The sequence below is a fragment of the Carassius carassius genome, chromosome 8 (assembly GCF_963082965.1).
Source record: "Carassius carassius chromosome 8, fCarCar2.1, whole genome shotgun sequence".
Lineage (NCBI taxonomy): Eukaryota > Metazoa > Chordata > Actinopteri > Cypriniformes > Cyprinidae > Carassius > Carassius carassius.
In genome coordinates this window covers 4,523,175-4,739,384 of record NC_081762.1, presented here as the reverse complement: position 1 = coordinate 4,739,384, position 216,210 = coordinate 4,523,175, and the positions used below count along the sequence as shown (strand labels likewise).

General features: G+C 36.7%; 3 protein-coding genes and 1 long non-coding RNA gene across 5 annotated transcripts in view; 1 reads left to right on the top strand and 3 right to left on the bottom strand.

Moving 5' to 3' along the window:
* The window catches only part of atp1a3a (ATPase Na+/K+ transporting subunit alpha 3a), a 33,840-nt gene extending 18,909 nt beyond the window's left edge, over window positions 1–14,931 (bottom strand). Inside the window, exons 1-4 of the mRNA XM_059555719.1 lie at window positions 14,602–14,931; window positions 3,225–3,341; window positions 2,855–2,914; window positions 97–300 (exon numbers count right to left, since the gene is read on the bottom strand). Of these exons, the coding sequence (XP_059411702.1) occupies window positions 97–300; window positions 2,855–2,914; window positions 3,225–3,341; window positions 14,602–14,607 (387 nt within the window). The 5' untranslated portion in view covers window positions 14,608–14,931. The remainder of the gene's footprint in view (window positions 1–96; window positions 301–2,854; window positions 2,915–3,224; window positions 3,342–14,601) is intronic.
* A 34,497-nt stretch (window positions 14,932–49,428) lies between these two features.
* On the bottom strand, window positions 49,429–184,502 carry LOC132145027 (nectin-2-like). Of its 2 annotated transcripts, XM_059555718.1 has the most exons (10): window positions 184,175–184,491; window positions 127,397–127,506; window positions 126,156–126,399; window positions 123,454–123,747; window positions 121,546–121,663; window positions 119,030–119,178; window positions 58,326–58,461; window positions 58,066–58,123; window positions 56,508–56,609; window positions 49,429–49,724 (listed from the first exon to the last, which is right to left on the bottom strand). In XM_059555718.1, the coding sequence occupies exons 1-10, from the start codon at window positions 184,236–184,238 to the stop codon at window positions 49,527–49,529; spliced, it is 1,473 nt and encodes a 490-aa protein (XP_059411701.1). In that variant the 5' UTR covers window positions 184,239–184,491; the 3' UTR covers window positions 49,429–49,526. The 2 variants fall into 2 exon arrangements, with proteins under 2 accessions (XP_059411701.1, XP_059411700.1); XM_059555717.1 differs by lacking the exons at window positions 49,429–49,724; window positions 56,508–56,609; window positions 58,066–58,123; window positions 58,326–58,461 and adding an exon at window positions 103,421–107,584 and having other exon boundaries at window positions 184,175–184,502.
* Window positions 184,503–198,011: 13,509 nt separating this feature from the next.
* LOC132144627 (uncharacterized) lies at window positions 198,012–201,815 on the top strand. Its single transcript, XR_009434367.1, has 2 exons — window positions 198,012–198,230; window positions 201,616–201,815. It is a non-coding gene; the product is annotated as an uncharacterized LOC132144627 (long non-coding RNA).
* A 5,450-nt stretch (window positions 201,816–207,265) lies between these two features.
* Window positions 207,266–212,542, bottom strand: LOC132145026 (transcription factor 19-like). The gene is made up of 4 exons (XM_059555716.1): window positions 212,403–212,542; window positions 211,066–211,639; window positions 209,345–210,281; window positions 207,266–208,160 (listed from the first exon to the last, which is right to left on the bottom strand). The coding sequence occupies exons 2-4, from the start codon at window positions 211,355–211,357 to the stop codon at window positions 207,848–207,850; spliced, it is 1,542 nt and encodes a 513-aa protein (XP_059411699.1). The 5' UTR covers window positions 211,358–211,639; window positions 212,403–212,542; the 3' UTR covers window positions 207,266–207,847.
* Window positions 212,543–216,210: the final 3,668 nt, after the last annotated feature.

The following is a 216,210-nucleotide window of genomic DNA, read 5'->3' as shown; positions in this document are numbered from 1 at the left end:
GAATGGGATTACTGTCTTAAATCTTGCACACTCTAAACTGCAGCACAACACATATTTAGTGTAAATGTATGCTTCTGTGAGTGTGTGAGTTCTCACATTGTCATTGGCAGGGTCGTCCTCCGTGGCGGCCTGGATGGCGTAGGCCAGGAAGCACAGGATGGCTCCGATCCACAGCAGGATGGAGAATCCTCCGAAGAGCTGACGGCAGAATTTGACCCACTCCGGGGTGGTGGGGGGCGGGGTGAGAGCGTTGGGACCGTCCCGAGCGAGGTACTCCGCCGCCTTGGCATTAGTCAGACCCTTCAGTTGAAAAGAGAGTGTGAGAGATATCTGATTCAAGAGTTGACGTCAAACACTTCTGCACTGCCACTAGAGGGCGACTTTAGAATAGATTTGTTGAGCTCACAGTTCCTGTAGCTACAGATAAACTCATTTTAGTGAAGCATTTTCCCCCATACTATGGAATTCAAAGGGGACTGTTTGGTAACCAGCATTCTTCACAATATCTTCCCATATGCTCCACAAAAGAAAGAAACTCATGCAGGTTTGGAACAACTTGAGGGTGAATGATGACATTTTTGGGTTGACTGTCCCTTTAAGTTGCTTTGGATGAGGCGAATCTGTTAAATGGCAAACCTTACATCTGACATAATAATCAGAAAAATTTATTTTTAATTAATTATTATTATTATTATTTAAATAGTTCACTGATGCTTTAGACAAAATATTTTAAAACATGAAAAATAAAAAGTATCATATCTGATACATCAGGCTTTTATGTCTTATATAATATGATATAGGAGAATATCGAGCCCATAGTTGAGGAGGAAAAACTCCTTCATTTTATTAATCAAATAAATCAAACTGAGCAAATATGCTGATATTTATATGACCAGTAAGATGAGATTTTCTGATGTTGTAATGTAAATCAACGAGAATTGTATCAGTATCAATGAACAGGAGGCTAAAACATAGATAAAAGTGCATTTAAATAGCAGTTGTCACAATTTTTTATGATTTGTTCTTAGCGATTTTGATGATTTTCACTAAAATTTGATGGCCTCCAGTTTATTTTCCTGTATGAATATTTGAATATGCAATACACCAAAATAAAGATCAAAGCCTCTACTTAAAATAAAAATAAATAAATAAACCGTTTTATTCTATCTTAAAGCATTTTTTTAAAAATATTTTTTATCAACACTTGAATAAAAAGGTTTCATAAAAATGTATAGTTTTGAGCAAAAAGATGAGAAAATCAAATTTTTATCAAAAACTATATCTGGATAATATTCAGTATGATTATCAAAGCATAAATCCAGGAAATCGCTTCCATCAACACCTCCAAAGCTTGCACAGACATACACCACTTCCTGGATCAACGTTTTACCCCATAGCATTATGCAGTTTTCGTTTAAATGCTGTCTATTGCTGATGATTATTTTTAATATGTTTAATAGTTTCTCCGTCCTGTTCACGTGTGTTTTTGTTCGGGAGGTTTTGTACTCCTTCAGAAGATGTGTAATAGCATCCCCAAGTGTAACAGTGAAAAAACACGGAAAGCTGTAAAACACGTCTTTGGTGGGGAAAAAAAAAATATGATGGATAATCAAGGATCTTTATATATTATAAACATTGTAAAAGTTATTTGTTTGTTTACTTGATAAAAACAACAGCAAAAAGACACATAAACAACAACCGGATATTAAAACCGGATACTTGATAAAAAAGTATAAACTATCGATCAGACAACAGAAGGCATGTGGTAGATTGGGGTTTCTCGGAAAGGTTTGATCACGTTGATAATTAAGAGGCCTTAGAAATTTGAGTAAAGCATAGGGTTAATACAGGATATACTTTTTTTGCAGTACACAATGTGTTTTATTGCCATGTTAAAATAAAATAAATAAATCAACTTTAAAAAGTAATAGCAATGTACCATTACAATAATTAATTAATTTAAATTTGACAATACAGACTTAATTTTACAAGATTAAAGGGAGTCCATCAATATTTAAAAAAATATAAAATGGGGGCAAAGTAAAAATCTCCATTGATGATATTGCAGGTAATAAACAAACTAAGAGACATTTTTCAAAATATATTATTTTGCGTCCCACAGAAGAAAGTCATACAGATTTGGAATAACTAGTGTGAACAAATGATTTTCTTTGGGGTGAACTATCACAGAAACCAGGAAACAAACAGAAGATGTAATTTTATGTGAATAAAGTAGAAATATTTTGAAAAAAAAAAACACACACACACACAAAATAAAAATAAATAAAAATAGAAACATTTATAGGAACAGGGCACAAGAGTAGCCTCATCATTGAGGAAATGGACGATTCAGTTCAATTCAACTTTAACGTAAGATTCACTAAGACAGAAATCAGGCTTTTGCTGCATCAGCATCAAGTTATCTTCAGCATCCAGACACATTTAGTTATGAAGGAAACTGAATTTATTCAGGAGAAAGAACCAGACACACAGACAGACAGACAGGAAATTGCCTCTTTTCCGCAATCTCGAATGACAACCAGTGTTCAACTCCACTTCACTTTGATGTTTCTTTTCATAAGATCCTCCGAATATTACTTCTTTGATCTCATTATACTTTCATGCATTCTCAGAATTTTAACTTTATACTATAAATATTACTACTTTGATCTCTAAGATATAAGGACTTTATTTTCAAAGCCACGCCTTTATTCTAGTAAAAAGTCTTTTGTGAGGCTATTTTTAAAAGCTTCATTCTCGTAAGAGTATTTGGGTTTTAAGATTTATTTTAATGTTGCGCTACAATGCCATCATATGAAACATCTGGCTTGCTGACATGATTTCAGAAACTCACCTGTACAATGTCAGTGGTGTATTTTCGGCATACTTCTTCAATTGACATCTTATGCTCTGTCTGGGGGAGAAAAAAACAAACAAACATGTTTCTATAGAGTCAACCGGCCACTGAGGTTAAACCACAACCTTGCTACATCTGATTCAAGGCAAAGTAGTATTTGAAATTCAATACAGTATGGTGCACTAAATTTATTTATGAAGCACTGAACTGCTCATCCTAGGAAGCACTGTTGCTAAATTACATAACCACAGCAGTACGCAGAATATAAAATTATTTAATATAGGTCACTTATAGTATTAAATACATAACGCATTTGAAGTTTGATTCAAAAACATGAAGATGTATGATATGTGTCGATGTGTCTTACCAGCGGTACTTCCTTCTTCAGGTCATCCAGATCTTTCCCTCCCTTTCCCTTTTTAGGAGACTCCTTCTCATCTTTTTCCTGCGTGGTCGCCACGCGGTAGCTGTCCGACCGTCCATACTGCAGAAAAAAAGGATGATTTTTTTCAACTACAAAATTAGACCTAAAATAACGCCAGCTGGCAATGGAACCTATTTGTTCCCATTACATAAATTAAATAAAAAACATGAAACCTATTAGATATTAGAACAATTTCATATATTAACATATATATCTAGCCCATACAAACATGTATATTTATGCATGCAATACATTTTGGACATATCTGTCATGTACATGTATATCCATCCTAAAACCCATCAAAACATGTTGATATATAAGTAAATACAAGACAGAACATTAATAGGGTATACAGTATATGTCATATAACACAAGCAAGTTTTTTTTTTTTTAACACAATCCAGGCAGTATGAACTTTCAAAAAGCTATAATTAACCTTTTTATTAGTTAAATAAAATATATTCTAGCATGTTTACTGCCAACGCACATCTAGCATATATGATGACTGTAAAACCAAGACATTATAAAAAGAATAAAAAACAATGGCTATACTTTACATGCTGGTAAAATGGAATTAAAAACCTTTTGAGGCACAAAGAGTAGCAGGGTTTTTTCCCACAAATGACACAAACAGGTTCAGCTTCATAAACCAGAGAACTTTATCGAAATGTGTCTCAGCTGAAACTGCAATACTATCATGAACACGCAGATGGACTCATATTTAAGCATCACTCAGTACCGTCTGCTGCACTGCGAGAGACACACGGGGCACGAACTGAGGAACCGGTGCTTTCCATGATTGAGGAAGAGAGGGGAAATGCCAGCCAGATAATGTTTCATCAACTATCCTGCTTATCTTAGAAACCGTGAAGCTTTAACAGGAACCCCATGCGGGATACAGGGGTGGTGTCGGCGGGGTCTAGTGCACTTCAATCCACATTAGGGCTTTTCATTGATGTGATCCCCTGATCTGCCATGTGTGCTTCTGTGACCTATTTTAGTTTGCATGCACAACCAGACGGCATTACTGTCAAATCCACCATTACAGCACACCAGCGTGCTTAAATAATAATGTGCAATGCATTAAATGCATCCATAAAGATTCTGATGTAAAAGCTGGTTGATAATATTATTTTCATTAATATTTGATTTTTTTTGTCATTAATGTTCATTATGAGGTTCAACTCGACATAATAATTGCTTGAATTATCATGTGTTATTTGATACTAATTATGTTCATCGCAGGGTTAACTGACTATTATTTAGGAATTATTATTAAAACAAAACACGGAGGAAACAAACAATCCTTAAAAAGACTTAGAAGTATTGAAAATATTAAATGAACTCAATTTTAGTAGCAGCTTGTTTTGAATGAACTATGTTCAAGGGTTATTAAGGGTTTACTAATATAACCATAAAAAAGTAAATACTTTCTTTTACTTGAAATAAATGCTAACTAAAATAAAATAGAATTAAATATAAAAAATGTGTTTTATTTCATATAATGTCCAAGGCAACGTTTCACATTTTCATTTAGTTGCACTAAAATAACAAACTAAAACAAAAAATACAATTAATAGAGGCTATATAGAAATATTTTTTTAAATTACAAACTCATAAAAAACTAATTACTAAAACTTTAACTAAAATGAGAAAATATATAAGAAAATATAAAAATAAAATCTTTTGATTGAAATTGAAAAATATTAACAAAAACTAAAAGAGTATCTCAGTGACAGCAAAATAACTCTGCTTTGTTTATCAACAGGATAGTAGTTCTTTTGTTAAAAAAAAAAGGGTTTAAGAATACATAAATAAACCAAAGTACTACAAACAACAAAAGGCCTAGATTGCAGCATCCTTGTGGCCGTGTGTTGACCATCTGTCAAGGGTTTTTCCTCTCTCTATCTCCGGGTGAGACGACAGTGCAGGATTAAGACTGTTTACTACAGTCTAGATTAACCTACTGAACAACAGCCATCCTGCTCCTGCTTTTCTCTTATTCATACATTCATGTAGCTCAGATGCTTTGAAACACACTGTACTGTCTATTTATTTTGTCTTAAAGGGTTAGTTCACCCAGATAGCAATAAAAGTAATTAATAACTTACCCTCATGTTGTTTCAAACCCGTAAGACCTCCGTTTATTTTTGGAACACAGTTTAAGATATTTTAGATTTAGTCCGAGAGCTCTCAGTCCTTCCATTGAAGCTGTGTGTACGGTATACTGTCCATGTCCAGAAAGGTAAGAAAAACATAATCAAAGTAGTCCATGTGACATCAGAGGGTCAGTTAGAATTTGTTGAAGCATCGAAAATACATTTTGGTCCAAAAATAGCAAAAACAACGACTTTATTCAGCATTGTCTTCTCTTCCGTGTCTGTTGTGAGAGAGAGTTCAAAACAAAGCAGCTGGATATCCGGTTCACGAACGAATCATTCAGTTCACCAAATCGAACTGAATCGTTTTAAACGGTTCACATCTTTAATACGCATTAATCCACAAATGACTTAAGCTGTTAACTTTTTTAACGTGGCTGACACTCCCTCTGAGTTCAAACAAACCAATATCCTGGAGTAATTCATTTACTCAAACAGTACACTGACTGAACTGCTGTGAAGAGAGAACTGAAGATGAACACCAAGCCAGATAACGAACAAAAGACTGACTTGTTCACGAGTCAAGAACCGGTTGCATCGGTTTTCGGATCACCAGTAGTTCTTTCGGACAGTTCGATTCAATAAACCGGTTGAAGAAAACGGTTCACCGGTTCTTTTGCGCTCGACATAATGGCGTCATTTGCAATGATTGCCCTTGATTCAAGCCTTCGGTTTACCCGCCCTCATAACATTAGCACAGTTCAGACGCCCTGTGTGTCGGTCTGCTTCACGCTGAATCACACATGCGCAGTATCATCAGCTCCTCGATTCTTCTTATCTGACTTGGCAAGGTGTTCATCTTCAGTTCTCTCTTCACAGCAGTTCAGTCAGTGTACTGTTTGAGTAAATGAATTACTCCAGGATATTGGTTTGTTTGAACTCAGAGGGAGTGTCAGCCACGTTAAAAAAGTTAACAGCTTAAGTCATTTGTGGATTAATGCGTATTAGAGATGTGAACCGTTTAAAACGATTCAGTTCGATTTGGTGAACTGAATGATTCGTTCGCGAACCGGATATCCAGCTGCTTTGTTTTGAACTCTCTCTCACAACAGACACGGAAGAGAAGACAATGCTGAATAAAGTCGTGGTTTTTGCTATTTTTGGACCAAAATGTATTTTCGATGCTTCAAAAAATTCTAACTGACCCTCTGATGTCACATGGACTACTTTGATGATGTTTTTCTTACCTTTCTGGACATGGACAGTAGACCATACACACAGCTTCAATGGAAGGACTGAGAGCTCTCGGACTAAATCTAAAATATCTTAAACTGTGTTCCAAAAATAAACGGAGGTCTTACGGGTTTGAAACAACATGAGGGTAAGTTATTAATTACATAATTTTGCTATCTGGGTGAACTAACTCTTTAACTCATTAACTCTCTTTGTTCATACTTTGCTGTCTAATGCAGTCCAATCATCTTGATGCTGCTGCCTGACACTGCTACACTGTGTCCTCACTGTATCGTCATCTGCGGTTCACTCTCCATCGCTCACAAACACGTGCACATTCATGTCCCGTAAAGAACTGTAGCTGCTCCACTTTAGTAAATCCAGTGGGGTTTGTCTCAGGCCTGATTAAGATCACACTCTCTCAGAGAGACCCACCACTGAACTGTAAGAGGTTTCTGGATGAGACCTTGACCATCAGGTTAATATTACAGAAACAGCTCACTCAAAAATGGAAAATCGGATGTGTAGCCAAAATTCAGAATGTGTAGCCTGTTTTCTTTATCCTGTAGAATGCATCAGAGTTATAACTGTTAACTAAAATCATAAAAAAAAGATTACTTTATTTAAAATCATCGCTAACTAAAATAAAATATTTTTCAAAAATAACATTTTATTTCCGCTAGTTTCCAAGGTAACATTTCAAATTTTCAATGTTTAACTTGACGTACTTAAAAAATGAAAACTACAACTTGAATCAAATGTAATAACAACACAATAGATACACATCTAAAGACACAAAAAAACACACAAAACCAAAATTTAAACTATTATTAAAATGAACCAATATAAAAATAAAATGCTAAATATATATTAACAAAAACTATTACAGCATCTCTTATACTTAACTACACTATAAAATATATACAGTATGTATATATATATATATATATATATATATATATATATATATATATATATATATTTCATGAACAAAATATTTGTGGTGAATAAAACAAAGATTATTTAAGTACTTTTTACAAGAAAATGCTATTTTAGTTTCTTTGCTTAAATTTTTTCCAACTCATTAAATATGTTATTTGCAGTTTCTCTGTAATTATTTGTGAAATTTACCAGTAATTTTTGTGAGTGAAAACTGTTTTGAAGTGAACTCTTTTTTTTTTTTTACAAATAGGGGTTGTTTTGATGATTACTACAATATGATTTAACAGAAAACATAATTCTTCCCAGAAAATAGTCCTTTAAACTCATACATTTCTGTTTAATTTAATGTGTTACTTTCCACTTCTTTGTAATTAGTAGTAAAATTCACAAGCAATTTCCGAGTGAAAATTGTTTCTTGTTAGATTTACGTGAGAGAAACAAATCTCATTTGTGTGAATATGCAAATATTCAATTCTGACATTTCACAACCAGTTACAAGACACACGAGAACCAAAAAACATGTATCTGTATCATTGATATCAAAGCTTGCATGACACATCGGTGAGTAATGATTTACATTCTGGATTGTTCCTTAAACAAAGCAGCCTAAAATCTTCTTCTGGGTTTCACACAACAAAACCGTACAGGGCTAGAACAACATGAGGGTGAGGAAATGATTCATTTCATGAATTTATCTCTGGGAGAACTAATAATTACAGCTAGTGGAAATCAAGAACTAAATCACTAAATGGGCTCCAGATGAAACATTGAGACTACCTCTCATCTCTCTCTATCTCTGTCCAAGGCTTCATCTAATGACCTTGAGGACATGGAAACACACAATGTACTGTACACACAGTAACAGATTACACCCTGTATAAAGAAACCTTGCTTCTGGATAACTATGCATAAGACACCAATAAGACAAAGCATACATAAATGTTGAGGCTAAATGACTAATTAAATGTTAGAGCTGTCCATCATGTAGCAGCAGAAAAGCTCAAATCATGTAGTTAGTGAATGATGGAGTGTTTAATTTAAGTGCACTGATTTATGTCCCGAAATGAAATATATTGTGCATGCATTAAATTCGGCCAAAGGCAAAATCAGTATGTCAGTGTGCAATGGATTCCTAAAGCATGGATGTGAATGGACAGTTCAGTAAAACATCTCTGTTCTTTATGTGAAATATACTTTTGCAAAAAATGTGTCTGATAACAAATGTGACGTACACTGTAAAAGAAACATTAAAAAAGAAGAAGATTTTTGGAGTATATTGCATAAAAAAAATATTTAGACTTTTCTACTTACTGTTTAATTCAATGTGTTATTTGCTATTTTTGTTTGAAATTTACAGGCATTTTCTCTGTAAAAATGATTTTGACACCAAATTTGTTCAGCGTACGTGTAAATTTCAAGTGTTAGTATTTTATACATTCAAAAATGTAATAATTTTTTGCATTGTGTCACTATTTTCATAATTGCTCTCCCCTCTATTATATTTTTATTCCATACGTTTTACAACTTCCTTGTCGCTAAAAAAGCCATAATACTTTTTGCTACTAAAATTCTTAAGTAATTACAATTTAATTGCATAATCATTTCAAACTTCATTCATTTTAGCACACACCAGATTGTTGATGCAGTTGGGGTTGCTGTGGTTTGCTAAATATAAAGCAACCTTGGCATGGAACAAACTGATTAAAACCTGCTATTGACATTTGAGGGCCAATCAAGCAAGCTTGCTGGCTGACCTTGAAGGTCTCACAGGATATGACATCATGTCTGCGTCTGGCAAATGACTGATAGCATGTATGCTAGCTTTGCTTCATATGACCCCGGGCATCAACACAAAAATAAGGCTTGATTGTGTGCTTTAGTGGAAAGTACATGCACACATACATATCCAAATTCCCTCAGTGAGAATGAGCTATTGAACAGAGTCCATTACACAACCATCTATTAGAAGACTTTTCACCACCAGTCTGTTTCTCTTTCACGGATACACAATTATCAGTCATGCAACATGTAAAGTTATGTAAACAGATACTTAAAGCCCATTGTTGCCATTTTTACTTAAACAACAAAGTGATTTATAATCAGAACAAAATGGTGGTAGACACCACAGTGAAAAATTTGAAACCTAAAACCAAAAGAAACCACATTAAAAAGCCGATTTCACACTTCTGCTATTCTAAGCATCCTAATCGCCTGCAGTGCCTTTGAAGCCTTCAGACAGGTTTGCGTCTTTGGCTGCATGTCCCAAGGGCATCGCAGAGTCACCCTCCAAGAAACATTCACCTCATACTAATTGCCGACAACCCCGAGCACCTGAGCCTCCTACAACTGCCTCCCTGCTGTTCTCAAGGTGACCACAGGTAACAGCCTGCTGTTCACATCTCCTGCCCTGCACACTTTACTCCTTTACTGTATATCAGCCCATCCAAGATATCACTTCAAACTCAACCTTGGCTACAGTGGAATATTATCATACTGTACTATACTGTATACTGCATACTATACATAAAAAAGTTAAAACATTTGGTGTAGAATAAATTTTCACTCAGAAATTGCTAGCAAATTTCACAGTTAATTACAAAGACACTGCAAGGAACATATTGCATAAAATTTTGAAATTTTAAATTACACAGATTTTTTAGACAATTGTTAGTGAAATTTATTAGCAATTTCTTATATATATATATATTTATATACACACACACACACACACACACACACACACACTGTATGTAGTAGCTGTGCATTATGGGATACTATATTTTGCACACATTTTGTCTGAAATCCCTGAGGGGAGGTGTTGGTGCAGTGGATAAGCCTTTGGCGTGAGGGACCCGGGTTCGAATCCACTGTGAGACACCAATGAGCAAGACACTTAACCCCTAGTTGCTCCAGAGGCTTGCGACCTCTGACATATATAGCAATTGTAAGTCGCTTTGGATAAAAGTGTCAGCTAAATGAATAAATGTAAATGTAAATCACTCAATTGCTCTCTCACTCACTATTCCCTACAAAGTGATAGCCATTTAGGAGTTAACACAGAGCCGATCCTCTCTATATGCAAAATACGCAAGCTGCATAGGGCCCCCTTGCTCTCAAAGATTACTTAATTTTGGTTTAGTTTTTGAATTTGGCCAGCAGTTATGAAAACATGAATGATAATTTATTTTAATGGGGTCCACTGTTGCCCTTTCTACGTAAAAATGATTCAAATTATGTAATGTTGTAAAGTCTTGCGAGTTGAAATTGTACCGAGCTACAGAAGAGACGCTGTTTCTCAAACAGTTTCACTATACATTATTATGAGTGTACAGGTGTTCCATGTTTGTGAAAATGAATACTTTACACACATTATACTGTATTCTGTACACTGTAAGAAAAATTTATGGTTGTAAATAAAGCAGATTTTTGGAGTACATTTTACAAATACTATTAGTAAAAAAAAATGCTATTTAAGTAAGAAAATGTCATTTCAATATTCATACTTCAAAATTTCATGTTTAATTAAATGTGCTTGGCCTTCTGGCTTTATTCTTTGTAATTTAAAATGTATTACAATGACGTAGTGTGTAGGCCAAGTATGGTGACCCATACACAGAATTTGTGCTCTGCATTTCACCCATTCAAGTGCACACACAGAAGGGAGTAGTGAACACACACACACACACACACACACAGAAGGGAGTAGTGAACACACACACACACACACACAGAAGGGAGTAGTGAACACACACACACACACACACACACAAGAGGGTATTGAACACACACACACACACACACACACACACACAAGTGGGCAGTGAACACACACACAAACACACACACACACACACACACACACAGAAGGGAGTAGTGAACACACATACAGTACAGCAGCCCAGGAAGCAATTGGGGGCTCGGTGCTTTACTCGAGGGCATCTCAGCTGTGGATATAGAAAGTAGAAGAAAGCACTGTACTTTTACTCTCGCACCTCCATTTCCTTCCGGTGCTAAGAATCAAACCTACAACCTCTGGGTTACAAGTCTGACTCTCTAACCACAACTGCCTGAGTTTTCTATATGTTTTGTAAAACTAATGAGTGAAAATAGTTAATAAATATAAACTTGTTTTTTCAGTGTAGAAATAGTGTTAATTTCGTCAGACGAGACGAGACGAAATATGTTCGTCAACAACTTTTTTTTTCATGACTAAGACGAGACGATGACAAGACTGCACCACTGTCCAAAAACGCTGACTAAGACTAAATTAACATGCATTATTGTTGACGAAAAAAGACGAGACGAAAATGTTTTGCATAAAATAAAAACTAAGATAAAATCTCTCTTCATTTTCGTCTACAATCGTCTCTGCTTTTTCATCAACTGTTACGCCTTTAAAAATTCAGAACGAGTTTGCGGCTTCCCGCTGTTGCTCAAGTTACAGGTCTCATACTCCTGTTGCTGCCAGCCTGTGGCTGCAACACGAAACTGCTGAACGCACAACACCCAAAGCGAACACAAGTGATGAGCGAACGACGACGACATGCTAGGTCGAAGGAAGAGGCTCGATATTTGTGTGTTATAGTTAGCAGCGGTCTGTTATCAAGAAATAAAATAGTGTGTGCGTAAAAAGAATTTGTCCACACGCCGCTCAAAAAATACAAAATTAAAAAAAATTCCTGAGCGCAAGTCCACCGTCTAGGCAGGCTTTTTGTGTTAAATTATATTTCCTGTTGCTGCGCAGGCTCTTTTATTGTATATGACAGCTTATGTCCCGATGACCGGTCTTTGCATTACGATTAAAAGCAGCAGTATCAATAAAGTAAAAAAATGTGATCAGGTTAATCATTTGTGAATGTGTCTCCTAAATCAGAATTTGAAAACCAGACACATTTAACATTTGCATCCAACAAAAATCATTCAACAAGTGTATTTTGTCAGGTAATTATGATATTTAACCAATGTTTGAGATATGTGAAACACTTTTTTTACTGAAATGTTTATCAGTAATAATGTGTTATTTTAAAAAAACACTAAAAATTTTTGACTAAAACTAGACTAAAATTAAAAGACTTTTAGTCGACTAAGATACCTTGAGTTTTCTTTTGACTAAAACTAGACTAAAATGACGAGACTTTTAGTCGACTAAAACTTGACTGACAAAAAAAGATATGTGAATGACTAAATATGACTAAAACTAACAAGGACATTTGGCACAAGACTAAGACTAAATTAAAAATAGGTGACGAAATTAACACTATGTAGAAATTGTTATTCTGTTCTAAACATAGTCAGTCTCCAAAAGACATTCACTTCATACAAATTGCCACAACCCCAAACACCTGAGCCTCCACAAATGACTCAATCGAGCCTCTCTCAATGTGACACCAGGTAACACTCTCCTGTAAACCCATCATTCACTTTTCATGGTCATTTTAATCTCCTCCTGCATCACTCCATCACCACCACCCTCTTAGTCCCCAAAGCTTCATTTTGGCCCAGCGCATCCTGCCAATCACGCAGCCACTACTGAGTGATTGACTGGCTCAGGGCCAATCAATCATCAGAACCGCGAATACGGCCCCGCCCTCCCGCCGCTAAACAGACCAATCGTGGTACTTGTTCGGGAATTTCCACTCTCATTGATCAACCTCCACTTTGACCAACCGTCGAACCCGGTAACCCCTACGGGCATCACGACCGATATCAGCGTGTCAAAACATCACAGAAACCGAGACACAGAACCTCGCGTGCGATGTAAAAGGTATCGTTTGTAAAAGAACTTTGCGTCACAACATCACCATTAAATTCCATATCGAATGATTTGTTTCTTTTCATCTGGATGTCAGATTTCCAGTTCTGGTTATTGCAAGTTCGCAAAATAACAAGATAGAAGGCGCTTGGTGTGACAAATGAGTTCGATATATTCACGCTTCAGTCGTGAATCAGTAGAGGTCTATTTTAACGCATCTGGCCGCGCGTCCACTGACCCTTTGGACTCGCTTTGGGATTTAATTCTGGTCATAAATGTGATGAGATGTTTGATATGCGGCTGTGAAACTACTGAAACGGGCCAGTCCGGATGCATAGCCTACACTCCCCCACCCCCATCTGTGGTTAACGCCTTTAATTTAGGAGACTGACAGAATTTCTCCTCAGACTTTCCAGACTTGTAAACGACGTTTAGCCAGGAAATGATTGTGGAAACCTCACCTGGTTATTGAAGAGTTTGTTTTCCTAGTGATTAAACTTTTCTTTCGTCATTCATTAAAAGTAGTCCATTTATAAATTGGAGGCTATAGCAAATGTACAAATCACGACTAACAAAAATGATCACTTTATGGCAATGTAAATTTTCTAGTGTCATGTTAAAAACAGGCGTAATCCCGAATTGCTAACAGCAGACGTTCATTACTGCGGTCGTCCACGTTATTCTCCTGACTCGCTGTCATGGCACGCTTGACAGAACGATCAGAGGCGCAAACGTTATAAGTGCTTCTGAATATGTGTATTATAATATCTTACAGGTATGTATTTAAAAAAGCATTAGTTCAACGATAATTTTTATATCTGATATCATTTTTGCGTTTACCTCGGTGCGCCTTTTTGCATCGAATGAGAGCAGAGCCTATTTATTCCATTTCCATCACCTGCCAAACGACTTAGATTATTATATTATGATGTAAATACCTAAAATGCCAATATATGCATATCAATACACCAGTATTCTTCATTATTTGCATTTTAACTGCATCATGACGCATCGAATGGGTGCAAAAATTAAGCATCCGATTTGACGCAATTGCCAAACGATCGAGCAGCGTTATTGCACAATGTCAATGATTTTTAACCGGTTAAAACGCACACAGTAAAACTGATACATGTTTGCTTAACATTTACAATGTTTTTAGTAGTAAGTGCACCTGTTTAATCCAATGATTTGACAAAACACATACAGACACGTTACCATCCAAATCTCATAGCCCCGAATTATCCTCAAGACGCATGACATTTAAAATGTGCAAGCATTTAAAATAGATTCTTACCCCCATTTTGGAGCCGTCAGCCGCTTTGTTCAGTCAGTCAAACTACGTTTGGTTTCAGTCAAGCGGGAGAGAAGAAAAATTAAGGTCTTGAACGTATAACGACGGACAGCGTTTGAACGACCCTCTGTCTATAAATTAAATCTGTAGATTCTTGAAGACAGCATGCATAGTAATGTATTACAGGGGGTCTAGATGAAGAAAAAATGGCCCAAGCTGCATGGGTTTCTAAAAGCACACGCGGCAGCCTCTGATTTAATGATAGAAGAGCATATGCAGAGGAGAGGATTATGAAGCGTCTCTGGCTGAGAATGATGCCGGTGAGATGAAGAACCGACGCGCTTACTCTGCCTCTCTGTGTCCCTCCGCCGCTGGTGCTTCCAGCCGCGGCACGCACTTCTTATCCTTCCGCGAGCGACAGTAGCCCCATAAATGCCTGTAATGTACAGACTTGCCAATGAGATACTGTTCCAGAAGAATCCGGTTATATAAAGAGAATTTTACAAATGTGCATCTCCAATGAAAAATAAAAGCACACACCTGATTCTAAAATGGATTATTATGCTGAATCACGGCCGAACCACTGGACAGGCTAATGGACATATTTCACAAACAACTAGTACCCTTGTGCTATACAGTGATGCTTTTTGGCATGTACAATCGTTTATTTGAAATACTCTGAAATTCTTTGAGTGCAAATGCCATGTTAGAAAAATGTGGTAAGTTTGTGGAGTCTGTAAACTTACCAAAAAGCATCCTGAAAGTTCCCGTTGCCAAGGACTGCCATTATTTATACTAAAATGCTGCTGTGATACATTAAAAAAATCAAGTTTCTATATTGCCATCTATGGTTCCACGTAGAACCTTTAACATTAATGGAACCTTTCCATTCCACAAAAGGTTTTTTACAGTGGATAAAGGTTCTTTAGATTGTTAAAATGTTCTTCACACTAAGAAATTTTTATTTTATTTTAAGAACTGTTCATTGAAAGCTTCCTTGCGCAACCAGAAATGGTTCTATGGCATTGCTGGGGAAATCTTTTGGAACCTTTATTTTTAAGTGTACATTGCTTTCCACATATTATAAATCTGTTCAACAAATGATCAAAAGGTAATTTTATGGATTGCACTGTGGTCTGTGGACAATGCACCAAAGCAGACTATAAGCTCTGTAAGACTTTTGAAACTTATTTTGATTCTCTGCACATGTTCCAGCAGATCAGCCAATTTAACGGCATTATCTGATACCCGAAATGGACTGAATCTCAGTGTGGGTGTATTACAGATAGAGAAAGACAGAATGAAACAGAGAAAATGAATAACATTTTGAAATATAATAATGGACTGAGAAAAGGAAATTTGATGGACTAAAGGTTTTTAGGCAGTGTTGGTTGTGTGTGAGTGAATGTTTTTTGCAGTGAAAAGGAGTTGATGCTATCTGTTAGTTAAATACTTTGATGTTTGTGATTGTGTGTATGAGGGGAAATGGCATATAAGGGCAAACAGATAGAGTAATCAGGTATTTTTAAATGTAGCAAGAAAAAGTGAGTCAAATGCAGGTAAGGAGAGAGTTATACAACCCGAATTCCGGAAAAGTTGGGACGTTTTTTACATTTTAATAAAATGAAAACTAAAGGAATTTCAAATCACATGAGCCAATATTTTATTCACAATAGAACATAGATAACGTAGCAAATGTTTAAACAGAGTAATTTTACACTTTTATCCACTTAATTAGCTCATTTAAAATTTAATGCCTGCTACAGGTCTCAAAAAAGTTGGCACGGGGGCAACAAATGGCTAAAAAAGCAAGCAGTTTTGAAAAGATTCAGCTGGGAGAACATCTAGTGATTAATTAAGTTAATTGATATCAGGTCTGTAACATGATAAGCTATAAAAGCTTTGTCTTAGAGAAGCAGAGTCTCTCAGAAGTAAAGATGGGCAGAGGCTCTCCAATCTGTGAAAGACTGCGTACAAAAATTGTGGAAAACTTTAAAAACAATGTTCCTCAATGTCAAATTGCAAAGGCTTTGCAAATCTCATCATCTACAGTGCATAACATCATCAAAAGATTCAGAGAAACTGGAGAAATCTCTGTGCGTAAGGGACAAGGCCGGAGACCTTTATTGGATGCCCGTGGTCTTCGGGCTCTCAGACGACACTGCATCACTCATCGGCATGATTGTGTCAATGACATTACTAAATGGACCCAGGAATACTTTCAGAAACCACTGTCGGTAAACACAATCCGCCGTGCCATCAGCAGATGCCAACTAAAGCTCTGTCATGCAAAAAGGAAGCCATATGTGAACATGGTCCAGAAGCGCCGTCGTGTCCTGTGGGCCAAGGCTCATTTAAAATGGACTATTTCAAAGTGGAATAGTGTTTTATGGTCAGACGAGTCCAAATTTGACATTCTTGTTGGAAATCACGGACGCCGTGTCCTCCGGGCTAAAGAGGAGGGAGACCTTCCAGCATGTTATCAGCGTTCAGTTCAAAAGCCAGCATCTCTGATGGTATGGGGGTGCATAAGTGCATACGGTATGGGCAGCTTGCATGTTTTCGAAGGCTCTGTGAATGCTGAAAGGTATATAAAGGTTTTAGAGCAACATATGCTTCCCTCCAAACAACGTCTATTTCAGGGAAGGCCTTGTTTATTTCAGCAGGACAATGCAAAACCACATACTGCAGCTATAACAACAGCATGGCTTCGTCGTAGAAGAGTCCGGGTGCTAACCTGGCCTGTCTGCAGTCCAGATCTTACACCTATAGAGAACATTTGGCGCATCATTAAACAAAAAATACGTCAAAGACGACCACGAACTCTTCAGCAGCTGGAAATCTATATAAGGCAAGAATGGGACCAAATTCCAACAGCAAAACTCCAGCAACTCATAGCCTCAATGCCCAGACGTCTTCAAACTGTTTTGAAAAGAAAAGGAGATGCTACACCATGGTAAACATGCCCCGTCCCAACTATTTTGAGACCTGTAGCAGAAATCAAAATTGAAATGAGCTCATTTTGTGCATAAAATTTTAAACTTTCTCAGTTTAAACATTTGCTATGTTATCTATGTTCTATTGTGAATAAAATATTGGCTCATGTGATTTGAAAGTCTTTTAGTTTTCATTTTATTAAAATTTAAAAAACGTCCCAACTTTTCCGGAATTCGGGTTGTAAATAGAGACAAATGATTCAGCCATCTAATCAGTGTCTGGATTGAGAGAGAGGTAGTGAACATAAGAGATGTATAGACAGAATAAAATGGATGAAACGAGCTCAGGATAACAGGAGATTTCAAGCGTTTCACTAAGCAGGTGCTAAGAATAAATTAATGAGGCCTAAAACAAAAAGGGGTCACACAATTTATCTGAGAATCACATTTCCAGGATGGATCTAGAAAACTACTACAGCAGCATCATTTATCACCATCAGTGAAATCAAATAATTGTATTAATATTTATATTTATTTAAACGCTCATTCACTTAAGTCAGTAACCTATGGAATACCATTCCCTCCACTAAATAAAAAAGGTAATTGCAACGTATTTTCCCATAACTGCAATTTTCACAATTCTAATGTTATAACTCACAGTTGCAACTTGCATTGCACAATTCTGACTTTATAACTCGCAATTGCAAGTTTTATCGCAAATCTTAGAAAAGTCACAATTGAGAGAGGTAAAATCACAACTGTGCGAAAAAAAGTCAGAACTTTGAGATAAAAATTTTCATTACATTTTTTTTTTTCAACGGAGGAAACAAGCTTTCATAGCAAATCTCACAATGTGGTAGATGCAAAGTAAATCATTTTATATTTTTGGAACTTACCTGATTTAATGAACTTACCTTTTACTTAATGCTTAGATGAACATATGTTCTTCAAAAAATAAGTGTTCAATCTGTATTTACATATTTACTGTACAATCCATAACATTACTTTCCAACTGTGTTCTCAAGGCTACATGAGAACCCACAGTGCTGCAATCAATCAATATTTAGCAGTTGTTTTTAGCAACCCGAGCCTGCCATTCACATCATCTGTTTATGTCCCATTGAGTAAACAAAGTTTTTCTTTTTCAGAGAACAAATTAGCTGACAGCATCCAAACCACACTATACTTAAACTCTTTTTCATTTCATCCTCCATCAGGTCCCCATAGCAACGGCTGCTACGTAACCTTGCCCCCTAATCAAGCTGGAAAGATATTGAAAAAATGATTTGTGCATTTGCGTTCGGGGGGCTAACGGACATGTTTAATTAACCTCTCCAAACCAAAATGTCTAATTTAAGCAAATAGTTTTGAATTTTGATTGCTGTAGACGTTTCAGGTAATGAGGCTAATCATTCAGTGAAAGTTCAGTTAAAAACAGCCTCTGTTCATATTCCTTTGGCTGAAGTGCACTCATTCCATTGCTTAAGATTATTGGCTCACATTATTCTTCTTTTCCTTACTTTTTCTTTTGCCACTCTGTAAAACCCTGCAGCTAGTAGCACATTATATATTTATGCAATAGATAAATGCTTTATCGATCCCTGAGATTAAATGTAATGGTTTTTACTTAGAGATAAGAGTACAATTAGAGCTTGCTATCATGAACCAGTGTTTTTTATACACACTCAACTAACATGAGTCATTGCTACATCTATTTTTGTCTCTGTCTACATGTGCATTCAAAACTGTCCAAACCTCTAGTTTGTAGAACTTTATATGTAATAGGTACAATGGTACTCCAATTGTAGATGAATAAACATCTTACCATATGTCCAGTTGGATTCCACCTGCTGTATTATATGCAGCTCCTTGCATTCTTAATTTAATTACACTTTACAACTGTGCAATAATGTATTGGCCACATACGTCAAACACAGCTTTATAAACAAGGTTCTGTCTTTTTTTATCTACCAAAATGTCATTAATGTTTTAAAAGTGAATGCATACTCAAGGCGACCTCTGGGGTTCATCATACTGGTGAAACTCTGGAACAGTGGATCTCAACTGGTGGGCTGCAACCCGAAAATGGGCAAGGAGCCTAAAATTGGATCTAGGATCTATGAAAGTAGGAAAAAACAATGTTAGATGCAAATAATACAATGCAAATAACCATATACTCACAGTTAACATAACATATATTCACCAGGCTCAATTTGTGAAAGTTTGACGTTTGTTGATACCGCCTTTAGCTTTGATTATATTGTGCATTAGATATGGCATTGTTTCGGGAATGTCATGCAACATAACAACATTTATTCCCACCAAGAGCTGCATTCATTTGCGGTTGAGATCTTATATGACAATGGGAGAGTTGAACCACTCTGTAAAGGCGACTCCAGCACGTTCTAAAGACTGTCAGTGGGGTTAAGGTCAGGGCTCTGTGGTGGCCAGTTCTTACCTAAAAATGTTTCCTCAAGCTCACTGAACCACTGGTTCACAATTTGAGCCTGAAGAATTTTGATATTTTCAAACTGGAATATAGACATGGGTATGTTTGGTTGTTTAAGAAATAAAAAGCTACACACTGTATCGGTTAGGGTAAAAAGAACTGTTGCAAAGCATACAATATGCCAGCATTAAATCCAAATGGCGACCTCTTTTTTTTTTTTTTGCCCAGGTAGTGTGTTTGTAAACATGATGTAGATCACAATTGTTTCTGCAGATTGCCGTTTGTTTTGTGTGGTGAGAAAACATATTTAAACACCAAATCATCAGTTTTCCTAGTCAGACTATTGACAGCATACTGTTTGGCATGTGCAGCCCTTAGTAATTTCAATGCATTTCAGTCTTCATTTTAAGGATTTTTGAAATTAAGAATTCTGTGTTGGATTTTGAAGCAATAACAGCAAAACCAACTTCTGGTGTAAGTACACAAACAGGGCAGCTCCCTGAATAACTCATGAGGCTTTCTGAAGACCAATTTGATGGTGGCTTAATGGATCCCATACTAGAACATTAAAGGCTTATGACTGCTCGTCCAAATGTTACGGAAAAGTTTTGAAGACATTTGAAATATTTATTGAAGTTAAGTACACATTACACAACAGAATATTTTAAGCATCTTTAGTTCTACAGTGGAGCCTAATGTAAAACAACACAAGGAGCACTGTGCTATTTACAGAAAACTGATTTTGTTTTTCTAAAACTAATTTTGGTCAATCTATTTGTGCTTCAGAACTTCAGATTTACTTAGTTGTTTTCATATTTTTAATCTTTAATTATAAGGATACATTTTCATGCAAGCATGGTAAGAGTTGAAATTGTCAACTAATGACGTAACACCATTCTCAACAGCTCTCTTGTGCTAATCAGTCAGCTTGGGTGTCGTGACTGTGACTTGAAACAGCAAATTAGTAGTGTAGCATGAGTTTTAGAGAGCCCTGAACCACCTCCCTATTTAGGAGTAAAACTGATGAGATGTGCATTTGCAGATATCGTCATGAGTGTAATTCAAGTAAACTGGGCCACATTTTGTCATTAAAGTCAGCATGAAACAGAAGTTACAATCACCTTTTCTTCCCTTTTGTGGTGTATATCCAAGTGAAATGGCATCTCAAAAGAGGAAAAACATGGGTGGCATTTGATTTTGGTACGGCCTGAAACTAAAGGATTTATACATGTAAGATCATATGTAATGAAGAGAATCACTGTTTTGTTAAATTCTTTTAAATTGCAGATAAATATATTTGAACAATACTAAACAAAATTGACTATATTAATAGAAAAATCTATTTTTATATTCTGGTTATGAAATGAAAGATATGCATTATCTCTTTTTATCTTTTGAATATGATTTAACAAATATTCAGGTCTCATTGAAACAGTCATTAATGGAAATGCACTATGAATACCACTACAATCTAATGTTTAGTTTTTTTTTCATCTACAGTACATTTAAATGTATTCCTCTAACAAACCTTCTGTGCTTTTCAGGTTTTCATTCAAACATTTAATAAACAGTATGCTCTTATGTATTTTCCTCATGGGGGCCATTGGCTGGTCCACAGAACAGATTATTTCCGATATTACTATTCTTGTGAGGCCCACTGCAGTCAAAACCCATCCACCTCCACACCTGCTGATAACCTGCCAGTGAGGGCTGAGAGCTGAGATTGTATGACCAGAGCAGAATCTAACCACATGCATCTGACCAAACGTCTTATGATATCTGAATATTCATATTGATATGACTCCTTAAGCTTTCATGTAAGTTATGCATTCAGAAAGAAAAAACTGTTGTGCTTCCCCTGCTAATATTAATGCTGAAACTATTCCACAAGTGTAAGATGTTCACACTTCCTCTGACATGAACATGACTAGGCTGCTAATGTCTCTCATTCCCTCTCTTTCGTTTTTCTGGTGCCCCTAATCTGCCTTTAAGATGTTTTTGTTGTTGTTGTTGTTAGCCTCCTCTTCTCTTTCTTGCTAAGCACCTCTTCTCGCTCTCCTTCCTTCCCTCCACTCATTTTGTCTGGAACGCTTCCTCTACAGCAACTGAAGTAAAAAATTGACAGATTATTTGCATGTTCTCTTTTTGCAAGTTGACAAATGATGCACAGAAGATGACTGTAGTACATTTTACCAGATCAACTCAGACAAACAAAGCACGCAGGAGGATAGTGCTGTTTTGCATAATAGATGCAGAGGAAAATATCATTCCAAAAAAAAAAACTGCACATCTAGCCATATTCTGATGGCAGGAATGAAATGTCAAAAAATTTAGCAATTATACATGAAGACCTCATTTGCATGAAATGCAGGAAATCCAAAACGAATGCAAATGCATTTCTGTCTATCCAGGATAGATTCATGTATGTGGCAAGAATATCTGGATATTCGATTTGCATGCCAAATTGTTGTACAGTATGTATATGTACATGTGAATGTGTGTGTGTGTAGTAGCCAGAGACTGTCTCCTCTTCCTCAGACTGTCTCTGACTCCCTCCTTCATTATTCCTCTGGGTTTGCTAAGTTGATATATCTAGCACAAAATGTGTGAGCATGAGTTTCTCCATAAAAACCACTGATTCTGTGCAAGACGTGTAAAAAAAAAGCAGTGTTTCCCCCGTTATCGTATTCCAAGCCATTACTATGAAACCTAGACCTTATTCCTGAGCAAACCTGCTTTTTAATTCACATAAGAAATCACATAACTTTTATTTTCTAGCTTTCACCATCATTTTCTTCTTCTATACATCTGCAAACAATATGGTCAGGTCAAAGTAATGCACAATTCTCCTCGTGATTAATACTGTATTCTGCTTGTGAATGTAAAATCTTTATAACCTTGTCTTGTCCTTTGACTATTTTAGATATGCTGAAATCTCTTGAAAACAGTAATTGCTATGTATTATGATGCATGTTATGCAGCTTTTGTTGTTAAAGAAGAAACACATCATGCTCTTTCAATCGCTCCTGATCAATTTGGGTTCAGGTTTGATTATTTTCATCAAAAATCTAAATGTTCACTCTTTGTGGAGGATTAATGATCAAACATGGCTGGCAATTTTAATCGCTCGTGTCTCTTTAAGCCCCAGCCGAGGACTCAGCCAATCAGAGAGGAGATGCTGTGGACGTCCTTGCCAACGACCTTGATGAAGAGGGAACAGGATGACTAAAAACAAGGCTTTACGGAAGGCAGTGTTGAATGGGTTTCAGGAAAAGGAAGAGACAAGGAGCAAGGGTAAGACTTGATGGCAGCATGTTGATCAGGAAACACACCAATCCTCCAGCGGACGGCGACTGTGCTCGGCATCCCCATCCTCCGCTCCACATCCCTCCATCGCACCTCCTCCCCCTCACGCTCACTACATCTATGTGAGTAAATGTTTCATAATCTCTGCATTTGTAGTTGAGAGCTTGAGGCTGGAAAATAAAAACACATCCATGAACACATCACTTCTCTCCCTCCTTTTATCTCTCTTCCTCTTTCTCACCTCCACTCCTTGTATTACACATGGATGGGTTTGACAGGTGGTCTTTCGGAGCAATGACACATTATTACTGGCAAGTCCAGGTAAGACAAACACACACGAGCATACACGTGGGATGCATTACATGCCACCTCATTTAACAACAAATGTGTTTTGTGGAAAGCAGGAATGGAAGCAGACTTCAACATATTTCCCCGATGTCATAAAACGTTTCACTTGCTCATACTTGGGGAAAGCATACGCAAACTCATATGCAAACACCATAGAGTTGCAAGCATAAAATGCTGATGAAAATTGAAATTTTATTTTTTTGTTGCAGTGATGGCAACAAACTACAGGGGGCGATATAGATCCCTTCAAAATATCTTTAACCAAATACAACCTAAACCTAACAAGTTTTTAAGCGGCTGGCTGTAACACTTCAGCTTTAAATAATTTGCTCAGCAAATCTCCATCATGACAGAAAGAGAAAACTTCCCATGGAAAAAGATAGTAGTTCAAGGTAATGTGCTGCTATAGTGCATCTCCTGGCAATGCTGAGAATGCAACATGCACTGTGTTCAAAAGTTACAATATCATGAATTACAGTTAGATTTGAAAGAAATGTATACCTTGATATACAGCATGTATAGATATACAGATTTTATTAAATTGATCAAATATGACGGTAAAGAGTCAAAACTTTTACATTGGTACATTTTTTTTTCAAAACATCTTTCTAAAAGCTTATTATCCAAAAATCCCAACTGTTTTCAACATTGATATTAATAAAAAATGTTTCTTGAGCAGCAAATCTGCATCACACTCCAGCATAAATAGAAAATAGTCATTTTAAATTGTAATATTTAATAATATAATTTTTTATTGTATTTTTGATCACATAAATTGTAGTCTTGATGAACAAATAAGGCCCCAAACTTTCCAAAGGAAGCTTTTAATAAGTTTGAGTTTACTTTTTTTATTTTTTATTTTATAAGTCATATAAAGTTTTCTTTCCGAAAACATAAAAAAATTTAATTTTTATCACAGTCATTTTCACTACAGAATTTTCTAAACATAATAAACTTGGAAATGGACATGAAATAGACAGTTTCCAGTGTTGAATACTGGACAAATTAAACTACTGTATTTTCCGCACTATAAAGCGCACTGGATTATAAGGCGCATCTTCAATGAATGGCCTATTTTAGAACTGTTTTCATATATAGGGCGCACCGGATTATAAGGCGCATAGAATAGAAGATACTGCAGTAAAACGTTTGACTGGATTTGCGTTATGCATCCACTAGATGGACCTGTGCTAAAGGGAATGTCAAAATTTTGACAGAGCGCCTTGATCCATATATAAGGCGCTCCGGATTATAAGGTGCACTGTTGTTTTTTGAGAAAATTAAAGGCTTTTAAGTGCGCCTTATAGTGCGGAAAATAAGGTAGTGAGAGTGTGAAAGTATGTTTTGGAAGAGTTTTTGTAAATGTCCACAAGATCAAAAAGCAAAGTTCCCAAACCTGCAACACCCAAAGTAACACCCACTTGCATTAAGATATGAATTGTGGTCTGACAAATTTCAAAATGCAGATATATAAAATCAAGCATAGCGAGAAACATTTTTTGCAACCCCCTAACAGCTAGTGATCTAACATGACATAGTAACACTAAAAACTGCTCAGCAGGTGCATTATAAAGTTGAAAATCACTCAGAAAACTAGTTTAGTATGAAACTGTTACTTATCAACAGATTCATTGTTTGCTTTAAACCACATTTACCCAATCCTACAGGTCCATTACATAATGCCTTTTAAGAGATTAAAATCAATCAAGTTGCAAATGAAAGGGTGAAGAGGCAAGCTAAGGAGCCTGTCTTGTGTCATTGCAGGAGGTCAATCAATGTGCCACAAGCCACAGCAGCGATGGTGAACCTCCCATCATTATAAAACAATCAACACCTTCCCACAAATAACAAAGGCCTATAATTACAACCTTACAGTCTTTCACACCCCACTGGGTCCAAGTGCTCCATTTTAAAAATTCCCTTCTAAATGGTTCCATGCCAGTGATCACACTAATGAAGAGAACAACCGCAATCAGTTTCATCAAACAAAAAATACATGGATGCACAACATCATCCCACACCATTTGTGAAGTATACTTCGAATCATTTGGATTTTTGATGAAAGCCAAATTATTATTTGAAGTCAGGGGACTTACAGTTCCACCGTTGTGAGCATTCATATCCGGGTTCGTCAGGTTTCATGTTGTTGAAGTGTGTTTCTGTGTTTCCTGTACATAAGTATAGTACAAACAGTGTGAGCCGTGATGTCTGAATCGTGAACAAATGACTGGATCCTTTCAATTAGTGAGAAAGATTCATGAAACAGCCTCTCACCAAGGATAAAAACTATAACTGTAATTTAACTATAACTGTACAAGTCCAATAGGGAAGTTCACAACAAAACTACAGTGATAGTAACACAGAGGAGCAATATTGATGAAAACACTTTCAGAATGAATTCCAACTGAAGAATGATACAAGCATTAGCCGCATTTCCATTAACCCTTCATATTGCACAAATTGAAACTGCGAAATTGAAAATACACCTAATGGAAACACGTCAATAGCTGGGGTTCCATTATGTATTTGTGCAAAACTTTGGCAATATTTTATTAAAAAAACATTTTTGTTCTTTAATTGACAGTGTTTCTCATGATTAGTCATCGCAACAGATGTTTGTAGATTTATGTATACAGCAGCAAACGCACTAGCCATCATTTCTAATTGAAGGAGACCTATGCATTTACATTTAATGAAGTAGTGTGGAGAGTCACTTCTGGAATGTTTTGGAAATGTGTCACAATGCGTCGGAGCCGCAACACACTGCAGACATGTGAAGTCTAAATAAGGGGTTATCAAAGTAACAATAGCAAGAAATGCACCTTATACTTGAGAGTGGCCACATATATGATGTTTCTGGGAGGTTTCAGTCTATAGATATAGACTTTAATGTATGCCAGAAGACCTGTAAAAAAACTGTTTCCATTGCAGTTTTGCTATATATTTCTTTTTCGAATTGCCTAATAAAATACCCACCTCATGTAATTTTTTTTCTTTTGCAATATATAGGAGTTTTTGCTAAATTAACATGTTTTTATTCGGTGTATTTTCAGTTAGCAATTTTAATTTGCGCAATTTGAAGGGTAATGGAAACCCAGCTAATAACACAAAAACTCCCAAACTTTAGATCCCAAAAACTTTTTCATGCTCGTATAAAGTAGATTTTCAGGCAAATCTAAAAAGGACTATTTTGCAAAACTACAGTGGGCAGAATATCCTTAAACACACCCCTCCAACCGTTAGATTGCTATGAGTGAGAGACAGAGAGGAGAAGCTCAAACATAAAACCAAGCCCTCTATTCAGTATTGCGTTTCAGATGGAAATACGTCACTACACTGAAAAAAAGTTGGCAGCAACTTCCGGTTCATGCAGACTTTAATGCTTAGACAACCCCTTAAATGCAAGCATTTAAAGTGTCAGATGACAAAACTGAAGCATGCGATTCTAACAAACAGAATGTTCGTTTATATTAGAGTGAACGCTATTTAGTTATATTGTTATATAGAATATTGTTCTTAGTGTGAAAAGGCCTTAACTCATCCGTGAGTAAAAATCTATATCACAGCATTCTGTTCACAAATGACTCGCTCATTCACTACATAGTTTTGTTTTTATAAATATCGATATCCTTAAAAAAAAAACAATACTATTACTTTAAAGTATGAAGCTATATGTACTCAACCATCTTTTTATTGAGCGATTCTGTAATTTGTTAAAAAATCATGTCTTGTGGCATAGTGACACCCAGAAACTAGGTTAAAACACTGTTCAAATTTTCACCCACACTTGCACATGCAAAATGCACATCTTTACCCTCAAATGCAACTTATTATTATTCTTGACAGCCCTGCTTCGTTTATCTTCTCACTCCCATCTTCAGCATTATGAAAGAAAATTGCAGAGAGAGGATGTGTGCAAAGAAAAGACTAGATAACCGTGTAATGGGGGGTAACCGTGTGTCTGGGGTGATGTCGTGAGAGATTGTTTAATTTTAGCAAACACGAAGTTCCCCCACTACTTATCCATCAGATCTATAAATAACCACGTTCCTGGATGGCTCAGTCGATCCAGTCCACTCCCACACACACACACACACACACACACACACAGCCTCTGGAGTCAAAGAATCCAGCGAGGGACGGATGGAGAGGGGACCGAAGGGAGGGGGAGGGGAGGAGGTTGCTAGGCGACCACTGGCAGGCAGGCCATGTGACTGGAGATGACTGGCACTGATGAAGAATGCAGTCTCACGACACAACACACACACACACACACACACACACACACACACACACCTATCAGATACAGCTTTACATGTTGTAATGTCACAACACAAAGTATATATATCTCCTGTTTGACATGATCAATGCGTGTTGATACGGTTAGAACGATTGGGTCACTTTGCACCAACTCGAACAGACACACACAAACAGGGAAGGCAAAAAAATCTTTGGCCAACACAGTGTGAATAATGAAAACATTAATAACACACATTCACAAATTCAACAGTGTTAAAACAATTAATTTTGCTACACATCAGAGTAAAGCAAAAGGGATTTTGTGCAATACAGAGCATGATTGAACTGCTGTTGATTAAATGACTGCACTGTTATAGATGTGTAAACTACTGTATTATAAAGCTTCTGCTCGTCTGTGTTTTAAGGTCATTGCAGGAGCGATGACTTTAGCAGTTTCAGTAAACCATGCAACGGGACTGGATGTGGCTTGAATAATTATATTATATTTTTTATAATAGTGTTTTAGTGATATGCATTAATATATTTTGAGACCTTGATTATATATTTATCATTAGACTATTGTATTTGTAACAGCAATTAAAGGGAAATCCACAGCGGTGGCAAAAAAGTCACATCACACTAAAAATCTGGGATTCAGCATTTGATATAATCCTGGAAATGTATCAGCTATTCTGTTCACTTGTTATGATAAAATATTGCTTTTTAATTTAATTAATTGGGATTTTGAAATGTAATTTGAAGGTCATTTGAAAACAGCTTTGAAATTATTTTAAAAAGCGCATCAAAAAAACATTTAACTTCAGGTTTATATGTCTAACATTGCCTAAAATACAAAATCATCAATTTACAAATGTCTTTTTTTCTTCAGTACACTAAGAATCTAATATATTATGTTTATTGTGATAATATTCAATATGAAATTATGCCATTATTCAAATGTGGTCACCATCACCATTGTTTCAGAAAGCAGCTCTGCCAAGCTAACGTTCATCAGGCCTCCATGCAACACATATAGCTTTAAATCCAGCACTGCCATATAACACAAAAAAGAGGTATTACATTTCTTTGCATCCAGATTAATCTGAAGCACAGGAAGAACGAGACAGAGATTGAGTGGAGGAAATACGCAGTGATGCTTGCTGCTAAATATACCAGAAAAGTCAGTGCTCACGCCTCCCTGAGCATTCACCTTGAGCTCAGCAGCACGCCGCACCATTGGAGGAGAAACCGGGAAACCTCACGCTCTCATTGGCCATGAGGGGCCAGCCAGTTGCTGGGCTGTTTCCATGGAGATGGTTATCGAAGGTGTCGCTGAAATTCGTCACACGGGAAATAGATGGGACAAAGATGGTTAATGAGAAAAAGTAAGTGAGTGTGCTTGAAAGAGGGAGAGAGACCAAATGAACTGAGGGTAATGATGCAAAAAAGGATGGATGAATAAAGAAACAGGTTGGTAACGTTTGGCTGCTGGTGAATGTGTATGAATCACATAAACATGTACATGTATGTATGTATGAACTTTAAAACTTGATGAAGGAAAAGCAGGTGCGAGGCCCTTAAAGAAACATCCTCTAGCAGACCTGAGGCACACTGATGTTTTAACAATTTAACAAAATATCTGATCAATAAGCTGCTAAAGCCAAATCCCTCTATATTTTATCAGCCACTGCTGTTGTTGCATGAAGAAACATGTTGTAGTGAATTGACAAAAAACGAACATGAGATTTTGACTGAGTGAACTAGCCAGAAAGAGCAGAATTTTTTTTTCAATTACACTAAAATTCACACTTAATGGAAGAGTTAACCAAAAAAGAAACTTTTAACCATTGCCTCTGGCCAAAAAACCCTAACCCATAATAGTGCTTCCTCCAGTGAAAAAGTCTATCCCTGTAGTCCTCTCACATCAGAATCCAACAAAACTCTTTTGGACAGTTTACAGTGTAAAATCTGTGCAGATTTCTCTCCTGATTCAGATAAGACTTTTTCACTGTAAAAAACAATGTTATAGAGGACTTGTATTTCAGCCAGAAGCAATGGTTTAAAATGGAAACTTCTTAATGATGAATTTGTTTTTTACAATCACACAGTTTTACAATTCACTTCATAAGAGGTTAGTTTTTTCAACTGCTTACACACATTTTCATAACTTTGCTTCTTTTTTTTTTTCAAAACTTTACACACAAATCCAAGAATTGCACACACAAAATGCCTCACATATCTTGCTAAATGAAGCACTACATTCAAAATATCACAAACACATCTCAAAAGCAGATATTTGCAAACATCTTTGTTTGATTTTTGTGTTACATAGAGAATTGTGTGTTGTGTTTTGCAAAAAGTGTTTTATTAAATTAAAAAAATTGATTAAATTGAGTCAAAGTCGGAGAATTAGCGTATGGTTTTGCAGATTTGGTGTGTGGTTCTGCTGTTTGAGTGACAGCAAAAATGTAATTTTGTAAAGTTGTGTTGATTACTTGTGGATGATTTTATCCTACAGTATGAAGAAACTCATCTACATACATGTTGGATGGCCTGAGCAAGAACTAACTTAATTTTTTGGTGAAATTTTCCTTTTATTCATCTGTTTATAATTTATACAAAGAATCTGCTGAGAGGTTGATTAAGTAATCCAACATCAAAAAATGGAAATACAATGAGAAAATTGGTGATGTTATACTCTATAAAAAAATAAAGTTTTTATTTGGATATTTGAATAATAAAGATGTTTGCTTGCCTTGCCAACATTTTTGACTTCATGACTTCAAAACTTTCACTGGAAAATAAATTCAGTGCAAAACATTACTGATTTGTTTATAATTTTCAACCCAAATCTATGTCCACCAGCTGCATAACCTTGGTCTAAATTAGCACAATTCAAGAACAATGTTCAATATATCACCAAAAAAACACACACAGAATAATCAAACTTGTTTACGATCAGCTAAAATGCAATTAGGGTTGACATTTCTGTAATTTGGCTTAAAATGTTCTCACACTGGCACTGACTTTACTAGAAAAAACCAATGGAATCATCCAGCTAATGTTTGTACAGACTCTTTTATCCTTCAAATGCATTTCCTATATCAATCATTCCAAGCCATACTGAGGGATTCTCCACGGAGACATCTACTCATGCAGCAGCACTGAAGCACATCATTAACTAAAGCCAGTGGCTTTAATAATCAGAGATGTGTGGAGCAACACGGTTCTGATTCATTAAATATCTAAGGATGACTGGAATCACTCCATTTACTGGGAGCAGCATTTGATCTTAAGGGTTTATATGTAATGCATGTGATTAAAATGACATGAGTCAGTCTTTGGGCAGTAATTATTTTAGTTATTAGAGTTATTAATCTAACACCAGCTGGACACATCTGACAAAATACTATCGAGTTGTTGACATGCACTGAGGTTTTTACATCATATAATGCTAAAACTTAACTTAAAAACAGCATTTTGTTCATTCTTTTAGATCTATTATTTAGCGTTTATTACTTCAAACTAATTTTGAGAAACTCAAAAGTGAGATATTATAAGGAATATTTGTACTATTTATGAGTTTCAATTTAGTATCTTATGATACAAGCCCAACATACGTGTCTCGTTTTGTAACGTATCACGAACACGAATGACAGGAGACAGAGGAAACACCAAGCCCAGTGCATTTCTCTAATTTAATAGTGAATTCACTGGGGACTCTGAAGCTTCCTCAGCTGTATCTCATCCCAATCACTCTGAACATGGAGCTAAACGACATGGATTGATTTTGAATGAACAGAGACAATTCAATTTAACTGAAGCAAAGCCAATAAAAGAGATGCAACGAAATCCTCGAATTTACAAGCACATGCAAACAACAATATTAAGGCAGATGTTCGAAATAGGCGAAATACGAATAAATTATTCGAGAATGAAGTGTTGCAGAGATTGAGCTCACTTCTGTTAGTTAATGTAAAGAACTGCGCCCTCTGCTGTTTTTGGAGGATAATACACCGTTTCTGATTATTTGTAGATCTACTGTCAATCTCTTTGTAATGGCTGGAGTGTCTTATTAGCCAACAGATTTATAGATATGGGTGATATATACCAAATGAAACAAACGTTGATTATAAATTCCATTGTAATTACATGACTTTAAGAGCATATTGCAGGTTAGAAGACCCAACGAGTCAATGTATAGAAAAATAATGTAGGAACTAGATTTTCTTTAAAAAAAATTTATAAATACGCTACAGTGGCTTCTGGAGTCGTTTTTGTGATAAAATTTTACTTCCGCATCTGAAAATGGGCGTGATGGGCGTGACGTAGCAAGAGGGAGAGCGGTCGATTCAAACAACAGGGGAAAAAATGGACCGCAATGACGTTTCAGACGCTGAGGAAATTGTTCATACTTACTTGTATGACGGACCACAGCCATACAATTATGAACCTGCTAGGCTGCCAAGAGAGCAGGGACAGGCCAGGATTAATGTTAGACAGAACAACGGTCAGAGGAGACAAATTGAGTTTTGGTGTGAGGAGAACCAGTGGAGAACAGGGCAGGTGTCTTGGTGAGAGACCAGTGTTAGCTTATAGATACACGTTCGCTAACGATATAAACTGTGCTCACAATATTGTACAGATTATTACCATCGTATATCATTTAATAGCAAAGATATTATTGGTCATCTGGGCGTATTGGAACTTACAATAACAGAAACTAAGCTTTAATCAGGCGTTTGTCATGCTCATTAATATCCGTCCAGACTTACGTTACGTGATATAACTTAGCAGTTTCTCATCGAGAGACAGAGATATTTTTATTCCTGATACAATTTTTTGTTCCATAGGTGCATGTGTGGGAAATGCGAGGCAATGTTTAAAGCTGAGGAAAGTCAGTGTTGCAGGGAGGTGGATGCATACTGGGCCTTAGTGGAAAATGTCACACCCAGACTTGATGTGCAGTGCCTGACTCTGCACCCAGGCTTCGAGGCTTGCTGTCTGAACCCATATGTACTACAGATAGCCTATATGCACTTCAGACAGGAGCATGGACCTCTCCAGGCCAGCAGACATGAGTATGTTTATGGTAGAGATAATTTATTACTTTTGAGCTAAAAAGACATGTTCTAAGCGATCTCACGCGATTTTTAGGCCAAAACATTTTTTTTCACATACCGCAAACATCGATATCTAAAACATATATCACACTATTTGATGCCATTGGTATAAGACTATCAATATCGATATTTATTCCATGTCTCAAGGCAATACCACTACACTGCATACCGACAGGTTGTCTGCTGGGCCTATGGCATTCTGGGCAGGCACATCAGGAAGCCCTTACCTGCATGTGTTGTGTCAGCCATTAGAAGACAGTTTCCAGAGGAAGGAGGACTCTATAAAGGTTTTGAATGGCCCAATTTTGTTGACAATCGATAGAAAATAAACAAACAAATCACAAATTGTCGTATAAAACTTTTTATGATCATATATACAATTTAACAATCTTTCGGGTATCACACTAAGATTTCGTTAACGTGTTAAATCGTGAATGCTGTGTTATATACACGCCAACAGCCTCATCCTTGTTGATCCTCTGGAGGGATCTGGAAAGGGGAGCAGGTGTAGTGGAAAACAATACTGTGCTGCGTTCTCGTAGAGCCTGTGGTGACCTGGAGTATTCCACTCTCAGAGATTCTATGAGGGCTGATGCATATGCTGGGAGAAGGAAGCAAAAGTGTAGATCACATTCATTGCTAACTTGTGGTCTGACTTGCTTTATATTTAAGAACTGACTGAAACTGCCCACCATATGATGGCTTTTCCTTAACAGGACGGACTACCCAGCCACCTTTGCGGAACCTTGGGTAGCGAACCGCATAACACGCCTCACCATCACTGGTTCCAGCAACTTCTCTGCTGCCATTGTGGTTGAAATGTAGGGCTGCCAAGAGAAGTCTGTAGAAAAAAAAAGTCATTTTACCCATTACAAGTTGTGCATATGTAAATAAACCCAGAAGTAAAAAACTGGGGGAAAAAAGCATTGCTTACTGCAAATTTAATGAAATTTGGGCTGCTGTGTTAGACTGCATTAGTTTCAGAAAGTACTCATTCTTTCTTTCACATTACACACTTACCTGCTGTACATCCCAAGAAAGGAGAACCCAGTGTGCTTTGGTCAAAAGGGCAGGATAAGGGAGTGAAATGCCTCCAGTGAAAAAGTCTGATGCTGTGGGGACAACTGCCGAACATCCTTTACCAGCGCTGTTCTAGTAGCTACACTCTCCAGTTTAACTGCTACAGTTGATCCTGCATAAACAAACAATTTTGTTTTTAAGATGAGTCATGTGTACGACCCCAATGAGGTGGGATTTTTTACAGACAACTTCATTATAAAGAAAAACAACACATCTAAAAAATAATTTATCATAATCTGTGACAAAAATGCTATTATAAACTACATTAGTGGATAAATCAGCAGTAAAATTTAATCTAGAAAAATCTGAACATTTAGGGAAGAAAAAAAATAATTTAGTGGGAAAAAAATAAGAGACAATAAGTTTAACACCTAATCTGGTAAAACGTTACCCATTGCTCTTTGCATTGTTGTAAAATACATTAATAAAAAATTATTTTATAGCCTACTATAAAAAATGTTTATGTATAGCACAGCTGTTTAATGAGTCACTGTATTATGATATGAAAGGCTCCAATACAGTGCGGCACAAAGCGCTTATACGATACCCGATCTGGCAAAAATGGCAGTATCAAATCCGATACTCAGCATAGGCATCGGCTTGGGCATCCCTAATAAACAGTATTTTGTACCTGGTTCCAGTCATTCCTTGTTCCTTGCTTCGCCCTCCAGAGGTGGATGTGCACAGCAGGGAAACGTAGGAGTGCCATGTTCGTGGATGTCCTGAACGTGGTTGACCATGCTCTTCCACTTGGCCTCCATCACATCTGCATCTCCATTAGGAGTGGAAGCGGCAGTCCAGTAGAGGTGGTTAATAACAGCTGGCCTCCACAGCTTCAGTTCTTCACACTCCCTCTCCTTTGCAGCAGCATCCAATGCTTTCCCTAGACCTGTTTCACAACAGAAACACAAAATGTTAAAAAGGAAAATGTAATTATAGACAATATAAACAAAACTACCTTCATCAAGATACATACTTTTTCCAATATGCCAGATGTCAAAGAAATGGCTTGTTCCTTTGGGACACAACTCCTCCCGCACCCACTTGGCAACCTGAAATGTTTGAAAAAACACATTGATTACAAGAACATTTGATTTTAGCTGTAAATAGAGTCAGGGGCAAGATTCATGTGCGTTTCTTTACCTGCCGATTTCTGTCTGTGATCAGGGCTGACACTTGCATATGTTGCCGAGTCAGAAAACTTATGCTGCGCTTTAGGCCCTCTTACTCACACCAGCTGCTACTTGGGACCTCGGAGCTCTATAAAAAATATTTTGTCATCTCACTGTGTAACATTAAACAGGTGATATGTGTGTTTGATAATATTAACTTACCTGGACAAGTTGAAGATCTAAAACCTTGTTGATTCTGTCCTCAATCAAAGAGTATGTGCCATATTTTGCACAATGGCCAGGAGAATCTGACCTATGAATGTCAAAAACAGTTTAATTCATATGGTTAAGCACAAAAACTAATACATTAAACTATATTATCCAGTTTAGACTTGTTTTCCATTGTAATGATATAAGCTGAAGTGTGCTACCTGCAGTCACCAGACAGGATCAGTCCACCCCTCATCTCTTTCAGATCTCTGATGATCCCTGCCTGCTCATTCTGCCACGCCTGCACGATGGTTGGAATCGTGTACAAGCGCTGATGGCGAAAATAGGTGCTGGCACTGATGCTCTGAAGCCCAAACAGCTTCAACATCCTGATGGTCTGGGTAGCCATGCAACCTGAAAAGTGGATGGCCCCACTCAGTAATAGGTTGCAGGCTGGCATATTGCGATGCAGCATTGGCTGGTTCTGCCAAAAACGCTGATACCCACATGCTGCACAGACCTAAGAGATGTATGTGAAAGGCAGAAAATGACTATAACATACAAACAACAAAGTATAATGATTAAAACAAACTATACAAGTTATGTTACAACATCATTTTCTACCAGAAAACACAAATAGTTTCTTACTTGCTTTATTTTTACAAAAGTTCCCTCCTGCTTCTCAACATTGCCTTGGGTTTCCCCACAACAGGCTGGGCAAATGGTAAAGAGAGACATCAACTGGCTTTGGCACACAATGAACTTATCAGCAGCACTGAAAAAAAAAGAAAAACATTATTTTTGACTTGACACAATTTGATCATATAAAAACTTAAATAAAAGAAAAATAAGTCTTACTTGAGGTCAGGGTGAGATTCCTGCTGTGGTTCCTCATCAGATGAATCACTTGTCATTTCCCCCTCTGGGATCCATGACATATCACCAGGTTTATCCATGAAAACAGAGGATGACTCATCATCGGTATGCACAGGACTGGGCAGTGGAGTTGACGTTTATTTCTCAAACCTTTCTGTCCGAGTCCCCACACTGACCATCTTGGGCTGTGCCTGGACAGCTAGAATAAAAATAAGTCCAGTTATACAATTGTGTAACAGCATGTATATGATACATCATAAATATATTTTTTTACTTTGAGCAATGATGGAGCTATAACGTAACTTGACTCTTCTTAGAAGCAAATAAAAGAAAACAGCTTCTTGGAAAAAATGAAATTTAATATTGTAACGTTAGTAGGCTAGTTATTAAAGTTGCTGATCTGTGGACACTGGATAGTTCATTCATTGCACATCATATTTAATGTAAAATGTTAATCCACCTGATGAACGATGTGAAGGTCTGAGGTCACACTGTGAGCCAAAGTAATGCACAGATGATTGAGGGGCCAGTGGAGAGAAAGGCTCTTGCTCTGGGTCAGCAACAAACACTGCAGCACTGGCTGAAGATGTATCTCCCACTTCATTACTTGCAATTTCTGATAAATCCTTATAAACAAACATGACAAATTACGAATTAGCTGTGCTAGCAACTAGCATTAGTTATTATGCCTAACAAGCTAGCTGCGGTACTTTACAACAACTTATACACGCCACGTTGCTTCTCATTATTTAAATCATTATGTTGACTGATTTGTTAGTTAGTAAATGTAAAAAAAAAAAAAAAAAAAAAAAAAAAAAAGACTTACGTTGCACAGTTCACGTTTTCGTCGAGCTGCATCTCTGACGGATCCGTGACCACCGTGTTTCCCGCCGGCGGGAGAACCCGAAGCTACGTGCACTGAAGGAACCGCACCAGCTATGAGTCTGACTCGGTTCTTACTTCGGTATCCCATGTTGAACTCCATCATATCGCCGGGACGATAATCCTCCGATCTGAAGTGAACGCTACACACGACCGCGTTTTCCGAAGCCGAAGCGGAAGAGAAATCCCGTCTCTTCACCTGCACAAACCGCACCCAGGCACGAAAGATAGCACCGTCATTTTTCTTGTTAGGAAACCGGTGGACTCGATGTCCTGACAAGCTGGAGTTTTTGCAAGCTCCACAAACACAATAATTTACCATGACGATGATAAATTGAAATACAAAACCTACTGAAAACACACTGACTCACGACCGCTCTTACTGAATACCAACCTACTCTGCACTGAGCAGCGGCAGAGCACAGCAGCACACGTCTCCCTCTTGTGACGTAAAATGACGCGATGTTGGGAAAAAAAAGCGTTTTTTACGAGCAGTCAAAGAAACGCTCACTTTATCTACTAAATTGGTGTCCTTATGTCATTTTAAACCATTTTAAATCCTGCATTATCTTTTTATATGGTATTTTCATACACGGTTAAATGTTAATTTAGATTTTTTTTAACCTGCAATATGCTCTTTAAAACTCACTAATCTTACTGAGTTTATCGGCAAGAGATGTGGCGACATCTCGTGGCCGAATGACAACATAACATCACCCACATCAGTGCAGTCTTTTTAACCTTTAAAAATCATATCGAACAGAAAGAATGAAACTAATTTAAGGCGATACAATCACATTCATTAACGTTTAAATGCCTAAATGTATGAATATGAATACAAACACACTTCAATGTCACTCACCTGAAAAAACTACTGGCGACGAATTGTTGTTTCTCCCTGAGAGACATTTGATGATCCTTCGAAAAAATATGTTCTTCGTTATTAGACTTCTTTAAACTATTTCCATGGATGTCCATTAAAACGTTAAATTTGCAAGCTGGCAGTTGAGAAGCGCTGTGGTCGTGATTCAAAAGCAAAAAGCATGAGTGATCCACCAATCATCGCCTTTACATGGAAACTGGATATATATATATATATATGTGTGTGTGTGTGTGTGTGTGTGTGTGTGTGTGTGTGTGTATATATAATAATATAAATGTAGATATAGATAATTCTACTAAACTTTTAATAAATTAACTTCATGAGCCTCCCAAAAAGAGGGGTGTAAACAATATCTTATTGCTGAGTTTATAATAACTAGTTTGACTGTACAATAACAATAAAATAAACATTTTTAAGTAAAAACTAACAAAAACAAAACGTTTTCTTTACAAAATCATGGTTAGACCTTCTGCCAAGGTATAAATTGTCAGCACACATACAACCATATTTAGTTTTGTGTTTTATAGTTTTAGAGGATACAGTTAAGCTATGTGTGTGGTTAAATTAGTAGTTACTATTTTACTTCAAAAACATAGTTATGGGTACCGTATAGTAAAACCATGATTAGTTATGGTTTTACTGCAAATGTTATGGTAAAACCATGGTTAATTCTGTTTTTAAGGTTTTACTATAACATAGTTAAACCATGGTTTCTATAGTAAAACCATAGTTAATTATTTTGTTACTAGGTTTTATTACAAAAAAACATAGTTAAACCATATGGTTACTATAGTAAAACCATGGTTAATTTTCGTAAGGGATTATCTTAAAGACAATAGATTTAAAATGACAGATAAGATTGGAACAACAACTTAAGTGGAGCCACAAAATAATAAACTGACATATTAAGTAAATAGATAAGTTAGGGAAGCAGCATATACCCGTTTAATTTTTGACCGATAAAAATTATCTGTGAGGGACAGTACAATGCGTTCAAAGGATTGTCCTGTTTTAAAACAACATATCAATTGTTCAGCTGACGAAATATTTATGTAGACAAAAACTTCTTAAAACAGTTTTGGAAAATGACATGTAATAGGACTGTGATTATACATCATAAAAACATTATAAAGACAAGTCTAAATCCCTCTATAGCCTCGTTTTCATCTGCCTTAAATCCAGGCTGGCCAGATTAAGGTATTAGTTCTAATTGCTGTGTTTTTCCCACCTGTTTGATAAATAATTTCAGCACTGCATGCTGTGTAATAACCAGAATCACCACCCAACAAAATCCCAAGTTTATCCAACCATAATTGTCATCAAAATGCCATATAAAAAAAAATCCAATTTAAGATAGCTGTGCTTTTAATGGTAGCTGGTTCACAGTTTGTCATTAGGTGGTGCAGCAGGTATTACACCTTGAAATGGCTACAAACCAAAAACCAGGTCAGAGGTCATATGACCCTAAGTGGTCCAGCAGGTTTTTGAGAATATGGTAGTGGGCCATTGATCTAATGATCACCTTGCACTAGTTAATGAACAGCTTAGCTCAGTTCAAAATATACTGCTGCTGTAACTAGGATTTTTTTTATTCTTTCTAATTTGCCTTTCTCACATAATATGCCTTTTATGTACAATTTCCCTATAGCCCCCCCCCCCACATTAAAAAACAAATCAGTAAAAATTAGTAGCTAATATGAGATACAATTAATGCGATCCCCTATTTCAATTGCACAACTGTTTTTGTTTTATTTAGTTTAATCATCTAATATTGAAGTAATGATCTGATTTCCATTTTTAATTTTTGCCTCATTTTCTTCTTTATATTCTCTGTTTTCTGCTGTCTGTGAACTCTCTGATGTGATTTAAACCCATTGTAACATCTGGTAATAATTATGTAACACTAACTGGTGCAACATGTTGTAATATAATACTTCCATGGGTGAAATTCCCAAGTTGCTATTGTGTAATATTTCTCTCCCCCACACAGACACTGGCAAATCCAAATTCTTGTCTCTATTTTTTTACTTTTTCATTTGTGTAACTTATTTTCATTGCTTTTCCAAACAGTTATCATTTGATGTCTGGCCAGAACAACTGAGAATACACTGATTGCATGGATAGTCCCTCCGCTGTGACCCAGAGGTTACGTGCTTCGCTCAAGAGCACAATGGTGATAAAACAGGAATGTGATATTAACTCATCAGTTTCTAGCACACTGGGATTGAAACTTGCATTCCTTGTGCTGGCAGCCATGGTACTTAACTATAAGACTACCTAAACTTTTCTTAAAGAGTGCTCACATACTTAACTTTTTTTTATAATTAATTTTTTTTCTCTGAAGTCCACTTATTATTATTTAAATTTAGAATAACTGATTTCTATTTGAATATATTGTAAAAAGTAATTTATTCAGCCTTAATTTTCAGCATCATTACCCAAGACTTCAGTGTCACATGATCCTTCAGAAGTCATTTGCTGCTCATGAAACATTTATTATTATCAATGTTGAAAAGCGTTGTGCTGCTTTTGAGTGTGTGTAGAAACTGTGATGCATTTTGTAACATCATAAATGTCTTGCTGTCACTTTTGATCAATTTCATACATCCCATGGTGAATAAAAGTATTATATTTATTTTATTTATTTATTTATTTTTAAAGTAGGAAAGGCCCTGTGTGCCACAGAGGTACTATATTCTCATTTAGGTCATAAAAGAACATAAAAATGGCAAACAATGAATAAATATTAGCTTTTTGCTCATGAACATCTGCAGTAATAAGGAAAGCACCACAAATAAATTTGCACACAGCTTCTGGTTTCTGCTTGTGGTAGGAGGTCTATCACTAACTGATTACAGATATTTCTCACAGCTGGGCTGTTTTTAATGAAGGACTCGTTTAGTGTTCTGATGCAATATTGTGTTACCACATGTGGCCTACATTAGTTAGATAAAACATCTGGGAAATGACATTTTAGTTTTAGATTTACATATGTTGTAAACTATCAGCTTAAGTAAGGAGAAAGTGCTCACTACTTCAATAGTAAGTACACTGTGTTGTCAAAATGGTTTTAGTTTATTTTTAAACTATAACTCACTTCCCAGAATGCACCGTAAACCCCAATGAGAATTAGTTGCTCATTCACTGTCATTATGTCTTCTTCAGTCGTTAGAAATGAAGAACGAGGATATATTTCATTATGACTCTGTACTATTTAAACAGCTACTATATAATGAAGATGCAGAAGAAATAAATCAAATGACACCAGAAGGATATTAATCATGGCCGGTGTTTCACAGTGAAGCTTTTGATAAATACCAGCTACATTTTAATGTGTGACCTTAAAATTGTGTCACATCAGTTATTGAGTCATGGGTTTACCAATGGTTTGTGAATCAAGACCTTTGTTAGTGCCCAATTCATGTTTACAATATAAAAGGTAGAAAAATGACACCGCCTACAATACTAGTACACTATTTTAATTTTAGATTTTCCAGAACACATCCTGGTGGCAAAATTTCCTAAAATGTCTGGGTTTTGGTTTTGTTTCCATACTTGCTGCAGGTTAACTTAAAAATCGTTAGACTAATAGCATGCAGGCATTGTACATAACAATCGTGGCATGTGAGAAGGTGGGATCTACAAAAAAGGTCAGAGCAATGCAAATGTGTGTGCATATAATGTATGAGGAATGTATAAACGTCGACAGGAAAACAAAGCTATAACTCAGACATTTCAGGCAACTTAGAAATCATTAACTTTCCTGGCACATTGTCATCCTACTTCCATACTGACTGCTATTTATTACAAATATGCAATGTTTTGGTCAATATTATCCTACATTGCTGTCATATGACCTTACTTTATTGCATATTTAATTTAACAAGTGCCATTATCTCAGAAATACTGTATGGTTATTTAAATATCAGATTTTTTGACATGCAGCTAAAATCATAACTAAAATAAGGTTATATACCATTATTGTTTTTATCAATATTTAAACTAGCTTTTATATTTATGTTTAAGTTTTAATTTGAGTAATTTTGCAGTTTTCCCCAATTTTTATAGTTTTTTGTATTTTTTAATATTTATAGCTTTAAATAATGTTCATACCTAAAAAGTTCCTTTTTAGTTGCCAATGCAAAATTTATTTGAAGTTTTTCTTCTAACATTTATTTCATGTCTGCTTTTTTTAAAGTACTTTTTTAAGATCAGACTGTAAAAATTATGATTATGTTTATTAGGATTTAGTTTGTTGTGTAATTCGTTGTATTACCTACAGTTTCTCTGTAGCCTAGTTAGCAATTAGGTTAACAATTACTGAGTGAAAATTGTTTCTACACCATTTTTTTTCAGTGACATTTTAGATTTAGTTTTAGTTAACAGTAATAACTTTGGTCCTTGTATAACAAAAAGTGCAGTTTCTCTTATTTAAAAGAAAGAAAGAAAATCCATTGTGCAAGTATACAAATATTCAGAATGAATGTCATCAAACAGCTAATATAATTGCAATTTTTTTTTAGTTCTGTTGCTTTGCGCAGTATAATGTCCACCTGGTGGCGCTGTCTCCTTTTCTTCCTCCACCAGGCAGCCTCTGCATTTCCATTCCTCTCTCTGCATGTGCTTCCTCTCCGGTGTATCACACCTCATTCGCGCTTTCTTTCCCAGCCACTGCGTCAGCTCTTTAGACACAACAGAGGTCAAAGGTCGAGTAAACACAATTGAAGAACACCCAGAAGGGACTAATGGCTCGCAGACACAGCGCCTTCATGTCTCCCCCCTCCTTTTACCTCTCACATAGTACATTGTATTTGTATTATTCCCGTTGTTCTGACTCCCTCCCTCTTCAGCTCGCAGTCTCGGCAGTCAGAGGTTAAACCGAGCATTAGCCATCAGCGAATGGCCCGTTTTTAATCGCTGACTGCACATCATTGCTATCAACATTTAATCATGGCCCCAGTCGCATCCCCGCACGCCCACAGCTGATTTAACAGGCTCTGACACGGAACAGTAGCCACACTCAGCTTGTATCTCATCAGCAACAGAGAGCCTTGAGATCCAACTCATTAAGGAAAGCGCTAACGAATGCGCGTGACAGGTGCTTAAGGAGGCTACGTCGAAGAGCCGAGTCGAGCTGGACCTGCCTCATTACGACGCTGGTGCAGTACGCGAGCACTTGAGAGGATAAATTAGCAGTGTATTCATTATGTTCTCGTGAAAGTGATGTCAAGTCGTCGCACGCAAGTGTTGAGGCCAGTTGGGTTTCAATTACAGAGAATGCTATGAAGAGTTAATGGGTATTAACACAGAGTACGTGTTGCTAATGAATCAGGCAGCCTTTTGGTGGGCAACAAATGGCAAACAGTGTCTGACTCAAACTGCCTACAATCGCCTGCTTCTTCGGGGCGTCGCGAGGCATACAAATAACCCAAGCGGCAGAACGCAATAGTTGATGTCTTTGCAATGGAATTAGCATATTAATCAAAGACAACAGGGGACTAGTTCTCATTGAGGTAATTGCATTCTCTGTGTTGAATGGTTTTAAAATTCATCAAGCTATCTGGCCTGGGTCTTTCTTGTGATGATCAAAAGTTGGGCTGTTGGAAAGACCCAAACAATTTTCCTTGAGAACTCACACACACTACTGTAAATAATAATAATAATAATAATAATAATAATTCCTTACATTTATATAGCGCTTTTCTAAGCACCCAAACCACTTTACATTGTCAGGGGGTATCTCCTCATCCACCACCAGGACTAGTCTTGCTGATATCTTACAAATGGGTCAAAACCACTGATCTATAATATAGATCAGCGGTCAAAACACTAGGCTACCACTTCATGATACAAAATTAATTTAAATTTGTAATAATTTTAATAATGTAATTTTTATGTTACAAATGTAAGTTTTGTTATCAGTCCTTTAATTATTTAGCCACAATTCTTTTAATTTGAAAAAAAAGGGATATTAAATGACTATATATTTGATACAAGCTGCATGATTAGTGTACTGTAGGTTAAAAAGATGTTAAAATAAAAAAATGCACATATATATATATATATATATATATATATATATATATATATATATATATATATATACACACACACTAATGCTGGGCAACGATAAACAATTTTGAAATCACGATTAATCACATTATTGTCTGCGATTAATCACAATTAATCATTTGACAGCAGTGTGTGTGTGTTGGTGTGCATAGTTTTATAGTCATATAATAGTTTATATGTAGAATTAGTTATAATAGTTCATCACCCATTTATTTATTTTATTGAATTATATTTATTTTAACACTTCCTTTTTTTATTTTTATACATAAAGTTTTGTGATCAACTAGTGAATAAGTGGATTTTAAATAAACATATTCCAATAATATTTGTATCTGATTATTTGGTAAATAAATGGTGCTGCTAGAATACAGAAATTGCTTGGTTTGGTCCAGTGACGTCACGCCTTGTACAGATCATTTGTTTTTAACTGAAAATTTGCTCTCTGGAAATGTCACTCAAAATGCCTTTTTCCCCGTGAAACACAAAAGGAGTTATTATCAAAAGGTCAAAGTTGTTTTCCATATAATGTAAATGCATGGTGATCACTGGCTGTGAAGTTCAGCTCCAATTGTTCTTTATTTAAACAACAACAACAAAAACTCCAAGAAATATCCTTGCTTTAATATTTTAGAATACATTGATCCATTTATGGTACAAATTCTTTTAGCTGGCAGCAGGTATAATGACTTTAAACCCAACGTCTAATTGGGTCCGAGTTCAACTCTTTATAAAATGTAAATTGAGCAGTTGAGTTAAGAGCAGCCTTAAGCAAAATACCTCAATTAAATAATGTTCATTACTGTTTTAAATATTCAAAATTCATGCAAATTTTATTCATTACTTGTGTTACAATCGCCTCCGACCTCATAGCCACAAAAATATCTTATATAGCAGCAAAAGTATTATCACCATCTGTTATTAATGTTTAGTTTTTTTCCATATGTAAAGCCATGTAGGGAGTTTGATTGACAGCCAATCTGACCAATCAGAACGCCAAATCCACAATTTTGTCTGAAAACAAACCACACAGGAGTGTCCATAGATTAATGTCGGTGGACTGAAAATTAAAAAATGGCGTGTACTTATGTATTTTTGCGGTTGAAACATAACTTCTGATGTTCATTCATGTATATTTTGTAAATAGCAGTAAAGACGAAACACATGGAAGAGACACAAAACGGTAACATTATTCATTGTTTAAATTTCTTTAAAAAAAAAAAAAAGTCTAAATTTGGAAGATTTGGAGAATTTGTTTTATACCAAAATCAAACTGTGGTCTTGTCTGTCATCCGCGTTATCTTTACTTCACAATGTATTTCTTACTGCATGTAAACGTGTAAGAGTGTCATGGCTAAGTTAACTGAGGGCAGGTCTTTGTGAAGAGTGAATTAAATAGATACTTTAAAAGTCTTTCAAAGACACACATATCTGTTCTGAGAACAGCCCAAGCTTTTACTCTAGTTTGTGACAAAAAAGTATTACATTACATTATGATTTATATAGCACAATCTACTGAACATTAACAGAATGAGAGGCTCTTAATTTGTATTTATTTAAAGTCCTGCTCAAAGTTTAGACAGCAGGCTGATGTTTGACTTCAGAGTCTGACATTTCACAGTTCAGGAGTTAAACCAGATCTTGTGAAGGTCTCTCAGTTGGTAAATCAATAAGCCGATGCCAAACACTTTTTTTAGCATTTGATAATACCCCACAAACTGCAGTATATTAAGCTGAGATCTCAGAACAACAATAGCTCTAGATGATAAAGAAGATGCCTCACAGCATGAGATTTGGCTTATAGTTTATTAGACATCACAATGAACAATAAAACAGAGAACAAGTTGCTTATGCATATAAAATAATCCCAGTCGGTAGAGAAATCAGATGCAAAAATTAACATTTTAAATAAAGAGTCACAATTCTCCCCATTGGGCGGTCTATACAGTCAATGATTTCCTTTTGTCTCAGGCAAAACAAATCTGTCAGTAAAATGGCTCAAAACAAAGTAACAAAGGCACATCTGGCTTGACGATGACAGGGGAGCGCACAAGCGAACACGTGGCAGATGACTTTGAAACTGTCTCTGATATGATTTGTGATAATGAAGTATAGACATATGGCAACTAAGGTGTGTTTGTTTTGCTGGAGAGTACATTTGATGAATGACAAGATTTGTTCGGTAACCAAAGACTAATTTTAGAGGGCCTCTGTTTTGTTAAAGACATCGTTCATTGGAAAATGGAAATCCTGCCTCAATTTATTCGCCCTTATGTTGTACTAAACATGCATGAATGATTTCTTCTGTGTTTTTGGACCGCAGCCGAAACCGATCTTGTTTTTGTGTTTTACAGAAGAAAAATGGCAAGTTTGAACATCACAAGGTTGAGTAAAAGATGACAGAAATGTAATTTTTGGCAAAAAAATAAAAAATACCATTTATTGTTCCAGACTCCTTTGATTGTCTTTTAAAAATTCTAAATTGCAATAAAACTTTAATATTATTTAAAACTATACATAATGGACACAGTATGTAATGTATACAAGACAGGAACATTTAAAAAAAAAAAATTTGAAAATACAGAAACTTAAAACGTCATAAAAAAAAATGAAATCACAGTTTAAAGCACAAAAACCCTTATTGATGAGTGTATAACATACAGTGATTGTCTAATACTGCACCATTTCAGCAAATGACGGTTGTGTGAAGACGGGCCGTTTGCGCGTGGGAATAGCATAAGCGATCCCCAAATCTCATGCAGCATGCAGACGTACATTCCCTTTACCAGAAACAGTACCGAGACGACAGGTGAAAGATTGTCGTGTCATGTCGAGAATAAACGTTTTGCGAGAATCTGTAATTTTCTGCAATGTCCAACAGGCCAGAAGATCTGGCGGCGAATTTGATCGATGGCTAATCAAGACAGAGGAGGGCTTGTTAATTCATCTAGGTGAACTGTACTGTCCATCCATTGATCGGTCTGTTTGTCATGGCGCCTGAACACCTATTCATCCATTCACCCATCTAAAAATCCTGCATTTTATGTGCTTTGTGAATGTGCAGGCTTCTGCTCCAGGTGACTACTAAAAAAGCTGTCCGTTCGTTCCATTTATCACTTCTGTAACCTGTTAGCGAGTCTTTAGTTCGTTGCATCATTACGGTTTTGATATGAGTTCTTTGGCACAATTACAACAATGTATTCAGACACTATGACATGAAGATCTATCGACAGCTTTAAGTGGATGTGCAAAGATTACATTCAAGAGTGAAAGACATGAACAGTGATGGAATTAGTTGCCATGCCATCCAAGAACCAGTGAAAAAAAGAACAGGTAAAAAAAAAATAAAAAGACATTTTCATAAACTACTTCTGTTTCTGTCTCTTAAAGGAACAGCACATCAAAAAATAAACTCATTCTCATGTCTTTCAAAAGTGGTATGACTTTCTTTGTCTGTGGAACACAAAAGCACATGTTTAAAATGCTGCTCTCTTCCATACGGTGAAAGTAAACGTGACCAAACCTGGCAGGAATTTTAATCTGTTGATAATAAAGAATGAACATTCTGCAAAATATCTCCTTTTGTGTTCCACAGAAGAAACAATAATACATCTTTAAATTAGTTTTTAGTGAACTGTTCCTTTAAGGAGGAGATGTAAACTTTCTACAACTATTGCAAATCAAAAGTGGCACTTCTTTTCAAGAAAAACTAGGAATAAGAGAGCAGTAATGATAACGTTTGGCCAAAGACTGAAGTGCTGTGGCCAAGAAGAAATCAGTGAAACACGGTGCATTCAAATATTATTACCACGTAGAATCAAAATCTGATTATCTGGCTTTCAATTTATATCGGTTGACTTTGAAACGAATATATACATAAGTTAGGACTAATAAAGATTTTTAAAATATTTTTAACAGAAATCTCTTATGTTCAGCATTTTATTTGATCAGAAATATAGTAAAAAGAGTAATATTGTGAAATATTATTACAATTTAAGATGTGTTAATTAGTGTTAATTCTGTTTTCATTAGTAATATATTTTTAAGCTGAATTCTCCAGTATGCTGACTTGCTGCTCAGTCATTACGCATGATTATTAATAACGGTTCTTTATTATTATCATCAATGTTAAAAAATACAATCAGCCTTGACTACTAGGAGCACATACTTCATGTGATGTAACGGTGATGTAAGCCAGCTGACTATTTTAAAATGGATTGGATCTTTAATGTTTTGACCTTCTAAAATGAAGTTTCAATAGGAAATATGTCAATACAGAAGAAAACTGAAAAAAGATTTCAAGAAGTCTTTAACATTAATGTTTAGCATCAGAAGGCAGAAAATGAAACTCTTCCCGTCACCTTCAACGTCTCTATATGCATATTGTGCTTCTTACAGTCAGAAAATAGGGGAGCGAGGAAAAGTTGCGACTGTTTTTAGGAAAGCAACCAATCATGCCATGCAGATTACACAGTAACAAAATCCACACGTATCAATAAGTAAAACATCAGCATACGACTTTAGTAATACCCGTTAAAAGAAAGATTCAGAAAGTGTACACGGTGCACCCCACAGGTATTTTTGGATTTCTTTGCATTTTCCCTTTTTTTTGTTTTGTTTTATAGATTTTCTTTAACGCATGTTAGACTGACTATATATATATTATTTCCCTTTTATTATTTACAGAACTTATTTGGTACTTTTCAAAAACAATGAACACGCCAAACAACCAAAGAAACGAAAATAAGAAAATAATGCATACATCTGTTTTTAGGTGATATAATCGATCAAAATGACATCAAATATAAAATATAAAAATACATTTTTGCTGTATGTAAAATACATTGCATATACCACAAGGCTTTTTCCCCTCATCACAGAAGTTAACGCACGAAACCGACGAAAGCTGAAGCTTAAAAGAGCACTACACCGAGATTGCAAAATAAAAAATACAGATCATAAAACATAAGCAACGTTTGATAGTATATGCAGTGTATTTTAAAATACTGAAAGCAATTTTTTGATTTAGACCTTTCAGGAAAATTAAACGTTTTCTGAATGCGTCTGCTCTGTTATTTTTTTCACGTAACCACGATTTAAATAAATGAAACATGGTAGCCCAAAAGTGAATCGTGACCAATTCTCATGGTTTTGTTTCACCATTAATTGCTAATCACAGTTTGCTTGATTAAAGAACTTCTTGTCATTATCAAATGTTCAAAACCACATCTGGTCCAAAATTTATGTTTTATGGACCATCCACAAAACCATGAGAATAGGTTAAAAGTTTAGTAAGCCACTTGGAAAAGAAATGTGTTTGTGCCCGAGCCGTGGACTATAGCTGGCCGTGCTCTAATGGGCGTCCGCGGCTGGACAGGACGGTGGCAGTGCAAATCGCAGGCACAGCCTACATCTTTAGACTATCATGGACTTGGACACAAAACTTTCTTCACGGGCTATGTTACTATAGACAGTATTGGCGACATCAGCTGGTTCGTACGGTGGAAGGGACTCGTCCGTAATGCTGTCCTTTTCAGGAGGTTGTCCCGAGCTGTCCCACACAGTGGGGGTGTTGCCATTAGCTGGAGGGCCGTTGTTGTCATCATCAAGATCCTGAAGCATGCACAAATCAAAGCAGAATTTAAGATCAATTAAATTCAAAGACCTGTAAATGAAGTTTTTAAGAAAAACGTTCCATTACCAGTAAATGTGTGCGCATATGTGGTTCTATACCTTCATTTGTAAATAAATATCTAAATAAAGAAATGTTTTATAATATGAAACATTATTATAACACATGTGTTGTATATTAGTATTATTAGTAGTAATATATAACATTATACTGTATATACACGTTATTTTTATTGTTTAAATACTAAAAATGTATATAAAAGGAAGCATTATTAATATTTATAAATAAACTTTTAATATTACACCGTAACACGATTATATATAATAAGTGAATATAGTATTTATAACATTGTTATAAATGAACAAATAAATGCAGTTCGCATGAGTTCAAATCTGTAGAGAATAATACACAATTCATATTTATAAATAAATATACTAAATTATTAGTAATTAAATAAAAATATATTTTATATTTTAATAATAATGATAAAGTTTTTTTTTTTAACTTTTTTTATATAAATAATGTTTAATTAGTTGGAATCTGTAAAGTGTAAGGTATGATACATAATTCATATTTATTAAAACTGTTGTTGTTAAAAAAATAAAATCGCATCCAAAATAAAGTTTTTCTTGACAAAATATATGTGTGTGTACTGTGTATATTGATTATGTATATATAAATACACACACATACAGTATATATCTTGAAAATATTTTCAGAAATATACATTTATATTCTTGTATCACAGGTGCTTCTCAATAAATTAGAATGTCGTGGAAAAGTTCATTTATTTCAGTAATTCAACTCAAATTGTGAAACTTGTGTAATAAATAAATTCAGTGAACACAGACTGAAGTAGTTTAAGTCTTTGGTTCTTTTAATTGTGATGATTTTGGCTCACATTTTAAAAAACCCCACCAAATCTCAACAAATTAGAATACTTAGAATACTATAAGATAAAACAAATAAAAACATTTTGTGAATTGTTGGCCTTCTGGAAAGTATGTTAATTTACTGTACATGTACTCAATTCTTGGTAGGGGCAACTTTTGCTGTTTCTCATCTTCCTCTTGGTAATAACCCACAGATTCTCTCTGGGGTTCAGGTCTGGTGAGTTTGTTGGCCAGTCAAGCAACACCATGGTCATTTAACTTAAACTTTTGGTAGGTGCCAAATCCTGCAGAAAAATTTAATCATCTTCAAAAAGCTGGTCAGCAGAAGGAAGCATGAAGTGCTCCACATTTCTTTGTAAACGGTCGCAGTGACTTTAGTTTAAAAAAAAAAACACAATGGACCAAACACCAGCAGATGACATTGCACCCCAAATCATCACAGACTGTGGAAACTTAACACTGGACTTCAAGCAACTTTGGCTTTGAGCTTCTTTCCCCTTCCTCCAGACTCTAGGTCCTTGGTTTCCAAATGAAATACAAAACTTGCTCTCATCTGAAAAGAGGACTTTGGACCACTGGGAAACAGTCCAGTTCTTCTTCTCCTTAGCCAAGGTAAGACGCCTCTGACGTTGTCTGTGGTTCAGCAAATGCATTGACACTTCTGTGTGTGGTGGTTCTTGATGCCTTGATTCCAGCATCAGTCCATTCCTTGTGAAGTTCACTCAAATTCTTGAACCGATTTTGCTTGACAATCCTCATAAGGCTGCGGTTCTTTCAGATTGTTGTGCATCTTTTTCTTCCACACTTTTTCCTTACACTCACTTACTTTGTTGGATCAGCAGCTATGCTAATGATGTCTCTATTTTGTTTCTATGTTTTGCCACGGGATTTACATCCCGTGGTAACTAGGATTTACCCAAGCTCCAGTCTGGATCCAGAACACCTGAGAAGAGATGATGCTGACCCTCAGAGGACCCCAGATGATGCTAACCTTGAATCAACAAACAGGACTAACAATTATTGCTACATGTGTGACTGCATCATATAATAACTATTAATTAATAATATTGATAGTTCATCGTCTAGCTGACTACGTCTTGTATTATTATTATTATTTTTTATTTTTTTTTAAATCCTGTCAAACGTGCACAAACTACTAGCTACTACTAAATATTGTAGAAACATAATTTTCTGTAAAGTTGCTTAGTAACGTTTTGTATTGTAAAAAGCGCTATACAAATAAACTTGAATTGAATTGAATGAACTCAACTTTCTGTTAACATGCTTGGATACAGCACTCTGTGAACAGCCAGCTTCTTCGGCAATGAATATTTGTGGCTTACACTCCTTGTGAAGGGTGTCAATGATTGTCTTCTGGACAACTGTCAGATCAGCAGTCTTCCCCATGATTGTGTAGCCTAGTAAACCAAACTGAGAGACCATTTTGAAGGCTCAGGAAAACTTTGCAGGTGTTTTGAGTTGATTCGCTGATTGACATGTCACCATATTCTAATTTGTTGAGATCGTGAATTGCTGGGTTTTTGTTAAATGTGAGCCAAAATCCTGTCTGAAGACTTCAGTCTGTGTGCATTAGGGTTATTTATTTAATACACAAGTTTCACAATTTGAGTTGAATTACTGAAATAAATGAACATTTCCACAACAATCTAATTTATTTTGGAGCACCTATATATCTAAATATATTTAATAATATAATATTTTTTCTTAAATATATACATGCATGTGTCTATATTTATATATACTTAAATATACACAGTATACACATATATTATGTAAAGAAAAATGTTTATTTTGGATGCGATGAATTGATTGGCAGACCTAATTAAAACATAAAATATATTTTAATATTATATGATAACATTAATGTGATAATATTAGACTTAGTATGAAATACTATACGTAATTCATACATAACAAATAAATATACGTTTAATAATATTAAAATATAATATTAAACAAGATTCATATTTACAAATAAAAAATGTTGCATTAGTTCAAATCTGCAGAGTGTGAAGTTATTTAAATGCATAATCCATAGAAAAAATGGATAATGAATGAACAAATTAAAACCAATGAATCATATTTCCTCGTAAACTGATTTCAGAAAGCTCCCCTGATCATAACAGCACTGATGTGGTTTTGTCACGACACACACGTCCGGTTCAGACACATGTAACAAGCTGCACGTACACACATTCACAATTCATTACAATCACTGAGGTGCTACTAATGCTAATTTAATAGTTCCTCGATCGGTCATTAAGCATCAGTATAATAGCTGGAGAACAGAAGCGCACATTCTTATTTATTAGAGTTAATTGATACCAAATGAAGATTCAGCAGATAAAACGATTTGATAGAACACTTCACCTCCTGACTCACAGTGAGCCCAAATTTAATTTAAAAGTGCTAATGTAATGTGATGGTTATCTCGTGTCTGTGTGTGTGTGTGTGTGTATTTCTGTCTGAGCGATGAAGCAAAAGTTGGTTTCTAATTATGTGAGGCGAATGTTCTTTTTTATTTTTCAGTTATAAGGTGATGCAAGTTTCAGCCCAGTCATTTAACCATTTTATAAAAGTCTGGACAAAGAAAGGGCTATATTTTTCTTAGTGATGTTCTTACAAAGAAGGTCATTTCAATTTTACTCCGGCAAATTTCCTTTAGCTGGGCTGTCAGGGATGTGCACCGTTCAGAATGGAAATGATTTACCAGTAAAATTATTCTTCATCTTCATCATTCTTGAGAGAGATTTTCATTTTTTTTAATAATACATTACATTTTTCAGTATGCATTAGTGATAAATTTGAGATTTATACATTTTCTAAATAAATACAAGTTTGTAGATTTATATGTACTGAAAATAATATTATTATGACACTATTCAAATTAAAACCATTTTAAATAAATGTTATTTTTATTGATAAATAATATTTTATATACACAATTCATATTTATGAATATATAAAAACACAAAAACATTTGAATAACATTAAAATACTATTTATAAATAATTATTAATAAAATATACAAATAATTCATTAAATAAATACATACAAATTATTTAAAACATTATATTTTACACAACTCATATGATAAATAATTTGGAACTTTTACTATGTGGACCTTGTTAGAAAAACACTATTTTCAGTACAGTTTAGAAAAATAAGTCTGTATATATGTAAATGTATGGCTGTATAAATACATTACTGATATGATATCATGTAAACAATATTCATGATTAATGTCCTGAATGATGCACACAATTATTCCTCGTTTGTGTGCCTGTGTGTAATTTCATCGAAACGAAATAAAATAAAATCACTAAATTCTTCCTGTCATTAAAACTCAACTTCCTTTTGGGGTGTGGCCAACTCAATTTAAAATCACAAATTAAACAGAGTCAATTCTTAAGAGATGGATAATGTCCGCCGCTGCAGGCTAAATCACCTAAAACAATAAATGCAGGCACTTGTTTAAAGCCCAAACCGAGTCTTCTGGGGATTTGAACACAAAGGTACGTGTCTCAATCTGGCCTTCATACACAGCCCTGCTGTAGTAATTGGCTTTACGGTTATCATAGTTGATGAATTAACCAGCTCATCATATTAATCCACATAAAAGACCCTCTGGCAGTATTAGCACATGCCACACATCGATATGAGTCACTAGCTTTTGCCATTGGCATACGCATATAAACCACCTGCTGCAAGACGGGGATCTTTAGTGCCCACTGTGATACAAGTACACTGGTATATATATATATTTCATGAAATGTTTTGAAAATGTAAGTTCACCTATTCAGTAGTTCACCTAACTGTTAGCATCCCGATTGTCGCTATTTTATTTAATGCCTTTTTTACATATCACATATTTTAGTAATCACCCTAAATTAGACATCATTCAAAAGCTTTAACACTCAAAATTCATACTAGGGCTGTGCAAAAAATTCAATGTGATTTTCATGTGCATCTCGTCAATAATGCTGCTTTTCCACTGCGTGGTACGGCTCAGTACTGCACGGCATGGTTCGACTCGGCTCGATTTTCATTTCCACTGCAGTTTAGTACCGCTTTAGAGTGGGCGAGATTATTCACAGATCGTTATAGTTGCTCTATAACGCTCTCGCTGGATCCACTCCACTGCTATCAGAGAGAGGAACGTCTGTACTTCCTCAACAGACAATGAAACAGCCATTTTTGGGTTGTTAAAAAAGGTGCGCTCGTTCAAAACTGTTGCGTTCGATCCTTCACTGGCTGTGCTGATTTATATCTAGTGGTTCTTTTGTGTTTGTGTCACAAGTTCAGTGACGCAGTTAGTGACAATTCTCTCCGGCCAATCAGTGATCAGCAGAGTTTACACGTCACGTTTTGGTAATGGTATGGTTCACCTGGAACCTCAATAGAGGTGGTACTAAAAAAAAGTACCAGGTACTGTCCCCAATGGAAAACCCCCCAAAAGTAAACCGTACCGTGCCATGCAGTGGAAAAGCACCATAAAGGTGCTCCTGTGATTACTGTATTTTCCGCACTATAAGGCGCACTAAAAAGCCTTTAATTTTCACAAAAAACGACAGTGCACCTTATAATCCGGAGTGCCTTATATATGGATCAAGGCGCTCTGTCAAATTGTTGACATTCCCTTTAGCACAGCTCCATCTAGTGGATGCATAACGCAAACCCAGTCAAACGTTTTACTGCAGTATCTTCTATACTATTCGCCTTATAATCCGGTGCGCCCTATATATGAAAACAGTTCTAAAATATGCCATTCATTGAAGATGCGCCTTATAGTGTGGTGCGCTTTATAGTGCGGAAAATACGGTAGTAGTAAATCTCCAGCACGTGTGTTCTAGATTAGGGTTGCTAGGTTTTCACAACAAAACCTGCCCAATTGCTTCTCAAAACTAACCCAATCGCGTTTCGAGGGGATTCCCAGATAAAAATTGCATTCCCAGGGATATTTTTTTTTTTGGCAGGGTTCCCTTGCTAAAATTAGCATTTTAGAGCTAAATATCACTTTGGAGTCGCTTCAACCCGTGGAAATTAAAAATAACCCACAGTAACAGTGTTTAAGTAGCCAGATTCTGTGAGAAAAATTGACTTGGCAACACCGATTCAGATAGAGCGGCATTTACTACACAGAGCAGTAGTTCACTGACAAGCTACACAAAATCACATTCCTAATCGCCAATGATTTTGCGTAGCTTGTCAGTGAACTACTGCTCTGTGTAGTAAAAGCTGCTCCATCTGAACGCACGTGCTGGAGATTTACTACTAATCACAGGAGTGCCTTTACTGAAGAGATGCACATGAAAGTCGAATTAGATTTTTTGCACAGGCCTAATTAATACTGTGTGTTTTGAAATTGGACATTGGCACTTTAAATCTTTTAAGCGATGGGCCTGGTGGGCTTTGTTGAGTGTCCTATTACAAAATTTGCTTCATTTTAAAATTATAACTTTCTCTAATCTTGACAAAACATATCATTGGAAAAGTCTCAAGATTCCATATTTGGCAATTATTTTGCCATAGACAATTTGTTGACAAAATATTTATAAATTTGTTACATGAAATTGCATCAGTAAAAATTTAATGTAGTTTGGGTGTCACCCGTTGACTATTTCTGTTATAGTGCTTTAAATTTCACAGGAACCTTAATTTTTTTTATGATAACTTCAAATTTGGATCATAGCTTACTTTGGCATATAGCTTTGATTTTACAGCAATTTTAGATTACAAAATATTTTTCAAATAGTTTTAAATTACAATAAATTTGTACCGGATTCAGGAACAGGATTCAGACAACTCTTCAAAGTGTTGCACATCAAAGTTTAGGAAGGGGGACCTTACCGTAACAGGCTCTGCAGAGTTGGTTTCGTAATAGCTTGCCTCGTTGTTGCTGAGCGGCTGAGTTTCAGTGATGGTTGTGGTCTTGTCCTGTGGTTTATTCAGCTGTGAGAAACAAACATATGAGATGATGAGTTCAGCATGCACACTTTAGGAGTTGATGTGGATCAGAGAACTATTTCTTGTTTTTAAGGGATTTTTTGTCATTTACTCATCCTTAAGTCATTCCATAGATTTTATCTTCAGCTGAGAACCAAAATAAGGTATTTTGATGAACGGTGGGGGAAAAAATGACATCAGACATTCATTGTTTGGGCTAAAAACTCACAGTCTTTCAGTCTTTTCTGCTCACAATGGCTGCATTTTATTTTATTAAAAAAATTATTAATATATTTTAAAATAACTGTTTTATATATATATATATATATATATATATATATATATATATATATATATATATATATATATAAATTATGTATTATAAAATATAATTTATTCCTTTGATGCAGTGCTGAATTTTCAGCATCATTACTCCTGTCTTCAGTGTCACATGATCTTCAGAAATCATTCTAATATACTGATTTACTGCTCAAAAAACATTTATCATTATTATCAGTGACGAAAACAGTTGTGCAGCTTAATATTTGTGTAAACAGTTTTTTTTTTTTTTTTTTAGCATTTTTGATGAATAGAACTTTCAAAATAATGATTATTGGAAACATTACAAATGTCTTAACTCTTATTTTTAATCACTTTAATGCCTCCTTGCTGAAAAAAGTAGCAATTCTAAAAAAGAAAAAGTAAACCCAAGCCTAATAGCTATTTTGGATAGCCGTATATTACCATTAAAAAAAAAAGCTAATCAAAGTTCTCAAAGGCAGTGTTCAGAGTGAAATAACCTCTTACTGCTCATCATAATCTCACTGCTGCTGCTATTTTCAGCAAACATGAAGAGAGATCTCATAATCACATATTTTAAGGGTGCTGACAGCTGAATTAATCACAGATTTTTAGGGCTGTGGAGATGAAAGATGCCTATGATGAACACGTTAATTTTCCTGTGCGCGCACACACATATATGCATGCACACACAAATTTAGCTCCACCCACACGTTCTACAGTAAGCTTCAATCAATACACATTACCCCCATGTTAACCCTTTATTTCTTGCCTGTGGCCCGAGGGCAGCATTAGGAATTCTCTTCGCTCTGCTTGTACTTCACAATATAAATTTGTTTCAAATGCAGTCCAGTACCAACCGAGTGAAGAGGAAATAATCATTAGCGAGAGAAAAATGCAATTATCCTATTCTGAGCAATACGAATTTCCTCCTCATCCCAGAACTAAGCTTGTTCTTCAGAGGATTGAATTCAAAGATCTATTTTATGGTGGTTTATGCATATGCGTCCTTTCACCAGCTCTGTTTTAATTGCGGCGTGTAGCCTGGAGAATTGTAAGTAATCTCAACATTGTATAATGAAGAAAGCTCAATACGTCGGAGTTGAAAGAGAATGTCAGATGTGAGCGCTGAGAGGTGACTGATGGAGAAAAGTCCGCTCACCATTTCTGTCGAGCTGCCAGACTTCATCGGCGGAGGTGGCTTGTGTTTGGGGGGGCCTCTGGAAAGGAGATACAACGTGATGTTTAGCTATAACCGTGTTGCGCATGCATGCTATACCGTGAACGCACCAATTTAGATGCATTGAGAATGAAAGGCACAAAAATAGCTTGGATGTCCTAGCCAGGAGAGAAAGAGAGAGCAGAAAATTGATGTTTGACATGAATGTGTGAATGTGTTCGTGGGTGCGTGTTCACACTCACTCTCCGTTCTCCATGCTCCGGCGGCGTTTGTGGTACATGGCCACACCGGCGCCGATCAAACACAAGATGATGATGGCGGCAATGATGCCCCCAATGACTGGCCCCGCATTGCTGGCTTGTGGTGGTAAAGGTTGATCTGTAAAAAGCAAAAGACATGTCCAATCATATTCTCTGAAAGTACAAACCACGACTTGGGACAAGTTGTATTTACCACCAATGTTTCTTTTTTAATCTGTTGATCTATCCATCTTAATTTGAATTGTGATAGCAAACATGAAGAATTCATTTCAATTTCAATGCAAGGAAGAATGAAAAATTAACCAAAAGTTTACAAAGTACAAAACCAAAGTTTGTCAAGAAGAAAAACTATGAAAATTAGCATGACAAACCCTGTGTGAAAGATTTATTGGCCTTGAGAACGACAGATTGATATAGATAGAATGACAGATGGAAGATAGAATGATAAATCGATACAATAGACAAACATGGATGGATGGATGAACAGAAAAGCTGTAGAATTAACAAATGTTTATCTCATTTGGTTATATTTATTTGAGACATCATCAGACCCTCACAGAGAACTTCACAGAACTGTTCTCACCCCGAGTATTTATTTAGCTAATACAATTTTTCTTCCAGCCACCAATAGTTTAAACATGCAGATAAAAATCAGCACAGAAAATACACATAAACTGTACATATTCTATCTGTGACCGTTTACAGTGATTACACGTATAAAGATGCTGGTCAGCATCACACGAATCATTTTAGTAGCGCGGTTCGATTCGCTTTTTGAGCATTTGGTTTCCAAAAACAGCTGGTAACTACATAAAACAGGCTGTGTGACTATGACGAAGGATTACTGTAATAGGTTTATGTTGTTTGACATGCAGAGGCAGCGGATTTGAACATTTCTGAAATAAATACATGTAAAATCAAGCGTTCTTGCTCTTATCGCTCACCAATGGTGGCAAACGTGCTCCCATGAATCATACACTGGTATTTCCATAGGTTCATTAAAGGCCAATCAGGATTTTAGACCCAGTCTCACTATATACAGTAAAAATATAAAATCTGAATAGATAGATAATCTTCTGTGGAAGGATGGAAGAACACCTCACGTCTAAGAATGCATTTCCTGTGTTGAACTGTCATTCCTTTGATTCCAATTCAACTTCCTGTGGAATGTGTCTATTTCAATTAGAATTCCAACTGATGAGCTGAAATTCTGAATTTTGCACAACTCTGGTAGATGTAGGTCAGATACCAGCTGCACTTCATTTAAAACCACATTTGAAAGGCCCAAATTGGGTGTGGAGAGAGATTTTTTATGTGTAGTTTTTGTTCTGTTCCAACACCATTGTGATGTCCACCATTAGCACCCCTTAGAGAACTAATACACCACCACTCCTTATCTTTCCCTTTGCGGTTAGACATTTAAAGCTGGAGTGATAAGGTTCTTTGTAGTGTGGCTCAGTTTGATGAGGTATTCACAAGCAAAGCTTGCTAAGACTTGCTGCTGGGGTGGGTATGCTAAAATTAGTAAGTCCCACTGCTCTCAGAGTGACTGATAAACAGAAGGGGAGAGAGAGAAAGGGGGGTGAGACTGAGAAAGATAGACTGCCATCACTAAACCATTTTATTGAAACTTGTCCATTGTCATGGCAATAAAATGCTCTTGAAATGAGGTATGACGATTGGGAGTGATAAGAAAAGACAGGAAGATTGAGTGTGTTTAGATGGAAATGACAGTGTAGTACCGCTGCTGTCCACCAGGGCTGCCATTTCTAATGCACGTTTGATCTGCAAAGTCACAATGGTGATCTTTCTGCGAATTTCAGCTTATTTCGGAGGATCAGATTAACTCTGTTTCCAGTGCTCATCGCACACACAAACTTCAACATGTAGTCACACATACTTTTCTAATATAAAACAGATTCTTGATGAAACCGGGCAGAGAGCCACAGTAATGCATGAAAGCTCTCACACAGAGAACTTGAAAGGGGGGCGAAAACAATATTGGACACTCTTAAAAACACCAGTATTTCAACAGCAGGATTGAGCTAGAGAGATCAGACGAACAAACGAAAAAGTAAAAAAAACTCTTTATTTGATAAAAGCTGATAGCCACACAGCATGAGACCTTCAGTAACCGTTTTTAAGCAAGAACATTTGTTATCAGTGTTCTAGTGAGCGAGAGGGTTTTGCTCCGTGTGTGCCTATATCTGTGGGGTTTATTGCATAGATCAGGCTACCTAAAACAAATCTAAACAAATGTGTCTAAACAAAGAGCTGATGTATATCATGCAACCCTGAAAATATATTGCAATCAGCTGCACGCTGTTCTTCAAGTCATCTGCTCACGTCTTCGACAAGATCCTAATTCGTCTCGTAAGTTTCCTCTGTTGGTTGGTTCTTACATTTGCAGTGCATTTATTTGGCCTGGGTACATTTTCAGTCTTAGCTTATGCCTTGCGGCTTGCTTGTTTGTTGAATATCTCAGAACAAATGACTTACAATTAAATGAGAGGCATCAAGGGCAGGAAGAGAAAATGAAAACCCTTGACATTTTATTAAAATTAAGACTTTAGGAAAGACAAAACAAAAACAAATAAAGACCAAACAAGAAAAAAGTGCAAGCAGCAAATTTCTGGCGGAACTACTAATTTTGAGTTTAGCTCATGCTGCTGGCTTTATGTCATTTCAGTAGTCTCTAAACAAACAACTTTCAATTTATTGTGAAATGTTTACATCCATATTGCAATGTTTTTGCTGTCCTTCCTATCTGAGTAGTCTCTCGACAAACCATAAAATGCTGAACATGAAGGAACTTAAGAAATCCCTGGGTATATCACCTGTCTTACAATCTTGTTCAATTAATAAATACGTAAATGAAACAAATAAAATGATAGAGACAACAAATGAAAGATAGAACGACAGACACAGACAGACAGTGAGAAGATGATTTTGAGTCCTATCTCCAGCTGCTGTTTTATTTGGTCTCTAAAAAGCATCTTGTAATTAAAGCGGGAACTGTGAGGGCGGGGGAGGAGCTTTGGAAATCCTTGACTGAATAATCCGTTACAATTTTATTGGAATGAAGACTCTAAGAAATAAATAGACTGCCGCCAGCAAATTACTGCTGAAAGCGCTGCTTCTGCTGATGCGCTCGCGTCTGTTTGAGGGGAGCTTCTTAAAGTCACTCAGTGCATCATCCATATTGCAATTTTATCAGAACGAAGTCTGAGGAAAACAAACTAGAGCGTGACCAGCAATAAACCAACATTTCTTGTGAGTCCATTATCAAGAAGGAATGTCAGCGAAGGAGAAGATGAATAAAGTGAGACAATGGAATGACAAAAAGAAATAACTCAATCGATTTCCAGGAACACAATGAGACGTACAGCACGAGAACGAACAACCACTCCACTTTGCACTGCATCGCTGGAACACACAATCAACTGAACTGCGATTTTTCTTCCTACTTTTTTGTACATCTCAAAAACTTTCAACACCTTTATGTTTCTGCCACACGGGCCTTTTCCTAGCGATGTCACCCAAGGCCGGCGATCCCTGTTTGTGTAGGAGGAAATTAAAACACACACAAGTTTAAGAGGTGGGTGGACGTTTTGGAGGGACTGACAAAAGACTCATTGTTGAAATAATAATAATTATCAGCAGCAGCTTGACTTCTGATTCATCCCATTATCGCCCATATTCTTTCAGCATTCCACCACTATACTTAGCCGCCAGACTTAGAAAGAGAGAGCGGTTGTGCTGAGCTGAGCTGCCCTTAAAAGCTTTATAAAGATCATGATAATTGAGATGTGCAGTCTGAAATCTGTCTACATGCAGAAAAACAGCCCTGCTCAGTCCACTGTGGCCGCTTCTTAATGCAACAAAGAGGATTACATGTACACACAGTCACACACACACAGTTTTTGCAAACCCTTGCTCCTATTTTGGTGATCTGCTAGATTTGTGCCTTTCACTTTACACCAATCCAATTTGCATCCTCATCTGTGATTGCTTAACACTCTTATAGATAATGTTTTGATTGGCTGTGGGGTTTGTGACTGGATTTGCTCATCTATTACAGACGCGTGTATATAAACAAATGTGACCCTGGAACACAAAACAAGTCATAAGGGTCATGTTCTCAAAACTGAGATTTATACATCATCTGAAAGATGAATAAATAAGCTTTCCATTGATGTTTGGTTGGTTAGGATCGGACAATATATGGGGATACAGCTATTTGAAAAGGAATCTGAGGGGGAAAAAAAAAAATCTAAATATTTAGAAAATCGCCTTTAAAAGATGTCCAAATGAATTTTTTAGCAATGCATATTACTAATCCAAAATTAGGTTTTTAATTATTTAGGAAATGTAATAATATCTTCATGAAACACGATCTTTACTTAAAATCCTAATAATTTTTGGCATAAAAGAAAAATCGATAATTTTGACCCATACAATGTTTTTTTGGCTATTGCTAAAAATATACCCCAGCAACTTAAAACTGGTTTTGTGCTCCAGGGTCACAAATAAGGTATAAACAAAGAGAAATAAAATGCGCTACTTTTTTTTAAAGAAGCTCTGTTCACCAAGGCAGCATTTATTTGATCAAAAATACAGAAAAAATTCTACCACATTACAATAAGGTCCTGTTAATTGATGCATTAACTTACGATGCACAATAAGTACAATGGGGCAGGTTTTATTAATCTTATTAAAAATACAACTGATCATGTTAGCTCAGGCTGTAAGATATTAACAGAAACAACTTTGGATAATGTGTTATTAAATACTAAAATTAGAACAAGCTAAGATTGACAAATGCTTTTCAACTAATGTAGTTAACAAATGGAAACTTATTTATACTTACTATTATAAAATATCACATTATATAGCAAGTTAATATCTGCGAAATATTATGCTTTATATTGATATTTATTCATATTAAAGTTCTAGGAATTCTGTTGCATGTTTTTGCCATTTTTTTAAAAAAATGTCTAGTTTTCATTCGTTTTTTTTTTTTTTACTTCAGTTTAGGGTTTTACATAATTTATTTGAAATATAAATATTTTGTAGCATTATAAAATGTCTTTACTGTCCCTTTTGATCAATTTAATGCATCCTTGCTGAATACAAGTATTAATTTCTGTTTTTTTTATCTTACCGACCCCAAACTTTTGACAGGTAAGTGGCTTAACAGTTTTTTACTTTGCTAAGTTTGTTACTTATAAAAAAATAAAACCCTCTGATTTCCATTCGAACCTGTACATGAAATGACATACATCCTTTGGTAATAATTACTTAAGTTGTTTGGAAACCTAATCCAATCCCTTACATGTCTAAAACATTTTCTTTCCCTTATTCTCTGACAGCAAGTTGAGGAACAGTCTCTTCCGAGGAAAAGAAATTTCTGCAAAGAGCGTTTGTTCAGTTCGCTTCATATTTGATCCATATGCCAGCTCTACTCAACGGATTAAAGGCACGTCTATCATTCCGCATCTCTGCAAAACTCCCTCCTTCACTCTTTCTCTACCTCACACTCGTAAGTGCTTTTCTTTCTTTTCCAATAAAACAGTTGGATTGACTCTTTTCCCATAATAGCCTGGGTGAAGTGAACTCTCTGAATGAGGGAAAAATCCTAGTTTTTCAGGGACAGGAGAGAACAATTCCAAGCTAAAGTCAGTTTAATACAGGCCAATCACCGTAAATTGCTGTCATTGAGTTGCCTGAATAAAAAGCATGTAGCTCAAACATGCATTCAAACGTAGCTCGTTCAGAACCCATCGCAGCCAAAAATACGCTTTGTCTAACAAGGTCAGATCCGTTGGAGGATTTCGGAAGATCAGAACCATACACTATCTTCTTTTGTTCTGCTCAGATGTCCTTGTGTAAGTCAGGTATTTTCAAACTGAGGTAAGCTCCTAATATCGAACATTCCATTCCATATCCATTCAACATTGGGTAGAAATTATTTATGTTTAAATGATAATTTTCTGGTTTTGGCTCTAGTACAATGACATTAAGGCCAAATATTTAGTTTAAAAGACAGCATGTTATTTTTAATATCTCACTTACTTTTTCACACTCAAAATAAATGCACTAAAATTGTTTCAATAAAAAAAAAAAAAGTTTTTAAGATGGAAATTTCCTTTTTACATTTATGCACAAAAAGTGGTCAACAGGAAATAAGTGGTTTATAACTACTGCATAAATATAATTTAGTACCATAACATTTTGTATTAAAATGTAAATAAAAATGATTAAACTAGAATACCTACATTTATTTGAAAGAAAAAAAAAAGTTATTTTATGATTGCCAAGCAAGGACTATTATAGAGGGTTAATAGTGATTTTTTTTTTTTGTTAGCCATTATTATTATTTTAATTTAATAGCAATTACAGAATTACCCCCCCCTCCCTTTTTTCAAATGTAGGTCTTTATACATGCAGATTATACTTTCTTTGCTTTCCTTCCATGGAGATCATCATATTTGTGCATATTTGGCATCAAAAAGTATAACCCTCAGGTGTTGTTCAAAGTGACTTGAATCATTAATTTTAAAGAGTTTTCAGACTGATTTAACACAATATTATACCTGGCTCTGTCTTTGCCTCCTGTGTGTGTGTACTTTGGGGTTGTCTCAATGGTGGGACTCCGTAGATACCTCCCTGATGGAGTGGTTACCTGGATACTGCATGCATAAATAATTAACCCTTAGACAAGTGAGTGTGTGTGTGTGTGTGTGTGTGTGTTTGGCTGCCCAGGCTCACGTGTTACAAAACACCTGCGTGGCTGGCAGCAAAACAGTCCTTTTTTTTCTTTTTGGTTTTCGAGAGGTTTTCCTCTCGTATCGGATGCGTTCTTTCTAGGAGAAGCCAATGCTACTTCATGGCATTATTTGAAGGGGTCATATGGTGCGATTTCTATTTTTCCTTTCTCTTTGGAGTGTTACAAGCTTTTGGTGCATAAAGAAGATCTGTCAAGTTGCAAAGACTGAAGTCTCAAATCCAAAGAGATATTCAAAAGTATCAAAGTTACTCTGTCACGCCCTCCTAAAATGGCTCATTCAAACACTGACTCTGTTCCTCTTTCGGGCTTGAACTGATGGTAAAACTAAGGACATCATTAACTGTCTTTACATTTATTTAGAAAGACGAAGCTCATGATTATGGAAAGGGGTGTTACAATTCCAACGAGTGCCACGGTGTTCGGCCAATCACAAGGCATTGGGTCAGTTGGCCAATCAGAGCAGACTGCGCTTGTCAGAAGGAGGGACTTTGTAGAAAACAACCCGTTTGAGAGAGGAGGGGCATAGAGGAGCTACAATAATGTACAGTATTTAAAAAATAATGTGCTTTGTGAACATTAAAGCATGTAAACATATTCTGCTACACCAAATACACAAAATAATGATCTTTAAAAAGCATCATATGACCTCTTTAAACAATTTTGGCTTGGTGGACAATAAAGAAAACAAAAATTCCATAGATTTACAGATAGAGGCAACAGAGCCATTAGTGCTGTCAGTTTCACTGTAGCATATATATACACACACACACACACACGCACACACACACACACACACACACACACACACACAAACAAAAATTTTATTAAATAAACTGATACTTCTCAGAGTAGGATTTGAAAAGCCTTTATAATGACTATTCAGTTAAAAAATTTGACCTATTAAGCCTTCATAAGGAAGTTTTTACATTTTTATCCATCCTTGAGTGCCTTACAGACTACGAGAGAGGATCCCTTATTTAAAGAGCAGAAATATGAATTCATTTTACACCTTTCACAGCATTCCTTCCATTGACTGAATATTTCAAAGTGATATGCTAAAGAACACAGTTAAAAGAAAGAAAAATGTTAAGTACAGTACAATAACTGACAGATGGCAAAATTCTAATTCTATAATATTTTGTCTTAATACGTAAAACATCTACTAAAAAGGAGCTGTTTTGAGACATGAAAGAGTTATTAGAAATCTAAAAAATAAATAAAAATAAATTGATAACAGTGACAGTAATGACTTATATTATTACAAAAGATTTATACTTCGCATAAACGCAGTTTTTTTTCTTTCACTTTTATTCATCAAAGAATCATGAAATATGTATCAAAGGTTCCAAAAAATATTAAGCAGCATAACTGTTTCTGACACTGATAATAAATCAGCATATTAGAATGATTTCTGAAGGATCATGGGACACTGAAGACTGCAGTAATGATGATGAAAATTCAGCTTTGCATCACAGGAATAAATTACTTTTGAAAATATATTCTGATAGAAAACAGTTATTTGAAACTGTAATAATATTTCACAATAATACTGTTTTTACTGTACTTTTTAATCGAAAAATGTTTTGCTTTGATGTGCGTATATATACACTTGTGTGTGTGTGAGTATATTTGTTTGAATATTTTTGTATCTGGAGTGTGTATGGTGTTTGTAGGTGTAGCTGGTGACTGAAGCAGCAGATCTGATCGTATTCTGCAGAGTTTATAAGATAAAGCCACCGCCACCCTGAGAGCAGAAGACGCGTGTTAGCATCACAAGAATTGAGATTCGTGTTTTCTGTATTGACAGTATGAGTGTACAGTGCTGTCTGGAGTAAAGGCTGTGTGTGTTTGTCTCCAGAGTTTCGCATCATTCTGAGTCTAAGCTAATCTTCTCTGATCCTAACCGTGCACATTTGTTCAGTCTGCGGATTACGGCGCATGACAGAGAAACGTCTGTCTGTCTGTCTGCCTGTGTTTCTCATTGCCGTAAACACTGCATGTCTTAACTCGAGCTGCGTGACAATTCAAATATTGAAAGTGTTTCTAGCGACATGAAGGAACATCGCAAATGTTGCAATGATTTTAATGCAATCATTATGTTTTCTAAAGCATGTGTTGAATTAGATTAGTCTAGAACAGGGTGGAAGTCATTCAGCACCATTTTAGAGAATCGATTCAAAACTGTGAATCAATGATTTGTTTACAAATGCACGCACACACACACACACACACACACACACACACACGTGTGTATATATTTTGAATGTATCTGAAAATTGCCAAACTAGGACAAGTAAATAAATCAAATCAAATATGAATCATTCAGTGTCTCAGAAAAACACTCAGTTCTGGTGTTTTATTCCTGAAAGAATTATTGTTTTTGAACGAATGATTGAGTGACTCGCTCATGTTTAAGGAAGCCCATCTTCACCATGAAATAAAACAATAAAAAAAGACAATTGCAACCCCCCCCCACCCCCACACACACACAATTCTGAGAAAAAAATAATTGAGATACAAATTCAGAATTGCAGGATATAAACCCGCAATTCGGTGTAAAAAAAAGAAATCAGAATTGTGAGATACGTTTTTCAGTGAAAAAATAAATATATGGGCTACATTTTCATATTGTAAAAGGATGGTAAATATTAGATATATAATGCAACTTTTAGCTATATTGCACAGCTCAACTCTCAACTTCTAAAACTCCCCTCTATGCCGTGTCAAGTCTCTCTCTCTCTCTCTCTCTCTATCTGCAGGAGAACAATCTGCTCTCTGTCAGTCTGTGTTTCACTCTCTTCCCATCGAGTGTCAGTGTGGCACAGCAGGGTCTCCCACCTCTCTCCATTTCTCTTCATTTCTCCCCATCACTCATTCTCTAACAGCCACATATATCCGGCCTTCGCTCTGCAATATCCTTGAAATCCCTCAATCATTCATTCCTCAACATATGCTGCCCTTTAATGTACATCAAGCATTAGATACGCTCAGTATATTTGATGATGTGTGATGGGTTATTCTGACCTTGCGCTCTCAATGAATACCTCTCGAGTTGATTGTAGTGTATTATGTAGAACCCATCTCAATATCTGCACCCTTTGAGCATCACTATGCTATTTAATTCTTAATCACGGGAATTCAGAAGTCAAGAGCGTACCCGAGGGTCGACAGTTTGTGTGAAATGAGTGTTTTCTGTCCTCTCAACTATTTATGAGACACTCCGTTCCGCCCTTCTTCTTGCATCTTGTTCTTCATTTGCACTGTTCTATGTAACGCTCATCCAATGCACCTCTTTGTAATGTTTTTGTTTTTTTGTCTATATGGCTACATGAAACTGCTTGCAGAGATATTTTTTGATGCATTTCCAACTGAAACGTCAAATTTGATCAATCCGTTTTCAAAAGGGAGAAGAATACATGTTAACATTTTACTTGAAGCCATTAAATATAGTGCATTACTAAAGTATTTAAATGCATTACTCATGTCTTGTAATGCACCTTATAATGCATTTTATGATCTCATGAATAATTGCATCTGCAGTTATAATACATTGTAATACTTATCTATTCTAGATAATACTTATCTATTGTTATGCTACATTTAGAAACTATAATGCATTAAGTCACAATACATGCAACAAATTTCAGATGTACCAAGGAATTATACTCTATTATAATGCATTTTAAAAGAAGCTAGACACCTTTGAATGAAATTAAGATACAACAAAGTTAAAATCTAGGTCCTGAAGCTAAACCACTGCTAATCTTTTTACTTTAGCGAGTACACTAGCATACAGATGAGCTCATAGCTAACACACATGGACTAAAAGCCACAAAACTCTAAATTAGATTTCTTCCCCACTCACCTCTGCTCTATTTCTCTTTCCATTCAGCCTGTTGTTTTGTTCTTGTCAAATCAGATATCGTAACAATAGCGAGGCTGCCACCCATCAGTTGCTCTCTGAGCCAAACATGCGCACAGTGCAATGGTGCACCAAAACAAATGGCATAGCTTGATTGTTTTAATGTGCTTAAACTCCCACAGCACAGGCTGTGCCATGTTTTTCAATCTTTTTCAATTCCCCTCTCATTTTCTTGCTCTCTCTCTCTCTCTCTCTCTGCGGAGATCAGCTGCACATAATAAATTCATCTGCTTTCAGTATCTGGATCTGCAACAGAGCCACCGCCGCCCCACACTGACAGAGCACTAGACAAAATGGTTGCCTTCTCTTGTTCTTTGTTCACTCTCAGTCCACAAAATCTCTAAAATAAAGGGTTCTATGTTTCTTTTTTCAAGGATCATGTGTTGGGTCATTCTGTGAAGCGGTTGCATTACACAGCAGCATCACACTCCTGCCAGCTGTTTATTTAGCCTTCTATTGTGTTTCTCTGCAGTATGTGTTTGCCGGGTCAAACTGACCTCAGACAGAAACAACTGCTGCAGCACTCTCATTTCTGAAATGTGCTTATGCACTGCATGGTAAAACAGTAGGAGAAATATCAATTATGCCTACTGGCTTTTGATTAAATCAGAGGAATCTGAAGAAAATTACAACAATTAATACATAACAAAACCATGAATTTACATTTTATTCAATTAATTTGAGAAGAAATTTCATTGCTTCATGAAAAGTGAATAAGAGCTGAATGTCAGTCTGCAACGGATTGTGGAAAAACACTACCCTCCATATTATATTATATATCCCATCATAAAATTGCGCATTGTTGCATTTAGTTGCATGCAGTTGCAAACCAGCCTGTCAATCACCCTGTCACAGTTAACATCCTCCCTTCACATTTAATTAAATTAACACTGCTCAGACAATTCTGAACTGAATGCCCGTCCAAATGCAATGGGTTGTGGGCGATATTAGCTACTAAAGTGTAAAGTGTTAAAGGGATAGATCACCCAAAACTTTTAATTACCCAATGATTTACTAACCCTCAAGCCATCTTAGGTGCATATGATTTTCTTCTTTCAGACTGCTATAGTTAGAGTTACAGTATATAAAAAAAAGTTCTTGGCTCTTCCAAGCTTTATAACGGCAGTGAATGGGGGTCAAGGTTTTAAAGCCCCAAAATAGTGCATCCATCCATCATAAAAAAAACTCCAAATGGGTTAATAAAGGCTTCCAAAAGCGAAGCAATGCATTTGCATAAGAAAAACATCCTTATTTAAAACTTTATATACTGTAACATACACAAACACTTTCCCACTGAATTAAGTTTGTTTTTTGACCTCATTGTCAAAAAATTTTTCTTATTTTTTTTTCAGTAAACAAGACATAACATCTCAAGTCAGTTTGCTTCTCTTGCATCTTGAGATAAGAATGTTAATGTATTTGCATCAGAAAACAAGATAAAAATACTGAGAAAGAAAATACCTTTGTGCACACCGGGGTACAGGGCATGTCATTTTTCTTTTTCAGATTTGTTACAGTTATTACCGTTAACCAGATTTCATACTGTGTTAAATACTGGCAATATTTTAGCCAACAGTTACCTACCACATTACCTATAAAAAAATGGCTAAACAGCCATTTAGTTATTGGTTAAAATAAAATAATTCATACATGCAGTCTTAATGGCCTGAGCCAAAGAGGAAAGTCATTTCAGAAGAAACCCATTATATTTTGAAGCAAAGACAAACAAATTTTTTCATCAAAATAACCTGCATTAAGAAATTACGCATAAAAAGACAAGAAAAGTGCAGCAAAAAAGTAAAAAGGGCAATTTTGATTACATGCTGATTTAAAACATGGAAATGGTTCTCTTGGTTGTACAACCATTTTATTTCAAAGTTCAGGTGTGTCAGTTTTCCATTTTACAATACTTTCTCCTCTCCCAGTATTCTTTGTTCTGTGCTGTCACTATTCATCAATATGTTTATCTATTCATCTCCTTTTTGTTGTGGGAGGACAAGAACTTGTTTTGTTACTGGGTCAAAGGTAGTGACAAGGCCAGATACAGCTCCACTGAACCAAGAGATGCTTTAACAAAACACCAGTGACCAACACACACATACACACAAACACACACACACCCATCCGTCCATCCATCCATCAGCAAACAGCACTCGACAATGACTTTCCAGCTCTTTTCTTCCCTCTTTTAGCACAACAAAACAGAACTCAAGAGGGAGTGAATCAGAAAGAGCGACAGAAACCGAGTGGAGGGACACTGGGGAAAGCCTGAAGCACACTTAACCTCTATTACGAGCTGGTGTATGTGTATAGTGTATAGTGCTGTAGTGTACAGTGGTAAAGCCAAGGGCGATGCAGAGGAGCAGGGTGAATGGGACACGACCACTTGTGCACACACACACACCTCGATTTAATGGAGAGCCCGGTGGCAATGGAACGGGAAACATACTTCACTCATTTGGCCTTATCATCTTATCTAGGGGAGATCCCATGAGGCTTCCAGTCAGAAAGCATCAAGAAAGAGAGAAATAAATAATAACAGTGGCAAGACGGAGAGAAAAGCCTCATCTTTATCTCTCTGCACATATTTCTCCTCAACCTCACCGAGATCAAAGGCTCCCCAGATGCAAGCCGACTGTTTTCTTACATACTTTCTTGTTTCGAGCTAACTCAATGATAGAAAAAAAAGCCTTTCATTAATATTCATTTCATTCAATCTGTGGCTCCATTCCATGACTATAAGAAAATCCGCCATATGGTGGAGTGTGAAAAGACTGTTTCATCCCTATTGTGAGAAAACATGCGTTAAGGGAACGCACACAGATGATTTTAGGAGCCGGGATCCCAACCAATCAGAAAACGTGCAACGTGAAAGGAGATACGGACAATGGAGCCTGAGTTTGAAGATGGCCTTGCTCTTCATGAGAGGATTGAATTATTATCTCAAGTTAATATTAAGGTCTTAACAAAACCAGTTCTCATACAGAAGCAAGGGGAAGCTGACCTCTAGCGGTTCAAGGCTGAAGGGTTTAAATACAAATAAAAGATGAGCTTCGAAAAAAAGTTTGCGACTGTGTACGTTTTAACGTGGAGTAAAGTGACAGTGAAGATCTTCAAAAGTGAGGATCTTCAAGAGTGAGGAGCTCTGCTGCTACTAGATTTGCATTGATTTTCTGCGTTGGCAAAGAAAAAGCGACTATAGCAGCTGATGAACCGGAAGTCTCACCCAAAGGCTTACTTCCACGTTGAAGAAAAAGGTGGATAAATGCAGCTTATTTAGGCCAAAAATGTCCATGTTGACAAAAACTTGCAAAAAATAACCAACAGCATTTGGTTTCATTTTGCATTGCATACAAGGAACGGGGTAAATCAGAAATCAATGAAACTACAATAACTAACTGGTGTGGAAAAACTCAAATAATGACACAAAAGAAATAGCTTGAAGCAGTTTCACATGGATGAATTTTAAATCACAGTTGAAATTCAACTGTTGAACCTGCATTTGTTCCACCAGTAAAGAGAAATCAATGTGATGCTAATAGTCGACCAATAAGGGTTTTTCAGTGGCACACTGTTACAGAAAGAATGGGTGCATTAAAAAATGGCTTGCAAGAAAATAGCTTGCTCTGAAAAGAGCTGTTTTTGACAGGATAAAGAGGGTGTTGTTTTACACTACCACTAAGAAATTAACCAAAGTATTTTATAGACTTTTCATTAAGACCCCTAAAGAATCATATCCACACGTGGAAAATGGATCTTCGATGATGACCTCTTAAAAAAATTAACTAATAAAAACATGTACTACTTTGTTTTGCCAATTAGAATTTCATTAATCACATTCACTTATCAATCACAATCACTTATTCACTTATCAAATATAAAAAGATGAGTTCTTAAAGGTGCCATGTGCAAAAATTGAGGTAAAAATATCCAAAAAACGACCTACACGTATCAAAAGAATGAGAAGAAATAGGGGCGATGATGTCATTAAAAAAATGTCAAGTTATAGTGCTGCAGAGATATCAACCTTAATTAGCATTACCATTACTAGCCCCTGCCCGACAGGTGTCGTAATACCAGTTTCGGCCATGGGAGGCGTTATGCGGGCAACATAACCACCAGACAACCTGCAATACACGAATAACTCGCACGGCTTGTGGGCGTAATCTAACCTGATGTCAATCGTGTGGAAAGTACAGCCCACTACTTCATTTCATTTCAGGGAAGAGAGCGGAAGGATGACTGAAGCTCTTGGCAAGAGACCACCACCCGCTACAGGGAAACAACCGCGCTCGGAATCACAAATCAAATCCGATAAGAAAAGGAGCCGAACCAGAGTAAACATCGGCACTGCTTTCAATCGCTGGAGACAACTGATGGACCTGAAAGAAATGAGGTTCGACACCGAACTTGCAACATTTCTTTTGGATTGGTAAGTTAGATGCTGTTAGTATTTCACTAGAAGTTTGTTTTATATGTTTGTGTATTTTTTTTTCGGGAAGTTATAACATAGAAATGTATCGAAGGCTGTTCGATAAACGTGCTAATGTTAGCGATGGCTAACCGTTTGCTCTGTGTAGTCTGTTGGTCTCCATGTCCTCTTTGCTTCGTGGTTTTTCTGTACGTGAGAAAATTAATGTGTGGCGTGAAAGCGTGTGAAAAGAGTCAATTGCGTGTGTCTCACGGTGAATGCTTGAGAGTTGGCAGCTCTGGTTACGTTGGTTGGCGCTAGCTTGGTCAACATCAGCTGTCTGATGTTGACCAATGATGTTGACAGAATGCTGTCTGTCAAATTAATTTAATTCAAATAATGTGTATATACAACTCAAAATGTAATATGAACAAAACGAATAGGAACATATTCACTGGTAAAGGTGAAGGGGAGTAGCTTGAAGATGTCATGTTTCAAAATCACTTGACATCACCCAACGTTCCTCTGGAGGCAAAACGTCCTCTTATAGCAGCGGTTCTCAATTCCAGTCCTCGCGCCCCACTGCTCTGCATATTTTGCACGTTTCTCTTTGTTAACACACCTGATTCAGATAATCAGCTTGTTAGAAATGAACTCCGTGCATGAACTGCGTTCCAATTGTTCATTGCTCCCAACTCCCTGAGCAGGGGAAATCTGTTGAAGTTTACCTCACATCGAAACATTCATTCACTGATTTGTGCTGTGCAGCGTCTTTAAACATGGACAACTGTGACATCATATACCTCTGTAAATCGATACAATTTAAATTCACGTCTTGCACACTTCAATGCACTTTGATTGGAACATATTGCCACGTTCGCTTCGAAATGGAATCATGGCTGAATATCCTGTGATGTCCACTTCGCAGGGCACTTATGTTCGAATAGAACAAATGTCTGAAGCGCTAAGAGAAACATTCAAAATTTGCAGAGCAGTGGGGCGCGAGGACTGCAATTGAGAACCGCTGTCTTATAGGCTTCGGCTATGGCTCTAGGGTTGTTGTGAAGGTAGGGGCGGAGCATAGAGACTATGCCGTTTCTCGTTTGTTACTCTAGAGTAGACCAATTAACTTTATTGAGGCATACTGCCCCCATCTGGTATGGAATGTGGAGTATGACTTGATTTTTTTGCCAGACATGACAGATGGCACCTTTAACAATGGAACACACAATCAGTTGTTCAGTTCACCCATCCATTCATCCCCCTTTCTCTCCACCCATCCATTCATCCATCCCTCTCTCACTCCAAGCATCCATTCATCCCCCTCTCTCTCCACCCATCCATCCATCCCTCTCTCACTCCAACCATCCATTCATCCCTCTCTCTCTCTCTCCTTCCATCCATTCATCCATGCCTCTCTCTCCACCCATCCATTCATCCCCCTCTCTCTCCACCCATCCATCCATCCCTCTCTCCCTCCACCCATCAATTCATCCCCCTCTCTCCAGCCCATCCATCGTCCCTCTCTCACTCCAACCATCCATTCATCCCCCTCTCTCTCCACCCATCCACCCATCCTTCTCTCACTCCAACCATCCATTCATCCCTCCCTCTCTCTCTCCACCATTCCATCCATCTTTTACCATCATCCATGCATTCATCTACCCACCTATCTCTCTCTCCATCTATCATCTATCAATCCCTGTATCATCCATTCATCCCTCTCTCCATTCATCCAACCATCCACCCACCCTTCGCTCATCCATTCATCCATTTCTCTTTCCATCATTCAATCATTCATCTACCCACCTATCTCTCTCAATCCATCATCTATCAATCCCTCTCCATCATCCATTTATTCCTCTCTTCATTCATCCAATTATCTATCCGCCGGTCCTTCTCTCTTATCAATCCATCTCTCTCTCAATCATCCAATGATTCAAAAGTCTTACATTGTCCAAATATTGATATGTAATTTATCACAAATTATGCTGTAAGCCGACTGGCCCTCCTTTATCTCACTGAGGCCAGGACTGACTGCACCCAGACCCGTCGCCAGAAAACAAGAGGCAAACCAGCCGCTACTTAAAAAGCTTCACACAACACAGTCTTTCCCGCTCACTCGTTTGCTTTCACACAAACACATTCAGAGCACAAACCACTCACTCAGAATGGACCGCATTACAAATGGACATCCCACTCAGCACTCCATTGAGCACTAGCGGCCCTATTAGCGTCATTAGCGCTAATATAACGTACATTATGTGGAGATGATGGACACAGAACACTAACCTTATGGCTCCTGAGAGTAAACATTCAAGGCCCATTAACCACTGACCAGACTGCATAAAGAGAAGCAGGTTTGCGATCATAACGGAAGGTGATTGTCAAGCCAGTGTCTCGTTTTAGCCAAGCGCTCGGCCCCCACAGGACCATTCCAAATACATTTAAAGGAAAAGAAGGAAGAGGGGCATAATCTCTTAATTGTCTTCTTTGATGTTCAGTGGTCTAAAAGCTATCTGGAGAGTCTTTTCTACTAAATGGCACTAGAAATTTAGAAGCGCTCCTCTTTCAGCGTTTGAATAGCTGTTGCCTTTTTTGTTTGTGACAAAGTTAAAAGGAGCTGCTGCTGCACAGAGCACAAGCAAGTCATAAACGACACAGTGATATTAATAGCAGCTAATTATATATTTTATGTGCAGTCAGGCACACAAGTACAACAGTCTCTGCGAACAACCCAGCATCTTTAGTTTTGGACATGATGAAATGGTCACCTTCACAGAGACGCTTGTTTCCTCAAGAAGATTTACTGTTTGTAAATCTAGTGTTTTCTCATCTTTTTGCTGTTTGGAGATTCTGATTCATAAAGTTTGTAATGTTAAGATGCCTAGCAGATTTTTGTATACAAATTTGATGCATAAGAATGCAATGCTTTATTGAGGATGCACTGTTTCACATACATCTCAGCGATGTACATTTCCTTAACTTTAAGAATGAAAGAAGCTTTTTTTATAAAAAATAAATACAAACACAAACAAATTAATAAACAGTAATTCAAGATAAACGCCTATAAATAGGCACAACCAATCCTGCACACAAACACACACATCTGTAGCTCCTCATACACACTCCAGACACAGCAGGATGCTGCTTTTATTAGCATATTAAACAAGCTGACGTCTCATTAATGTAAATTTGGTCACGGTCACCTTGAGTTAGTGATACGGTGAGGTGCTGGACACCAGCTAGAACAACAGCTTGGTTTGTGTGTGTGTGTGTGTGTAAAACTTTCCCCCAGGCAACCGTTTCTCCGTCTGCCAGCTCCACTGTACTGAAGTTCCTTCCCTCAGCCTGCATTTCAAAAAACATGAGCTGTGAAGTGACGCTTCTAATGGAAGAGGTTTTAAAAAGCAAAGCTTTGAAAGGTGAAAACACACACGCGAGCACACTCTTTTGTACACTGACACCTTGACAGGTTAGCACAAGCTTGACATACCTAAGTCTGATTTGGAGGCGTGTCAGATCTGGTTGCCATGGATACCGAGAGCCTACGGCAGCATAATAAATGAACACTTTCACACAGGCATGCATGCACGTCTCTCCTCTTTATTGCACTGCCTTTCTTCTCGGTCGCACACTGACAAAGATTCCCTCTCTTGCAGGTTGCTACACTAACAAACGCATCCAAATGCACTTGTATTTGCCTAAGGCTGGCCACTGCTGAGGTACCACCTGTATTTCAGCCACGCAACCTTCACCACTAGACTCTTGAAGCGAAAATCGATGCATATCCGCCTCAAAGTGCTCTCTGGAAAACCCTGCCCCATTAAAAACAAGCTGAAAACATGTCAGCCATTTTCCCTCTCGGTGCACTTAAACAGTACAAGTATTAAAAAAAAAAAAATTTTAAACCATAGTTTTCTTTTTAGTGCTTTTGTAGGAGCGTTTGTGTTTTTACTTGGACATTTTTACTACAAATATACGGCGTAATTCTGTAGCGTTACTTGTCAGGAATATATTCTGTGCCTTATTTTAGTAAAATTAGATTTAAAAATATAATACCAGACCGAAAGGTACATGCTGTGGTGATTGGACACGCAGGCAAGGACCGAACAAGCACTGGACAGCTGATGGTGTTCAGAGTGAGAGAAAGAAAAGTTGACTTCTGGAAACTCAAACACCAAGTCGTTCAGTACAGATACACTCGACAAATGAAGAGCTGAGTCAACTTCTGAAGTCTGTACACAACCTGATGATCATGTTATCCAGAAGATATTCTACTATATATACTGGATGAGATGGCAGAAGACTGCCCCCATAAGAACAATGTGCATTTACTTTTAAATTGAATCATATTTAGATGCAGGTTTAGCAGGATGATGATGATTCATCAGCCAATGTGTTATTATAGGAAATAAATAGAAGTCTTTGCTAATTGCCTTTTGTGCATTTTACCCTAAAGGTCTGATTTCCTGAAAAATCCCTCATTAACAACATTTTTAATATTGAACATAATACAATGTCAGATAGAGACACAAAATAAGATAAATTAACATCAAAATTGTTTAAACGGACTAAATCCCACAAACGTTGATAAAAAAAATTGCATAGTCATTCATCAAGTATTAAGAAATTATTTTATATATTGAAATAGAACAGTAACATGAACAGTAATGGCAAATAAATAAATGTAATTTATTGCTGTGATCAAAGCTGAATTTTCAGCATCATTCCTCCAGTCTTCAGTGTCACATGATCCTTCAGAAATCATTCTGGTATACTGATTTGCTGCTCAAGAAACATTTATCATTATTATCAATATTTAAAACCATTGAGTGCATTATTTTTTTGCAACATTATACCATTCAAAAGCTTGAAAACAGTATATATATATATTTATCCATTTTTTTTGGTGGGAACAAAATGATAGAAATTAATACTTTTATTTAGCAAGGATGCTTTAAATTGATCAATAGTTATGCTAATATGTATAATGTTATTCAATGTTATTATGATATTACTATACAATAATATTATTTATAATGTTACAAAAGATTTATATTTCAGATAAATGCTGTTCTTCTGAACTTTCTATTGATCAAAGAAACATGAAAACTCAGCTGTTTTCAACATAATAATAATAATAAATGTTTTTGAGCAGCAAATCAGAATATTAGAATGATTTCTGAAGGATCTTGTGACACCAAAGACTGGAAAAAAAATCATAATTCATAAATAAAATTGTAAAATATATTCAAATAGAAAGCAGCTATTTTAAATAGTAAAAATATTTCATAATTTTACTGTTTTTGCTGAACTTTGGATCAAATAAATGCAGGCTTGGTAAGCAAAAGACACTTCCTTTAAAAAACATAAAATCTTACTTTCAAAAACTTTTGACTTGTAGTGTATTTGTATTATTATAGAAAATATATTTTATAAAGTTAAATATTATACTTTAAAATAGATGTTTTCTATTTTGATATTATTTTACAAAAATATGCAACGGCAAAGCTGAATTAGAAAGTTAAAGTTTGAAGAAAAAAAAGCTGAAAATGTCACTCAAAAAACAAATCCATAAAAAGAAAAGAACAGGAATTTCTTGAACTAGAAATCTTCTTTTAACAATGTAAAATCTAGCAGACTCCAAATAGACACACAAATGATTATGCATTTATATAAATATATATTTTCCATATATAATTTATTATTTTTTTATGCCAGTTTTTTCTTTTCTTTTAGCTAGCCATGAAAGTTCCAAACCCGTTTTAGCCAGTGAACCAGTGTCTGCTTTAGCGCTTACACTAAATGTGACATGGTCACATGCATGTCTGACCACTTTTGACCGTGGTTTGAGTGATGGGATCACAAAACGTTTTGGACTCCTGGTTACTCCTGTATTTAGCACTGTCAGCTTGTGATCAGATCACCCCTGACAGATGTTAATAGCAGGTGAAAAGAGGGCCAATGATTTGGAGCGCATGCACTTACATGAGCCACATCTGTGATGAAAAGACAGCATTAAAGTTTTATACCTAACAGAGCGCTACTGTTAACCATAATAAATCCACCAAGGTTACATGTTAAGAATTAATCAAATAAAATCGATCCAGCGATCAATCTTGTGCAGCGGATGGCTGTTAAATCCAAGCAATTCAGACAAAAGCGTTCCATTTCATCAATGGAAATTCCACAGAAAATTCCTCGAAGTTCCACCTAAGCCTGCAGTTAACAGAAACTGAGCAGAAGTATGTGGTGGGTGTGTTTCTGTTCCATATCATTGAAAAGACACACAAACACACACACACACACAGCTGTTTAGACGCTGAAAGAAAGCCCCGGGGGAACAACATGTTTCACCATGTTAATGCTAAACACTAGCACTGAAGAAGAGAATACACTCTCTGACAGCCGTAAAGCCCCATCAAATGCATTTCACACACATGGACGGAACATGTCACATGCATAATGCAGTCAAATCACACACTCAGAGCTCTTCCCTGGAATAAGTATGCATGCAGGAGGTTAGTTGGCTGGTTGGTACAGTATGGCGTATTTTCTGGATCCTAATTGGATATTGTCTGATTAAGAGCATCTAAGCTCGAAACTTCACCTGTGGTGAGAACATACATAATATACATACATCTCTGGAGCTGTGGGGGGCCTACTTTGATTTACATTTTTTTTTTAGTCATTAATGGCATACGAAAATTGGGGAATGTTTACCCTCTTGACTCACACTCACAGATTCCATCAAGACATTAAAAGATCTTTTTCACTGCAAAAACAGCAATTGACCCGTCCAGCAAAGGATTGTTAGAAAATACTTCTTTAAGTGATTAAAAAAAAAAGTGTTGAAACAATAATAAAATATTGCAACACTGTGAAAGATTTCAGAAGTCCATTCAAAATTGTACTTTAACATGCTGCACTTAAAATGTTCAGTCTTCAGTGCTCCAATTATGTGAACTGAACATCTAACATTATAGCACAGATTTAACATTGCTACAATAATAATACTATTTGAATGAAATGCTTTTCTTCTGATCTTTGAACTTCCTCTTCAGAAAAGAACTACTGTGAAATAAAATGTTTCTTGAGCATCAAGATATCTGCTTTTCAGTCCTTTAAATTAATGTTTTATTAGTAGCAGTAGTAGTTGAAGTATTCTATGCACACTGTGAATGATTTAAATTCAACGTATAATAAATTAGATTCATTATATTAATGAATCCATTTAAATTGAGTGTGAATTACTGGCACAGCAAATATTTTACATAATGCCAATGCATTTGAATACAAACATATTAACAAAATGCTACAAAACACTAATATGCGTTAAACATACCTTTAATCATGAATTATTAAAGCTGGAGGTAATAGTTTGGAGACAGAGTGTGTTTTTTTTTTTTTTTACACTTCGAGCTTAAGCTTTCATTTGCATTTAGATGAGTTATCTAACATTTGTTCAGTTAGAAATCTTCCACAAAGTGTGAAAACTCTGGTCGCTCCATATAAAGTACATGTATGGTATAGCACGAGCACACACACACACACACACACACACACACACAGTAGTCATACTCCATCTGGAGCTCTCAGCAACCGATAGAGAGAGTCTCTTCCTTTTCCCCTCCTTCACTTGTTTCTTTCTACCATCTGCCATGTTTCTTCCTCCTTTTGTAATATAAATTACATTTATATTATAATACATACAATATATATTACTATATCATGCAAAAGTGTGTGTGTGTGTTTTAAAGAAATTAATTATTTTATTCAAGTTTGAATGCATTACATTTTTATTTTAATTCATTCTTTTTTTTATAAATAAATGAGATTTTTACTCTGATAATTTTGCACTGTTTTCACAAAAATATGAAGCAGGATCTGTTTTCAACATCGATAATAATCACAAGTGTTGAGTAGCAAATCAGCGTATTAAAATGATTTCTGAAGGATCATGTGACGCTGTCTGCAGTAATGATGCTGAAAATTCAGCTGCGCATCTCAGGAAGAAATTACATTTTAAAACATATTCAAATAGAAAACCGTTATTTTAAATTGAAATAATATTTCAGAATATAACTGTTTTTACTTACAAAAGAAATCTTAAAAATCTTACACTCAGAAAAAAAAAACAAAAGACACAAAGCCGTCACTGGGGCAATACCTGTTCAAAAGTAAAAGGTTCATCTCTGTACCTTATTGACCCCTAAATGGTACATATTAATATCTTAAAGGCACATATTAGTACTTTAAATGTACATAGTAGTAGTACCTAAGTGTACATATTGCTTTAGCATCGCCACAGTGAGAGCTTTCTATCTTTTTTCCTGAGAATTACTAACCCCAGGTTTTTGAGCTGTACTGTAGTATATATTACAAAAAAAAAAAAAAAAAAAAAAGTAAGAAAAAATAAATAAATGCATTTCATTTTGGCTGCGAAACTCCAGCCAAGCATATGTGCACATGCACACAAACAGCCACAGGGGTAAAACACAAATCATCCTGCATTTACACTCAGCACTCGAGTTGAAACACTCTCAAAGACCTTTCCTCAGCTTATGAAGTGCTCAAACTTGTGTTTCTCAAATGTATTTATGCAACCCTTTGAGATGCCACCAGCACAGCGAGTACAAAGCCTCGTCCACACACACGCAAGACCAGACGGTAAATATGCTTTTTACTCTCTGAAATAGAAACGCACACTGGGACCTTTATCCAATACACACAAAGTCAACATCAAGGCTGTGTACCAACACACACACTCCTTCATGCATAGTGAGCACAAATCTGCAAGGCATCATGCCTTAAGACCAAGAGTGAGATTAAAGTGTTCATATTGCTCTGGAAATACAGCACCTAATCTACACAAACACACACCTTCCTTTCCTCACAGCTGATACAGTCACGTAATTATAGCTGGGAGACTAAAAGCATGTTAGCGATGCTACATAACCACACACAATCATATCCAACACATGTAATCCTGAGCCGAACATCGCACCGCCTTGGGACTTAATATCCAGTTCACCATCATAACAAATATTAATCGCAGAGCTGATGAAATATTCATCTCGCTTATTAAATATGAAGGGAACATCCAAACCGTGAAGTACACAATAGACAAAGTGCAGTTAGATCAAGCGAGTGCATTTGATTAAAACAAATTAACCATTCTTGTTTGTAATATGAAGTAGGATGTGTTTCTGGATCAACAGATATGATGATCAGATTTTAGGGTTACGTTTAGGGTTGAAGGAACGGTTCACCCAGAAATGACAATGTACGGTCCATGTCAGGCCATCTGAGATGTAGAGGAGTTTGTTTCTTCATGGCAACAGATTTATAGAAAATTCATTACATTACTTGCTCACCAATGGATCCTCTGCAGTGAATGGGTGCCGTCAGAATGAGAGTCCAAACAGCTGATGAAAAATAATCCAGAAGTAATCCACACCACTCCAGTCAAGTGAAAAGCTGCATGTTTGTAAGAAATAAATCCATAAACAAGAAATTTTACATTTAAAAATGTTGCTTTTAGACAAAAAGTTTTGGAGTCCCCTATCCATGAAATCGTTTTCTCCAGTGAAAAGGTTGTCTTGTCTGAATCAGGTGAGAAATTTGCACAGATCAAGCACCGTTTACAGATAGTAAAAAAAGTTCTTAATGTCAGTTGATTTTAATTTGGGAGGATAATGGGGAAAGCGTTATTATAGATTATTATTTTACAGATTGGCAGAAGCAATGGTTTAAAAGTAAAATGCCTGAATGATGGATTTATTTCTTACGGACATGCAGATTTTCACTTCACAAGACATTCATTTATGGACTGGAGTGGATAACTTGTGTGAATTATTGTGGTGTTTTTATCATCTGTTCGGACTCTCATTCTTACGGCACCCATTCAGGATCCATTGTTGCGTCAGAAACAAATCCATCTACATTTTGGATGGCATGAGGGTGAGAAATTTTCAGCAAACTTCCATTTTTGCATGAACTATTCATTTAAGGCTAAAGTGAAAAAAAAATGATTCATCATAATCACAATTTAACTGAATTATTTAAAAAAAGTCAAAACAGTACAGAAGTCAGTCAGTCATACAGGTTTAAAACAATATGAGGATGAGCAGATGAAGAATTTTCACTTTAGGGTGAACTATTAAGTTTCTGTTTGTGTGTGTGTGTGTGTGTGTGTGTGTGTGTGTGTGTGTGTGTGAGAGTGTTGTTTCATGCTGTGATGCTGAAGTCATGGGGAGAGAGACCATGGGTCTTGCAGAGGGCACGAAAATCACTACTGAAGGTTTTTAACGTGTGCACAAATCAACTAGCATGATTTAAAAGATGCATATGCAGACGAACATGCATAAGCAGCTTTTTTTGCTATTGCAAACACTCTAAATGTGAATATCAAGCCAAAGCACTTGAGTTACAGGACACTCTGCATCTGTAGGTGGATTTAAAGACTTTCACATATACACTTAGTCACATATTACTTTGAATTTTCTTAAGAGTGTGAAGTATGACTAAGTGTTGACTAAGCCGCGTTTCACAAGAATAAGCTTGTGGCTGAGTGGAAAAACGGTTGCCTGTTAATTCCTTGGGCATTTCTATAAAATAGTGATGAAACAGAAATGGGAAAAAGTAAGTAAGTACAAAGCAAAAAAAAAAAAACTAAACTTCCAAATAACCAACTAAATCAAAACAAAGTGGTTCAATTTACAAGAAACCATGTGAATGATTGCCCGAGCTGAGTATTTCTCCATTATCTACAGCTCATCTGCACCAGGGAAATACAAGATTCATGTTCACTCCCTCTGCATTCGGTTGAAAATGTTCAGTAAATGAATCATCTTCTCAAATATGAACCAATATCGAATCACCCTGTTAAGCAGTAAAACACACCAAGATGTCACATACTCATGCACAGTTGGCTACTATCATATTTTAAAGTATAGTTAACCTAAAAAACAAAATTCTGTCACCATTTACTCACCTGCATGTTGTTTCCAACCTGCGTGACTGACTGTATTCAGAGAACCACAAAAGGAGATGTTAGGATAAATGTTCACGCTGTTCTTTTTCATGTAACCGAAGCATATAGTGAACATTGACTGTTAAATAAAGCACTATTTAGTCCAGTTTGTGCACGCTCTTCTAAGACTTCTGAAGCTATTCAGTCGGTTTCTGTGAGGATTCCTGTTTATTGACTCAAATTTCATTAGCATCCAAAACACGGTGCGCATGTGGAACGGAGAATGAGATTTGAGAGTAGCAAGAGTGAATAACAAGTAACCAATAAACAATAGCAATAATGATCTTCAATATTGGTCTACATCTCACACAAAGCTATTGTCCGACTTCAATCAGAAGACTTTAGTACAAAAGATGTACGGACTTATTATACGGTATTTTATATAGTGTTTTTTAGAGATTGACAGCCAGTGTTGTTTACTAAAACCATTTAAAATCATTTGAAGAAATTACATTTTCAGTAATTAAAAAAGTTTAAGTAAAATACAATATAAATATTATATGAAATTTTTTTACTTAAAAATGGAAAAAAAAGCTAAATAATTGAAACAACTCAAATCATTTTCAGTAATAATTTTTTTTTATATAAAATAGGATACAAATATCAGATGAATATTTGAATTCTAAAAAGTAAACAAATATGAGAAATGATGCCTTGGCAACTTACTGAAATAAATGGAAGTACTAAAATGCTCAGAACTGAAATAACGCTATATTGAAATGAATTTTTTTAAATAATCATAAAAAAAAGAAAAAAGCACATTGCAAAAATATTTGTACAAAATTAAATAAAAATACAAAGCGATTTAATATAATCTGAAAATTAAAAAAGATTATTGGAGTATGTTTTACAAGAAAACCATTTCATTCTTTTTACATCAGGATTACGTCTAATTCAATGCATTTTTTTATTTGTTATTTTAAAATTGTTATTACATGAAAACAAACAAATGTGAAATAAGATTTTAAATTACTATAACAAAAAAAAATATTCAAATAAAGCTCTATATAAAGTATATAATTGACACTACAGTGACACAGCTGAGGTACCTCCTGGTTATTGTATGCTTTTATTCTACAGAAAAAAAAAAGAAAAAAATATTCTGCAATATTCCTTTTGCATTCCACAGAAAGAATTTTGATTGTTCTATTCCTTTGAGAGGAGAATGAAAACTCATAATAGAGAAGACATTCTGGTAAATAAGTCAGTATTTAATGTTATGTTTGGCCTACACTATGAAATACTGATGCTCTAAATAAACTTTTTTCTTAACACAATCATGCAGTGTGTCTTCATAAAACCCCTGAATTATTAAGAAAAGCCTTAACGGCAAAACCTCGTCCTCATCCCGTGACATTATAAATAACACTGACTCACTCAAACACGCAACAAAACAAATATTCCCGACCGACCCATTCGACCACAGCCAGTCATCAGAAGCCAGTTCACAGAAACACCAGCAGACATTGAACGTCAAATCAAGGATTAAGTTTCAAACCAGATTGCGCCATTGACATTCCTCAGCACTGACTGATGGGAAATTCAGCTCCTTTCCCTGATTCCAGTCTCTGACGAACTCTTCAATCAACTGAAAACATCTTGTGACTGACTTTATTCACTTCACGGAGCACCACTCCATCAGTTATAATTAGATGCACATAACTGCACGCTCTCAAGACTCAGTCTGCTTTACAGTTTTCAGTCATACAGTGTGAGGACTGTGTTTTATCAGGCCCGTTTAGACCAGTCACATGCCTGTATTTTAGTGCGATCACATTTGCAGGCATTATGCTGAGATTAACGCAGCACATGACCTTTTACTTTCATGTAATTGGGTGTTATCTTCTGGTGAAGCTGGAGGAGAAAATGGCTAGCGGTTTGGAAAGGCTGCTTTTGATTACCGAATTAAACTCTGGCTTTGTGTGTGTCTGGATACTTTGCAGGTCTCTTTTAAAGCGTATCGATGGCCTTTCACGCCATTCTTTCATTAGGTAAACCCGAGGGGATGCAGACATGGGCATCTTTATCGTCAGATGCGCAGCATGAGCCGTGGAGTCCTCTAGCGCGCTGATTTATTCCATACTGAGTTTGTTTGTGCATGTGACAACACCGGGAACCAGAGAAGGACATGAATAAAAGCTGAAAGAAAGAAATAAACAAAAGCGGGAACATGAAATGCACTGTGCTTACACGCTGTTCAGCGACTGATTCGTTACATCCAGCCATTTGACAACTGGATGTTTTGTGTCACCGTGATCTGAACCCAAACTGAACAAGTGTGACTTCACATAAGACAGACTGATGGAGAGAGAGAGAGGGGGGGGGGGAAGTGGGGAGAAATGAAAGTGGCCCATTCTGATTGTGCAAGATTATGATGATTGTATAAGACTTAAGGGAGACAGACGGACAGACAGACTGATGAAAGATGAACGGGTATAAGTGCCCTTCAGGAATGAATATATGGACAAACAGATGAAGAGAGTGAGAAAGAGTGAGAGGCCACAGCCCAAGTAAATGCATAAAACAGGAGCACACTCTGAAAAAACAGAATGAATAAGCAGATAATGTAATGCATATAAAATGATTCCAAATGCACTGAGCTCTGTGGAGCAAAGTAGCAAGTTAAAAGCATTGTAGCATGCTGGCAAAAGTTCAAATAACATCAACTTTGACTCAAACCAAATTAAATGTAGAATAAATTTTTTTTTTTTAATTATAATTAAATATATATTTAAAATAATTAATAAAGAAAAAGAAAATTAATAATAATAAAATCAATAATAAAACCAATATTAAATCAGAATAATTAGGAATGAATTGCTCCTGCTTAATTTTATATGTAGTTTGCATGCACTACTTTAGAATTTGATTCACTAAAAGTTATGAAAAATGCAAAAAATAAAAAAATAACATTCCAGAATGTTTTTTTATCAAACCAAATTAAATAGTAAATTCAAAGTTGTAAATATAATGAATATAATAAACAAATTCAACTTTATTATATTTTTTTTATTAATAAAACCTTTTACCTTAGAAGTCTTAAATAAAAATCATTTGCTCCTGCTGAATGGTAGCCTATAATTGGTTTGCATGAGTTTGATGCACTAAAGGAATTAAAGGAAAAAAATTAGATGCAACAATCATGCAAAGAGAGTTTTGGAGAACTTTTGAATGATCCAATTCCCGATCTTGTATGCCATTTTTTAAAACATTAAATAATAATAATAAATTAATTAATAATTTACCTAAGATTGAGATTTTTTTCATAATTAATAATGAATTGCTCCTGCTGATAGTGTCATTTGTTTGCAGGCATTATTAGCTTTGTTGTAGCATTCGATTCACTAAAGGAATTATGCCACAAATGTGCTAATTTACTGTTGGACAACACTGCATGGTGCGATTCCCGATCTCGTAGGCCGGTCCAAAATGTGCAACAGTTACAGTGCTATGTTAATTGCATCATGACTCTTGTGAACATACAACCCGAATTCCGGAAAAGTTGGGACGTTTTTTAAATTTTAATAACATGAAAACTAAAAGACTTTCAAATCACATGAGCCAATATTTTATTCACAATAGAACATAGATAACATAGCAAATGTTTAAACTGAGAAAGTTTACAATTTTATGCACAAAATGAGCTCATTTCAATTTTGATTTCTGCTACAGGTCTCAAAATAGTTGGGACGGGGCATGTTTACCATGGTGTAGCATCTCCTTTTCTTTTCAAAACAGTTTGAAGACGTCTGGGCATTGAGGCTATGAGTTGCTGGAGTTTTGCTGTTGGAATTTGGTCCCATTCTTGCCTTCTATAGATTTCCAGCTGCTGAAGAGTTCGTGGTCGTCTTTGACGTATTTTTCGTTTAATGATGCGCCAAATGTTCTCTATAGGTGAAAGATCTGGACTGCAGGCAGGCCAGGTTAGCACCCGGACTCTTCTACGACGAAGCCATGCTGTTGTTATAGCTGCAGTATGTGGTTTTGCATTGTCCTGCTGAAATAAACAAGGCCTTCCCTGAAATAGACGTTGTTTGGAGGGAAGCATATGTTGCTCTAAAACCTTTATATACCTTTCAGCATTCACAGAGCCTTCCAAAACATGCAAGCTGCCCATACCGTATGCACTTATGCACCCCCATACCATCAGAGATGCTGGCTTTTGAACTAAACGCTGATAACATGCTGGAAGGTCTCCCTCCTCTTTAGCCCGGAGGACACGGCGTCCGTGATTTCCAACAAGAATGTCAAATTTGGACTCGTCTGACCATAAAACACTATTCCACTTTGAAATAGTCCATTTTAAATGAGCCTTGGCCCACAGGACACGACGGCGCTTCTGGACCATGTTCACATATGGCTTCCTTTTTGCATGATAGAGCTTTAGTTGGCATCTTCTGATGGCACGGCGGATTGTGTTTACCGACAGTGGTTTCTGAAAGTATTCCTGGGCCCATTTAGTAATGTCATTGACACAATCATGCCGATGAGTGATGCAGTGTCGTCTGAGAGCCCGAAGACCACGGGCATCCAATAAAGGTCTCCGGCCTTGTCCCTTACGCACAGAGATTTCTCCAGTTTCTCTGAATCTTTTGATGATGTTATGCACTGTAGATGATGAGATTTGCAAAGCCTTTGCAATTTGACGTTGAGGAACATTGTTTTTAAAGTTTTCCACAATTTTTGTACGCAGTCTTTCACAGATTGGAGAGCCTCTGCCCATCTTTACTTCTGAGAGACTCTGCTTCTCTAAGACAAAGCTTTTATAGCTAATCATGTTACAGACCTGATATCAATTAACTTAATTAATCACTAGATGTTCTCCCAGCTGAATCTTTTCAAAACTGCTTGCTTTTTTAGCCATTTGTTGCCCCCGTGCCAACTTTTTTGAGACCTGTAGCAGGCATTACATTTTAAATGAGCTAATTAAGTGGATAAAAGTGTAAAATTTCTCAGTTTAAACATTTGCTATGTTATCTATGTTCTATTGTGAATAAAATATTGGCTCATGTGATTTGAAATTCCTTTAGTTTTCATTTTATTAAAATTTAAAAAACGTCCCAACTTTTCCGGAATTCGGGTTGTAAAAAAACAAACCGCACTGATTTAAACACACATGGCACACAATCCTAGCGCAGAGAGTGACTGCTTATTGGATTGTAGTGGATACATGCTGAAATAACATGCAAACTGCCTGTGAACTCAGGCTCTTTCAGATCATCAAATGCATATTATGACTTTCACTGATCTCAATATACACAATTAACAAACAGTAAAATCGCCCCTTTTAAAATAGCAAATATGAAAGTAAATGCAAACATCAATATGAAACAGTCTTGAAAGGCGAAATGGGAGGAAATGAGCACAGGATAATACAACTAAGCCATCAGCAGCATTTAAGCACTGATGACAAATGGAGGAAAGCCTGCGGAGGAGAAGAGAAGGATTAATAAAACAACTGAAAGAATGAGAATTGAAATTGTGCTTCCTGCCAGCAACTGGGACGAAGAGAAAAGTTATTAATAGCAAGATGTTAAAGTTGCAAATAATGCCAAAGCCTCCAACTCCAAACTATCAGCTCAAGCGTCAATAGCTTGTTTTTCTGCAGCTCGTGTAGACCGAAGCCTGTTGCTTTTGTTATTTGCTAAGTTATTAATATTTAACGTAGACGGAAGTCGATAAAAGAAAAATATTAATTATGAACGCTGCTTGATCTAATCAAATTACAAGATTCACTCGCCATTGTTTGCGTGAGCTCATAAAATCTCACATTTATTCATCCACTCCATCCAATTTCTGCTTCCCATTGTTAAAGTGATGAGATAAGGAAAGAAGGGAGTGCGAAAAAATGAAGGTGCATCATTTCAAAACTCTGTCTGCATTAAAGATGCAGCGCGTGTGTCTGGAATTGTGCAGGAGGGGAAGTAATGGATTAAACATTGAATGATCCACACAGCGCCTGTAGGTATGCACAAACACACTGCATCCCAATCGTTTCCGCTCACAAAGTTATTCTTAGTAGCGAGACTAACCTTACTTTCCCAGTCAAACTAGAGGGTATGTTAAATCACACTTTTAAAAGTGTTCGATTCACCAAACAAACCCACTTTAGTCGCTGACAGCAGCAATTAATGGCAGTAGATCTGAGTGTGCAGCTGTGTCATTGTGATCAGAGACAAATTTGGGGCTTTTCTGAACATCACAGTGTCCTATCGTGTAACACGTACAGCCGCTCAAACCACAGCTTTTCAACTTCCTCTGAGTGACACAAACCGTCAGAGGCACTTACAGGTCCAGCTAGACTTCGCCGTCGAGGTACGTGCATGTCAACATGGTAATTAGCTCGTAATTAGCAGAAATAATTATCAAGACCAAAATCAAAACAGCGCCCCGAATGCACCCACACTCGGCCTGAACATGTGGACACACGCTGCAGGTGTCTGAGGCTGGATTGATACAGACATGTGAGGAGTTTCATTAAGATTGAGTGGTGCATGCTGCTAGGGTCGTTTGTTTTGCATGTTTTAATGGCCAACTCGCTAAAGAAGTTATGAAAATCAAGTCAACGAAACCAAATTAGTGCTGAATGCAACTTGAGTGCCAGAAGTTCCCATCTTGAAGGCCGGATCTGAGTCACTGGTAGTGGAAGATGGCAAACTCCCATGATCTGGCACACATTACTAGGACTTGCATCACTCCCAGACTGCAATCCTGAGTCACCGCTTTAAAACAATCAGACAAATCGCTTTTCTTGAAATCAAAAATTTTAGAAAAAAAAAAAAAAACTTTCTGAGAGCCCAATAAATGATTCAAATAATATTAAATACATTATGAATATAAATATATACAAAAGAAATTTGTTAAAATAAATACTTTTTCAGGGCCAACAATTTATAGAACAATATTATAAATAAATTATATTTATATAATACTTGTATAATAAAAAAACCTCTCTTTCAAGGCCGTCAAATGATGAAAAGAGTAATGAATCGATAATATAATTCAAAAATATAAATATTCAATTTGTATAATAAATACCTATATACTTTTTCAGGGCCGACAATTGAGGAAAAGTGATTATAAATTATATAATATAAGTTAATATAGAAATTGTTTAATGAACAAATCAACAAATATTTTAAGGGCTAACAAATTATATACATATGCATACACATGTTCATATGTGTGTGTGTGTATATACTGTGTGTATATGTATGTGTATAAATATATGTGTGTGTGTGTGTGTGTGTGTCTGTGTGTGTGTGTGTGTCTGTGTGTGTGTGTGTGTGTGTGTGTGTATGTGTTTAGTATTGTAAAAACGTATTTCTTCAAAGCCAACAAATGATAAACAAACAAACAAACTAACATAAATAAATAGGAACTGACACACAGTAAACACATATAACTATCAGTGTCCATTTTAACTCCATCTTAGTAAAAAGGTACACATTTTCCTCCTGAAATTGCCTGATGTTAATGTGTTGAAGCTTTAGAAAACAATACAGAGTTAAAAAGCCAAAAAGAGCTTCACCTAACCCAAATCTGGATACATGTCAATGCCTGGCTAGAACGCTTCATCTTTTCATCATCATTTGATGAATAATTCCTGCCATAATCAATAGAAAAATATGAACAAAGATCTAAAATGAAATTCAGTTTACTGCCAGCTTTCCAGAGCCGCTAATAGCACAACGTTAATAGGCAAATAATTCTGTGAATAAAGCACATTCTATTAAAAAGCCTAATTTACATAAAAGGAAAGTGTGATTGAGTTGAAAAGAATGACAATGAGTTGATTTAAATACAGCGGCACAGTATTTCACATTCAGAGTCAGGTTGAAAAGCATCACAAGCCCATGATGACGGCCGTGGTTCTTCCTGAATAAGACGAGGGTTTTGTGCTGAAACGCTCCGCAGCTGCTCACCAGATTCAGCTCAGACTGTTTCTGACACTGAAGAAACTGGGACACACTGGGACAGATTCTGATAGAGTCTTCAATATGTTCTGGGAAAAAGTGTCCAGCTCAGGTATTGTGCTCTCAGACAGTGACAGACAGAGGAAAAGCCTGACAAAAAGAAGGAGGGAAAGAGACGGAGGGAAGAGGAGGCTGGGACATTTCAGAGTCTCTCTCTCTCTCTCCTGTCTGTCTCTACTGTCATGCACTAATGGATGTCTGCAGATAAACACACACACACACACACTAACAGTATCAGTGTGGTAGACATGTCATCAGGCAGACAGCAGTCTTCTCTCAGGTCGCTGCAGCCTCAGGTGCTGAACCCAGACTCATGTGAACCACACGCTGCGGTTCAATACTTCATAAACCAAAAACTATTCTCACAAAACAAGCTCACACGCAGCATCCACTTCACCAGTGGGCATTTCCTACCAAATGAAAAACAAGGTGTAGTGATGTTACCTCGGTGAAATTAAATAGATCTGCTGCGAGTGCACACAAAACGGAGAAGTAAATAATGATTAAAAAGGTGATTTTATATACAAGTATTTATATATATATGTGTGTGTGTGTATGTGTGTGTGTGTGTGTGTGCGCGTGCGTGTGCACATTATAAACAATTTTAGACTATTTTAAACAAACAAACAAATAAATGTGTTATTTTGTTCATCAACTTTGCAATGTACACTTTGAAAACGAATATTCATATTGATGTTTGCGAAAGATTTAAAAGTGTTATTAAAGTATTAGTGTTTTCAAAGATGAACTTAGGCCCAGTAGGTGGGCTTTAATAACAGCAGAGGTGATCTAAATCCTCTAAAATTAAAAATAGCTTGACTGGCTGTAATATCTAAGGAGCTTGTATCTCTTTGTATCTCTTTGAAAGCAGACAGATACCTACAGCATCTACCTCACATCCTAGCATCACTTCCACCTCTCACCTTCCTTCACACTTTGTCTCTCTTTGCGAGTCAACCTGTGAAGAAACAAACTCAGGTAAAGCAGTGCTATTTTAGGCAATGTGAGCTGCTGTAGCGCATCACAGAAGAACAGACAGACATGATGATCCAGCGCCACGCTTCTGTCTGCATGAAAGCAGAGGGAGTCCCACAGAGAGAGCCAGTGTGTGGGAACCAGGGAGGGAACCAGGGAGACCCTCGCGGAGGAGAAAGAGAACCAAGGGTTGAAATGGAGAAATAAGAGAGCGGAGTGGAGTTTAACATTGAGTTTGTCGAATCCTCCAGAGCTGTTTATCTGTCCATCTGTGTGGAGCTGCTGAGAGTGATGGAGAGATGAGAGCTACACCCACACACACACACACACAGGGGACACACACTCACACTGACACGCTTACATACGGTTATGACAGGATTAAAAATATCCACCGCATCTGGAGCTCTCCAGAATCAGAGAGAGGATAAAAATAGCCCGTCCACAAAAACAAACACCATTAATGTACATTTACAACACAGCAGCAGGACGGGGACGATGTGGTCAAAAACAGCAAGACAGAACAACATGAAAAAGGATGCAGAGATCACAACACATTTTAAAGAGTTTACCTTCTTTAGATTAACATTTTAATTGCACGAATAAACTGGAAAAAAAAAAAAAGTGTCATTCAGATGTTTATGAACCGTCCTTAACAGTTTTAAAAAGGCTCTTTTTCTACAAAAGTGTACAAACTGTCCCAGAGAATAAGTAATTCTGTTTATAATAAGAATATAGGTGTTTAACACTAGTTAATTTTCATCATGCTATAATTTTTAGTTAAATAATGAATCTCTATAAAACTATACTCTATAAAATCTCTATTCAGTATTCTGGTGCTTTAAAGCAGTGTTAAAAATGGAAAAATAAATAAGGAATAAATACTAACAAATTATGAAATAATACTATTTAATTTAAATAAATGAATTGAAATGTTATTAATTTATTAAAATGTAAAAAATATAATTAAAAAAATTAATAAAATGAATAAATTCCAAATATTTCACAAATTATTATTATTTTTTTACAGTATAGAAATGCAAATATATGGTTTCTTTTTACATTTAAAGACAAGGGTCCCTTGCACCAAGGTTATTTTAGTATCACTGAGATATTATTATAGTTATTAACATTGTTAATTATTTCGATTTTTATTTCTTCTCTTTTCATTTTAATTGTAAAGTTTAAGTTATTTATTTAATAAATAAATAAAACATACTTTTTTTCCCCTACAGTATGTCTATGTAGTTTGGAATATTTTTTATTCAAATTTTAGGCAGTACTGTACCTCAAAATAAACTGAAAATGAGAAACGTTAACTTGGCAACTTGCTGAAATAAAATAAAAAGGACAATCATACTTGAGAGTGGCATCGTTTTTTTTTTTTCTTAAAGAGATCCCATAAACCAGCACACTATTCTGGAAAATACAAGCAACATGAACATCAAGAACCATTTCTACAGCAAACAACAATTCAGGAACGCCTACTGAACAAAGTTCTTCATAAAAAGACGCTTCTCTTCTGATGTAAACATACTACTAAAAACCTCTAGTGCACCCACTAATGTCCAGCAGCAAGAGGTCAGTGGACACTATATGTGAGCATGAAAAACACACAGATTCAAGTAACAGCCAATCCCATCCCTCCATTAGCCGACACATACGAGCTATTAGAAGTCATCAATAGCACAGCTTCAACCGGAGGCCGAGGGTTTTCAGCTCCAGCACTGGTGGCCAGAGACACTCAGCCAACCGGATTCAGTTGCTTTCTTCTGACGCTAAATCCTAACCTGGCTGTCCATAACCTGCTTCAAAAGACTGTCAGGACACTCAGAAAACACCATCATTCAGCAGGTCCTTCTTTGAAACCAAAAGCCAGGGTCATAAAGACTAAAACAAGCCGCATTCAACGTTCAAAGAGACCAGCATCCCCTAAAGGAAACTCTTTCTTTAAAAACAATCTATGCATTCACTGATTTAAAGCCAAGAGGGTTTAATTTCATGACTTCAGGGACTGCAGCTGCTTGTTAATGCTGTGGAATGTGTTCATTAATTAAATTTATAATGGAAGCATATGGGTAGCAATATTCAATTTGGGGTGTAATATGCAAAATGACAATGCAATATGTAAAATGACAATGCATTTCTGTATTTACATTTACATTTTCCAATACATTTGTGCAACGTTTGGTGCAAAATGAAAATGAAAATTACACCAGTTTTAATATGTAAAATGAATACTAATTTTAATGCTTTATAAGTTGCAAAATTAAAATGAAAATGTATTACAGAAATGATTAGATATGTATAACATGTTCAAGCAAAAACTGTGGCAAAATTATCATTTAAATGCTATTTTTCTTAATTGCATTAACACTCACAGTCAAGACACTTACGATTGCATTTTCATTCAATGTCCCGCAATGAATGTAGCAAAATTCAATGCGCACATTGAAAATGCATTCCGAGGCAATCACGTGTCCACCCCCTCGCGCCATGTCAATCACTGCGTGAACAAGGCGGGGCTTGCAGAAGGTCAGAGACTCAAATCTCAAGAAGAGGATTCAAGTGAGAGAACATGGACAAGACAGTTGGTCCGTGTACGTTTTGATCATTTTGGTTTATGGCTTCAATATTTCATTCGCACTTGTGGGCGGAACTGAAACGCTGCTTTCATCTGATTGGTCGAATCGCTCCGCCTTCAGCTCGGTCTTTTCATTCTTTCAGACAGAATAAGAGTCAGTGCGAGTGAAGCACTGTAATGTCTGAAACTACACTCACTGTTAATTAGCATAATATTTGAATCAGATGTGGCTGGGCACATAATTCGTGCTGCTGAGACCTGCAAATTATTTCTAGGTTGTAGTATTGTATGAATATTGTCCCACTGATAAATACAGTGCAAATAGTTCTCTCTCTTTGGAAAAAAGTGAAGTGGAAATAAAAATCAATAATAGACTGAACAGTTCCATGCCTGTAACATTTACCACTCTCATATTTTAAGTCATAAGGCACTAGGTATGTGTGTGTGACATTAATAAATAATTGTAAAAATTAATATAGTTACATTTCTAAATAAAAATAGTAAAACCAGCTCTATGCTGCTCAGTGCTCCTGTAGCCTACCCCAGAGCGCCCTCCCACGGCTGTAGACGGTAATGTTTTCTCTTGGTTCTGAATAAATGTGACTTATAGTCCAGTGCGACTTATATATGTTTTTTTCCTCGTCATGACGTATTTTTGGACTGATGCAACTTATACCGAAAAATACGGGTAACATTATTATTATTAGTTATTATGAGAGTAATTGACACAGACTAGAACTTTAATGTTTCACCAAATTCAGCTCAGATCTTCAGACTCATCTGACTCGTGTTGCTGTATAACTGGCCAGACTTACCTTCCCAAAAAATCCTATTTAATTTTATTTCATAAATTTAACTATATTTATTTCCACTTCACTGTTACCCAAGGAGACAGAACTTTGCACTGTTTTTATCAGTGGGACAATAATTATACAATACTATAACCTAGAAATAATTTAACAGGGTCTCTTGCAAGTCGCATGTGATCATGTGACACTGAAGACTGGAGTAATGATGCTGAAAATTCGGCTTTGTTCACAGGTACAAATTACATTTTAGTATATATTCACCTAAAAACATTTAATAGGTAAAAATATTTCACAATATTACTCTTTACTGTAGTTTTCAAGACCACCAAATATTTGAACAGTTGTGTAGCTGTGAAAGAACCCAAATAAATGCAATAAAGAATGTTTTGCCCATTGTTTTTTAACTACCGTTGAGCTTGAACATCTGTCAGAAAATGCAAACCTACTTTCATTTTTGCTTCTTTAATTACTTAAGGGGGTCAAGAAAGTCCAGTAAATGAAGCAGAGAAGAGGCGAGATCAGGATTCAATCACATGTCGAGCTGTGTGTGTTGAACACACTGCTTTTACGTCACATTGATTATTGATGTCAATGGATGAAAACACTCCATTTTACCGAAAGTCCATCTAGATCCAGATGGCAGCAGCCAGTTTGATCGGTCATGCCATTACAGGAGCAGATTTAGAGCTGAAAAGCAATAAAAACTGGGCTAAAAGTTCAGAAGAAGGCCTAACAGGTGCTGTGCAATTCAAACCCACTTCACTAACAAATATTTAGCCCATTTTCTCTTTAATACAGAGTGCAGATAGTTTAAAGTAAGTCCCCCACCGGCATGTTTCAGTGGCTCATTAGTTCAGCATGACGCGTTTGGTTGGTAATGTCTTAATTTCTGAAGACCCCACGAGGGGGTTGGAGGCAAGAGGACTAATAAAATCTCACATCCAGTGGGGGTCTGAACCATAATGAGCCCGAGCGCAAAAGTGTGAGCTCACCGAGACTGTGAAACCAATAAAACTTCAAGAAGAGAAATAAAATCATTCAAATGAATACGACAAGGCAAAATGAAAAAGATAATATCGGAGAAATTGTGAATTATTTCACGCCCAGAGAACAGATGGCTGAGGTAATAGGTGTTGGTTAAAAAGAGCTTTCGTTCCTCTCGAGGCTCAAAGGGAAGTTTGTGAAACAACCTTCTTCCTATTAAAGGTAAAAAGATCTTGATGCAAATTACAATAAAAAGGACACAAAGAATGTCTGAGAGGGAGAAAAAAACAGCACCAGATGGAAAAAGATCTAACTTCGTCTTCCTACATTTGCATTCTCCTTGTTCTTTAGAAAAAAGTTGTTGTTTTGAGTGTGTGTGTGCTTGATGCAAACCGTAGACCTATTGACCAGTCATCCGCGGTATGAAGCGATGTCAGACTAACAAAAAGCTCTGAGCAAATGGCCTATCAGTCCTCAGAGTGCCTTTAAAAAAATAACATTCTCGCTGAGAGAAGCAGCAGGAAAAATGTGTTGAAAGAGGAGCGCGGCGAGAAAGAAGGCAGACCTAGATTCATCGAGAAATAGGACTTATTTTAATAGCAACCATGTTTTTTTCTTTCTTTCTTTCTTTCTTTCTTGTTCGTAGTGAAAAAGCTAAACTGGCAAAACATCCCAAGCAGCCTTGTTAAACAACTCATCAGGTCTGGTATGTCAGTCTTGCATGTATATGTTGATACCTACAGACTACAGTCAGTGTCAAAGGTACATTTAATTGAGCTGAACAAAGAACAAGATGTTATTTCAGAAATTTTCATTAGATGTGAACTAAACTTTAAGCAGGAAGGGACATCAAATGAACTGTACTTTCTTCAAAGCCTCTTCTTTCGTGTTAAATAAAATATGGAGTCTTTTCTGAATATATATATAGAGAGAAAGAGAGTGGGGTCAAAAAGACTGGGGTATTTATTCATCATTTATACCTGGAAATAAAGAGCATTTTATCTTTTAAAAAGTCTGCATGATTTCTAGATCACTAATCAAATATGTAAATGTAACACTATCATTAAAGCAGTTCAGTAATATAACATTCCCAAATAATGTTAATTGTTGTTTCACTGGTAATATAGTTTTTTTTTTTTTATAATTTTTTTAAAATATTGTACATTTTCAGTTTTGATATTTGTAGCTATGCATATATATAGTATTTACTAAAATATTATTTATATTTGTATATAATGTGAAATTTTCTTTAGTTTTTCTATTTAAATTCATAATTAAATTCATAATAATAGTGATATTTATATATATATATATATATATACATACATACATATACATACATATACATATATATATATATATATACAAAAAGCAAAAAGGAAATTGGTAATCTAAATAATCTCAAATCTAAAATGATATTGTGCTGAGAGATAACTGTATTCTAAAACAGAGCTGTGCTGATAAATGCATTCTTTCAAAACTCTCCCAAGTCATTTTTGCAATTTCTACTACACCGCATCTATGAAAGATGGCTAGATAAAAATCTCGGCGACAAATAAGCAAAATTTGCCACAACAGCACAGAATACATCACAAAAGCCTTTACGTTTGCAAGGCATAAAATCGGATGTGGAAGATCAATGAATGTGAGATTTTCAGTGGCACTGCAGCCGTGGCCTGAAGGGATGAGTGACAGTCCTGTCACCTGGCTCCAAACGCTCTCACACTGGCTGCAGGCCATTCTTACTGTCGAGCGCTGATTGGTCTCAGACTCCTGGACCCTGCTGTATATATGAATGTCAAATCAAATGAATGGCAAGAAGCCAATTTATCTGAATCCACCCTGTGTTATGCATCTGTACGGCATGGATAAAATCCACCTGGCAGATGGCCGAATGTGGCATTCCTTGAGAAATTACAATTCCAGTTGTGTGAATGTTATTAAATCACGAAAACCATCTCAGCACGAGATATTCTTTTGGAAGATCACTATCTTTTTTTTTTCTCCAATCGATGTCAACCATTGATGTACCTACCACTGTGTCCTAATAAACCCATAATACAAAGCAATTTCAACGTCTCCTACAACCTACACTGTTAGAAAGAAATGTTTTTATGGACCTTTAACACCCATGAGATCTTTCCAATACACTAAATGTTCTTTATAGTGGAAAAAGATTCTGTAGATTGTTAAAATGTTCTTCACACCGAGTTAAAAAAAATGTGTGGAAACTTTCCATTCAGTGATAGCTTCTTTAAAGAGGAAAATAGTTATCTAGATTCTGTTCTTCACACTAAGAAAAAACATGAGTTCTTCACTAAAATGTTTTTTTAGGGAATCAAAAACTTTTATTATTAAAAAATTATAATTGTATCGCTAAAAATATAAAAAACATACAATGGTTAAAGAAATTCTATTATTAGAAATAATTCTGAACTATTTTCAAGTAATATAGTGCAATATGACCATTCAGTCTGTCGAACAGTGATATACGTTGACTATATCAAATAAGCGCAAAACTTTTATATATCGTCCCATTTATGCATTAATATATAATACCATTCTTTTGATTCTAAATGGCCTTATTTTGATATAAAATGTTGAGTGGTTTCCATCACTGGATATTACAGTTGGTCGTTTAACATTTCTATCATAGCTTTAAAAATACTGTTTCACTACTTCCCTCATTCTCATATTCACTGTTAGCTGATGATACACACTCTTATTCTGTGAACAGTAAGCCCCGCCTACTTTGATTTAATTGGCCATCCAAGTCAATTTGATGCTGACAAGCACCCATGCTGAGAAAGACCAAAGATGCCAATATTAAACCTTTTTGTCATCCTAACAACTAACAGGGCGCTCTGTAAAGGAGTGCAGCTGATATGTGAAGAATTTCAAATATTATAAGAAGATTGGAGTTTGACTGACAGGCAGTCTGACCTATCATAACACAGAATCTCACATTGTGTCTGACAAATAATCCAGATAGTAGACTAATGTCGATGGACTTGAACTTGAAAAGTGTTGCATATAGACGCGGTTGAAACAAGATACCTTCTGATGATCATTCATGTTTATTTCAAGCCATTACTAGTAATGAGGAAGAGATGATTGGTTGTCAGTTTTCTCTTTGCTCTGTTTTTTTTTTACTGCTTGAGAACGATGTGACATGAGAGCGCCGTGGCTTGTAAATACTGAGGAGGGGTACTTGTCTCTCTCAGTGTCTGCAGTTGTTATAGCCCCGCCCCTTTTGGAACTCTTATTTTTAAGAATGTAGTCAGTGTTCTTAGGAAAATATTGTGATGTGTTTGGCACAAAGGCCGAGGCGTGTGTGTGGGGACTCATGTCCTTGTGCAGGGAAGGAACGAGAGAGACCGGAGGTGAGGTGGTGACAGAACAGTGAGAGTGTTGTCTAGGCAACAGATGCCTGAAGTGGGCCCTCAAGGCTGAGGAGAGGCTCGCTGAGTCTCAATGAGAACGAGGCCACAACGGGCGGCAGCTTTGTCAAAAGCCATTTGCAAGTGGAGGATAATGGGAAAGGGGTGAGATTCCTGTGTGTACATCCTGATGGAGGCTACCTCTGGAAACCCTCAGGCACAGCGAGACTGACAGATTGTGTGGAGGTATATCTTCTTGTTATGTACATGCTACCGTAGAAAAGTTTGGAGTCAGTAAGTTTTTTTTTTTTTTTTTTTTTTTTTAAGAAATATGCATTATATATTCCTATAACTTTAATTTCATAAATTAAACTAATATATTTATTATCATATACAGTATATATATATATATATATACTGTATACATATATATATGCTTCAGTTAACTGTGTAACTGTGACCATTGATCCTGCTTCTCAACATGTGACCCACTTTTACGATGTGTGCTCGAGGAGTTTAGCCGCCCGTCATGCTATCCCTGCCACACAAAAAAAAACACATCAGCATCCTTCCAGGACTGCATTTCGCTTGTCAGTCAGGGGTCAGAATGTAATTTCTGTCGGAGACTAGCTATGTAAGTCGTGCATCATGGTTCTGCTGCATCACAAGAGCTGGAAGGCAGAAAAACACACTTGCAGAGAGAAACATTCACAGAACACAAGATGCAGAGAAATACCAAGTCAAGGGATACGCCAGACAAAGCACTCAGAAATCCACAGGTTTTTTAATTACAACCAGTATACAAAAATAATGCGACAGGACAATAATGGGACTTGGAATGTACAGGCTTTTGTTTCCGCTCCAAATAAACACACCACACAAACGTTTTTGTTAGCGCTAATCACATCTTTGTGGTGCTAAAGCATCCTCTTCCTCCAAAACAGACTAAATATCTTACACAATGAAAACAGAAAAGCAGCAAAACAACCAGACAGCGTGGAGGTAATGCAGGGCTGCAAATCAATTAGTAATGCTTTTGCTAGTTCTATCATTTATTTATAGTATTCACAAGTAGCCGATGAGAGGGAACAGGCCATGAAAACACGCGTGGAGTCGTAATTTCGTCTAATGGCTCCGAGCTGCTTCGTGACCGGAGACAGATGCAAACTCGAGATGCTATAACCCATTTCTGTTGTCAAAAATTAAGAGTAGTGGTTGCAGACAGGCTGTGTAATTGCATGCCAGAAACATTGGTTTGTAACCTGGCAGAGTTCTGCCCGCTGTGGAACCGTTTTCAGAGAAGATTAGAGCCCCAGCGGTCCCCATCTCATCTGGACGAGTCTTTCAGGGTTATTAAACCACATGACTGGGGAGGAACGAAGGAAACTTGCATGAATCTTGTTAATGTCTTTCACTAAACGGGATAATACTGGTGTAATAGTTTCTCACGTAGGTTTTTAACTGCGAAGAATAAATCATGGATGGCCACAGTGTGTGCGGGGAGATCTGAGGGCGAATCTCACCAAGAGCATGGCCTGCTTCATATTTCAGCCCAACATCAAAGGGAGAAAATATAATAACAATAGTAATAATAATAATAATAATGCTATAAGCCAAATAAAATCCATAATTCTTTTTTTTATATATATATTCATAAAATTTAAATAAAAATACATTTCAAAACAAACTCAATTAAAATGTAAACTTTATACCAATAAAGCATTTACATTTGACTTGAGTTAATTTGGAGGTGATCTATTTTTATTTTGTATTTTGAATAAATATTTTAAAATGTAAATGTTTTGATTAATTAAAATGTAACATCATTACAGTCAAGAAAAAAATATTATGCACATTTTCTTTGCCATAATTGGGATATTAAAAATATAAAATAAAAATAAATCAAATAAAAACACAGTTGAAGCATTTGTAATTTTTTAATTTTGAAGAGATATTTTACTTTATTATTAAAATGAATTCTGTGTCGTAATTAAAATATTCAAAACCTAAAATATATATTTTTTCGAAATTAACTGAAAATGTAAAGGGTTTGCACTATTAAATAATTTCTATTTTACTTGTTCATTTAAAAAATATATTTTTTTATTTTATATTTTGTATATACATTTAAAATGCAACTTATTATTATTATTATAAATAAAATTAGTGTCAAATGAAAAAATATTTTGACCAATTCAAAAATGCTATTTTTCATACTTTCAAGGCCTGAAAATAACATTTTGAAAATGTCCTTATATTTCTATATTTTCCATGACAATGTAAAATAAGCTACAATTGTCCATAAAACAAAAAGTACTTTCTTATTTCTCTTCTTTGTGTCACAGGCATCATATGACCAGGATATGAGCACGAGATTCACCCGCTACAGTCGAGTATGTGAGTTTGTGTGTGTGTGTGTGTGTTTATCTAGTGTTGACAACTCATCATGTCAAGGGCTGAGAGTGTGCATCATGTTGTTTAGGGATGAGAGAGCAAAAGTTGTCAGTGCAAAGAGTTTGTGCGAACGCCAATGTGTACTGTACTTTCATCGCAGGCCGCGTGCCAGATACTAACTAGTGTGCGTCTGGGAAGCTACATCTGCTGAATGCGCAGGATTCCCGTCTGTCTAAATCACCAGCTCAAGGCAGCTGAGGTTATTCTCATGTCTACTCTGGGCTATTACTGTATACTACATCTGCTTCATATTTAACCTTGGCCAGAACTGACCACTGCATCTGTTATCTACAGAACCGATAAATATCACTTTTATCTCACTGGATTTCTTGATGATAAATACATACATATACAGTATATATATATATATCTCACACACAGGACACATCACGCCAAGATACACACCATCAACACCTCACAAGATAGCAAAGGTTTCCATCCATAGTATATAACAAACTAAACAAAGAGAGAGTATAGTCTGTTCTCACAAGTTTTGACAAAGATTATTTGTAATACAGCAGTTACGTGATGTGATATGTACCTGATGCAGTTTTTACACAAAAGACGTCAGGCAAAGGCAATCTGTCCGAGGGTTTTTCATACACAGTGTCACAACCTGACAACACAACACAACATAACATTCAGAGTGAATGAATAATCAGCTCCACAGCTGATGAGTTAATAATAACTTGCACCATAATGCGCAGCAATTAAGCAGCATCACGTGGGGACAATTTGCCGTTGCTCAGGCGGTCTTGTTTTTCTTCTTTTCTTAAAATTGTTGATTGATTGCAGTCTTTAAGTCTGGCAATAATTTACAATATTTCAACATCGCATGAATAGCGGCGAGCTTCCAACCCTAAAACACATCCCAGAAGGCACTTACATCAACTTATCAAAACATGAGTATTTGTTTTATAATATTGAGAACATGTGGATAGATGGTATCTTTCACCTCCAAATATTGCCAGGCGAAGTCCAGGTCATATTTCACTCCAAAACTAAAAATCTAAAGTACGTTACATAAAGTAAATGGGGCCTGTTTTGCATTGTGGCTTTATTAAACAGATGCTTTATTGTACTGTAATTGCTTCTTAACATTTAAATCACCATAATTCACAATAAAACATAAGATTCTTTATGCAAAATAAAATTCCTTAATTACTTCCTTTGATTCTGCAGTAAAATGTGACCCAGACATATTCCTTGTGGGTTTTGCCCAATTATTTCAGTAATTAATCTTTATGCAGCCTTGGGATTGTGTGAATGAGAACATGGCATCGCTATGTAACCCTCAACACTAATATTCTATAATAACATTCAGAGAATTTCTATTAAAACACTAATACTAAAAGTTGTGAAAACTTGATTTGGCAACATTGCTCTTTCAGTATTCTCAAGTCTCGAACAGCATTTTAAAGCCAAACATTCAGCACAGTAACTCACAATACATCGCAGGGATCTCTGAATGCATGAATCTTCCTGACATTGACTCCAAATTCATACTAAACAGGTGAAGTTAATACATTTGCTACTGCTAACAACACAATATTCACTAGCGCAATAAACTTCCCATTTTTTCTCTCCACTTCTTCATTTTTGTCATTGTTATCAGCTTGAATATTTCAAGGCCTGAGCAGCTCTCAGAAAAGTAGCTTTGCCATCCCTTATTTTTCTGTGCAGTGATGCAACTTGAAGAGCTTTAGGGAGGGGGGATAAAAATTAACAGCCTTGCAAGTCTGCAGCGTGGGTGAACACTGTAGGCTAGAGTAACAACCGCCTTTACAGTCACTGGGTCCAGATAGTATAATCTCCAAATTACTCATGCTATATCTGCTTTGCTGGATATGGAGTTCTGTCTGAGTAGCGTCGCATCGGTGAACGTGTTGCTCCTGTGTCATTATCGCTCTAACCTCCCTCCACCGAAGGCTCGATGTTGTGAAACCAAGGATGAATGAGTCACAGCTCAAGTAATTCAAAGCACTGCCGAAGCGTCCGTACAATCGGCATATTATGCAAAGCACGTGCTCGCCGACAACCCAGAGACTAATGAATCCACATCTGGATGCACATTGTTACACACTCATAGTTATCTGAAATGTCTTTTTTTGTAGTCCAAAAAAATAAAAAGTTGGCTTATGTGAGAAGCTTCAAATTAAACCTCTGACCGACTCTAGAGAGACTCTGTAAAGCGAGTGGCCTAATATCACTTCCGAACATACGGTGAGAGCGCTTCGCCCCTTGACCTTTTTTCACAGCTGGCAGCTTTTCAACACGGTGGACTCCACTGAACCGGGCAACATATGCCGCCTGGCTTACCGCTCCCCGCTGAGGTCCATCGAGCGCTCCGCCGTCAACATAATCCCACACTCAAAGGCACATCAGTTGCGTTTCTCTCAAGGCCCAGCCTTTGCTGCCAATCTACGATGTGCATTAATCTGCTTTATCTGTTTTAGTGAAGATGCAGTATAGACTCCAAGCCTATTTCCTCCTGGAAGGATTCGTGCGCTGTAGCTAGTCGAGCTCCTGTCTGCAGTTTTTAGATGTTGCGTCATATGGTTTTGATATAACCGGATTAATCAAGGGTTGGAAAAACATGCATCAGCCAAAAATGCACAACACTCTTCTGAATTAAACATGGCCCGGAACAAACCGTTCCGCAGAGGTTGACAGGAGAGAACGGAGGAAAAAAAACAAAAACACTATTACGCCTCTGCCTAGAACCCCTCGAGTCATTCAGAAAATTCCTTTAGCGTAACAAGACATCCAATTAATAAACGAGAGCTAAAAAATAGTAGGGGAAAGTTAAAATCGTTCACAGCTGGAGATGATCGGTGGCACAGATGAATGACCCAGATGCTGGAGCAAGCACTGCATTGCCGTTTTCTGTTGTTTCGCTAACAAAACATCCAGCTGTTCTCGAAGACGACATTCCCAGGCTTTGATAAAAGAAGCCTGCTGTATGCAACCTGGAGAGAGCAGCCTTGGCTTCCAGGTCACAGCTTGCTGCGCCACTCGTGCGACGTAGCATTGACAATCCTGCATGCTTAATCACTGGGCTTTCTTTCCACTTCAAAGAGCCAACTTGATTTTGTGCTCATGGGAGTGAATCAACCACGAAAGATGGATTCTGGCTAGAATGGGCATTAACACCAAGTTACACAACAACAAAATCACTCTTATTTTCAGTCAGTGTTATGAGTTAAAAGTACACATCATGAGGGGAGTAGCATTAATTTGTGTTTTCGGTTTGATAATGAGTGTTTTCGTCTACAGATGTGACATTAACTGTTCTGCTCCTCAGATGGCAAGTTTCTGTCTTTTTGTTTTAAAATGTCAAGTAAATATCAGTCAGGTGTATTATCTGTTTCCTCTAGACGTAAATGGCAGTCCGGGAGATGATGGACCCGTCTCGCTGGGACTCCATGTCGTCGTCCAGATAAAGTGTGCACTCGTCTTTGTGCCGGTGGATTTGGTAGCTAGGCGACAGCCCGCTGAAACGGTCGTACCTTTCGTCCTCTTCTTCATCATCCAGGCTGTCATTGAGAGCATCAAACTTCCTGCGCTCAGCCTCGTTCAACTCGCCGCTCAGCAGGATGTCATGGGCGGTTGGCGTGCTTCCAGTCATGCGCGGGAACTCGTTGCATTTCTCCGTCAGGGCGCCCGGCTCGCTTTCGCGGTACGTGTAGATCGGCCCATTGTTGTTGGCTCCTGCACCGTTCTTGCTAGCCTTCTTGCCTCCAAAAAGACGGGTTTTGTTGCCATATGCTCCCTGCTCGCCGTCGCCTGAATATCCGTGCTGATGGCGGCGACTTCGCATTACTAACACGGCGACCAACGCACTGACCAAAACGAGCGCCAAGAAGCTTCCCAGAATGGCTCCGGCCACCATGCCAGCACTGGACGGGTCTTCAGTCGACTCTGCAGAGGAGGGGAGGGGCACAAATGAGGACGTTTCTGCCTGGTGGTGGTGTACGATTTGGTTCATTTTTGACTGAATGATGGTTTTTGGCTGCCCCCAGTTCCTAGCTACAAGTCCTATGGTGTGAGCCAAGTTTGCCGAATCCGCTCTCGGGTCTCGGTTCGAGAAAACAACACAAACGCCTGTTCCTTCTATGCTCGGGAGCTGACCAGGTGAATTACACTACACAAGTGGAGAGTTAAAAAGAGAAACACACAGATGGAGAAAGAATTTAAAGATTATGTCAAAGTATGGTCATGCAAAGAAGAAGAAACGTAAGTTACACTGTGAATGCGGTCCTCCAGATAACGTTAGCTAATTGGTCCGCTTGCGCATTCACCACCAAATTCCTGGGAACGTGTCCAAGTCACAAACACTAAAGGAACACCTGCTTCAGGAAGGATTAGCCCCATTTCATGCTGCATAGAGCCTGCATGGAATGCACTGCTGAGGCAGCATGCACAGGAAGTGATGTCTATATCCATATACATATATAGTGGTGGTGAAGTCAAGAAAAGTAATTATATTGACAGTCTGATTTAATCAAAAGTTTTCTGACTAAGTCTGTCTGTGCAACTTAAAGAACAGTAATAGTGCTATGCAAGTCACCTGCATTGATTTTGGTTACATTACTATATTACACAGGTCAATATTTTATAAAACGCTGGTCCTACAGCTAACCTTATAAATATGCAAAGCAACAGAATTATGGAATAGTGCACGAGTTTGAGGTTTTGTAAGAAGATAAATGGATTAAAAACACACCCAGCTCACTGATTTAAATAACAGTTAGACTTTTACAGTGGTGCTTTTCAGTGCAAAACTCTTTTCTACAATGCAAAGTTGTTGTAGGTGCCAAGGTATCACAAAGTGGTCTCTTAAATTGCTTTGAAATACAATAGCACACTTTCCTCTAGACGCACAATTTGAGAAATCATATCATGCCCACACAGTAGCTCTAACTGTGCAAAAAAGAGTTTGAGTTGCTTATTTTAATGAGTCACTCAAAAAGACTCACAATCTCAGGAGTTACTGTTTGAATCATAACAGAAAAGTGTTTTAATATTTAATGTAATTAAATGTTCTATTAGGTACACACTTACTTTAGAAATTTCCATTACTTTTCAAAGACTTAATAAGTCTTTCTGTATGATATATTGATTTAAGTGTTAGAGTTTAACTAGTCTTTTTGTGACTAGTTAAGTGATTCAGTGAATCATTCACTTAATCAAATTTGTCACTGATTCATTCAGGAAACAAACAAGTAACTCAAGTGAATCATTGAATTATTTTTTTAAAAATAATTTTTTACAATTTGAATTAATTAAACAATTTCTTCAAAACAATTTCTAAATTCAGACATGCCACTACTGTGTGTTGCTAACAATGCACTTTAAACTTTTTTTGTTAGCGGATCAATGAAAGAACTATCAATATTTTTTCTGATCAATATTGTTATTTAATTATAATTACTTTATTTGTGTGTAAAATTTGCAAGTGCACTGTTGGTCTGAATATAAATGAGGGTTCGAGTAACAGTAACCTTAACCTTAGCGAACAGTGCTATTGAAATAAGCTGAAGCTTTGCAGGTAGTTTAATTCAAAGGCTAAATAGCATGCACACTCCTCTAAACTTGTGCCTTGCTCTCGGTCAAGCAATAACCAATTCCACCTCTCGCAATTTCCCTTGTTACCATGACAATTTCAGTCATTATGGATTCAGGCTACTAGAAACAAGTCAAGAGGCTTAAAAAAAAAAAAAAAAAAACGTCTCTGCTCTGCTCGTTTTCGTGCTACGGGCTCCAGAACTACTGAGAAACGTTTCATACAAGACAAAAAGAAGAGTAGGCTACTGATGAAAATATGTGCAAACATGTACAAGTACATTCAATTTCTTCCCACACAATTTGGATACAACTTAATATTCCTGCAATATAACGAGCGTATGAGTGCTCCCTCTCCCACACACTTTTTTCCCTGTTCGTTTGCTCCTCCGCTGGTTTGTTTTATCCCAGTCCCGGGAGATATAGAGGTGCTAAAAGAGCTCTTTCTTAGGATACCCTATTCCATTTCACAGTGCCTCTCAGTCCGCTGTCATTAAAGTCTCTTCAAGCCCCGCTGCTACTGAAAACAGGCTCGCATGTGGGACTGAGACACGCACATACACACGACTACACAACCAGCTAACATCCCCAATCTCTCTTAACCTCACTCTCCTGGCGCTATCTCTGCCAGATGCCACAGCTCAGGATCCATTATTCATCGGCCTGGCAGACCGTTTCTGTGAACCATACAGTCGACATCTAGCTCTGAGACTGAGAGACAAAAGACAAAGGTGGGTTGAGGAGAGATACAGCAGTGCTGCACTGTGATTCTGAGCGCGACCGGACAAATAGCTTGTGTTACATTTTGACCGCTCTTGTGCTCAAGTAAAAAATGGAGATGCATGCTTTTTCAGATTTTTTCAATTTTAACGATCCTGCATCTTTAGTCGGCTGTAGTGTGAGGGCTTAACCTTTTCTGGGTAAATTTAAGATATTGTTATCCAAATGATGAGGCTCGGCCAGCAGGGAAGTCTTGCGCTATCAATCCACTCCGGGGCTAATAAAACATTAAGCCGCCAAATTTACTAGCACAACTCTTTATGAGTGTTATTGAGTTCCTACAAGCCACATTGAGAGTGAACCTTAGAGAGCCGAGGAAGCTGTTAAAGGTCATCATTGTCTAAGAATGTTGATGGGTTCGCGGACAAAGCACCTCTTCAGACCTCGTGACCTTTAATGTGTCCGCTACGCTCCTCGAGTACCATAACTACAGCGCATTACTTTTATGCCACACTCTTGTTAATGGCATGCTACAAAACTGTTCGACGTTAAAGTCCACGTTTCAATTTTCCTGCATACATGCATAGCTGGAATCAGTTGCTCGGTAGAGCACATACTTGCAGTAGGATAATAATGTGAGAAATAATAACTTCTGAGAGAGTTTATTAAAACACATTTTTCCATATTTTTTTCCATAGGTATTTAAGGGGGAAAAAAAGGCTTAAAACAGTTAAAGGCATGAACCAAAACAACTAGCTACAAGGTGAATGATAATATTTCAAATGTTTATTTGACGCTAAAAAGTATTTAAAAAATGGGATAAAAAGACAAACCTGTGTGCTTAAGAACTACAATCCCATGAAGCACTGCAAATAAATCTAATTCAAAACAATGGAGAACTATTGATTTGAAGATGCTGATCCAAACCTAGCAATATAATCAGATTTTACTTTAAATATACACATTCACGATTAACATTTATATATTTTCAGTTCTGTATCTATATTCATATTTAAATTTACATTTATATATTATAATATGATATATATAACTGCATACTCGCTATTTAAATAAGTATATATTATATATTATTATTTATATATACATAAAAATTACTATATATAAACTATACATACAGGGCTTATTTAAATTTATATAATAAGATTTGGATCTTTACAACAGTACATTCTGGTTTAATGTAAGTTTTATCTATTTGGCCTTTCATATAAATACATACATCCATTATATATGAATGTTCTTTTCACCTCCAGAACACAAATCTATTCGCATACGCAGAAGTTCTCCATACATCGCGTCATCAATTTCCTGGAAGAATTGATCAATTCCAGCTATTTTCAACTCAACAAAATGGCACCTTTCCCAAAGCACAAGGCGGCACCAGCTATAATGATGGCATTCAGGGCTGTAATTTATGCCATTATTCATGTTTTTCCCAAGCTATAGGTTGTAGATAGAGACCACTCAGCACTCTGATTGCTTGCAGAGCTCCACATCACACCGCCACCGCTGTTCACTCGCCCATGAATCCTATTTATAAAACACCACAACTACCGCCCCAGGTAGAACTACAACTGCTATAGAAGCTATCAATCACACAACAATAGTGTACCCAAAGTGATCCGCACATGCACCGCATGAGTGCGATCATTATATTCTAATTTATTTCTTTTAAAATACATAGGTTTTTGGCCGTGCAGAAGGAGAGGTATGATGGATAGAGCGAACACAGAAGATCGCATTTCCTTTGACTGTAAAAGATAGGCTCAAATCTCAGCCGTGTCCTGTGGTGGCCCCTCCCTTCCGCTGTCTGACACGTCCCGTTATTGATTTATTGGAAAGCTCAGGGCGCATACGTTCAGCTAACACCAAACTCTCCCACAGTCCTCCTAAAGCCCGGGAAAACTGACAGGCGACGTGGTGACCACTAATGGTGCTGCCAAAAGTGATGTAGGAAAGCGTCCAAACTGGGCTCACTGACCAAAGAGTGCACTTCCACCAAGGTAATTACTTGAAAAACACAAAAAGAGCCAGGTTTTGAGATGCAAAATTGAGTGCTTAGATGACTGGGTCATGTGCAGCACCTGTTAGAAAATGCTAAATCCAACAGATTTTGATGTATAATTGTGCTTTGAGCAGAGCCTAATAACCCTGTTGCCAGAGACACTCGTTTTCATGCTAGAAAACACACACACACACACACACACACGCGCACACGCTTGTTGACAGCTTAAAGAGCAGGGCGTTAAGAGCTTCTCTGGAGGAGGATGGGAATTCTGACATGCACGTTTCTCAATTTGGATCTTTGGCAGGCAATAATCCCAGGATGCCTATCTTGATTTCTTTTGTCCTGCTAAAGTCACCGTGTGCATTGTACATCAAAGAGCCGGCGTAAGCATGGCTGAGTGGATTACAACATCAGGATGAAAAGAAAAAACCTCGCAACCTCGCCAGGTCTTGGGTCGTGAACATGAGATTTCCAAAAATGGCATCATGTGCAAAAAGAGCTGGGTGATAAACTAAACATTGGTATATCACACACACACACAAAGACAGGTATACACACATACACAGACATAGTACATCCTTAAGCTACTTTATATACATGCATATATATGTTTTCACACATACAAATATGCGCACAGGCATTTTTTCTTGCTGCTATCAGTGAATCAAATAAAACTCTGATCAAATGTTTTGTCTGCGTCATCACTCAGAAATGTTTATAGTCTCTTCATGACAATTTTTACATTTAATAAAATGTTTTAGTAAGAACATACTTGGGTAAATATTGATGTTTGTTTTTAATACTGGTGGTATATAGCATTTATATTCTAATAAATGAAAATGGTTGCATATCGTTCGTCCATGACATACTTTTTCCAACTATAACAACTATACACAAACTAAAATATTGCTTCGTTTATTGTTATATTGGGGTGTATAACTGGAAATCATTCAATTTCTTTCTTGATTATTAAAAGGATAGCTCATAACATTTTGTAAGCATTATTTCACTATGCTTTCAAACTTGAAACTATGAATTTCTTTCTTCCAAATAATCCGTGTTTGTTCCCCATTGACTTTCAGAGTATTTTATTGTTTCTATGAAAGTCAATGGGGACCAGCAACAGTTTGGTTACCAACGTTCTTCAGAATTTTGTCTTTTGTGTTCAACACAAGAAAGAAATGTATATAGGTTTGGAACAACTTGAGGGTGGATAAATACAATTTTCAACTGTCCCTTTAACTAGAATTCCTATATTTTACTTATTGCATTAAACATTTTGAATCCATCTGGCACTATGATTGAAAATGATAACTCCTCTGAGGGGGAAAAACACCCCTTTATATATTGAATACGATAAGGAGCCTTGAACACAGAAATCCATTTATAGTCTAGCCCTTTATGTAGAGCACAAGTTTATTAGAGGGAAGATTCAGGTAATGACGAATAATGACAGATAACAGGATTGTGGAAGCGGTAGAAATCGCTCGGCTAAGCCAGGCTAACCACAGCTAAGCTGAAAAAGGATCCCGTAATGATTTTTCAACAGTTCATTGCATCCGCCATCACATCAGTGTCAACATTCGTGAGAAATTCGTGAAAAATGTGCCATTGTCCCATTCCAGACAGCCTGCTCCTCAAAATCCACTCTTTTGCAAAGAAAATCGAGGGGAATAATGAGAGCCTGAAAACTAAATGTTTATAAAAAAAATAAAAATTGTAAAAAAAAATGCAACCGGCTCCATCTGGATAAGCACGGCATGTATTCTGTTTTTGAACATTAAAGCATCAGTATACACGTGGCCTGGCAGATTCTAAACTCTGACATGTGTACAAAATTGCTGTGAGAGATTGATGAAGGAGCGGCTCAGTAAAAATGCTGCTTTTAAGTAAGCCTCCATTGATTCCGACACAAAGATGCATCGCTTGATACATCTTTAAAGCGCTCCGAGCTGCCCGCTTCTAGGGTAGATTGCACAAGCGATGCATCAGAAACTGCGCACAAATAGCTTTGATATTCAATTTAACGTTGTTTGAGAAGAAATAAGGTTTTTGTTTTTTAAGGCAAAACATTTTCATTAAAAGAATACTTAATTAAATCTTTCAGTGTTCCACATGGCTAATAATGTTCATGAATACTTAAACGTTCCACATGAATCATTTGCTCAATGCTTATGTAAGGAAAGCCCAGTAAATCCATAAATCATTAGAATCCGGCCGGGTCAACAAGACAGCCAAAAGCAAGACCCAGTGAAAGCCTGATTTCTACTCCGCAATTGATCAAAGCAAAGGAAAAGACAAGCTGACGAGCCCTCGTGTTTCCACAGTTCGGTCTGAGGTTTCGGAGCATCTGTAATGAGTCCTAATGATGGACGGGGTGGGCTAAGAGCCAGGTAATCTTGGCAGGCCACTTTTCTGACATTTCACTTAATGTTAGCAGAGCGATATCTCCTCGCCTTCTCGTGGTCTCCGTCTTTGTCTCGATTTTCTCCTGCTAAGCCGTGGATGATAAGCTTCAAACAGGTCTTTCTCTCACCTTATTTCACATGCAGAGTTCCAGACATTGTTTTCACACCGCAAGGCTTAAGACGCTATAGATAAGAGCCCTATAACTGCTTGATATGATAGGAAGAGTCTGAGAGAGGGAATACATCAGATTTGAGCACGCCAGCACATATTCAAGACCGGAGGAACTAAATGTAATTATTTAAAGATGAAGTGTGTCATTTGTTTGATATATATGCAAAGTCAACTGGAAGAAAGATTCAAATTTCAAATTCAAATTTATTAATAAAGTGCTTTTCACAAGTTGTTTCAAAGCCGCTTTACAGAAAAGCATATTAAAGTTTATATTATCTTAATACCGTCATGCCTTTGTCACATTAGCAGATCAGAGCTGGACGATAGTAGAATTTTGTGACAATGCAATCAAGCAGTTGAGATGTGCTACATGCACTGTAAAAATGATTTTGTTGACATTATAAATAAAGATTATTGGAGTGTGTTTTACAAGAAAATACCATTTCAATTGGTCACTTACCATTTCTTTGTAAATAATTGTGAAATTTAATAGCAATTTCAAAGTGAAACATTTTCTTCATCCATGTTTTAAGTGTAAATGTATATTGCTTTTCATGAGTATAGTGTTGGGAGTAACGCATTACAAGAAACGTAAGTTAATAAGTAATAAGATTACTTTTCCAAGTAACTAGTAAAGTAACGCATTACTTTTTAATTTAGAAGTACATTTCTTTTTCAAATAAGTAACGCTAGTTTCCCATTTCTTGACTGACAGTTCACAAGTTGCCATGTTGAGAGAAATCAAGAGTAAGTTCAGAGTCGTTGTGTGCGCTGTTATGTTACTGTAGTTCTAGACTAAATCTGAACATTATTTACTCTTCTTACGGCACAAAAACAGATAAAACAGTAGTCCTCAAAATGAATAAAAAGAGTCAAATGGAAACTCAGAATATTATATAAACCTGCAATAATTGAAATGTTATATAAGAAAAATATAATTTGTATTTAATCCCATTTTATCATTGTCTTTGCTATTGACCTTCGATGATCTAAATCAATGATACTAGTAAGAAAAAGAATGACACATTTGTGTTTCATTTTTTATGTGCAGTATAGTGTTAAACTTTCTTCTCCTGCGTCATATTCTTCATGCAATTTGTTTGAGCTGCGCCCTGTACTTTCCTTTCCTTCAGCCTGAGGCGTATTCATTTCACTTTTGGTGTGAAAGTGCTTATAAACTTGTAAAATAACTTTTTATATTAAAAACAAACAAACAAGCCCTGTCAAAATTTAAAAAGTAACTCAAAAGTAACATAACGCATCACCTTCCATAAAAGTAACTAAGTACTGTAATTTGTTACTTTTTTAGGGAAGAACGCAATATTGTAATGCATTACTTTTAAAAGTAACTTTCCCCAGCACATTTCATAAGTATGCTTTTTGTATGAAAATTGGATCTACTGTATAAATAACTATGTTATAAGACATTCATAGGCTAATTTCTCTCAAAATTGGCATTTACAAGCAATTTTTTAAATGATACTCTTCACCATTAAGAATAGACCATTAAAATCCTGTTCAACCGAGCACTAATTTGAAAATCTGGTAGTTACAGACCCGAATCTGATGATCCAAATGAGCAAAATCATGAGTGGATGCAGTGAAGTGCCGCAGTCTACAATCCGCACTGAATTAGCTAATCTTTGGGTTCGGAAATTCATTTCACGCTTTCGCTCAATGCACTTTTTGAAAGAGCAGCTGGAAGGTCCTTTCAGTGCTAGTTTAGTGCTGTTCTACATGATGAAGCACTATAGACATGCTGAAGGAATGATCTGATATTAATATGTCATTCCTGATTCATTGATTCAATCTCTCTACAAAGCAGACATTGGCAAACAAGCACTAGCCACTGGATATTCGGCTACATAAGACTTCTGTATGTTAGTTTTGTTTTATTAGGTCTGCTACAATAAGTTTTCTTTGCACAAGAAATTCTCAAAATATGATCATATTGTAAAACATGTTTTTTTTTTTAAAAAACAATGGTTGCCCTAGATTTGCCAGACAACGTGGTCTTTCTCGTTGACAAATGAATCCTTACAGACCAATGAACTCTTGCATTCAAAACAGGCTGGTCTTTTCAGCAGGGACGTGCCTTGTGTGCTGTTTTAAGTTGTGCATGCGCTTACATGCTTGCATGCAAATGTGTGCCCGTGTTTTCTGCAAAAACCCAAGAGTTTCGCTACCAACCCCAATAAACGGCACCAAGTTCCAGTCAAGAATTTAAGCCGCTAAATGGCCTCTCAATCCCCCCAATAGAGTTTACAATGAAAGCTTTCAGTTTCTGAAAATGGCTAGGGAGGGGAAAGAAATGAGGAAACACTCCTTCTTGGCAAGCTGCATGATTAGTCTGTTAGCTGGCACAAGCGGAGGTCTCCATCCTTCAAGGCGGGAGGAAAGCGGGAAAAGGAAAAAGAGTGATTTCTACTTCTAGAGTATTCTGTCTGGGGGATGTTCCTCTTAAAAACAGCCCTCCTTCCTACCATCTTTTCTCATTTTTATTTTATGCAAACAAATACACACACATACAATTTCTTTCCAGCTAGGCCGGTGGATCCACTGGGAACCAGTGCAATCTAGCCTCATTCACGTGTACAGTTTTGGGAGCTGGGGGTTTTTAAATTCCTCTTGCGTCAGCACAAGTCTCGCCTGCAATCCGCTGAGCTTTGTCATGGTGTGGCATTCATGTCTGCATTCGTATTAGACCCTGCTTAATCGGACTTAATGACTTAATTGAAATACACACGGTGCAGCACAATACCAGTACAAACAACAGATGGGTAAACTAAAAAAAAAGAAAGCCTTGCACTCTTTAAGGTTTTTTTTTCAGTAGGGGTTTGAAGATTGCAGTCACGTGCAAAGAAAAAAATTTTAAAAGGAGAGGTCTGTGAATTTCATGGTCAGTTTGAATAGTCTTAGAGGGGTTTCGGACACTTTTCAGGGGAAGCTCGGCTAGACCAATGAGCGAAAACACCATCATGACCATTCTAGGAGACAATCTAGACTAATTTAAACCAGACAAGGTTTAGCTACCCAGGCCAGGCTGGTTAAATTGGTCAATTTTAGATGATTTTGCAAGTTTTTTTTTTTTATTATACTTTTCAGATGGTCAGAGAGGGAGGTGATTTAGATGGAGCAGATAAACACCAGCTTGCAGTGTTAGGAGAGCTAGACCATCTTAAATCAGTCACTACTTTAGGCTGGTTTAAGTAGCTTGTTTTACAGCAGGGTTTTCATGATTGATCATCACTGTCTCAAGTACTAAATGACTTTGTGTATTAAAGAAAAGTATTAAAGATTACACATACTGATGAGTAATTCTCTGCCACAGGCACATTTCACTCAAATTCGATCATATATAATTCTGTCATACACACACCAAACAGCTCTCCTACCCTGATGAAAAGACCTGCTTGACCAGTACTAACCAGCAGAACCCAACCTCCACCAGCATGGAAATCACTGGCCTTTTAATCAGGACTGTGCAAAACATCACGCAAACAAAATCACTGACACTGCAATGACAATCCACTGTTATGTGCGTCAACGGTGAATGCATCAAGACATGATTGGACGTGAATGTTTCTTTAAGCACAAGGCATCCTTACGACGGTGTTAAAACTCTCCCCTATAATAGTGATGTGAGAGAGAACAACATCCCACACTTGCTTGCTACAGAGCGCCTACAAAGAGCCTTTGTTCTCCCACAAGACAACTGAAATTTCCAAAAGGGTTCCCACGGATTTCTAAATGCGGCTCTTGTGCTTTCCTTGGCATTAGAAAGTGTCAAAAGCACAGTGGATCATGGGCCTACACGTGTCCATTTAGCCAAGCAGCCGCTTTGTAGCTGATTGACAATGGGTATCGTTTCAAGAAATGGACCATCAAGACGGTCTTGCGTATCGTCTATTACACAACATGTCTGTCAGAGTGAGTTTGGGCACAAAGCATTAGGGAAAAAAAAAAGAAACCCATGCACAGGAACTGAGAGGAAAAGAACAACAGCAACCCATTTTTTTTTTATTAAGAGAGGTTAAAGAAACAACAGAACTGTGCTAATAGGTATGGTGAAGAGGGAAAAGAAAACAAGTGGAAAAAAAGAAATCAAAAGCAACCCGGCAAACTGGCTCACACCAAGTGACCCCACATAGAACAAAGACTTCTGGAGAAAATCACACAAAATTGGGTTAGGCAGGCCAACTAGAAACCCAACCACCAAGTAAGAGTCTGGCTTCTGGAGGCCACCCACATTAGAGAAGCGTACATGAAACTGTAGTAGTAAGAAGAAACCATTTTCCCATGTTGTGTGTGTTTTTCTAAGTGTGAGGGAGGTGGCGTGCAACACCGTGTCCAAACCAGGCACGAATGCTTCAGCTCATCTCTCGCACATGCCTGGATTGGACGCTGTACAGCTGAAAGTGTATTGACTGTTTGCATCAATAGTGCATGTGTCATTCCTGCATTGCTCTACTCACCGATGACCATGACGACCAGCTCTTTCTTGCCAGATCCCAGACTGTTCTTCACCTCGCACACAAAAGTGGTGTTCACCGTTTCGTCCACCTTCCTTACTAGCAGCCGGTTTTGATCCACTTGTACCGAAGGCGGCAACTGACCCGATGCCCTGAAGAACCATTGACAGAGAAAAGAGGATTTGTAGCTAGTTTTTGAAACCATTTTTGATCAATTTGTAAGCATTTGTAAGCTCCGGACATAGTCTTTGACAAAAACATGATTTTCTGTTGCTTTCTTTCATTAAACTTAGTCACAAAAATCTTTTTTTTTTAAAGCAGAGGCGGTCTTGATTGATTAAATTGCTTTCCACTGATGTAATGGTTAAACGGGAGGCTAAGTTAAAGTATTAATCCAAGTCATTTTATTATTTGTTTCTAATTTACTTTTATTTGATTACATAAGTAGATTATTCTATGTAGATTTCATTTTTATTTTCTTATTGCTTTTAGCTTGTGTGGTTAGGAACCCTGATCAACAGATAAAAAGGAGGCCAAAGATCGAGTTGAAAGTGATTATATAATGTACTTAATTTCACAGTGTAAGAAATGGTTGATAAAGAATACAGCTGTAAGAACTTTGCAGCTGTGCAAATGCATTAAATGCAAATAAATCACGAATCCAATCGCTAGCTGTTCAATATTTATTAATAGAATTCATGTAAATACTTACAAAATATTTATTTCCCTTCTAAGCGAAACTTCACCTTGTTAACAAAAAATGCACCCATATATCTCAAAATATATCGCTAAGCATGTTTTGAGAATTATCTTGGGTTATACATGGTGGAAAAATAATGACTGCTTGTGTGTGTGTGTGTGTTTATTCCACTTTAATGCACATCATTATAATTAGGCCTACTCCATTTGGAAAAGTGCAAGAAAAATCCGTAAGTGTTGCATATTTGTCAACCAACTTCAAACCCAGCAATCAAACTGCTGCATCCAAGTGTCTTTCACTCACTAAGTCTTGCTAATAAATGTTGTTTCTCGATCTGTATCGATTTATGTTCTTCTTTGTTTTGGTGAGAAAATGAAGTTGAACCAGTGAAGCGTTAATAGGCTGCTGTTGCTTTCTACCGAAGGCAGAGATGCTTCCTCAATTCACAGCCAATTAGCTGTAGCTGTTGTTAGCCATAGTTGACTTTGTTTGGTCATATAGGAGATGGAACAACAGCACATAAATATAAATATGAAATATGGATTTTCTTCAGACTAAATGAATAATAATGCTAATGAAAACAGGATGAAAAATTTTGTATTGTTTCCTTCCTTTTTGAGCAAATTCTGTAATAATTTACTCACACTCATGTTATTCCAAACAGAATGTGTTTTTTTTCCTTTAATAGAAAGAAAATATTTAGTAGAATGTGCAGGTATATCTATCTATCTATCTATCTATCTATCTATCTATCTATACAATACAGACCAAAAGTTTGGACACACCTTCTCATTCAAAGAGTTTTCTTTATTTTCATGACTATGTCACACTGAAGGCATCAAAGGCTATTTGAGCAAGAAGGAGAGTGATGGGGTGCTGCGCCAGATGACCTGGCCTCCACAGTCACCGGACCTGAACCCAATCGAGATGGTTTAGGGGTGAGCTGGACCGCAGACAGAAGACAAAATGGCCAACAAGTGCTAAGCATCTCTCGGGGAACTCCTTCAAGACTGTTGGAAGACCATTTCAGGTGACTACCTCTTGAAGCTCATCAAGAGAAGGCCAAGAGTGTGCAAAGCAGTAATCAAAGCAAAAGGTGGCTACTTTGAAGAACCTACAATATGACATATTTTCAGTTGTTTCACACTTTTTTGTTATGTATATAATTCCATATATAATTCCACATGTGTTAATTCATAGTTTTGATGCCTTCAGTGTGAATCTACAATTTTCATAGTCATGAAAATAAAGAAAACTCTTTGAATGAGAAGGTGTGTCTAAAATTTTGGTCTGTACTGTATATATATATATATATATATAGAAGAACTGTGGCAACTTCTCCAAGATGCTTTAAGAGACTTACCTGGATTAGAAACCTTTTCAGAATGTTGCTATTTTTATTTTTAATAAAAATAATGAAGCCTTGGTGAGACTTTCTTTAGTCTTTAGAAAAGTAGTCTACAATTGAAAATGAAAAAGAAAAACTTGTTTGCTCTATTCTTTCTCTTGTTAAGTTACAGTATCATAGCGATGCACGAGGAACAAAACATAATTTAAGCTATTATTTGAATGGATTTCTCTGCATCATAACTCTTGAACAACTTCTGTGTTTTTATTTTGTGCTTTTGTCAGCTTTTATGCAGCTCATTCAAACCTGGCACTGTGAGTCATGAGATAAACGTGACATCAAAATCTTATTTAAATGTGCATATTCTTCAATTTTTATTATGTTCGACCAAAAACAACAACAAAAAAGCATATAGGTTTGGATGCATAAATGATTGAATTATTGCTTAAGGTTTATTATAGAAGAACTCACGCTCTCCAGGTAACATCGGTGGGTGCTGGATTGGCATCAGCTTGGCAGGTCAAAACCACATCAGTCCGACCCATATACCAGTTACTGTCGTACCCTTCTATTGTCACAGTGGGTGGATCTAGAGAGAAAGTGAGAGAGACATCCATCTGTAAATCCTGCACTGAAAGCACAGTTCAGAGGCTGGTTATCTGTGTTCATGGGTGGGGAGAGAAGAAGATCCAGCTTTGCTGCCCTGTAGACTCTCAAAGTGCTTCGACACGCTGGAGAAATGCAAGAGAATGAAAGTGCAAGAGGTGAGGATGTTCCAAACAGGGACGCTTATAAAAGGAAGCGGTGAAGTTGCAAATCTCTGACATCCTCAAACATTCCAGCTCAGCAATGCGAACACAGACACCTCAAACACTCTGTAAATAGCTTTCATTAAAAAAAATTGTGAACAATGTGTTGAAGCTGACATGTGAGGCAGAGATGCTTAAATGCATTTTTTGATGAAGGTGGGGTGGAGGGAGAAAAGATGTTCAGAGCGAATGATACGGGAGGATTATGAGTTCACGTGTGTGTCACTGAGAACTTCTTCAAAGGATTAGTTCGGTCAGACATTAAAATTCTATCTTTGTTTACTCACTTTCGTGTCGTTCCAAATTCGTATGGCGTTCGTTCTTGTGAGAAACTTTACAAGAGAAGTTTTGAATAATCTGCTGGTGTACTTTTCTTTTCAGTTACAGTACAATGAGTGCGAACTGAAGCTTTCAAGCTATAAAAAGGACACAACAGCAGCATAAAAGTCTTGGGAAGTCACACGGTAGCTTTGTGAGTAACGGAGCAAGATTTGAGTCGATTATTGATTGATAATCTTCCCCTCCAGTGAAGTACTAGCCAGTGAAAGAGATCATAGACCAATCATTCAGACCAGGGCTGTGCTCCCAAAAGCACTGTGGATTGTAAAAACTACTGGCACCAGGTTTATGATCGTTTACTAAAACTAAATATTTTTACTTAAACTAAATACATTTTAACTTAAAATTATAACAGAATAAAACATTGAAAAAATTAATTTTCCATTTTTATTAACATCAGTTGAACCTGACATACTACATTAACTAAAACGAAAAAATGTATAAAAGCAACGGACATGAAAAAAGTAATAATAAAAATGACAAAAAATATAAAACTTTGAAAACAGAATATAAAAATAAAAACAGTTATTGATAAAAACAATTATCAAAACTTTGAAATTGAAAATGGAAAATATATACATTTATAAATTAAACTAACTCAAAATAATAATAATTAACAGTAAAGATTAATTGAAATGAAACATTAAAAAAATAAAAAACTTACAATTTAATTTATTTGCATTAATGTACTACACTACTATTGATGTACTACAATGACTAAAGAATAATACAAATACAGAAATAAATAAAAAAAACTAGCAAAATAAAGGTAAAAATGTAAAAAAAAAAAAAGAACGGCAACAATTATTAATACAAAAATATATACTATTAATTATTAAAACTTTACATTCAAAATGAAAACAAATAAAAATAAAACATTTACAATTAATAAAAACTAACAGTATCTCAATGATACTGAAAGAACACCAGTGGTCTCTACAATCTACTTGCAAGGATTTTGGGAAAGGCAGCTGTGATTTATGAACTGGATCAAATTCAAAGGGAAAGATCTGATTCAAAAAGTTTATTATTCATTGCTACTAATCTTTATTTTGCTATTTTAGAGCTTGACAGCCCTAAAAGGCCCGCATTTTTATTATACTGAAAAGACCAGCCAGGGTTTTCTTCAGAAAATCACTCTCTGTGTTCCACAGAAGCAAGCATGGATTTAGACTGACTTTCTTTAATAACTACTCCTCGCAGTTTGTGTGTGTGTGTGTGTGAATCTTACACTCCACCACCAGCTTCAGCGGGAAGTAATTGGGTTCCCTCTGCGTCCTCTGATTCACCAAGCAGGTGATTTCTTTCCCGTTTTCAGCAGGGGTCGGGATGATCCGATACTCGCTCTTCACGGTGACCGTCCCGTCGCTCTCGGCCACTGAAGTGTCGTTATAGCGGCCAGCAATGGCTGTGATCCAGGAGATTGTGGCCTCTGGTTTTCCTTGGGCAGCTTCACATCTGGCCACGACCACCTCAGAAGAGCCGGCCTGCACCGGGACAGCGATGGCAGAGTTTTTGGGTTCGGCTGATGGAGGAAAAAAATCAAAGGTTTACCACAATGCTTTGCTTTTCAACAGTCTTTTCTTTTTTTTTTTTTAAATCAATCAAGTGGGCCTTGAGTTAAAAGACACACAGCAAAGCTGCTCAGTACTCACGCCTGTTATTGGCTTCTATTAATGGAATAATATACAGTCAGCAGGTCATTATTGGAAAAAAACACATTGACAGGATGTTTTAAACATTCTACAGAGCCACTTATTACACAGCTACTTCAAAAGTAAATGGACATGAAATATTGATTGAATACTGGAGAAGAAAGAGCACAGAGTGATACGAGAGGCAGGAAACTAGCACACTTATGTAGGAAACCAGATGCCTGGGACAATCTGGGACGCTCATTATACCAAACTATTTTAATCACAGAACCGAGCAGAATCATTTCATGAGACTTAACTAAAATGAACTAAATTTCATAAAACAACTGAAGAAAAATACCCCAGCTGAATTGAAATGAAATAAGACACTATACGTGCCATTTTAATCACTAAGAATTGTTATATAGCAGTGCATATACATAACATGATCAAATATCAGTGAAAGGTTATTCATTCATTCGTATACACACACACACTAACTACTGAAGAGGCATGTCCAAACAAAGTTTAAAGCAAGAGTTACCGATCAATCTAAAGAGAGAGGTCCGAGTTAATGTGTTACTTTGTGTACTCGGGAGTAAACAGTGAAAGACAAACAGAGCGAGACGCTTGAACACAGCCAACATGGATAAACACTGACCTGTCTCTGATGATAGCATTAGCTTGGTCATTCAAATGATGAATCAGGCTAATGGGCGACATTAGTGTTAAAGCAGACAGCAGAAACACTACTGTGAGTAAAGCTAATGTAGATTAGCCCAGCTCTCTGTCTGTGCATTCCTAACATTTCAGTCCAAACATCAACCTTAAGGTTTGTCCTCTATTTGATTTTTTGTTGTTAATATTGAAGTAGCAATGATTGTAAATATTGCTTTGGTTTTAATGCGCTTATTATTTGGCCATTAGGTTTCCTAAAGACTGTGCCAGTAGGCTAATTTCACGCTCCCTGCTCATGTCAAGACTCACGAGTGTAGGAGCAGAGCTATTTTAAGAGCATCTCTGATTTGAACCTCACCGGCATTAATAGCAACCGTAAAGTTTGATTCATTTCCACAAATCAGTTCTTTTTCTTCAAATTACTCTTCAGTGATTAGTTTGAGTCATCATTTGGCATTCTACATGCTTCCATATCACTATTGTTATTACTGTGATCTCGATTTCTGCTTAGCATAATCGTTCGCCACATAGGCCTGCTGGTTAATTATCCTGAACACTTTTCATTGCATGTTGTATTAGTAACAAGCTTCCATAAGATTTCGTGGTTGCAGTTGGCAAATTTTAAGAGTTCGAATCCCCCACTCATAAATCAATGGATCAAATACGAGACGTCCTATTTTAATGTGCACATTAAATTAATTTTGGATTTGATATACATAAAAAGAAATGCAAATAAAATTCTCCTTTAATGTTTCAAATACTTTTTGCACAAATCAAAATGTCAATATATAGGGGAAATAGTGGTTTACTCTGCACAACAGATGTAATTCTCTAAAAAACAAATGACATACTTATTCTGACCTGCACTTAAAATATATAAATGTACTATATTTTATTATATTTTAAATAATTAAAACCTTATTGATGGCAAACGGATAAAACCTAGTGGGGCATAAAGGATAATGGCAAAGATTGGTAAAGATTAAATTACAATTAAAAAGATTTTGGTGGCTACACTGTGATCACTAAATAGAGTTTTTCATTTCTTTTTCTAAATACTCCTTATTAGACTTGTTGGTATATGAACTATTGTTACTATTCAGTGAATCATAGTAAAAATGTTTGACAGTCATTATTTTTTTTGCTCAGAAAAACTACTATTAAACAGAACACATTGTAATGTAGGGAAACAAATTAAAGCTGCATTAAACTTTTATTGTTATGATGCTCGAAAACAACACATTTTCTGCCAAGTGGTTTACGTAATCCTCCCAACCTGGCACCCATGCGTTTGTGCTCTCTCTGCAATACTGAAAAAACACTGATGAACTGAAAACACCAGCAAACATGCTAGCTGGAGTTTAGCCATCTCTACTGACACAAAAAAGCAATACAGACAGGTTTTTATGTTGTTTGCACCTAAATTTAAAAGCCAATTATGCATGTTGATATTTTTTATTTTGTGCTTATGTGAAAGTGCAAGAATTCTGATTTCATGTAAAAAAAAAAACTAAAATTCAAAAGGCAATTAAATAGTTGAGCAAAATAATCACGTTCAATAGTTTAGCCACTATCTGCAGCCCTAGAGGCGGGTCTATAATTAAACAAGTGTGTTACTTACCCAGCATGATAAGAGAGGTAGTCCCCTGCTCGTTTCCACTGGGGTAAGTGGCGTACTCGCAGATGTACTTGCCAGCATCAGCCATCTTCAGTTTGTCGATCTTAATGGAGGGGTTCTCCAGGGAGCCCTGAGTGAACGATACTCGGCCCTCAAAGTCTTTATTAGGGAAACTGGCTCCATATTGAGGGTGGTACACAGCAATGTTGTGCCTATCACCCTCCACACGCTCAAACATCCACGAAACCTGCAAATCAGAAAGAAAGAGGAAATCAATCCTCGCACGGCATTGCTTTTACATGCAGCATACTGCTATCCACTACACTATATTGATGAAGGAAACACTGCACAACTATTGGGCCTGTGCTGAACTCAAAGTGAAAAAAAAAAAAGTGAAAGTGAAGTGACATTCAGCCAAGTATGGTGACCCATACCCAGAATTTGTGCTCTGCATTTAACCCATCCGAAATGCACACACACAGAGCAGTGAACACACACACACACACACTGTGAGCACACACCCGGAGCAGTGGGTAGCCATTTATGCTGCGACGCCCGGGGAGCAGTTGGGGGTTCGATGCCTTGCTCAAGGGCACCTAAGTCATGGTATTGAAGGTGGAGAGAGAACTGTACATGCACTCCCCCCACCCACAATTCCTGCCGGCCCGGGACTCGAACTCACAACCTTTCGATTGGGAGTCCGACTCTCTAACCATTAGGCCACGACTTCCCCGTCACTGTAACTTACATTTGTTCAACAACTACAGGTTGCAAATCATTTGTTTTCATATAAGCCCTGAATACTGTAGTTGAGAACTCTGTATATTAAATGTAACCCAAGTATCTTTATCAAGCAGATGGATTCTATTGAAAACTGTGATGATTCAAAACTGCTGATAACCTTGAAATCATCAGTTTAGAAATAGTATAATCAAGTATAATCAAACTCACTGCCTTGTGCAACAGTATATGCCATCATGTTTTGGGAGAATGTGACACTGAAGACTGCAGTAATATTGCTGAAAACTCAGCTTTGCATTACAGGAATAAAATATATCTTAAAATATATTCAAACCGAGTACAGTTGTTTCTACTGTATTTCTGATCAAATTACTGCAGCCTTGATGAGCACAAGAGATTCTTAAAACCCCAATCCTTTGAATATTTCACAAACCCAAACGTATTCATATACCAAAAAAAGGAATTTCTGAGACTTGGACCTAATTAAGAAAACCTCGTCTCACCTGTGTGAGTTTGGTGGTTCCACTGTCGATGAACTGACAGCGCAGATTGACAGATCCATTTGGATACGCAGTGACCTCGGGTTCCACTCGAACACGCTGACTCCAGACCGCTGCAAAAGAGGACAGAGGGAGACATTAGAACGGCCCGGTATCACAGCCTCAATCAACATTTCTCAAATGAAACCCAGACATCAGGCTAATAAGAAACGCACCAAAGTGAGTGGCGTTATATTCCTGGGCCTGAGCTTCCTCCGGGAAAAAGAGCAGTCTCAGACTGATTAGAGCGCAGTGGCTTCATATCTATCGACTGAATGTGCACACTGTCTCAGCATGAGACTTATCCTGCTTTGATTGCCCATAATTAAAGAAGAAGAAAAAACACAACTTTGAGCTCCCTCATCAACGCAGCATCAATCTACACGAGCACGGATATGGATCAGAGTTGGGTTGAACAAATGCATCTGGATGAGAAGCATTATTAAAATCAATATGAAACGTTTTACTCCCACAATGCAACATTCCCAAGTGAAACAGGATATTCAAGGAAACTTGTAGGGTTGCACTTGATTCAATATCTGACTGGATTTTTTTATGTGGAATAATATGTGCTAATTAATTGAAAGCCTGAATATAAGTCCAATTTCTTTAATGGAATGGTTTGTTGAAGCTTAACAAAAAGATAATTGTAAAAAAATTACATTTATTGTTATTTTATGGTCCAATTCTTGCTATTAACAAACCATTAACTATGATTTTGCCTCAATAAACTCCCAATTTGCTGCTTATTAATAGTTTGTAAGGTAGTTGTTAAGTTTTTGTTTGGGGTAAGATTAGGAATCTAGAATATGGTCATTCAGAATAAGTGCTTTATAAGTACTAATAAACAACCTATATGTTAATAATAGACATGCTAATAAGTAGTGAGAATTGGCCACTAAAATAAAGTTTTACCAAAAATAGTATAATTGATACATCAGGCTTTAGTACGACGTTGCATAAAAATGCAATTTGGTGCATCTGCTCATAGTTATTGGCCCAAAGATGATAGCTTTTAATGTAAATTAAACAAAATGTATGCAAGGAGAGTCCTAAAACCTAAGTTGTAGCAGTAAGTGTTCATCTTGAAATAAAACTAACAACATAAAAGTTACTATGTTTACCTCATAAAAATCAGAAAAGATTTTACTACATATACCCTTGACTATATTTCTCCTTTTTGGGGGAGATAAAAGACTCATTTAGATCTCTATTATGTGTTCAAGGCCTCATTTTAGTATGAAAGGAATCTTAATTGTTTTTGCTTGTGTGCGATATAATTAGTCGAAACTTTCTCAGCATCACCGCCAAACACATCTCTCAGCACATAACAGATGGATTCTGCAAACTGAAAATTACATTACACACTTCACTTGGACGTAATTAAGTGCATAAATAACTAAAAAAATCATCAAAATAATGTTTATGCTGCTTTTAAAACTGCATCTCGTCCTTGAACAAAACAGTCAAGTGATCATTATATTATAACAGAAGGTTAAACCCTAGAAAATAAAATACCTGCACATTTATTAGTGCTACAAAAACAAACCTGTGATACTATAATGCGCAGTATCTGCCTCACACTGATGATAAATGCCAACTGCATTGCGGTGCAAATCATGACGCTTTCAAAGAAATACTTCCTCTTTTGAAAACGTTGACCGGGTTGCCATGATCCCAAACAGTGATCTTTGTGTCAGCACAGCATTCGCTTATGCAAGGCCACAAAGTTGTTCAAAACTCACTCGCTTGCTTTCTGCTTTCACATTTTCTCACTCAGCCTTACACAAAGGCAGGGTAGAATAAACAATCCGTGCTTTGGCTGGGCTCCTCGGCTGACTCCAGCGAGCTCCTGCGGAGACAGAAGCGAGAGTCCTCCAGCTCAGAGCTCCAGGAGTCAAAGGCCAGCGAGCAGCATGAGAGCTGCTCCATATATACTGATGGAATAAGGAATGGCTCAGTGCTCAAACACACACACATTCGCGAAACAGCTGCTCTTGACAAGCTACAGATGCATCAGCATGCTCAAACACTCCAAACACAGACCTCAAATTGCATGCACCCCGGAGAGAACTAAATCCATCAAATGAAGGGTTGCAGCCACATGAAATCATACATAAACAGAGCTTGATTCGGTCATAGAAACGAATACCCTCGAATGCAAAGGCATTGTCCTCTTACGCTTCACCACAATGAAAAGATCTAACTCTGTTTATGTGCCACAAAGGCATTAAATCGATTTGACCTCAGGATGGCAAGCCTCCTATAAATCAGATCTGTTAGCCAACACCGACTGAAGAGTATGTGACACACTGTAGAGGATGCCAAATACTTGTACTGCACTCTAATGTGTGTGTATTAAATGTGGTCGCCGTGATTTTGCCAAGTAAGACATGTTCCTGGAGCAACATCTTTTGATGATCCTGGATCAACATTACTGTCCAAAAATATAGACTTAACCCAATCCCTACCCCTAACCCTACCCATAATTAATTCCTAAAATCTGTGGGAAATGATAGCTGACTAATAAGGGTGTATAAGCACCTAACCCTGACTGTAAGCCTAAAACAGGTATTTCCTGAAAAGTTATATCTCAATTCTGATTGGTTGATAGGAATGTTGTTCCAGGATTAACAAGGATGTTGTTCCAGGAACATGTTGTACTTGGTGAAATCACGCTCACCATTAAAAGTACCTGAGGCTCTATGACACAAGCTTGATTTCAATGCATGATTGTGTCAAAATGCAATTTATATTGCAACTTAAAAACGCATCAAAAGAGCAGGAATTGATCATTTACTTGAAAAATAATTAAATGGAAAACTAAAATATTCGTTTTTGAACCCTAAAAATGCAAACGTTTGAAAATGGGTTTCAAAGTGAAAGTTTTTTTTAAAACAATAGCATTATCGTCTCCAATTTAACTACAAAAATGCAAATTTGGGAACTGAAAATGCAAAATTGTGAATTTTTAAAACTTGTTCAGTCATACACACACAAGTTTCTTTATAAAGTGGCATCGCCAACTAGTGGCTTGGCATGCATAATACAGCATTTTTTTTTTTTTCGCAGATCTGTGTGAACAGGGAATCATTTTGACAACACGTAGACAACAAGTCGTCTACATGTGGACATTCTCCAAAATGCAAAAGGAAAAACTCATTTTTTAAGTCATTATTGTGGTACAAATATATCTTCAGTGAGGCTATAGTGCCGCATTTCATTTTTATCAAGTCAACACTTTGTCAACTGCCAACACACTGCAACAGTTAGAAGAAAATCTTGCTGGGCCACTTGAAGGTAGCTATTGACATGTTTATAACTAGCTCAATTACCTGAATAACACCACATGTGGTTTAAAGACACGGATTCATCTATATACGCCCCATTAAGTATTCTGATGATGTTTATATCTGTCACAATAATGCAAAAACCCATAGTAGACCAAAAACAATCTTTACACAAAGACACAAAGCAGCTACACAAGCAACATCCGTGCTAATGTCTACTACAGCACCCATTGTGGCGCAGTGTCACACATTTACAAAGCACAAAATCAAGCTTACACAGCTTTAAAAAAAAAATTGCATTCATGTACAGTAGCTTTGCATCAAAAACAAATTACTTTTTAAATTTGTATTCAGTTAGAAAATTGCCATTTTAAATGCTAATATCATGTTTCACAATTATACTTTTACTACATTTGTGATCACAAATGCAGCTTTGGTGAGGAGGAGACAAGAGAATGACTATTTGATATGAAATGTAAAAATTAATTTTTAAAAAATTAAAAGGCAAAATAAAGAATGTTATTACGTGTTTTTGTGTCGTAGAAGGCCTATTTACTACTATTTTTATATACATTCACATCCATCTAAACCTTCTAAATAGAAGTCTCTGTCAACAAGTATTGCTCGTTATTTGTGTTTGACAAACAATGTTCGACTAATGCATCTATTGTGGGTATTTACATTTAATCTCCATTTAACGTGACACACACAAGGATGGAGGTATTTAAACGTGTTTCCCATATCACTGTGTGCTCAATGCATGTCCGTGTCCAGGGCTTCAGTGTCAGGAAGTGTGTGTTTTCATTATACCAGGAACAGCATGTGACTCAGTGTAGCAGAATTCTCCCTGAAGGTACACAATGGCCTGTCAGACCAGCTCGACAGAATAAGAAACAGAAGCACAAAGCATTTATTCACTCACCTCGCACAGCTTGCTCTTCTTTTGCTTTCTTCTATCTGAGGCTCATAACTCTATTTCCCTCTCTCTCTTCCTCCATACACATCAACAAATGAGTCATAGAGTGGAACGTAGTTGTACGATGCTTTAGTCATTCGTTTTTCATGGGGTCAGTGAAAGAACGCCATGGATTTCAGAACGAAAGAAAGAAAGAGAAAAGGAGAACAACACGGTGAAGAGCGAACATGGATGAGCTCTGTTCTCATTTGCATGTATACTCCGCATGCTCTACAGCCTCCCTTTATGTTCAAGTGTTTCGGTTCATATTCCTGTACTGATCTACTATTTGCACTGGTTTTAATACCTCTGAAACAGTCGGCCGTCTGCGTGCTGCTGATACGCTTTACTTAAGGATGACAAATGAACACAAGCAGGCCAGCAACAGGCTCTTAAATAAGACATGAACACATTTAAGGGGCACAAGCAATTTCACAAAAGCACATAAGCTTGCTTTATGTACTCAATGCAAAGCCCATCTGTGCTTATGTAGAATAATGTGTAGAGGTGATAATCACCTCATTAATATATACATATATATGCATTGCAGAGAAGATTCTGCCATAGGGCATCAACTATTTACACTAACTAATGTTTAATGAGAGCTATACATTTATGTGTAACCTTAAAGGACAATTTTGTCTTTATGTAACTATTTACACACCCTCAAGACATTACATACATCTATCTTTGCTCGTTGGGCGTTTTGCACACTATCACTGTAATTACATAAAAAAAAAGAAACCAATGTCGAATGAAGTTTGTTTTCATATTTTTTTATAACACTACACTGGTGTGATGTCATTTCAAATGAAATGAGTAGTTCATTTTGGGTAGAAACTAAATTTTGGAGTTCATTTTGGGAGTCTAAAACCGCTTCCATAAATTTTCGAGTTTGTTTCAGCTGGTAAATACCTCCATTGGTCCATGACGATTACATAAAAGTTAAGTGTGCTCTGGAGTTTCACCTTCACTGATGTGGAAATCCATCCGTTGAGGTCAGATGTCTATGAGTAAGTATTTATTCTGTGTAATTCTAACGGAAAGCAACACTGAAACTAGGAATATATGACAATGCTATATGAATAAACATGGCGTGATTTTACTGGAATCCTGAATTGCTGAATTGTTTTAATCAGAAGATTTCTTAAAGGATAGTTCACCCAAAAATAGAATTTGTGTCACAATTTACTTGCATTTCAACAGTCTGAAAAATCTTGGTAACCAAACAGTTGAAAGTTGCTATTGACTTCTATATTGATTGTATTTCTTTCCAACTTGAGGTTGAGTAAATGATGACAATTTTCAAGACTGTCAGTGATGACCAGCATGCGATTCCTATCCGTTCCTCTTACAAAGCTACTGTATCACTTGAATGATTTGGAATATAGTGCATGAGCAAACTTTTATGGTGCATTTTAGAAGCTTCAGTCTCCACTGGATTGACCGTTAAGATCTTCAGAATGTCTTCTTTTGAGTTCCACAAAAGGATCTCGTGAACTTTTTACATTTGGAAAAACACACACACATATTGGAGGTTTGAGCTATCAAAGCAAAGCAATATTATCTTGAATAAAAAGTGTCTTCATTGACAACAGAAATAATTTAACGGACAAGGACAAAACACCCATTCAAGAATGTGCCGGTTTTTAAATACTTCTTTTATTATCAACATTTTTATCTACTCTCAGCCAGCCTCAGCTTTTCCTCTCGCAGAACTCCTTTTCTCATGAAAAGAGTCATGTGAGGCTCAGGTCAGGTGCTTTACTAACCACATATGACAAACTAACCACATTTAAGGGGAAGAAGCTGTTTACCAAAATTTCATTAGCTTGCTGTAGCTATGTTGTCAATGAAAAGCTCAGAGTTGTTATTTGTAAAACAACATATCCAACCAAACCACCCATAATATATTTATATGATTGTAATGTATACAAAAATACATTAATGACTAAAGATGAATATTAAGACCCTGTCCTGCAATATTGCCTATTTGCACATTAAAAAAAACTGCAAATAACAGAGGGTCAAGTGTTTTTTTTTATACTAATAATAAAAAAAGAACAAATTGATAAAACAGAACGTTCTGTATCTTTTGTTGGTCAAAAGTACTGATTTGTCAAACAACTTAACAACAAATACCATTTAATGGCTTGACTTTCAATATCCTCACATTATCAACAACTTCATCCACTTTCTTCTCAGCCAGAATCAATTTTTCTACCTGATGTCCTTCTCTGTATCTACACACGTCACATGATGCAGTACGTGAGACCGGGATGTGCCGACTTGAACCTCTGAGGGTCAAGCCATGTAGATTCTAAGGAGGTAAATATTTGTAGAGAAGTACTCGTCAGCCCTTGAGCCCGTTCCATGCATGTATGTGTAAAAGTCTCAAAGATGCTAACAGAGGCTTAGGACCGCGGAGGCCAGCTACATAATAATTAGTGAGAGTGCGACATAATGGCATGCAGCCGCACGCTATTTGGAATTTCACAAGAATGTGTTATTTTCCCGCCCTCTGAGTGACCGTTATAAGTTTGAATCTCTGATGAAGCCTCTCAGTTATTATAATGACTCCAATAAAAAGAGTAATTTTCTCTGTATTAAAAGTTTTACAGAAAACTTAATGACTAATAAACAAGCTCTATTCCAATACCCCTCTGATACTGGCTTTATTTGCTTGTGGAATAAAAAATTGTGGCTCACAGAAAATACATCTAAAACATACATTACCATTCAAACGTTTCTTCAAAAAATAAAAATACAATTCAAACTTTTGAACAAAATTTCAATTATTTTGATGCATCATTCAAGTCTAAAACTACCATATCAACACAATAGCATGACAAAAAAAATACTGCATGCACAACAAATATTTACCCTTTAACAATATTTCTATTCTAATATTTAGATCATATTAAACAAAACAAAGCCAGCATCCAGATAATAAAACTTGATTTTAAAACCTCCTCCACATTCAGAGCCTCCGCATTTAAAATCATTTTATGCAATCAGATAGCATTTAAACACATTAAAAATGCATTTACTTGCACTGTATAAAATAAACACAGATAAAAAGTGTACAAAAGCTAAAGGCCAAATGAAACGTACTTGCACAAACACTTGCATAAAGCAAAAACCACCAATGAGCTGTAACAATGTACTGTAGTTCATTTAATAGTTCATAGATTCCAAGCAAATGTTTAAACCAAAGCTATGGCATACATGGGAATACAAGTACAGCGCTTTAAGAAGGAAATGAAAAATAATGACTGGATCCTGTGCCGTCAGTCGCCTACGTGTACAGTATGTGAGGTGAGTTACTTTCCAACAGTTCTGAGGTAAATCATAAGCTTTAATCTCCGGACGGCCCGGAGGTGGAAAAGGTCACTGTGCAAGCAGAAGGGAAGAGGACACGAGGTGAAGAAAGAGAGGCGCTAACTTACACCACTCCAGTCTGAAGGCAGGCTGTGATGGGAAAGCAGTGAGCAGAGCTTGTTATAACCCGGGTGTGAAAACGCATGCATACCCACTCGTGAACCGAATGACCTCAGCGTTCCCTGCAGGCGCGGCGATGCTATCTATGCCATAATAAAGAAGACCTTGAATGTGTGTGTGCCGATCACCGCACACACACCTCCACCTCTCTCAATCCATTAGCTGTGCCGGTTCGGTGATTGGAGCAAAATGGCCACAGAGAGGAATTATGTAAAGGTGGCCTGGGTTCACCTATCTACATTCCTCATTTCTCCCTCCCTAGTACTTTTCTTTTTATTCTATTTATTTCGACCATCGTCCACAGCTCTGAAGTTCTCACTGTGCTTAATGTGAAATGGTGAAAAATTCCTCAGCTCATCCTCACTCCCTCGACTGTCTCTCACTACCTAGTAATCTTCTATCCTTTATAAACCCACTCTGTTTGTGTGTCTCTCACACACACACCCCCTATCAAACATACACCTGGGGACACACCCTCATCCAGACATAAAACACTAGCTCGGAGTGTGTGCACACACAGCCTAAAGCTGTTCGCCTCACCCTGTTCCCTCTCAGACATCAAGCAGATCTTTTCTCCTTCTTGATCACATCTCCTGCATCTTTATTTTCCTCCCTCCCATCCCCTTTTTCAAGGTCACCTTGTGTTTTCCTCTCAAGCATCCCTCCATCTTTCATCTCTGTCTTTCCTCTATTCATATGCCTGTCTACCTGCATCTCTGTCCTGCATCTCAATTTTTAGATTCTTTTCACTTTCACTTCACTTTAGGGTTCACTCTTTGATCTTCTGTTAGGTTTGCTCCTTTCATCCTCAGCTTGGCTAGCCCGTCTCTCTAAAACAGGAGGCTTCCATTAGGCTTCCATACAGCTAAGTGGCACACGGTTCTACTCTCATCTCCTCCTCCTCCTCTTCCACCCATGAAATCTAGATTTTCTATGCTTTAACATGGTTCTAAAACCAAGTTAGCTACTTTCATAAATGACTACCTTAGTAAACCACAAGAGCCCAGGAGACTTGACCATTTATTCCTATAGAGAGCAACAGTCAGGTTCCTAAAGTAAAAATCCCAGTTTTTTTTTCTTTGGGGAATTTTTTTTAGCAATAATTTATAATCCATTGAAGGCAGACCTAGTATGAGCCATGAGTTTGTTGTTAATGGTGACTGGTTTTGTTAAAGCCATTAGCCCACATTATTTCACATTTTTTAAGCAATTATATTTAACAGGTGGAATTACTGGTGAGAAACTACATTACCCACGATATTGCAAGAAATTTCCTCTAATAAAGTCCATACACTCTCAAACTATTTAAATATATGTGTGTGTAATAAGAAATGTTATATATATATATATATATATATATATATATATATATATATATATATATATATATATATATATATATATAAATCAACATAATGCAGTTGCATTCACAATGCATTACGGGATTGTAGTTATTTCCCTCTTGAAAACATGAGAAAACTTATGTACACAGTCTTGTACATTTGTGTTTTTATCTGATTTTATAATGTTTGCAATGTCATGATTCACCTCATATCTAGTTGGTTTTGTTCATGTCTTGTAACTCTTTAAACAAAGACTTAAGAAATAGCCTACTTCCAGAACCAACATCCCTGAAAAAGAGGATGGGCACTGTTGTCCTCTAGAGTTTGAGGATAACATGTTGTAAACACTCCAGTACTCCAATAGCCAACAATTATCAACAGAAAAACTGAAAATCAATAACAGTGCACACAAATATAGGCCCAAATGGTGAAATGTTAATAGATTAAAAGATAGTTTTATAGATACTTAGGTACTGAATGACATTGAGTACAATCAACGTTCCTCTCAAGTCGTCCATCATATTTTTCACTTAGCTTGTCGCATTGTATACCAGGATTGATCCATGAAGGATACCCTTGACAAAAAAACACATTAAACCAGCCTAATTTTGAGATGGTCTCCTAGTTGGGCCAAACTTGTGTTGAGCTGGACAACCAGCTGTTCTCTCAGCTGAAAAGTGTCCTAAACCCTGTCTAAAACCAGCCAACAAACCGGTTTGACCAGGATGGGAGACCATCTAAGCCCAATCACGGCTGGTTTAAGATGTTTCTCAGCAGGGACATGTAACACCGATTTAGTTTTTGCCCAAAAGATGGTGTCCTAGAAGGCAAAGCAATTCCTCTCATGACTGGAGCACAACTATGATTCCTTCAAATGCTCAGCTCACTGGATTTTCCTCTTGTATTCCCACTGAAGAATCAACAAGCATCACATGCACACAGCACTTAAAGTAAAATCAGATTTATTTTCTATAAACTGTTTCATGCATATTTGTCTGTATTAATGCCAACTGTCTTCCCACAGTGCATTTGTGTGAATAAAGTGCGTGTTTTGTTATGAGAAGTTATGTGTTTGTCTACTGGAAGTGTCTGGGGTGCACTAGATTATGGCTGTTTTTGTGTGTGTATGCATGCGATAGACTCTACAGTTTCCCATCCTCCAGAGAGGACCGCCAAACAGAAGCAACAGCAGTCACGGCCCAATCTTTTTTCCCCAGGAGATGGTGTTCATATGCGTGTGTGTGTGTGAGTCTGTCCGTGTTTGTGTGTCTGTCTGTTTTTGTGCACATGTGCGGCAGGGGCCCATTACTTCATTCCTTAGCGAGAGTGCCTGAAATGGAGACAAAAAGCCCTCCTGCCTTTATTACTACATGATGAATTCTCCTCTCATATAGAGACGTATACGTACTCATGCTGCTCACAAAAACACTCACGCACACACATATACAAACCCTGGATGCGGTCTTTACACTCACGCCACATGAATTATTTCCTATAACCCTCATGCAGATTGTTTTCTTCGAGCTTGCATGCATTCGTCCACTTATTTTACACATTCTCACGGCTGTTTTCAGCACAAAAAGCAAGGGCTGGCCAAGCAACCCTATTCTACATGTGAGCCATGTATTATTGACATGACTGTTTGAAAGAGGGGAGGCACTGCTCTCTTATTAAATTATTGACAGGCAACATTTATGCTGCCAGCACCTGACCCGAGGAGAAAGTGATGAGAGGAGAGATTGTAAAACAGACATAGAAAAGACTACAATGCCTGTTTTTAGGACCAGTAAGATTCATATTGCACAATATATATTTTTTGAATATATCAACAGGGTCCAAAATGAACAAATGCCAAATACCCACTCAGAGAAAAAAAATGGCTTTGCCAAATAAAATGTACTTGCCAGTTGGCTGGTTTAACTTTATTTGGAACTGCAAGATGCTACATGATTGAAATAGAATTGTTATTAAAAAAAAATTATAATGACTGTCTCTGATGTAAGAGATGTGCACAATTAAAGAGAAATCTACAAAATCCAGGCCAACCATGAAAAAATCTAATATCAAACACAAATACATACACCCAAGTATAAGAAATCTATCAAATCGATCACAAATACATACACACACACACACACACAAATATGTAAACACACACACAGTGCCTTACGAAAGTATTCATACCCCCTTTTCTTTTCTTTTTTTACCCCTTCATCAATTATCCATATTTTGTTGCTGCCTTATATTAAACAGCTTTAAGTTACGGTTTTCAAACAACAATCTACCATTTTACAGTTTTCATATTATTGTATAATAGTATTGATTGAAAAAGAAAGTCATCTGTAAAGTAAAGCTGTACATTTGTAAAGTTTACCAGCCATTAAACTTTACACGTTATTGTTATAAAACAATTATAAAAAAATTAATTAAACAAATAAATAATAAAATAACCAACTGTTAGATGTGGCTAAACATTTCATTTTGGGCCCTGCACAGATGATAGACTTCACCCATAAACTGAACCCATTAAGACACAGATGGACGAAAGAATCAAGAGAGTTGCAAATGGATGACAGAGAAGAGCAAAGAGGTGGGAAAGAGGCAACGAAAGGACTGAAGAAGCCAGAAAGACAGATAAAGAAGAATTGAGGACGTAATGTAGAAGGTATAAGGGGGAAGAGAAGGAACAGACTGAAAAGTAAGAGAGAGAGGAACAGCAGGAGATGGCAAGGGAGCTAAAGAATGAGGTGAAAGGGGTGGAACAGAAAGAGATTTCAGAGCTGAGGTGGAGGAATTACAGGGCATGAGAGCAGAAGGGAAAGATAATAAAAGAATAAAGATGCAGGTGAAATGAGAAAAGGGGGAGGGACGGGGCGAGAGAGAGAGAAACGGATGCAGAGGTGAGGGGGAGAGCCAGTCTGCAAAAGGTGAACCTGAAAACCTGAAAATGAGAGAAAGAGAGCATGCCAGGGGAGAAGAGAAGAAAGAAAAGAGCTCAGAGACAGAAAGAAGAGTGAGAGCAAGTATTCAGAAGCATTAGAGATGAGAAATATCCGCATTCTATATACAGATTATATATATATATATAAAACTATTATATATTATATATATTAGATTATATAAAATTAGATTTGACTGTCTTTAACCCTTTAAGAACATTCTCCATAGAAATGGGATGCACTGAAGAGCTCTTTTCCCTTAAGAGCGCACGTTAGATTAAGTGGCTGTAAGCACATAATCATAACAGACCCCGAGTGGTGCGCGTTAATGCATCAAAATGAGCCGCTAAAGTACATTACTTGAAAAAAGTTTGAACAACCTTTAAAAATGCTACTTAGCAATGCATAATAAAATAATTACGCTTGATGTCTCCATCTTTCATATCGTACGTGATGCCTAACCTCACTTGTAGCATAAGAAATAACAGAATCATATAGCGTAGATTTTATATCCTTGTGAAAATGGATATCGGCTCATCTCTGAAAACGGAGGTTTGATTGTGGAGGTTAGTGAAGGAACAACCGCTCATCTGCATGACAAAGATGAGAATAAGAATAAAGACGAGAGGGAAAGAGAGATAAACAGTCTGCAGGTGGGCACACGTATACGTGAACGCCGCGCTTCCTCCATCTGGATGCCACGTCGCCAGGGGCCTCGAGGCGCTGGATGCCGAGACTCATTTGAGTGCCATTAGAGGCAGCCGGTCATACACTTACACTAACAATGAACACGGAGAATGAGGGTGAAAGCGGAGGGAAGGAGAGAGCACTTAAAGAAATGGAAAGAGACGGGAATTGTTATAGCATATTTACTCGCCGTCATCAATTCTCTCTCCTCATTAGCCCGGCACAGGTCTGATCACTTTGTTAGAATTGATTCAGAACGGGTGAAGCTGTTCGCCCGCCGCTCTGTCTAAAAGAGACGACAGTGTACAATTACCTTACAAGCATGTAAACAAGCCACAGGAGGCGAGGCGCCACGCTCTTGTGGGGTCCGACTGTGTCTGATGTGTGCGTGTGTGTGTTTGGACAAATGTATTCCCTCTGCAGCGGGAGCGAGGCATTGATTTTCCCATATTACCACACGTCAGGGCCACAAAGAAAGCCACCGTCACCGTAATTACAGCATGCCAGCTGCAAATTCCCCAGACCAGTCCGCTCGCATCCAAATCCCTCTCTCAAAGACTTCAATTCCCAGAATTCCCTAGTAGATTCAGACGAGAGGAGTGAGAAGTAATTGCTTAAAGGATTAACTCAAAACACAAAATGAGATTAAAAAGGAAAAAAATGCAGGCCATTATTTTCCATGCAGTTACAATGAAGGAAGACTGAGGCTTTAAAGACTCAAAAAGGACTCATAAAAATCATAAAAGAGTCTATATGGCTCGTATGCAATCATACGCAACCATGAAGTCATTCAATAGCTTTGTGTGAACGTGTGAATTTAAGGCATTATTCACTCTACTCAAGCGGGCTGTTAATCACTGTGACTGAATCATTGAGTCAGTGAGTTGAACTAAACAAAATGAATCAGTTTAGAAGAGTGAGAAGTCATATGCTTAAAGGATTATTCATGCTTTACTTGTTTATCTGTCATGTCAAACCCCTACAACCTTCCATGAAACACAAAATAGGATATTTTAACACTGGCCACCAATTTCCATGCAATTACAATGAATCAAAAAGCAACAAGCAAAAATACTAGTCCACATTACTTGCACACTACTGTATATATTGCATATCTTCTAAAGCCATACAATTGCTCTGTGTAATAAACAGGCCAAAATTGTATTCATTCATTGGAAATACTCCTGTGAAACTCTTGTGCCTGGTTCATTAAGTCAGTGAATGGAATCCAAGAACCGAATCAGTTTGATTCACTGAATAAATCTTTCAGATCAGTTCTCTGAACTGGAACAAATGTTTCTTTAAAAATATACAAAACATCCTTTTCTTTACAAGTCAGATTCACAAATGTCTGTTCCTCACAAATGAATCATGTGGTTTCAAAACACACTGGGGGGAAAATTATCTAAAGGACTTTTTGGTTAGGCTAAAAAGTAAAAATTTTATATTTAAGGATAATCATCACCTTCAGAGAAACTCCTGGCTGGTTCATTAAGTCAGTGAGTTGAACTCAAGAACCAAATCAGTTCAATTCACTAAATGAATCATTCAGATCGGTTTTCTGAACTGGATCAAACGATTCTTTAAAAACATACAAAAAAAATATTTTTCTTCAGAAATGTCTGTTTCTCACAAATGAATTGTATGACTTTAAAATACCTTAAAAAATTACAGGAACCACTTTTATAGTTAACCCAAACTTGAATTCGTCATTAACCGATAATCATTACCTCCAGTGACACTTCGGTTCATTAAGTCAGTGAGTTGAACTCAAGAACCGAATCAGTTTAATTCACTAAATGAATCATTCACCTCAGTTTTGTGACCTGGACCAAATTACTTTTTTAAAACGTACCAAAAAAAAAACTATTTTGTCAAAAACGTTATATTTATAAATTTAACTAAATTTGTAAATCAAATTTTGTTCAAAAGTAAAACGTCTGTTCCTCACAAATGTGAATCACTAACAAAGAACTGGTGTGGGGGGGGGGGGGGTCATCTTTTGAACCGAATTTTTTTGATTTTCTTTTTTAATGTTGAGGCCTGACACAGCCTGAGTTCTTATTCACTTTTATTGAATTGACAAAAGCGACCAGAATATGCTTTAAATATTAGTTTTTATTCAACACAATAATGTAGCCTAAGTCACGAGAGTGAGCAAACGCTTTTAATGTGAACTTCCTTTAATCGGGGAGAATGAAAGCAGGAGAGGAGGAAGCAAAACTCATACAGTATGTTAAGGATTAGCAATGTGGTCTTCTGGGACTTTCTCCCGCTGAATCAAAGGTTAATCGCGTTACGGGAAAACTGCATAATAGAAAACCTCACCACAGTTAATACGAGAGGGTCACAGGCGCGGGTGTAAACGGGACTGAATCTGGATGTTTAGAAGGACGTGGGCGCATTGGGGGCGAGTGAGTGAAGATTATTCAAGGGGCGCTCGATCATCTGCGCGTGACTCGACTCAAGTGGCCGGCCGTGCACGGGAATCAATTAACGGACACCTGTTTGTGCTACAGTTAGGCAAGCTCCCACGAGAGCGGCTCTGAATCATAAAAGATCTCTCCATACAGAAGCCCCAGCGAGCCACTTGCACAAACTTAGACTAGAGCACACATTCCCCAGAGCGCCGCTGTCGACAGCGTTCATCACATTACCGAAAAGCCCTAAATCACATTAGAACCGGAGTGTAGCCTCGGAGCTAACCGTTAGCGCTGATCTCTGCTAGGAGACAGCCTGGCAAAAACCAACTTTGAGAGGCGATGGCAGCTGGCAGCTCCTGTCGGTGCTCTCATATTTATAGGAAATTCCCAGTGTAGATTTACGAACTCGCACTGTGGTAAAACTCCCGGCTGATTAGCCCCTAAATGAGAGCCGGTTGTTACTAAGTGCACACTTCAGTGAGCGCGCGCCCGAGAATAATGGAGGTTAACGAGTGAGCAGAAGAAGCGCGCGGGAATAGACACTAGTGAAAGTAATCAGGACGCTCTGATACTGAGACAGTCGTGTTCGTGCTTTCCATTCAATAACCGTGGAAGAGGTGAAGCACGTTTTCAACACTCCATGAAGGAGAATAGCAAAGACTTTTGACTTCAAGTCTGGACTTCAGTGCTACTTATTGAAGACGAGAACAGCCCACTTAGACTAGAAAAGGATGTTAAAAGCACGCGAAAAAAAGTATTAATTAGACAATACAATGAAGCTACATGTGATAAAAGTAAAGCAGGAATCCAAAACATTTTATGGGTACCATATTTCTCATGATCATTTACAAGATAATTTACAAACTGAAAACTATACAGATCTGAGTCTGGTCTAATTGTTTTATTTCATTTATTTATTAATACATCATGAATTATTGTATATCATCCATAAGACGAAAATAATCAGCCAATCTTAAATCAATTTATCAAGTATTTGTCAATATTTCTTCCTCAAAGGCATTTAAAACATTTTACAAAAACATTAAGTTTGTCAATAGCCCTTATAAAAAACACTTTTAAGTTTATATACTTACACTTATGTTTTGGAAATTCAGGTTGGTTCATAATATTTAATCTAAAAAAAGTTATCCATAATATATATTTTCCTATAACACCAAGTGTGTATGTGTGTGTAATATATGAAATATAATATAATTTATGAAACACGTTTCATTTCAATTTTAGTTGGTTTTAGTCATTGTCATGTACTTTTGTCAGTTTTTTTATTTTATTTTTAATTTAAAATTAAATTTTTAAGTTAATTTATTTTTAGTACTTAAACTTATTTTATTACAGTTAGTGAAAGTGATGTGACATTCAGCCAAGTATGTGACCTATACTCAGAATTTGTGCTCTGCATTTAACCCATCCGAAGTGCACACACACAGAGCAGTGAACACACACACACACACTGTGAGCACACACCCGGAGCAGTGGGCAGCCATTTATGCTGCGGCGCCCGGGGAGCAGTTGGGGGTTCGGTGCCTTGCTCAAGGGCACCTAAGTCATGGTATTGAAGGTGGAGAGAGAACTGTACATGCACTCCCACCACCCACAATTCCTGCCGGCCCAGGACTCGAACTCACAACCTTTCGATTGCGAGCCCGACTCTCTAACCATTAGGCCACGACTTCCCAAATAATTAGTTAATTAGCAAGGCAAAAGTTTAACCAACATTTTTATTTCATTTCAGCTTTTTAAGTTAACCAAAAAATAAAGACAAGGTCACCCAACACAAATGGTTGCTCATTGTTAGCTCATACCCGATGCATTTACTAATATTTATCGTAAATGCTTTCCAAAGTGCTTTTTGAATCAACCTTGTACCAACACTACTACCAAACATGCCGTCTGAAACAAACACATACATGATGAAACATGAGCGCTCCAAACCCAGCAAGACACTTTCTGCTCTCAAATCCCTTTCGAAGCTCCCCATTCTCCCCAAAAAAAGGCTGAGGTGATCCTGTGGACAAACAGATCATAGCATCCATGGCCTTCGCAGAAGAGTTTACTTTGATTCATTTCAGAGGGAGAAGCTCACACTCAGCAAGGCTGCGGATTTCTATATCAAGCAGTTTAATCATAACACAGTATTTGGAATTGAACGAGGCAGAGCAACCACCCTGCACCAGCTTATCTGGGCTAAACGTCAGGTGTTTTCATTCGCTGGTGTTAGCATCCATGCATAGGCAAACCCACACACACACACACACACACAGACACACACACACTGTTGGCTTTGGGTTTTGGAGCTCTAAATTAGGTTGCTTGTCGCATATGTCCTACAGCGAGCTGTGCTCTGATTAAAAGCGCCCAATCTCTAGTTTGGTTGTCGAGTGTGGTATTGGTCTCTCTCTCCCTCTCTCTCGTGCGCTTAATTCCATGTCTACCGCCACACTGATCCCGGGATTTCACGGATCTACAGCTCAATTTATGCATTAAAACACACACACACACACACACAAATATATATATATATATATATATATACAGTGCTTAATTTGTAAATTGCGAGGTGCCGGAACAAAACGGGGTAACGGATCCGGCATGTGCTTACAGGAGGGAGAGGTAACGGAACATTCGCGCAATCACATTGGTGACCAGTTTAAGTGATTTTACGCATTTCGATCGGGACAGCTGACAGAACTGTCACTTGACTTGACTAATCGGGTAAATTGTTGCATTGTCACAAAAATGTATAATTTGCACACCTTTTAAGTATTTTAATCAGGGGCGTAGTCGTGAGGGGGACAGAAATCACACACACACACACATATATATATATACATTAGGATATAACATTTCTGTAATCTATAGAGCCTACTATAGTCAACAGTTTTTTAACAGTAAGATTTTTAATGTTTTGAAAGAAGTCTCTTCTGCTCACGAAGCCTGCCTTTATTTCATCCAAAGTACAGCAAAAGCAGTAATATTGTGAAATATTTGTACTTTTTAAAATAACCGTTTTAAAAGTTATCGCTACATGATGTTCAAGCAGTCACTCAAGGCTCTTTGATATATATAACATAATATATATATATATATATATATATATATATATATATATATATATATATATATATATATATATATATATATATATATATATATATATATATTTATATATAAAAAGAGTCTCAAAGAGCCTTGAGTGACTGCTTGAACATCATGTAGCGTGAAGGACGTTACCTCCATCTAATAAGATTACCCTATTGGCTTATCGGTCTGTCAATCACACCCATGCACGTCCTTCAGCACAATAAAGCAATACCCAATCATTTGATCCCGGGCTATGTGCACCATCTGGGTTAACCGGAGATATATTAGATAGAGATGTGCCAAGCCACAAAACGTCCTGAGGGGTCAAGGTCCAGCTGGCTGTGGAGGAAAACATCCTGGGCTGTTTCTGAAAGATGACAGACGGGGAGACAGGAAGACAAAACGGCTCGTCTGCAGCCAGAGCTCCTGTGAGATACCTTCAGGGTTTCCATTCTTTCTGATGAATTATTTCTATCATGTTTCTTCCGTGACTTTTAAGAAATAAGGGTTTTTTAAAAACCATTTCTATAGAGATCGCACTCATAAACGATCATTCCCAGCTGAAGAAAAAACTTAAGAACTAAAAAAATATAGTGTGTATATAGAAATTTCTGTGACCTTTTAAGGTTTTATTCATCTGTATGCCTTTTAAAAGGGCTGGAAATAACACTTTTGAAATTCTCATATTTTCAGCTGATTTCTGAAGGCAGCATAAGATGCATTCTTCATGATGATGATATCCCATAATCACACAGGTGCATCATTTGGTGGAGAAAAAAAGGCATCTGTAACCACCGAGGAACGAGTCAAGGAATTCATAATGGCTTTTTTCCCCCCATTTACTGCAACTTCTGGGTTTGATATGTAGCTACTACAGATATGCGCCATTTAGAATTGCACTGAATGGCTTTTAAATTCCAATTCGCTTCCTGAATTTGAACTGCCCTCTCTCTTTCTATATATATAATATAAAATAAAAGCATCCAAAAGAAAAGTTTTTGTTCACATAATATATGTATGTGTACTGTGTACACCTATCTTCTCTACATAAACACATACATGCATGTGCATATTTAAGAATTTATTTATATTTATATATATATATATTTATATATATATATATATATATATATATATATATATATATATATATATATATATATATAAAAAACGTTAATGTAATGTTAACAAATTTTACTTATGAATGAATACAATATAATATAATGGTGGAGCAGGCTGAAAGAATGCCTTATTTATAATATTAATTTATACTATATTAAAACATTACCAGTTTAATTTTTTTACCTCAGCTTCCTGTTACATCAAATTCAACTCAAATTCACATTTTTACCAAGTAAGCAAATTTTCTAATGAGAAATAAACATCCTAGTCCCTAAAGATCAGCTCAGCTGTTTGCGAAGCTCACTTAAATTCATGTTCATGCAATAACGCTGCTGGTGAACTCTTTGCCTGACTGAGGTTGCCTGACTGCAATCTCTCAAACATAGATTGTTGTCACATCACACCTTCTTTCCCTGTGTGTGTGTGTGTATAAATACTTAATTCAGCTTTTCAGGCACTAATCCTCTTCTCACACACACACACACACACACACACGCATCTCTCACACAGATGTTATGCCCCTCAATCACAATAGATCTAACCGTCCTAAGCCAAGATTAGTCTGCACCATTACCCCTCAAATCCCCCGCTTTCCATGACCTCAGTGCAGAACGCTGAAGAACCACAGCCTTCAGCATTCAACGCTCAAGCTTTTTGGAGTCAGCCTGCGTGTAGATAATTCTCACTCATTAGCTCACAGTTACTTTGATCAGACGGGACAGATGCGGCTCTGATCCAGGATCGGCGACCCGGCGCAATGCCTTCTGGGCTGGCTATTGCAACCCTATTGCAAACACATCTCTATGCAAGTACGTCCCTGTCCTGACCGGCCTCTAACAAGCTTGCCTGGGTTTGTTAGAACAGAGCTTTAACAACATCCCGCCGATATGTGCGATTCCCAGAAGAAAGGTCGAGCCTTCCATGCTTTGAAAGTAACAGTGGAGATCTGATCAAAGGCCAGCTCAAACAAGAGCCTCGACACATCAAGAGAAGATGCTGGCGACGGGATGCGGGGAAAAGCCACAGTCTCGGTCACGCCCCAGAACACTTGTTGTGGTGATAAGAGTCAGTCGTCAAGGCAACAGCAAGAAGAGAGGCAGCTGGGTGACAGAGCAACAGCTGCTCATTCACAGTCACATCTGGAGACAACCGAGCAGAGAGATGGAGAAACACGCAAGGAGAGAGAGAGAAAGAGAGAGAATGTACAAAACAGTCAACTAATCAGTTGGTAACCTGAACAACTAGCAGACAGACCTTAAAGTCTTATAGATTTAGACCGGCGTCTAACAGGGCCTTTACATGAGACAGTAAAACAAAACAAAAAATTGTTTTCACAAACGGCATATATATATATATATATATATATATATATATATATATATATATATATGTGTGTGTGTGTGTGTGTGTGTGTGTGTGTGTGTGTGTATATATACACACACACACAGGTCAATGTAAATTATTACATTATATAAATTATAATCAGTAGTGACTAATTTGGGACTAATTTTTTTTCCAGACTTGTCTGTGGATATTATACAATTTGCATACATACAAAATTTGTGGAAAGACATATTTTTATTGTTTCAAATTCTGTAGAATGGCCCATATGTCTTCTTTATGTCCATAAGGAAACCATGGCTAAAAGGTCTGGAGAATGTGTCTGACTGTTGTAAAATACAAAGGAAGCACGGTTTCTGTGTCCTTAAAGAAAAACAAATATAGCAGGACCTTTGAATATTTTACACAGAAAATACAGCAGGACTTTTTAATATTTTCTGTGAAGCCACAGAGAAACACTACATAAAAGGTCTGGAGAACGAGAACAACTGTTGCACACTTGTTTTCTGGATTCCTCATGAGCTGTCAATAGTTCTTTTGCTTTGCCTCCAAGCAGTGTCTGTTCTACCTCAGAAAGTGACATCTGTTCTCTTTCTCCATCTGTTTTTCCCTCTTCCACAGTCTCCATCTATTCATCCCACCCATCTCAAACTGCAGCAGCGAGTGTTAATCAGAGCCTTCTCCCGCGGGACAGCACGCTGATCACCCCAACGGGTCAGTTTACTGAGAGAACTTCACAAAGCCTGGCCAAAATATCTCCAGGTGATAGTTCACCTCAAACTAAAGAAATAAGGAAACATATTTCACTTTAAGAAGATGAAGCCTTTAAGTGTGAATTTTTTTTCATTCAAATAAAGTACAATTCCCATTACTGTAAAGTGTTTACAGTAGATAAACCGTGAAGTATTTATACTGTACATGCTAATATTTACTGTACCGACTTTATTCTACAATTTATTAACATCATAATTTACAATACAGAATTGCTCTTATTGCACTGAGTATCACAGACCAAAAATACAAATGTAAAAAAAAAACATTACAGTCAGAAGGTTTACCTTTATTTGTAAATTATAAAATTTTTTGATAATTTCAGGATGGTTTAATTGATATCAAGTTTTATTTTATCATTATTATTATTATTATTAGGAATATGGTTTGTCACAGTTGTCACAATATTTACCTATTAATCATAAAAATAGCCCTAAATATTTGTATAGTATTTTAATAATATTTAAATAATATTTTTTTATTTTGTAATAATAATAATAATTATTATTATTATTATTATTTTGGTATTTAATCGATTTTTTTTTTTTAGATTTCTGGTGAAATGTGACCAATGATTCACTCAAAAGTCCATAACTAAACCCAAATAAACATATGAAAATTTAATGCAATAAAACCCCATCTACAGCGGGCTACCAACACAGAAAGTGCATAAACAAGCTAAAAGACTTTCTTACAAGCAGAATTTCTTTCTTGACAGTTACAGCTCTCCTGTGCTTTCCCTCCTGCGTCTACATTATTATTTAATAACGCTTACATCCATTTATCACACTGAAAGCAGAACACACCGGTCACAATAAAGATGGACTGCTGGCATTAAAAAAAACCTCAGAGACCCGCGTGCTTCCTCAAACTTGAAACTCTGGGCTGGGCAGCACATGAGCTTTAACACAATATACAAAAATCTGCACATCATTCTTCACCGGGGCTCACAGGAAAAGTCTACTTGCAATTTAAAGAGCCTCTGTGATTTGGCAATCCCCTAGCAGGAGTCTGCGGTGTCTCCAAACGGCAGCTTGCTCACCACAACCTCCGCTGTGCTCATTCCTCACCCATCAAGAGAACGCAGGGCCAGGATCTGCTGCCTACAGAAGCTCTGGTTTGCAGACTGCGCTGGGTGGTCATGCAAATCCAATGAGGGCTAATCAGAAAACAAAGCGCCTAGAATTACTCTGGGTGGAGGCTTGGAGGCTCTGGGTGAAAAAGCCCAGTCATGAGGCTCGCTGATGTTATCGGACACTGTTTGCATGTCCCACTTCCTCCTTTACTAAACATCCAAACCGTGCAGAAAAAGTCATTAAACTCCAGTTTCTGTGCCATTTCCTCTTTTTGGTGCACCTGTTCTCCTCTTCTCCCACACTTCCACATTTTTAATTTGCACTAAGTATTCCCAGACAAAATTAACATATTTCTCTGCATTTTCAGGTTCTGATTTGAGAAAGAAAGTGAAGATTTGTGGAACAAATCTGAAAATGGTAAAACATGTAAAATGATGCAGGAGTATGACACACACACTCAGCTGAAAGCATCATTGGATTAGATCAAATCTGTTGATTTTCAACTGTTTTCAGCCTATGGACTCTTGGTGGAAAGAATGAATGAGCAGGGGAGACTTTGGTTCATGTGCCATATTAATTCATTTACATAGGTATGAGTATTACATTTCAACGCATGAAAACGATTGTTATGGAAGCACAGGGTCGTATTCATGTACATCATCTTTTCATTTTACTCCATTTTAATGTGGGAGCAACATTAATAAAGTAAATAAACAGAAATCTGGGCTCAGGTTTTTCGATATTAACACTTTTATTCAGCAAGAATGCATTAAAGAGGTCATGGAACGAGAAATCAAAGCTCCTTGGATCTTTTGAAGGTCACTGCAGTATAAAAACAAGTTTCAGAACTCAAAACTTCCTTGTTAGTCCACAAACAGCTCTTATTGAAACCTACTTGCTAAAATAGCTGGTTTCATTTCACTTGTTTCCTTTTTTTGGTGTTTGGTCAATTATATAGAAAACAATGGCATTTTTGGGGGCCATTTTTAAAAACTTTTAAAAGCTGAAAATCATCTCCATGTGTGCTACAAAAACATGAAATTGGGAAAATGGTGATGTCATGATGCATGCATATTACATATTTAGTCCATAGGTGTGTGCGCAGACAGAGTGCTTTTTTACAAAGTGACATCGCCAACTACTGGCCTGGCATGAATACAGCATTTTTTGTCATTTTTGCAGATACATCTGAATGGGAATTATTTTGACAACATTGTCATCTGTACATGAAACATACAAAAATAATAATACAAATATATATATTTTTGTGTTGCAGTGTTACACAGTAACTGTATTCTAATTACCTTTCCTTGTAACGCAGTAATGTAATGTGTTACATTTTACATTTCTGCAAATTGATTACAGTTATTAATGTCAATTCAATTACTTAAGTTACGAATGCAGTTAAAAGTATGCAGGAAAAATCATGTTTTGCGCATCAGCATGCCCTTTAATAAAAACACTGGAGAATGAGAGCTAAAATGCAGACGAGTCCTACAACTTTTAGATGCAATGAAATGCTGAACATCATATTTCAAAATGTCGCACTCGATTTCACATATTTTAGTTTGGTATTATAGTTACGGAAAAGTTCATCAAGTAAATGTGTACAAGTTTGTCACATTAACACTACAAAAAAAAGACTCTTTGGAATGGGATTCTCTGATGGATAAAGCCGCATCACATTACGTCCTTCTTCTTAGATAAATTCAACTCTTATTCCTGTCAGTGCGTCTTCTTCAAAAAACGAAAGAGTAGCTGAGATGAATCTTTCTTTGTTTATGGAGTTGATGGACATATACATGTTCGTGCGTCTCGAGTCTGGTTTCACGTGGATTATTATCTTACAGCGTGCGATGTGCTCGGACATGATCATGTTATAGGTGAGCTCAGACAGGAAAGAATCTACCTCAAACTGGTTTGTAAAAATACACACTTCAGTTCTCTTTAGATATATTTCTCATGTAATTTCTGTTCATGAGATAAGATATTCGCGGAGACTGAGAATGCAGAAAGCGCACTCCAATTGTTTTCTCTATTTTACAAAACCAAAATAAAAACATAAGTTTTATTTTGAGTGTAGCCTATACAAATAATAGTTATGTAATTTTTAAGTCAATTTTAAATTAATGAAAGAACTATAAGTTGCAAGAATGAGATGATTTGTGCTGTAAAGATGTCAACCAATCACAGCACAGCAGTGGGTGTTTACATTGAAGTCAAAGTGACATGCCACTTTAAATCAGAAGGCTAAATCAGGGTAGAACATGACCATTTATATCTGAATTATGACCGTTCTGACTGACAAAATATGCTAAGATTATAAGTGCACCTCAGGAAACATTTTAAAATAATAAAAAATGCTGTTTATACTGTTATTTTAACTGATGAAAAGTAACAGTAAAAACATTTAGAATGTTAGCAGAGGACTTCGATTTCAAATAAATGCTGCTCTTTTGATCTTTTTATTCATCAAAGAATCCTGAAAAGTAACATGGTTTCCAAAAAATTTAAAATAAAGCTGTTCAACTGCTTTCAACATTGATGATAGATAATCAGAAATGTTTGAGCATTAAATCACCATATTAGAATGGATTATTAGCAGGATTATATGACACTGTTATATGACAATTTTACTCAAATAAATGTAACTTCGGTGAACATTTCAGACTTCTAAACTGTTATGTAAATATATAAATGCAAATAGATAAAAACAAAACAAACATTACTGTACAGCAGGCAAAAATTCGGTGTGGGCTCGATCAAATTTCTCCTCATACTATTATAGTAGAATGCCATCGATTTCAACAGAGTCAGATGCTATAGATATTTAGCCTCAACGCAGCACAAGACACATGATACAGACATTTCAGGACAGATTATTATGAGAGAGTGCGCTGAACTCGTGTTTGAAGAACATCTAAATGTCTTATGAGCTTAGATAAACTCCAAAAAAAAAGGAGGATTCACAGAGGAATTCATTTCCTAACCGAACATGATGTGTGGACTGCTCAGAAGCTCTCCTGTTAACAATAACAGCCTACAAACACATCTCCACCTTCAAAGAAAACCACAAGCTGATATCTTCACGCAGCAGCGCCTTTAAGATCCCTGTAGCTGAACTAACAACATCTAAGAGCAATCTGCTGTGAGAAGCAATCACACGAGTCGTGAGATCTACTGATTTTGATATTCCTTTCAAACCACTTAAACCGGCCCACCAGGAATCAAAGTGGGCCGCAGCAGCTCTGTTGCAGTTCCACAGCGGTCCGCATTACACCTCGAGGTCAGGATCCCAGAGTCTGGAGGAGACGAGCTCTGACGCCGGCTGAGATCAGAGGCCTGGGTTCGTGATCCGGTGTCAGTGTGTGTGCAGGTGTGGAGCACAATTCGCAGTGGAACCGTGTCCCATCCATCTCCTAAGGCATGTTTTTTTTCCAGAGGGAAACTCCAGCTCCAGGCCTACCCTAATCTTCATCAACACCTCTCTGCTGCTTCTCGCCGGCTGTGATCTGCACTCACACAAACTCACATCACATCGGTTCATTAGCAGGCTTTACAGACACCTTCACTGTCAGCCTCGCACTCCTCTTCCCTGTTTTTAGATTCCTACACCTCTAATGAGGTTACCCCACACATTTTTCCCCTCTTCTCCTCGTCGAGCTCGTTCAAGCATAAGTGCCGGCGAGACTCCAGCAACTGAGCTCTCGTTCTCTCTCACTCCAGTCTTTCATTTCTCACCTCGTTTTTTTCCACCTTTCTCACTCTTGCTCAATCTGATTGACCGTTTTCTTACAGCCCAATACAATGCATTATCTATAATATCAAATTCTGTTTGCCATTTAAATGTTAAAACGATCAGAGGAGCCAGATTCGACTACACTAACAGTCGAATATTCGCTGGGTGTTATGATTATGCCATTTTGACTATATAATAGAAATGAAGAACATTAATAACTACTGTCATATAGGCTTACTTTATAATGAGAGCACTATTGTAAAAAAATATTTTTTTAAATTGTGAATTGTTAGGGTTTCGCTGACGTTTAGTGTTAACTATGTTTTAATCAAAACATTATTTACCCTGTTTATATCTGCGAGGTTTTTGTTTCACATTTCCCCTGTGTGTTAACATCAGTAATTACGGCTGTCGAATGTCTGACTTGACTCAATGTATTTTGCCCCGCCCCCAAACATATGATTTGACTATAAGTCGAATATCAGCAAGATTTGAAAATTGTGATTTGATTATGAAAATCCTTAGTCAGGGATATATTTTGTCATTAACCAGCATATCTGATCATTTGAATTCAAGAATATTTTACTTGATCAATCTTTTAAAATGTATCATTATTTTGAATAAAACATTGCACTTTTTGTCCATATTATTATTATTATTATTATTATTTTTGGAGATTAAACATGTCTAATAATTTGAATTCATAAAACTTTTTTTTACAAAAAAAAAACACTTTACTAGGCTACAAAAGTGATTATGAGACCATTACAAAATTTCTCATAATAATAATAATAATAATATTACTTTGAGAAGTACATTTTACTATACTAAAGGAATATATAGTAAATTCCAAACATATATCATAAAACGAGACTTTTATTTTGGTGAATAATTAATATTATATTATTATTTGTTAATTTTCCATATAGATTACTTATGAATTTGCGATGCTAGCTCATATCATACTTAGCCGTACTTGAGTCATCTTTTTCCAAATTTTGCCAAAACACAAAATTCCATTTTTACTATTTGTTTTATGCCTATATTCTGTCCGCATAAGGCCTTCTTTCCGGCTGTATCATTACCCTTTCTGAATCTCCTCCTTAATTTTAGTCATCCCAGAGTTTGTTTAGCTTTAACAAAGCATCTTTTTTGCCTTCTCTTCTTCTTCCGAGCACCTGTGCCTCATTAACCCTCCAAAAGCCCTATTTGACTTTCCGCTCGTCACTCGATTGCTGATCCTCAATCACGCCACAATTCACATTTAATTCCGATACTCCAAGCAAATTTGTATCAGTTAAAGCTGACAGCAGTTCGGCAGTTATAAATGGTTTACTGCACGACTGCGCTGGCGAATAATAAAGCCAGGCTTTTCCGGCTCTTTTCAGCGAGCTAATTAATTAGGCAACTCCTCGCAGGCTGTCGTGTGCACATGCACCATGCACAAGACTGGTTCCACTAAGAATCCCCTGAGTACAAATCCCACCTAATAAAGTCTTGTAGCTGTGGCCCATAATGGAGTCATCAACCCGTCCCTGTTTGCTGAGAAAGCCCTGGACTGTCTCCAGTGAGTGAGTGTGTCCATGTATGAGTCTTTCCAATCAAAGTGTGCTCTGTCATGCTCAAGCCCAGCTCATCACGTCCTCTGCTGTTGATACACTCAGTGTCTCTGGCCATCAGTGTCACATATACACTGTGTGTGCTCAGGGTCACCACCACCAGATACAGATCTTATCATGCTACGCTTCTATTAAAAGCAGCAAGCTGTTAATTCAACCGCAACATGCCATGTCAGTATTTCAGCACTGTTACGAAATCAATTTGACCGTGAAACATGAGCAGACTAACACCAGACTTCAGCTAGAATGACCTTAGAGCTGCACATTACATCTATAACACTACATATCTATGGATATGGACAGGATTTGAATATGCATGCAGTAGTTCTTATAGCATTCCTGTAGACCATCAGTGTATCAGTTCATGGGTTTAATACTCCGAAAAAGCATGGACTCGCATATTGAACGCAAAATATCACTTTGGACAAGATATATTTATCAAAATAAGAACTATAAGCACAAAAAAAACTTATATATATATTATATAAGTGCTAAAATGTCGTTTCGAACATTTAAAAATTTTATTAAATTCTATACACTAAATTCTTATAATTATACACTTTACAATATTATTATTATTATTATTATTATATTTGTAAGTTATTAAAAAATTATGTTTCAAAATAAATAAAAAAGTATTAATTATATTTAAAAAAACTGAAAAAGTCTGCTAAATGCACAAAATAGTACAATAAAAATGATGTATTCATAGTATAAAAATAACAACATGAAAAATTATTGTATAAAAACCATATTATATTAATTGAAATGATATGCTATATTTTTCCTTTAATTAAAAAAAAGTATAAATAATTTGTATTAGTGACGCACCGAAATGAAATATCTGCGCCGAAACCGAAACCGAAAATTTAGGATGCACTTGGCCGAAAACCGAAACTGAAGCCGAAAATGGCTTCTTTTAAAAACGTATATATATATATATTGCTTGGATTTAATGGATCTGAATTGAAAAATCACAATATAATAAATCAAACTTTTATTAACAGTTACATAAAACATAAAATATTTTTAACAATAAATATAAATAATAATTATTCTTCAAGCTTTATGTTCCATCAAATAAAATAGTTTTTTAAAAATTGTGCAAAAAAAATCCACAATTTTGGAGATTTTGCAGAACAAATGCTACATATTGCAACTTTGGTGTCCTCTCGTATAGGGCTGTCACTTTTGTGAAAAAAAAAATCCTGTTCGATTTTTGAGACATAGGCAAAGTGTTCATTGAATCGTTAGTAAATTGCCTATATTTGGCGTTGATCCGTTTTTCAACGCCAAATATAGGCAAATCCACCTACAACTAAACAGGCATTAGGGCGAACGTAAAGAGGGCGCTTGAGTCGCGCACAAGTCAGCAATGTGGACTGCCATAACATCAATGAAAAACATTACTGAAGGCTACATTGATATTATGCACTAATAGGCTGTGTGTGTGTGTGTGTGTGTGTGTGTGTGTGTGTGTGTGTGTGTGTGTGTGTGTGTGTCAGAACCTGCAGTTGCTGTGTGACGCGCGTTCGCTGCGAGTGTATAGTGGCGAGCTGGACGCGCTCCGAGAGAAGGCCGTTAAAATCGATTCCCTATTTTCGTTTTCGAAACTTGTGTTGGTTGGTCCGATCGATTGTGCAGCTTTTGTGACAAGCTTTTTTTTATTGTGACAGCCCTTTGACATGCTTAATCTTTGATAGGCAGACGCGTGATAACAGCTCGACCGTGAGTGAAAACCTTAGCGCTTGTGCACGGATGGGAGGGGCGGGTGACATTCATTTTCGGTTTACGTTTTCGGCTGTTTTTTTTATTTCGGCCCGAAACCGATAATGCCATTTCGGCCGAAAATTTTCGGCGGCCGAAATTTCGGTGCACCCCTAATTTGTATTAAATTTAAATAAATTATTTTTTATATATTTATTAATATTCACTTATGTTTAACTAAAATAGTATCATGAAATCTCTAAATAGCTATTAAATGTTACATTCTTTACAAATTATTCGAATATAAATCTATTTAAATAACATTCAATTTATCTGCAAACCGCACCAGCTTACTATCTTATGCCGGCGAAACTGTACAGGCCTTGTTTAAACCTGTTGGTAATAGCATCCGCCTCAGGTGATGTGTTCGTAATTGGCCAGCCGAGACCTGTTGTTTGCACTTTGTGTTAACATGAGTCTTAAATGCGTCTCTTCTGACCACTTGCCAACATGCAGGCATCACGAAATCGTGTGCCTCATGTTAATACCTGAGCAGAAGCATGCAAATTTAAAGCATTCTACTTCAGGTGATAAATATCTGTTGACTCTCTGATTGCTCGTCCAAACCCAATTTACCAAGAGTAGAATGTCGAATATAGTTATTTGCACTTCTCCGCTGATCTCTTCTTCCATTTCTCCGGGTCTCTGTCTATCTCTGCTCTCTGCATGTGAATAAATCAACACAGGGAGGGGTGCAGGAAAAAAAGAGAGTGAGGGGAGAAAAAGTAGGGCACTTCAACCTGGTATGGGCAGCCCTGAGTAACACCACCGAAGAAAATAAGAGTGAGAGAGGTGTAGTTCCTAGCAGAGAACACAAATAAGACACCGATGGGAGAATGAAGAGAAGAGAGGACCGTCAGATGTGGAAATAGGGAACCATTTACCCAGCAGGCAAATAAAAGGACTGATAGTATCCGAAAGAACAGAGCCGAATCTGGGAGGAGGCAGCGATATAGAGAAGAGAGAGCAGAAATGATAGAGGTGAGAACATTTGGGGAACGGATGTCGGCCCTAAGAATACAGATATAGAAATGGATAAGAAAGAGGACTTGAAAAGCGGCGAGGAAGAAATGAAAAATTACAGATTGGACGAAATGAAGATGATAGCTGAAAGACTGAGCTAAATTACAGGGAAGCCAAAGAAAGAAGAGGATGGCAGATCAGGGAAAGTGCACTCAAAGGTGAAGGTGTGAGAAACAGAGGTTGAGCGAGCGCAGAAGGGTCGCGTGAACAGAGACTGTGTGAATATCTTACGCAAGCGCTGCAGATGAAAGCACATGGTTCTGATATTCTCTTTTCTGCTCTCGATCCGTCTCTCCCGAGGCGGTGTCTATTAAAATGTGTGTTTAATCGGGGAGTGTTACAGCTCTAATCATGGCTTGGTCACACTGAATACACAACACACACACACCTCACATCCAGATCTAAACATATTCTCACTCTCTGCTGCATCTTCATGTTGTCAATCTCCTAATCAGTGTCTCTTTTGCATATTGACACACACACACCAAAAAGCCTGTGGGTGGAAGATAAAGAAAGATCAATGAAGGATTAAACAAGTTAAAAAAAGGAAAAAAAAGAAAGAAAAGCAAACAAAAATAAATAACAGATGTGCGAATGAAAGAATGAATGACCAAACAAAAGAGAAACAGTGAGAGACACACAAATGAACTGAGAAATGAACAAAAACAAAAGTTAAAAACAAGCAAAAATCAAATAAACAAATTTCAAGATAATATTTAAGAGCAAAAGCCAAAAACAAAAAGAATGAACAAACAAGAGAATATTATATATATATATATATATATATATATATATATATATATATATATATATATATATATATATATATATATATATATATAAGGACAAAATTACAAACAAATAAAAAATGTAAAGAATGACTAAAGCAAACCGATTAAAATAAACAAAATACTGAACAGAATAAATAAACAAGAACAAAAACCAAAGTACAAGGAAAAAGATTTAAGAAACAAAATGAGAAATGAGAAACTAAATGAAAGAATGAAAACAAGAACAAGGGAAAAAAAGATTGAGCAAACAAATGAAACCGAAAGAATGAACAAAAGGACAAAAGAAACCAGGGCAAAAAGCTTGACGAAAATAAAATGATGAATGTGCAAACAAAAAGACAAGTACAAACAAATGCGAAAAGGATTAAACAAAGAAAATAAGAGCAAACAATTGAAAGACAGATTTGACAAAACGAGAACAAAAGTAGAAAGGAACGAAAATGAAAATGTTGAGCAAACAAAATTAATGAACAAAAAAGAAACAAAGTACAAACAAACAAATAAAATGAAAAGTTCGATGAAAAAATTTGCAAACAAGTGAAAGACCGACTCAATGAACAATGGACAAAAATCAGACAAAAGTGCAAACCAATGAAAAAATTAAGATAAAAAACAAGAGCAAACAAGTGAAAGACTGAAAGTGAATGACCAAAAGAAACAAGGATCAAAGAACAAATTAATCAAAAATGAAAATGGAACAAAAATGATAAATGGGGAGTTAAGTGAAAGACACAATGAATGAATGAATGAATGAAAAAAGGAAAGGACAAACAAAAACTAACAAAATGAAGTAACCTCAAAAATAGCACAAACAAAGCAGAGGAAGAAGAGCAGAATGAACAAACAAATGAAAGAAAGGAACGAATGAAAGAAGGAGAGAAGGGCTGTGAGGCGGATGGTGGTAATGAAGATGAACTAATGAGTTGCTGACAAACCCTCTTCACTCTCGACGGGGAGATGACAGAGAGAAACACAGCAGCTCCTCTGTGAGCTTTTAATCTGGCTCTGCTCAGAGTTTGCTCCGAGTCGCCCCACATGAGAGCAGCACGCCAGAAAGTAGAGCAATGCAGATCGAAGGAAGGGGTGCTTGAGAGGGGAAGAGCAATTTTCTGGGCACTGACTGAACAAGCACTCCCTCCCCTCCTCATCCAGTCCCCCCTTCCCGTTTCCCTCTATTCCCCCAAAAACTCACTGTACCCGAACACACACACACACTGAACAAATTATAAACTCTGCCTTGCAGCGAAATCATGAGGCCCTCGTAGGGTAACAGCGTGTATGGGTCTCAATGAGAGGAGCCCAGAACCGCAGCAGGGAGACCAAGAGAAAAGCCCAGGAGAGATTGAGTCCATTCTTGTCCGTGTGCTTTAGCAAAGCAAGGACAGATGGAGCAGACAGTGTCTAAAGCCCAGAGGACTAGCCACGCTAAACACTGCAGATAAGCCAAGCTATGCTTCTAAAAGCCCCGTTATCATCTCTCTTCTGCTGTTCTGTTGATAAGCTCTCGCCACCCAACACACACACGTCCAAACACACTTCAGTCGCCCATTCACGGGTCCTGACCTTAAACATACTGACTCCCAATGAAATATTACTCATTTTCTGACTCACCAATACAGTGCTGCTCAATGGAGGTTTTGAAACATTGGATAAAATAGTTGGTCAGATTTATACTATAGAAGTCTCTTTTGGTAAAAAAGTCAGCAGCAATAATTTGATCTAATCTACATAAAATAGTATTATGAAATATTTTTACTATTTAAAATACCCTTTTTCTATTTTAATAAGATGTAATTTATTCCTGTGACACAAAGCTGTATTTTCAGCATCATTCCTCCAGTCTCCAGTGTCACATGATCCTTCAGAAATCATTCTGATATACTGATTTGAAGCTCAAGAAACACATGAGTGCAGTAAACCTGGTGTTATGTTTGGATGTAAGGCTGTAGCTTTTCATATAATGTGGTTGAGAGAAAACATTAGCTTTTAATGCAAGTCTTAGAGTGATATTACAGTCAATTTATCTGCTTGACTCATGCCGCATTATATCACATATATTGGCTTGCTTTCTGCTTATGTCCATGTTGCATTATGTATGTAGGTGTGTTAGAGTACTGAGTAAAGGGTAGGAAAAAAGCCCTTATTCTAAAGAAAACAAGTGTGCTGTTGCTCATATAAAACTCACTGACATGTTAGGTTGTTGGAGTCTATAGTAGCGTCTAAGGCTTTGCTTGTTGTTATCCTGTGTTTGCCTACTTAAGTGTTTTGGTTCCTTGATATAGTTCATTTTGAGTTAAGTCAAATCAGTCAGAAAAGTAATACAACAAAATATATAAATAGTTTGAAAAATGCATGTATTAATTATTTTGAAATTATTTAAAAATAATTTAAAAGGCAATTGTAGAAAATAAAATATTTAAAAATAAATTACAATTTTAAAAAAATTTAAAACTCAATTTAAAATCGTTGAAATAAACAGCTGGTTGCTTGGTCGGTTTGTTTGTTTGGTTGGTTGCCAAAAAAAAACAAAAAAAAACACTGCACGCCAAAATTTACCAAACTTTCAATAGCATCATGTACGTACTGCACGAGCAACCTACTAGCAATGTTTTCCTAAGAAAACACTTCAAATTAAGAGAAATCTATACAGTATTCTCAAACATATATGAGCATACTGTTACACATCTATACCATATATAACAACATCCGAAGATAAACAAGGCTTTACACAATCCTCTGAGACATCTTGGATGTGCATGTGAAAACACTGCCATTGTTTTCCTAGATTTAGTTTTTTTTCCAACTATCTTTGTTTCTCCTCCTCTTCTCTTTTGTGTTCTTAGACGGCTGAGCTCTCACTATTGCCCACTCCTGTGTGGATTCGCTCTGAATCACCTAATAACTCCCACCGTCTCGTCAGGGTCCGCCTGCCATACGTGTCCGCTCTTAACGGTCCCTCTGAAGTGACCCACCTGACCTCTGTCACGACCCACAGCCCCTGAACCTCCGCTAGCTCTGACGGCACATCTTCCTCAGTCCTCATGATCTCGGACCAGATGGAAAAGAGAAAAGAGCAGGAAGAGGAAAGAGAAGAGGAAGACTGTGGGAAGAGAATTAAAGATGATTAAAACGAAACGCGTGTCAGCGAGAGGGGAAACGCGAGCGTTTAAGACAGAACCGGGGTAATAGAATGCAAATTTCACAACATCTGTCTGCTTTGTATCTGTAGCCGGAGGGAAGTCTTATCAGGAGATGATTGTTAGCATGTGTGTAAATCTAGAAGAATCTGGGTGGGCGGCTGCTAATGTCTTCAGCGCTGACGCTCAAGTTTGAATGGCCGGTGAATTGAAATGTCAGAAAGGCCTCTAAGACAGACATAACAGGCTTGACCATCTGAAAGCATACACAAGTGCTCACACACACACACACACACACTCGGGTCACTGGAGGGGAAGGTCAAGTCACCATTTCTCAAATCCATGGTGTGCATTCCCTTTTCTCTGATGATTGTGCCCAAGTCACAAGCCCTCTTGCCCTTTAAACGCCACTAAACTCACACACACACACACACACACACACCCTTCTTTTGTGCTGAGACCAGTTTAGTAACATTACCTTTTTTACAGTCGAGGTTATTCTGGGACTGAATATTCAGCTCTACAGCAGCACCGAAAACTAAATCTGTCAAGACTGACCGGCAGTTTTAGACTAATTTTTATTTTTTCTGTATTTGTAAGATTCCAAAGTTTGAAGAATACTTCACAGAATAAACACAGCAGCAATTAAAAAGAAAGAAAGAAAACCACTACACATTATAATCAAAACATTAAAAATTAATTCCTTAATGAGTCAATGCCACTAATAAACTAATCAGTTTTAGCCATTAAACTTTTTCTTATTTATAATCTTCAAAAGTGTGCAGAAAATTTCTTTTATGAATATTTTTTTTTTTGTTTAATGCATGCAAACAACAGCAATAACAGTGAAAATACATTCAATAAAAAAAAATAAATAAATAAATAAATAAATTATATATTATATATTATATATATATATATATATATATATATATATATATATATACACACACAATTTAATTCTAAATAGCTAAACAAATATTTACAAATAAATAAAATAAAAAATTAAGTTTCCAAATATATACTATAAATAAATAAAATTAATATTATTCAAAATAAGAAACTAAACTAGGCTTCACAAATTGTTTTCTGGCTTGCTGTTTTTTTATTTGTAATCTTTGTGCAGAAAAATTATCATATTAATATTTTGTGACTGAACAAAATAGCAGTATTTATGAAATAAAATAATGTAATACAAATTAAAAATATAGAAATACATAATTAAATACATTTAAAAGAAAATTTAAATATAACATTACCATAAATAAATAAACAAAAAGAATTAAAAAAATAATAATAATAATAAAAAGAAAAACACCACAAATGGTTTGGATCAGATAAAAAACAACTATTTTTTATTGAAAAAAAAGGTAAAAAATAAAGGAAGAAAGAATTTAGTAAAGCATTCATGTTGATGCATTACCCCAAGTTAAAGCAGTTTTACTCTGGCTGGTACATCATGCAGTTTTTAAGTGTTCTACCACGAGCGTTTTTAAGAACACAGCAACCTGTCTTAAACGCCTGCTAAAATCAATCCGTATGGAGTCCCACTGTCTAGTCAATTTTTCAAGTCTCTTTGTACATCCCTAGTGTGAATTGACTGCATTTTCATTTCATTCATTCGAAATTCAATTAACCTATGAATTATTGAAACTAGCATGAAGGTACAAAAGATTTTTTCAAGATTAAGACAGATTAAAAAAGACTGCTGTGCACTGCATGTATGCGTGTAGGTGGTTATCTAGTAACACGGTCAGTTACTTCATCGTTCAGCTCAGATTAAGTCAGTGAAAACAGGTTTCTGCAGCAGTGTTTTGATGGAAAACAAATGCAGTCAGACTCCATCATCCATCACAGTGGAGGCAAAAAGCTTTGAAACACATGGCTGAGAGCTTGTGTGAAATACTTAACATGTGCGGCTCTATTAGTAACTAGCTAATGCCATCAGCCAGCTCACCATATGCACATTATGAGATTTGTAGTCAGTAATGGAAATGTAAGTCCAATCCCAAACGCCCCAATCACATTTTATATTCGCACTGGTAAGACTGCACAGGAAATGAAACTGACACAGTCTCCATGTCACCGCTAATGAGATTTTTAGAGTGAAAAAGTGAAGAAACTCGCCAAGAAGCACTGCTCTGACACATTTAAGTGTCCATGTTAAAGGGTTTACAGACATTATCCAGAGCGGTGTTTCCGAGATTGATGTTTAAGGGGAATTCACACAAAGTAGCACTGCATTATTTCTCCTCCATGTGGGAAATCAATCAAGCCATTAGCTCTCGTTATCAGACCGTCTCGGATTACGCTGTACAGTAAACACGGCGAGACCTCACATATCTGATTTGGGATTCACGAGTGCACTGTACTGCTCTAAAATGTATTAGGTGGTAAAAGTGGTCCAGCATCATCTGCTTTAAGCATTACGTGTTCAGAAGCCGTATGTAGCAGATTAAGCGCAGGCAAAAAAAAAAAAACGATTTTAAAAACAAGGCAGAAAACGCCTTAGAAAAGGCTGACTTCTGCCCCTGCACTGAGAGAAACAAACGGCCTGCCAAGTTCACCAGGAAAGACTTAATAAAGCTACGCCACAGAGACTGAACACCGCGGCTAAGAGAAAATAAAAAAGTGTGAGACAAGCACACTGACCCACAGAAAATGAGACCACTAGACATGTTCTGACACGAATTCATCCACTAGACAGACAAGCTAGCAAGCTACTCAGACATAGAAACTGATGAAATGCCCTTACTGATTTCATATTTTACAAACAAACAAATACATAAATTCTACACAACCTGGGAAATATTGAATTTGTAATTAGATTTTAGCAAAAGACAGAGAAAAGAAAAAAGATGGCTCTAGTTGTGAATAGGCATCATGATTTCTGAGCGGAATTAAACAGTTTGGGTTTAATAATGTCTGGTAATACATTTTAACATTTACTTTTTCAAATTACAAATAATGATTATTATTTTTATAACTCGTTTCTGTGAACTTTTCATGCATTCAGTATTTCAGTCCCTCCTCACAAAGACAGGCAACAGACAGTAGAACGACAGATCTCTTTAATGATAGAACAACAGAATGAAAGAATGATGGAGCGACAGATAGAACGAATAGACAATAGAATAATAAAATATAGATAGAATGATAGAAAAACAGGCAGAACGGAAGTCGGATCAACAAATCAAAAGAGATAGAACGAGAGAAAAAGAGATAAAAAATAACAGAACGAAAGAACAAAATTATAGACTGAATGGTAGAATAAGAGAATGATATACAGATCAACAGAACAAGAGATAGAACGAGAACAACAGATAAAAACAACAATAGAACGATAGATAGAAGTAAAGAACAATGAAGGATTCAATGATAGAACAGAATGAAAGAACGATAGACAGATCAACAGATAAAAGAACAGAATGATAAGATAGAACGATAGATAGACAGATCAATAGAACAAAAGCTGCACATCAGCTGCTAATAGAGCTTGTGAGCATTTTTGCCGCTTTATTGGCTTTGAACGATTGCCTAAACACTTAAATGCATCCAAATGCAAGTATCCTCATACACGGTCATTTAGGTTTAAGCGAATGTAAACAGTTGTGAGAGCAAACGCACATGTAACAGTATAGTGGATCTGGACTTCGGTCTTAATGGGGAAGCAGTCCAATATTCGTCCTGTCTGCCATTCATGAAAAACTCGCACTGCTCTTGACTATACAGGGTTTCCCATACATTCATTAATTTGTGGCGACCCGCCACAATATCAACGCTGACCGCCACGGATTGATTCAGATTTTTTAACTATTTAATATGGGTACAATTGTATTTTATTGTAGAGCTGCGCGCTGCTTGCTCCCTCCCTCTCACAAACTGACAACGGAGGCACGCACGACTAGCCACGATCTGAATCAAAACATGAGCATGCGTTAGTTACAGATTGTATTCCCCCAGCGAAGATTCCAGAATCAATCCGGAGTTGAATGGTTAGTAATGAACACTGTTGCTCAACAGAACTCTTAACATCTCAACATAACATTACAGATTCGCGCAAAACTTTTGTGTTTTTTTTCTAAATATCGATAAAACGTTTCCATTAACCGATGTTATGTGACTGAAACGTCATTTTTTTCCTCTCGTGATCAGTTATTCCAAAAATCATGGCAACGGACGTTGGTAGGTTTATATATATCACAGCCACCAGACTAGACATTATATTATTATTATCTCCAGGTTCAGGTTGGTGTGTGTTGGTTTTTGTCCACCTCAATCTCCAGGTTTGTGTGTGTGTGTGTCAGAGTCTGTGTGTGTCCACCTCCAGGTCCAGTTTGGTGTGTGTGTGAGCCTGTGTGTGTCTGAGTCTGTGTGTGTGTGTGTGAGTCTTTTTGAATGTTTGAGTGTGTGAGCCTGTGTTTGAGTGTGTGAGCCTGTGTTTGAGTGTGTGTGTGTGTGTGTGTGTGTCCAGCTCCACGTTCAGGTCTGTGTGTGTGAGTCTTTTTGAATGTTTGAGTGTGTGAGCCTGTGTTTGAGTGTGTCAGTAAGTTTGTGAGTTTGAGTGTGTGTGTGTGTGTGTCCATCTCCAGGTTCAGGTTTGAGTGTGTGTGTGTGTGTGTGTGTGTGTGTGTGTATGTGTGTGTGTGTCCATCTCCAGGTCCAGGTTTGTGTGTGTGTGAGCAAAATTTACAACAAGAAGTCTGTGGAGCAGTCATAGCATAGAAAGTGTAGCAATGGCATAGCAATAGCAATGTCTTTAAAGGGATAGTTCACCCAAAAATGAAAATTCTATCATCGTTTACTCACCCTCAAGTTGTTCCAAACCTTTATCAGTTTCTTTGTTCTGCTGAAAACAAAGGAAGATATTTGGAAGAATGTAACCAAACAGATCTCGGTCCCCATTGACTACCATAGTATATATTTTTTCCTACTATGGAAGTCAATGGGGACCGAGATCTGTTTGATTCTGTCATTCTTCCAAATATCTTCCTTTGTGTTCAGCAGAACAAAGAAACTCATACAGGTTTGGAACAACTTGAGGGTGAGTAAACGATGATAGAATTTTCATTTTTGGGTGAACTATCCCTTTAAGGTATCTGACACTAAGTGTTGGCAATGGCAATGTGTACTTGTCACTAAAAATATATGATATATGATATATTTAACTTAATCCCCCCCCACCTTCCCCAGTCCCAGGTCCCCAAACACCACACCACCGCAAATAGAATCTAATTCTGTCGGAAACACTGCTATAGATAGATGGATAACTTACGGATATAACACTGAATATTAATTCCTTTTCACAATGTATTTCTTATTTATTGTAGTTTTTGTCCTATTGCTTGGAATTAGTTTCTTGTTCTTATTTCATCACTGACTCTTTCTTTATGTTATCTCCAGTGAGCTTGAGTTAAAATAAAAATAAAAATTTCTTGTATTAGTTAAATAAACAAACAGATGGAACGATAACTAGAATTGCAGAACAATAGATAGAACAACAGACAGAGCGAACGCTAGAGAGACAGTAAACGTCAGACGGACAGATAAAGCGCTGTGTGTGAGTGCAGCAGGAGACTGAAGCTGAAGTGAGGAACCTGTCAGAGATCTCAGCAGGAGCAGGATTGAGACGTGTGGTAAAGGCCAGTTCAGCTGCAATACAGGAACCGCCGGCTCTCACACACACACACAGAGATTCATAAAGCAGACAAGTAAATGATTACGTTTACATACACACAAATTACCAGCTAATTAGTCAGTAAGAGGCAGAGAGCGGGCCATACAAACACCCACGCACACAAGACAGAGGAAGCACTGAAAATGATGACATAAAGATAAGATATCTCATGATACACAGAAGTCATTTCACCATCAGACTAATGACAGCAGCCGTATACCTGCTCTACCGGTCCGTTCACTCACTTCTACATCATCTCCACTAAACACCCACTACTGGCCTTTAGCAACACCAAACACACACACACACACAAACATACAAATGAAATGATGGTGGAAAGCACCTCGGGGGAAGGAAAGCAGAGAAGAAAGAGCTTCTAAAAGAATAAACATGTCTTGCACTGACAGTTTTTCAATGATATCTGCTGAGCCAGGCACAAGTGAGCAGCGCCTCGGAATGACAGATTAGGACTGTATATCCGGAACAGAAGGAGGGGAGAGATAGAGCTCTGTTATCATGCACTATAATCATTTATATTATTTACATAGTTGGGTATTAAAACGAGGACAATTTGTCATGCTAACTAGACAGTCGGGACAGGACCGCGGCGAGAGGAAGTGTGTGTCTGAAGTAAAGAACTGCAGAACTACAGGTTTTCATAATCGAGTGTGGAAGCGCTGCACAATTAAACTGATTTAGGGTCGTGAACGATCAGACACATTTCTTAGTCGCAGAATGTGGCCTTGTGTTCTAAATGAGACACTTTCTTAAAGTTCAACATTCAAATTTGACACCTTTTCTTCTACAAATGCTACTCAATTTAAATGCACTGATATAGAATTTAATTAAAATAAAATGTGTACTGAAAAAAAATTACTTCAGCTAGTTGGCAAGGCAACTTTTCTAATTTTAATTTAGTTTAACTTGCACTAAAACGTAAATGAAAAAAAAATAATTGTATATATATTTTCTACAATATTAAAATTTTAACCACCGTTTCTACAACTTATTCGATATACCCTTTTCAAATTCACCAATAAATATACATTTAATAGTTATTTAATCTTTAAACATGCAAATAAATTTAACAGTAAAATAAATTAATAACTGAAAAAAATGGCATTTAATATAATTAGTAATGTTTAAAAAGCTAATTAAAATATAAAAAAACATTAACCGAGTTTAAAAAATAAGTATAAAAATATTCATATAAAAATTTAACTAAAATATACAGATATTATATAATCTTGGCTAATTGCTTTTCTCGATCCATTTTTAAATGCTTTATCTGCTTGTCAGCAGAATTTAAAAAAGACACCACTAAACTGTCAATTTAAAATGCTAATTTAGAGTGATTTTTCATGTTTTATGTAATAAAACATTTACGCAATTAAAAATGAACATAATAGATGCAGGATGCATTTTTATCTTGACAAGATCTTAAAAACATGGAACTCGTGTCACAATCTATATAGATCAAAAATTTATTAAAAATGCAAACGGAATGAAAGAACACGTCACTGAATGATTTCCTTGACAAACATTTATTGCAATTAATTCCATTAACAATGCATTTCCTGACCCATTCCTACTCTGTATTCCTGCAGTCAAACTTTAATTACGCCTGTGAGTGAGAGGAGGAGAGGGAAAACAGATAAGGGGAATAAAAGAGATGATTGAGGTGACAAGGGAGGAAGATAGACGGATGAGAGGAAGAGAGACTGAAGTCAGACATCAGGGACTGAATCTCTGCTTGGGTGGAAAGAGGTCATTGACAAAGATAAGAACTAAAATAGACACACAGTCTTGACCTTCTCAATATACTGACACAAGAGAGGGAGGGAGGAACGGAGCGAGGCTTCGTCTCTTGTTTTTTGTGTTACGATGTATAAAAGAAATAAGGAGTTAGCGAGAAGCGAGGCGGAGAGAAACAAAACAAGAGTGAGGGACTGGAGATACAGAGCGGGCGGCAGTGGAAGACAGGGGGCAGAAAGCCAATTTAGCTTTCACAAGTAATCATTCTGCTAAGCCCTTTTACAGTGCAAGAACAGAGATATGGGGTTTTTACTGCCTGACAGGGCCATTTATGTTTTTTTCTCCAGGCTGATCCATTAAAACCCTTCTATTGTTCTGGATCTCAGCGGAAAACACTGTAAATCGAAACCAATTCCTGAGCAAACGCACCAAGGAAATGCGATCAAGGCGAGGGAAAGCGTTTGATGAGAAGAGCGTCCACGCAGCAGTTGTTAAAGGCTTGAGCGGTGTTTCTATAACAGGAGACACAGAACACCTTGGACCAGGTGCCTGGGACCCAATGCAATGTATATGTGTGGGACGTTTGCACAAAGATTTAAAAGAGCTGCATTTTACATCCCATGCTAGCTGTACTGTATAGTATGCAAGACATGGATTAGTGTAATCAAATCATAGTAATACCAGACTAAACAACATGCAGATACATACAGTACTTGGGAAAAACCATGGCAGTAATTTGGCAGTTATTTACCCAGTACTAGCATAATAATTATAGCAAATTTAGAAGCATCTAATTGTGCATGCTTTTAAGGCTAGTATTACCCACAATACCTTGCTTCAGAGGATGAGGAGCTAATTTAACTTGCAAAGGTGACAATGCAAGAGCAAAAGCAAAAGATGTGGAGTACATTTTAAGGAATTTGATGTTCAAAAGTGTGAAGTTGGTAAGATTTATTGTTTTTGAAAGGTCTTATGCACCGAAGCTGCATTTATTTGATCAAAAATACAGAAAAAAAATTACATCTACACACATATACACACATATACATACTTGTACATGCATGCATATACATACACAAACACATACACACTATTTAAAATAACTTTTCTATTGTAATATAATTTAAAATATGATTTATTCTTGTGATGCAAAGCTACATTTTCAGCTTCATTACTCCAGTCTTCAGTGTCACATGCTCCCTAAGAAGTCATTTGTTTTATTATTTTGATTTATTCTTATTATAATGTTGAAAACAGCTGTAATGCTGAATATTTTTAGGGAAACTATGATAATTTACCTTATATATATATATATATATATATATATATAAAATAGTTTTTTTTGTAGCATTATAAAACATCTTCACGGTCTCTTTCTTCATAAAATTGCATTGATACTTTACATTTATTTTCATCCATGCAGTATTTTAGCACTGTATTAGTATTTTTTTTTAGCTGTGAAGCTGTAATTAACTTGCTGTAATTAATAAACTCAGCTTGCTGTTCAGGCAAACCACAGAGTTGGTTTTGCACACAGTACTTAAAATGTGGTTCCATATAAAAAAAATATTAAAAAAAACACACCAACACACACATATTCTGTCATCATTTACTCACTTCATGTCATTACAAAGCTGCATGACTTTTCTTGTTCTGAGAACATGTGTTGAAGATCCCTGGAATCAGACAACACTGGACCTTTACTGTATGCAAACACTCAACATTCTCAGAATATCTGTTGTGTCCCGCTGAATATTTCCATTTTCGGGTGAACTATTCCTTTAAAATTGTGTGCAATGTAGGCATGCAAATTGGAATGCATTAAACGACTGGAGGAGGGAAATTACGAAGGAAGGAACAAAGTGAAGTGACTGATGTGGGTGTTGACAGTGAAGAGAAAGACAAAAGACAGAAGGAACATGCACAAGAAGATAGAAGAAACAATGGAGACAAGAGAAAAAAGGAAAAGAGGGAGAGCGGGAGATAAAAGTGAAAGGGAAGAGTGAGAAGAGGATCCGATGAGAGAACACTGTGGTCGAAGGTAATTGCTTCGTCTTGCTCTGTTGCCCATATATGGTAATGGAATGCGTGACTGAGGGGGTAACCTGTATGAGCTCAGAGCATCACCGCGTTCCCACACACACACACACAGTGTCAATCAGACACACTGAATACAAAACACACTAACACTCAGAAATGAGACCACAGACACTCAGAAATAAACACTCGACAGGAAATGCCTTACAAGAGCTCCTGACACACAGGAAGAGACGAGATACTCGTCAAATTATGTCCACGCGTAACTGTTATCATCACGTGAAATGACCTTCACAGCCCATTTTACTTCTGTAATCAGAGCGCAACAGGATATATTTAACAAGACAACATATATAGAGAATCAAGTGGATTCTGCCAAAAAAATAAATGGAGCAAAGTGGTTAAAAGGGAGAGGTCAGAAATAATGTTATTCTTTAATGCTGATGATTTTTCTTTAAAAAATGTAATTTAAAAAAATCATTATTTCATCAATTCAGTATTCATACTCTAAGTGGCACCTAATTTTATTCAACATGAAAGTGCAAAAGTAAACCAAATATTAAAATAATTATTTTTAAGATTTAAAATATGAAAATTATAACATATGCACCACTGAAAAACCCATATTGGTCAGCTACTACTTTGGTATCCACCAGTATAAAACTGCAGTCTTGCACTGCGTTGGCTGAAAGCATTCATCCTCATTACCGCAGGGATTTTAAAGCAGAGATGGTGATACAGCCTCCCACAATGCTTCACTTAAACACAAACAAACACCTAGTTACTGCCCCTGTGTGCTGTACGAGCGTGACTCATCCCATCAGACACGAGGCTGAGGACGCGTGCATCTCCTCCGTTCCGGTGAGTGCTGGGCATCTGGAAGGGCACCACATGACCGGCCCGGCTCGTGAGCCAGCTCAGGACCCCTGCATGGACTCAGCAAGATTTGACAGGATTCTGTTGGGCTCATCTGTGAAGGACTCGCCGCAGAACCAGTGCAGAGGGGAAACACAGTCGATAAGTACAAGTGAATCTGAAAAACACCTTCTTGATATAGGTCCCCAAGCCATATGTAAAGCTGTACACCACAAAGGCAGCAAAACGCTGAATATACAGTAGAAAAATAGCAATATACTTCAAACAGTCTGTATTGGTTAACTCAACACATTCCTAGTCTTATTGTGGATGATTCACCAGTGCATGTTATTGCTTTTAACTGAATCGCAATAACTAGCTTGGCCTTTGAAACAACTTTTCATTTGATCTGATGTTAGTGGTTTTATAAACCTCCCCCTCCACACACTGAAAAGTTCTGGTTTTGGATTTAGGGGCGTTTACGTGACACAGTTTTCAACTAAAAACAAAACTTTCAATGCATTTTGGCCATTAATTTACACAATGACTGTGTTGCGGGCCTGAAAACTTTTCAAAATGGGTTTCAAAGTGCAGATAATTAAAAATGATACAGTTATCTCTGTAAACTACAACAACACAAATTAGTGAAAACCGTGACGTCATGCACTTGTGTATGACGTGTTCAGTCTAAAGATGTGTGCGCAGACATGTAGTGTCTTTACAAAGAGACGTCTCCAACTACTGGTCTGGCATGAGTAATACAGCATTTTTAGTATTCTGCAGATCCGTGTAAACAAGTATCGTTTAGACAATGTTGTCGCCTGTACATGAAACATTTCAGAAACAAGAAGGAAAAAAAGTTCCCGTTTTTAATAGTGTAAACATACCCTTACTTTGAAACAACTTTCACTCAGAAATAGAATTCACAAATAATTATAAAGAAACGACAAGTAACACTGAATTCAAATTTAAAGGCACAGTATGCAATTAATTTTTTTTTTTTTTACATATTGAAAAACCACTGGAACTGTGTTACAGTTTGGGTAACTATTTTTAGGTCTTCTTGTTACACAGGTTACATGTACTTACTATTATAATAACAATAAACCATACATAATCCATATAGTAAGTACATTTAGTTAATATTATGCAGTACTTTAATGTATAATTAAACAGTAACAAGGACATGTTTCTTACTATTCGTGAATCCAGTAATTGTTAACATTTACAACTTAGAAAAAAATAACACTTTTAGTTTGTACGCATTAAACCAATTTATAAATGTATTTATAAATGTATCAATATGTATGTATGTATGTATATATATATGGATGCACGTCCAAAATCAGTGTACTTTTTTTTTTTTTTTTAATCAGCGCACTTTGTATCGAGAAACGCGCGCAGACCTACGTCACCAGTCTATTTGCCTAATCTACCCGGTACTTTACACCGCGGTGGAAACGCAGAAAGCAACAGGTCTGGGGGGAAAAAAGTTCCTGGGGAAAAAAGTTCCTGGTACAAATGTTCCGGGTAACTTCGGTGGAAACGCAGCAATAGTCACACCCCAATTTAAAAAAAAAAAAAACACTTGAGCTTTAAATAAAACAATATACACAGCTAATTAGGACACGCTTCATCTGCATAATCATGACATCAAAAACAGGTCTAAATATGTCATTATTGTGATGCAGCCTACGGCGGTGCTTATGCTAAACAACTACTGAAGAACGCCAAAGCACAAGAGCATTGAATCCCACCTCCCTTCATTATCCTCTTCTCAAGTACAGCTGTCAGGAAATGAGTTTGAGAATACATGGCAAAATACAGCTTTATTTGGGCAACAACAAAAAAGGTATTAAGAATCACACCTTTGAGTTTCATGCATTAATGCAATGCAGCACTGACTCATCAGAGAGACTGACTGATTACAACACATTTACAACATTTCAGGTCTAACACTGTACATCTAGAGCTCAATGCAAGTTTGAGAGCCTTCACTCAAATAATAACACTTCAAAGGAAACATCTGACAGCTGGCGATGTTATAACAAGCTTGTTTTGTGTCGAGTAATACTTTATGGTTAATACGTGAGCAGCGAGTTCAAAGCAGGATTCGACAGGACACGGATGTTTGGATGTTGACATTCAGATGAAACCTGATTGTGAAAGCGAAACCTCATATTTACGATATCCCACTTCCGTACTCACCTTAATCTAATCATGGGATTATCTAGAAGGCTATTTACTAAAATGCTAACAGCTGATGAAACGATAATGGCATGGTACTTTACATAATATCACGTGAAATCCGAGAAAAGCCTGGTCTGATGCCAGCATGCGTATGGGATTACCCTATAAACTGGTTATGTGCTAGGGCTCAATATCAAATCTGGTAATGCAAAACCAGTTCATGGGAAATTCCAGTAATTTAATTGCCATTTATATACACTTGTGAAAAAGAAACAGGCCTAAACTTTAAACGTGCTTTAGCTAAAACGTGTACTTTTTATGGGAATAATATATTAACCTATACTGTATACTATACATTATATAACAAAAGAACATACTTATTGTTTCTTTAATACTTTCAATTACATGATTATTAGTTTAAAATTGTGTACTAATCAAATGCACTGACAAGCATTTATAGTAAACTCAAACATACTTTATTGCAATTATTCATAAAAATCTGTATGTCATGTATTTAAATATTAAATTAAGTTTAATTTACCGCATTTAAATTATATTCACTTAAATCCTGAATGACATATTACAGGTAAAATTATAATCAATACTGTACATGCACTTTAGTACGTTAGTCAACAGAACATAACGACTTTAAAGTGCATTAATTGATTAAAACAATGATTTAAAATGTACTTAAAAGTAAAACTTTTTTTATTTCATTCATATCTGCAAGTACAGTTTTTTATTTAAATACACTACATTTGACATACAACTGCATTGCAATATAGGCACAAGCACAAGTAAATTAAATAGGATAAAGCATATAAAATGGTCATTCTCTTATGCATTACAAACAAAATGAAATTGCATCAAAATCCAAAATTGAAATCTATCAATATTGCCAAGAACTGACCCCCCCTTTTTTGCTTGAAAATGTCTGTTGAAATCTAGTCTCGACTTTTATATTAAATCACAATTTCAATACCACCGTTCTAAGAAATGAGTTCTTCTCCAGACTTACATGTTCAACATCCTCCTTATTATTCGAACCACGCTTCCTAATGAAGCAGGAATTAACCTCTGTCATCAGACTTACAGTCAGTTTCCTTTGGCTCTTCTCTCTTTCTTTCATCCATCACCGTTCCTGGAAATGGTGCAGGATTTGACACTCACCAATGTGAGAAAGTGAGACACTGAGAGAGAGAGAAATGAGAACGAGTGCCTGAGAATAGCCTCAGTTATGACAGTACGGCTAAACTTTGGAAACTTCTGGGCTTGGGAAACTCGGGCCCAGTCTCTGGATCCGAGAGCAGTCACCTGTGTAGTGTCAACGCGCCTGACACTCAACCCACCGCCAGGTTTCACGTGACAGACAGATAGCTATCGGGGGGAAGATGAGTGTGCCAATCTTTGTGAGACCCCTCACACGGGACTGGAAATGAGAAATAAGATTAACCAGAGAGCACTTTGTCCTCAGGAGAACGTTTGAGACGTCCTTTAGTCGTGTTGTGCAGACGTACTTTGTGGTCTGTATTCCATCAGAATTAAGACACATCTGTTTTTCTTACACAACCTAGAAAAATAATGGAGTATTTTCCCTGCTGTTTTTCAGGCTAACTCTGGCAGACGTTGTCTGAGAAATCTATTCACATCGATTCAAACAGGAATGTCTGTGGTTTCTTGTACATTATTATTGTCTGATACAATGACCGAAGCTAACGTTCTTGTTTCACTGCCCAATGCACCTTCATTATGGGTTCAGACCTTTACCAACTTTCTGGGTAAAATAACAGTTGGTGGTTCAAGATCCTCAGAGACGATCCATATGATCAAACGCAGGGATCTTCAAATTGTATTGATGAATTGTGATTGATGATTATATTTTATTATTATCTGAACAACTAGTCTGATCAGGCAGTCTCAAAAATCCTTCCTGTTGAGTCAAGCTGATAAACAATCAATACTGTTAATTATATTTGTGATATTACATATATAAATGTTTCTCAATGGGCTTCAGGATGCACATGCATGACCTTCATCAATACCTACATCCAGAAAATAAACATCCCATCTCAGTAAAACTACCGAGATCCCAGTCCCATCTGAATCAGTTCATGAAACCACAGGCATCCACTGGTAATAACTCCATTTGGAAAACTTATCTCCGAAAAGTGCATATGTGATCAGTTTTTCAAAGATACCACGTCTGCACAAAAAAAAAAAAAAAAAAATTCAACTAATTGAAAAGTGAAAACTTTTCAGAAAATTCCTCCAAATTAAGACCAAATTACCTGTTTTAAAATAATTGTATGCAGATTTTTTTTGTAAAAATTGTTTATACTGCTCTGCATCTGCAACTTAAGACATAACTGAGAACTCCTGAACTATAAGAGAGCAAAACCTCTGAGCAACAATATTTTCTCCAGCACATCTGGGTCTCTGCACATAAGCCTATATATTTTCTATATATGCAAGCACATAGGTGTTCCTACAAGTGGACGAAGCGTTACTGAAAAAAAAAAATGTTCCTGTGTGCTTCTGGAAAGTGTGGATCTCTTGCAATAGTCAATGCGATTCTGCAGTTCTACAGTCTGCAGACCCCCGTCTGTTCCTGCTCTGTTAATAAAACCTTTTTTAGCCATTTCCATCGCTACAAAGAGCTGAACAAACTGCCAGTGGTATTTAACTGGCAAGGCAGCTGGAATTAAAAAGCAGAAACGCACACACAGAAGCATTAGGCCATCACAGTCAGCCGCTCGTATAAACATTTATGAAATTTCCCCACGGAAGTCATTTTCCCGAATACCATGACTGGAGGTCCGTGGAAGCCTCAAGAAGCATTAGCCTTTCACCCTTCAACTCAGAGCTTTGGATGGCAGCAACTCCAAAACAAATCTCTCCAGGGTTTAAGTCTTCAGCTTGAGACATGCCTGTCATCTCAATTCACCCGAACCAAACTTAAAAAGCATTTCGCTTTGTTTACTCCCAAGGTCTTAGAATAACAGCACTGGTAGGAAGTCATTCTCCATTACCCTGGATATCAACCAAGGGACTCAAAAAAAAACAGCAGTTCATCCGCTGCATCTACATTGCTTACATGGTCATTTCTCTACTTCTATTCAAGTCAACATGAAGTCAAAACTGACATGAATTACTTTCTTATTACACGCTCAAGGTCTCGCAGTCAACAATTTATCTGTGAATGTTATTCTGAAGTAAAAGACATGTTTGCTTTTCATCAGATTGTGACAACTTGCACAATCCAAATTATTATTGTTTTTCCAAGTTAAATATGGTTTTATTCAGAAACAGGAAGTACTCATTATGGAAGTAAAACGGGTTGAGAACAAACTTGAGCTTTTAATCAAAAATGTATTTATTTCCTTGTAAACTGATCACAAAGGCCCAAATCACTGTTCCACAAGCATAACGCAAGGGGCTCAAAGTAAAAACAGAGCAAAGAAAACTGCTCCTTTACTGCATCTACATTGCTTACATGGTCATTTCACCACCTTTTTTCAAACTGCTTTTAACTTGAAGTCAAAACTGACGTTACGTTCTTAAAGCACACTCAAGGTCTTGTCATCAATTCATCTGTGAATCTTATTCTCAAGAAAAACACGTTTGTGTTTCATCAAATTGAGACAACGAGCACGATCCAAATCAATTACCACCTTTTTTCTTCTTAAATATAGTTTTGTTTAGAAAAACTTCACAATTTGGAAGTAAAATGGGTTGAGATCACACTTGTTGACTTATGAAAAGAGATGTTGAAAAACGTTTTTATCAAAAACATGAAATTCCTTGCAAACAGACCACAAAGGCTCAAAACGCCATGAACGCCATGAATCCACAAATGTAAAGCAAGGATTCAATTTTTATTTAAATTAGCAAAAAAAACAAGTTCCTCTTCTGCATCTAAATTGATTAAATGGTCATTTTCAAACTACCTTTAAAGTCAATATGAAATCAAACCTGACATTTACTATGATCGCATTTGTCTGCCTTCATAACCTTCCAGCAAATTAAAAACTCACAATCCAATCGGTTCCAAACATTTTATTTCTTGTTAAATGCTTCCTTCAGAAACGTGTCACACTGTGCACGTAAAATGGGTTGAAAAGCACTTTAAAAATGAGCTTTTAATCATTAAGATTCCATTTAACATTCCAGTGCTGTTATTCAAATCCTTGCAAACTGATCTCAAAAGGCAAAATCATCATTCCATAAATATTAAAACAGGAGCAAAAAAATGCTTTTATGGGCATTTAAGCAAAACATGAAATCTAAATTGGACACCATTTACTTGTCAACCATGTAAAAAAAATCAAATTTTTTTATCAAAAAATTCAGATAAAAAGTCTTCATAATCTTTCACAATCAATTCCTGCATTTCCCCCATCATTAAATACAGTTTCATTCAGAACAGTCACACTATTCAAGTAAAAAAGGTTGCAAACAGTTGACTTTAATCAAAAGAGCTTTAAAACAGAAACATTCCATTTCTGTTCCTCAGTTCCTTTCAAACTGGCACATGAAGACCCAAATTGCCATAACGCAGGCAAGGTTTAATGACAAATTACAAATGACATGGTCTTCAAATTCATCTCTCAGATAAAAAGCAGAAGATGAGAAAATTAGATCCTGTAAGCCTTCTTGTAGATTAAACAAATGTATTGTTGGTAATGAGGTTAACACTGCTGTAAATTACAGAGGTCTGCTAAGGTGGAAGCGTGGTTTCCATTAAAAAGGTAGATTAAGCACATACAGATATAACCGTGTGTGCCGGCACAATTAAAAGCACTGTGTTAATGGCGCGGGGTGAAGAAAGTCAATCAAGCAGCGAGCTTCTGAAGAAGATCAGACGGTAATTAAGGCAATTTCAGTTCCTCCCTCAAGAGAATCTCAATGAATCAGCGTAGTTTGCACTGGCTCAGACAAACGCTGTGAACATGTAATGCTTCTGACGGATGCTCACCTCCATGTATGGACACGTTAAACTAATAAAAGTCTTATTTCAATATGCACTCATGTATTTCTCATCAACTCTTCCAAGACCAAATTACCTTGGGTAGTCTGTGATGCACATTCATTTTATAGCTCTACACTCAATTATTCTGATGTTTCTCCTTGGAATTCCTATGAGCAATAAAACCAAACAGAAATGAGATGGTTCTACTTACATGAAACATAAATGAGAATGCCATTAAGTCATCAGAGCTATGAAAGAGCAGCATTTATGTGCTTCTTGTGCTTAATCCACCACCAATCCATCTGACAGATGAAAGGACAGCTAACCTGAATTTTAAGACAAGTTAAGCCGCAAAGAACTAGATTAGCATTTTCCCCAAGGAAAAAAATAGCACTTGCACAGCAACATTTGAAAGTGGTAATGTTTGAAAGTCTAGGTTTTAGACTTTGGTTCTGCACACATACAATGCCACAGAGTTAGTTAAGAATCCTCATTTGTTTTTCTGTCAAGCATCCGGGTCAAAATATGCTATGGGGTAATTAAAAGTAACAAATCTTGTAAAAACATCATCTTTTATTGAAAAATTAAACATCTTATCAAACTTTAGAAATCGCCTTAATCTTTTAAACAAGCAAGGTGGTGATCTACATTTTATAAAAAACACCTGTCAGTTTATGTATTAGGAATGTTACAGTCCCTGACAGACATGTTGAAGCCGGTCAGGCCAAAGTTCTCTCTTTTTTTTCCAGAAAGCAATGACGTAGTCAAATCAGCCTTTAGTGTGAGATATACAGGAAATGTGTACTCACTGGACCTCTTCTTAAAAGTACTACCATGTCATTTGCATGTTACTTTTTGACAGACAAGATGATCGAATTTAGTTAGACAAGAAAGATCAGAAAATAGACAGAAATCAAAACGGGAAAGAAATAGGGGGCTGGATCAGGAAATGTCCTCAAGTCAGGATTCAAACTCGGGATGCCTAAAATATCACATTTAGTAACAAATTAGGCTAGTTTATTTTTTATTTTTTTAAAGCATGTGTGATTTATGCACAAAATAGTTTAATTGCCTCTTATAAAAAAAAAGAGTTAACCCCAAGAAAATCTAGTGAAACTATAAACTTTAAAACTATTGTTCGTTACTATCCACTGTTCTTACAGTCAACTAAATTCTAAAAACGATTCGATAAGATATTAATACAATCAAAATCTATATAAAAGGGAAAAGATAACAAATAGATAAGGGTAAATAGATATGCAAATAGTAAATAACATCCATGTTGCCATTTCGTTGTAAATGGAAGTCAATTAGATTTTAATCTTAAATTTAATTAAATTTTAAAGACCACTTTAGAAGTCATATAAAATCCACACACAAAAACAGGGTCCTAACCAACTATTTCTAGCTCTAAACTTATCACATCCCACCAGGTTAAGATATAGCACAAGGCTGAACCTATAGAAGGTTTCCTACTTCAGTTAAAGGTTTAAAACACACCTGAACCAAAAACACTTGAGGTATATCAACGCTGCACAGCAGTGAGATGGCCGTCGCTCTTCGCTTAAAGGATTGATAGAGTTGAAGGCGTAGAAAGTTTTAAAGAGGGCGGAAAAACCCTTTGAATGAGCCCAGGGTCATGAAAAAGACTGATCTCAGAACCCACACAAAAAAATCCCTCTCTTTAGTCTTCATTTTATCAGGCACAGTGGTGGGTGATAAGACGACATGGCTGGCCTCCAGGAGTCCTCCAGCCTTCACTAACGGCATGACCACCTCAGCGCTGAGAGACGGAGAGAGAGAAAGAGAGAGAGAGAGAGAGAGGGAGGCGAGAGAGTCAAAGAGACCGGGAGACAGAGAGTCTCTCTTACATGCCGTGAGACACACAGATAAATCGGGAGACAGACGGAGACACAGAGCAGATTTTCCATCTGTTCTGCGGCAACATCTGATTCCCCATTTACGACTGCAGCATATTTTCAAGTCCAGCGAGCAAGAATGCGTCTATCAAACAGTTTTCGGTTTTGTATGCTCTGGAACTTCAGTCATTTCAAATATATAATCTACATTACAAAAGAGACCACAGAAACAGCTCCTAGACAGTGGGGCCATAACGATGTATAAACTGTGTGTGACAGAGGTAAACAGAGGACAGGCGGGGGAACTTTTTCCCGTCAACACGCTCTTCTGCGCTCCACTCTAAAGACACTCATAAACAATGGAAGTGGAAGAGACAGAGGGTCTTACAGGCGACCGATCACTAAAGCCACCAGAACAAAGGCTTGAGACGGAGCTCTGAGTGCACAGAGAGAGAATAAAGAAGGAGGGGTGCGAGAAAAGGGCACTCATTCAAAGGCCAGCAATTTGAGTCCCTCTTACATGCTCAACGTGGGTTGTCAGAGGGAAAGACAGAGAGAGGTTTCTCGTGAAGGTGTGAGTTTCATTCTACACTCTCTTTTGGACAATGCAGACTCTGAGGTCTTTTGTTCTTGGAAGCCTGTTGGCAAAGAAGCGCATTGTTCGGCGGGGAGAAACTACATTATCACGCCTTTGTGCGGGAGTTGCTCTTTGCTGCCGCTCTGACATTTGTTGCTTCTGACAGTAATGGAAGACCAAAGGGAGCCAATAAGGAAAGCATCTACTTCCATTTGTCGTGCTTCCCTGATCCCAAACTGAGTTAAGCACTCGGAAATAATGTTTTAAACTCCCCTCAAAGACTCTAAAACGAGATGGATGCCATCAGATCCCCATTGAAAAGGGTCTCCATGACAACTGCGAGAAATCTTCACCTCACCCCTGAAGATCCCCTCTGAGAACACAAACTTTTGACATGTACCAATAAGATTAATGGGCCACCGAAAGTCTAGCACACATGGTAATAACCCTCCGCTCATCCTGAGGTGTGAAACACCTTATCCTATGAAGAAATTAATAGAGGCGAACCCTAGAGTGTGCCCACGCATGTTGAGCGCCACTGGGATCTTGGCATGAATAATTGTGTTGCAACGATTCATCCATCCAAAACTCATTTATCCAACGGCCACGGTGCTTGTCTTATTTCTTGTGAAATATGTGCACACGGGGAGCGCTCAGGATTGGGATTCATTTACAGCCACCCGATGCCAGTATTACGTCATGTTTCCCTGCCCATGCACCTGAAAAAAAGCTGATGTTTTGTGTGACTAGCATGCAATGAAACACACTGAATCATAGTAGTTAACAAGTGTGCATGCATACTGGTCTGAAACTGGTTTAGAAGCTCCCTGACGAGTTGTCAGGTGTGAATACTGTCCCAACAAGTGGATAAGCAGCAATAAATCAGCGAAAGAGCAAAAGAGTGACACATTAGGAAGAGTCTAAAAATTGCTCTGCATATCTCATTTACATTTTTTGGCATTTAAGTGCCATTCACACCCAGGAACATACAGTAACTGAAGTTTTAATAATCACTATAACTCTAAATTTCCACATCCCAGCTATGATAAGGACACAGAGGACGGATAACATTGGAACCACTTTCAGAATTGTATAATTTTTTTTAGTTGATGAATTATAGACTGCCAGCCAATCACGACCCATCAATCACTAAAAAACTTGAGAATTTAAAGAGTTAGGTAACAAAATCATAGCATGAGATTATAATAATCACAATGTTCTCTTCCACTGGTGTGGACGCTAATCTTGTTATTATAGTTCAATTTGTAGTTACCGTTCTTGATGTGAATTGGTCTACATGCTGTACTGTTTAATTTTTTGGTGCAAATTAGTCTTCAGTATTTTGAGTGTTGATGATAGGCAACACTTTGTATGAAAATGTTTTTGGAATCATAGTTACAATCGTGAAAAACAATGCCATTAGTTGCCAAAACATGTAACCGGAGTCTTTAAATACAAACAGAGCTTGAGTCCTGCAGTGTAGCCTCAGCTTACACAGAACCACAGACATGTCTCTCCTTATCAGAGGAAAACAGCCCCTCGGAGACGCCTTCAAATCACAGTGATGTTAAAACCACCAGGGAAGAAATGTCTAGGACCATCACCACTAGCAAGACTACTGGGGCAAATAAAGGGAACAGTAACTTAAAATGCAGTTTTATAACAATGGTATCTTAAAATAGCAGAAGACTTGGATAAAATTCAGACATCTTTGCATTTTGAAGAGTTACAGTCAGCTGCATAGACCTGACATAAACCTAAGTATTAACAACTAAACCCTGTTGCATTTCTCACCTCCTATATAGTACAAAAGCTTTAATAGATATACAAGTTTCAAACTGTAAAGTATGCGATTAAGTAAGACAATACAATTACACCTGCTGCCTTCCAGTCGAGGAACAAACTGATCACGAGAGGCCACACCTTGCGTAACATGGCGTACGAGGCAAGGGATACGGGACATGGGTTACGGTCAGTGGCTCTTATCAAGTTAACCAGGATAACCTAGATAAGCAGGTAAGCTGTAGAAATCAGCGCGCACCAGCGTAGCGCGCGCATGAAACTTGCGTTTCAATACACTTGGGACGAGCGACTTCAGGTTAAGTGCAAATTGCAAATTACCTCCAGGTTTTAAAATAACAAAAGAGACCGAGTGAGCAGTAAAGAGATTAACCCTCAAGTTTCTGTGTCACATTACCTTGGCTGGACAGAAGACACGCGCTGAGGATCAGGCAACAGTTTATCATCGTAAAGTCGCTCATTCCGCTCTCGTCCGCGGGAGGTTACACAAATCCTGGAAACTTTCGCATAAAATCTCTTTCACTTTGCGAATCGAACCGGAGGCGGTGTTTTGTGGCTCGTCAGATCGCAGTCTCAGTCCGCTCCGACTGCTAGTAAAGCCCGGAGAGTGCACAGGTATGTTACTGTTCGGAACACCGTTGAGTCCTCTGCCTCGCGACTTGCTCACTTCTTCTGTTCTGTCTGGAGCTTGAGAACGCGACCGATGGAATTGCTCGTGATGTCATCGTCGCGTCACGCGGTGGAGAGAAATGGAACGCCTTTGAAGTTTAGAACTTGTGGATTGGGCTGACGCGTGATTTACACGTGAATTCCAGATATTCTGGTAATTGTGAATGCAAGCAGTATGTGAAATGAACCGGGGATTCAATCAAAATGCCCCGTGGTAAATCCCCCTGAGTTTATAGAGTGCTGTGTGATATATCACAGTCTACAATAAATAAGCTAAGACAGGACAATTACACCAGCCGCCTCCAAACAGTGAGTAGCCTAAAATCTAATGACAGTACGTTTGATGGTGTATAATGCATAGCATTATTTTGAAACTGTCACAATCCACTTTCATATCTAATTATAGTTACAATTTCCGTGAAACTGATTGGATATTACCCCTTTAAGTGCCAACACCCATTTTTGAATATAGATCTGAAAGTGCACTATTCAAACTTGAATTGTTATAATTCATGGAAACTTTGGAATACAGACCGTTTTTTAAAGACATTCTGCAGATTATTGCAGAAGTGGAATCATTTCAAAATATTAAAGTATCAAAAACTTGACGTTTAAATTTACTGTTAAGAAAATGCACTGTACCATTAATTTTATATAAAATAACTATTTTTCAAACTATTTTTGCATCCAAAATTACTATAAAATGAAAGCCTTATGTCTAAATAAGTTATGTTCCAAACTGGAAGTTAATATACAAAAAAATTAATCTTTTTTATGGCGTTATACCACAAACAGCAACCGGGTGCCATCAAACTAAATAAAAAAATTGAATGCATTTTTCTGTCACAAATGTCTAAATATCTCAGTCAATATTACTTCTATCACAAAATACCCACCAAATGTGGAATCTTGAGACTCAGAAATTTCTGATTATATGTATTTTGTCAAAATTAAAAAAAAAAAAAAAAAAGTTTTGAATCTAAAAGACCAAAATACATTTTGTAAAACGATGCCTGACTCCACTCACTAAGGGGAAGGAGACTGCCAAAAGATATTAAAGTACCATTTCCATGGTAACGTAATGTCTGATTTTAAAATGTTTTTCACATGGATGAATGTTGAGGTTTTAAGTTTTCATATGATATGCAAGTTACGAGTAATACATGTGACAGAGGAAAAATACAATGAAAGAAAAAAAAGAGCATCAACAGACCCACTGATGGGCCGATGCCACTTAAGAGGTTGAAGTATATTGTGACAGTACATTTGATGTTTGACTCAGAATTGTCACAATATACTTTAATGTCTATTTAGATGCACTATTTCAGTGAATCTGATTAGATATTATAGCATGTTGTGACAGTAAACAACTGTCTTATCTAACAGAGAACGGCCGATGATGTAAAATGCATTCTAGCAAAGTGTTTTCCTGCCATCTTTGTTCCAGTTGAGAATTTATTTCAAATAATTGCATCATATTAATGGCATAACTGGATGCCACACTATTTAGATGTGGTTTAATACCCTCAATACCATGACTTAGGTGCCCTTGAGAAAGGCACCGAACCCCAAAAACTGCTCCCCGGGCGCTGCAGCATAAATGGCTGCCCACTGCTCCGGGTGTGTGCTCACAGTGTGTGTGTGTGTGTGCATTTCGGATGGGTTAAATACAGAGCACAAATTCTGAGTATGGGTCACCATACTTGGCTGAATGTCACTTCACTTTCACTTCACTTTCACTTTTAAAAATATGCCCTCACAAATGGTGAATGGTAATTGCTTCTGAAATCCAATTTCGAAGAGCGACTATTATATTAAACAATAAACAAAAACTTAATTTCCCACGCTGGCAAAAGTGTCAGACAGTGTAAATCAGAAGAATGTTTTGCATGTTCTGGTCGTTTTTCTGAATGTTAACTTAACGCTAATCTGTTTTAACTGCATATTGCCTGACTTGCTTCATACTTACACGGATGCCCATAACTACTGCGGATCGACTGTCAAATCAATGCGATTTATTCAAATAAGGAGGTATGAAGGACATGGTTGATGAATTTAGAGCCCTTCTCCTCTGGCAATGGACTGCATACTAATCAGTGACCTCGCTCTGCCATCTATTGACTGATCTGCGCAATTACGCGCGCACCTTCATTAGTATGCAGAGCGCGAGAGATATCTGTCAAAAGAAATACAGCGTCCCCTCGGTTAAGTATAAACGGCTGCTTGCGTATTCGTTTATAGTTTAAACTAGAAGTTTGACAGACAACTTTGATGTTGGCTGACAAGGTATTGCCTGGCAGTTAAGAAAAAGCTTCGAAGTTTGAAGGTTGCACAGGCTGCGCGCGCTTTGAACGCTTCACGCTTCACCCTTCACCCTAAAGAAATTCTTAAAAAGCACAGTTTTCTTTCCTGTCCAGATGTATTTTTTGTTGAACTTTTTCATTTTAAAAGAAGATATGTCTGGACAATGATCTGTGTAGTGCAACATGATTGATCAATAGCCTATGGATTTTCCAGAAGACAGACTGCACATTTTAAATGCACATAAATATGCTAAATGTTAATTTTGTTAACCGCTAAGTGTTCATTAGCATATAGATGTGGACTAAAAGCCACAACATTTTGAATAAAGATGGTATTTTAAGACCTAAAAAGGAATAATTTAAATAGAATGTCCATTACCAAATACATCTGCAATGTTCAGTCCTAACTGCATCTGGAGATCTATCCTTCTACAGAGTTCCAGCACACCTGCTGTCATTTTCAAGTAAACCCAAACACCTTTATGAGCAGCTGCAGGTGTTTGATTAGAGTTGGACCAGACAACTCAGACCTTGGAATTCTCCCATCTCATACTTGAAAATAACCATGGACTTGAGAGGGTGTGTTTACATCAACTAATTTTTTTTTCAGTCTGTAATACATCCAGTATATGAATCCTTAATGTGCCATCCAATTCACATATGTATTTACATGCACTGCATTACATATGCATATATTACACGTACATTAGACAAAACTTTAGCGCTTGCGCAGCAGCTCTTCATAACCGCAGAAAGAAACTGCTTGCTCAATGCAACTCCGCGAGAATAATTTTCGTGGAGTTTTTCGCTTGATGACATATCTAAAAATTACACTGACATATGTCAGAAGAGCTTTTTAGCATACATTTAGTTAAATATTCAAACTGTCACATATCAGATATAAATAAACGCACTATCGTAAGACAAACGTATGTAAACATGCATTATGGCAATGCGTATGCGTGCATCAGTTATCAATCTGATGGAGGAAATTGTTAGATTACATTTTTTATTGTTGATTGGATTATTTCTGGTCTACATCACTTTCAATCCGCTTGAATTTTCATTCAGATGGATTGAGGTGTTTACATGAAGGCTTTATTAATCCTATTGTGCAATCAATCCGATTATAAATGTATTATTTGGCTGCATGTAAACCTAGATAGTAAGAAGTGTGATTTGACAACATTTCCAATATGGCGACTAAAGTGACGTCTCATTGGATATTTTTAAGTGTTGGTGGGAGAAATCCAACAGTTTTTGTAAAAATTGGTCATTGTAATTTAATGATATTTTCAAGTGCTGGGAGAAATCCAACAGCTTTCTATTTTGAATGTAATATTTTTAAATGTTGGTAGGAGAAGCAGTTTTCTGAAAAACAACAACAACAACAACAACAGTATTTTGAAAGTAATAACATGTTATTTGTGATTTATTCCAGAAACCCTGGAACATGGACAACAATATTCAGATTTTATAACGATTAAGACAGAACTCTGGTTAAGTAGTCAGTGGTCAACAGTCTATGGGTCAACCATTTGATGCAAATAAAAGAGTATGTGTTTTTACGTGTTTCCGATGTGAATACGCTGTGCACTTCAGACCGGGTTGTTTGTCTGTTTTTTCTCATTTAAATGTTCTTTTACATCTATACACTTAAAAATGGACTTGGATTTCAACTGGACAATTAATTTTCTGATTCTCAGTGGTGCACAGAGGTGGTGTGCCCCACTATGACACTTTGTTACATTGTTTACATTGTACATCCGGTCTAACCCGCCGGCCTGCCTACTTTTTTGTGTGTGTGTGTGTGTGTGTTTATGTTTTGATTTGTAAAGTGCTTTGAGCTCTGGAAAAGTGCTATATAAGTTAAACTTATTATTATTCAGAGCATGGCTTCAATAACGCCTGTTTGCAACAAGGTCTGTTTGCACATATAGCATGACAAATAATTAACTGCACTTGAAGATTTTGTAAAATTTAAAATGAAACACCCAAAACTGTATATAGCATCATAACGAAGATGAACTATATGTTTATACATGAAATTCTGGAGGGGATGCCGGATGGCGTAGCGTTGGGATGTAATAATATGTGAAACGGTAACATGAAATATACATATTCTAAAATCAACTTACGTAAACACCTTTATCATAATATTGTCTTATTTAGAATAATGAAAATAATTAAATTACTGATTAGTGCTCCTGTGGCTCAGTGGTAGAGCACTGCATTAGCAGAGGTCGTGGGTTCAATCCCCAGGGACCACACAGACTGATAAAAAAAATATTTATATCCTGAATGCACTGTAGGTCTCTTTGGATAAAAGCATCTGCTAAATGCACAAATGTAAATGTGATGAATAAATGTAAACACAGTCATTGTATCCTATTGCTGCCCATATTCAATGTCTGGTCGAATGTCATTAATATGCATGCTCGAAGTTTACATTTATATGTTATGCATATACATTTATAGTGTTATATAATGTAGTTAGACAGGGCAAACTTTGTTGTTGGCTGATAAAGCCTTGCCTGACAGTTAAAAAAAAAAAAGCTTAAAAAGCTGCAAAGCTTGAAGGTTGCTAAGGCCGTGTGCACTTTGAATATTTTAATACCCCAAGAAATCCTTGAGAAGCTCAGTTTTGCCCTTTTCTGTGTTGATGTATTTCCTGTTGAATCTTCCTCATGTTACAGAGCATTTGATTGGACAAACATCTTCAAGTTTTTAGCGGTGTTCAGAAAAAGTGGCATTTTAAATGTTATATTTGTTATTTGTTATTTTTTGAGCCCTAGAGTGTTGTTGTCATCCATCTTCATTTTAAAGTCAAAGGTAATTCAAAGGTATGGCACCACACTAAAACGTCATTACATTGGGCCATTGAAAAACAGCATATTAAACATTCTTAAGTAAATAGATAATTATGGTAGGGCTATTCATGCAAATATATCTCAATTCTACATCTCAACACAAATAATCATTTTCTTGTAGAAATTACCACTATTAAAGTCCTCTGGGAGACCATTAGCAGCAATTCAAGGAGTGTCCATTTACTGAATGTGCCTTAGGTCAAACGTAACTGCTGGGCCATTAAGAGCCTGTGAAATAAGAATGAGATGTATTGTCTGTGGGAGTAGCCTGTGAATGCATGACCTTCATATGCACTATTTTATCCACCCCACAGAACATTCAGTAAGATTCCTGATTATGATGTTACCTAACAGCACTCACCCACTCTCTCGCAGATGCATCCTTAGTATAGCTGAGTCATGGTCAGACGGCACATAGGAAAAAGAGCAATTGAATCCTATTAGAATTTGTCTGTATTTCCCCACTTGGTGCTGGGAGTTCAATTGTGCTAGACGATGTGTATCTCATCTGGGCCAAAAAATAGCTTGAATTGCCGCTCAACGGGCCAATGGCTTCTAACGACCACTGACAGTTTGGCACTAATGATACGTTTTCAAGCACTCAGTGTCATTGTCTCCAACACACCGTCCTAACCAGAGGTCCAGTAGGATGCCAAAATGTCCAAAATCTGACAACCCTTTAAAAAAAAACGCCTGAAACCTCCTTCACACTTGCATACTTAGCCCTTCGTCAGAGCTTTTTGAGAGATTGTCCCTTAGCTCGGACTGGCGGGTTCAGATTGATTAAGCTCGGAGGCTGCTTTAATTGTGATCATGTATCAGTTGCCTGTCGACATTTACAGGGATAACTCTCTGGCTCTGACACACTGATTAATACACTGAAGTGTCCATCCCCTTACCTTACTGTTGCCTTATTTGTCTATTCTCCTCAGGTCTCGATCCGGCTGCCTTCTGCCCTTCATTATTATAGTATATCTTAAGACTCCATTAAACCGGCCCAGCTAAGTGTTGCTCTGCTAATGGTGCTCCGAGGGGCTGCTGATAATACGCTATGATTAAACACATTAAAGGGCAGAGCAGGCTCCCACCCCACAGCAGGGTTCTTGTAGTTCTGCATACACACACACACACACACACACACACAGTATAAATGTCTCGGTTCATTTGCCTCAAATGTCTCATTTTTTCTTAAAGGCATAGTTGACCCAAAAATGAAAATCGTTTTTGTTTGCTCCTTCTCATGTTCTCACTTTCTTTCTGCAGTATGCTTGTTGCGGTTTGTGTGTAATTTTAATGAATCTCAAGCTTTTAAAGGAATGGTTCAACCAAATATGTGACCCTGGAGCACAAAACCAGTCATACGGGTCCATTTTTTTGCATTGAGCTGAATAAATAGGAAAATGTACTCTTCCTCAGGCCATTTAAGATGTAGCTGAGTTTGTTTTTTCATTAGAACAGATTAGGATAAATTTAGCATTGTCTTACATGTTCAATAATGGAAGTGAATGGGTGCCGTCAGAATGTGAGTCCAAACAGCTGATGAAAACAAACAGTTGATAAAAACAAACAGTTGATAAAAGTAATACACACCACTCCAGTCAATTAATTAATGTCTTGTGAAGTGAAAAGGAGCGCATTTGTAAGAAGCAAATCCTTTAGGATATTTTAATCATCGTGTCTTGCTAAATTTGAGTATATAATCCTTTTTGGCTTCACAAGACATTAACTGATGGACTGGAGTGATGTGGATTACTTGTGGATTATTGTGATGTTTTTATCAGCTGTTTGGACTCTCATTCTGACAGCACCCATTCACTGCAAGCAAGTGATGTAAAGCTATATCAAATTAAAATACTCCATTAAGATTTGAGAAAGAATGCAAAAGCATCATAGAAGCAGTTCATATGACTCAATATGATGTGTTTTATTCCAAAAATAGAAATTATAAAATAGAAACAAATGAAAATTGCTGTCATTTGCTCATCCTTATGTTCTAAAGCTGCATGGTGTTCTTTCATCAGCTGCTCTCTGCTTGTTGCTCTTTTATATGCAATTTTAATGACTCTTAAACTTTTAAGTTTGGAGAAGAATGCAAGAGCATCATGTGTTGACTCATGTGTTATTATGCAAAATTGTCACTTGAAGAAATTATTTTTGAAACCCTTCATGACAGTAAAACAGATGTAAGATTTGAGAATTAAATATTCATTTGAGTCAAAACTGTCTGATGAGAAGCTGATTGGGTTTATAAAACCTTATCTGAGTAATTGATTCAATCACATATTGCACTGATTGAGTTCTTGAGCTGACTCACTGATTCACTGGTCCATTCTCCACATAAATTTCATTTCTCATTCAAAGATGCTGAATAAAGTGGAATATAGCACACAAGTCATTTGGGCCATGCACTTTTAATATGCTTTTATTGGCTCTTACTTGAACGCTTCAGAGTCCCATTCACTGTGATTGCATAAAAAAAGAAAGTCATAGGGCTTTGGAATGACAAGTAAATTACAGAATTTTATGGTGACTATTCCTTTAAGACTACTTTAGTGAGTTATTATGTTCCTTTTTAGTGCTCTCCCGCTCCATTTATCTAAATTCTGCTTATTCACCTCTTGATAACTGTGGTATCAAGCACTTTGTTTTGCTGCTGGTTTGTGGGTCTTTTCATTAGATCTTTTATGCTTCGCCGCAGTTTGTTTAAAATGCTAGTTTTAAGCTGTATGTGTGAGAGGGATGAAAGAGAGTTAAAAATAGCAACACGGGCAAACAGAAATCTGGTGTCTATAATAATAAATATCTACATTTTGCTCGAGGTTTCAAAGGATCTGCTTGCTGTGTGAAAATAGAAAAAAGGCATCACATACATGTGCTTCTCCCACATTTCAATGAATTCACCCATTCACATCTTTTCACATCTGTGTGTGTGTGTGTGTGTGTGTGTGTGTGGCCTTCTTCTCAGGCCACAATGTACTCAGATACACACACAATGACTGGCTCACTGTGATCCTCTCAACACCCCTCCATATATAGAAAAACCTCTGCCTCAGGGATACAAACAACATTTGGAAAAAAGGATTAAAAGGGCGATGGATGGAGAGAAAATGGCTGGAATTGAATGCATGAAGCAGAAAAGTTGCTATGTTGGTTCTGGTTTCAAACAAGACTCTTTTCTATCCTTTATAAAAATAAAAATAAACCTTAACTATTAGTGAAATAGTAATTTCTGTGTGAAAAGTTTATATTCCTGATCTGTATTTATTTATACACTGCTATAAAATATATTTTAAAATCCATTGAATTAGCAGGAAACACTGTATGTGTTCTCGATTTGGAGGAAAAAAAAAAACATATATATATAAAATTTTTCATAAGGTAATGATAACAATAGTACAATAAAAAACAAAACACAAATCAGAGTTCTTAGTATAAACTGAATGGTGAATTTCTCATCAAATCCAGTCAATAGCTGCTATCCACATCATTTTATAGCTCTATATTTAAGGATAAAACGTTCTTTGTGGCACATAAGGTTGTCCTCTATTGCATCAGATTATAAAACCTTTTACAGGACACTATTTTTACGACTGAATCTGTACAATAAAGAGATAGACAGACCTGTCAAAAGGGCAGCCATCTCTATAGGATGCCATCCATCAGCTCTGTATGGTAGAGTAGATCCACACAAAAGCCACTTGAGCATTGAGAGCAAGTCAAATGAAGCTAATACAGACAGGTATGTGAAGAAAATAAAGCCTAGAGTGCACACAAGCCTCGGGGAAAGCTTCGAAAATAGACCTACAGCATCACAACAAGCCGAGACAATGCTCTGGAGATACGTTTCTAGAGTACATGTTTAACTAAACAAAGACTTGTTCGTAGAATTGCAACGAAGATTGCATTTCCAGATCCACATCCATAATTTCTGGCAAAGCTCAAGGAGGAAAAACAGGAGGATTTCCACTAATTAATCAGCAGTAATCACTGCAGTCCTACACAGTTCTGAATGCTAATGTAATGAGATTTAGGTTTTAAATTTAAAATCAATATTTTCAAAAAATGTCTCGCAACATCGGAGCGAGGCATCATTTGTGTGATGAAAAAAATCAATTGAAATTATTCCAAAATAAGCATAATGCAATTGTGGAAGCATTTCCTGAGGCCTTGTCTATATAAAATATCACTCCTCTGCTTCCTTTTCAGCTTTTTTTATTTAATTTTGTTTCCTTTCTTCGTAGAACCAAACAGCTATTTGTCTTGTGCGTGCACGAAAAACAAATATCTAACATATCAGCCGTCTTTGTGTTAGGTGTAGCTCATTTGTCACGTCCACATACATTGTGTCTGGTGTCTGAGCAGCACGTAGTTGTTGGTAAATAACACAAAGTGCTGTGTAGAGCCGACGGGAAGAAGAGGTTTGATTACAGCCCTGCAGTCTTTATCTGCGGCGCGCAGGCAGACTCTGACGCAGAGGAGATCGGGAACGAGATGGAGGGATTTTGTCATAACAGAGCTGTGGGACGTCTACTTGTCAACCGGGATCTGCTTAGAGTGGTCCTAAGTGTGTGTGTGTGCGCGTGCAAACAAACGCTGGCTTCCTCTAGAGTGTGTGATGGAGAGGAACCAGAGGTCATGTCATTCTTGTCAGTGATGGGCTCACAGTCATTCTGTCCATGATTTATTGAAGCAATGTGCTCATGAAATCACAGTCTGAATACAAAAGACTGAAAGAAGTCTGCGTGACTTGTGCACGATGCTCTGAATGATTTGAAGTCATATGATTTGAGGAACAGACCCAGAATTTGCTCTTTATGTGCTCGAGTGTGGATTTGAATTGAATCGAATAACCCATAACCTACAAGATGTGGAACTGGAATTTGGAAAGGGGAAGAGGATTTTACTGAATTGAAATTCAAATCAAGAATGCACAAGAACAAGTGTTTTGTGTTTCCATCTCATTAAGCGTTTCATGTTGTTTGGCTCCATTTTGAGTTTGGGGGTAAATCCTGGCGCTCTGGTAAAAAGTATATATATAATTTATATTTAATTTATAATTTATTTATTACATTTATTTGTTAGATATAATTAATATTTTTCTACACAATTTTTATATAATTTATAATACTTAAATGTTTGAACTTTTTTATTATTATTAGATATATTTTTATACATTTATTATTTATATTTATACACACGCACACACACATCTATATTAAATATATACATATATACTTTTATGTACATTTCTTTATTATTATTAGATATAATGTTATATAATTTGAAACTGTCCTATTTTTATATATAAATATAATATATAAAATTAATATATATTAAATATAATATACATATACACACACACACACACACACACACATTTATATTAAATATATGATTAAATATAATTTAAGATAATTTTAGATAGTCTGAAATATATTTATTATTTTATTACTTTATACATTATTTTCTACACATTTAATTCATTTACATTTATTTATTTAAATATACTAGATGTTTTACTATACAATTTGTATATTATGTTAATAATTTTTTTTTTCATTTAAAAAATTTATTATGTAGGTATATATATATATATATATATATATATATATATATATAAACACATTCTGATAATATCCCGTATATTATGATCTTTTGTCCATAGAATTAGAATTACATACAAGTGTGAGATTTGAGAGCTTTATTTTTGGAGCTTGCAAGTTGTCATTTATTTCTGTTGTGAGCAAATCAACAGCTCAAACATTCACGCTTGTGCTCCACAAAAGAAAGTAAATCACAGAGGTTTAGAACAGCATTATGATGAGAAAATAGATGACCGTTTTCATTTTTGAAAGAACTGTCCCTTTAAGAGTTACATCCTGGCAAAAGGGGCTATTATATCTGTGATGAGCCAAATTAAGCATTGATTTCTGCATCCAAATTTAATAGAGCAACAGCAGAGAGGTTTAAATTAATGTGAACACCATCCAATACAACAAAGAGTTCTTCAGCTCAGCTTCACTCTCTATTATGTGTCACAGCATTTCATATAGTTAGAAATTACACATAGGACAGTTTTATTGCTTAGGGTTTGCTCTCTCATAGCTCAGAAGAGCGTTCCCCAGGAGAAATACAAATACACACAAATCAGACAACAGCTGACATTCAGTAAGAGTAAAGAGCAGTTAGATGTATGGCCAGCAGAACTCTTGGAAGTGTTTAATGAGAAATATGAGTTCATATTGAGATATATATTGAGATATATGAAGTCTCTTCTGAAACTTGAGGAGATACCATTAAAGCACACATTTTCTGGAAACTATTTCATTTACTTGTTCCATTATTAATTTTAGTGAGATAAACTCAATGTTTCTTGAAAAACAGGCATTTTGTTGTAAAATAATGGACAATAAAAGGTCATTTACCTTGATTTTTCTTTGTATCCTTCACAGATTATTTCATCTGAAGATATGCTCTTCGTGGACAAAGATGTGATCACTGATGAACAGTAATGAGCACACGTTCACCAACTTCTGAAAATAAGAAATAAAATGCTATTTTATTAGCAGGAAAGTCTTGGTCTGTGATAGAAATGTGTGACTGGGAGACTGTCATTGTTAAAAAATAAATTATAGAAATAGCAATTGATATGGTTCATGTTTATGTTGCGTTATTCAGATAATTGTTTTAATAATGCAGTCTTATAGTCTCTTAATGAATTTTCATATTTTTAAGATTTAAGATCTAGGTCTGGAATAAAATATAAAGCAAATTTCATACAGAAAAGGCATACAATTATCAATATGCATATATCACAAGTCTAAGAAATCAGAGTTATTTTGGTATCACAGAGATAATATTTCATAATTTGCATTATTATTATTATTATTTTCATTTTACCTTTAAGGTTTTAATAGTTTTGTCATGTTTTTTTTTTCATTTTTAGTACTTTTTGTGTGTGTCTAGTTTTTAAATTTTTAAATTTTTAAATTTAGTTTTTATTATGATATCAAGTTTTGCATAATTTCTTTTTTTTTTTTTTACAATGTAACCGGAAAAAAAAAGTTTGTTTGTTTAGAAAATGACCCTGATCACACATTTATGCTTTGAGAGAAATGAGTGGCCACCCGTTGTGAATTCTCCAGAGTTTGCTATGTGTAAGTGAGCGGCATAGGACATAAAACCTTTAGATTCACCCCCACGCTTCCTGCTCACTGATCTGAAATTTAGGCATGAGTAAGAGTAATGTGGCAGATATCGAACCCACTCAACCGTCTCCACAGTGGAGCTATCATCCGTCTGCTCGCATAAGCCCAGTCAGGAGAGAGATGTGCAGAAGCACAAGACGAGGACACCTGTGTCCTGCTCCCACCAACACAGCAGCCATCAGCGTGTGCTATTAAATCACCACAGCCAGCAGAACTGTATCAATAACACAATCAGCAAAGCCAAATCAATTCCACCAGGTTCCCTGGATTTGATTTCTTTTCTCAAACACTGTGCAGAAAGTCTAATTGATAAATCAATTCGATTGCTTCTCTTGCTGGGTAACAGAATCTTTAACAGGGTATTTACTTGTGAACTTTCCCATGCAAAACACACCATAGTGGTTGCTAGGTTGCTGCAATACAGTTGCTAAGCAATTAAATTGTTTTCAGCAAAGGTGTTGATATTCTAAGGTGACCAAATTTCTGAAATGGAAACCATTTAACGTCAGTAATTTAGTGGTAAAAATGTAATTGGAATCTCACTAAGGGGGACGACACAATACTAGTTTTGTAGGATAACTAATAATGATCAAACCCTAAGAGGTTTAAATAAGATACAACTGACTAGACATCACACTGTGAAAAAATAGTAGCCTAAATAGTAAGCATTGTAAATAGCAAACAGTCTTTTTAACCAAAGTATGGCTTTGCAAAAATATCACAAAAATAAAATGCATCAAAATGTATATTTGTGTTATATATTAACATTTTCCAACTGTATTTAACGTTTTCATTTTCACAAACTAAATATCTAAATAGGCTAACGTTACTGTATACAGTAGCTAATCTTACAATGTTATATTTGTGCTTTGAAAATAAAGGAAATGTAAGCTTATTTTGAATTCTAGGCTCGTTTTGAGCACAAAGTGTTTTAGTTGACTATTTTTGTATTTTCGACCAGGTTATACAGTTAAAAACAAGTTATGAAAATTGACTAGTGATCAACAGTGGCTTGATCTTTCAAAAACGTGTAAAATTGTGATCAAGCCTTGTTATATAATACATAAAATCAGTATTAACTTACCTGTCAAGTATCCCGTTTTGGCCGGGAAAGTCACTTATTTTACTTTCTTTCCCGCCGTCCTCCCGTATTAGTATTTTCCCGTAAATCTCCCGTATTTAAACCTGCGTTATTAATAAAATAAAATAAAAAACATTCCCAATCTGAGCTCTGTCACTAGCCTCGCGATAACTGCCACCTGTAGCAGCCTGTCGCGAGGGGTGTGTGAGGTCAGATGACAAGAGTTATAACGCGGGAAAAACAACAACAACAAAAACCAAAACCCATGTGTAAGTACCGTGATAAATGGGACAGCGAATTTACTTTTCTGAAGAGGAGCAGGGTGCGGGATAGTCACGCGTTTTGTAAATGTTGTAACTGCGACTTTAGTATTTCACACGGGGGAAGGAATGATGTATGTCAGCAGGAGAAATCCGCCAAGCACAAGCGGGCTAGAGGCACAAAAACATTCCCAGGCAATGTCAGCATTCGTAACGAGAAATGCCACCGAGGCAGACCAGGTCACAAGTGCAGAGGTAAAAATGGCAATGCTGTGTGCCAAAAACAACATTCCTTTCTCCTTCCACGACGACTTCAACAAGTGTGTAGCTGGCGGATTTCTCCGGCCTCTGCTATTGCATGAAAATACTCAACAGGAAAAACTAAGGCTACTCAAATCATCAAAGGTAAGTAAAACGTTATAAAATGGTTTTGAAATGTGTTTGAATATTCTAACATTTGAGCATTAATAACCCATGCATGCATGTTGTAGGCTAACTTACTAGCTAATTACTGGACACTCAACAGGTGCCATAGCAGCAGAACTAGAGGACGAGTTGGCCAAAACATGCCGATCTCAACCCTTTTCACTGATGTGTGAGGAATCGAATAACAGAAAAACAGACAAAGAATTCATCATCCTTACTAGACTCTATGATGAGGACACTCTGTAGGTCACTACAAGATTCCTGGAGATGCCTATATGCAATGTAGGAAATGCAGAAAATCTTTATGTAAAGCTTAATAAAGCATTAAGGTAAGGGGAACTGCACTGTGTTCTTGACATGTTAAGTAGATTGCATTTAATTACAACCTTACATTTCTTCTGAGACGTTTTGTGGCATTTTTTCCTGTTTCCAATAGAAAAAGAGGCATCCCATGGGATAACTTGATTGCCTTTAACTCAGATAATGCGAGTGTTATGAAAGGCCGCCATAACTCGGTCATCAGCAGACTGAAGATCAGTCAGCCCCACGTCCAGGACCTTGGCTGCATTCCCACCTGGTACAGCTGGCCACTGGCTGTGGCATCAGAGCAGCCCAGGTACCAGTGGAAGACATCCTGGTGGGGTTATACACCCACTTTGATAAAAGGTGAATTAATACATAAAGGCCTGCTATTTCTCTAGTTTAATGTTGTGTGTGTGTTACAATGTTACAACATTTCATGTGGCTAACTCATGAACAAGGTAGCCTAGGCCTGCAGTTCATATTCTTTACACACACACACACACACTCTCTCACTCACTCACTCACTCACAATTGCAACCACTAACAGAGTAATTTTCTATTTCTCAGTGCAAAAAGATGTGAAGTCTACCAAGAATTTGTAGACTTCACTGATTCAGACCACCTGAAGCTCCTCAGGTACTGCAGCACCAGATGGCTGAGTCTGTTATCCTGCATCCAGAGGGTGCTGAACCAGTGGGATGCACTACAGGTAGGATGGTAACTCCACTCAGCAGATATCTACACAGTTTACTATGCTATATTTCCATTTTAACCATGTATTGCCAGCCTGTATCTCTATGTACTGTAGGCCTACTTTAACAGTCATGAAGATGTGGAGAGGAGTGTTAAAGTGCGTGATCCGGCAAGCCATCTGCGTGATCCAATCATGAAGACCTACTTCCTGTTCCTGAGTGCTGCCCTTAAGCCTTTATCTGAATTTAACATTGCCTTCCAGGTGGGTGAAAATGATATTGAATGAATGAGTGAATAATAGTATATAATTAAATGTTTGAGCTTATTGTAGCATTCTTATTTCACTGTTATTTTGTTGTGACCATTGATATTATCTGCAGTCAGAGGGAGTACAAATTCACAGACTTGGAAGAGGAGATGTGCAGGCTGATAAAGAGGATCCTGAGCTACCTCATACCAGCCAGGGCAATCATGGGTGTACCTCTCAGGGAGGTGGAGTATGGAGAAGGACATCAGTTGGCTGATGAAGATCTCTTCATTGGAGCAGATGCAAAGACATTCATGAGAAGCGCTGAGCTCCCTGTGTCAGCCGAAAAGAAAATCTTTCAGTAATATATCTATATTACCCAGTAGTTATATTATGATATCATCTTTTGACAGTTTGAGACTTTAGTGTGCCTAAAAATATTACCACTAATGCATTTTTTCACTCTTATGCTGTTGTAGAACTGTGAGAAGCTTCTATGAGGCAGTTCTTAAGAAGATGTTCTCCTCCTTTCCCCTCGACCATCCACTCCTTAGGGACCTAAAGGTGCTGGACCCTGCAGCTCGTCTTAACATAACTCCAGGGACAGATAGATAATAGTAGATAATAGATAGATAATTTGTGGGGGGAGTGCATGTACAGTTCTCTTTCCACCTTCAATACCACGACTTAGGTGCCCTTGAGCAAGGCATCGAACCCCCAACTGCTCCCCGGGCGCCGCAGCATAAATGGCTGCCCACTGCTCCGGGTGTGTGCTCACAGTGTGTGTGTGTGTTCACTGCTCTGTGTGTGTGCATTTCGGATGGGTTAAATGCAGAGCACAAATTCTGAGTATGGGTCACCATACTTGGCCGAATGTCACTTCACTTCACTTAAAAAATAATAGAAACAGTTTCCAAAAGGCTTTATGCCCTGCTCCACTACTTAGCATAGCAACCACCCTAGCAATGGTCAGACACACCTGGATTAATCACAGGGTTCGTAGGGGTGCTTGAAATCCTTGAAAGTGCTTGAATTTTGATGTTGTGTTTTCAAGGTTTGATAAGTGCTTAAATTTTGGGTAAAATGCTTGAAAAGTGCTTGAATTTGACCTTGGAAAAGGTGTACGAACCCTGTAATCAGTTTGTCCAATAGTGTAAGACAGGAAATAAAGGAGCTGGCTTAAGTTCAGGAAGTAGTGTAGCTGTGCATAAAGCCTATTGATGTTAGGCAAGGCAATTTTATTTGTATAGCCGATTTCTGCAAACAATTTGTCTCAAAGGGCTTTACATTATAACAACATCCTCTGGGGACAGTTCCCCATTGATAACCAAACAAATAATTGGCACAGTAGCCTATACTTGATACTTGTTTAGATCTGCAATGTTCAGACAAACACTTGTTTTACTTTACAGTGGAAAGGCTAGGGGCCCTGTTCCCCCAGTTGAGGCTGAAAGAGGATAAGGTGAGAGAGGAATTCACAGATTATCAGGTGACAGATAGTAAGCAACTCCCACAAGAAGACAGAATCGACAGATTCTGGGGCCTGGTAGGAAAGGACATGAGGTTCAGTGAGCTGCCAAAACTTATGAAGGCTTTACTATGCATTCCCCATAGTAATGCAAGTTCAGAAAGGGTGTTTGGCATGGTACGAAAGATTGTTAGAGAATAGGATGACGTTAGACAACAGAACTGTTTGCGCTCTACTTTCATGTAAAATGAACCACTCTGGCCCAGCCCACAAATACACTCATTCCAAAACTGTTTTAAAGAATGCAAAGTCTGCAACAAATTTGTACAACAACTCACTAAAAGAGTAAAAGAAAAGTTATGTGAAATGAAAAGAAAAACTGTAAAAGAAAAGCAATATGAAATGAAAAGAATGTGTGGAATGGAAATAAAATGTAAATGTAAAGACAAGCAATGTTAAATTAACAGAAAATATGCAAATAAGCCTTTAAATAAATGCTCTTCATATATACCCTTTTGTGTTTTCATTTGGGCTATAACACCTGTCTTAAAATGTAAGGGATACTGGAGCTTGGTTGGGGTGGTGGGGCTGCTCGCGTTGGGCGCCGGAAAATTTCCCTCAGGTATGTAGTTTACCCCCTTGAAAGCGTTACCGTTGAGTCTTTTGATAAATGATGATAATATCGCTCTGCTCGTCTGTGATTCTTTCTTCACGACTGAAGCAGCGGCGCACAAGTGTTCTGATCAGTGGAGCGCCCTCTGCTGGTGAAAAGAGGATAGAAATAATTAGTTTCAAACTAAACTAAAAACATACTGTCCTCAAAAAATGCTGAAGTCTGGTCACCCTGTGGTATGTGGTTGCTTCTGAGTGGTTGTTTACTGGCTGACGTCAGAATAGCACAGCCCAAAACAGGCTAGACCATGACTTGTAATATAAACTATGATAAAAAATATTTTCACATTCCATAACTGAATTTGTTGATTAGACGAGCGCCGGAGGCTTGAATGTGCGAGACTTTGTGTCTGTAAATCTCTATAGCATATCGAAAATTACTAAGTCGAGCTTGTCTTGTTGTGCTTTTTTTAAGATGCCCTTTAAAATATTTATTTATTTGTATATATGCTTTTTGTTTTGTTTTTATGCCTTTTTAATTTCTGTTTTTATAATTAATTATCCTATTATTAATTACTTTATTTTGGGTTAAAATTGGGTTTTCTTTAGACTGGAAAATGATCTTTGTTCCTTTTTGATGCTCCATTATATTGTATTTAATTAATTGGTTAATTAAGAAAAGGTACCTCCGGTGTCATCTGCTTTAGTTTTATTATTGTACAAAAAACAGTCTGTTATGCTGGTGCTGGAAACAGGTAGTCGATATCTTATCATATTGTAATGTATTGTTGTAATTAAAAATACTCTGGTTTGTAGCGCAAGTATTTTGACCATTGACTGCACATTGTTATTCTAGTTCAGGGCTAGTCAACTCTGGTCCTGGAGGGTCAGTGATCTGCATAATGGATCTTAATTACACTAATAATTATTTAAAAGTTTTTGTGTAATTTGACAAAACTGCAGCTTGCTTGTAAATGTTGGACGATAAAAGGTGATATTTACCTTGATTTAATTTTTCTTCAGACTGATCCCAATTTCAAGCATGCTCATTATCAAGACATTCACGTTTGAGAAAGAAAAAAAAACATTAATATTTTAAATTGATAGAACTGAAACGATCTGGCATACTAACAAAACTGACAAAAAAAGTAGGCTATTTAACTGAGTTTTATATCAGGCTTGTTAAAAAAAGCAATGAAAAACATGTTTAAATATTCCACAGGAATGTGTTTTTAAAATGCATTTTAGTGCAAAAAATAAAAATAAAACTGCTCTAATGCAGGTAGCACAGCCCCTTATTTGTTCACTTGCTTCATTTATAACACAAACCAGCAGCCAAACTAATGTTTGATTCAGGGCTTGACTGGTGCCCCATAAAGCCGCCCTGAGCACTTTCGCCCGGAGCTTGCTGTGGAGTTAAAGTTGTAGCCATCCGCTCAGGGTTGAACACTGGTCAGAAGAAGACGGATGACTTTTCAAGTGTCTCCACACACTAGGATCCCATTAGATCCCTGTCAATCACTCAGATGATCTGAAGCAGTGTGTGTTCAGATAACCCAAGCTTCTGTCTGCAGTCCATCACGCTTTAAACCATCAGACAGTTTGTGTTTCTGCATTCAAATCTACATTATTCATTACATTGCATGTTTAAGTATGGCTAGTGTAGAACAGCTGCTGTCCATTTTAATCAATAGTTAATATAAATGTATGATTTGTAGACAATGAACCAAGTGAGTTTTCCAGTGTTTTTGTTTTCACTTACATTTTTTAAAATCATATTTGGAACAAGGTTGACCAAATCTAGATTTTTGTGTTTTCTGAAGAAAGAAAAAAAGGGGTTATGTGGGGTTTCAAAACACAGCTATATACTGTTTTATCTTTTTGATCTAAAACATATCAAAAACAAACATGTGAAATGGTACTTGGGTACTTGAAGTGTGTGATCAATCTCAGTTCTTTCTCTGCCTGTCCATTATCTGTGTCCTGCTTTTGTGACAATCTGTCCATCTTAAAGCTGAGGAGCAAAAGGTACTTTAAAGGAAAACATGGTCAAACATGACACCCTGCCATTATTCACAAATAGCCATTTCTTTCTACAACTATCCAGCTTTTGCTTTTTTTACCAGTGAGCATTTCCAGGAGGATTGAGCAACTAAAAGAGTCACCAACGGGAGTCATCCTAGTTCATGTTTTTAATAAATGGTGTTAATAAATAATATTGATGTACACAATATTGTAAGTTGTCTCTTTCTTCTCAAATGCTAAAGGTCCTTTGGAATTCTAGAAACAGTGAATTGTGTTTGTCTTTATTGAATGCTTTGTAGGACACTGTTCTGTTGCTATGACAACCAATAATGAATACATATAAATCAAAAATAAATGAATATTTCATTGATGCTCCATATGAATATACTGTCTGATGGGCTAAATATGGTTAATATCTGAATATAACTTATATAAATTCCCAACGACATATATATCACTCCATCTCCTGTATATATATATATATATATATATATATATATATATATACGAAAACCTACAGTGAATATAATCAGGCTACAAAAACACTAATTCATTTGCAGATCATCTGTTATATTAATGTAATGTGTATATTTACATTAACACAAAAAAAACTCAATTAGTCAATGTCTATGGAGGGGGCGGTTATTAATGAAGTTTCGAGCGCCGCAGATCCTCCTCCCCCTGCTGGACGCTTCAGGAACAACAGGTCCGTCAAACTGTGTCTGAGGCTTGGGCTGACACTGCCCTCTGCTGGCCAGAGGAAGACACACACACACACACACACACACACACATCTCCATGGCAGCACGGACAGACTGCAGTCCTCTTTTTTGATAAAAATCATTATGACTGACTTCATAAGTTAGCATTAAATGTTAAATGTTGTTACAAATGATCATTATTCCCTTCAAAGACATAGAAATTAATTTGTTAATTAACCTTTAGGTTAAAGTTCCAAAAAAGGCAACCCTACACCTAAACCTACCCCTTGCAGGAAAAATGTAGCATTTTTGAATTTTCAAAAAAACTCATTCTGAATGATTTATAAGCCTTTTAAATTACAGGGACACTGAAAATGTCCTTATAAATCCCTTTCTCATTGTAATACCTATGTCATAACCATGTCATTATACAAATTTGTGTCCTCATAAACCACATAAACATGCTCACACACACACATATATATATATTAAAGTGTAATATTCATTTAATATATTGATGATACAAACCCACACCCTCATTTCTGCAGATGCATACCTACAGATGCACAAAGTAGACAATTATTGAATTTTCTCAGCACTAGACATGTTTGAGTTTATCTGAGCGGAGAACAGTTAACACAAGCCATCCATCAGAGAAACAGACTCCAGTGACCTCAGGGTCAGAGTGTTACAGACGTCTCCCACACACACAGTCACGCTCAGAGACTGGACACATGTGACGGATGAGGAGTGACAAAAGGTGCTTCAGACGTTTGGGTCACAGACTTCATAAAGGTCAGAGGAATTGTTCTGGAGTCAGCTGTATGGATTTATAACAGCAGGACAACAGCAATAATCTACTCTGGCTAAACTGTGCCACGGATGCAGAAGAAAACAGGTTTATAAATAATAAATGTCAACTAGGTAAGGGTGGTTGAGAAATGGTTTGCAACATTGGGATTTCAGGTTATGATATGCATAAGGTTTCAGGTTTTTATTCACATTTTTTTGCTGTTCCCTTGCAGTATTTCAGTGTACAAGTACAAATATTGTATTTGCAGTCTTTACCAAAGTAAAATAGTTAAATAGGTTGCACTAAATGTTGGACACGATTAAATTGGTAATTTAGAATTGGTTAAAAATGGTGTTTTAAAACCAAATATCAACTCAACACATTTTCAAATTTACATAATATGTATGATTGTAATTCATTAAGATCAAGACATCGAAGTCAATTTTAAGAGGGTGATACTAGCTACTTTTTATGCCACTTAATGTTCTGATTGTAGTTCATAACAAAAAATATATATATATTTTAGAATTTTTCAATTTAAAAGAACGGTTTTAAATTTCAAAACTTACGTTTAAAAATGCTGAAAACATGCAATTTCAAAGAACTGTTTAAAATGATAATAAATGTTAATGAACTATAATTGAATATATTACATGCAGATAAGAAGTTATTTCATCGTCATGTTTTTTAAATCATAGATCAAGACTGAAAATGAGAAATGCTTGACATACTATCATATTGCTGTAATAGTACATTTATATTCACACAGTTCAGTTTTGCTGTTCCACAAGAACACAGCACTAATCAGAGGATAAGCTCCTCACAAACACACAGATCAGATTTAAATATAGTTTTTATTTATCCCTTGATTCCCAACAAGACAAACATTGTGACAGGAGTCATTTGTCATTTCTAGAATATTGAGTTAAAGTGAAGACAGTGAAAGTATCTTTTAACATTCATACCAGAGACTCTATTCTTATAGACAGATACAGCTACACAGGGTTAGTCGAGATCCGAAACAAAGCTGGAGTTAATAACAGGCCACATTCCAAGAAACAACTGACAATCATGTGTGCAAGCCACGTCACGCTTAGAGGAAGAATTCATTCAGAAATGATCAACTGCTGAAAAAGTCATCACCTTCATCTGAGATGTAGAGGAGTCCGTTTCTTCATGAGAACAGGTTTGGAAAAAGGTAACATTACATCACTTGCTCATCCTCTGAAGTGAATGGGTGCCGTCAGAATGAGCGTCCAAACAGCTGATAAAAACATCACAAGTAATGGGAAGAAACAAATATAAGATGTTTGAACTTATTCCAGCTAAAATACAAGTCATCATCTATTGAACCGTCTAAATTGTGGGAGAAAACTGCACAGAACAAGCACCATTGACAAGCCAAAACAGTTCCAAACTAATGTGTGGGTGGATTTTGATGTGAGCGGACAAAAGGCGATGGACTATCACTGGAGGAAATGTTGGATTACGAACTGGTATTTTAGACAGAAGTGACCGTTTAAAGTTAAAAACATCTTAATAATGGATTTGTTTTTTTTACAAACACAAAGCTTATCACTTCTCAAGTCATTAACTGATGGATTGGAGTGCTGTGGATTTCTGTGATGTTTTTATCAGCTGTGTGGACTCTCATTCTGACGGCACCCATTCAGTGCAGAGCATCCATTTGGTGAACAACTGATGAATTGCTGAATTTCTCAAAATCTCTTCTAATAAAGAAACAGCTTGAGGGTGAGTATATTTTCAGCAAACTTTCATATTTGGCGGTGAACTATTCCTTTAAAAATATGACCATAGAAATGTTTGGAGTGATTTAAGGTTTAGCTGTTATTAAATTTTCTGATTCTGAAATTACAAAAAAGCAAAGTAATGCTAATGAAACCCTTGAATAAGACAGAATATTATATATAGATCCTCATTGCCCATTTGCAAACATACAGTATTCAATGATAACATATTATACACCAGCTAATATGTCGGCAAAGCATGTTTAACAACCAGTATCTAGTTACCAAACCCAGCGAAATCCTCCTCGATATCTGAATCAAAGACTCAATTCATCCATTCTTCTAAAAATATAAACTCCATTTTCATATTCATACTTATTTAGATTTTTCAGCATTTTGAAGATTTCATTCTTGCGTATATTGAGTACATATCTATCAGAAACAGTCAGAAAGCATCAGGTGTTGTAATGGGATGCTCTTGAAATCCATCACCCTCATTTCATCCAAATCAGTTCAAAGCAATTAGCACCACTGCAGAAAACATCTGAGGTTTGCACTGTAGATGCCAGGACGCAACAGATCTGCCAGTCCTTGTGATATTAACAATGTTTGAGAGCATTTGGTTTACTAGAAGCTGTAAAGCAGAGGAAGCGGAGGCGGTGCTCAGTGGCAGCCGCAGTGGAAGTCTGCGCTGGGGTCGAGGAGCAGCGAGGCTCGGTTGTGGTTGTGTGGTAAACAGTCGAGGTGATACCAGGCGTCACAGTCGTCACACTGGATCCACTGCACAGTGTCCTGCTGCGGGAGACGACAGCGAGCCGCTGCACACGGCTCCACTCCCTGAGCCACCGCCACCTCTTCATCTTCAGAGGATGATGATGAGGAGGAGGAAGAGGAGGAGCTAGACGAGGATGATGAAGAGGGAGGCGGCAGGGAAGGCTGTGGCAGCGGGTGTTTTCTAGGCCTTCCACGTCGACGCCTGCAGAGGAAATCATGCATTAATAAATGCAACTAAATAAAAATATACTATTGATTAGAAATCTGAATGACTTTATATCTATAAATTATATTTTCATACTTTTTAAAATTATAATATAATTGTTTTTGGATCTGGATTTTGGATCTTTAAGAAAAAAATATTTTTATTTCTTTCCATTTATTATTCAGGTTTGGATATAACAAATCCTCTGATGTTTTATTTTTATAAATCAGATTAATGCATAAAACATACTTCTGAATAGTCATTTCAATTACTTTAGTTTTATTAGATTTTTTTTTTTTTTGGTAGAAGATCTTTATTTTAGAATGATTTGATAAATTTTCATAAATGGTCCAATCACAAATTCCCTGATATTAATTACAAAACTATATTCTTATTATAAGTGTTACTGACTTTAAATTTAATATATTTATATTTTTCTAATATGTTTCATGTTTATTGTAGAATTCCCTGAAATTCCTTGATATTTTGTTAATACAATTATAAAAAATATTAGAAATATAAATGACTTTAAATTTTTAAATATACATATAAATAAAAATTTCACCCCGCTTACAAATAATCTTCATCATAGAATAAAGATCTTATTAATTTCCATAAATCCTACAATATATCCACTATTATAAATATGAATAACTTTAATGTTACATTTTTATTTCATTGTTTTTAGATACATTTACATTTCTATAAGACAAAGGTTTTATTGACTACAATATATTTTTTCAGGCCTTGAAATCACAAATTATCCTGATATTTCCTTTTAATAAACGGAATAATGAGTTTGAAAAAAATATTAGTTAATCAGAAATATTAACTAGTTTTATAATATTTCTAATAGAATAAAGATTTTAGAATAAAGATTTAATATTAATAATTTCTAGACATTTTCCAGGCCCGGAAATCACAAAATGCTCAAAAAAATAAAGGGAACACTTAAACACAAAATGCAACCCACAGGTGTTTCCTTTATTTTTCTGAGCAGTATATTTCAAATTAATAAACAAAATGAATTAGATACTCCCTATTAGAAATATTAATTCCTATAATTTTCCAATATATTTCTTTATTTTAGAATAGTCATGTGGGCGTCAGATTCACAAACCCCTGTTGTTTTTTCCAGGTTCTTCAAGCCTGTGAGAATCTCTTCTGTAAGTATCACTCACCCAGTAGAGGTCTGAAAGCGAGAGATCACTCCCCTGGCGTTCTCGGTCTTGCTCATCCTCGCTGACGGAGAGGTCAGGTTATAATTCTCACCTCCCATCCTGAAGGTGGTGAACACGGGCGAGCTGTGAGCCCTCGGTCTCCGGCCAGGACCAGACAAGCAGGGCTTCTGCAGGCGGAGGGGCGACACACTGACGCCGTCGCCTCTGGTGTGACTCGATATGTTGACGATGTGACTGAACTGCTGGTTGGAGGGCACACTGTAAATGCTGCTGCTGGAGTGTTTGCTCACGTCCATCTGTGACTGGCAGTTCTGCTCCAGTTTGGGCAGAGGGGGCTGAAACACCTCTGACTCTGACTTGTAAAGCCGGCGTCTTTTCTTGGCTTGTCCCCTGCGTCCGTCCTCCAGGTCTCTGCGGCTCGAGGGATCGTCCGAGCTGTCGTCCTCCAGCAGAACCGTGTGAGCGGACTTGCGTCGGCTCTTTGAGGACAGCGGGACAGACTTGGATGAAATCTCTCCAGCGGCCTGGAAAGGAGGCGGAGTCGTGGGCGGAGCCAGAGCGGTGAACGCTGGAGTGTTCAAGGTGCTTGTATTTTGGTTCTTCTTGAAGGTCCAGCAGCTGCCGTTCATCTTGCTCAGGCTGCCGATGGAGTTGAGGATGACCGTGGCTCTGTTGATGGACTGCTTTGAGATCTCCAGAGCTGGGTCCGGTTTACGGTCCGAGCTCGTTCTGATCCGGTTCTTTATGTCTGATGAGAAGGAACCTGCTTTGGGCACAGTGATGGCGTCGAAGTCCAGCGGACGAACCCGTACTTTCTGGAAGAGGAAGTAGAACTCTGGACTCGCTCGTCCTGATTGGCCGCCGATGGTGAGCGTGTCACCATCTAAGATTTCCTTTAAGACCCCTTGTTGGAGGCGCATGTCATTTACCCACGTGCCTGAGGAAAAAAAGAGAAACTTTTAGAAGAGACTTTATATTCTATATTGGAGCTCGTAATAAAATAACCTACATGTGTTCCAGAATGCAATCGTGTCGGTCATGTTCACATAAAAATACTGTTTAGAGTACAGAGTTAAAGCAAAATATACAAAAAAAATATTAATAATTTCAGTATTAAATATTGCATTTAAATTTCATATATTATATATATATATATATATATATAGGTGTGTGTGTGTGTAAATAAATCATCAATAAAATGGTTCTCAATATTTATATCCATGTATATAAATATATATATATATCTATATAAATATTATATATCTATTACATAAATAATATAGTTATAATTATAATATATAAATAATAAATTATATTTCTGTATATTTTGAAATCACAATTAATGTTTTTATTAAACTTAATGTTTCTCAATTAATGTCTGTATGTTTGTGTATATATATATATATATAAAAATAAACACACCCATTATATATGATTTAATACATTAAAAATTATATATATACACATATATATATTTTTTGCAATTACACATCTATACATATGTAATTATTTAATACAGTTGAGATATATTTATATATATATATATATATGTGTGTGTGTGTGTGTGTGTGTGTAGATGTGTGACCATTTATAATGACAATTTCAATGTATTTGTATAAAAACACAAATGAACTATACATATATGTATATGTGTGTGTATATGTATATAAATATATTCATTATATTGATGGTAATGTAATATATATGTGTGCAACACACACCATAACTGCTGCGGTCCTTCACTTGCACTCTCCAGCTCTCTTCTCCAGAGCCATCAGTTTCTCTTTCCACATGGAGCTCTGCATGGACACGGGACACGATCATGGACTCCAGAGTGACGTCACACTGCTCCGTGTCCCGTCCCAAACGAAACACACACTGGGCCAGTGCAGGCCAGAAAGTGTACAGGTCACGGACGGAGTCTGACGATGCATTTCCCTGAGCGTTACTAGTGTTTGTGTCTGACAATCCAATCCTCAACAACTGAAAACACGGCTGGACTCCTGACGACATTTTGACATCCCACAAATAACTGTGTAGGAAAAACCTCAACACAGCCGGAAAACAGCAGCTCTCACATTACACTGAGATAAACGTCCTCTGCTGAAGATCCTCCTCTCAGAAACACTTTCAAATATGACTCTTATAAGAGCTTATTACGTCCAGCAAATAAAATATGACATGCTAAAAAAAATATTAAAATATTTAGAGGACAAACTATAACCCGCAGCACAGGTGGATGAAATATTGAAAGTGCATATGTAGTGGCCAGTTGCTCAATTGCGGTTCTTCATTCTGGAAAACAGAACAGTACAGGGCTTTAGTGGCATTACCAATATTAATGTTTTTATTGCAATATATTTTATTTATTATAAATTAGTATATAGGTGCATGATACAGTACATATAACTAGATTAAACATTTCAATATTATTACTCTATAATACAAAATATGATAAAAGAAATTTTATATATATATATATATATATATATATATATATATATATGTGTGCATATGCAAGCATGCATGTATGTATATATGCATACATACATATAAACATGCATATATATATAAAATACACACACACACACACTCGTTATATATTTAACATATATAAACGTGTTACAAGGCTTTGCTCCAACAACATACATATCTGTACATTGGCATTTAATAGCATGCCTACATACCAAAATTAGAGAGTTGTGCATCGTCTATGCACCATCAATGCCTCTGATTCTCTATGATTTAACGTTAACTCAATGCATTGTAGCCTACAGACATCCTTCCGAAGTTATAAACGATATGCAAATGCTAGTTTAGAAACCGTGACAAAACGACTTCAAAAAGTGCAAAGCGTTTAGAAGAAGCAGTATTAGTTTGTTCACGATATTTCGCTCGTCGCTTAAGGAAATGTTAGGCTCGTGTAGGCAGAGCAGTGATAGCTCGCGCACAGAAACACATTCACACAAAGCGAGCCGAGAACAGCTACTTTACAAACGCAACCATTTCATTTCGTCGAACATTTCGATGATAAAGCAGTCACAAAAGCATGACATACCCAAAGTATGAAGGTATATGTTTTGTAAAACGCTACATAAGTCTTTTATTTGTGTTCCGCGGTAAATCTTATCGCCTCCTCTCCCCAGGAAGTGCTTTGAAATTTGGCGCGCCAGGAGCAGGACGAGTTTCCTTGCGCGAAAATCAACGCCACTTCCGTCCGTGTTGTCAAGGATACCGTCAATAGAGAATGACAACATTTGAAAATTTAAACAGATTGTAACCATATTCTCTTTCTTACATAATCGATGCGTTTATTTAATAACAGTCACACAACAGTAATTATGAAATGTAATAATTATTAAATAAATAAATTGCATGATCACATCAATCACAAGGCATTAAATCATTCACAATTTATTGAAATTAATTTCCATTTTTTTTAAACGTTACCGTGTGTCATAGCATTCAGCTTTGATTATATAACAAAAAATAAAGATAAATATTTCAAGAATGTATTTTCTTTCTCTCTGATATATATATATATATATATCAGCATGTATGTTTAACGACAAGTTAAAAACATAAATTTCATAAAAAGTAATCTACAAAGTATTTAGAATACATTATCTAAAATTAGCAACCTATAGATTTTTTATTTATGTAAATAATTGTTTTCATCATGTAATCTGTAATCAGTAGTGGACTACAATTAAATACTACTAGCATTTAATAAATTAGGCTAGTATCAATTAATATAATCTAAATTATTAATCTGGTTTAAAGTATTTCTGAATAGTAGTAATAATGCATCATTGAGAAAACAAAAAGACAAGAACACCAACCATGGGACTTTTAAAGCCAAAGTTTTATTTATTTTCATCTTTCATTCAAGAGAGCAAATCAAAGTGGAACTAAAGTTGTGTTTGAAGTCAAACTATGAATCCACATCTAATACTAAATTAACAAAGCAGCTAAAACAAGATCCTCTGCACCATTCTTTGTACATGACTGTGAAGTATTGTTAATATTCATGGTTTTATGAAAGTCTGTCACAATCTGGCAAACACAGCTGTGAGAGATGCTAGTCTGAACGAGGAAAAAACACTGTAACGTTACAAAGCATGTTCACAGTCACAACTTTTCAAAGCTGAATGCAGCAAGTCGACAAACCTGTCTCCTGAGAACTCTTGCATGTAACAAAAAATCAATTGAAGAATGAAATCAGCATAGATCGATGAAGAGAGCACACACTCCTGAGCTCGATTCATTATGTGATGCCAGCATCTGTGTAAACCGCTGATCAAACCTGAGCAGGATGGGCTTGTATTGCTATGGTTCCTGTTCCACTGAAAAACATCTTTTTAGTCGCTTTTCAGTGTGATAAGTGCATTGTCTTATGCAGAATTATGATTTATCCAGCTCAGAACACTCAGGGTAAAGTTCACTAAACGCAAACGCAAATTTCAACACATTTATGAGGAATAAACTTTGTAAATCTGAATCACACTGAACTTTGAGTGGTGAATGCATTTCAAGTATAAGGAAGCTAAAACTGTACAAAACACTGACTGTAGACATGATTTCTGTCTTAAAAAGAAACTGAAAAATGATATCCATTTCTTTTGAAAGAGCAGTTTTGATTTTGTTGTGCTCAGTTATGCCTGAGGATCGGAAATGTGTGCACTACTCAAAAACTGTTTTCGGTTCATGAATGTAAATTGCATAATCATAAATTTGACATCCTTTTTTTTTTTTACCAAAACAAACCAAATTCGAAAACATTTCTATATTAGCTGCTAAAATGACACTGACATTAAGAATACTTCTCATCAGAGACAAAGTAATGCAATGCAATGAAACCTTATTTCTAACAGGCAACTTCTAGTTCAGCATGCTTTTGTAGCCTAATGCTTTTAGTTGCGTTTATAGTAGATCTATGACATCAGCGCATATATAAAGAGAGTATAATTAATAAATAGCAATAATATAGTGTCAGTGTAATATTTCTTGAGTTTTGCATTATCAAAATCATTCTCAAGTGCAAAGATTCAGTTAAAGCATGACAGTGCTAAAGCAGGGTTTCTGCAGGTTTCATGAAGGTACATTTAGGACTATAAATGTTAAGAATATGTAAGGAATTAATTGAAGGGAATTAATTAGTATGTTCTCTAATGTCCAGGACGCTTTCAATGAGTTGTTTTTACTTCAAGGTTTGAAAATACAACAGATTTTTTTTTTTGGAAATAACTTACTTTCAAACTGCGAAAAAAGTGCTTTTAATTCTTTTTTTTCAGTGCAAATTAGTAAAGTGTCATAAATCAAGATGTTTACTTGAGATGCAGATGACAAGTCTTGTTTTCTGAGATAAGGATCAAAATCAATGTATGCAATATTTAATGCCATAACTTTATGAATTTAAGATTTCGCCTCAGATTTAAGGCTTTTAAGGACTTATTTTGCAGAAAAGCAAATTCAAACCCATTTTTATGACCTGCAGAAACCCTGTAAAGGATTCTTGTTTATTATGTCATTCATTTCTTTAGAAGCTGTGTCTTATTTGAAGAAAAATGCACGAGAATCCAGCAATCATTAGTTAGTACTGATCATTAACATGCAATACATCTATGTACAGAAGTGTGTGTATGTTTGTTGCACCTACCCTGTATGTGTGTGTGTGTTCATGTGTGTGTGTGTGTGCATTCAGCCTCATTCATGAAACATAGTAGAGCCAATTTGTGCATATCAATCATAAGACCCTTCATACATACAGTGAACTGAGTATGAACTTTGAATATAAGAATGCTCTCTGAAAAAAAAAATCTGTCACTGGGGCAGAACCTGTTCAAAATGTACACTTTGCACCACTAAAGGTGCATACTGATACCTTATGAAAAAGGAGTGCCCCAGTGACAGATTTAGTAACTTTTTTTGTTTTGCTAATGCTTCATAAATGAGGCCCAATGCTTTCACATTAATATTGCTTCATAAGGCCCAATAACGGCATATTTAGTGATATGACATAGGAACAAACCTTAGTCAGTAAAACAATTTCTGGAGTGAAGCAACGGGAGTTTAAAATAATGCTAGCTAGGCAAGATTCTAGGGCTTGATCATGAAATATGTCAATAGATATCAATGCGATATAGAAAACTTTTTTTTTTTACTTTTTATACAATGCTTTAAAATTACAATCAGCTTATCCATGTTCTGAATGCAGTCACTAAAGGGTTAACTATAAGCAAAAGGAGTTAATTTAAACCGTAATCTGAATATTCTATTTATTTTTGTTTTGGCAAACCACTCTATTAACATTAGCTACAATTTAATTCACATCTTTTGCAAGGATTTTGTGCTTTTTTTTTGACACCTTGTGTCTTTTTTGCCATTTTCATTCTTTGCGTCCTTCAGACATTAAAACATCAGGTAGCAATTTCACTAACAGGCTAAACCACGCCCCTGATGTAAGACTCCACCCACCAGCTACAGCTCATTTTAATATTGCATCATACTCTCCTCACATCTCCTTTACCTGCATAAACGAGTAGCATTAACCTTATAATCAAGTGCTGTGAGAACATTACAAGAGAACTATACACTCTTAGAAATAAAGCTGATTTCTGCAAGTTTCATAGAAGAACCATTCAGCTTTGTTAAATAAACTTTCAGTGATTAGTTGTTAATAGAACCCTTTTTTCTTAGTCTAATAAAGATTATAATATTCTGAAGAATCTTTTTTTTCACTATAATGAAATCATATTAGATATTATGAATATGGATATTGAATTTTCTTGAACTCAGCACCCCCTAGACCCCACTTAGTTGCGAATAATTCCTCATGAAGAAATGTCAATGAGCGCATTTCTGCA

Coding starts and splice junctions, on each gene's coding strand:
- LOC132145027 (XM_059555717.1), bottom strand. CDS start 184,238: ATGAGCGACTTTACGATGATAAACTGTTGCCTGATCCTCAGCGCGTGT. Junction 126,400..127,396: donor GAACCACCAAACTCACACAG/GTGAGACGAGGT, acceptor TCTGATTTGCAG/GTTTCGTGGATGTTTGAGCG. Junction 107,585..119,029: donor GCTGGTCGTCATGGTCATCG/GTGAGTAGAGCA, acceptor CCTCCTCTGCAG/AGTCGACTGAAGACCCGTCC.
- LOC132145026 (XM_059555716.1), bottom strand. CDS start 211,357: ATGTCGTCAGGAGTCCAGCCGTGTTTTCAGTTGTTGAGGATTGGATTG. Junction 210,282..211,065: donor GAAGGACCGCAGCAGTTATG/GTGTGTGTTGCA, acceptor TTTTTTCCTCAG/GCACGTGGGTAAATGACATG. Junction 208,161..209,344: donor CGCTTTCAGACCTCTACTGG/GTGAGTGATACT, acceptor TTTCCTCTGCAG/GCGTCGACGTGGAAGGCCTA.